The 249,564-nt window shown below is 38.5% G+C and overlaps 5 protein-coding genes across 5 annotated transcripts; 2 read left to right on the forward strand and 3 right to left on the reverse strand.

The window, feature by feature from the left end:
* The first annotated feature begins 23,191 nt into the window (after nt 1–23,191).
* On the forward strand, nt 23,192–25,241 carry LOC139728154 (synaptonemal complex central element protein 2-like). Its single transcript, XM_071639120.1, has 3 exons — nt 23,192–23,307; nt 24,035–24,254; nt 25,041–25,241. The coding sequence occupies exons 1-3, from the start codon at nt 23,192–23,194 to the stop codon at nt 25,239–25,241; spliced, it is 537 nt and encodes a 178-aa protein (XP_071495221.1).
* Nucleotides 25,242–29,349: 4,108 nt separating this feature from the next.
* On the reverse strand, nt 29,350–72,776 carry LOC139728155 (uncharacterized). Its single transcript, XM_071639121.1, has 32 exons — nt 72,692–72,776; nt 70,801–70,955; nt 67,825–67,980; nt 66,248–66,400; nt 64,791–64,878; nt 64,107–64,371; nt 63,618–63,768; nt 62,014–62,198; nt 61,148–61,313; nt 60,404–60,565; nt 59,051–59,248; nt 57,542–57,759; nt 55,144–55,235; nt 54,312–54,556; nt 53,638–53,740; nt 52,553–52,805; nt 51,186–51,399; nt 49,900–49,962; nt 46,870–48,615; nt 45,451–46,740; nt 44,810–45,031; nt 43,750–44,517; nt 43,041–43,214; nt 42,389–42,499; nt 40,137–40,314; nt 38,111–38,262; nt 37,153–37,362; nt 35,779–35,971; nt 33,893–33,993; nt 31,369–31,608; nt 30,636–30,801; nt 29,350–29,603 (listed from the first exon to the last, which is right to left on the reverse strand). Exons 1-32 carry the CDS (start codon nt 72,774–72,776, stop codon nt 29,350–29,352), a joined length of 8,757 nt encoding a protein of 2,918 aa, XP_071495222.1.
* Nucleotides 72,777–82,831: 10,055 nt separating this feature from the next.
* LOC139728118 (armadillo-like helical domain containing protein 1) lies at nt 82,832–96,951 on the reverse strand. Its single transcript, XM_071639077.1, has 11 exons — nt 96,752–96,951; nt 96,328–96,396; nt 95,587–95,753; nt 95,031–95,227; nt 94,094–94,178; nt 93,498–93,617; nt 91,095–91,167; nt 88,898–89,027; nt 86,854–86,931; nt 83,890–83,971; nt 82,832–82,851 (listed from the first exon to the last, which is right to left on the reverse strand). Exons 1-11 carry the CDS (start codon nt 96,949–96,951, stop codon nt 82,832–82,834), a joined length of 1,221 nt encoding a protein of 406 aa, XP_071495178.1.
* Nucleotides 96,952–103,896: 6,945 nt separating this feature from the next.
* Nucleotides 103,897–192,225, forward strand: LOC139728119 (uncharacterized). The gene is made up of 10 exons (XM_071639078.1): nt 103,897–103,980; nt 121,916–121,999; nt 136,186–136,316; nt 137,031–137,120; nt 138,136–138,267; nt 139,927–140,082; nt 144,177–144,338; nt 187,002–187,250; nt 187,552–188,125; nt 192,005–192,225. The coding sequence occupies exons 2-10, from the start codon at nt 121,978–121,980 to the stop codon at nt 192,019–192,021; spliced, it is 1,533 nt and encodes a 510-aa protein (XP_071495179.1). The 5' UTR covers nt 103,897–103,980; nt 121,916–121,977; the 3' UTR covers nt 192,022–192,225.
* Nucleotides 192,226–217,160: 24,935 nt separating this feature from the next.
* LOC139728156 (uroporphyrinogen decarboxylase-like) lies at nt 217,161–230,742 on the reverse strand. The gene is made up of 9 exons (XM_071639122.1): nt 230,716–230,742; nt 229,248–229,353; nt 227,487–227,566; nt 226,970–227,068; nt 225,897–226,058; nt 223,074–223,235; nt 219,340–219,477; nt 217,898–217,998; nt 217,161–217,392 (listed from the first exon to the last, which is right to left on the reverse strand). Exons 1-9 carry the CDS (start codon nt 230,740–230,742, stop codon nt 217,161–217,163), a joined length of 1,107 nt encoding a protein of 368 aa, XP_071495223.1.
* Between the last annotated feature and the right edge of the window lie 18,822 nt (nt 230,743–249,564).

The raw sequence follows: 249,564 nt of genomic DNA on the forward strand, positions 1-249,564 counted from the left end.
ATTATGCTGAGGTTAATGATTCTCTGTCATGTCCGGATTAGCTGGATGAAGTGCCTTTTTGATATTGTGGAAACCATTTTGGATTAGGATCAATAATACACTGTAGAGGTTATTTTGCTAGCAACCATCACTCACGAGACATCGCAAAATCTATCCAGCTAGATCTTAAAACTTAGTCAGCCCGGTGGCCAGTCTGTTCATGGAGAGTTTACTAACATATTCAGAATTTATGCATATCTTTATCACAAAGACTTTGCTAACAACTACAAAGCTTGCCCCCGCCGGCATTCGTGACGTAAACCCCGTTTGTACCCTTGTTTAGAATCCCGTTAAGAGGGCCCCCCCCCCCCCCAAAAAAAAAAAAAAAAAAAAAAAAAAAAATCTCGGCATGACCTCCGGAAGTTGTGCCGTCTTTACCTTAGACGCCTTGGAAAAGTAAGCACGAGAAACCGCCCGTCTCTCTCGAGGCCATTGGTTTCCATAGAAACGTACATGTATGCCGACTTTAACGTAGTGCTAGACGACAAGAAACTCTGAACGGGGGATCCTTCTCACCCCCACAGATATGTTGCTCAAATTTTATATACATGTACTGCTCGTTTACTTTTGCCATGTTCTCAGGAGGTTCTCCGGGTATTGGGGACTCTGAACGACAACTTTAATGAACAGGCCCGATTACTATACAACATGTAGTATGCAAACTGCATTCCAGGCATGGGTATAATGCATTGCGTATGTACAGGTGTATGATTTTATATAGAACAGCTGGTAAGCAAGGGCTTAATACAGGAAAAGTAGTCATGAATATTGTAATGCAATAAACTGCCCCCATTATTATTATTATTATTATTATTATTATTATTATTATTATTATTATTGTTATTATTATTATTATTATTATTATTATTATTATTATTATTATTATTATTATTATTATTATTATTATTATTATTATTATTATTACGAATGGAGGCATAACAGTAACAGGCTGCTGTACTGACTACTTGAGACCACTGGTCTCCATCCCGGGTTTATTGTCATGGTGATACTGATCGGAGGCGGACCCAGGAATCCCATAAAGGGGGGGGGGGGCGCCTTTACAAAATTAAAGGGGGCGCACGTGCCCCAACCCCACCCATTTTCTTTGTATTTTTCTTGTTTTAACAAAAAAATAAAAAGGGGGCGCGCGCCCCCCGCCCCTTGGATCCGCCACTGGTCATGACTAATGACCTTTGGAGTCGAATACAAATTTTGTAGGACTTCAGTGATGACCTTAAACAGATCAGTAGGTCCTATGTGTCATCTATAGGTGATGGCCTTCGGAAATGATAAAATGGTTGACCATCGGCAATAAAGTTGACCATCGTCGCCCGAAAGTGAGATTCCACTCCACAGTGCTGAAGGTGACAGTAATATATTCAATAACGTAGAAATCAAGTAAGACGGTAAAGCATTGTCAGGAAAACCGGACAGACGTTTTAAAAGTTGAGTGATTTCAAAGCTGCACAAATTCTTTTCACGTAAGTCATCATACAAATTAGATAAAGTGATGCAAACATCACCTCCCCAATTGTCCTAAACACTAGTCGCTGAAATATTTTGAAATGCGATAAAGAGATATGCGACATCAGATCCCATTTCATTTCATTTAATTTCATTTTATTTTATTCAGAAACTGCTCTTCCGCAATACACTAGAAATGAAAACAAAATCTCATACACAAAACAAAGGAAAACAAAGGAAACTGACAAAAACAGTCATGAAACTACTGCACACATCTAGACAGAAACAAACATGATCAACCATTTAGGATATCCATATACAATTACTATACATAATGGTACATCAGATTTGCAATCATAACATATATTTATGGAGGAGGGGTTCAGAGGAGAGAGTATTGACACAGAAAAAAAAAGGAAAGAAAGAATTCACCAGCGTAGGCCTAATAATGGAGCGGTTTCCAGTTTGTTTTGTTTTTTATTGTTTTTTAAGAATCCCAGCCTTGTGTAATTTGTGTAATATGGGGGATTTCACATGCTATCTCGTGACATTAACACGTATAATAGGGAAAAACTGTCTTAACCGTAATGAACTGTTGTGTTCGGTGTTTGCTGATACAGAGACTCCAACCTAAAGTATCTTCTGATCTGGAGATTCTCCCGCCTGAAACCCCTAGCAAACGGGAGACTCAAAGTTGATGTGTGCGAAGTGCGAAATTCCCAGGGTTTTAGATGCTCTCTGGTGCTATGTAAGGCTTATTTTTTCAACATACGATAGAATATGTAAGAAATCCTTTCCAACGGGAGACAAAGAGCCAGGGCGGGAGAAATTAAATCTCAAACGGGAGAACGGGAGATTTTGCAAAAATGGGTTTTCGGCGGGAGATCTCCCGTCGAAAACGGGAGAGTTGGAGTCTCTGCTGATAGCTTTTGTTTTCTTGAAGACATGTGAACATGAAGCGGGGATTCCCCTTGCGTACGTATCACTGTTGAGAAATATTTTTGCAGTTCTGCTGATGATGGAAAGTGAAAGTAATGAGACATGGGTCTCAAAAGGAAAAGTGGTATTGTGTAGACGAAAAGCAGCGGACACACACTATGGCTCAAACGGTAGCGCGTCTGCCTCGCAGTTAGGCCTATGTATGTATACATACATAGGCCTAACCCTGGGCCATCCAGCCATCTCTTCTGACTAAGTATATAGTAATACTAATAGAAAATGAAAACGAACAAACAAACCGTACTACAACTTGTAATGAAAATTCGAGTCTGTATAGGGGGTGGTGTTGTTCATGCACATAAATCCTGTGTCTTCAAAACCACCACAAGTTATAACTTGAACCGAAGGTTCAAATATCCAATGTGTTTCGTTTCCGTTTCTTCAGCCTGATTAAATGTGGTATCCCCATTATTGATTATTATTATCTTTATGGATTCAGCAAATGAAGACAAGATTATAAACAGTGGGTGAAATATTTTGGAAAAAACAGACAAATCTAGAGTTATGAAGTTTTAAAGCCTTGGCAGCCAAACATTTTCAGGATTATTAGGAGAGGGACAAAATTTAGAGGATATAATAGGTTCTATGTGCGAGGGAGAACGACCAAACGGAGGGAAATTGTTAGTGATTGTATGGAGGTACGTGTACCTATCTGGTATCAGCGCTGAAAGCCGGCAATGACAAAATGAAGTTCATGGGAATGGAAATAGAGACAATAGTGATAACGCCATGACTGCATCTTCATACACTCTGATAGGACAACGAAAATTTTCATTAGCGCTGGCGGGGACCTGGTAATTCTTGAACCATCCTTTTACCAGGTTGTATGACAATACCTTGTATACTCATTGCATTGTTTAATCTTCTTCATGCGCTGCTCCTGTGCGCAGTTGGGGAGGGGTGGGGGTTGCTCCAGAAATGTTCAAACCTTCCTTTGTCTTCACACTTGGATCGTAGATATTCAAATTATTTGAACAGAAATTGAGAAAATCATGCAGTTACTAAGAATTTAGAGGCTTTTCCCCCTTGTTAAAAGAAAACCTATACGTCGGCAAAGAGGGAAACGATCGCAATCCATTTGGTGTACAGCGTTATTTGCTTGTAATTTGCAAATACCTACCTCATAGTAGGCCTACATTGTACATGTTTCAGCAGTCTATACGTGTATTGATATTTCACACCCCCGGTTTGGGGGTGGGGGGGGGGGGGGATTAGGATCGACGCCTTTGTTTCAAAGTTTCTTAATTCTATGGGTATGTGCCGCCCTTCTATGTAGATGAAAATTCTACAACAATCCGATAGTAAATCCTCACAGAAGTAGAATGATAGAGGAAAAATATCCAGGGATTTTTAGAAAAATTTCAATTTCCAAGGACACCGAAAGAGCACTTGACATATTATATCTCCTCCAGAAGGTTATATTCCTATAATTAGAAGAGAATTTTGCTAAGTATTTGACGAAACGTCCTCTTGAAACAGCAGCCGTCCCTACAGTATGGCAGCAGTATAACTTCTTACGTCACACTTCCAGTAAGCAATGCAGGTTTAAGTTGTTGGGTTGGGTGTGGTTTTTTTTGTTGTTGTTTTTTTTTTTTTTTTGGTTGTTTCTATTCGGTTTGAAAAAAAAATACCAGAAAATTATCTCACGAGTACATAAATTGTGTGCAATGTTCTTTATGCAATATGAAGACTGATGTGTGTATTTAGGGGTTTCAGGAGGCTAAATCATTCGAACTTCAGCACAGCCATATGTAATTTAGCCCTCTAAAATTGAAAGAAAAAAAATCAAGCGATATGTATCAAAATGATAGTATGATTAAATTTAGGTGGCTTTAAGGTTTAATAGGGTTAGAGTTTTAGGGTTAGGTTAGGGATGTGCTGAAGTTTATACAGAAGCCTAAAATAATTTAGCCCCCCTAAAACCCAGGAAAGCCTTATTATGTAATGGGAGCCTACACGGTGTATATATTTTTATTACACCGCATATCATAAATAACCTATGATGGATAAGTAATAAAGGGTGCTGTCTCTGCATGCAGATATGTTTACTTGATATCAAGTATTTCCGTCTCCCATAAGTTACCTCTCCAGACGACTTCATTCTGCACGTTCGCTTACTTGCGATTACCATGACATCATCTCAGCGTCAGACATATACAGTGTAGGCCTATTATGTTCTTCCTCGTCCTTCCGGATCTAAATTCCGGGTTGACAAACTAAGAGCTGATGGGCGCAGTATGGAACGCCATTAAGGAAACAATACAAAATTCATTTCACTCCAGCCAATATTCATTTCACTTTTAACAAATACATTTCTCTCACAAACATTGATTTTACTTTTTATAAAAATACATTTCACTTTTCACAATAATACATTTCACTTTTAAATTAAAATTCATTTCACTTTTCACAAAAATACATTTCACTTTTACATTAAACTTCATCTCACTTTTCACAAAAATACATTTCACTTTTGAATTAAAATTCATTTCACTTTTCACAAAAATACATTTCACTTTTACATAAAGATTCATTTCACTTTTCATAAAAATACATTTCACTTTTAGATACAAATTCATTTCACTCTTCACAAAAATACATTTCACTTTGGCGTACCATATCACTCAGAAGAAACCATTTCACTGCGCTAAAACCATTTCACTCTGATAAAACCATTTCACTCTGATAAAACCATTTCACTCTGATACAAAAAAATACGTTCCTCTTTTTTCCCGGCCAAAAGGTGGCGCCAGTCTGAGAGGAGTTACAGTGCCATGGCACTTTGTTAGCACTGAGCTGAGGTGAGTAGCCGGCCAGCTGGCCGGCTGGCTATGCATGCAGTACCTAGATTTACTGAGTAGCCAGTCAGTCGGCAAGACCGAAAAAAACCCGTCTAGAATATCCAAGTCCTCGCACGCGAGTTGACCCCGCAAGTCATAGAGAGCGCGATTGGAGAATCGTTTTGAAATGCTCATATCTTGGTCACTGAATTACGTTTTCACATGATTTTTCTTTTATTTGATAGGTAAAGGTTAAAACTTGGATGCTATCTTGTTGATTTTTCCAAGAACGACATGAAAGATTATCAACTTCGTGGCTAACTAATTGCAGATGTTCCGGAAATAATGGATACAGATATTCTTCTAAAATTCTCCTAAAAGTCTTCTTTTTCATCGTGGGCACCAACAAAAGTTATATCATGTAAAAGGAAATTTATTCAGCTTTAAGATGATACCTAAAAGTGTAATGTGATGATTTGTAGATGGGTCAGCAGCCAGCTGATATCATAGGGATGTCATTCCTTTTTTTCTCGGCACGAAATCGCGAAGTACTGTACTGTCCCACATATAGAAATTGACGTGTGTCCTCGATGCCTTTGTACGTGTGTGTTACTGTATGAGCGACCCCAGCGTAAATACACGTGGTCAGTTTCGAGCGTCTAGCTGTGATATACTGTACTTGTGTTTGTCATTAGACATTACGTACTAATAGTCTACAGCCTCTTGCTGGGCCTCCCTCTCTCTCTCTCTCTCCCTCTCTTTTTTTGATTATATGTCTTGTTCTTGTTATTCATAATACAATGTATGTTTGTTTTGTTTGCTTTTGTCCACCCTTCTGATTCCGTCAACAGGAAGTGTCTGATTCTCAGTTTCATTCTGCCATCAATCATTCACATCACTCTCTCTCTCAATTCAAAGCATCCTAAGCATCCACTCAAATACATTACTGTATAACCACTACTTATCCCGTTCACTCCGCTAAAGTGAACACAGTTACATTATATCGAAATTCCGCTTACATTATCCACTTTTTTTTACATGCTTGGTTATAACAACATTTTGATATAACAAAAGAAAGCTGTTGATCCCAAGGACTTCACTACATTACTTCACTCTATTACTATAGGCCTACCTAACTAGGCAGAGAAATTTACATACATTATTGCACGTGCCATTCTCATCAATTAATAAAATACCTTTTTTTTTCATTAATAACAACAGAGAAAGGAGCACAATCCACAAGTTTTTTTTTCTTTATAAATGTATATACATCTCCATATATATATATATATATATATATATATACATTTATTTATTACATGTAAGTGTTGAAAGAACTACATTGCAGTTAAGTTTCAAGGTATCCACCAATCTTCATGACAATGTATCACACACATAACAAAAAAAAAATAATACCTAAAGTAAGAGCTGCATAAGCAGTCTACAGTTTTATCTACTTTTTTAGCAGTATAGTCAAATGCAGTTTTAGATCATTTTATTTTTTTTTTATTTATAACTCTCATTTATTTATTCATCCATTTATTAATCATTTTTAATTTATTTTTTGGTGGTGGTATTGGACTCAGTCTCCAGCCAAGTGGCATGTAAGAGACCTGCGAAAGGTACAACTGTCAGCGGTCTTGTGAGTACATGTAGGAACGCGAGTAGGATCAGTCTGTCTTGACTACAACAGTGATGTACAGTGAACATTTCAACAAAAAAATCTTCTGGTGAAGCTCAGTAATAAGACAAGAGCAAATGAAAGTACCAAGTAGTTTGAACAATTGCAGAGCTACATTGTATTGAGCAGATCTGTACAAATAAAATGCCGGCAAATTTTGACACTGGCAATAAACAAACTATACTGATACCGATGTTGCACAAACATGAAACAGTTGTGAATATGGCTTGAATGTTATGTAAGTGAATAAAATCAAGCAAGAATACCACAAATGTTTTGAGGCAATACTCTGTAAATTACATGCCATCTACACTTTTGGCAAGGTTTCACTCAAATGATACATGTACAGAGATAACTTCATTAATAGTTCAAACTGCATGAATGTTTGAGGGTGTACAAATGCCCTTGAGTACTCTGAAGGCAGGTACACATACGTGTATCTACTATAGTATTCACATCACCAAGGTTTCACACACATGAATAGAGGGTGACAGTAAACTGGCAGCTGCAAGAGCGATTTGAAGGTGTACATGTATACATATGAAGTGTACTTACTGGAAACAAAATGAAACATGTACAAAATATATAAACTTCATCGACAGTCCAAACAGCAGAGAATGTTTTGAAGGTGTACATATGCCCTTAAATACTTTGAAGGCAAGTACAATGTATCTATTGGTCACACTGCCAATGTTTCAAACACATGAACTGGCAGCTGCATCAACAATTCAGAAGTGTACATACTACATATGAAGCAGGGGCGGATCCAGGAATTCCTTAAAGAGGGGACGCGTTTACAAAATTAAAGGGGGGCGCATGCACCCCTCCCCCCATTTTTTTCTTTTAATTTCTTTTGTTTAAACAAAAAATAAAGGGGGGCGTGCACCAGTTGCGGTCCTAACTGGATCCGCCAATGTATGAAGTACACTTACTGGAAACTAAACAGATAAAAAATTTAAAGTAACTTTAAAACATCAATATTACTGGAAATTGAAGCAGACAGATTAGATTTGGCCTTATAGCATCTTGCAAAACATCTATGTGAAGAAATCTTTCATTCCCAACTTTAGCATTGACTGTATATAATTTTATCTGAAATGTCAAAAGGCAAACTAATCATCCCAACATCTCTGTCAACTGAATACACATGTATCAGTACATGTACACAAGCAGTATCATACACATTTAAAATATCTGTGTGTCACTCTCTTCATGGTTATGACTGAGTGAATGATACAAATGTGTATTCGAACCCCTTACCAGTAACAACACTCGACAACCCTGGGGGAGACTACAGGCCAACATGAAACCCCCCAGGTGTTATAAAAATCTGCTCATCTTACCTTTCACAAGGTCCACAATTTTTCTTTATAGGTATCTAATAAGAGCATGCCCGTTCAATGCGAACATGTTCAAAATTTTGGTTGATTTGGGGGAAGTACTAATGTAATGTATCATCTATCTAACTGTTGTGTCAAAATCTTCATCTTCCTTATCCCTTCTTGACCGTTCAATTCCTTTTGATGACATACCTTGTGTATCTTCCTGATCGAACAGAATTCTTACATCTTTGAAACCTCTTCTGAAATGGGTCACAACCAAAATATTAGCAATAAAACATGCATACATGTACTAACTAAACCTCCTATAGTGCTTCAGTGATGATGTACAAATTAAATTCATACCTTCAGCAACAAGACATGCCCCTGTCGAGTAATGGATGTACGTCCAGATACTACTTCATACTGTACAATGTACTTGCTTCCATAACATTTATCAAGAATATCATGAAGGATAATATTTAGTTTAATCAGGGCTCATAATTCTGCCATCTGTACAAACTCCAAAGTAATTTAAATGCACATAATTTAACATATACTATCTTGCATAGTTCCACACATTGATGTATCTGTAATGGTCGAACTTCACATTTACTACAACAACCGTGCTTTTCAAAGAATATACATGTACATCCTCTTTACTAAAAATGTTACCGTAAAGATGAATGAACTTGATATACAGTAACATACTGTAATATGTTACAATTGTATATCAACTTCATTCTTCCTATTGTATCATATCACATATTTAGCACCTTTCTGAGGTAGGTTATCATGATCACATACTGCTCTAGGTTTTTCAATGAAATGAAAAAGTTGACAGGTGTACTAATCAGTTGTTTCTATTCTTGTGAGGAAGTCACTCAGCGCTTGCAAAACAGCAGTGCTCTCCTTGATAAAAATCTGTCAGAGATTGAATGGTACGTGTGCATCCAAGAAAACAAAATACACTACAGAACTGACAGTGTAGATCTTCTCGTTTATGTCATGCAGATTTTCCTGGAGGCCACAGAGAAGAGAATCACCTTAAATATGCATGTTCCATCGGTGTGATGTCAGGTACTGGGGATACCTACACATACAATGTGACACAAATAGAGAAAATTAATCATAGATGATATTATAAACCATTATTCACAATAACATGTCCGAAAACATTATGTTGGAGTAAACCCCAATTCAAGCAGAGAGAAACTACAGACATGCACTGTACTATGGTAAACATATGAAGAGTCTGTTCGCAAAAACCGATAAGTCCATTTTTGAAGATTTTCAAGTACGGTCTCTGTCAAAGTACAAAATAACACCTTTTAAATGAGATATTGGTCACTACATATAAAAGGGCATTTTTGAAGTTATGGTCAAAAGAAGCAAAAATTTTCTTAGTATTCTCTTTATTTTTCCTGACCTTTAATCGCAAATATCTCCATTTGGCAAATATGGACTTATCGGTTTTTGCGAACAAACTCTTCATATTATTCTGAGAATAATTGCATTCATTCAGACATCCTCGTAAACTTTATTGTTACAAATTGTAGATGCGGAAGACTAATACTACATCTCTATATTTACTGACAACCTGTATACCAACTTGAAAAATTCAAATAGCCTGGTACTCTATTAGTGTTAACATTGCAGCCGGGTCAACTCTCAAACATGTCATGAAAATTATGTTTACATCAAATACTAGAATCGCTCTTGTGCCTTCTTTCTCCATGCGAAAGAAAAAAACTAATAATAATAATAATATTGAATCTATACTGTTCTTGTTTGTATTAAGTGATGAGTAGGTGCCTAAATCATATAATAATTAACTACTAAGAGATGAAGACTAAGACCCTGTTTATCATAGACAGCATACACATTGTACACTGTACAATTTTTGTGAATAAGTTGTAAATTCAAATTTACAAATTGCCATCGCCACATACAATTGTAGGCCTACCGCCACCGGCCTACACTGACTCACTGTACACAACACACGATATCACGAAGTTCCAATTGAGCGAATGAACAACGCTAATTTCAATATATGGGACTGACCCTGCACCTCCGCAGAGATCGTTAACAACGGTGCATTTACAGTCCGAAAAAGTCCCCTTCCGCACTAGATGCGGTCACGTGACCTTCCGGAGGACTAGAATACATTATTTGGCCTCTAAAGATGCAATCTTCAGGCCTAATTTTTAACAAGTTATGCTTCTAGGGCACCGTCGATGTTGGTATCTGCGTAAAGCACGAAGTATTGCCGACCTGATGAACAAAAAGTCACATCAATCCCCTTTTTAGATGGGTCAGCAGCCAGCTATAAACACGGGAATGTTTTGAAAGAGGAAAAATACTATGTCAACTTCGAGATACTATTTAAACGGCAAAAAATACTCATTTTGAACCGGAAAAATAGCATGTCGATCACAAGAAGTCAGACATCAAACTTACCCCACAACATCGCTGTTGAAAAGCGTTGTAAAACACACGTTAATTATTCAGCAAGTCAGGCGTAGATTCAATTCTCGATGTAGTATGCATGTAACGGCACGAGCGTGCATGTGAGTGAGGCCGAGGCGAGGACCGTCGACTGCTAGCTCGCCTCGCGTCGCTTCCACGCCAGCGTAGCGCGCTAAATCTAGGTACTGCATAGCCAGCCGGCCAGCTGGCCGGCCACTCACCTCAGCTCAGTGCTAAGTGCCATGGCACTGTGACTCCTCTCAGACTGGCGCCACCTTATGGCCGGGAAAAAAGAGGAACGTATTTTTTTTTATCGGAGTGAAATGGTTTTATCAGAGTGAAATGGTTTTAGCGCAGTGAAATGGTTTCGTCTGAGTGATATGGTACGCCAAAGTGAAATGTATTTTTGTGAAGAGTGAAATGAATTTGTATTTAAAAGTGAAATGTATTTTTGTGAAAAGTGAAATGAATCTTTATGTAAAAGTGAAATGTATTTTTGTGAAAAGTGAAATGAATCTTTTTGTAAAAGTGAAATGTATTTTTGTGAAAAGTGAAATGAATTTTAATTCAAAAGTGAAATGTATTTTTGTGAAAAGTGAGATGAAGTTTAATTCAAAAGTGAAATGTATTTTTGTGAAAAGTGAAATGAATTTTAATTTAAAAGTGAAATGTATTATTGTGAAAAGTGAAATGTATTTTTATAAAAAGTAAAATCAATGTTTGTGAGTGAAATGTATTTGTTAAAAGTGAAATGAATATTGGCTGGAGTGAAATGAATTTTGTATTGTTTCCTTAATGGCGTTCCATAACAGCTTGGAATCGACGCGAACTTGATAAACTCGCCAGTTCCGAAGTCTCAAGCTCGACACACGCAGACCGCATACAGCGTGCTTGACAATGGGTTCAATTCACACTTCATACACATTTCAGCTTGAACGACATAGGGCCTACCCATAACAAACTCATCAGCTCTGCGTTTTGCTGGTAAGTTGGCCCGTGTTCAGTCGATGTGCGGTGTGTACAAACAGGACTATAGTGCCAACAATAACTTATACATATTTACTCTCCTCGCGTAATTTATAATTATTGCCAGCATGTATGTATACCAAAAATGGGACACATAGTAGTGCATGCCACTTAACGTAAGTGTGTTTCGTCGACTCAAAGCCTCCCGTAGGAATCTATAAGGGGTATAACGGTATACACTCTATTCCGCAATCTCGATTTAATATGATTCACAGCCAGTGCTTATACAGTATGACGAATTTCCTCCACACGGAGTGAGTGCGGTATTAGCATTGAGTATAGCTCCATGTGACAGTTGGCCAACCAATGGGTGACTAATTTTATGTGCACAGGTGTATACGCATGCCGTTGTTTTTGTTGGTTATAATAATGGCTGTGCTTAATCCCCTCCTGGGTATTCGTTGTAAACAATATTATCCAATTAAGTGTCATTTTATTCGTTGTGACTAAAGTAAGCATTAGGCCTTGTGACAAAAAATGTCATGCTTTTTTTTGGCCAATTATGTGAAACAGTACTGTCGTCTAACATTGTCAAGATGTACTCTAAACCTATTGGGAGAACCGTGCGTTATGGCGGAGGTAAACCAGTCGCCATAACGACATTTCTAGTGAGTTCTATATCAATTCTGTTACAACAACCCAGTGGAAACTAACCTGTGGGCGATTGTCAACCTTTTAAATGCATAAAGTGCATTTTCGGTATCGTTAAAACGAAGTAAACATTCAGGTTCCAAAATAGTAGCATCTAATACACTGATCGGCTATCGCAAACTTTCGATAGAAAGAAAAAAAACACGCTGGTCCCCAGTCCTCGTTTTTATACGGGAGTGCTCTGTACTTTATGATGAAATTACATGAATATGGGAAATAGAAGAATACCACTTGCAAAGTTATTGAAATTCTCGTTACAGCTAATCCAATTTGTCAATTTGTTTTAAACCACGGAAGTTGCAGCATGGCGTCAGGATTCGGCGGACAGAGTAGCGGCGGCAGATGTCAGGACGTCGGGTGTCGGGGAGGCATCTCCGATCAAGTTGCCACGTACCGGGTCGAGGAGAACCAGGACCTTTGCGAAAACTGTGCCTCCACGAAAGTCAAAGCAGTGAAAGCAAGCCTTGGAGATCGCGCAGACTGGTTTTGCGACTTACATCACAAACAAATAGATTACTACTGTTGCAGCGATGAGGCACCTTTGTGCCAAGTGTGCGCTTTCGTTTCTCACCAGAAACCGTGTACGGTCAAAGACATTAATGAGATAGTCAGGATTAAGCGATCCATGGTGGAAGGTTTGGTTTCCAGGGTTCAAGTGAGACTTCAAGATATGAGCGAGAAAGAGGACATGATTAGAGAAAACTTGCTGGATATAGGCTCTCACCTCAGCAGCGTCAAAGAGGAAATGACTCGTACTTTTCTGTCAGAAGAGAGAAGAATTTCGAAGGAAGAGCAGGAGAGAGCGGAGCGGATTCGACGCGAAGTAGCAGAGGAGATTCGAAAAATTGAAGAAAGGAGAGACCTTCAACTCCTTGAAAGTCGGAAAGGAGCAGATGAACAACGAGCGGCTATCAAGTCTAGGAGGCTCGACCTGGAGAGAACTATTTGCGATATTGAAGTGGTGGTCGGCCAAAAGATTGGGCAAACAACGAATCGAATTAGACAGACAGTGGATTCCCTGTGCGATGGTCAAAAGCTGCTAGAAGATTCGCTTCTCAGTAATCAAAACTTGATTAAGAAGGGAGAAGAGGTGAAAGCAAGAATAGAGACAGCTTTTCGTTCGGACGCCGACGTCGATATAGTTAAGGGTCTTGTTTGCACCGTCAGAAAACTCAGGTATGATGAAATCGAGCGTGACTCGTTTGGACCAAAGGGAAATATTTCATTACCGGATAAATCTTGGACCCTCATTGATCGCATCTCCATACCTCCCGAAGTTTCTAAGCCATACTTCATCGGTTCAGCCGATGATGAGAAGATGGTCATATCGGATGTGAAGAGGCGGACCCTTCACACCATCAACATAAGGACCAAGGAAGTAAAGAAGGTTCTACAGAGCAATGAAGAGAAAACGATCGTGTCTTGCAGTCCTCTGGAGAAGGATGTCATCCTTTGTGGAAATCACTGCAAAGGGACCACCGGGGTGACCTTCGATGGGATCAGTTTGTACAACAGAAGCACTTGGGAACATATCCGCGACATCCAGATGCCCAAACAGTCTCTTCGACCCAACTCATTCGTCTGTGTTCACAAGGACAATGCAGACAGAATCCTCGCGGCGGAGATGTGTCAGTCGAATGTCCACATTGTGTCCCCCTCAGATGGGAAGATTCTAGGTATCATTGACGTAGAAGGAAAAGTAGTCCAATGGATTCGTGTTCTGTCTTCAGGGCAAGTCGTCGTCAAGACAGGAAACGGTGAATTCTCTGTCTTTGATCCGACAAGTCCTCATGGCGCCAAGAGTACAACAATCAGCAACCCGGACTGGGACGGTTGTCTGTGTGCTATAGATCCTCAAACCGATGGCATCTATGTCGTTTACAGGGATGTGAAGCGACGAGTGTACACAGTGGATCAAGCCAATGCTGATGGGACTATTGAGGCGAGGAGGATCGTCGAGTATCCGATATCCGAACGGAGGGACGTCGTGCTTCCATGTGTAATGACGTCATCAGGAAGACTTGTGACGTGCAACGGTGAAAGTGTCTTCGTGTTCAAACAGCTTACTTTGGACTTCTTAAAAACGTTTTGATGTAAAGACGCGCACACAACTTGCTTTATGTGGATGATGGCAGCATACGTTCCACTATGTGTTGGCAATTTCTTGGACTTTCTTAAAGTTTGCCAGATCAAAAAGAAGCAAGTTTACACCATAGGAATTAATTTCGCAACTTGAAGGCGGGGGTATACTCCATGTTTAAGTAAAGTACATCCGTATATGAACTTAAATCAGCATGTTATGCTGCGCTCTGATGTGAAACATAATCATGTAAATCATGACTTTTTTGGCGTGATTACATAGAAATTTGCGTAAAACTCTCGATCCTTGGGATTTTATGGTCGACCAAGCAAAATACTTTCTGTGTGTTGGGAGCTTACTGAAAGTTAAGATATTGGTTTTGTTATGAGTGAATGAACATCAAAGTTTCATTTGTCCATATCGATGTAAATGTGAAGATACGTAGGATATGTAAAAGATGAAATAGACTTAAGCACCTTCCAAGTCCCACACCAGTGAATTACATACAGCCAAATATACACTGTGATGACGTTATGGAAACATCTTCTTTTATTATTATTAATGATGATGATGATAATTTAGCTGCACGAAGAGATCTAAGCATTAGTACTATTGTCCTCCTCAGTCGTTTGAAAAGATTAGAGATCTTGCATAAATCATGCTCCTCATTTCTGTTATCTATAGCAAATTTTTTAGGAGCTTTCCAAAGGAGGATGAATATTCATCGTGCACGATTGTCTTTCTCTTGGCATCGATATTCATACTTTCACATCCTGTAGTACTTAAATCAACAGCTCCATGTATCAGATGTATAGACTTGTGGAATTCATTGTGGTCCTTGTGCAGAGAAATCAATACTCTGAAAACCCAAAACAAATTACAGTGAACAAAGATGATGACATTGGAGCCTCACGTAATTCATTAATAATAATGATTAATTAATAAATTAATGATAAATTAATTAATAATAATTGTAGCGATGTAATTCCATAACAATACCACGTGATTAAAGAGTTCACCTGTGTAGAATTTATGCTTGCTCTCTTCTTTTGTTCTGCTTCCTTCAGCCCCTACTCATGCATTCTTATGGTGCGGCTGCCATGTCATCATCTTTGTTCATTGCCGTTTGTTGTAATTTTGAAAGCACTCCTATTCATCATCCCAATAACTACACATTTTGAAACTCTGCACCCAGTGTTACCAATTTATAGCCGTTCATGATATATGTAAGTCTGAAAGTCATCCGGAGGTCTCCTTTGACACTTTGGAGAATCAGGGTTTGCAAAGCGCTGCGTTTGTCGAAAAGCAGTGAATAAGCATAATTATAGTACAAATAATTACGATTTAATAGCTTGACAAAACACTTTGAATTATATGACTATGTTTATAGATATATTTCGGTGGCTCTTTCATTACTTTGTTACGTTTGACTTTGATTTATTTTTTAATTGACTTTGGTAATGATATTTAGATGTATATAATTGTATTGATATGAATTTGAAAGTCTATTAACATCTATTCATCCACATCCAGTCTTCTGTAAAAGAGTAGTTACATTATATGCTCACAGGGTATGTAAATATATCAGTGAGAGTATACTACCTGTATATATATGCATATGCCATGTGAAAGGAAGGATATCTTATAATAAGGTAGCTGATCAATTTTACTTGTGTGTTAGCTTCTTTTTGTTTTTGTGGATGCGTGTTTTAACGTTACCGTCACTATATCATCGGTCATGATTATGTACTTTTGTTTATTTTTTTGAGCCAAGCATATTATTGCTGCAGAAGTAACCAACAAATATACTGTGTAAGTACATATATCATTTTAAAGTGGGGAGTTTGAATGGCATAACTCGATCAGACTATAATATAATGGACCCACAGTCCACGCTCACCAATCGCAGCCGAACGACTAGGCGGTTTTCGTAACATTATCCATATTCAAATTTTATGTATACATTTTTAAACAAGTTGTTCTTGACAACTTGAAAGCTTGTCCTATAGGCTTGTCCGGCATAGCAACAAGTATATGCGAACTGGATTCCGGCAACTGAATTTCATGTAAGAAGAGCAGGTTAGTGAAATCGCATGCCTCTATGTTCCCCGGACTGAAACATCCATAAAGTAAACATTACGAAAACGGTCTAATATGCTGGATTGTAAATACGATAATGTTTGCAGTGTATAGTACACACCATGATGCATAAAATGCTCAAGAAGACCCAATGTCTGACGTCATTATCAATGATGGTATGTATCGCTAATAAAAACGTAATCTTTTCACCATGCAAGGGATTATATCATTCTGTCATCAGTGAGCCATCCTTGGCTAATTTAATCATAAACACAGGAATAAGAATTTCACAAGGGATATCATGGATGGAGAAATTTCCAAACGCAGTTTATCGAGGGTAGTTTATGTAATGAGGGGAAATAAAGTCCACTGGTCTTTCAGGTACTATAATATTATGCTTTGTTGTGTATTGTTCAACTATTATATAGGTTTGCTCTTAACTGGTGCAAGTTGTACAGTATACTGATGGTTCGTATAAATAAGCATACTGTATGTCACGTTTTTATACAATCCTAGCTGCACATCAGTGATTGTTTTATCTACATTATCTCACATACAATTCCGACATTATAATTACAGTGAGTATATTGGTGAAGTGCGTGAGAACATGCAGACGATCACATTCTTTTCGTTTATTGTATTTTGTTGCTCATACAGCAATGAATAATATAATCAGTTTCTAAATGTGACCACTGATACGTGAAATTGCCAGAGCCTAACATTGTGAGTTAGACCTTTCAATTTTGGAGGACGACGTATGAGTGGATAAAGAAACGACGGAATAAGTATTCATGACCCACATTATAAAACCACGATCATGATCTTTCCCTGACTGTATTGTCTGTCTATCTCTGTTTCTCTCCCTCTCTCTCTCTCTTCCTATTCTCTAAATAAAAACAACACAAAAAAAAAAACATCATAGCAGTAGTCGGGGTAAGGAAACTTAAAGGTAATCCAAAGCACTTAAAGTACCATTCCGCAATAGATATTTAATACAAGTGTATTTTCTTGGAGTCAACATGGGGCCTGATGAGCTTATTATGATCCTAGCAAAATCTTCGTCAGAGGCAAAATATACACGTACAGGCAGGGAAAGCAATCACATACTGTAGTTGTAAGGACTACACACAACAAGAACAGTCAGGGGGGGGGGGGCTGGGGGCACAGAACAAAGAAAACAAAAGAGAAGGGTTGGCGGTCATGGGCAAAGAGTCCAACGGGTAAAGGGAATGGGATTAAAGCAGGAGGGTGGACAGACAAAGGGCAGAGGAGGGTCATGGTCCCAAGGACCATGGGGGCAACCATTGAAGGAAGAGGATGAATAGGGAGGCAACATCAAACAAGATCCCCTGACTGTTGTTGTTGTGTGTAGTCCTTATGTGATTGCTTTCCCTGCCTGTTTGTCATTGTCATTTTGCCTCCGACGAAGATTCTGCTATACGACCGCAAGCACAGGCCCCTTTTGACTCCATTTTACTCCATTGGCTCGCCACTATTGGATAAGCAGTTTTCAGCAGTTTTTTTTTTCTACTCAGTGTTTTCTTCATACATTATAATCAAACAGAGACTGGTGAAGTTTTACCAAAGTGAAATCTGATGCCAAAATGGCAAAGTTGTAGAACTTCAGATTATTATGGTCGCAACCATATACATGAGTGTGCATAGACAATTTTTATCTCACATACCGAACTAAAAAATAAAAAAGCACACCTGTATAAATCTATAAACATTTGCATCAAATCTTGACATGTATAGCAAGCTTAACAATGACAACCGAAAATGAAATGAAGTTGCACATACCAAAATATATTTCTTACATTTTTTGTGTATTTTGAAAAAAAAAAGTTATAAAACATGAGGTGATATCATCACGCAATGTAATTTGCAAACGCATGTGAATGAAACCAAGGTGAATGAAATTTTGTATAGTAGGCACCTACGTAGATTACATTATTTATAAGCATCTTATAGAGAGAGAGAGAGAGAGAGTGAGAGAGAGACAGAGACAGAGGAGAGAGGGGTAAAAAGCATGAATATGAATATTGTTCAAAATTTGAGAAAATATAAAGAAATTTCAATGCAATTTCACTTTTCTATGAAAGCATAATGAAAAAGCACTCGACTTATCTCTTTCACGAAGCAGGAGGACTAGCACCCTTTAACATAACAGTAACAAGTTGATGTATATAATGTGTACCTTTCATGAACATCGGATCTGCGAAATTTATTTCTTTTTATGATGCTGTAGTCCAAAATGACGTCATGAAGTGTAGTAGTCTCCTTATCTATAGCGATTGCCGCACCCCAACTTGTTTTTTTTTTTTTAATTGATTATCCGATTTTCTTCATAGACTTCCACAAATGGCATATACGTGTTATTGCTGCTGTCATTCAATCAACATTTATATTTTAGGCTTTGGTTTCTTTAGATTATATAGCCACTATAGAGGTCCGATTATGCTAACTTTCATAGCCAAAAATAACGAATATAAGACGAAATTGCAAATACAGTACAAAACGAGGCGGTACATTGTATAGGCGAAACCTCGCTATTGCATGAAGAGGGTGTTTTTCCTATTGTTGCTATGTAGCAACGACAGGGGACACTGGCTTCTCACACCACAATAATTGGAGGGGAAATCCCACTATTTCTCATTTTCTCTCGAAAAAGAAAAAAAAAAGAACGAACAATCGAACAAAATTATGCCATTGTGATGTCAATGCGACCTTTGTCATGCACTATTATATCGTAACTATTGTTCTCCGCATTATTGTGATTGGTGCACGCTCACATTTGCGCAGATCGTTAGCTTGACAGTGAGTACATTTATTTAGACCTATATATAGGCCAACCTGGAAACAGGTGCCTCGACCTCCCCCCCCCCCCCCCCCCCCCCCACCCCATTGAAAACATTAACCTAATAGGCCCCGTAAATCCTGATGGCGGAGCCTGGTAAATTTTGAACCAAAGCAGGTTATCAAGACTAGCTACGCATTATGATACGGTTACCAATATGAATTGATGTCTGCTTTAGATGATGTCGTGTGCAAAGCTATCACAAAGATTTAGATATTTTTATAGGAAGTTTTCCAAGTTTTCCAAATATTCCATGGCCAGCGCCACGTTTTAAAAAATAGGGGACCCACTTCAGACTTCATACTTGTGGTTCCACTTCCGGGTTTCATCAGCTATCAAACAAAAAACAAACAAACAAACAAACAAACAAACAAAACAAACAAAAAGGCTTCAGCGTAACTTTTGGTGCCATCACTTTCGGGTTTCTTTATATAGCTGACAAGAACAAAAAAAAAACACTTCTGCGCAAATATCGCGCTCACACTTTAGGGTTTCTATTTATTTTTCTTTTCTTTTCTTTCCAGTAAACCGTGTACCTGCATGCACTTCTGCATTTCCGGTGTTACAAAAGTGGAGTGGGGTCCAAAGTGGTGACATCCTGTAAGCCCCTATTCCTATGTGTGTTTCAAAAAAGAAATGGGGGGGGGGGCGCTTATCTTATGCATTCATTTATCTATTTATCTATCTATTTACTTATCCATCTATCTATTTATCTACTCTCTAAAAAAAATCGAGTGAAAATTTTCACTCTAAAAAGAGTGAATACAAAAAAGAGTGAATTTCGAGTGAAATTGGAGTGAATTTTGAGTGAAAAAGCTCATTTTCACTCATTTTGGAGTGACGTCAGGGATCACTCCAAAATCTTCGAGTGATCCCTGACGTCACTCCAAAATGAGTGAAAATGAGCATTTTCACTCAAAATTCACTCCAATTTCACTCGAAATTCACTCTTTTTTGTATTCACTCTTTTTAGAGTGAAAATTTTCACTCGATTTTTTTTTAGAGAGTATCTATCTATCTACATCTATTTTTGCACTGTCTTAACGTTATTCATCAAGCCTTTGTATCATGATGTCGATCGCGAGTATTTGTTTTGGGTTTTTTTCTTTCGGATGAATGAACAAACCCATACTTTATTGTTTAGCGGTGAGCCAGTTATAACCAAAGAGTATATTGTAGAGTAGCTTCTATACTCTTTGGTTATGACTATTGTAAAGGGTGCGTTTATCAACTCTTTTTCTCGGCAGAAAACAGGTTTTCCAAACAGCTTTCAAGGAATTTTTACGAGTTGATAAACGCAAAGCTGTTTTGAAAGCCCTTTCGGAAAGCCTTTTCGAAAGCCGCAAATTTGTGGCTTTCCAAACAGGTTTCCTAAACAGGTTTTCAGAAACCTGTTTGTAAAAGCCTTTTGAAGTTGATAAACGCAAAGCTGTTTTGAAACGGCTTTGTAGTATTGTACTGCAGTTACGAACAATGCACGCCTTTATGACCTCTTCTCCTCGGGTCGAATTGCGCAATGCAGCTGTGCAGTGACAGGCCAGTTATCATGTGTTCGCGAAGAGTTGATATTAACGCAACTACCCGTACTTAGTATTTTGGAGGCCGAAACAGCTTTCGACAAGGCTTTCCGAAAGGGCTTTCAAAACAGCTTTGCGTTTATCAACTCGTAAAAATTCCTTGGAAGCTGTTTGGAAACCTGTTTCTGTCGAGAAAAGGAGTTGATAAACGCACCCCAAAGGGCTTTGGAAACGGCTTTTGAAAGCCGTTTAAACAGGGGAAAGCTGATAAACGCAGACCAAGTCAATCAGAATTAATTGGCATTATGCGGTTCTACCCTACCCCCCCCCCCCCCCCCCCCCCACACACACACATACACAAAAGATAATCCTAACCCCTATTTTTACGATATAAAAATGTGCAATTTTACTTGCATGTTGCCATAGTAGGCCCTATTGAATTTATCGTTCTAATTACACAATAATCATCCTTGTATTTGGTATAAGCCCTACACACTACACAGCCCAGTCGCATCTGGTCGAACTATATATAGGCCTACATAATCTTGCCTACAATCCCCGGGGACCGTTTCATGAAACTTTTTGTCAGTGATTTACACTGACAACTGTTAAAAGCTACTGAAATCCTTGCGTCTGATTGGCTGATAGCAAATTTGTCGGTGAAAACCTCCGACGATAAATCTGATTAACCAAGCTTTTCAAACGTGAATACTGGGGAGCGTTTCATCAACGAGTTCGTCGGAGGTTTTCACCGACGAATTTGCTATCAGCCAATCAGACGCAAGGATTTCAGTAGCTTATAACAGTTGTCAGTGTAAATCACTGACAAAAAGTTTCATGAAACGGTCCCCAGTACACTACTGGTAGGCCTATGCTTTTTTTCTTCCAAGTTTTGGTTCTCCGCCCCCATTCCAAATCCTGAAAACGCGCCCCTCCTGCATGCAGGACGATAGCCGTTTGGTTTGGTGCAGGTGGTAGGAGGCTACATTACTAGTATACAGATCAGTACTGGGATATGCACACGTTGTCGCCTAGCGCAACCAGGGATGGGTGAGCCTCGACCTCATGCTCACGCGCCGCCTGAACACGCTAAAGTTTATGCTATCGATCTTGCGTAGATGTGAGATGTTCATTTTCACGGATCGAATGCGTACAGGCCGCTTGTCTTGACCCTGGTACTGTGCTGCTTTGTTCTTCATGACTTCGTAATCGTAGCATTGCCGTCAAAACCGACAAGGTTACCGGTAGTATTACTGTACACGTACAATGTAGTATAATAGTAATGCAGTCATAGAAAGACAATTAAGACTTCAGATTTGAGCAATCCTTTTACGATGCCTTTACTGAGAAAAACTCCAAGGAGTCAAGTAGGAACCTTTATTAATAACGTTAGGCCTACCGTCACAGCGTTGGTAATGCTGGTGAATGCATGGGGTTTGGGTACGTACGATCTTTGATTAGATTTAACGACCGTTAGATCCTACTTTAACAGTAGAATACAACGTCTATTGTTACACACACTGCACAAACGATGGCTCTTGAGACTAGCTCTGTGACTTGTGACAATGGTGGCAAGGTATCGGATGATCTTCTCTTCTTCTTCCGATAAAGTGCTGCCCTCAAATGGTCGAGGATGAACGCACTGCGAATTTTGATGCTAACGCTAGATTCCATGCCCGGACTATATTTTAAAGGCATTTGTAAGCATCTAACTGTTGGGCCTAACACTAACAGTTATTGGTTAACGTTAGGGCCTATCATGATCTAGGCGTCTACACAATTATCAATCATATCAAACAGACTTTCCATTGTAACATGTTACCGGTAGGCCTTTTCATATATAAATCTAGCGAGAAGTAAAATGATGCATTTCTATGGGCATGGCATGCAAGAAATGAATGTATGATGGCTGTAGCTGTAACGGGTTAGATCTAACCCGTTAGATCTAAAAAACAAAAATTACCTGTAACGTTAGAAACCTATTTATTAGGTCCTAGGACCCTATGGTCTATGTAAGTAGATCTTTTCTATGTGTTTTTTAGCCATCTGTGACATGTCGGCTAAAACTAAACATCATGACATGTACCAAGTAGACATTCTATGCTGGTACGGTAGGTGGGGGGTTGGGTGTCCGGACACTTAAGACTCTTGTGTACTGACTTGCTTATTTTACTTTGAATACACATTTACGCACAGCTCCTCACTGACAAATCTCTACTACTAGCTCAAGATGGATGTGACTGAAGGGGAACTGACTAATGGTGTCATATTTCCTACCAAGGCCCAACCAAGCAAACATGACCCATCCCATCAAGTAAATGTGCCCCTTATGCCAATTGAACATGAGTAAGTACACAACATTTGACCCAACACTTTGTCTTTCTCAAAGTCAAGATTAGAGTTATATAGAGGATCTGCATGCACGTGTATACCCATTGTACTTTTGACAATTCAGTAATCATTTAATACGCATGTCACAAGTGCAAAGGGATCAATTTGGTCCATGGATGAACTGTCAAGGCAAGGGTAGTTAATCCCTCAAAAGTTCATCCCTTGGGAGTCAATAAAACAAGAAAGAGGAAATTCTGTCAAATTCAGTTAAAGAATTTGCAGTTCTAAGATATTTTCCACTTTCATTTAACCAATCGAGGACGAGTCCCGAGTATACTTGGGCAAGTGTCAATGGGAAATGCATGTTGTTGCAAAATCAGTCCAGGGGCGGATCCAGAGGGGGGTGCAACCGGCGCACGCCCCCCTTTAATTTTCGTCAAAAACAAAAGAAATAAAAAGAAAAAAATGAAATGAAACCCGGAAGTGGCACCAGAAATATTAGTCACGCCGCCCCCCCCCCCCCCCCCCTTTACAGAATTCCTGGATCCGCCCCTGCAGTCCGTCCTCGACAGGTTAAGCAAAAATACATGTGGAAGGTCAAGATCAAGATCCAATTCTGACGTTTCAAAATCTACTAGTAACTAGCCATAAATCCATCCATGGAACTCTTTTAGTGTATTGTGGGGAAAATGTTAAGATTGTACACAAGTAATCCTACACATTTTTTTTTTTTTGTCCAAAGCTTAGAGGAGTGCTCTTCTGGTGCCACGATGCCTATCCACCAACCCCCTGACCCAGTGTCCACCCATCTAATGACCTATGACCTTGAGGTCACCCAAGGATCTCTACCATCAAGAGAAGAGATCAATCAGCGTGCGCAGCAGGTCATTGACCAGATTAATGAAAAGAGAAAGCGAGATACCACTCTCCTCAACGACTTCAGAAAGGTGCTTCAAAACCAGGTGATGACAAGTTCTAGCTCTGTCATGACTTAGCCTTTGATGGGATTGAGATTATCTCTATTTCTATTATGCATTAACACTGAATCCTTACTAGAAACTGATTAAGTGCAGTTTAGATGTGATGACCAATGAGGCAAATCATTAGATTACAACAAGTTTGTATTTTCTCTTTCAATTGATGTCGAAAGATTTGTACATTTTTGTTTTCAGCACTCGAAGAAAGTTTTGTTTGTAAAACTTTTTAAACCAGTACAGTACTGTCTTTCAACTGAACATACTATAGAATACAAAGTGTGAACTGCATGTTGAAGATGGATGTATGTTTGTTTTACTGTTAAATTTTCAGGGAAATTCCATCCTGATATGTTGTTTGGTATGAGAACAGAAAGCAGAGAAATAAATCAGTGAAAGTCTAGGGAATAATTACACACACAACTCTGTGTTATCTAAATGATAAGTCTTGTAGAAACAAAACTGTTTTCCTTGCCATTTGAGAAAATGGTAAGAATTGCCAGATACACCAAGTCCAACGTAAGCTAGCCAATTTGAAGGATCAAAATTTAGCAGCCTTTTGGAACGGGTTTTCTTTATTCCCAAAGTGATCTCTTGAGCATGCAAAGTAGAGACCGACACCAATATTTGGTGAAATTAACTTCGTTTGACATGTAGCAATTTGGAATAATATACTAAGAACAGATGCAATGTATTCTTGTGATGTCTTTCTGATTGAGATCACCAAGTTGAGAAAGAGTTGGTCAGTGAAATCCATTTGATTCTTGTCGACAGGTGACAAAGTCGTGTGATACCTTGGAAGAGAGGATGTACCAAGTCTACGAGGCTAATGGGAAGACCATCCAGTCCAAGCTCCAGGAACTGTTCTCCACCCTGGACCGGGTGGCCTCCATCGAGGAGGAACTGGACCACTTCAAGGAGGCCCTGGGTCTCCTCTATACAGACATTCAGCACTCTCCAGTGGTTCCTACCTAATGTTAGTCCAGGCTAGGGCTCGGGGGGTCTGAGGTAGCGTAGTGGATGTCGTGGCAAAGCAGCATAGCGATGTAGATGCGTTTTTAGAACTTGCAGTTTATGATGATACAATTCATTTTGATGTCTTGTCTTTCATTCAGTGGTAATTTTAGTGTACCACAACAGGAGGGCTGCAGAAAGGTTATGTGTGCAAACTTATTGTGATATATGTAGTATCATAATACTATGTGAACAACAACTCAGACTTGCTTTGTCTTTTTTATACATTTTTCTAAGGCTTTTAGAGGTTTCTGAGTTAAAATTTTGAGACATTGCCTCAGTGATATGTATAACCACATGTTCAGAATATGTTTTCAATGAAGACATTATTCATTTGGATCTCTGCCATTTTATAGAGGCAGATTTCAGAACAAAAGTGATAGAAAAAATGTGGCTGTATTCACAAACAGAAAAATAAGTTCATAAGAATGTATCATTGTGTATACAAAGTACATAATGTAGTGATACGTGTTTAGAACACAAATTTAATGGAAACATGTTCATTCAGATCTTCTTTCTTCACGATGTGAATAATGATGTTGAGATAAAACAGATGGTTGATGTAAATGTTTGTTTTCAAGGGAATTTGTTGAAGAAATTTGTTCAACATACTAGCAAGTACAGTTTTTACCAGTTATATGACCAAAATATATTTGCTTTCAATCCATATTTCACTGTATATTGGTGTGTTTTTTGATCTGCAGTTTTACAGCCCTTGTACTATGACCTTAGGATATCCTAGATGCAAAGAAACAGGCGTGTTTTATAACTCAAAATAACTATTGTGATTTTCCAAAAGATGTACTGTACTTCTTTACTTTATTTGGCCAAGGAGTTTTTGAACTTGTTGGAGTTATGACCCAAAAAAAAAACCATGAAAAACAACAAAAGAAAACATGATTTTAAATGAGCATATAAGTTGGCCTTCAGATTTGGCAAAAGATTTCAACAAGGTATGAATTTGTAACAAAGTATCTATTCTACAGATTTTAGTAAATCATACTTAGCACCTTTATGGTCTGCAAAACATATTTTGCCATTATGTATGGTATTGTATGAATAAACACTGTTTTCAGCTTTATTTGTTCCTGTAAGAGGGCTTTCATCACTGCCATGAATGTATGTACATAAAACGATTGAATGTTATTTGCTGATATATTTATGGCTGGATAAAGTCTAATAATGAGTATTATGTTCCTGTACACTTCAAGTTCTTATCCTTGCTAGAATTTTGTATTATAATGTGTGTATGTTGTCAGGGAATAATTTCCATTCTTGGTATTGAAAAGCAATGACAGTTGTTGTACATATTATATTTTGCACAATATGGAATACAATCAGTGTAATCAAACTGGTACACAAATGAAACTTTGTATACCAATTATATCCAAAATGCAGAGCAAATTACTCTGCAATACCAGGGAAATTATTCCCTTGTTTTATGTGTGTGTGTGTGTGTGTGTGTGTGTGTGTATGAAACATACATACCGGTATCCATATATAACACATCAAAACCTTAGTTAATGCATTGGCAAAGCTGTACATATGTGACTCGTCTACTACAGCTGATATCATGATGACATACAAGACATTAATGTGCATAAATGATTTATTGCAGCGCATGCAGCTATTACAAAATACAAATCAATTTTCCCTTAGTTGGTGCCTATCTCACTGCAATATCAAGTTTTATAGTTTCAACATAACAAGACCTGGGACCAATATAATGTGTTCATGATACGCACGAAAGTTGGCATGAAATGCATTTCTTGATTGCCATGGTATACCACAAGACTTTGCATACTCGAAACAGGAGCAGATCCAGGAATTCCGTAAAGAGGGGACACCTTTACAAAATTAACGGGGTCGCATGCACCCCTCCTCCATTTTTTCTTTTTATTTCTTTTGTTTAAACAACTAAACAAAACAACTTGACAAATAAAGAGGGGGCGCGCACCAGGTGCGCTCCCCCTGGATCCGCCACTGCTCAAAGAAGAAAAGCTCTTGCCTTCATACACTTCCATTCACTTTCAAATGCAGACAGACGCACTTATCAAAACCCTGCTTCATCTGTTGGTATATCACCTGCCAATTAATCATCTGCCAATTAATCATCATGTAGGTTGAATTCACACAGCCAATATAGTCATGTGGAGACATGATAATTATTTTACTTTCATACTAATGAAATGCCCAATGTAATTTACACTGAAAAATTCACACGCCATCTTGAAAATAACATGTATCGATGAATGTCAAGCAAAACCATGCAACATTTCAATATTTCAACAACAATAACAGCAAACCACAGAAATCAATATCCCTGCCATTTCCCCCTCTGTTTCATTTCACATATTTTGTCTGTGCAGTGACTAAGTATTCAACCTTTTCTGTTAAAAATATGGTTCCTTCAAATGTCATAATGTCTTTTGCATCCATCCTTCTATCTAAAGTCTTAATAATTCTTCAACATTCCAAGATTTAATTCAAAAAGCCGAGAGAAATTGACCTTGACATTAAATCTGTGATTGAAGTCATCATAGCATGCAAGACTTGTCTATCAAAGCATTGTCTTACTCTCCAACACCAGAGGGCAGCAGATAAAGATATGTTTGAAGCTCTTTTTGGATAAGGTGTCTTATCAATATGTTTTGGTGAGAAGATCCTGGTTTTGAATATTGTTTATTCTTGCTAATGCTAGGCTCTTATGTGAAAAGGAGCTTTCATGAAATTTGTTGACAACCAGATACGGTGCACACCAGTTATAGTGAAGTCCCTGGGATGGGCGTTTGTTATTTTCATTATACAGGCGACTCCCATTTTTACAAAGTCCACGGGACCAGCAGTTTGCTTTTGTTATATTGAAATTTTGTTATATCTGAATGTGTAGTGTAAAAAGATAGCTAAACGATAATCTTAGGCCTTGAATTTTACTTCTTTGTGACCAATTTCATTATAACCATGTTCATTATCCATGACCAGATCGAGTAGAATTTATCAAATTATAAGATGTTATACCCGCACAGTAAAGTACGTAACTGTATATAGATGATTATCTTTTGACCTGAATATTTTACTTTGTTGCAATGAGCATTTCGTTATAACTGTACTCAGTATTCATAGAACTGGAGTGCACTGTAATTCATTATGTGGTATGCAAGATAAATCACTAACATGAACTTTTCAATGGGTGTACAATTGTACTGTGCGCTCTTTAGAGAAATGAGTTGACACAGCTTGTAACTTTTATTGCAATACGATGAAGTAATGTGATAGTACATTGCTGTTCCCATGGAAACGAGCTAGACTTGTGTGGTCCTCAATCTCACAGTGTGGATCATACCCAGTAGGATGTACATGAAGATGACAGCAAATGGGGGGAGGGGGGATGAGGAAAAGGAGGTCCAATTAGGAGGAAAAGTAATTAAGTTACATAATGTCAAGGAAGAAGTGCATTGCTTTTCTTTAACCCCTTGAAGACAAGTCCCAATTATGCTTGGGCAGGTGTCTATGAGAAATGGGTGTTATAGCAAAGTCAACTTGTCCTCAATGGGTTAAAAATCTTAAACTTCTTCCATAGAAGTATCAGAGTAGTTCAGACAAACATAGAAAATATGGCCACAATCATTCATCACTACTCTTATTTTCTGGTCATGGTGAAGACAATAATTTTCCATGCGTATTTGCACGAATAAAACAATTGAATGAAACTTATACACTGTATATACTAAGCTGTTACATGGGAAGTGAAGGTGTAAGCATATTACCTTTCTACCTAATGTTTCATCTTTAAAAAAATGATAGTAATAAAACACATTACTGTAAAAGTGGAAATTTTTGCGGTGTGGAAATTTTTGTGCATTTCTTCTGACCAGAAATTAGCACAAAAATAAAAGCATGCAAATATTTTTGCTTGCCATACGTACCACTAGTTAATGTCTCAATTCTAAAGAATTAAAAACGTGTGAAATTCATCTTACCCTGCCAAGAGCAAAAAAGACTACTTGGAGGAGTTTATCCACTTATACAGTACTGCATTGTTTGACGACTAAATGTGATATCTGTGTTACTACGGTGTGGGGACACAGTTCATGTGCATGTCCACATTAGCAGTAACCCTCATTTCCTTGTCCTCACAGTTCCTTTTGCAAGTGAGCAGGGTGCCTCGGCAGGTAAACGTCACAACAACTTTCTCTGTCTTGGAGGCCAGGTGGGTGGAAGGGCACTGGGGAACTTGGAGGTCAGAGCGGCAGGTGTATTCATAGTCATCCACAATGATTCTAGACTTCTTCACTTGTGTCATCAAGGGAAGACAGCTGTTGTCTGATGGATCATGAAGAAAAAAGAACAGCAAAGAGTTACAAAATACTCGTGGATTCATTTTCATCTTAAACTTTAAAAACAAAGAATAACATTAGTACAGGTATGCATATCTGTCCTGAGAGACTTCTTCAGGGGCGGATCCAGGAATTCCGTAAGAGGGGGCGCGTTTACAAAATTAAAGGGGGGCGCACGCACCCCTCCCCCATTTTTTTCTTTTTATTTCTTTTGTTTCAACAAAAAATACAGGGGGGGGGGGCGTGCGCCGGTTGCAGTCCTCCCTGGATCTGCCCCTGCTTCTTGACCGATGGCATTATGAGAACACAGAAACTGGCTACACATGAGAGGAGAGATATGTGTATTCCAAAAGAGTCGGCAATTTAAAGCAGTGAGAAAAAAAATCCCGGATTCATTCTCATCTTGAAGAATTATGCCAAGAATGTCTTTTGTTTCACTGTTTTCACACTATAAAGAATCTTACAATAAGCAATGTGACTATCCAAGTAAGGTGAATGCTCTCAGTGCTCTGGAGATGTGATAATTCACCATAGAGCACAGATTTCATGCATGGCGGATTCAGTTTCCACTTGAACCAGCAATCCAAAAATTTTACTATTTATTTGTAATTGCCACAAGTCCCTGTTAGCCCATGTACTTAGGAAATCAATACTAGTTTCCACAAAGTGAAGAGATTTGAGATAAGTGAAGTCTTCATCCTTTAACTCTTTTGTGCCAAGCTTTTACTTTATTATGGCAAGCTTTAATTTAGCAGCATTCGATAATGTACATCCAAATTTAACCTACATTGTAGCTATAAACTTGTAAAGTTCAGCAAGGTCGCACAAATACAGCAATGTGCCTCAGTCCATCAGGAAGGCAATGGTGACACAGTAAGGATTAGAGGAATTAGGTAATCTCTATTCATTCACAATAGGTTTCTAGATATCTGTGTCCACTTGGGGAAGAGAGCAAAGCCAGTGAAGGGTTAACTAAGAAACAGAACCTAAGCAGAGAGCCTGACCCATGGCTACTCACCTGCCCTTCTGGTACACTCATCATTGGTCAGCTGGTATGACCGAGCAAAATGTGGTCCGCTGGAATAAACTTCTCCGCCAGGACCGATAAACTCTGTCTCTGGCGTTGATTCTCCATCAAAGTTACCACATAGACCACACTGAAGGTTCTGGTACCTCCTTGAGATCTGAAAAAGTAACAACGATTTAATGGTGACTGGTATTCCATGTCAATGTACAGATCACACAAATCAAGAACATCTACTTGAGTGTCTTATCACAAGTTCACACCAAGCGTGGTTGTAGTGTGGACAAATTCAACTGTATGGGAATACTGTAGTTACTGTGAATGAAACTGAAGTGTTAGACTGGCTAAAGTTATGAGAAATATCAGAAAAGTATCAAAGGTAGTTTCAGAAGTCATTGGAATGGTACATAGAGATTGCTTCGGTCACATTTACAATGTGACCATGTCTACATAGATACGGTGTATGTGGTTCTTACAGGCATTCTCTCACATGAATCTGTTGTTTTGTTTTTGAGGTTGAAAAAATGTGATTAAAAAAATCATATACACAGCTAATAGTTTAAGAGTACCACCACAGAGGTTTATATGATGGAATGCACTACATGCAAGTAATATTTTGCAGTATATTCAATGTATGCTTTTGTGTATGATTTGTCTGTTTTTCAATTCTCTGATTGAGGACGTTGTTGCCATAGAAACAGAGCAGGGAGAAAAACAAAAATGATACCTTGACTCTGACGTCCATCCCATCATAGAAGACCATGACGCCTTCATTTGGAGCATCAATCAGGTAGCTGCCATCCACACGGATCAGGCGCAGCGTCTCAATGGGTTGTAGTTGCCGGGCGGGGTCGGCCCCGCCTTCCAGGAGGGGCTGGTAGAAGCGCTCAAACTCGGCCTCCTGGTCCTTCATGACTAGCTCCACATACCGGGTCAGGCCCGCCCAGTACAGGTCTTCACCTGACAACTAGGAGAAGATCATCATAAATTGGTCATGTGACCTTACACGATGATCACATGTCATTCATATAAAAACATGATCAAGTCACTGAATATAATATGATTTTTGTCCCTGCCGAACGAGTTCGAGCAGGGGACTATGAAACGGGCTCCGTACGTGTGTGTGTCCGTGTGTCCGTCCGTCTGTCTGTCCGTCCGTCCGTCTGTCTGTCTGTGCGTCCGTGTGTGATCAAAATGTTCAATTTGCTACTTCTCTGTCATTTATGAGCCAATTTTGATTCTGTTTGCTTTATATGATAGCACTACATGGGAGCTTTGAAACTTCTACACAGAATTTCAGTTGTGACCTTTGACCTTGACCTTTGACCTATATTGTACATTTTGCTTCAAAATGCTACTCCTTCGCCATTTCTAACCCGATTTCGATTCCGTTTGCTTTATGTGATGGCACTAGGTGAGGGCTTCAAAACTTCTACACAGAATTTTGACCTTTGACTTCTTTGACCTTTGACCTTGATTTTTGACCTATATTGTACATTGGCTACAAAATGCTACTCCTTCGCCATTTCTAACCCGATTTCGATTCCGTTTGCTTTATGTGATGGCACTAGGTGAGGGCTTCAAAACTTCTACACAGAATTTTGACCTTTGACTTCTTTGACCTTTGACCTTGATTTTTGACCTATATTGTACATTGGCTACAAAATGCTACTCCTTCGCCATTTCTAACCCGATTTCGATTCCGTTTGCTTTATGTGATGGCACTAGGTGAGGGCTTCAAAACTTCTACACAGAATTTTGACCTTTGACTTCTTTGACCTTTGACCTTGATTTTTGACCTGCATTGTAGATTTTGCTACAAAACACTACTCCTTTGCCATTTCTAACCCAATTTCATTTCCGTTTGCTTTATGTGATGGCACTACAGTCTGTAGGTGAGGGCTTCAAAACTTCTACACAGAATTTTCACCTTTGACTTCTTTGACCTTTGACCTTGATTTTTGACCTGCATTGTACATTGTGCTACAAAACGCTACTCCTTTGCCATTTCTAACCCAATTTCATTTCCGTTTGCTTTATGTGATGGCACTACAGTCTGTAGGTGAGGGCTTCAAAACTTCTACACAGAATTTTGACCTTTGACTTCTTTGACCTTTGACCTTGATTTTTGACCTATATTGTACATTGGCTACAAAATGCTACTCCTTCGCCATTTCTAACCCGATTTCGATTCCGTTTGCTTTTTGTGATGGCACTAGGTGAGGGCTTCAAAACTTGTACACAGAATTTTGACCTTTGACTTCTTTGACCTTTGACCTTGATTTTTTACCTATATTGTACATTGGCTACAAAATGCTACTCCTTTGCCATTTCTAACCCGATTTCGATTCCGTTTGCTTTTTGTGATGGCACTAGGTGAGGGCTTCAAAACTTGTACACAGAATTTTGACCTTTGACTTCTTTGACCTTTGACCTTGATTTTTTACCGATATTGTACATTTTGCTACTAAATGCTACTTCCGGCGGGGACATATTTTACGCACCGCGTAATTTCTACTTTTCCTTGTTATGATGATGTTGGTCATATTCTGCTCATCTTTCTCATCTTTCCAATGATATATACAGCCAAACCTGTATATGGTAGCCACCCAAGGGAGATGAAAAAAGGGGTTGTTGTACATGTAGACAGGTGGCTGCTATAGACAAGTCCTTTAACATGCTTTTTCTCTCAGAGGGAATTGTCATTAATGGTTGTAGGGGAAGTGTGGGAGAGTTGAGCCACTTTTTACATTTAGTGATATTGTTCAATAACTATACACAATCTATGGATTATTCGTTCGTTGGTATATACTACAACTATTCAGGCATAATATGATAGCCCAATAAGACACCTAGCACAAACAACTTGGGGGTGACACTTCAACAAAAATATTTTGCAAAATGGCTCGAGTCTCCCTTGATGTGGTGAGAGTTGAGCCACGGGGTTGGGAGAGTTGAGCCACTATGCTATAGGCCCTACATATCATATTAAGAAGTTCAGGCTTATAAAAGAAAATGACTATGGAAACCTATCTAAGGAAGGATGGTGTAATGGTAACAGAGGGGGCCCCGCGTCTGTTTGACTTACGGGTCATCGGATGGATAATGTGGGTGTTGTTGGGGTCCACCTACAATCACATGATCAGGATTTCTAGATGCACCCTGATTGGATTTGCGTAATAAGTCAACTGTTGGTGTTAGGAAAAAGAAACCGCCTGTAGGGCGTCACCCCTGGCGAGAACACCACATACCTTTCCAATATTCCTCTTCTCATCCAATTGCAGACCCGTTTCTTTGACCAAAAAATGACACTCAATGAGCCACTTGAAGGGAGGGTTGAGCCACTTGAGGGCTGAGCCATTGGAATACAGGGTTTAGCCATGGCACAACTCTCCCTCGACACGTTGGCACAACTCTCCCCACAGTCGCCATTTAAACTAACCCTCAAAACCTACGAAAGTGACCACACCAAACATGTTGAAATTTGCTGAAAGAAACAAATGATATACAGACTATCTGCTACTCCAACTGATTCTCACTTATCCTCCACCATAGGTGTGAGAGAAAACCACATATCTGACAAGTGGACATTCACTTTTGGTGACCAAAAATGGTTTTTCTTTGACTATTTTGTCATGCTTTGTCCAACGTCGCTGCCTCATACACTGGTATATAGTTAATCATAGGCATGAACAAGAAATGGCAGCAGCTGACTGCTGTCAGTCACTATGAAGATGTGAGGTGGCCTGGATCAACTCTCCCAGTGGCTCAACTCTCCCACACTTCCCCTATACTATACAGCAGGTAGCCTCTATAGATGGGGGTCACTAAGACAGGTTTTACCGTAATTTACCCCACTTTATCTCTAAACTATCTCAAACAATGAGAGGAAAGCTGGCCCAAACTAATCACAGTCTCATGAGTCTGTTTTGAAGTTTAGATAGACTCAAGCATGCAAGGGATTAGGCATTGATCCTTTCACTGCCAGAGATTTTGGACTGTGTGTACACTACACTGTGCCAATTGGCACTCAAAGCACAGAAAGGGCTATATGCAATAAGTCAATTCAAACTGTCATCACAACATGCTCCGTGAAAACCCACAAAGGTTAATTTTCAGGAAATTTAACTGCTTAGACTTGCGAGAAAAGAGAGAGCTGAGATTTCAAACATCTCATTTCTATTAAGACAAATATCAAATTTCCAATTTTGTTTATGACAAATCACCGTGCTTTGCTGTCAGATCTCGGCCTTAATGAAGGAGACTACTGTATAAGCTCTTATTTTTGCGTACAGATATTTTCACGAATGAGGAGGTCATGGACACTTTCATGAGATGTTGTTTTCGGGGAATTGACAACGAAATGCACTATTAGCCCAGCCTATGGCGACATTTTCGCGTGTTGTTAAACTCACGGTCCAACAGTGATTCACCAAATTCGCGAAAATTAAACCCTCACAAAAATAACATACAGTATGTGAGAATGATTTTGTGATGAGTCATATATGCCACACATTTATCACTGTATACACCATATACACTGTATGTACAGAGTCTAATTTTTGGCGAATCTGGACTTCCTGACAATGTTGCCAGTGGTTGAATTTGCAATCTTGGATTACAGTAATGAAAAGAAAAATGTACATGTGCACGTCACATTCATGTTGACATCAGAGTTGATGGTGCTGTGTGTTGTAAAATTCACAAATAGCATCAGACTTCCAAACTTCAAAGAATATATGGCTTATATGGTAATATCTGTCTTACACAGTATGTCAATTAATTTTGCTGGATCTTTACAAAAACAAAACAAAAATGGGGGGGGGAGACTTTAATGGCTGCACAATATTACCATCATAGTTCGTGTTATGATGATGATAACTATCACTATAAACATTGTTATTGTCATCATTATCCTATGTAATCAACATAATTATCACCATTACATTGTTGCTTTTATCAATTTGGTGTCATAACATAAACAGACGAGTTAACACGAAAGACAAATAATGAGAAATTGGCACAGCGCCAAAACAATGTTTCTGTGCATTCAAGAGAAAGTAAACGACATGAGTTGTTGATAATGTGAATGGTGGGCTTACTACCTTTTGGCGGTGACTGTGACTATGGTGATGACCTTCATGGTGGTCATGGTGATGACCTTTATGGTTGTCATGGTGATGGACGTGCTCAGCATGTCCTGTCAAGATCTCATGAAGACTGAGAGCTTTTCCTTCTCTCCTGGGCGTGGTTACGGGTGTGGTCACGGGTGTGGTCACTTCCTCCGTAGCCTGCTCCATCTCCTTCTGGTATTCCAGGTATCTCTTTGTCTGTCAAGAAATGGTAGAGAAGGAACATAAACAAGGATAATGACCTGTTCATCACCACGATACCCTGATAAAGTTGCAAAACATGAGCTTGTGTTTTTACTTTTTAAATAAAATAATCCTGTAAGAGGAGTGACTTTTTAAAACTAACAGGAATTCCATCCCAGGATTTAATCAATTTTTCTATGATTTCCCACATGATTTAAAATTTCCTTTTTAAATTTCTCAGGAATATGAAGAGAAAGAAGAAAGAAAATTAATACAAATCTCTAGGTAAGAAGTTAAATGTAATTTCACTCCCTTTCTTGAAATCTTGAGCTGGTTTACTCACGCAAAAATACACCCTTATATTGATACCGGAGATTCAGGAAACACAAGTGGTCTCTACGGAACTTCAGAGTGGGGTGGGGACACACACACACACACACACACACACACATGCATGCACACACAAGTGAACATAGCACATATCTAATGTTTGTTCATATCTATGTATAGAAACTTAGTAAGTAGATAAATATGAGGTAATTGACTCAGAGGATGTGAATTATCAGCAAGTTCTGCCATTACTGTCCTGATAATCACAACTACATGTAGGAACTAGAGAAGCACTCTGAGAGCGCAAACCTCCGCAAAGCATGCAGCTCATTTCCACCACTGATCGTGTTCTTCCATAGAGATAGTGATTTCCACCCATACATACTTATAGCATTGTGTGCTAAAAGTCGCCCAATTTCCCAATATAGAAGCCTTTGTTACGTTATAAACCCTCAGCTGCACGGCGCGCCTCGCCCTTGCAGAAACTAGAGCACGCACTTTAGTGCGCACATGCAAACCTCAAATACGCGCAGCCTGAACTCCCAAGTTCATTGACCCCACCTGCCAAAATATCAAAAATCCTGCATAAATTCCCCAAAATTCTCAGATCACTACCAATATTTAATCATCTGTTACTTGTATCATTCTAAACCTTTCCTGTAAATTTCATCCAAGTCTGTTTAATACTACTTTTTGAGTTATTTTGCACACGGACAAACTCGGGTAACTAACTAACTAACTAACAAACAAACCAACGGTAACAAAAACATAACCTCCTCCCTTGGCGGAGGTAATTATGAACCTTAATTAGTAACCATGAGTATTATAGCTACACAGTCACAACCAATGCTTCACACGTAGCATACCACGTCAATTAGGTTTGGTCCCAGTGCCTTGAGTCTCAGATCCTGGCCCTGAATAAGGGACTCTGTGGAGCTGGTGCCGTCATCATAGAGAACCACCTTGGAGTACCTGGGTACCTCTACTGGGTCTTCATTCAGCACGATGCTGATGATATCAGAGGACTCGTGTGGGGTCAGTTCCACTTTGTTGGCACCAGCAAACAGAGTAATTGCCTGAAACATAAACCATATTTTAAGAAAATGGTATAAGAATATAAAGGTTTATAATCCCATTGCAGACACAAATCCTATTGTACGCAAGCACATCACATTCATGTCGGGATCAGAGGTATTCGTGTGCATTGATTTGTTAAATTCTCGAATAGCACCTGACTCGTAAAATTCATGAAAATAAAGACCTTGCAAAATATATGCCATATAGGGTCTAGGGCAATTACCCCCTGGACAATAATTTGTGTAGGCTTTCCCAGCCTTGAAGACCCCCCTAAATTGGAAACACTGCTCAATGCACTTCTAGCCCCTCCCATCTCAGGTGAGCCCTCATTCAAACCCCTTATCTCTCGAAAGACAGACCCCCCCCCCCCCCCCCACTTCAACATCTCAGGTAGGGTGTCTGAGCAATACCTTTGAAAGTTAATAAAATGAAACAATCGTGAACATGGAATGAGCTTTCAAAACCAGCAGCAATTTCAAGAATTTCATCCCTCAATTTGATAACTTCTTTTATGATCTCCAACATATTTTTGTAACACCCTTTCTAAATTTCTCAGGAGTCCAATGAGAAAGAGAGAAAAAAACACCCTCCTTTTAAAAGAAATCATCAAGAGAAAAGCCAAATAAACCCTTTTTTCTCAGGATTCTCAGGTCGTATTTTGTCGCATGATAAGTATGGTACCCCTTTTAACGGAGTTTTACGGAACACGAATGCGTTCCCTCGGACCCCGTAGTGGGGGTGCATTACCTTCTTCTCAGCCACTCCCCTGGCTAGCAGTGTGAAGCGTTGCAAGCTGGAACAATCCCTGGCCACCACATGTTCACACTCGGACAAAGTGTAGGGGAAAGTCACATGATCAAAGGTGGTGATGTTACCATCTGACAGCAGGTGACACTTTGCTGTCGGGGATAGAAAGATAAGAAAAAGATTCTTTCTGCACAAAATGTAATGACTTCGATTAGCTCTTTGAAGTCTTAAATGACTTAGTCTATGCACTCAATCTGTCCAACTTGTCACACAAATAGAATCTTTGTTTGAAGTTGCAATCACATTTTCTCTCTTTGTACATGTAATCCCTTTTCTTTCTGAGCAGCTGCTATGGCTCAGTGGATAAGATGACAGACTCTCAAACTTGAGATCCTTGGTTCAAGTCCCCTGGTACCACAGGTTGTTCCCCTGGGCAAGGCATGTTATCCCCATTGCCTAGTCCTTTGGAGGGGACTTACAGTCATCAGTCTCGTGGTATCTCGCTTGGTAGCATTTAAGCACTACCTTAGTGACCACCTAAAGTAAGTTAAAACACAAGGGAAACAAGTACTTTTTCCCATTCCACTTTATAACATTTATATCGTGTTGCGAGATAACCACTTCACACTTCTCATAAAGAGTACAGGGAAATCCCAGTAAAGTGGTCAAACACGCACTTAAGTACAACTGGTTGATACTTGGATGATGATCAGGGGCGGATCTAGCTTTTTATAAAGGGAGGGAGGGTGTGGGAGGGAGGTTTCCCCCCTCCCACAGTAGGGAGAATTTTGAAAATCTGTGTGTGAAAATGGCATTTTCTTGCATCTAAAACACCACTATTTTTGGTATAGAGGTCATTGCCATGTGCAATACATAAATAGAAAAAAATAAAATTACAAGTTTAAAAAAAAGATAAGATTTTTTTTTAAATGGTCCCCGGATTTTTTTTTTTGTTTTTTGTTTTTTTTGTTTTGTTTTGTTTTTTTTTTGGGGGGGGGGGTTGCAACCCCCCCAACCCCCCCTCTAGATCCGCTTCTGATGATTGGTCGAGGCCTATGGATCACACCAAGTTGACTTCTTGCTACCCTGCCAGACTAGGAGATTACCAAAGATTTAACAATTGATCAGTTCACCATGGAGTTGAACGTGGTATCTCACATTTGATAAAAGTGTTGACGTACAAGAGCAGAAGTCATCAAGTCCCAATGATGACATTATTCAACAGGGGATAAGACGAAAGAAAGCAGTCATTAGGTAGGAGTGACAATAGAGTAACAGCATATGTGATCGTGCACCACAAAACGGACAAAAAGTCGTACCCCTTGATTCTACGTGAGGACTCAAAAAAGGTGAAAAGGGTCAACCAAGTCAATATTAAGTTTTTCCAATTTTCTGAAAGAGCTACCGTTTTTCTACATTATTCTTAAAGTTTGGGATCATAAAATGAATAGAAAAGTGCATTTTCAGCAGTTTTCTACAACCCTTTTTTGTAAAGTAGTGAGATCAGGTATGTCTTAGAGGCCCCTTTTCATTTCTTGATAATCCTTTGCACACTCTTCACTTTCGAGTCTGATAACTTTTGAAGGGATAAGGCTACTGCTTTGAAAGTTTACATTAATCACAGAAAGAATGTTTTGATAGAGCATGCTCAATTTCAACTTAATCTGATAATCCCCTCATTGTTGTTGCTCCAGTGGTTTACGTCCTGTTTTTTGTCAAATTCATCGCACAGCTAGCACGATTTGGTAAAGATTAAGTGCTTGAATAGACAGATAGACCGTGTACTTGAGAGCCTCTTTTCTCGGTTCGCACTTTTCCAGAGTGGGTGCTTTCTTTCCACTATTTAGATAGGTAAGGAGAGTCCATTTCAATTGAGCTATACATCATTGTAAAGCTTACAGTCTGCTCTTTCAGAATCTGCCCTTAACTAGAAATTCATGTTTGGCGACTTTTTGTTGGTTTTGTGATGCAGGGTCACATATTCAAATGAATCAATAATTTCAAACACAATGGGATAAATTCTTACGCATGAACGGCTGCTTCAGAAGGTCATCCATAAATCCCTCCACATAGGGTTTCCTGACATTGTATGGTGCAACCATGAGCGGTAGTTTGATGTCGTTGACTCGCATCAGGTCATGTGACCCAGACAGCGTGATGTTGGCGCTGTTGTGAGAGTCACTCAAACTAGCAGAGAGCAATATCTGCAATGTTAGAAAACAGAATTACAGGCATGATATACTGTATATTCAAGAACAAATATGAATTTGGCATATTTTTGAACTTCACCATTTACAGCTGTACATTCACTTCTTGTGCAATCACCAGAATTAGCAAAGTACACTTAAAGGAAAGAAAATTCATATCGTTATGCTATTATTTTTTATGGTTTGTGTTTTATATACTTAATGATAAAAGATGCATAACGCACCAATCAGGTGTGCTGAATAGCAGTTTGCAATGTCATTTAGCCTTGGTTATGAACATATGTTGTTTAAAGAGATAAGCAGTTACCTACTACTACCAGTCATGAAAGTTGTCCTGTATTTTTGATTTCATACACTACACAGAAATTGAAGCAACAGCAACAAAACTTTGGTCTAGTCCACACATGGGTGCCTAAAAGTACTTAAAAATAATCATTAATTACCAAATTATTTATGCAGGGGCGGATCTAGCTTTTTTCCAAGGAGGGGTTTTCAGGGGCTGAGCTGGGTACTACGAGGGAGCGTAGCGACCAAGCATGAGAGCGAGTGAAGCGAGCAATGGGGGGGGGGGGGGGGGGGGGGGGGGGGTGGGGGGGGTGGGTGTGGGAGGGGGGTATTCCCACTCCCACAGTAGGGAGATTTTTCATTTTTAGGGTTGCCAGCTTGCGATTTTAAGCATACTTGCACACTCTATTTTTTCTCTCTTTTTTGCCCAAATAATTGGGGGGGGGGGGGGGGGGGGGGCTGCACACCGGACCACTTCTGTTTTTGTTGCTGTTGTTTTGTTTTGTTTTGTTTTGTTTTGTTTTGTTTTGTTTTGTTTTGTTTTGTTTTGTTTTGTTTTTTTTGTTTTGTTTTGTTTTTGTTTTTTTTTTGGGGGGGGCAAAATCTTGACGGGGAGCACATTCATGTGAGAGGGGGGATACCCCCTCCCACGGTAGGGACTTTTTGTAAAATCTGAGTACAAAAGTCGTGTTTATAGAGCATTTAAAAGCAAATTTATAGGGAATTAAACAGTGGAAAGAATCATTGCCAAGGACTATGGTTATGAGATACGGGGGTACATTATTTTACGTGACGGTGTGAGATCCTCGGCGAGGGAGCGAAGCGACTGAGCGCGGGAGGGTGTGGGAGGGGAATACCCCTTTCCACGGTAGGGACTTTTTGTAAAAACAGAGTATAAAAGTTGTGTTTATACATTGTAGAGCATTAAAATCAAATTTCTAGGGAATTAAACATAGTAGAAAAAAAATCACTGTGAAGGACTATGATCATAACTTATGCAAACTATTCATTTTACTATAAGTACGGACAGAGCGAGCGAGCCACTTTCACCTTGCCATTCGTCTGAAATGTATTCATTAAAAGCTAAAACATAATCGCATTGTTCGAGCAATAAAAATTATTCTTATATTACTAGAAAGCGTAGAAGAAAAGGAAACATGTAGGGTTTACTAAAGTTATGCTCCACGGGGCACAGTCGAGGACGCCAGGCTACCATCTTGATATACACTAAATTTACTCATAAGTAAATATTAGTGTATAGATATAATGTATATTGTTAGTGTATTATAATTTTTGCCCCATTCAGGGGTGAGAATTTTGCATTTTCAGTTATGAAATTGACAATTTTTAGTCAAGAAAAGTGCCTTCATGTTTATTTTGGTCTTAAAATAATTGATTAATTATTTGTTGTTTGTTTGTGCATTCTTTTTTTCTTTTTTTTTAACTTGGCAGCCTAAGGAGGGGGTTTAAACCCCCGAAACCCCCCCCCCACCCCCCGTAAATCCGGCACGGTTATGTCAGTACATTAATGGTACTGTATTGTCAAGTCTGGCAGGTGAACATTATCTCTTGACATATTGATATATTTGCAATGTTTTTCCTGGTAATATAAAAAGCTATACAGTAAACACAGTAAAACAACTGAAGGAAAAACTGCAGAAAGTAAGTTTTGTAAAGTCAACATCATTGAAATTAAGTGGAAGAAAAAAATCCAATGTAAGTTTACTCCTGGAGGTATATCTAAATTGCTCCTCAGTAATTAGAGTCAACACCACCACCTACGTACCTCTCCATGAGAGTGGCCATCATTAAATCTCTCAGCCTCAGCCTTGCCCCATAGCAGGTGTTTGATGTTTTCTAGGCCTCCAGAGATCGCTTGCTGCAGAGAGTAGGGCAGCTGTGGGAAAGAAAACAAAAAGATGTTCGTAACAAATTCATCTACAAATGTTCTCTCAATAGAATAGACTTTCTACCCCCATAGTTGCAGGCAGGCCATATGTCCATGTACAATCATGTATTTTGGGTTTTATTCCCCTAATAAACCTGGTGAAGACGAGTCCTGAGTATACTCGGGCAGGTGTCTACGGAAAATGTGTGTCGTAGCAAAATCAGTCTGTCCTCAATAGGTTTGAAGATGCTAACCTTTTTTATCTTTTCTTAATGGAGTCAAAGGGGGCCTGAGCTTTTGGACCAAGCAGAATCTTTGTCAGAGGCAAAATGAAGGTCAGTTTGGCTCTGACAAAGATTCTGCTAGAATCAAAACCTCAGGCCTGTTTTGACCCCATTTTACTCCATTGGCTTGCCCCTACTGGACAAGTAGCTTTTAACAGCTATTTTTGCAAAGTTCTTTTCAAAACACACTGTTTTGTATGTATGATTTCTTACTTTCTATAAAGTACACTAGATAATAGAGCGACACTAAAATCATTTTGACTAACATGTCGGTGGCTAAGCTGGAGGTGCATAGCTTGAAGTTGGTCCCGTGTCTTCATGACCTCCTTGCAGGCAGGTGAGAAGCGGTTGCCGAGGACTTTGTCTTTCTTACACTGGGTCACCATGGGTGAGTCCTGGACCAGGTCCTCTCTCTGCGCATTGCTTCGCTCAAATTTACCCTGCCAAGTAATAGGAACAGAGACACGTTTTTCTTCACATTTCTTCTTTGTTTCTATTTGCTGCATTTTTTTTTACCACTCCTTCTTTTTGGTTTGCTTTTGTTTCTGTTGTATATCTCCCGTCAGGCTCCAATTTCATTGCAATTCTCAGATTACCATTCTTAAAAAAATATCTCTAGTATTCCTTTTTCTTTCCTCAACTCATATGGAGAACAGCATAAGCAAAAGCAGTCAAAATGTGCTCTTTGTTCATTATGTTCTTTATACTTGGAATTCATCAGAATTACTCAGCTTAGAGGATTCTGTGAAATTACGTTCCCATTGAAATCTGCCTAATTCACGCACACAAAATGAAGAGATGACAGTATTTTATTTACACTCCCCCAAAATAGGGCTAAAATGATATAAACAAACCCTGATCTATTCTGTATAGCAAAACAATATCAATCATTGCTATGATATACTATCTTTCTCATTTAATCAATACAAGAAATATACTTTGATTTGATGATACAGAGTATTGATGCCATCTCACCTTGACTGTGATGGCCTTGTCAGAGAAACAAGTTCTGCCCCATCCAACATTCAGGGAGAATCCCACCTGAGGACCAATCGCCAGCTGACTCCCACGACCATGCATTCCCATCTCATCCAGATGAAGATGATGATGGTTGTCATGAGCAACGACTGGAAGGGAACGGGCTGAGGCGTTGGAGGATGGAATAGGATGATGTAAGCCCAAAGTGTGACCATGATGATACTCATCACTATGATAGTGAAGACCAACCGGGTCGCCATGGTAATGCTCATCACTATGAGAATGGTGGTGGTAATGAAGACCTTGTGGAGCACTGTGGTTGTGAAGATCATGGTTGCCATGGAAATGATGTTCATCACTGTGATAATGCAGACCAACTGGGTCGCCATGGTAATGCTCATCACTATGAGAATGGTGGTGGTAATGAAGACCTTGTGGAGCACTGTGGTTGTGAAGATCATGGTTGCCATGGAAATGATGTTCATCGCTGTGATAATGCAGACCAACCGGGTCGCCATGGTAATGCTCATCACTGTGAGAATGGTGATGGTAATGAAGACCTTGTGGAGTACTGCCATTGTTCAGATCATGGTTGCCATGGAAATGATGTTCATCACTATGGTGATGGATACCAGGTACATTAGCATGGTAATGTTCATCACTGTAGTCATGGTAATGATAATGATTGAGAGGCGTGGGAACAGTTGCAGGTTCATCCGACTTAAAGGGTGGAGGTAAGTCAGCTGCAAACTGCATGCAGAACACCTGAAAATAAGCAACACAGGAAAGTTCTGAATAAAACACCACAGAAACAAAATTAATATAGAAGCAAAGCAGTCAAACAACATAGAAACATGTATCTGCATAAGAAGTTATCTGACAGTCTGTTTATTAGATCTTTAGTGTACTTCACATTATACCCACACTTACTATTCCAGGACCGCCCATATGATATATTCTTAAACCATGAAGAAATTTGGCACTTAGTTACACTACATCAAAGTAGTACGAAAATGGCAGTAAGAACTGCTTACTGACACGAAGAATACTCCAATACCTGTCTTTCATCATCATAATGGTGATGGTGATGGTGGTAGTTGCCATGGTGATGGTTGCTAAGTGGTAGAGGAGTTGCCTCATCCTTTTCACTCTGCTCCAGCTGCACTGCTGGGAAGATCTGCAGTTCCACACCCTTGTGTCGAGGGCTCTGGAGGTCAGCATTCAACTTGACCATTATGGTGCGGTCATCGGTCATATTGTCTGCAGCCTTGGCCGTAATCTGAAAAAAAAAATCATATTAAAACCTGTGTCCTGGTTTGTACTCCATGAACATTTCCTTTAAGACAAATATCTTCAATTTGTGACAGGAGGAGCATTCAATAATTTTCCTGCCATATCGTTGTCTACTACCAGGAGAGATTTTGTCATTTGAAAATAAAAAGGGCAGATTTCAAATGAAAATGGTTACAAAAACCAGCACTTCCAGTTTAGCTGGTGTTATCTTAATACATGCCTTTGACAGGATGATAAATCTATCAGCACAAGAGATCAGACATCAAGATAAAGCAACCTCTTTCACTGGTCATCAAATCAATATAAATGTTACATTTGATGCTTACCACATATAAAAGCATAAATTGCATATATGCTAACATAATGATTAAATGTACAAACAACCGCAATAGACTGAAGACTCACATTTAGGAAGAAGTTCCTGGTAACAATCTTGACAAACTGGTCCAGGTCCATATTGCTAAAGGCTTGGTCAAAGTATTCACTGAAGGAGCTGTGCTGATGGTGGTGATAATGATGTCTAAAGTGAGCATCACCAGTTCCATTGTATGCCCCATGACGGTGAAGATGGGTGTGTTCATGGCTGCCATGGTGATGGTAGTCATGGAGATGACTGTCACCATGATGGAAGACCGAATGGTTGTGGGGCACGTGGAAGCCGAAGCGACGGTCAATGATTTGCAAGATCTGCTTCATCCTGGCATCCTGAGGGGCAGAGCTGGCTGGTTTCTGGGTTTCAGTTAATGTCATGTTATCAGCATCTGAAACAGAGGTCATGTGCTCTGTGGGTGTGGCATTCACAGGATCACTAGTAGGCGTTGGCTCATGTGACTGGCCAAACCAAGTATCAATGTAGTCATAGACTCGGTCCATCATAGAGGAAAACGCTGAAGAGTATCTAGTGTGGACTTCCTTTTTCACAGATTCTGTGTCGACACTGGCTGGAAGATCCCTGATAAAATGAGGATGATTCTGCAAAGGCACCGCATAGGGGCGGGGCACAGGATGGTTGTGCTCATAGGTTACCTCCTTGACTTGGCCTCCAATATGGTAGCGCAAAGTGTGATTGTGTGGATTGTCATTAACTACCAGGGAGTGATGCATGGCATCATAGTAGTGATGCTCATCACTTCCGCTGTGGTGGTATCCATGATGATGATCTCCCAGAAGACTGCTGTGATGATGTTCGTCGCTTCCATCATGATGGGCATAATGATGCTGATTGGAATAATCTGCAGAGGGAATACGGTCAACCTTGTACACAGTATGAGAATGCTCATATTGCAGAGGTTTACCATTCTCATCAACATGGTGGTAGTCTGTGTGGTTATGTGTGTGATCCTCCATCTTTGTCACATTATAGATTGGATGTGGATAATGATGATGTTCATCACTCCCACTGTGGTGGTAACCATGGTGATGATCTCCAAGGGGCAATGGGTGACCATGATGATGTTCATCACTTCCACTGTGATGGTAACCATGGAGATGATCTCCAAGGGGCAGTGGGTGACTATGATGATGTTCATCACTTCCACTATGATGGTATCCATGGTGATAACCTCCAAGAAGACTTCCATGATGTTCATCACTTCCACTGTGGTGGTCTCCATGGTGATAATCTCCATGGTGATACCCTCCTAGAAGATTTCCATGATGATGCTCATCACTTCCAAAGTGATGATCATGGTGATACTGATCTGTGGAGCGAAGAGGTTTGACCTTATACACAGTATGAGAATGCTCATACTGAAGTGGTTTACCATTCTCATCAACATGGTGGTAGTCTGTATGATTATGTTTTTGTCCTTCCATCTTTGTCACATTATAGATTGGATGAGGGTAATGATGATGTTCATCACTTCCACTATGGTGGTAACCATAATGATGATCTCCAAGGGGCAGTGGGTGACCATGATGATGTTCATCACTTCCACTGTGGTGGTCTCCATGGTAATAACCTCCTAGAAGACTTCCATGATGATGTTCATCACTTCCACTGTGATGGTAACCATGGAGATGATCCCCAAGGGGCAGTGGGTGGCCATGATGATGTTCATCACTTCCACTATGATGGTTTCCATGGTGATAACCTCCTAGAAGACTTCCATGATGATGTTCATCACTTCCACTGTGATGGTAACCATGGAGATGATCTCCAAGGGGCAGTGGGTGACCATGATGATGTTCATCACTTCCACTGTGGTGGTCTCCATGGTGATAGCCTCCTAGAAGACTTCCATGATGATGTTCATCACTTCCACTGTGATGGTAACCATGGAGATGATCTCCAAGGGGCAGTGGGTGACCATGATGATGTTCATCACTTCCACTATGATGGTATCCATGGTGATAACCTCCCAGAAGACTTCCATAATGATGTTCATCACTTCCACTGTGGTGGTCTCCATGGTGATAACCTCCCAGAAGACTTCCATGATGGTGTTCATCACTTCCACTGTGGTGGTCTCCATGGTGATAATCTCCATGGTGATAACCTCCTAGAAGACTTCCATGATGATGCTCATCACTTCCAAAGTGATGATCATGGTGATACTGATCTGTGGAGGGAAGAGGTTTGACCTTATACACAGTATGAGAATGTTCATACTGAAGTGGTCTACCATTCTCATCAACATGGTGGTAGTCTGTATGATTATGTTTTTGTCCTTCCATCTTTGTCACATTATAGATTGGATGTGGATAATGATGATGTTCATCACTTCCACTATGGTGGTAACCATGGTGATGATCTCCAAGGGGCAGTGGGTGACCATGATGATGTTCATCACTTCCACTGTAATGGTATCCATGGAGATGATCTCCAAGGGGCAATGGGTGACCATGATGATGTTCATCACTTCCACTATGATGGTTTCCATGGTGATAACCTCCTAGCAGACTTCCATGATGATGTTCATCACTTCCGCTGTGGTGGTGTCCATGGTGATAACCTCCTAGAAGACTTCCATAATGATGTTCATCACTTCCACTGTGGTGGTCTCCATGGTGATAACCTCCTAGAAGACTTCCATGATGATGCTCATCACTTCCACTGTGGTGATCGCCATGGTGATAACCTCCTAGAAGACTTCCATGATGATGTTCATCACTTCCACTGTGGTAGTCTCCATGGTGATAGTCTCCATGGTGATAACCTCCTAGAAGACTTCCATGATGATGTTCATCACTTCCACTACGGTGGTCTCCATGGTGATAATCTGCCATTATATGTCCATGATAAATGCTATCATGTATTTGACTGTCCTGGAGATCTTTATGTATGTGGTTTGCTGCCATCCATTTACTTTCTGCTGTGCCAAACGTCCATCTTAATGGAGAGTCAAAATGATGGTAATAGTGTGAGTGGGTATTGGTGGGGTCCCTCAGCACCATCTCATACTTGTCTTTGATGCGAAGGTGTACTTGAAGCTCTCTAGGTGCAGATTCTCCTGGAAGGAGACTAACGTTAAAGTGCATTGGTCCTTTCAGCAAACTGTATGGGGTGAGTTTGTCGGAAGGTCCCAGAAATGATGCACCAAGCCCAACGCCCAACAGCTCAGGTTTCACCTACAACAAAATATAGCAATGGAGCAAATAATCTTATTGATAATATCATACAGACTGTATTTGCTGCTAATCATACAGAAATGATACGCATTTGACTCGCATTTAAAATTACATGAAATTTCCAGCTGCCTTTTATGAACTATGAGAAAGGAATGGTCTACCCATTTATGCCCCCCTCAAAAAAAACTGAGTAAACATTTTAAGTTTACTCTTTCAAAAAACAATTTTCTTGTGTAGAAATAAGCTATAGATTATTGTGTGATTCCGTGAGGTGCTCAGAGCTTTTAACTGGGGGGGGGGGGGGGGGGGGGGGGGGGGGGGGGGGCCATAATTGTGTTTTTTCAATTAATTCATATAAAGAATCATATTTTTAATTTTGATTGCTGAAATAAATTTATTTTAGTATAATTATGCTTCTAAAGATGTGTATGACAAATTCTGCTGAAAAAACAACAAAAACAAAAGTTCGAAAAAACAGAGAAATACATAAAAAATGATAAAACAATAAAAAACATAAGAAATTAATTTTGGTACTGAATTTTTTTTTTACGCACAAATATTCGGAATGTCACTAAGAATATTTACACCAGAAATCAGCATTCCATAAGCTTTTATAAGCCAATTACAGACGAAAATGAAGTTTTTTGCATATATTTGCATAATTAATTAATTTAAAATAGAAATGCATTTTTTTTTGAAAATTTAACTTAACAATCTTGTAGGTTACATCCGGCTTTATGTTCATGCAAAATTTTGCGGTGATCGCGCGATCAACAGCCGAGATCTGAAGGGGGGCCATAATGCCCCCCTCCCCCAGAATTCAAGCTTGCTAAATAGCCCAGGTACAAAGTTAGGGTTAATGTCTCTACCATTCATCATTACTACATCATTATGATGATTGTATTTCCATGAAACCAAGTGAAAAAAAAAAAAACTAAGTATCAATATGGGGCGATTTATATTGATCATCAGAGTTACTATGAGATTATCTGGTATAGTGATAGGGTAATTACCAAATAGCCAATACATGAAATGTAAGAACATATCGTACACTTTCTGAAAAACATGCAGTTTATTCAAGTTGGGTCTTCATCACAGGCAAAATGACAAGCATAGAGGGTAAGCGATACTTACACAATGTATATGGACTGCAGACATACATGTATAATAAGACAATGCTGTTATAAGTCTGTAGTCCATACATGTGTCTGCTTTGAATACCCTTTGTTTGAATTTTGCTGACAAACTTTGTCCTAACTAAAGAACAGTGACACTCTGACTTACCTCCATAGACCTTGGCTTCTTACTGTTGGTTACCGTTTGCACAGTCTTTCCATCAGCATCACCCTGTGGATTATTGATTCACGTATGCAAAAAGGTTTAATTATTTCAACATTTTGTCCTCATCTCAAGAAACTAATGCTTTACTAGTTTTTAACACATATTCTGAAAATTTATGCTAAAATATCACACTGTATCATTCAAATAAGCATACACTCTTCCCAAATACAAATTATTCTGTTACTTATTTATGAAATACAGCTGAAAATATAGTTTCAATAGTTACCTCCGCCAAGGGAGGATGTTATGTTTTCGTTACCGTTGGTTTGTGTGAGTGTAATTCGTTAGTTAGTTTGTCTGTGTGCAAAATAACTCAAAAAATAGTTAACGGATTGGGATGAAACTTGCAGGAAAGATTAAGAATGACACAAGTAACAAACAATTAACTTTTGGTAGTGATCCGAGAATTTTGGGGGAATTTATGAAGGATTTTTCATATTTTGGCAGGTATAGGGTCAATGAACTTGGGAGTTCAGGCTGCGCGTATTTGAGGTTTGCCTGCGCGCACTAAAATGCGTGCTCTAGTTTCTGCTGGGGCGAGGTGCGCCGTGCAGCTGAGGGTTTATGATGTAACAAAGGCTTCTATATTGGGAAAGCAGGCAACTTTCAGCACACAATGCTATAAGTACGTATGGGTGGAAATCACTGATATCTCTATGGAAGAACAATCTCAGTGTTGAAAATGATTTGCATGCTTGGCGGAGGTCTGCGCTCTCAAAGTGCTTCTCTAGTTATGTTTTTGTTCTAACAGAAGTCAACCAATTGCAGCTTAAAATGATGTACATGGTCTCACTGTGGTGTGAAGTCATGATTGATGTGTGCTTGTCTTTGAGCAACCCCAAAATAGGGAGCTTTAGATTTGCAACACGGATGTTTAGACGATTGCATTTGCCGTTCTTCTCTCTCCCTGCATCATGTTGTAAAGTAGCTTCAGATCTCGCGAAGAAGCAACCTATTAACAAAGCAAAATGGGGCTCTCATATGATTACTGCATCAAGTAGCTCTCTGTGTCGTGAATTTGAGTAAACACAAAATGGGCCCCGAACTGACAGTGATAACACAGACAATGCAAGATTGATTTTGATAAGCGATTTTGCACAGGCACAGAATAGGTTTTGTCTTTTTTTCCTCTGTAACGTCTGTGTCGCAAATATCTAAAGCTCCCTATTGTATCATGTCTGCATGCGGTTTTTGTGATAGTGATATTTAGATGTCAGTAGTAGACTTGCCTCAAAGTAGGTCAACGGTTTACTGCTGAAGGCAAACAGCGGCCGCTTCTCTGTGGGCGTCGTCAGGTTGAGGGTGTAGTCTTGTCTACGGACGTCGAAGCGGACTGATCCATTCAGGAAGAGGGATGAGTTGAGGGACACCTTGAGGGCAACACCGGTCTTGATGGCATCATGGATACTCACTCCCATACTCCCTGTCATCTGCATGGCTAGGCTGAAGGAAATAAGACACGAAAGTCTTAATTCACATCTACAGTAGATGTGGAGTTAGTATATCATATCTGACAATCGTCAACCACACAGGACCAATCTTTTCCTCTCAGTAAACTAATACTGCATTACAATTGTTGCAGAGCCTCCACGGAAGTAGGCCTACTGTATATGCCGAATATTTCGCGAGGTTTTTATTTTTGCGAATTTCGCAAATCAGGTGCTATTCGCGAAATTAAAGAAACGCAAAAATAATGACTCTGATCCCGATGTGAATGTGACGTACACATGTACACTTCTCCGTTAAGTACAAGACTTCACGATCGCAAATTTGAGTACTCGCGAAATCGTTGGGAATTCCCGATTTGCGAAAAATTAGACTCACGAAATATATGGCGTATACAGTATTTGATTTTCAAATAAGATTGTTTACATATACATTGTGCAGATATCATTGAAAATTACAATAATGCAGCTTCCTGTGGTACCATGGTAGCCATTGTCTAGTTTCATACGGAGGATCATGATCTATGAAATCTATGAAAAATATGAACTGAACAAAAGTGTTTCCTTTCTTTTCTTTCTTTTTTTTGGCAAAGTGTAAGATTGTGGCTGCGGGTGAACAGAGAGGACTGAGATTGTGGCTATGGGTGAACAGAGAGGACTGATAATTTTAATCATGTCTTCTGAGTGAATTAAGGGGTAATATTAACTCGTACATCCTCAGAGAACTACAACATAGGGTGACGTTACATTCGATTTGATATAATCTCAGTGAACTAAGAGGTGAAGACATTTTATATACTCTAAGAGAACTATAGTATGAAGCTAACTGAGAGAAATAATCAAAGGGTGCATCTTAACCCGTTGAGGACAGACTGATTTTGCTACAACACGCATTTCCCATAGACAGCTGCCCAAGTGTACTCGGGAGTCATCCTCAAAGGGTTAAAGAACACATATAAATGCACGACAAAGTCCTATCATGGAATTTAAACTGCCTTGATGTGTGAACCATTTAGCTACTTAAATTGAACTGTCCCAGTGCTATAGATTTAAAAAAAATCCTCTCCTTCTACAGTGGAAGATGTTGGAGATGACAAGAAAGCAAACTACTGTAAGAGCCAGTAATAAACAGAAAAAGCATGAGTGCTCACCGAGGATTGAAAGTACCATTGATACCGATTTGAGAGGGAGGGGCACCAAACATTAGCTGCGGCAATGAAGGCTCAATATTTATTGCTCCTGCACCGTCGATCGCTGTAACGGCTGAGCCGGAAAGCTTAAGAGTCAGTGGAATACCCAGGGAGGTGGCAACCCGAAGGCTGCCCTCGCTCAGCGAGGCCGCCTTCTGGAAGGACATCTGAAGGTTTTCCAGCATCTGCACAAAGCTGGTCATGTGACAGAGCTCTGTTGGAATGGGAGAAAAGCAATTCTAACGTCTATCTCTGATTTTCCTGACTTTGAAATTCCGAAGTGCACATTGCATTATAAAGTATTTTTTGTTTCAGATACCGGGCTGCAATAGATGATGTCCACTGATTCTAATATATCAACAAGAACAAAACAGAGTTTGCTTGTTTCAGTTTTCAATCTGACAAGATGGCTGCATGCCCCATATTCAGCTGTACTAGCTGGTCTTCCATGGGGTCCAGTTTGATGTGAGGCAGGGCCATTTCACTTTGTTATGCACCCTGCTCTTAATTGCAATGAATAAATGAAGCAGGATCTTTTATGTGCATGAGTTGTGACTCTCTTACACACCAGACCTCCATTTTTTTGTCATATATATTTAACATACATATAAGATTAAACCACTCTCATTATACGATGAAATTAATATCTTATTATTGTTTCCTGTATGGTGCAATCCCACTTTACTGGACAATGCAAATTGAATGAGATTTTACAATAGAAAAAAAAAATTTTCATGAAAAAAACAAAAAACGTAATATGTTCCCTTTGATTTATTTAACTTGGAAAGTGAAACGTGAAGTTAAAAAAAGGGTGAATAATTAAAAGACATTCATCACAACCACCCAAACACTATTACCTCTACAAGATGAGGTCTATGGGGACGTGCAGATCTATGATTGACAGTATACAGGATAAAAGCACCAATATATTTTTTATGTCACTGGGTGCAGGGTTTTGTGAATAAAAGACTGATTCATATCAGGAATATTTCTGTCCAAGGTCTGACAGACTGCCTCACATTAACCTCTTTGGATTTGGAACTTACCAGATTCGACTGGTGGAAAATGAAATCCCCTGAATTCGTTTCCAAACGACTTGAGGTAAATGTTAATGGCAGGCTCTGCCTCACTCCGAGTCGCGATCCCAAGCTAAAGGGACGAAAAAAAATATATTCAGTGGTGACAACTGCCTGAAAACAATCACATGTCAGAAATAATACTGTACAAAACTTAATCACGAGAAAAGACATAGTCTTCTTCCAAGATTTAATCTAATGGTGGTAATAAATAATTCATTGAAATATACAATGAGTTTCACTCAATCTTTCTTATGAACAATAAGGTTGATGTTCTGAGTTATACAATTGTCAATAAAAGGGAGCTTTAGGTCTGCAACACGAACACTAGGAAAATGCTATTTAGGCAAAAAAAAGGTTCTCCGCACATGCGTGAGATAGTTGTTTCCATTGTCCAACCCGTAAGGAGGCATCGTCTTTAAATAGCGTTTGCATTGCAAATCGCTTTTGATGCAGGTGCAACTTTCACTGTCTGAATATAGTTTATGGAAGCCACCAGGATTTCAAAGCTACTATGCAGACAGGGACTACTTTTATGTTATCTTCTTGTCATACTTTGAAGACTCAAATCACTTTGAAGACTCAAATATTTTTTTTTTCAAATACATCCATATCAGGCTGGCACCAAGACTAGTCTTGATTACATCATCACCAGTGGTCACCTGGGTTGTGATGTCATTCAGCAGCTGGTCAGAGGACGGGTCACCTCCAAACGTGTATGCCGTGTCCATCAGTTTCTGGAGACCTCTGGCCCTGAAGCCCAACTCCAGGAAGTTGAGGCCGACTCCCATGAGGTGTGCATTGAGCTTAGCAGCCCCGCCCCTTGGGAATGGCGAATCAGGTGACATGATGTACTTCAGGCTGGAAAACACGCCCACTCTATTTTCCGCTGCAGTCATAAGAAGAAAAGTTAGTGGATTATTGAAGTCTGATTTTCAGGGCAGCCTAATTCATACATTCATGTTATTTTGGTATCACAGTGTACCAATTACAGCAACAATATGATAACAAAAACAAAATGTTAATAACTATACTCTGTAACAGTGTGAGTCTAGCTGATGTGCATTTCAAAATTGCAAAGTTTGAATTCAGTATACAAATGATGCACAGGACAGAGTGGATCAGTGAGAATTGGATGCGCGAGTTTAACTTTGGAACTGTTTGAAGTTTAAACGAGCGCAGCGAGTGTGTTTTAGACTGTTCCAAATTTAAACGAGACCATCCAATTCTCACTGATCCACAAAATTGGCCTGTGCATCATTTGTGTTATAAAATGGGCCCGTAAATTCATGAAATACAACCACTTTCCCCATCATGCATCCAGCACACCTACAACACTAAACAAGACTTGAGCCATGCGTTCGGATTTTACCAGACACATGGCTCAGTGTGGATCAGTACAAATCGATGCATGACCATTGACCAATCAGATTGCAGAGATTCTAAAGCTCATTTTATAATGTTTTCTAATCTCACCTGATGATAATCCAGCCTTGTAACTTTTGGAGTACTGTATTCCAAAGTCTGTATTTTGCAGACTATCATACAAGTGACTCGCAACCTTTGACCTGCAAGAAATGTGAAGACATTGAAAAAAAATTGCAATGTATATAGTGAAAGTTGTTATATCCAACTGTTATTCCTGAAGCGCCCTGTGCATTCATCAAAGGGTACCAGGTAGGTAGAACAAAATGCGATGATCAATAGTACCCTCACAGTTACTGTATACGCTATAATTTTCGCGTACATAAATTTTCGCGAATTGCCGCTGTCACACATTTTTGCGAGTGGTTAAATTCGCGATTGGGGGACCAGAGAAAATATGAAGTGGCAAAGAAAGTGTGAATTTTCAACTTACTAGCAAATAAGAATGATACTAGTTATACACTGCATGAAAAAAACTTACCAAACGCTGCGAACTAGTAAGTTAGAATTCAACATTTTTGAAGTGGTTAAGTCCATCGCGCTAGATTTCTGACGATTGGTCCCCTTGCGATAATGGATTGGTTCTCTACACTGCTACAGTATTCGTAAGTACACGTGGACGTGCGTAAACAAGCTTAGCCAGTATGGTCTGTTCGGTAAGCCGTGACATGGTATACTAGTACTGAAATGTTCGTATCATCAGGGCAAGGGATTCAGTTTGGAAGGTAATATTTTCGCGTGTTGTTAATTTCGCGAATAGCTCTTGACTCGCGAAATTCGCGAAAATAAAACCCCCGCGAAATATATAGCGTATACAGTATATGTTTCAACAAGCTGCATGCGATATACTCTTGCACAGTATGATGGATACTGCTATCAAAATTCATTATGGATGTTATGTGGAAACTATGATCAAATATGTGACCCGCTACAACAAAAGGATCCTAAAGTCGCTGCCAAACGAGCCAATCATGGCCCAGAAAAATTTTATTTTCAGGCCTTTCCTTTTATCATTTAGCTTCGAAATTTTGGCAGATGATAGAAGATACATTAGACTACAAAATTATTTTAGAAACAGAAATTTCAACGTTTTGACAGATTTTGGTGATCTCACTTCAAACTCGATTTTCTCAGCTCACCTGTCAGCGACTTTAGGATCCTTTTGTTGTAGCGGGTCACATATGATCTCAGACTGCAATACTGTCGCTCTAATTTTTGGCTAATATTTTGTTTTTTGGTTGTTACCCAACTGAAATTGTGTCATCACAGTATTATTTCACACATTTCTTGTGCATGCATGTTAATTTTAGAGCAAAAAAAAGTTTCTGAAGACATATGGGTGAGAACTGTGAATCCCTTTAAACAAATGTGTAAAAGGTGTAATACACTTTGAATAAAAAGCAATTAACCCAATATTTTTCTACCGCTCATTTCATTCAAGGAATCAAAATGGATTTTAACACATCTTCATACCGGTATACAATGAAACTTATTTTCTTTTGAGACCTCTTGAAAAATTCATCTGTTAGCTCTCAATACAACAATACTGCATAAACTTATGAATTGTATGTGCACCTCATATAAAGAAACCCTATTCTTCTTTGAAGATTGATAGTAACCAACGCAATCCAAAATCAATATGCAAACACGAGGTTAGCATGTGCATTATAATGATCTCACATAAATAAGACTTCATATCTTTGTAATAATGAACTTACTGTCATGTGTTCAACAAGATGACAGTTTCTGCCACACATCTAGATCACATAAATGTTTTATTCACGATTCATCTTCCGGTACCTTACTTTTTCTGCTCAAGACATTATAATGCCTTGAAAACTATACATGTTGTACTTTGTTGTTTAAAGTACATGTACCAATGTGATAATGCTTTTATGACAATTAAAAAGAGAGACTGTTCCCTACATGCTTAAAGGGATCGTATAGCTGTGGTTGAGACTTAACTTCAGGTTTCTAACATTTTTTGGTGAAACAATGAGAAAAATCTTATGAAATATAGTAGAGGATGTAATTTCAAGAGGAATTCAACATTCATTTGATGAAAATGGGTTTTGAAATGGTTGAGATATCCAAAACAGATCAATCCTAATAAAAGATGGGATCCACCTTTCATTACAATTATTTCCTTTGTTCTACTCCGTTTTTGGATGTCAGCCATTCAAAAACCGATTTTCATCAAACAAACTTTGAATTCCTCTTAGAATGGTATGCTCGTACCATCATATAAGTGGTTTCTTGATATCTCGCAAAAAGTCAAACGCCCAATTCTCATCTCCACCAATACTATACCATCCCTATAAAAATTTGTACATATTTTCAATGATTTTAAGTTCTCCAAGTTTTTAATTCCTACTTGAATAAGAAGGCTAGGTCCTACTCATAAATAATTTTCAATAATTTAACATTTCAAAAAAAAACAGACACTCACACATTGCGAGGCACCTGCATGCTGGGGTTCTTCAGGGCCTCAAAATGAGACGAAACAAAACTGATCACCTGCCGGCTAGTCTCCGACTCCAGGCTTTTGATCACAATCTGCATGACGGGCTCTGATGGTTTACTGTCCATGAGGACAACGAATGCTGCTATGCGGACTTCAGCACAGTTCTCCCTGTCAAGGAACTCATGCAGGAGTATCTGGGACACCTAGAAAGCAAAAGTTCTCAGAGTCTTAGAGTGATGTGGCCTCCTCATACAATATTTCAAGTTTGGAGTGGAAGAATATGACATATTACAAAGTGGGCAGCATTTCACCTATTTTGTAATGAGATATACTGATACAATACCTATCCACTTGATGACATTATTAGTTACCCCCTGCTTGTTCACGAAATACGGGCAAATATCTACAGTCTGGTGCCATATTCCATGAGGCCGGAGGCCGAATGGAATATGGCACCAGACCGTAGATATTTCCTGTATTTCGTAAGAACAAGCAGGGGGTAACGATTTTATCTTTTTAAGTGTAAGTGCTAACCTTCTTCTCGCTGATTTCCCCTCATGAATGATGTTGAAATCGCCGGCTGTCAGCCATGACCATGTATTGACTTAGGCCTACGTCTCGCGAGCTGATTACTGTATGCGCGCATACAAATACGTACATTACACGCCATATACTGCAGTAGCCAGGTTGTCGTTTATCAAGTGTCTAGTGGTCTCAGGTTATGTGCGTAATACGCTTGAGGACCGCACGCTGTCCATTTGTTTTGTACAGCAGGATTAGCGTGCACTTTCCTATAAGCGTCTTTGGTACACACGCAGCTAGCTGTGTAATATCATGACGTCATATCACGGAATACGGAAAATATTCAGTGGTGAATTTAGCGCATGCGCACAATATGACCTTATCACGGAATACGGGATATATTCAGTGGTTGATTGACCAATGAGATTACAGAATTCACGATCACTAAAAGATAATACTTTATATCTCTAACCCGTTGAGGATGGGCCGATATTGCTCCAACATGCATTTCCCATAGACATCTGCCCAAGTATATTTGGGACTCGTCTTCAACGGGTTAATGTCAAGTAGCAGGTATATAGGCCTATTTAATAGTCAAGGTAAAATTGCTACAAAATTGTTATTTGTATTTTTCCTTATGTTTCTTTACTAGTCCTGTAGCGTGAGTGAATTTTCTGTCATAATGCACACAAGTTATCATTAGTACACTGTATGTCAAAGTCCTAAAATGCCATGTTAGGAGTGAGCTGTTTAAAGTACTCCCTTAATCAGCACGACTGTCTTCGGAATTAAAAACATACAAAATTCATCTTACTGAACGCAAAAAAATAACTAAATAAATAAATAAAATAAATAGATAAATAAATAAATCACACATTGATTTCCAGTATCACACACCTTAGCAATGGGGAAATTATGATTGTTACCACTGTACATGAATGCAAAACTTAATTTAAACAAGGCTGAACTCACATGCTTTCTGGACTGAGTTCTGGTCAGTCTGCGGAGTGAATAGATGGCTTGGCATCGAAGGTCAGACGTCGCCTTGGGATTCTGGACCAGGTCTTCCAAGTTCCTGGACTGGTTCATCAGTCCTGCATTGCCCAGGGCCTTGAGATATGCCAGCCTCTGCCACTCAGGATTGCTAGCATGGATTCCATCGTAAAGAGGCTACAAAAATTGTCAATAAAATTGCAAAATTTATCTGTAATCGTCCAGGGAGGCATTGCATTGCATCCCTCACACTCATCATTACACTTCTACAACAACTGAGAGAGAGAAAAAAAAACACAAAACATCATGACATAGAAGGACAGAATATCACACTCCAGATAAACTTCTGATTGAACCCATGAACAGTAAAAATCTCATTGGTTTGTATATTCAATAACATCTTTGAGCATCAAGAGTCTGATATACAATTGTATAACACCCAGTATACTATACTAGTAAACAAAAAATATATATATAAATATATATATATATATGTATATATATGTGTGTGTGTGTGTGTGTGTGTGTGTGTGTGTGTGTGTGTGTGTGTGTGTGTGTGTGTGTGTGTGTGTGTGTGTGTGTGTGTGTGTGGTGCTTAATGCTGGTACCTTCAAGTATGTAAAACTCATATGATTTTACTTTTCCTGTTTGCCACAAATGGCATGGCAGAAATACAATTCCTTGGGAATTATGCTAACTCTAGCTCTATTCCTGGTCCATAAATCATGCAATATAAATATGTCCATGCTGACAGAGACATGTGTGTCAATCTACGAATGCCAATCAGAAATGACACTCTAATCAGAAAACAAATCATCTTGCATCTAAAGTCAAAAGTTAAAAGTCAAATCCATAACTATTTCTACCTGCAGCAAAATTTAATCAGATGTAAAATGTTACTGTTACTGGCATAACTTGCAAACATAAAAAAAAAAAATAATAATAAAAGTTCTTGCAATCCTGCTGAAAACTAAATGGAATCTAGACACTGGCTTGCAGTCACTTGCACAGTACAAAAAAAAAATGCAAGTGGGGATAACAATTGGTCATCAAAAGAAAGAATTAATGTTTCAAAGGTATTGAACAAGGTTGCAAGGTTGCAACCTGTTTGCTGTTTGCTCGCAAACTTGCAGCAAGTTCCCAAGTGTGTAGCAAGCTTGTCTATAGATACAGTTTGAACTTGCTCTTTTGTGACTGGTCAATTTGGTTACCGAATTTGCATTTTTGGAACTCCATATTTTAGAAAATACTTTGTAACACACTTACGCAAGCTAGTGCAAATTTCTATTCATTATGTGCAGACAAAGGGTTCGATCTTCCAGTGGGACTCACCTGTGAGAAAGTACTCAGCAAACTGTCATCACAGGTCCAGTCCTGTGAAGTCTGGTCCTGGATCCCTTCCCCGCACGCTTTGTTCAGGAGAGAGCCGTAAGACAGCCAGCAGGCCGTGAACAGGCTTGAAGAATTCTGAACCAATGGGACTTGGCACAGGTCCTGATGAAAAATACACATTTACATAGCACAAATGTCAGTTATGACAAAAATTCTATTAATGCCTTAGAATACCAACATAGGTATATGCTTCCACTTTGTGCTCAGTGTTTATAATATCTTAATTTTTACATGCTCATTGGAGTCGTTGCTCTATCATATGAACTCCTCACATCATTGTAAAAAAATCACAGTTATCAACTTTCTCTTTTCATAGCCATTAATATCACTTCAATCATAATTTTGCTCGTATAGTGCATGTGCATGCAGGATAAATGAAAATAATATCAAACAATGAAATATTCCTTTTCTATATCAAATCAATTAACTTTCATGTATGATTACAAATAATGAATTGAAAATGACAAAAGGGTTTCTTTACAGCTAGTAATCAATGGGTGACTTACGGCCACAAAGATATGATGATAAGGATGAAAATGATATTTACTTTAATATGTTTGATTCTGTCAATCACGAGAGATTATTTTCCCAGTCTTTTAACCTGCTTCCAAACTCAATCCTATCACACCTTAAGAACTGAGAAGAGTCATCCTGCAGAGATGATAATCTTCTCCGCATACCTACCTTGTGAGCATGAAGAAAATCAGGTGCAAAAGTGGAATGGAATCCCAGCATGGTCAGAATTTGAATCGCTCGCTCTCCTGTGATGTTTTCACACTGTAGTCTTTCCCTCAGCAGCACAACAGAATGTCCTGTGCCCAGAAGAGGTAGGGTGTCCTCAAAGAGTTGCCTTGTGATCCAGAGAAGCAGAGAAAAATCACATCAAATATACAAATGACATACATCATGCAATAATCTATAGTAATATGGTCTTATTCATACATGGTAGCCTCTTTGATCTTTTTGTAAGCACTATCCTCCTCAAAGTCAAAGGCAGTTCTATGCCCCAGCATTGCAAGTGATTGACAAATTGCTCTTGTTCAGTGTTTCATTAGTAGCCATGATGATGAAAATCACTTGCATACCAAGTTACCAACTCAGGTTGGACTCAAACCAATAATATCCCAATTACTACACAGGCATCAAATCTAGTAGACTACCAAGCTTCTGCCCAACAGCCAGTGCTGGTAGTATTGCCAGTTACCAATCCACATGCCTTGGTTGCAAAGGAGTTAATCATCTAACCCAAGGATACGCACCCAACGCAGGTTTCAAACAAAAATATCTAGAGCCATTTAAGTCCACTGCATCAAATTGTTTTGAATTTCATTCATATTCACTCTCACACACAATAATATACATAGTTCTAAACAACAAGGTTTTTTTCAATAATAAAAAAAAAAACACACAAAATTGCCCCCTCTAACCCTGTCCATGCCAGTGACTGTGGACACTGTGTACAATAGCAGGGTTTCTGTGACAACTGACACTAACAGCACACAAAGGGTTTACAAGGTTTGGCATTAAAGCGAGTCCCTGATTCCACTAACCTCAGTCTCTCTTGCAGCTTTGATTCATTGGCCTGTCTTCTCCCGTAAAGGTCAAAGATTTCAGTCAACTCCTCGCTGCTGGCCCGTTGCAGAATTTCAACCAATCGCGTGAAATTCTCTGGGGTGTCTTCTGAAATGTAGTCGGTTTGTAGATCTGTCGCTATCCCCTCGGCAAGGTCAATGACCTGACAACCATAATGAAATCAATAGATGGAGTAGTCTTCACAAAGTGAAAAAGATATTCCAACTTAAAGCATGAGAAAGGAGCAGCTCATTGACAATTTGAAATAAAAAACAAACATATTTAATGAAAGTCCTAATCATTTTAAGGTTAACAAGTCCAAATAAGTACAGTATGTCCTCGCAAACCTACATTTACTCTCCAAGGTCATATATTGTGATGCCAGTAATGCAGGCTTCTCCTTTGCTTTGCACGGAAAAGTTCAGTAATTTCACTACTTTCTCAAAATTGACATTGTTACCACGAGTGTTGCTCAACGTAATATGCAGTAGACTATACTGTAATGCTTTGTTTAATTAAGATATATTGTAGTCAAACTGCTTAAGTGTTCATTTCATATGATAATTGCAAGGGATATATATTCAGAGTGCGATTGTAGCTGTCTATAGCCACATGGCCACTCTATTTAAATTTGCATGACGCAAATCTCTCATTTGAAGAGGCACCGCGAGAGGAGGAGATTGTTTTGGTTTTGGCATGGGCTATGTAGCTCCATGGTGCGTGTGTGTGTGTACGTGTGTGTGTGTGAGTGTAGACATTCAGCGTATGCAGACAGAGCATGCTTGTACTGCAGTGACCGGAACTATTGTCATTCCATTTTGTCTCTTCCCTTCTCCCTCCCCCATCTCTCCCCCCCCCCCCCCTCTCTCTCTCCCTCTCGCTCTCCCTCTCTCTCTCTCTCTCTCTCTCTCCCTCTCTCTCTCTTTCTCAATGATCCAGTCAGCAGGCTGATTGATCCAGTCAGCAGGCTGATTGTAACCAGGGAGGTAGTCTCACCTCCCCGTTGTAACTCACTGCCAAATAGCACATTGTCAGCACCAGCAAACTGGCAATGCTCTCCTTCTTATTCCTGTATTTTCGTTATTTACGGGTCAATTTTTTTCGTTCGAAATGTAAAATGGATGACCATAGAATTTCTCAATAGAATATAAAATTGAAAACTTTAGAAAGGATAGAGAAAATTGAGTTCACTTTGAATGGTCTGCCACAGGCAGATATCCTTATCATGCTCTTACGTAATACGACAGCTGATGGAGTCATCAAACCCTGGCTTGGCCTCCAGGTTTGTCACGCCTGAGCAGAAAGTTTATTTGCAATGGACAAATACTTCGACTCCCAACTCCCAAACGACAAATCTTTAACGAGGTATAGCACCCCACTTTCTTCGTGGAAGTTGGGGTCTCGCCTCAAACGAGGGATTGACGGCATGGGAATGGCAAATACATTTTTTTCATTTTGGAACATGTCAAAAAGGCTTGATCATCTCACGATATTCTTAGATATGCCCTTATTATTGATAATTTCCTCACATACACCTCTGTTGAGATACAGATAAAAGGACAATTCCACAAAACTTTCCTACCATCTGCCGCTCTTCTTCTGAGAGCCTTGCTGCCTCCTCTGGGGGAAAGCGGTACAAGAGGCTATCCACGCCATCGTAATTGGGTGGTATGCTTATGAAGGGCTGATTTTCCAACCTCATCTTCCTTATGCTCTCAAGAATTAGATCTTGCCTGGGGGAAAAAAAAGAGATGGCATCGCAATTTCACTCAAAGGTAAACTAGTATGAACAACACATTACTATTTACAATCTTTACAACATTTCCTTCTCTACTGTAGAATCATACCTTATTTTGTTCTCAAGTTACTACATTATTTGTTCTCACTTTAGTGTGAGCATTGAGAGAAAGAGAATAAAGAAATTAGAGAGACATATTGATATTGAGATTAAGTATAAATGTATGTTTAGTATTTTTGTATGTCTACCAGAAGGGTGTAGTTATCATTCATGGTTATCTTTTTTTTTATTTCTATGCATTCTGATGTTTTTGAAAATTCATTGCTTATGCACCTCATGAATGTGGTGAAACCACCTGACTGGACGCTGAATGGACGGACAGAGTGCTGAGCGACATTGCTGATAGAGTTGATAACAAATCTGTCGTCGTCTCCATTGATAGAGTACGAGGTTTCGGAACTAGAGTCAAGCAGCTTCAGCCGGTTTGAACACGTCTCACATGGCTGGCCATTCAGGAAGTACGCCCTCTGTTGTCGGGGGCTGCTGTTGCATCTGGCGAAGTTTTTCGTCTTGGTGATGTTCCTCATCCTCTTGGGAACTGTCAAAAAATATTCAAACTTTTCAGAGTTGTAATACACATGTAACCACGCACAGGAGAGTCCAAAAAATTAAGCCTAAAAATCCTGTTTTTCTCATTATTTGCACTTACAAATATTGCAAATGAAAGACAAAGACATTGACATACATTTTCTTTTGCATTCATAAGGAACTATTTTTTTTTCTTTTCTTCCTTTCCCCCATAACTGTACATCTCTTTAACATTTGAGAGAGAGAAACTAGTTTTCACAGATGTAGAATATACAAGTACAGCAAAACTGCCCAGAAGAGTACAATTTTGGAGCAAAGAAAATGGGGATTTTAGTCTGTTTAAGTCAAATATCTGCTGAAGGCTGTCAGCCCTTGTCGAGAACAAGTCAGGACTAGTGAAGGTTATGAAGGTCTATGAAGGTTACTCACACTCGATTACATCATTTGCCAAGAGTTCGAATTCTGTGTTGTAGGGCGTCTTACTGTACATAACTTCACAATCTCCGTCGATGCCCGTCTGAAAGGAGATAGACACGGGTAAAATTATTTTGTGTGTGTGTGCTATAGAGATGCAGAAAGCATTCAGGTCTTTCTGTAAATTGTCTTGTCTATTTATCATCTTGCAGAGTTTACAAGAATGTTCCAGAAGGGATTGTGGGTAGTAAGACAGTTTTATTCTCACGTCCTTCTTTTACATCACAGGAGAAAATACAGAAACATTACATAACAAATTATATTTGTGTGTCAGCAAAAAGTAATGCTCTGTCTTGGGTTCTATACACAGAAAGATCAATCGGTATATGTCACGCCAGCTTGATACATACCAGCACCGGAATATTTTGATCATACCTGTTTGCATATCTGAGAAATGTGAAAATTGCTCACAAAATGAGAACAAATACAAACACACAAGTAATATCCTTGACAATTCAAGTTATTCCCATTTTGATAAATTACTTAATATTTCAATACTGTACAACATTTCTTATACTAAGCTAAACTCAATAAATTCACTCAATATCACTGTAAGGGATCACTACTTTAAGATGGTAATGTACTCGACCAGATTTGTTTCTTCTTTTTTTTTATATGACATCTACTCCTACGTATTGTATATGGGAAGTGAGGCCTGTGTCAGAAAAAGAAAATGGAATTTCTTGAGTTTTGAAGTAAAGCATTAGAATGTAAAACTAATGAATAGAAATCAAAAAGGCAACATTGTATTTGTCTCCTGGACTTTTATATGTTGCGATATATCATGTTTAATTGTCAAGTTAACATTTTCAAAACCTTATGACAAAAAAAAAAAAAAATGGCAGTGAGTATACATGGGCAATACAATCCTGAAAGCTGTGGCATCTACCAGAAAGAAAAATCATGGCAGCTTCAAAGGGTTTTAGGTGATGGCTAAGATGTTCTTCTGGGCCCAATTTCATTCAAAAAAAAATTGCCAAGATTGCAACTCTTGCTGGAATGGCAATTGTCATGATAACGATACGAATCCAGCTTCCTGATTGGCTGTTGCAATGGGAAGTTGCTATTCTAGTGAGAATTGCCATCCAAACATCTTTTATGAAATGGTACAAAGGTTTCAATACTTACACAAATCCATCCAAATACATTGTATCTCAATTTGTCTAGATAGAGATTTAATATTCTTCAAGTGTGGGTAATACAGTTGTCAGAAAAATCTCGGAGGACTACACTAAAATAAATTTGGACATGTTGGCACCAAAAAAACAAAAGACAACTATGTTTGAATGATTATCGCCACATACATTGTTGGTGCCCATGTCATAACGACACACTCCTCCAAAGTACTCAAACTCTTCTGCCACTAAGAGTCAAATGAGTTGGAGGAACAGGGCAATGGGGTGCAACCTTACCTCCCTGACCCGGTAGAAAAGCTTCTCCTTGTCAACAGTGATGGCATCTTCATCCTCACTTCCAGTCAGATCAACATGGAGCAAGGAGAGGATGGCCTGTTTGATGTTCACTGAGTCGAGACCGTCATCATTTTGAAAGTATCCACGCAAAAACTATAAAAAATTACAGAGGCACATCATCTTTACGTACAAGCTTAACTATCTTTATTCATAGCCACATGTGTATCTAAGGCCCATTTGTTTGGGTAGCTGTTATCTATATTAATAAGTATTTCAGCCACAATGGGGAGGGGGGGGGATGGGTGCTTCAGTTGGGTAATAATATACTTAATTCTTGCAAAGACATACTAAATGCACCTGACTCATTGCATAATCTACTGAATCATCTTTATTTCTAATTTCGGAAACACTCCAGCTTTGCCCGACAAAAGTTATAGCATTTTAAAACTGTATAGATCTATAACATGAATATAGGGCATGCAAGGTAAAGAAGACTATAAAAGCAGAAAGTAGTTTCATTTCAGAGTAGCCTTTAATCTTAACATTTCTTTTCATTGTGGACAGACACGTGCAAATGAAATGTACATGTAGTCAAGTACTATATATTTCTTTTCATCAATCTTACAATCTAGTTCTTACAGAACTGACTAGCACTTTAGAGCACTGTACTTCATTGTCTCATATAAATATATATGTGACCCACTACAACAAAACGATCCCAAAGACGGGGCATGACAATTTTCGGAAAATGGCATGACATAATTCCCTTAATCTTCTACTTTAATTTCATATATAACGCAACTCATAAGAGTGCTCGGTTGCAGAGATATCAATGATTTTATTCAAGCTTATGTCAAGTGGTTGAGGAAATCAGAGTTTCGAGAAAAACGCCTTCAAAGTTTTCCTTCTGACGCTATCATGATCAAGGGGAGGCGAGACAGTCTTCACCGCATAAAATAGAAGGTATGCTCCTAGCAACCTCCGCGATGTTCATTAAAGCTTAGTGACAACGGTCTACGCACGACCAATCAGTGATCAGGCTGCCACACACTGACCAATAAGATCACTCCCTCGTTTCTAGGGGCGGAGTCTAGCTGCGGTGCAAAATCCAAATCTTCGGACACGTTCTGTTACGTTGGAAGTCGGAAAATCAAAGCCCAGAAAAACTCTGATTTCTTGCCTTTCCTTTGATTACTTGTAGCTTCAAAATTTTGGCAGATGATACACAAAACATAAGACTACAACATTGTGCCAAAAAGAGAAATCCAATAGTTTTGACCAATTTTGATGAAGTTACTTCAAACTCGTTTTTTGTTGACTCAGTCGTCAGCGACTTTAGGATCCTTTTGTTGGAGCGGGACACATATGTATGATTAGACATGGTGAATCAGTCACGGCGAATTATGCTACACAAAAGGTGCCGCACATCTGTTCATAATCAGGGACCACTATGCAATTTTCAAAATGAGGAAACTTGTTAGCAGTAGTAATATGTACGTATATCCCTCACAATTTAAAGAAAGAAATCTTACAAAATCCAAGATCAAACAAGATTTAGCTGAAAAGGTGTGTCATACCCGTCCTCCATGATAATCAAGGATGAAACGCTTTGTGAGGTCAGACAAAAGAAGATCCTGCTCGGCGCCCTCTACAGGTTCAAAGAGAGAGGCATTGAGTTGCACAGCTGGGTCATCGATCTTGCCTTGATATTTCCTCAGTGAGGGCTGGCTGAGCTGTAAATGGTCAAAAATTGAAATCATTAAATTAAGGTTGTTTTTTTTTCAATACAAATTTTCTACACTTCACTGCTTAATGGAACACTATAGAATCTAAAATAAAAAAAGTAATAACACTAATTTGAATTCTAAAACTATGTAATAGTCTCTACAAATCGTATCAATGCTTTGTTCTGTAATGGGAAAAGTACATACAGTACAGTAGATGTATATTTTTTGCTTTAATATTCAAATTGATCATTCCTGTTTTCTGCTGACAAGTATGAATAAAAATATTCACATAGAATACAGTTTAATATCAATATTAATTGCAACACTCAACAGAACTAGAAATGTCGCTATGGTGACTGGTACGTATGCCTCCGCCATATCGCATGTTTCTCTAAATAGGTCTAGAGTAGGCCCTATTCCTTGACAATGTGAAATTCACATAAGTGGCAATAAAAAAGAATGAAATGACACATTTGTCACAATGTGTTGAGTGTTTACTTTCCTTGTGCTCGCTTTCATTTCAATTGATAGCTAAATTGTTGAAGAGAGCAAGTATTGGGGAAATTTGAGCCTTTTTACTTGACATTTAACCCTTGCCCTTTGACACCATGGCCCATAATTCTTTAAATAATCACTATCTGGTAACATCCATTTTCATGATATTACTTTTATGCTATTTTCAAAATACGGGAAAACAACTATGACATTTCAACATTTTCACTGGACTTTTGACCCAAAAATCTTTCCCTATAGAATCATTGTGCAGTAATGCTTGTATATACCTAATTATACACAGCCCAGTCGCTACCAAGTTTTATTAACTTTATGCGATGAGTACCAAGGTAACCTCCATGGTATGGAGAAAAAGTATAATCTCAGCATTAGATAGAAAAATTCTAGCATTTTAACCTGACCTTTGACCATTGACCTTTGACCCAATGACCGCAAAATTCTGAGGAGAATCATTGCCAGGAATTTATGCATATGTACCAAGTTTCACGATAATACTTTGGGCAATTTCCAAGATATGGAGAGAAATAAAGCAAAATCTAAGCATTTTCACTCAACCTTTGACCCATTACCTTATGACCCACAGCTTTCCCGAGAGAATCTTTTTTGGGTAACACATGTATACATTAATCAAGTTTCACAAAAATACCTTTGGGCATTAGAGTGTACATAGATATGGGGGAAATGGTGAAATTTTAAGAATTTGACCTGACCTTTGACCTTGCACCTGTGACCTTGAGCATGTGTACACAGTACATCAGGACACCTCAAACAGTTTTTTAGGTACACTTTCCACAAAATTGATTGCATACAGAAAGACGGACAGAAGGACAGACAGACAGATGTACAACCTGAAAACATGGTGCCAGAGACTCCAACCCAAAGTACCTTCTGATCTGGAGATTCTCCCGCCTGAAACCCCTAGCAAATGGGAGATTCCAAGTTGATGTGTGCAAAGCGCGAAATTCCCAGGGTTCTAGATGCTCTCTGGTGCTATCTAACGCTTATTTTTTCAACATACGATAGAAATAAGCGAGAAATCCTTTCCAATGGGAGACAAAGAGCCAGGGCGGGAGAAATCAAATCTCAAGCGGGAGAACGGGAGATTTTGCAAAAAAAGGATTTCGGCGGGAGATCTCCCGTCGAAAACGGGAGAGTTGGAGTCTCTGTGGCGCTAGTGACAACACTTTGTGGTGGAGGCATACAAAATTGATTCCATAATGGCATTACAGTATCACAGCATGGAATAATTCCTTCTCAAAATTGGATGGCAATTATAGTCAATGGCAAAGTGTTCTGAACAAATGCTATAGGGCCTACAATTTATTGTTTTGAAATTGCTACGGTACACAAGAGACTTTTTGCAAAACAGTTACATTCTATGAAATGCGTACCAAATTGCTCTGCCACAAAAGAAATATAATTCCCTTTCACAGTCTGATTAGTTTTCCTATCCATACCTGATTTACAACAACCTTTTTTTATTACCATGAATTAAAATATAAGAAAGAAAATGGGATTCGGTCAAGATAAAAAATAAGAGACCTCTGAGGATTGTTAAACCTGCGCTCTTACTGACTGAGCTAAGGATGACCTTAGTCTGCTGTTCTATCCCTGAAACTTCTTAATTTTCATTGCTTGTGTGTAATGGTCAGAAGCTATTATAAATCTAACAAGCCTGAAGGCTAGATATCAACGTAAGGATAAATGCTAGGGATCATCAAAGTGATGTTACACGCTTTTTGTACATATAAGTATACACAATTTAGGACTTCATAACAATTTTGTGATTGGTTATAATTCACGATCATGGAGTGCAGCAATGGACTGAGAGATGCGCATGTGCACATCGCATTTGTGATGGGATCAGAGTTACGTTTGTGTTTTAAAATTTGAGAATAGTGCCCAACTCGCAAAATTCATGAAAATAAAAATCACTTGAAATATACAGCATATACAGTAATGCACTGCAAACAAATCCTGATGATACCCCATTTTCTTTACTCATTTTCATTCATATTGTATATTTCTGATCAGTTTTCCCATTTGTGTGAAATTATCTATTTTTCATTATATGTCAAATGAGAATCTAAGAAAGTGCATGCTGAAACTTAAATTGAAGGCATTATTACAGTAATTAATAAGTTTTCAAAAAATCTGATGACCTCATGGTTCAAATCAAGATTGCAAAAAGCAAACATATTTGGTCCAAAAGTAGACATTTAACAATTGAAATCTAATATCAATAATTTTTCCTTTGAATATGGACAAAATGTGCAAAGACAAAGGAGCAGTGTATAATTTTGATTACATTACCTGCAGGAAAAAGTGCTCTGCGCTCACAATCTGCAGTTTGATGACAGCAGTTAGTTTGAGCCCAGAAAAATCTTTAGTTTCATCCAAGCTCACCCCAGTCAAGATCTGACTCTCGTACCAGTAACGATACTCACAGTCTAGCCGTAGAGATTCATCTGCAACAATGCCAAGACCATGTGATTAGAAAAGATACCCATTCTTCAGAGAAGTAAGCAGTACCACTTGTTCAAAGTGAGCATTGCTTAGAGTTTAAAAAAAAATCAACTAATTTCAGAAATTAATTCTTCAATTCTAATACATGAATAACCCCCTCCTGCCCCCCCCCCCAAAAAAAGTACAAGTTCAGTAACAGCTTCAACAAAAGGTTTGAAAACACAAGACAATTTGACTTTCACCTGAAGATTTTATTTTATGGTCACCTGTACTTACAAAGTACTGTATATGCCAGATATATCGCGAGTCTAAATTTTCGCAAATCAGGAATTCTCGACAATTTCGCGAGTTGTTAAATTTGTGATCATGGAGTCCTGTACTGAACGGAGCAATGTACACGCGTACATCATAAGGATTGTTCCCATTGGGTTCAGAGTCAACATTTTTATGTGTCTTTGATTTCGCGAATAGCACCCGACTTGCAAAATTTGCAAAAATAAAAACCTCACACAATATTCGGCATATACAGTATATACCCTTGTTATGTAATATTCAGGTTCACAATTCAGCACTTCATTCCAAGTGTAACACATCACAAAGAAACAAAATGTAAGCCTAGCTTAACCTACGATTAAGGGGAATGGGAGCTACATGTAGTTCATATATCATAACAAACATAAAGAAATCCTCAAATCACTTGTACAATAAGTTTGACTTTCAATCATTTTTCATGTTCTTGAATATATATGTGATCCTCATATGGAACAAATTCAATACAGTAGGCCAAACCCAGATATCACTGTAGGACTATCCCTAGCTAGCCAGTAGTTTGCAGAGAATCAAGCATTTTACAGTTTAATCAAGGCTAATACACAATCATCCACCACCTCACATCCAGCGAGTTACCAAATATCAATTTTGTTACACTTGACACATCCGAAATGAGTAAATACTGGGTATCAGAGTGGAATATTTCATTTCAACATGGACATTCTCAAACCGAGCAGATACGTTTAATGAAAGTTACAAAGTGAACAAACAAAAAAAAACAAGAAAATCATCTGAGAATAGATAAAACGATTTGGACATCATAGTACTCAGTAGGAAGTGCTATTAAACCAATGCTATTGTTTTCAGGATTGTATAAAAATCTACAGCAGAAAAATAGACTAATAGGCAGATCTGACTAAGAAGCCACAAAATCTTATGGATACATCATTTTCATTATCCTTACCAATTCAAAACTTAGTTTGCTTCATTTTATTCTACTGTTTCTCATATTTCTGGAATACAAAAATATATGAAGCAATGTAACAAACATAAAATGATAAATATGCATTCACATGAAAGAAATATCTGACACTCATTATCATTCAGTGGTAATACATCAATATTACACAGTAATAAAGTAAAATCTTATTTTGTACTCAACAAACTTAAATTGCCAGTAATGGTACTGAATTTGGTACTTTATCAAGATACGACTAATCTTAGTTTTTCTCCATATAAGATTTATTACATCAGAGGACAGGCACACATGAGTATAAACAGACTAACTTTTAAAAGAAAGAAACCAGTGAAATATTATACTAGCACACTCCCTTTCTGCTAATCCATGTCCATAAGAGTGTAAAATTAAGTTTTCCTTCCACTGGTATTTATGCTACAGACTGTACAATAAAGAACATGATACACATTGAATACTTGCCATTGGATATCGATCTATTGGAAAACTTACCACATGTAGGTTTCCGGAGTGCAATAGAAAATCCAATGGTTTCCAGGGTCACCAATGTAAGCAGAAACAAGACAGTATTCCTCATTTTGAGTGGATAACTCTTCTACCGCATTCTCAAAATAAAGGACGGCTGAAATGTAAGAAAAAGCAAGCTATGCCTGCTTCGGCTCCAAGAAAAAAAGAATCAGGGGCAGCCAAAATCTCTCTGAAACAAAGTATCTCAGCAGTCATCGATGACTGAAGTTCCTCCAGTCAGTACGTGATTGAATACAACCCTCCCTGACCTCATTCACGCCAGGGCGAAAAGAGATAACGGCTTGCGATCAGATTACAGCCGATCAAAAGGCAAGAAACTTCTTCGTTGCGATGATTGGGTTGTTGACACAGAGCCCCTCTTGCCAATCTCAAACTAGTTTGGACTCATCTGGAACTGCATGCCTTGAATTATAATATAGCTCACTTGTATAAATCAGTGTAAAAAAAGAAATACTTTTATGGCTGCATGAATACCGTTTATGCCATATATTTTGCAAAACCAGACTTGAAAGATAGTTTCATGAATGGCTGAATTCATGATTGAAAACAATGGTGACAGAATGAGTAATGGCTTGTGATACTTTTTCAGAAAAAAACTTACAGATTTTCCTCCTTGGAGACAATACAGTGTATATTGCAATTCTGATATGGGAGGCAGTATTTCTGCAATATCACAAATATCACAAAGAAAAGTAGAAATTACGCGTTGCGTAATATATGTCCCCGCCGGAAGTAGCATTTTGTAGCAAAATGTACAATATAGGTCAAAAATCAAGGTCAAAGGTCAAAGAAGTCAAAGGTCAAAATTCTGTGTAGAAGTTTTGAAGCCCTCACCTAGTGCCATCACATAAAGCAAACGGAATCGAAATTGGGTTAGAAATGGCGAAGGAGTAGCATTTTGTAGCAAAATGTACAATATAGGTCAAAAATCAAGGTCAAAGGTCAAATTCTGTGTAGAAGTTTTAAAGCCCTCACCTAGTGCCATCGCATAAAGCAAACGGAATCGAAATCGGGTCAGAAATGGCAAAGGAGTAGTATTTTGTAGCAAAATGTATAATATAGGTAAAAAATCAAGGTCAAAGGTCAAAGAAGTCAAAGGTCAAAATTCTCTGTAGGAGTTTTAAAGCCCTCACCTAGTGCCATCACATAAAGCAAACGGAATCCAAATCGGGTTAGAAATGGCGAAGGAGTAGCATTTTGTAGCAAAATGTACAATATAGGTCAAAGGTCAAGGTCAAAGGTCACAACTGAAATTCTGTGTAGAAGTTTCAAAGCTCCCATGTAGTGCTATCATATAAAGCAAACAGATTCAAAATTGGCTCATAAATGACAGAGAAGTAACATTTTGATCACACACGGACGCACATACGGACACACGGACACACGGATACACACACGTACGGAGCCCGTTTCATAGTCCCCTGCTCGAACTCGGTCAGCGGGGACAATAAGGTTGACACCCAAATCTAAAAAATATATTGCATCTTAAGAATGAACATCCCAATACAGATAATTATACAATACTGCAGTCATGCTATAATCATTACTGCTCCATTTATATTAAGTCTCTTATGTCCATTATCTCTCAAATGCTATTGATATTGCATACACAAGGATCATCGATGGATAACAAGGGGGCTAATAAAGCAACCTATGAGAAGTACCAGAATTGTTGCTTCTTTCATGAGTTTTAATTCATGCATAATGCCACATACATCTATTTCTTCCTATTCCTCCATGGCCAGATGATAGTTTTAGTATCTCAAAAATGAAAAGTCTATCCTCAAAGGATTACTTCTACTTGCTTGGCATAAAATAAAGTCTGCATCAAGAAAATGTTGCAAACTTGCATCAAATCATTTCATCCACCTTGCACAATTCCGTAGTTACTCTTATATAACATTATACAACTGATTCAAGTGTAGATTGGTTATGGTTACACTGTCATACGCTAAGAAGAACTATTTTCGTCTTACTCTTCCCCTTTTTCTTGTGGGGGTGGGGCAACAAATACAAAAGTTAAAGACACAAGGAGATAGAGAGCCCAGTCTTAGGACTTTGCTCTCTTGACAGGAGATATCATTGTTACAACAAGGTCAGCTGTTCCTAATCAGATGATAACATGATCTCGTGAACAATGGACGTAGATCAAACACAGCACGTTGGTACACCGTGCACTTTTGTGTTTTAGGCATAACAAATGCTCCCGAGGAGAACCACAAAAGAAATAAGAAGAATCGCAAAATATAAAATATTTATGCCAACATGTTTTCTTTCCTTTTTAGAGACAGATAAGGTGACAATTTGGGGACATCTAGGGCATCGCGTCAAGAGCATTCTAACTTGGGAACAAGATGGTATATCGAGTCTAGCAGTGCTGATATAGGATTTGAAAAAAAAAAAATGTTTCCATATGAATGAGATGGGATATCAACCTAGAGGAACCTAAGAGAACATCACCTCTAGAATTCTGCTCTGATTTTTAAGGATTTGTCTGTTTAAACTCCTAGGAGTGGATAGTTAGCAGGGCTCTGTCCTTTGTTCTTTGTATCAAATTTCACAAAACAGCAAATAAAACAAGGTTTATACTTATTTTGTACCTTCTTGACATGTGCTTTGCAATGGGCAATAGAATACTTAGTTACATCACACATGGCACCAATTAAATGGAACATTCCACATTTCATCCATCAGTCATCATCAATGTTATGTGTGTATATCATGTTTGACACAAAATTTTTTTCAAATGGCCAATTCAAGCCCGCTTTGGCCAATAAAATCTTTCAGTTTTTACATTTTGGAAGCCTAAAAAAGAAATGTAGTGACCTGAAATATAAAGATTTATGCAAAATGTTATTTTGAATTTTAGCTACCGGGGCAAGTCTGGTTCAATTCTCGGCGTAAACGCATAATTGATACTATCGTCAGTAATCATTAAGTCTGTACTACATCCCATTTGACAAATCAGTGTCCTTTCATTATGACTCAAATTGAATTCTAGTTCACATACGCTCTCTTCTTCTCTAAACAGTCAAGTCCTTGCACAGGACTCGCAACCAATATTTTGATGTGGGCTGGGTGCCAGTCTCCTTTTTTGCACACTGCACCTCTGAACAAATAACTGAGGTGAACTTTAAGTCTCTTGACCTTTGCAATATCTAATTATTCCTCACCTTCTGACTAATTCATACTGAAATACAATGTACAAACCTATTAAAAAAGAAGTGTTTGGTTTGGTGGCTGAGATAAGACATGCTCATGCCAATCAGCAGTTCACGTGCTCTGCACACTGCACCAAAGAACAAAGTATCTCCATATCAGTAGAATATCGAAGAATATTACCCTTATCAAAACAATGAGAAAGGAGCAATCATTGTTCACTGATGAACACATAGATATTTTATTGACATTGAAAGACATTATCAAATGTCATCTGTCAAATATCATTGGGGGTAACGACCACGACAGGCTGATATGGCATTCTTTGCTTACCCTGTCCCAATTTACAGCACACCTTGGTCTTGGTGATTAGGCATACATGTACAGTATGACTGTGATTTGATGCATGCTTTAAAACATAACATGGGTTTGACAGTCAAAAAAAAAAAAAAAAAAAAAAATATATATATATATATATATATATATATATATTGTGAAGGAAGCCAGACCAATGCCAATCAAGGTAGATTGACCCCAACTGACCCCAATTGCCCTTGCTGAGCGAGCCTGACAAGGCCAAAATGATTTGATGGCGCTTGATCGAGTAGATCTGGGCCCTGTTTCATAAAGCTGTTCGTAAAGTTACGAACAACTTACGAGCGACTGGTGATCAGTTCTTGTGCTGAATTATGGAAATTCTGATAAGTATAGCACATCAGAACTGATCACCAGTCGCTCGTAAGTTGTTCGTAACTTTGCGAACAGCTTTATGAAACAGGGCCCTGATTGGCAGTGAGAACCCACCATTATCTTTATAGGGAGACATACATCCATATATCATCCCTGGGATGACAAGAACTCGTACCGGTACTGTAAAATTGGACATTTTCGTGGTGTTGAAATTTTCCGCAATTCGCACAACCAGAAACTAGCCACGAAAATAAAAGCAAGCGAATATTTTTGCTCGCCATATGTTCCAGTAGTTGATGACTTGATTCCACGAAGTCAAAACATGCAAAACTCTTTTTACACGGCTGAGCTAGAAAAATTATTCGCACGAAAATATCCACTTTTACAGTACCTGAAATTTGTGGGAAAATAATTTTTTTCTTTCTTTTTTTGACTAATGGTGAGATAATCACTTAAAGGCCATTCTACTCAAATCTTTGCTGTCTTTCCCTAAAACTGAAGCCACCAAGGCATGTCAAAGGAAAGGCTCTCCCATTTGATATTAAGCTAATGCTTTGGCTGCCATTTTTTGCCCTCCTGAACATTTGACACTTTGTAGATACAAGGTCTTGTCACCCCAGCGATGATATGCTAAAATACCATCCATCTTAAGCCCAGTTCCCCATCCCCCCCCCACACACACACCCAATTGACATTCGATACTCACTTGCATTAAAAATAAAGTGCTTCAGATTATCTTTCTGCCTTATTTGAATTATTGTATACAAATCTGGGCAAACTGTAGTGAACAAAATATGTTGAGGCTTTTAAAATTACAAAAGAAAGCAATCAGAATTGTATCTCATAGCGATTACCGTGCTCATACAATGCCAATATTTGATCGTCTGAAAATTCTTAATATTTATAATATGTATATATATCAAAGTGCAATATTCATGTTTTCGTGTTCTCATAATATGCTTCCTGGAGTATTAACTAATTACTTTAAGCTCAATAGCCAGGTGCATACATGTATAACAAGAAACTTTTTTAATTATCACTTGCCATTTGTAAGATTAAGCTCGTATCAAAAGTCAATATTTTATAATGGACCGAAAATATGGAATGAGTTACCAGAGGAAATAAAGTCAAGTCAGACTTTTACGATTTTTAAAACCCATCTTAAGCAGTCTTTAAGTGACAGACAACCTTTAGAATAAATGCATCATAGAAAATATTTTTGATAAGACTATACATATACTTTTTGTTTAATGTGTTTGTGTGTTTATGTTTTGTTTTGTTTTGTTTTGTTTTGTTTTGTTTTGTTTTGTTTTTTTTGTGCTGCTGTTTGTAACTTTGTAATATATATGATATTCGTTTGGTACATGTTAAAGGACTTGGCTTCATACAGTATAAGGCACCGCCTTCCTGTCAAGTTCCTAATGCTTCATGATCTCTTATGTTGACGTTTATATTTTGTATCCGTTGCAGTCATATCAGTTATTTTATACAAATTTGACGACATGAATTTAAATGTAATGTATTTGTACTTATATGTATTGTATTTTCTCTGTTTGTTTGTATGGTTTTTATGGAGTATTGAATAAATAAATCCAATCCAAATCCAATATAAACCATGTCAAAGATTGACCTCTACAATCTTATATAATGTATCTTATTATTTTCTCCTTTTTTTTGTTTTGTTTTGATTACTAGTACTTCACTTTGTTTTGTTTTTCAATTGATTAATAGGGTGGTTAGTTTTATTTCATATTTCTTGTTTTGTTTAGTTATGGATTTCTTTTTTTTTGGGGGGGGGGGAGGGAAGAACCCCTACACACGGGAAGTAATGATCATTTATTGTGATTGTTTGACAAATCACCCTACATTGACTGCCAAAATGAGCATCTAATTAATCAGTGTTTGTAGTAACAGCCACGGTAAAAGCAGTCATGGGCATTCATGCTTGGGTAGGATTGGATCCTATGACCTCCTGATCGGCACACACATACTGTAGGCATCATATCCATTAGACCACAAAGCTTTCACCCAGCAGCTGGTGTAGTACTGTTTCTAATTGTTATAGCATGCAGTGGGTACTGAATAATTGTGACCCGCTACAAGAAAAGGATCCGAAAGTCGGGGGAGGACAATTTTCTGAAAATGGCATGACATAATTCCCTTATTCTTCTGCTATAATTTCATATATAACACAACTCCTAAAAGTACTCGGTTGCGGAGATATCAGTGATTTTATTAGCGCCTGTCAAGTGGTCGAGGAAATCAGAGTTTTGAGAAAAACGCCTTCAACGTTTTCCTTCCGACGCTGTCATGATCAAGGGGAGGCGAGACAGTTTTCCCCGCTTGACAATAGGAAGGTATGCTCCTAGCGACCTCCTCGATGTTCATTCAAGCTTGGCGCCCAGCGGTCTACGCATGACCAATCAGTAATCAGGATTCCATGCACTGACCAATAAGATCACTTTCTCGTTGCTAGGGGTGGAGTCTAGCTGCGGCACTAAATACAAATCTTCGGACACGTTTCTGTTACGTTGAAAGTTGGAAAATCAAGGCCCAGGAAAACGCTTATTACTTGCCTTTCCTTTGATCATTTAGCTTCAAAATTTCGGCAGATGATAAACAAAACATTAGACTACAACATTATGCTAAAAACAGAAATCTGATTATTTTGACCAATTTTTATAATCTGACTTCAAACTCGTTATTCTCGGCTCAGCAGTGAGTGACTTTAGGATCCTTTGGTTGTAGCGGGTCACAATTATTCAAAGTGATGAAATTATACAATATTATGCAAAAATATCACAAAATTCTAGCGTCAAATTGTTTTTATTGAGCTGATTTGACAAATTGCCTGACATGGACATAAATTAAATCCTTTAGCACCCTTTGTAGGTCCTTCTCTTGATCATGTGATAACACCAGAGCTATTTATTGACACAGAATGATCCGACTTCATTGAGGCACTCATATGCATAGTATAGATTTTATTTCAAATCATTTTGTATATACAAGAAGTACATATAAACATAATTTATCTGCAATATTTATATATTTATACAACTTGGTAACTATGTACAATAATAATGATAATATATGCAAAAATATCGCAAAACTTCCAAATATAAAATGAACTTCTTGAACATGGTTATTCTACCAACTCTTTCAGAGAAAGATAAAGCAAAGGGTAGCATATTTCTATGCAGAAGTAAGTTTGTATGAATATTGATGCATGACTTTATACAGCAAGCTACTGGTTGATGTTTAGTGCAACAATTATCACTTTGTTTCACACGTTTGTGTCTTCATCATACAACTGTATCTGATAAAGGTCAAACCAAAGAACAATTAACAAAAACCAAACAAACAAACATACAAACAGACAAACAAACACCAGTTAATACTGTAAGCCATCTTGACCAGCCAACAAACAAACCAGTGACCATGAATCATTGGATGGGCAGTGGGCCAGAGAGTTACCATCTCCTCTGATGGACTTAAAATGTGGACATTGCTCTCACAGGTCAAGAAAAACAACCCAACATACCATATCCACAATTAAAGCAATTTAACACTATATCACCGTTATTCTTAATTGCTGATTAATTGAAATATTTATATTATATTGGATGGCTATGAATGGGATACCAGGGGATATTGCATGAGTTAGGGCCAATATTGCACGAATCGAAGATGAGTGCAATATTGACCCTAACGAGTGCAATATTCCCTGGTTTTCCATGAATCAAGGCCATCCAATATAATTATTATCATCTATACACTCAAGCAGAGCAAGCATAACCTGCACAAAATTACCCGGCTTCTACTCGTCTTTGAAGTTGACTCGGCAGTTCCATCCCAGCGCTGAAAAGGGGAAGCCCCTAAAACTGCGTACATGAAACAAACAACTAGCAAGATGTTTGCGCGCTTGTGAAAAATGTAACAAGTTTATTTATTTTATTTATTTATTTGAAAATGACGCGCACTAGTAGCAAGCGTTTGCGCATTTAGCAAGCGCTCACGCAATAAACGAGACAGAAATGAATATCGTGTGATCTTGAACGGCAAGTAACAACGGTAGCCTATGGGGAATTAATACGTTGGTCTATGCGATTCGTTCAATAAGCTCTGATATTGAACGGTAAAAATTGAGCGGACTACAATACGCGTTTTTAATGCGCCGCTAAAACGTCCTATATAGATGATAATTATTTGTATCCACTGTCTAAGTTTTCCGAAGATGGGATTATCATGCAATTATATTTGGGGTATTTTATATGAATGTCTTCTACATTGACTGTAATTCAATAATTGCAGGTGACTGACACTACTTGTTTCACATACACTGTACAGATATATTGAAATGCCCAATTATCAAAATGAAAAGTAGTTATAATGTGATGCTGTGCATCAGACAAAATAACATGTGATGCTATTGGTAATGACATAACATTCTCATCAGTGTCAAATATCATGCTTTTCAGCAAGATAAGAAGGGTAGAAGGCTTTCTTCAGTACTACCACAATGGACAGAATGTATCGGCATCAGGATTTGGTGGTGAATGACTCAACCAAAGACATGTTTTGACTGGCTTGTTCAAAGAAGAATAGCCTTGCTGGACAATACCTGTACCATGGTCACTTGACTGGATTATCAGAAGTGACCGTTAGACATTGTCTTCTGTTTGACCTCCATGACAAACATCAGGACAATATCATCAAAGTACTAAAGGACAAACTATTACATAGCCAGCCTTTAACCCATTCCATACTGAATTCTGAAATCCCCATAGACTTAATACACAGGCCACCAGGTTCCTGTATGGAACGGGTTAAGTTATTTAACCTACAGGGGGACAGTTGACATTGCATGTGCCTCAAACAGAAGCAGGCTGATTGTTTCTTGTGGTGTTTCAAGCTTCAATCAACTTTATTGTTTGACTAGTTAGGTTGGTTCTGCTCTAGACCTGTAGACTTTCCAAACGGCGAATGATTCTTTCACCAAAGCTAACACCCGCCATAAGGCAATCGCTGGATGAAGCTACAAAGTTTATAAATGAGACATACTGATAAAGAATTCTGTATCACGCTAATCGTGGGTTGTTTTAATATTACAATTATACCTCATTCAGTTGTCAAATAGCAATGCTTGATTAGTTATTCCTCTTATGCTGTATTGACTTGTAGTATTTCTTTTTCTACTGCAGACACATCATGCTTTCATGTGGGCAGTTCTCATTTGGTTTCTTTCTATCCACGACTATCATCACCAATCAAATGTTTTTTCCAGATTTGTATCAAAGCACTTGTGGCAAAATGCATATTTCTTCTCAAAACAAAACAAACCGTAAATTCTCTCAAAGACTTCTTTTCTTTTTCTTTGGATTAAAGGGATCGTACAGTTTTGGTTGAGACCTAATTTCAGGTTTCTCACACTTTTTGGTGAGATAATGAGAAACCTCTTATGAAATATGAAAGAGCATGTAATTCTATGAGGAATTCAACGTTTATTTGATGAAAATTGGTTTTGAAATGGCTAAGATATCCAAAAAAGAGCGATTCTAATAAAGTGTGGGACCCACACTTTATTACGATCGCTTTGTTTTACTTTGTTTTTCGATGTTTCAGTCATTCCAAACCCGATTTTCATCAAATAAACATTGAATTCCTCTTAAAATGGTATGCTCTGTACAATATCATAAGTGTTTTCTTGGTATCTCACAAAAAGTTAAAAGCCCAATTCTCATCTCCACCAATACTGTACCATCCCTTTAAGTTTTGGCCAAATTGTTTCATCCCATGGTGCCAAGAAGATGCCTGAAGCATAGATTTAAAAAAATCACACACACAATTCAAGGTGAAATTTAATTTTTCACTACTGACGTGGTCTGATTCAGGTATGACTTTGTGCTTAATTCATCAAAAGCAGGAGAAAGCCTTCAAATATGGTCTGCTAACTTCAATATCTCCGCTGTACATGCAAGTTGTGTTAACTCCCTGAACTCTGTAGGTTGAATTGATGCTTTGCAGGCTTCAGAAACATCACCTCTTTGCTCGGTTGTGAAAGAGTTATAGTAATTAGTGGCTTTGCATGCAATGAGTTAGTGGAGCAGTTCTTCTTCTGGTGTTGGGCTAGAATGTTGGTGATGCGACATCCAACGCATCAAAAATCATTCATGCATGAGAGAGTTTGTACCTTCCCTCACCAGCTGGCTTTCACTCCTTATCATATTGCATCGAAGGGTCTTCTTGGCTGTCTTAGTCCAGACCATCCACAACTGGAAGAGGGAGGGAACACATACAAAATGTGATTAGCTTGAATCAGAAAATCCCTAGTTCAACTGGGGTGTGGTCAGCTGCCATGAAAATACAGATGGATACCAACAGGGTTATATCGTGTAAATCTTGGCGCTATAATCACAGATCCTACACACTACGTAAGATGATAAACTCTCGGTCGAAAAGTGAAGCGCTGCTGTTTGGAACTGTGGGATTTTTAAGGAGTGCGCCACTAGCGTTGAGCGGGTAAAGTTTCCAGGTGAGCAGTACTTTCCCGATTTGTTTGTGTAGGACCAAGACAGGTTAAGACAAGGAGGAAGGAATTTTCTGTAAAGAATATGAGTAAACCTAAGAATTGATGCAGTACTTTAAACTGCATCAATAGCTACACCAAACCATTAGCAGGTTTATAATCATTTTGATTTCCAAAAGACTGTGCACAGCAAGTTTTCGTCTCACCACCCTGGTCACAGTGGGCAGTAGACTCGCACACAGCTTGCTCAGCTCCGCTCGCAGGTCACTACAATTGCTGTCACTGCACGTCCACAAATTATTGCGAACTGCCTTTGCAAAAGGCTAACGCCCATTCGATTGTATACCAGCTCAACGCAAGTGGGTGGCAGCCACTTCCGTTCCACCAGCAGCCGTGTAAAATTGGGAGAGTTGATTATCTTATGTAGTGTAGGATCTTTGGTATAATCAATTAGAGAGAGAGAGAGAACACAAAGCATTCCTACAGGAAAACGGTCCTGATTATCAGCGCACAGAAGTAGTAGTGTGGAAATTAACAAGCTGGGCTGCAGATCATAACTCACAGATTGCAGGGGCGGATCCAGGAATTCCGTGAAGGGGGGTGCAATAAATATTTCTGGTGCTACTTCCGGGTTTCATCTCATTTTTTCTTTTTATTTCTTTTGTTTGAACAACAAATAAAGAGGGGGCATGCGCCCGGTACACCCCCCTCTGGATCCGCCAATGGATTGTGAAAGTGGCAAAATACTCATTTCACATCATTTGCAATCAAACCAAGAACTTACTTCCGGGAATGTTGACCTTGTTTGACCTCAGGACATCAGCCTGCACTGAACTCATCACCATGTACACAGATTCTGGGTTGGACTGAAGGAAGAGAATTCAGAGATTAATGACTGTATTATCTGACAACTACCTTGAAGGTCAATCATTTTTATATAGAATGTAGAACAGACAACAATTAAGAAATATAGAAAAAAATATCTTGTGGGATATAAAACACGTAATCAAATCCTTCACTGAGCAGGATAAGACACATACAACTGTTAGCAATATTGCATCATATCACTATGTTTTGTTGGTCATTGTCCTGCCACTTCTTTCTTTTTTTTTAAATAAAATTCCATTATGCTTGCTAAGACTTCAACAAGGCAAACATTCAGGGACTTATTCATGAATTGTGCCCAGTCATTCTATATACCCAACACTACTTGCTTACTGATTACTACTCTTTATAATCTATCACCTTGTGTAAGTAACATATGAGAGTTAGAAACTCAACTGCTATCAAAGTGCTGCGAAGTATTCCTTAACATGTCACTTTACTAATGGTAATGAAAAGTAGGTGGTGTTTGTTATTCTGAAGGTTCTTTAATCCATTAACGCAATAAGATTCATTATCTGATGGTTCGCCATTCCACAACACAAAAATATGGATTACCTAGAGGTTCATTAATCCAAATATTTGTGGCATTTTTCTGAAGGTTCATAATTCCTAAAATGAAATGTTTCACTATTCGAAAGGTTCGTTAATCCGAAAATAAAATATGGTTCATTATCCCGAAGGGTTACTCATGTGAACATGAAATAAGTTGTTATTCCAAAGATTCGTTAATTGGAAAATGTAAAGACAGGGATAAAAACAAACCTTCAAAGTTATAAATCTGTTTGTTTGTTTTCTTGGGGTTTTTTTGATTGACACCTCTTCTGAATAATGAACCTCCCGGTTTTATTTTCTGTTTAACCCATTGAGGACGAGTCCCGAGTATACTCGGGCAGGTGTCTATGGGAAATGTGTGTTGTAGCAAAATCAGTACGTCCTCAACAGGTTAAAGAACCTTTGGAATAATTAACCTTAGTTCATTTTTGGATTAACATACCTTCGGAATAATGAACTTTGTTAATTTTTGGATCAATGAACCTTCAGAATAATGAACTGTATCAATGATAAACATTAAAAGATGTGGACCATCTTGCTGAATTTGGAAGCATTTCTTCAATTTTTCCCTGGTAAAATCATATCTCTTTGCGCCGGCAGTCAAACTAGAAAAAGCAGAAAACATATTCTAACATAGGCAGATACACATTCCAATTTCATTTACAGTTGCTCAGCCTTCACTGTTTTTTTCTCCATCATGCCTCCGTTCCTCTCTCCCCCTCCACACTCACACACACACCCAGACTTTCCAATTGCAACAAACTATCATTTCACATTTATTGTGCTTCTGTGGTAAAAAAAGTAATATCCAGTGCAGTCTGCTTCAGAATAACATCGGAATAAGCACTGACAGACAGCTGATGCAATTACCTTCTTGACCCGTGATACACTTTTGCAAAACATGTAGTTATTTCTGTACCCAATTGTCATTGGGACACACATCAAGGCATGGACTTTGCTGTTGAGTTACATTCGTGTGCATTGTCTTACCATGGACTTTAGACTGAATTCCCTAAACTAAATGTCAAGAGAGTCACAATTACCTCTCTATTTGTGCCCTTGCAGTCATATCTTTCACAAATTTCCTCACGTCTCCATCCATTGCATAGATACAAATATCCGTTAATCTACTGCACCAGTTGTATCACAGTAGGTACTGATACATGTACATGTGATGAGATATCAAGGCACATCAATCAATGTCAAGACCAAAAAGAAAACAAAACATGTACGCCAAACAGAAACCTGTCACTGTGTCATACTCTCAAGGTAAACAGCACACTTCAGCAGATACAGAAAACATTTATACCTAAAAGGCTAAACTCATCCTTACTCAGTTTTTATGATCCCATAGAAGTAAAGTCCTATATCACAAGATCATTCAACTTTGTCTGCTATCAAGGACAACACGCACGTTCTTAATTAGTCACAGAGTACGGCATGTTGTTCAATTACAGTGTAATATGTTTAATCAAAGCACAGTTAGTTTGTCAAGCAAAGGTTCTTTATTTTGCACAGCGCGAGAAAGAGATAGATCTATCACAATTAAATTGGGTCTTGATGAGCTATCAAATATGGTCAAACCGATTGCACACTTATGACGAAATACATTCCCTGAGGCACGAGTACAAAGTCTGATGCTTTGTGGCAGCCACGATAGAAACAAGGTCATAATTTCTTGGAGTTACGTCCTTATTCTGAGTAGAGGGTTCTTGCTGACAAAGCTCTCCTCTCCTTTGTGCTAGGGACTGACGAAATGTCAAAGATATTTACCCACATCTGCATTTGACACAGCCTTTAACCCATTGAGGATGGACTGATACTGCTACAAAACACATATTCCACAGACACCTGCCCGAGTACTATATAAGCTGTTATTTTCGCGAGGGTTTAATTTTCGCGAATTTCGCGAATCACTATTGGATGGCAAATTTAACAACACGCGAAAATGCCTCCATGCGCTGTGTTAATAGAGCATTAATGTAAAGGTCAGCATTGATTCGCGAAAACAACATCTCACGAAAATGTCTATGACCTCATCATTCGCGAAAATATCTGTACACAAAAATAACAGCGTATACAGTACTTGGAACTAGTCTTCAACAAGTTAACCCCACCTCAAGGAAGCATGGATAAGAAGTTGAGGGGGAGGGGAGGTATCATCCTGATACAGTCTCATCATTATCATAATCTTCGTCACAATGGGACTTGCTTAATGGGGCAAAGGAAGCCACAAAATGGTCCATTGGATATAAGCTAGCGGCTAAAAGGAGAATATCAACAGATGGGCGAGGGTAGGGAGGCTACTCACCATAAACATCTGGTACAGGGTGTCGCCCATTGCTTCTCGGCAGTTCTCATCCACAATAGGGTATGTGCTGACTAGGTACTGGATTTTTTTTTGGGGGGGGGGGTGGATAGAGAAAAAAACAAAACAACAAACAAATAAGAATTTCATGCTCAGGAAAAGCACAATGAAAAACTCATCAAATGTCAATTAATTCTTTTAACCCGTTGAGGATGGACTAATTTTGCTACAACATGCATTTCCCATAGACACTTGCCCGAGTATACTCTGAACTAGTCCTCAACGGGTTAAAAAAACCTAATGATAACCACTGATGGAATTCATGTACAGTATACACTGTATGTCATACATTTAGCTAACTATACACAGCCCAGTCGCTGTACATGGTACGTCTCTGTTTTCGCATAGCGTAACAGTGTCTGGTCGGGCTAACATTTAGCGAGTCTAATTTTGTAGAGAAGCACAACTCCCCGGTAATTTCATGAGGGGTTTAATTCATGATCATGGAGTACAGCAAACGGACTAAGAAATGTAAGCATGCAAGTTGCATTTCTATCGCGATCATAGTTAATATTCTTGCATGTTGTTAAATGTGAAAATACAAGCTGACTCGCAAAACTTGCGTAAATAGAAATTCCGAAAAATATATGATGTATATCATAGATTGTGAGGAATAGGGTAATGATACCTATCTACAGTAACTTTGAAATAGACTAGTGATGCTTAGATGAGGGTAAAGGTAAGGGTGAGGAGGATGTGGGAAGGGTATGAGAAGGGAGAGGAATGAGAGGGGAAAGGGAGGAGAAGAAGAGGGAATTAACCCTAATCAGGCTGGGCTTTTTTGGCTATGCTATATCTGGGGGGGGGGGGGGGGGCAGATTCCGCCCCCCTTCAGATCTCGCCTATGGAACGCGTGATCGCGCCAAAAATTGGCACATGCGACGCCCGCGACGTATACTGTCAAAATGTATGGTTGCTTTCTCCGAAAAATTTTTCTTATATTTTATATTAATTAATTATTGTAATTTATGCATAAAATCAGTTTTGGGCTCTAAATCACTTATTAATGCTCTAATTAAAGCTAATTTCTTTTTGAAAATGTTTCTTGTATCATTCTCCTGAGACATAGGATAAAAGAAATCTGTATCGAAATTAATTTCTTATGTATTTGATTGTTTTTTTGAATTTCTTATGTATTTCTTTGTTTTTCGACCTTTTGTTTTTGTTTGTTTTTTGGCCAAAATTTGTCACAGACTTTTTTCGAAGCTTTATTATGCTAAAATAAATTAATTTTGTCCATTCTAAGTCAAGATATGAATTTTTATGCGAATTAATTGAAAAAACACAATTTGCATTGGATTTGTACACAAAATCACGTTTTGGAGCAATTTTGGGGTTGACAATTTTTTTTCGAACGGGCGTCGCGTCAAAACGGTACGTGCGGGCGCAACAATTTTGGTCTCAAAAGTTGCGCGATACTTGAAAGAAAAAAGTCATGAAACATCGCGCTTATCGCGCTACGAAGATATTGCGCGAAACGTTGAGGGGGGGGGGCGGATTCCGCCCCTCCGCCCCCCAGCCTGATTAGGGTTAAGGGAGGAAGAGGAAAGAGGAGGAGGGGAAGGGGTAGAGAATGGGTATGGGAAAGGGAAGAAAGGTAGCAAATAGGAAGAAAGGGGGACAGGTGAAAGGGAGGGGGAAGGCATGGGAGTGGTAGAGTGGCAGAGGAAGAACTGATGCTGAAAGACTTTGGGTCCTGAGTACCAATCCTGGTATTAAATCACTTCCAATCACTATTACATTTTAACACTTAGAGACAATCGTCATCAATGGCTTGAAGAGAATTTTCATCCTATGGACGAATAACAACTCAATTACTTTTTCACAAACTTCTCAGAAGCAAAACTTCAATAACTGTTATTATCATTATCACTGTTACTGTTGTTATCATTATCTATGCGTCATGAATGAGTCGTACTAATGCCAGCTACGCTGCATGTGTGTTGCTAAGAGATAGCCAGCTGTTGCCTAACAACAATGATCTCACCTCCAAAGTGATGCTTGCCTGGCGCTGGCTGTCGGCGTGGTCCTCATTTCCCATGGCTAGCATCAGGTTATGGACGATTCTTAGTTGGATGAGCTTCTCACAGATCTGGTGCGACTCCCGGGCTAGGATGCTATGTACATGCGGTAAATGTTATTGTTTTTGTGTTTTCTAGTCCTTTTGTATGAATAGCACCAGTGTGCTTAGAAACACCAGTATAAAGTGCCATATAAATTTGATTATTATTATTATCACTATTATTATTATTATCATTATCATTATCATTATTATTATCATTATCATTATTATCATTATTATTATCATTATTATTATTATTATCATTATTATTATCATTATTATTATTATTATAATTATCATTATCATCATCACCATCATCATCATCATCATAATTATCATAATTATTATAATTATCGTTATTATCATCATAAAGGAGAAAAATGACCATACACAACTTCAGACAAATCACTTATTGGCCAGATGTGTTCAGTTAGAATCCTGAGTTGACTAATTTAATAGACAATGCTGCACACTGGCACTGGTCCGACGGTCCCTGATCAGTAAATATCACCCTCGGACCAGTAACCTTTTCAGGAATGGACAAGTAAAAGATGGAAAAACTGGGCACCCGCTGGTCCGACAGACAGGTTGGACAGGCAGAAAATATGAGTTAGTGTGCAGCCCTCAGTTAGAATATGAGTAGTATAAGAATTGGGATGTATAGAGTACAAGTAGCAAATAAATCCACTATAAATGAACTGAGGAGCTCCAACTCAAAGAATATGCCAGTAGTCATTTCTTCTTGGTAGATTTGCAGGCCATCAAAACACAAAAACAACAATAGAAGTAATATCAAATCTCACTATATGCAATGACTTGACTTGTTGTGAATGTTTCACAATTTGTCATCCAGACAACTTTACAGGAATTTCACTAGGTCCATGAAATGGTGCTAATTATAGAGTGAAATCTCACCATAGAGAAAAATTTTCACAATATTTCCTTCCTATTGAGAAAAGGGGAGAGGGAAGGGGACTTGCAGCTCAATAAATGCTGAAATGTCGTGTAAAAAAGAGCGCCGAGGAAGGACATGTTGATCTACATAATCATCTCTACGCTCCGCTTATCCAATATTACATGTACTAGATACATGTACCTGGTAATTTGTACTGTTGTTTTTCCATCAGCACTATAGTGAAGGCTTGAAATACACAGATCTACCGTATGTCCCAAAAAAAATTACAACGGGACCCTTCGCAATGATATCTTTAAAGATAGTGAATCAATCCAAATACAAATTCAGGGTATGAAACTATATCTCATTACCCACATCTTACAGAAAACCCCATTTGATTTGCTTCAATGGTCAAAGAGAAATGAGGAATTTTGTAGAGGATGTCAAGAACCTCTTCGCTCCAAGTTCTGTCTATTGTATTCACACACAAAAGCATCGGGGAGCTAAACTTGGAAGCATCAGACTCATGACATGCTTTACAACATTCCACATTTCTCTGTGACCGCTAAACCAAATTGAATGGGGTTTTCTGCAAAACAGAGCTAAGATGTTGTATTTTAAGACTCTGAAGTAGCATTTAGACAGTTTAATCATATTGGGTGTTATCAATGCAAAAATTTGATTGTAATTCTTTTTGGGACATACTGTATACAACAAATATTTTTGCATGTTTCAGCTGATGTGAGCCAAAATCACTGCCACGGGTTGAAAATAAAAAAGGCAGTGATATTTGCTGATTCTCTTTAACCCATTGATGACAGACTGATTTTGCTACAACAAACATTTCCCATAGACACTTGCCCAAGTATTGACCAATTCTGTGACGCGCTTTGTGTATTTTTGGCATGGGCGCAGCCATAGTGGGTGTCTTAGCCGACCCCCCCTTCCCACTCCCCACCCCTCTCCCTACATTAGCACGCGCGCAGAATGAAAAACTGCTTTAGCCAATGGGTGTCTCGTACTGAGTGCGCGAATGCTTGCTTAGTGCGCGAACCTTTGTTACAAGTGCGTGATAAACATGTTGCCCGGGGTGGGGGAGAGCAGGGGGGGGGGGGGGGTCGGCTCAGACACCCACTATGGCTGCGCCCAGTCCCATGAAATGTCTGCTGCCCTCAACGAACCCGAATCGGTCAATACTCAGGACTAATCCTCAACAAGTTAACTTACCCAATGACTTTGGCAGCTGAAGCCTGTTGCACAAACACAGGTAGAGGGCGCTTTAGGTCTGGTGCACTTGGATCTAGAAAGAAGAAAGAAAGAAAGCCTGCTAAGAGGGATCTGGACCTCGCACAGTCTCTACTGCATTGTAATGATGACTCAATGAATTCAAATACATGTATACACACAAATAATAATGATAATAATCATAATAATAATAACAATAATAATAATCATCATCATCATCATCATAATCATAATATCATAACATCTTATATCTTATACACACAAATAATGATAATAATAATAATGATAATAATAACTTGTATAGTGCATAATACAAGCATAAGTCTCTATGCGCTTCACATTCATAACATTATGCATAAAAAGAAAAAGCAAACAAAATCTACAGAAAATGACAGAGTATAACAGTGCACAAATAGGTAACATTTATTTGCATTTAGATAAGGCTCAGATAAGTTAAGTTCAGCTATCTCTGAAAAGTTGGTGAGATGATTACTTAATCACAGAATATAATTCATCTAAAACACATTGAAGGAGCTTTCACTGCAATTTTTTATTATTGTTTGTATCTTTTTGCTAGTGAATTAAATTGAGAATCAGATGTACGAATGGTGGGTAGCATTTTTATTCACAATTGACAGTTCATATCAATCTTTTTTATTTCCAGATATTATTTACTCAACAAGTTTTTCGTCTTAACACAGATACCCTATTCAACCAGTTCACATGAAGGGCTCAAATCCACATAAATCTGATAGCTGGTGTCTTAAAGTGAACAGAAAGCTAAAAGCCAGAGGAAGATTTCAGTCATGGAATAAACTTTGGCACAAGGTGGTGCCCAATATTTGTAGTGAATACATGCATATTTTGTCTCCACCATCAAGTTGGATACACACACAAAAAAAAAAATCTTGTGACTACTGATATATAAGATAAGACAACAACAAAAAGAAAATGCTCGGCTTTTCACATTTTTTTAAACATGGGAGAAGACAATAAATGTAATACATTCTTCAGCGGCTGTCTGTTTTATGCCAAGTCTTTGCCAGAAAAAAAACCCAAACAAACAAAAACTAGAAATGTCGCTATGGCGACTGGTATGCCTCTGCCTTTATGCATGGTTCTCCTAATATGTCCATACTACAATGTCTTCACAATGTGTGATGAGTTTCAAAATAATTGGCAAAATATTAAAATGATAGGTTTGTCACAAATGTGTTGCATATGTTCACTTTCCTTGACCTAGGTTTAATTGGATGGATAGCTACATGTATACTGCATAAGAGTGCAGGTATTTGGGGATTTGAGGATTTTTACTTCACTTTTGACCCTTTTTTTAATAAGTCTATGCATTGATTAAATTTTCGAGGTATGGAGAAAAAATGTAATTTCACTATCAAATAGTAAAATATTTGCATTTTAACTTGGCCTTTGACCCTTGTACTTTGACCCTTGGACCCTAAAATTCCCAAGAGAATCACTGTCAGGTAGAATATGCATCGATATTATGTACTAAGTTTCATGATGATACCTTGAGTCACTTTCGAGAGATATATGGACCAAGAAATGAAATTTCGCCCTTTCACTTGACCTTTGGGCATGAAACTTCCAAGAGAATATCTATTGGGTTATACATATACAGTATATATCCAGTTTCAAGAAAAATCTGCCAAGTATTGCATTTAAATATGAGGGAAAAAGTGAAATTATGAGGAGTTGACCTTGACCTTTGACCCATGACCTTTGATCCATGACTCCACATTCCCTAGATAATCACTGCTAGTCAGTACATACATATGTACTAAGTTCCATGAAGATAGCTTGAACCATTTCCAAGATATGGAGAATATTAAAGTGAAATTTTAACATTTTCACTTGACCTCTGACCTTTGAACTTTGACCTCATGACTTCAAACACTCTCTAGAGAATCTTTATTTTGTATTACATGTATACACCAAGTTTCAAGAAAAAACCTCCAGGCATTGCATAGATATGGGGGAAATAGTGAAATTTTGAGCATTTGACCTTGACCTTTTGACCTTTGATCTTGAGCATGTGCCCCCAAAAATTGATAGGCACAACTTCGTCCACTCATGCATATACATACCAAGTCTCATTAGGATACCTTAAACAGTTTTCTAGTTACGCTGTCCACAAAATTCATTACAGACGGACAGATGGACGGATGGACGGAAGGACGGACAACCCGAAAACATAATGCCTCCGGCGACACTTCGTGGCGGAGGCATAACAATGTAACTAACATTAAAAGGTGACTCCTTTCAAACAACGCTATCATAAGAGATCAACTTGCAGCACCTGAATCCTTCACTTGCCTAGGCACTTATGTATTACTTGCTAAGCTTTTACATATCTACGGATCTCACCATCAAGGATTTCTGGTCGATGTAGAATCTCCTCCCTGGAAGGGGAGAGGGCAGCAACCAGGTTGTTCAGCAGCTGGTCCTGGATCTCATAGTTCATCAAGTCTTTGATCAGCTCAGTTCCTGCCAAAACAACCAAGATTACTCTCCAGTTATAATAATAATGATGATGATAATGAAAGTATCAATGAAAAATAAATAAATTAATTAATCAATCAATTAATCAAAGATGATGATGTTGATAATAACAATAATAATTAATTAATAACGAATATTATTTTGCACACGGACAAACTAACTAACAAACGAACAAACCAACGGTAACAAAAACATAACCTCCTCCCTTGGCGGAGGTAATAACAATAATGATGATGATAACAATAATAACAATAATAGTAATGATAATAATAATAATAGTAATGATAATGATAATGATAATAATAATAATGATGATAATGATAATGATAATAATAATAATAATAATAATAATAATAATAATAATAATAATAATAATAATAATAATAACAACAACAACAACAGTAAAACAGTTTCTAATTTTTACTCAACCAGAAACGATAAAACTGATTTGTTGGACGTACCTTCAAACTGGACCTCGAGGTGGTAGGATCTCAGCAGGGCTACAGCTGGCTCTACAATGCTTGGATTAGCATGGCCAATTATTTTCTGTGGGCATAACAAAGAAGATAAAGAATATACAGTAGTTCCTGATTTCAAATGTCATCTCTACACCTCACAGCAGTAAAAATTGTGTAAGTTAAATGCATGGAAACAGTAACCTTTATTTCCGCTGGAAAATGCATATTCATTTTTCGGGCAACAAAAAAAAAACACAAAAAACTATGGATTTCTGTAGGTTAATGATGAAGGTGGTTTCTGAACTTGTGAAAGGACAATAGAAGCATGGGTGACCTTAATCCTATGTACACTCTGAAGTCATATAACACTTAGGCACAGCAACTGGTAAGCGCATTATGGTTCAACTCTTACTCCATTTGCCCACTAGACTTGTAGGCTAACATGAAGAACATCACAGTGTTAGTCATGATGTAAAAATTCCTGAGAAGCCTTCACTGTCACATCCCAAATATACTGTACCATTACAGACAAAAAAAAAAAAAAAGTCGCTGGCAAGTAATGACATTGCCTAACGTAATCAACAATCAGCTTCTACTACAGGGTTACGGTTATTGTTTTCAATCCATTAATTTGACAATTTATAACATGCTTATTATCTATGCTGTCTGCAGATTGGCTCAGTACATGGTAAAGGTCACAGCGTGCAGATATTTTGCAGTACACCACCCAACCATAGCCCTGAAATGGTTTGTTCTTTATATATTCTTCCCACACTGAAGTCTGAGGAGAACTGGACAAGTGATTGAAAAACAGTTTCATAACGGACAGTTAACTGTCAATCATCCATATTCTTTTTTTCTTAACCCAGCATTCTACCAAGTAAAATTACTCTCAGTCCTTTTCAGGACTACCCCTATGTCACCTGTCTGGTCATCCTACCTGGACTATCCTGAGGGTCTGGGCAGCCATCTGCTGAGCCTTAGGGGAGCTGCATGGCAGCAGGGCGATGAGACCCTTGTAGACCTGGGACTGGAACTTGGGGTTGCCCTGGGCCAAGTTCTGAAGGAGGCTCCTGGCACACTCCTGGGTCTCTTCAGACTTGGACCTGGCCAGACACTCAGCCACTGCCCGGATACCTGTGTCACATTACGACACCACACAAGCAGGTCAAGGTGTTAAAATTAAGTGTTCCACAGTTCATCAGTGACTTCAAGCATTCTACTCAAAAACTTCATTGCATTCTTTATTGTCTGTACCCTAACCAATCACTGAAACAATTTTGTAGTCACTCCATCTTGCACAACAGTTGAAAACACAAACTGAATTCAAAAAGTAATACAGCACAGACGGAAAGGACACCCTAAAACAAAGATAATGGGAGGAATAAATATAAAACAGTGGCAACATCGTCAAGAAAATGCGAAATCAGACAAGGAGAAGAGAATGCAACAAGACTAAGGATACAGCAGAGAGACAGGAAAGAACCTCTGCTCACCGTAACTCTCACAGATGAGCTCCTTGTACTTGCGGCCAGCGTTGGCCACACACTGGAGGAGGAGCAGTGCCTGTGTCTTATCCTCCTCCTTGGCTTGTTTCAGGCCAAGAATCTCCAGCACTGTCATCACTCCACCCACCTCAAGAAACTCAGCCAGAAACTTGTGGCTGCACAAAGGACAGAGAAAACTTTGTTAGCACCATGATGGACAGTTTTCAGACCAGTGTATTTGTAGCTCGCTGCATTCCTTTACTGGATTCATCTACCATGCAGAACAAACACTGTTCAACAAAACAGGCTTCTGAAATTTCTTCTAGTTTTTTTTTTTTTTTTTTGGGGGGGGGGGGGGTGTCAAATTTCACTTAATCTTGCTCCATAGGGAACAAAATCATGACATGATTTATCAATATCCCAATTATATCACCAATCTATACAAATAATATGCAGCAGTACCAAATTGATTTAAGGAGCAACCAAGGCTCTTGTAAGAATTAAAGAGTGGATTTACTTTACATTGTGCCATTTACATCAAGTACAATTTGACTGAAATACCGGTAATAATTTCAATGTGACAAACAAATCCATATTCATTCAAATTCATGCAATTCTTGTGTCACATTGTTTTCATGTAAATGATTGACAAATTGCCCTTTCGTTTATGTTGATGCAGGGCAATTTGTCAATCAGTTGCAAATCCCTATTTAAATGACAATAGAATTTAGTAGGGAAGAGAAAACTTACCCGCTTGATGCTGCTAAGAATATTGTTAAAGCTTGCAGCTGTAAATTAACACAGGTCCCAACCATATACCTGTTCCAAAGGAGAATTTACTGTCAAGGAAGAAAGACATTCGTCATATGACATATCCAACGCAAGTAGATATACATTTCTGTTTTTACTGTAAACTTTACTTCACACAAATTGTATTCTGGACAGTATCCTGAAGAACATACGCTTGCACAATGGTCTGTAGCAAGTAATCAATACACTGTGACAAATCAATGCTTTTGAAACATTGCTGATGAGACATGTCACTTTTGTGAAAATGGAACAACTGATATTTGTCAATATGCATAAATTGAACAGTCCTACCTGAAGTAGTACATTGTGTCTGATCTACAGTATGTCATGGTATATATGTCATCGTCAAGTAAAGCAAGGATACGTGAGGCGAAGCCATGCAGTCAATCTTGCCAGAAAGAGGCTTGCTCCCTGCGCAAAGTGGGCCTCAATTTCAGGCCCAGTCTTGTTGTGGTTGTTGAGGACAAAGTCCTGTAGAATGTGTGCCCTGACTGCCTTGGAGCCCTTGTCCCACTCCCGTAGGAGAGACAGCATGTTGCTTGTTGATGTGTTAGCCGATGCCATCTGGCAGCCTTGTGACTTTCTTCGAGCCAAGTAAAGTCAGTCCTTTCTTCACAACTTCCTTTCAACAGAAAATGACAAACCATGAAAGGACTACAAATCAACCTGCATGTAAGGATAAGAAAAGAAGTAAAATTCCTAGTACAACTATAAATCAAAGAATGTGCACTAGTTTCTATAGTTTACTTGCCAAGTTTTCTTATTCTTCTGCTTTTCTTAATCTTCAAAGAGGTATACCGTTAGTACATACCAGTATATAGGCCTATGCAGCCTATTGCGAAGATGATCTTGTGTGGGTAGGTAGGCTACTTCGCCGGATTAGCACCCTGCTCTTTTAAGATGAAAAATGAATGAAGTTGAATCTTTTATGTGCATGGGTTGTGGCTCTCTCACAAACAGGACCTCCATCTAATGGCCTATCCAAGGGGGAGTTTATGAGAATCCAGTCTCTAGAAGATCTAGAACTAGAACTTGATCCGTATTAACTATATTTTTTTCCCCGATCAAACTAAATTTATTGATTCACAAATATCATCAGATTCTTAATTCAGTATTTGTTTTTCTTCAGTCAGCAGACCGTGAGATTACTTGATATGCCAAAAACATTGAGATGGAGAGTCGATGGAGTCTCCTGCTTAGCTAGACCTTTATTTAACCGAAAGATCAGTCTGTATCTGGTCGTCTGGGATTTGTTCCGCAGAGACTGCGTCTGGCTTCACGGATCCCCTCCGAGGAGAGCGAGAACGTCAAAAAAATAAAAGACTCCTCCAGACAGACGGATCTTTCTGTTTAGACCTTTATATAGCATGTTGAGATACCCACACCTTGCCAGGGGCCCTAAAACCGCCACCCTGCATAAAATGGCTATCATAAGTGCACTGAACAAAAATGTACTCATGGGACTGTGTGCAGTTTCTACGCTTAGAACTTTGTAGGGTTCACAACCAAGCAGACTGAGGTGTAAACAGGCCATTTTTTTTTTCTCGAAAACCTTAAATAGATAAAAGAATATGTGTTGAAAGTGTAACATTTACAGATAGACTGTGTGCAATCACTCAAGGTCCCCCGCACACATTTTTTTACATGCTTTGTCAATGGGACATTGGGTGGTGATGTGTAGGCCCCTTATACATATCTAGATCTACCAAGCGCACAAAATGACATCATTCACGTTTGACGATGATAGCTAGATTGTCTACAAATTTCTTGGATCGATCACTGAACTTAAGGTTCCATTAGAGTCTTCAGCATTTTTTCTGGAGACCCTAAGGCCTAGCCCTAGGTAGGCTGTAGACTAGATGGTCTAGAGTCAGAGACTGAGAGATCTATAATTTCAATGAAGTTAGAGTCAATTGAATTTGCACAAACATTAGGGTCTATGGCGATGTGCGGGACAGTCTCAAGTAGCCTTGCTGCCTAGACCTCTGGTAGAACTCTCATTTTACAGTTTAACTTCTCTAGAGTCTAGGTCGGTCTAGAATTAAGAAATGGACGGCAATTCTCCCCCGATCTCCCTCTAGCAGTAATAAAGCCGCCAAGGCTCTTGACTCTAGTCTAGATCGAACGTAGACCTAGTTCTAACGTTAGGCAGATTTAGACTTGACCGAAAGATCAGTCTGTATTTTTTTTCTGTCATGGTCAGTCGTATCTCTGTTTCACAGAGACCAGCAACTGATCTAACCTGTAACGTTACGGAGACTTTCGGAGACTTTCGTACTCAGTCGCCACGTCTGCACTCAAGCATTGCCGCGCCGCCGCGCCTGGCGACACTCACGCCAGTAATCGCTCGCATTTCAGCATTCGCATGGGTCGTTTGACATCGCATTTAAATCCATGATTTTAGATATGATGCCTCGAACCGATTTTGCTCAAATTTCGTGAGTAACTAGGAAACTTGTGAAGCTTTATGGACATAATCAAGCGAATTGCCGCAGTCCTTTCATTTTCGCGTTGCATTGCAAAAGAGCGTGGAGACTCCTTATAAGGGGTGCCCCGGGGGTTACTTATAAGGGGGACAGGGTTACTTATAAGGGGGACGGGTTACTTATTAAGGAGTGGCCCCCCTTGTGAGTGGGTTTCCCGAACTGTGTTTGTTAGGTCTCTGACGTTAGTAAAATTTTAATCTATTTCTAAGTTAACGTTAGAAGAACATTCTTGATTCATTATGTTCTAAATTTATACGTCTGGCTTCATGGAATCCGGAATCCTCTCCAGATCCGCAGGGGGGACTGTAAAATTAAAACAACAACAAAAGTGCTAAATGTTATAAGACTCCTCCGAGTCCGGGCAGACGGCTTTTTTCTGTCTAACGTTTTGGAGTGTCGAAATCCTAATGTTAGAGTAACTAGACGCAGCCGCTGTCGCGAAGCGCCACAGCGGTCTGGTCAGGCTAATGTTAGACGAGTTATCACTTGGCAACTTTAACATTACAGTAAAGTCAACGTATGGGACTGATCTGTTTCTGACCACTTTAACTGGACCACGGTCGTGGCGACAGGTTAATTGACGATAAAACTACTCTACACGACTTGTCAGGAATAAACTTATTTGCCCACTTGTGTTAGCTAGCTTTCATGTCACCAGGAATAGAAACTGTGGACAGAAAATAAATTTTGATTAAAAGTTACCGGAGATGATGAACTATCAAGCGCTCGGCAGGCGATGATCTTCGTTTCCAAAGAAACACAACGCTGTGTGTATGCAACCGCTAGGTGGCGCATGTCATCACCTAATGGCGACATTATTGCTAGTGATGTGCCCATCAATATTCACCATGATGATGCATTCACACCCGTCCGTAATGTACGGTACACGTGTGTGCCCATTTTATTTCGCGTCGTATTGTGTATACCTGAACCCTGTCTTATAAAACTTGTAACAAATAAAGACAGAATAAACTGACCAGAAAGAATATAAATTATTAGTGGAAAAGTGAGCAAAGAAAATGGGATTCCATCGGGATTCGAACCCGAGACCTCCGGATTGCTAGACTGGTGCTCTACCGACTGAGCTATAGAAAGCCCTAGTGCCATTTTCTTTGCTCACTTTTCCACTAATAATTTATAAAACTTGTGATAGAAATCAATCAATCACACATCTCTTGAAAGCAGCAATCAATCGCAACCTGTGATTGATTGATTGCAGTTCTCCGTTCTCAATCATAACTTTTTATAAGATGGATTTGCATTCAATCGTAAAGTTGTGATTGATTTGAATCAATCACAAGTCTTTATAAGTCGGGGCCCTGGAATGCATCAGCACTTTGCTCCATTCCTCGTCGCCGCACATTCCCTTGTTTTATCTTGTTTTTTATATTTGGTTCATTATGAATATTTATGTGTACTTAATCTCTGTGTGTGTATCATTTTGATGTATTCTGTTCTTTATTCATTTGATGTAAAATGTCACAATTCAGCCTTTGGCTGCACTGATGTTGATATCAAGAAACCACTTCAATTCAAATTGAATCAATTTTGCGCATATGAAAAGCAAAACAAAACAAGGCAAAACAAAACAAAAACAAAAACAAACAAACGAACAAAAAAAAAAGACTTCTGGTATACACAAAGCCCTTGCATTGGGATTCATTCAATAAAAAGAATTTTCCTTGAACTAAATTATACGAGTTAAATACTAGTATCAAATGTATAACTTGGAGGATTTTCTTGTCTGTATCGATATCCTTTTTGATTTTTTACGGGGTCATGCTATCAAACATAAAATAATCATGAAAATTGTGAACGACTGCATAAGAATTAATTTAAAAAATTTAAAGCGTGAGGCCCATAAGTCTATCATCTACCACTGCCTTTTTTATGTCATTGAACAATACGGTGTGTGTGTGTGTGTGTGTGTGTGTGTGTGTGTGTGTGTGTGTGTGTGTGGGTGGGTGTGTGGGTGTGGGTGTGTGTGCGTGCGTGCGTGCCCTTTTTGTCTCTAAAGCTATACGAACCCAACTGCAAAGCTTCTGCATGGGTGTTATCCAACGTCATTTTTAGCTATACTTGAGTATATAAACCCTTCCCACAAAAATTCAATTATTCACTCTTCCGTCGGACGTCCCCCCATTGTGATAATTATATAGGCCTGCTTCCGTCCGCTATCCCCGCATTCATTCACAGTCTTAGGACCCAAGTTCAAATCCCCTCTGGTTTATTCTCCGAAGAACTAGAATGCGTTGAATGCTTTAAAAAGTACATTGAAAACTAACTAAAAAAAAAAAAAATGCCTATAAAGAGCATAATCTTCCTAGGACATTTCTCAGAGTTCGTATTACAGTCTGTACGAACAAAACAAACAAAAAAGTTTTGTGCATGTGTGTTTGAGTTAATAGGCCTACTAATTTTAAAAAAAATCTTTGAATCGAAAATAAAGTCAGTTTTCTGATAAAGCGTCATAAAACTTTATACTAAATAATCCTATATTTGTTTGTCCATTCATTTGTTTGTTATGTGCATGTGTGTTTGAGTTAATAGGCCTACTGATTAAAAAAAAATCTTGGAATCGAAAATAAAGTCAGTTTTCTGATAAAGCGTCTTAAAACTTTATACAAAATAATCCTATATTTGTTTGTCCATTCATTTGTTTGTTTATTTTACCTCTTTATCAATTTGTGTATAAATTCATGAATTGATTTGTTTTTTATTTGTTTTTTATTTCATTACAAGGCTCTGCCGTTGATGAGCAATTTCGACGTTCTCTATATATTTAAAAGATATATAAAATATTTAAAGCACCCCAAAGAGATGCAAATAACTCCCCCTTTCTCGCGATCAAAGAAAATCTTTTAAATTATGGTATCAGGCAGTGATTAGAACACACATGAAAGATAATTTTAGGACATTCTTTTAGGAAGGCTGTAAAAACGATGTTGTTATCTGAATATCAGTAATTCCATTGTCATTGTTATATACACGAAATTCTTTCGTACAAATATCGACACAATTAATCTATTATGTAATAATGATTATGTAACCGACCATGACCTGTATCAACTGTCCACCTGTACCTCGTTGAAGAAATATTTTGTCATGTCTTGCTAAATCAGTGATACAGGTGATTTTATTTTGTATAAACCTTTAGTGAAAGCAGACAAGCCTCTCCCTTCCTTTTCTCCTTTCAACTATCCTATCTCTATGCAAGTCATCCCTCCCTCCTATTCTCCTTCCGATGTACATTATATATTATGTTATGCTACGGGGGCTGCACGCAAATCAAGCTACGCTTATGCTGTAGCCCCTCTGTATTATTCATTGTAGTATGTTTTGTTGTACTTTTGCTGTACATTGTACACAGGCAATGAACAAGAAAATACTTATATATATTATGATATTTATGTTTGTACATGAATGTGTATATGTACAATGATGATACAGAAACCAATAAATCAAATCAAATCAAATAATAGGTATTATTATTTAGGTCATTTGATCTTCCACACAAATTCTGTCAAAATCCGTTCAAACGGGCAAACAAACAAGACACCACCTAACAATTACCCGTAGGAAAAAAAAATATCTGAAAATAACAGTAAGACGAAATTAACACCACTACAATACACCGCTATTACTGTTGGGCTGTATATGGGTCACAGATGCTCTCTGATACTATCTTAGCTTGTATCAGAGGAAAAAAAAAGTTGGGCGGTTTAAGCGGGCACATTATACTAGTATTATATTCTCATACAGCAGCTAGGGCGGGAAAAAACCCAAACAAAGCTCAAACTGAAGTGGGAGAGCGACAAAGAGCTTATAATTATGATGAGGAGAGGAAAAATGTCTTTGGAGAGCGAGAGATTTAGTAAAAATGGCCTCAAAGGGGGAGATCTCCCGCAGATCGAAGCGGGATCACTGCTTTACTACTCAGGGCGGGCGGAGCGTTTTCAAAAGTGGGGGGGGGGGCATTTCGGGTTTGTATTGCGTTCATAAATAACTGTATAGGTTGGTTCATTTTATATATTGATAATGTTATTCATAACAATGTATATATGGGTTCATGTCATAATTCAAAACGATATGTACATTTTTTGAGTTTATATTGTATGAATATACATTTAAAACAACATGGTTTCATATCGGCTAAAAATATAAGCTTATATAATGACGCAATAATATAATTATATATATCATTACGCTTATCATATGGATTCTTAATGATATATATATTAGTTTATATTATATAAAGGTGTACTGATTTATATTTGGGTTTGTATTGAATATAATTCACACATGTTTCTGTGTTTATAAGGGCACCAAAACTGTCACAGAGTTTGACATTTAACTTTCTTATCAATATACATTATACCTACATATTCAAAAACAGTATATTGTCTATATTCTAATAACATTAAAATATGCGAACATATACCCTGGCATTGATGGCAGTATATTATGCACATATATCCCAATATTGCCTACTATTTCTATAATTCAGGGCCGGCGCACTGTTTTCAAAAGTGTGGGGGCCCACTTCCGGGTTTCATGAGCTAACAAGCAAAAAAAAAAAAACAAAAAAAAAAAAAAAAAAAAAAAGTCCTCAGCTCATCTCTCCCCGTCCACTTCCGGGTTTCTTCAGCTAACAAGCAAAAAAAAAAAAGGTCCTCGGCTCATTCTCTCCCCTCCCATTGTAGTGCCTCTTACGTACTTCCGGGTTTAAAAAAGTGTGGGGGCCCAAAGTGATGACACCTTATGTATTCCTTTGTAGGGTGCACAAAAAGTGTGGGGGCCCGAGCCCCCACGGCCCCCATGGCTGCGCCGCCCCTGTAATTAATCCAATTCTTGATAATCATTAACTACCTACTACACTACATATCATACATATAACTTGCTACCACGCGCTCAATAATGATGATAACCAAAGCAAAACCAAAGAGAGGTATAGCGCCATCAATTGGCGAGGTTTGTAAAGTGTTTATGATTCGGCTAGGTGCGTGGCATGGCATGGCATAAACATGTGGTTGGGGTTGTGCAGTTGGATGTTGTAATTCAGCGGATGGGTAGTTACGCCCACCAGGGACTAACCACCTCAACCACGGTAAGAACATTTCAAAGTCCTATGTATAAATTTACCAGAGACTTTTTACTTGATCGTTTATCAGTGCTCACGTATAGATGAAATTATTGGCAGGCAATATCATCTTGTAAATTGCATAGGGCTAAATTTATATACACATGCTTGCACACTCAGTAACTCCTCTTCATAGATGTTTCGTGCGTTAGAAAGAGGGGGAGAGACCACGCCGATTCTCTTCAGGGGAATACTCCGGGTGCAGCCCGCTGGCGGAACTGTGACCTTCGCGCTGTTGCGGCAGATAAGCTGTTTGCGTGTGTGTATGGATGTGTGTGTGTAACAAGTTTCAAGTTACAGCAGCAAAGTTTGAGGATTAGGACTTTGTGCAAGGAGTCTCTTATCACGAATTTTAACCGCAGGGAGGGAGTAAGCAGGGTTTCTTCTTGCCAATGTAGGGAGGCGGAACTCTGTTGACTCCTAGATGTCGGTGATTATTTTATAGCCCAATCTCTCCACACAGATCATCATGAAGCTAGGAAGGCAGTTCAAACAGGATTGTTGTACACATATTTTCGACAATGTCACCAGATCCTACACCTATCTGCCTATGGCTTGTCCATTTTGAGAGTTATAAAGGAGAGAAAAAATGGTATACATGTAGGCCTAATTGATCTGCTACTCGCACACTGTATATCGAGATTGTACTGAGATCTATGATATGAGACAGGTTGTTTTTCAGATTCAGTTCAGTTGTGCTGATGGCAGTAAGTCTAGTGTGCTGACGATTACCATCTGGGAAATGTGCCTTGAAGTTACGATGAAATATCACACTTTCTCTGAAAAAAAAAGATTATTTCCTATTTTATATCTTCCTGTGAAAAAATTTCAGAGACAGAGTACACACATATTCCAAGAAAGTTGTGCACAATTTTACAGTGTTCATGTTATATAATGTAGAAATGGCAACTGTTAGCTGCTGGAATGTATTGCAGGAATATATTGTAAGGGCTGTCCTGTTTGTTAAAATGTTATCTCTCAAACCCCCCCCCCCCCCCCCCCCTTAGAAAAAGATAGATAGATAAAATTAGAAATAAAAAAAGCAAAATTAAGTGAGTGCTTATTAAATTGTTTAATGCAGTATCTACACCTTGTTCACATTGACATTAGTAATCTACAGTGTATGGTACCGGTATTTACATGAGTAGAATTGTTGAGATTCATAAATCATCTGGGTCAGTCTCAGAGGTGTTTCATTCTTTTTATACCGGAAAGAGAGAGAAAACTTACTTGGAGCATATTCTATGTGTTGTGTGATATATGTGTTGGAAAGTGATAGACTTGTGAGTTTATGGTATCAAGACCTTACAGATGTACAGGTGTAGTTTTTATTTATTCCATGGAACCATGTGATGAACCATCAACATTCACTGAATTCACTGCAGATTCAAGTTTGATGAAGCTTCTGCTATGTTATACCATTTCCATTGTTCAGTTTTGCTCCATTTTTTGAAACCAAAGTTAAACATCATGTGGAATTTCACCCTACTTTCTATCTTTTTAGATGCATTTTCATTCAAATTGCTAATCTTAAAACTTTTACCTGCACGATTAATGTCCTAAACCAGTGCATTGCACTGTAGTGTTTCCTTTCCAGTTTATTTGTATGGTGTACCAAGTATAGTCTTTTAACTATAAGATTGATAGGATTTATAGTGAATGCAAAAGAGATTAAATAAATTTGAATTCTTTACATAATAACCTGCATTTTTTCCCACTCAAAGATGTACACACTTGATTGCCCTGTCTGTGTGCATATGTGTTAGTGCATACATGTACTTGCAGTTAATAAATCGTCAGGTGAGAATTAGTGTTCAAGACAACTTAACCCGTTGAGGACGAGTCCCGAGTATACTCGGGCAGGTGTCTATGGGAAATGCGTGTTGTGGCAAAATCAAACCGTCCTCAACGGGTTAACACCTTTCTCATTCTCAACCTGCAGAATGCAAATTTATGCTTTTGTCGGTTACAACGAAATTTCGATTTATTGTAACAAAACAAAATTGATGGTCCCCAGGACTTCGTTATAATGGGAGTCCACAGTACCACTTGCTCTGAAATGAAGATTTGTGTGTGTGTGTGTGTGTGTGTGTATGTGTGTGTGTGTGTGTGTGTGTGTATGTGTGTGTGTGTGTGTGTGTATGTGTATGTGTGTGTGTGTGTGTGTATGTGTGTGTGTGTGTGTGTGTATGTGTGTGTGTGTGTGTGTGTGTGTTTAGAATGAATATACACGTACCAATTTTGTTTTTTTTTATTTTTTTCTCAAGTGTACCCTTGAAACCAGACCGGAAGTAAGAAGGTCCAGTGTGATATATAAATCTGTGGAGTTCTCCATTGATTATTTTACTGACTTTAGTGATGTTTGTGATTTTTAAAATAGTTTATATTCAAATGGAAAGCCTTCCATTATTCAGTGAAATCTTTATTAACAATGCAATAAGATTTCATGTTTAGTAGACTCCAGCTGTCAAAATTCAAAATATAAAACTTGGTACCGTTCATTATGTACATGTAATATAATTTAAAGTATCTCAGTGTTGATTGTAATACTTCTGTCATGGGAACTTCTGTCCTGGAGTCTGTTTGAACTAGATACGTTCTCTTCAGGGTGAGATCATAATACAGAAACTGTATCGTCAGGATATTTTATTTATTTATTTTTTTAATCAAAAGACTGATGAAGTTTCTTCAAGTTTCTGAGAAATGCCCTTATCACTCCGTGTGAACAAAGGGCACCAAAAAATCGTAGCATCAGCAATCATATACACTTGTTTTGTGTATATACATTTTAACAACACTTAACATCAAGTTTACTGATTCAAATTTTTACAGTGGTTGTTTATATTACTAACTCACATTTTAGAACTATTTTGAAGCACTAGTGCTGGGTTTTTGTTTCATCTGTAAATGGTGAATTATGCCTTTAAGATATATTGAGTATACAAATGTTCAATTAGACATGGGAACTTTGCCAGTACAAGTAAAGATGACCATGGATTCTTGTACCAAGGAGAGGAAATGCAAGATCAGGTTACAATTCCCTCAGAAAGCCAAATTGACTGGTAAACGAATGCCATCTTGTAATTATTTATTACTACCAGTAAAAAACAGCAACTCATTATTGTAATGAGAGACCCATTAAAAGCTGAGTACTACACATATGTGCAAGTACTCTCAATGAGAAGAAGTGACAGTAATAAAGGAAAAATGGTTACTCCTTGTTTAGATCACATGACTGTAATTTGCAATTCTGAAATAATTTGATGTGAAGGGATATTGTGTCTTCTGTTGGAATTCATATCAAGCAAGAAATAATGAAATTCACTGTTTACACACATGTGTCAGTAGGAGACTTTTGTGGGCTGATAATGCCACCAGCCGTACACCATTAAGTTGCATTCTGTATGATGATTTGATTACAACCATTTATATGTTCTGTGAAAACCTGTAAGACTCATTTATTAATGTGAAAGTTTGTCCAATCATCAATCGAGTGCTCTGTCAGTCAGTATAGTTCAAATGTTTTGAACAGCGTATGGAGTTCCATTTGAATTGTTCAGGGACCTTTTCACCAAATTTGTCATTCATTTGTTAAAAATAAAATAATTTGTCTCATTTTATAAAACTGCTAGTAGAAACTGCTTTATTTGCTTGATTTTGCTCTCAAGTTCACACAATTTAAATTTGATTTCACTTTGATTTTGTTGTTGTTTTCCCTTCGGGCATAGATTTTTGTGGTAAGTGTACAAAATTATACTTCATGTTCAGATGCAAAATGCAACATTTACTTCAGTCATGTACTTGTAAGCAGCACGTTTCAATCAACCTGCTAAAACACAACACAAGATTTTAGTGAGAATCGTGTCACAAAAATCAATGCCACTCTATTGTACAGTAGGCCTATATTTGCTGTGTGATTAGACTTTTTTTTTTAATGTGCATGTGCCATGCTTATCAGAAATACTAGGTTATCAAAAGACTGAGAATGGTACCATATGAATTGCCATGTTACTGTAAAAGCTGTTTTTTTTTTCTCTTGCATTTACCAATTCAGATATTTTTGATATTGAGGAGGTTTAAACAAAAATGTTGACACAGAGACTATCGTAAGTGAACTAATGCTTGTCTGTTCATGATATTTTCACATGTTTGCTAAATTCGCGGCCCAACAGTGAGTCACAAAATTTGTGAAAATTAAACCCTCATGAAAATACATTGTACCAGCATTTAGGCCCACAGTGCTTGTTACCATGGTATTTCACCATTGAGAGAGGTGGCAACAACTGACCGTGGTATTTAAGCTCTCAATATGCCCTTTTTCATTTGCTGATATTTTTAGTTTCACTTGAAATTTTGAAATAATGTTTGCATCATCGGATAACTTACGATGTACTCTTTCAATATTTGAAATTTAAAAAATCGAAAAAAATTGCCCCAAGTCCCTTCTTGTGGGAACCCGAAGATATATGAAAAGTGTGTTCATTGCATAAATGCGCAATTACAGTTGTAGTGTCATCGTGTAATGTGCATGTTGCTGCCCCTTTTTCTCCACACATGGAGTCATAGGCAACATGACTTGATATGTACTGTGAACGCTAAAAAGGGATATTTTGTGGATCAAATGAATGAAGGTTTATTCTGATGGTGAATTTGCACAACTATGAGAATGTTGTGTCTTTTTTATCACCATTTTGTGTGCACGTGTGCACTTGTTGCCATGGTTATCCATGGATTTGAAAACTGTAGCCCATAGGCTTACTGGGCTTCATGTCGTGTGGTTTGCATGGGCCAATACCAGCCAATTAAGCGGGATCACCGCTTAAACAGGAGAAAAACTTGTCTCCCTATTAAACATCCTGTAGTGTGGGGAAACATGGATTGTCTGATTGAATCAATCTTCATTCGCTGCACACCAGGGTACATTCGAAAATCATGAACGGGGCCCGTCAGCAAATATGTGCATCAAAACATCCTCTCATCAGTTACAGCCGACTCCAGTTGAGATTCTTCAGCTGTGAGTGTACTTTAATACATCTGAGATCAATGATAAAGCTGTAACACAATTCATTACCAGGATTTTTTTTATAATGTCAGAACTGGGCCAGCCTTCCCACGCCATGGGCCATGGTATCAACAGGGAGGTACACCTCCCTGGTATCAACAAGCGATTGGGTCTTAAAGGACAAGTTCACCTTCATAGACATGTGGGTTGAGTGAATGCAGCAATATTAGTAGAGTGAGAGTTTGAGCAAAATCGGACAATCCGTTCAAAAGTTATGAATTTTTGAAGTTTCTGCTCAGTCACGGCTGGATGAAAAGACTACTTTAGCTTGTGATGTTACATGAGTACAACGATATAAAGAAAGAATAAAGAAAATTCAACATATTTCCATTTTTCTCCCATAACAAAAGAACACTCAACTTCTCTCTTTCAGAAGGCAGGGGAATAATATTACCCTTAACATACGTCAGTAGCAAGTCGAAGAACTGTGCACTTTATTCAAAAAGTAAAGTTTTGTGAAATTCTCTTCTTATTTTCCTTATATAGTTGTACGCATGTGACATCATACACTGTAGTAGTCTTCTCTTCCAGCAGTGACTGCGCAGATACTTAAAATATTCATAACTTTTGAACGGATTGTCCAATTTTCCTCAAACTTTCACTGATGTGTTCTACTAATATTGCTGCATTCTCTCAATCCTTATGTATATAAAGGTGGTAATTCCAAATCCAATGTGAAATTGCCCCAAGTGTATCAAAGTGTCTGCCAACACAGTAGGCCTGCTTGTTTGTGTGACCTCCACCATCCTCTCTGGGCTCGGTTACCTGGTATTGGGTCAAAGGTCACCATTTATTATATTAGGCTTTCAATGAAACAGCCCTAGAAAAATTAGATTTGGTTTGTGGTGTGTGTGTGTGTGTGTTTGTCTCTGCAAAAGGGGGTGGATTAGGAGATTTTACAGGAACTGATACATTCAAAAGGGACCTCTGTATTTCTACAGTACACCTTGGTATTTTCTGCCATGATGGACATCATACCATGAAGTTCAGGCAGTGTTTTGCTTTTGTACGTATGTGTTGTTAAAGTTATATCCTCTGTTTTTATGAATCAGATTTTGCAACCATTAGTTTCATCCTTTGAATTGGTTTGTCATTAGAATTAGAGAACATGCCTACTGTCATAATAACAGGATTAGTAGAGCGTATATCGCAACATTTGTTCAATGAAAATGGTTCTTTTCTATAGACAAATACAAAGTAGGCCTACACTTGTAACTTTTTAGGAAATATGCACTCTACAGAAACCAAGCAGAATCGATCCTTTGGGAAAAATACATTCTTTGGTATACTGTAAAAGTTAATATTTTCGCGCTAGTAATTTTTCGCGCTTGGTCGGGTGAGATGGGTTTCGCGTGTTTTTGATTCCGCAGAATCAGGACATTAACAACTGGAATATATGGCATGCAAAAAATTTCGCGTGCTTTTATTTTCGCGCGAGCACCTGGTTGAGCGAAATGCACAAAAATGTCCACTTTTACAGTAAACATTACAATTGCTCTAGTGTAGAGTAAATCAAGTACATGTTTGTAGATCTCTATGTGCATAATATATCTTTGTGATTATACACCATGCACACAGTCATGCAAACCACAGGAGCTGCTACAAAGTCCCCAGTTATAAATCAGATAACATGACCTGGGTAGACATGACAACAAGGTCAAGGAAAACGCCATCTGTAAAGGCACACACACACACACACACACAATAAAAAACAACAACAAACAGTAATTTGTTGTCATTCTCTTCACAGCAGCTACTCTTAAAGGCATAATTTACCATTTGCAGATGAAGCAAAAACCCAGCATTAGTGCTTTAAAATAGTTTAAAAAATGTGAGTTGGGGATAAAAACAACCACTGTAAAAAATTGAATCCATGTAATCTATGTTAAGTGATGTTAAAGGGGAAGTCCGGACGATTATCAGCCGTTTCGTGTGTAAAGAACAATATTTCATGAACCTATTACCCTTTTCCCGACGAGAAAAGACCATCAGATACATTTACTATGATTTTTTTTAAAAATAAGGTAATTCTTCATGTTCGAATCCGTCGCGAGCTGCCCTTCGTACTATCTGTCCCAGGATGCATTGCGCGTGACGTATCGGGCGCAGTTTCCTCAGCTGAGAGCACCGCGAGCGAAGCCCAGCTACGCATCGATCTCCCATTGCACTGCTGACTGCGGGCGGTATCTGCATGTGTGCCTTGTCGGCGCTACTGCAGGAGACCGTACACCGATTTAGGAGTGCTGTTGCCAAACGCTGTATTCCTTTATTCAAATAATCTTCGTTATATATCTATATAAAATCTTCAAAGATTAATGTAAAATAGTTGCAATGCTATAACATTTTCGTTTAAATTGAAATATGTATGTATTATAATACTGCCGTACTTATTAGTGTCCACCCCATCACTTACAATGCATTAGCTGTTGTCGGGCTGTGCAGGCATACATTTACGTCTGCTGCTGCCAAGTGCTATCACAATCCGCGATCGTTTTTTCGACTTCTGAGTGTGAACAATCTGAAATCAGTCTGTCAATGTCAGAATTATTGCCTCTTTTGTTGTCCGAGACTGTTGAAAAGTGTGTCTGACGGTGATAAAATACGACAGTATACATGTAACTTGAACCGAGGAAGAAACGCCAGCGCCAGCTTGGTACCGCCGCCGCGCCGCGCCGGTAACTACGACCAGCAGCCCAATACACACAGCGTAATCGGGCTGCGTGTTGTAGCATTCAGGATCATGTAAATGTAGTATCGTGGATAGATATCAATTTAAAATTGAAATATTTCTTCAATTTGAAGACTTACTAGTAAAGTTGAAGTATTGACAACACCCTAACACTTGACACATCGGCATTTTTTTAATGAAGCAATAGATCATGCCGCGTGCATCCGCTGTGTGGTCAGAGACTGTTGAGCGGTACGCTACTACCGCTTGCTTGGCCCGTATCACCGTTGCTCAAGCAGGGCTCCCCCGAGCCAGCTGACGCTCCAAGCAAAAAGCAATGTGAGGATGAAACGTCACGCTGTCACGTGATCTTTCTCGCCGGCGTACAGAAATCGAACGGTTACGATTCAAAATTAGTGATGCTAAAAAATCGATTGTGGCGAGTTGGGAGGGTCTTTTTCAATGAAACTTAGTCATTATGGTCCTTTATTTATGTAGATTTTGGTTAATTTTTTTCAAAATCGTCCGGACTTCTCCTTTAAATACACAAAATGTGAACAAAGGTTGTAATAACAATGTTTCCGGACTAGACCGTCTACAGTTACGGTTTATTGAGAAATACATCTTTTTATATTTTAAGCTTTATTGCGAAAATTTGATATGGTAGGATGTTTTGTGATACAACAGACCTACACATTATATGCATCAAATGTGATATCTTGAACGTTTTTGAAATCAATGCTCCCAAAGGTAAACAAGACCTTAAACCCATTGAGGACAGACTGATATTGCTACAACATGCATTTCCCATAGACCCCTGCCTGAGTATACTCGGGACTGATCTTCAATGAGTTCATGTGGAAATACATGTACATCGGAGAAGAATTTGCAGCTCTTTGACTGTTCTTGTCCTTACTCAGCACTCCTCTGGAGAGGAAATCCATCCTCAAAATACAGTCAAACCTGTCTATAGCGGCCACCTGAGGGAAACGGAAAAAGTGGCCGTTATAGACAGGTGGCCGCTATAGACAGGTAATCCAACTAGTGTGAATTGCCTATACATGTGCACGTACATGTATCATCGTTGTATACATTTGTAAGTACTTAGTGTACATGTACATGCGTACGTATGCACACATGTGTTTCATGCATTGGAAAATGCCCGTGTTTATGAAATTCTTGCACAGTAGCATGTTGTACAGTCGTGAAGAGAGCTTAACACTAGCGCATTATTATGATTGAATAAGTGATGAATGCAGCGGTGGCGATCACTTAACGTTGCCCATGAATGACTGGAACGGCCACAAATCAGAAAACATGCTGTATTACCAGCTCTGTGGCCTCTATAGACAGGTTGAAATCTACCGCGGGAAACAAAATTTGTGGCCGCTGACCGCGTTAGACAAGTGGCCGCTATACACAGGGTCTTTAACAGGGCTTTTCTCTCGGGGGGATTTTTCAGTGGCCGCTATAGACAGGTGGCCGCTGTAGACAGGTGGCCGCTAAGGCAGGTTTGACTGTATAAGAATAGATAAAGAAAGAGAAAAAAATTCCCTACAGAACATTGCAAAAATGACAAAAATTAGTGAATAAGAAATAAGGAAGATAGGACATTTTGAAATTTCACATTTTTTTCAGAACACATTTCTTGATCAGTCCTTACAAATAATTCATTTGAGTGAGTTGATCATGTCATGCCATCACAATTTTTCATGTAGGCCTACATGTTATGAAATTCAGAAAAATTGTTATTTTTAGCTACCAACACCGGTAGAAAACATAATCTCATACCAAAATATATCATAGATAACATATTTGTTCTTATTTGTTTTTGGTGGTTTTAAGGCAAGTTCTATATTTAGGCCTATATGGCTGAAATATGAGATTTTTGTCATTTCTCTCGAAGTATATGAAATGAGGATTTTGTGTATCAAGTCTATGGGGATAGGCAGAATTTTGGAGAAAAAATGTTCACTAACCCTTTCTGTGCTAGAGATATTGAACAGTGTGTATCTAGAGTGCTGCATGAAGTTTCCTGCGCCGCACACATTATTTCTTGAATTGATGCGGCATCCATAATAGTCAATTTCCTGATAATGTACACAGGATTTAGTTCTAGTGGTGTGATCATTAATTGTCCTTTGGAGTCAGCGTGTGAGGGAATTTCATTGAGGTATGTTTCATGATGCATCATACATCTGAGAAAACCTCCGTTTAGGTGTGGTATAGGAAGAAGAAGAAGGAAAAAAAAAATTGAAGAGCAACAACACAACAGCCTGCCATGTTCTACTTGAAACTGCAGTTTATGTAGACTGTTATACAATACTGAATGGTAAGTCTAGCGTCATTACTGGAATTAATCATAGTAAACACTTTCAATATTCATGACGTTGAAAATAAAAGATGTGAACTTTTGTGTCAAGAACTAGATGACAAAAAAATTATTGAAAAGTTATTTGATTATTAGAAATTTAGTAGTGAAACCAGTTTCTTGTTGCATATATCAGGTGTAATCCTCGTTACCAAATATCTATCCCTGTTGTGATGGGAATATGCTACGTGATGTCTTTTTGTTATCATAAGCAGCATCATAACTTCACAACACGTTTTTTTAACCCGTTGAGGACAAGTATCCCAAGTACCGGTATACTCGGACAAGTGTCTATGGGAAGTGCATGTTGTAGCAAAATCAGTCAGTACTCAACAGGTTAAGGAATTGGGAGGCAGTAATGTTATGTTTTGGCTTGTCCATCACACCCTACCTCTAGAGGTAGGGTGGGATGGAGGTAGGGTGCGATGGACAAGCCAAAACATAATATCTGTCCTTTCATTGGTTCGGATCTGTTCAAGAGATCATTGATAAGATTTAAGAAAAATCCCTCTTTTTATGTGTTTGAGGATGTAAAATTTAGTCTGAATCTTCAACCACAATGAATTTTTGAAGGAAAAGGTAATGACCTCTCTTTCCTGTCGCGACATATTTCCAGCAAGTGGAATTTCCTGTGGAGACACAGCAAATGTTTGTAGTCCTCATTATCACAAGGCTGAATGTGAATCTTGGGGGAGATTGTTTTGTGGAGATGTGTACAACGTCACAGACTCAACGAGATCTTCATATTCTTCATAAAATGTTTCATATTGTAGTCTTGAATGGGCTGGATGATTGTTTTTATAAACAAAATCCAACAAAATTGAAATTCCCATATTTTTTCATGAAGAAATAGAAGGTACTTTGTACTCAGGCCTGCTCTTCAATAGTGTATGATGATTATACACTTAAATACTGTATCGATATTGATAATTTAGTATTTCATTCTTGATTTAAGGGAGGGGGTAGAGGAGTAGAGGATTTACCCAGGAATGTGTCTTTAGCAGCAAATTTTCATTGAACAGAAAATCAAACCCTTTTGTTGCTGTTTTAACTTGGCATTTTAGCTTTTTTTAGCCTTTTAACTTGGCATGTCTAACCATGAATTAAAACACAGTTTGCATTTTTCATCACCACAAAAGGCCTCAAACACATTTGGAATGGTGATCATACCTCAGAAACGAGAATGTTCAGTAGGCCGCTAGACAGCCTGCAAGCTGGGGGGGGGGGGGGGGGAGTGAACACACAAATGAGGGTTTTTATGTACTTCACACAAAGGATACAAGTTTGTTAAATAAAGGTGTAATAAGACATGTTTCACGCTTATCAGGTCGTTTATAGCAAAGTTCACAACTTTATAACTCTGTGAATGCATTTGATATAGTGCATTTCAGAAATGTCTTGATACAGACATGAGATTGTGCCTTACTTCCCTGTGAAGAATTACCTCGAGTTTTAAATCCTATTCTAATTTAAGGTGGATGGAATACAATCAGTGTATGGGTATATTCCAGAATTTCCAGAAAGTGTCTCTTTCTGATCATTGCCTTATCTTTTTAACGTTTAATCCCGGATGTTAGGCATCTTGTGATTTGTAGAACATGACATGGGTGTCATTTATTGCTGGCTGTGCATTTTGATTGATGTCAGAATAATTCTAAGACTGAGAGAGGCAGTTCCTGAAAGAGTTTATGAACCTCTTCAATAAATGTTCATGAACTGTGAAAAGTCAACATCGGCTTATGTACTTTACACCCACCAGTGCTTTGGTCGGTACAAAAAAAAAATGTCAGGAGAAATGTACAATAATGCCCTTTAAACTGGTGAAGAGAAAACTGTGCACATTACAAAAATCACAGCATCTCTGTGAAAGTTAATGTGCAAATGTACCAAATGCCACTTGAAACGTGGCAAGGAAAATGGCATACCATAGTGCTTTAACCTCTTGAACTTTGTATGAAGTTTGCTGTGATATTCGGCATGAGAATGCTTTCTATAGGAATACTGTTTACAGGCCTTGAAATAGGATTTTGGAGGGGCACGGCCATTTAGAAAAGGGCACTTTTTCCAAGAGGCCAGGGCACTTAAGCCAGTCAGAGGGGCACCAAGGCCACATTGGAAAGGGCATGTTTGGTGTTTATGAAAAAAGAAAGAAGAAAAACAAACCGAGAAAAACAAACAAACACACACACACACACACACACACACACACACACAAAGTGCAACACACAACAAAAACCTCTTCCCTACAGCTGTAACACATTCCCGATCTCCGCGTTTCTATCAGTGAAACAACATTTTTTTAAACAGGAATAAAACAACAGTAGGTATTGATTGAAACTCGACACCCTTAGCTTTCAGGCCAGCCAGGCTGCCATGAAACTTCAAAGCACATTCCGACAGCTGGCTGGCAAAACCACAAGGCAAAGGAATTTGCGTGCGCATGTAGATTGCTATGATTAGTCTGTGACAGACAGTTCATGACCTCCAAGAATGCGCCAAGTACGCGCGGTTTCTTCTGTTGATTGGTCTCTCTCTCTCTCCACCCCTCCCCATTCCCCAGTCTGGCACACCTTGGCATCGTGGGATTTTTCTTTTTATGCCTCCGCAACGAAGTGGCCGGAGGCATTATGTTTTCGGGTCGTCCGTCCGTCCGTCCGTCCGTCCGTACGTCCGTACGTCCCGTTTTGTTTTTGTCGATATCTCAAGAACCGTGTGGTGGTTTTACATCAAACTTGGTATGAGGGTATATCCTTGGGGGATAATACTTTGTGTGGATTTTAGGGTCACAGGGTCAAAGGTCAAAGGTCACAGGTTATTTTGTGAAAAAAAAAATTGAAATTTCATGTTTTTCTCCATATCTCGCAAATGGTTCAAGGTATCTTCATGGAACTTAGTATATATGCTTGTACTGATGGGCAGTGATTATCTAGGGAAGTTGGGGTCGTGGGTCAAAGGTCAGGGGGGTCAAAGGTCAAGGTCAACTCCTCAAAATATCACTACTTTCCTTAGAATGCAATATGCCTGAAGGTTTTTTTTTTTCTATACTTGATGTATGGCATGTATTACCCAATATATATTTTTGGGGAAGTTTCTTGCCAAAAGGTCAAAGGTCAAAGGTCAAAGGTCAAGTGAAAGTGCTAAATTGCACTTTTTCCTCCATATCTCGAAAGTAACTCCAGGTATCATCATGAAACTTACATATTTATGCATGTTCAACCTAACAGTGATTCTCTTTGGAACTGTGAGGTCAAAGGTCAAAGGCCAGGTTTAGATAATGCTATTTTCCCATTTGATACTGAAATTATACTTTTCCTCAATACCTTGAAAATTACTCAATACATAAACTTATAAAAGGGTCAAAAGTCAAGTAAAAATCATCAGTTCCCCAAATACCTGCACTCTGACATTTTAATCATTCATCCAATTGAACCTAGTTCTAGGAAAGTGAACATTCAGCACATTTGTGTCAAACCTGTCCTTTTAATATTTTGCCAGTTGTGTGAAACTGTCATCACACATTGTGAAGACATTGTACTATAGACCTATTAGGAGAACCATGCATTATGGCGGAGGCATATCAGTAGCCGTAGCGATATGTCTAGTTTTCTTGGTGAACTTGGGAGTTCACTCTTCACTACTCTATCTGAATATGCGCTGCCTAGCTAGTACATACTCGCGGCCGCTGCGCTGCGGAGGCAGTCCACTAGTCGGGGACGGTAAAAGCCGGTCGGGCGTACATGTAGGTACACGTCGTCTCGTATCTCGGAAAGATACTTTGAGTTTGAATCAGATATATCGGGACGCGAGTGAACTGAAGGTATGATATTTGAGATCAGGAAAGTTGTTCAAGCTTATTAAAGAGACTTTGAGAAAGGGCATATCATACGTCATAAATAATAACTTTCATTCTAAAAGGGCACCACGGCCCCAAGAAAAAGGGCACATTTTTTTTTTGGCCGTAACTTTGATCAAAAAACAAAAGGCATTGCGGCCAACGAGAGGGGCACCGACGGCCATGGACGGCCACCGTCGGTTAATTCGAGGCCTGTGTTTATAATATCATTTGATTCGGCACGCCGTACACCAGGATACCGGTGTAAACCGGAGTACCGCGTTGTATAGCGCCATCTCATGCCTATTATTTATAATGCGTATCCGAATTCAGATACGCCGATTCTGAATTCGGATACGGCAAAGTCGTCGCAATGAACTAGCACCATAGGTGTTTTTCGAAGTACACTTGCATGCATTAATTGATGCATAATCACAAATAAGAAAACATTTTTGTGCATGATAATACTAAAAAATATTTTGGCACATTTTTTGGTAAGCCAGGGTACAGCTCTGAAAAAAAAAAATAATTAATTCAACAAAATGGCGAATTTTCATTTGGTACCCCAGGGTACCAAATATTGCATCATTTGTCTAGTAACTGGCACTTGTTTGGATGGAATTGAAGCCGACAGCCTTTTTCAAAGCATGAATCTTTCCCCGAATTGCCAACCATTAAAAACATAACGAGTTTACTTCATGTATCATAGACAAAAATTTTCACAGGCATTTTACTTTTGTAAATTTTGGCTCCTTGCAACATTCATGAAATTTCATAAACATAAAGATTTCTGGTTTTACAGTCTTCAAGTGTGTGGCACAATATGCACTTTTATTTTCCTTGCTTTTCTTTGTTTATGTGTTCATACTCTGCCTCAGCATCATCTGCCTAAAAATGTATGCATTGTGTATCTCAGCTGTTTACTATATTCAGGGTGTTCAGACGCAAAAAAAAAAAAAATACTAGAACGTTATAGCTATAGATACCAAAACGGTATACATTTGTAGCTATACGATGAATTTACACATCTGAATGCTAACTAACGAAACGACGTATGGCAAAACATTGGTCAGAGCATCGTTTCAAACTAGAACTTGATAACGAATCAGCATTCCATCGTGTCCATTGTGCGTCTGAACGTATGGCGATCATAGAACGGTATAACTGGGCGGGGCCTAATGGGAATGCGCATGAAAGGTGACCCTGTACCTGTCACTCCATGACCATAACAGCATGCGCAATGAGAAACTGCACATCTAGGCCTATACAACGTTTTCCAGAACGGTCGAGATTAGTGTCTGAACGGTCTGTTGGCTATACGATGACACTTTATCGAGTTTTGGTATAAATTGGTTTGCGTCTGAACAGGGGGCTAGTGACAAGCAGTACCAGGTGACACATTTGATTCCCTTGGCACCTGTTAGTCTTCTTGTCATAGACAAAGTGAACACACACCAGCAAACAACAGCTTCACAGTTTTGTGGGTTTCCATCTTTTTGATGAAGCTGACCTGTCTTCCAATTTACTCCTGTCCGTATTCAGAGCAGCAACAACAAGAACAACAAAATCTTTGACAACAGTCACCTTTTCAAATGAGCAGCAACTTTTATAATGGCAGCAACTTTAGATGGATGTATAAAAGTGTCTGGAAATCTTAAATTGCTTTACAAGTGTACATAGTTCCATGTACATGTACTTGACTGTACACTTGTCATTTGCTATGATGATTTATACTTGCATTGTGAATGTTTGTAGAGCCTGTTGTCAAAAAGCCTCAACAATCAATCACCTGTTCAGGATATTGAGACAGTGAATTGCCATATTCAAGGGGAATGGGGGGTACAATGTAGGCAGGCATGTGCTCATAGCTGGATTTCACATTGAGGAAGAACTCATTTACAAGCGCGTTCCTTGAAACTGAGTTGCCGACTGCTCACATCAAAGAGCAGTGAGTCTCACCAAACATGCAACTTGTGATACATGATGCCTAAAATGAAAACAGGGTTCAGCCAGACTCTGCCTACTCGATTGTGATTAGGGCCTACAGAGGTCAAGCCATTCACATTACACGCGTGCACCCAGAATCAAGCAAAACAGATTTTAAAAACATCTTCGCACCAGGATTTGCCAGACACATGATTGGAGAAACATGATAAAAGTTTGCATTCAGACTAACAAAAACAGAAATGATCTGTTGTGAAACATGATTAAAAACACTTTTCTAAACAGTATCATCATTCACACAAGTGTTACATGAGGATACTATGGTGGGAGGTGGTTTCACGGTAATAACATGTAGGCCTACTCTTTCTTGGATATGAGTGTGGTACTGAATTACAGACCTACACAGTCTTGATGTTTCAATATTGCATGAACTTACCATCCTCCGAAGAATGGTATTAAGAACATGAATAGAGAAGCATACAAATGTGCTTGTCTCTGGTGAGAACATGCTTTAATACTGAAACCAAAACTCTTTCAGGGCCACAGTCGTATCCAAGAAAAAATACATGATGTTCCATGAAACCACCTGCTATAAGTGCCACCAGTCGTTCCATCACCGTGGAAACCTTCCGAGAGTACCAGGATACTGGTACTTATATTTGATTTGAAGCACAGACATTATTACCTCATCTATGAAGTACACAAGCATGATTACAGCCATTGTTGCTGTTTTGTGAAATCAATATGTAAGATTCTGTAGCTTTTCAATTTCTGATGTAACCGAACTTGTATTATTCTGTGTGTTTGATGTAATGTCATCTCGGACATTCCATTATTAGGTGGAGTTATTACTTAATTGCAAAGTGTTTGTAACAACCATAGGTGCTTTCAATTCTGAAAGACTGCAGTATTTTGTGTGGAATTTTGTAATTGTGTAAAGGTAAATGCAAACTTTGTAGGAAATACTCATATGAGAGCTTTGAGTGTAGATCATGTCACAGAATACCGCCTACTCTTCATGTGCTTCTCTTATTGGAGAATGCCTGTGCACAATGCTTACCAGAAATACAAGAGTATTACATGAATAAGAACTGTACCAAGTGAATTACCATGGTATAGTATACTACCATGGTATTTCGCCACTGGAACAGTGCCAACAAATTACTGCAGCATGTAATACTGCAGTAATTTAAATGTGACTGCACCTCATATGTATGACCTTATGCACCTGTTCATAAGCCTAGATGCAGTAATAATTGTGCTTCATTAAGTGTGTCATTCTTAAGTCTCAGTTAATTCCCCCAGCACTGACAAAAATAATGTGCACCCGTTGAGGACGGTTTGATTTTGCTACAACACACATTTCCCATAGACACCTGCCCGAGTATACTCGGGACTCGTCCTCAACGGGTTAACAGGTGTTTCCAATTGGTTGAAAAAATTCGCATTTTCCTGTAAATATCCCCCACTGCTGTTACGAAGTGTAAGAACATGGAATGCTACCTAGAATGGTTTTTGCATTAACATGACTGTGAATATCATTTGCAAAAGTTTATACTCGGAATGAAATATATGTATCACTTGTTTTCAAAGGCATTTCAACTGAATTAGTATCACTATATTGTGCAAGTTGATGTTAAATATCGATAATAATGTTTATCGTTCCACACTGATATATGTGCAATGTCTTTGAATTGTTATTTGTCAGGCTATGCTGATGAAGATCATGCTTACAATACAATATGTGATTTTAATATGATGTGTACTTTTTGTCAAAGCTTCCATAGACAAACAGCTTCAAGCACAATTTAAATTGATTTATTGTGTAATTTCACATTCTAAAGTATCAGATTTGATGAATATCCATAGTAAAGATAGCTTTGTAGGACATGTGATTTTTCTGAAAAAAAAAGGATTCTCTTTCTGTTGAAAAATGTGTAAACTTGAAACTATCTTTTGTTGATGCTTTCAGATATATTCCAGATATAATGTATGTATGTATTTTGTTTCTGTTCTTTCTTACAGACATATTCTGTGAGGTTCTCCTGTGTTTGTTTCCAGTCAGTGCCTGAGGCCATATTCCAGACATGATCAAAAGGAAAACATTAGGTTTGTTTTTTCATTGCCCTCTGATACTGTAAAACACAATATTTTTTCGGCATAAAATTTTCATGAATTGGAGCCAATGGCCTTTTTCACGGTATGAAATTTTCGCGAGTTGCCTCTCATGTTCAATGCATATGGTGTAAACAAGAATGTTTGCGCACATTTTAATTTTGCAAATGTTGGTTCTCGCGAAATTCGTGAAATTAAAATGCTCGTGAACATTCTTCTTTTTACAGTTGCCATCTTTGCAGTAGTACATTTGTGACCACCCAGCTCCAAATCCACAAAAAGTCACAGATTAGGATTCTCTGTAATGGACCAAAATAGTAATTTGGGTTGACAGATTCAGTTTTGGAGAGTAATCCTTTCTCTGTTGACCTACTGTCAAAATTTGGTGCTTAAAACAGAATCAGAATCGATATTAGCAGTATTTATTTAGATGGGCACCCTTTTCGTTAGGATGCAGAACATGCTTTCATTGCTAATTCAGCACTGTATGCCTGAGTCACCCTAATCTGTAAATCCTCTTATCTCCCTTTTCTATGAAACTGCATCTTATTATAAGTCTCAAATATTTCAATCACCTCTTGAATAGGTTAGGATGGTCTAATTTTAGCAAGCATTATATCATTTTAAAGCTTAGAGCTTACTCTCTTAAACTTAGTAGAAAAAAGGAAATTATTTTTACCCTGCTTTTTGTAGGTTTTGAGCTGGGCGGTCACAGTAAAAAAAAGAGACAAAAAACCTCCACAAAACTATTGATAGAAATTGTGTGCAATTGCTTTGGTAACTGATGGTAGCAGAATGAATCCAAAATTTCTTTTAAAGGGATTAAGTCTCCTCAAAGCATGTTTGGTGAGACATCAGTGCCCCACGTTGTGAATATTGTGAAAAATCAGACATTCTGCCAAGAATTTATGGATTCTTAAGATGGTGATTAATTCTGCTAGATAGGGACTCAACAGCAGTTTGAGATGCCACAGTTGTAGAATGATTTTTAAAGAAAATGCAAAATCAGTAGTAAGTTTTCATTCTCTTTAGGAAGAGTTCACATTCCCTTGACCAGTTAGTGAAATTATATGTAATGCAATTATTTTTTTTTCCATATTTCTGTTGGAGGAGCTAGGTCAAGTATTCTTCCAGTTTCATAGAAAAATTAGAGATCCTTTTCAGCTATCATCAGTTGTCATAAAATGTGCTCTTATACAGCTCTTTCAGTAAAAAGAATTTTCTTGAGTGATGCTAGTAGTACTTTGAAACCAACAGATGCAAATTGGATTGTAAACTAAAATTTGAGCAGAAATTTCGATAGAGAGAAGAAGCTAGTAACCATCTTAACGGTCATTGAGTTGAATGAAAATGGTATCCTAGAAGCTGATCAGAGTCTTGTGATTTTATTACTAGTAAATGATTTCTGTCATTTGCTGGCACTCATTTGCTTTGCTCGTGTAAGCATCATTATTTTTTATATGTTTTTCAGTTGATTTGAGTAGGTCTACACTAGAATGGCATGTTTATTTACAGTTATTTCTCACACAGCTGTCTCAAGCAAAATCGTGGAGAAAATTGTCTTTGAAGAACTTGTGCATGCTGTTAGTGATTACAAAGTTGAAAACGATTTTTTCTTCTATATATGCAAATGAAGACACAGTCATAGAACTTGTTAGCTTTTTTAGCTCACCTGAGCCAAAGGCTCAAGTGAGCTATTGCGATCGCCCTTCGTCCGGCGTCCGTCGTGCGTCGTGCGTCGTGCGTCGTCCGTCGTCCGTCGTCCGTCGTCCGTCGTGCGTAAACTTTTTACATTTTCATCTTCTTCTTGAAAACCCCAAGACCGATTTTCATCAAACTTGGCAGGTAGCATCCCTAGGGGGTTAGGAACTCAATTTGTTAAAATGGGCACCATGCCCCACCCAGGGGGCCCCCAGGGGGGCCCAAACCCCCCATAATTAAGGAATCTGTAAAAATCTTCTTCTCTAGAACCAGAAGTGATAGAGCTAAGTTAATACTATGAGTTGGTACATTGATGACTGTAGTTTCAAGTTTGTTCATGGCAGAATCAGGGGTGCCCCCCTTGGGACCCAGGGGAGGGGGGGTGGGGAGGGGTCCTAATGGGGCCTAAATTGTACATTTTCATCTTCTTCTTGAAAACCCCTAGACCGATTTTCATCAAACTTAGCAGGTAGCATCCCTAGGGGGTTAGGAACTCAATTTGTTAAAATGGGCACCATGCCCCACCCAGGGGGCCCCCAGGGGGGCCCAAACCCCCCAAAATTAAGGAATCTGTAAAAATCTTCTTCTCTAGAACCAGAAGTGATAGAGCTAAGATAATACTATGAGTGAGTACATTAATGACTGTAGTTTCAAGTTTGTTCACAGCAGATCCAGGGGTGCCCCTCTTGGGGGCGGGGGGGGGGGGGGGGGACTGGGAAGGTCCAAAAAGGTCCAAAAATTGTTCATTTTCATCTTCTTCCTGAAAACCTCTTGATGGATTTTCATCAAACTTGGCAGGTAGCATCCCTAGGGGGTCAGGATCACAATTTATCAAAATGGGCACCATGCCGGCACCATGCCCCACCCAGACGGCCCCAGGGGGCCCCAATCCCCCCAAATTAAGAAATCTTAAAAAAATTGGGTCCCTATTGTACATTTTCATCTTCTACTTGAGAATGCCTGGTCAAATTTTAGTAGAGCTGTGAATAATTTAGATTAGTGACTGCTCGAAAGGTAAACTTGCGATACTCAGGTGAGCGCTAGACCCGCGGGTCTCTTGTTTTTTCTTACAGTCCCTGTACAATCCAAAGTCATTTGGACTTACTGTTTCTGCCAATTTCAAAGGAGACTGCATCTTTCTCAGTATATGTAAATTTGACAGACTGCCAACTGAGGGATATTTGGTGTTTGTGTTTCCATGAAGTTTGGGTTTTCCATGAGCGTAGCGATGATACTCCCAATCCAAATTAGAGACTCTTTCCTGAAAACTTTGACTCTGCATGACCTCTTTTGACCTTTGTCGGAGAGAGAGAGTGAGAGAGCAGGAGAGAGAGAGAGAGAGAGAGGGAGTAAATTTCACTTCAGGTCAAAGTACAGTATGTCCTGCTGGGTGAGGAGAAAACTCATAAAATCCATCTTGTTCCTGGTATAATGATTGGAGTATGTACCTTTGGTTGTGAGGCGAGTTTATTGGATAACAGGTCCCCCCCCCCCCCCCCCCCCCCCTTGATGAGGGAGGGGAGAAAAAAAATCTTGCCTGCCCCTCCTCTCAGTGCACCGTTCTCAAAATATGCAATTTGTGGAGAAAAATCCACCTTGATGTGTTGTTTCTGGTAAATACTTCAATATTGATAGGCAGTTAATTTCTACAAGTGTGCCTTCACTTTCAGCAGTTTGAATTCACACAAAAATGAAGAGCCTATTTCTGGCCCAAGAAATTTTCGTGATCTCATAATGCAGCTCATTCTCTGTCACACTAATGGAACCTGTATATTCGGGCAAGTGCCTATGGGAAATGCAGGTTGTAGCCCGCCCTCAACTGGTTAATAGCCAAGAGCCTTTTAAGCCCTTTTTACACTTGTGTTTTTTAACCCCGTACTTTCTCTTACCCAGGACTATCGTTAATCCTGTACCAATTTTTTCAGCTTTTTACACTCGCCAATAAATCCCGTACTAAGCTCTTGTCCCGGGCTAAAGAGAAAACTGACCTTTTTATGCAGCTGTCATTTGTATGACGCACCTCTTGACCCCCGGGATCTGGATAGGTGCATCAAAGTACCAATGTGCGTCATACCTTTTAGGTACCATAACGTACTGTACCCTCCGTCACAAAAAGTGACACACCTCTATGAGACATTGACGCATTAACCAGTCAAAATGGTGACGCACCTCTTTGTGAAAATGACTGACCCTTGACGCACATGTTATTCGCGGTACGTACCAGACTGGATGTCCTAGTGCAGTGGTTAGTTTTTGTTTTGTACGCGAGCGCTGTAGCCTGGCGCGCTTCCCGACGGCTAGTTTTCATTTTGCATGCGTGCGCTATATATTATTAAACCTAGGGTATGGCGCGCTTCCCGATGGCTAGTTTTCGTTTTGCACCCTAGCCTAGACTATATGGCTCGCTTCACGGCGCGTACGTTTGCGGTTTGTTTTTTTTTTTTTTTGGTTGTTGATGTGTGTTTGTTTGTTTGCTTTTGTGTGTTTCTGTTGCCTTTAGGCGTGGATTAAAGATTGAAATTTGATTTCATGCGTATTTATTCATATTTATTTAAGCACGGTAAAAGCCCATTTTACATTGTAGATACGTGGCTGAATTACAATGGGACCGTGTGTATGCATATTAAAAAAAACAATTAAATAGAATATACATATATGAATACAAAATAATATCAAAGAATAAAGTATGAATAACATGGGAAATAAAATGCATAAAGTGTTAAGAATATTAAAGATACAAGGTAATTGTAAATATTTAAATGTCCAAACAGTAGGCCTACTTTCTGAATATTATTCAGAAATTTGTATCAACATTTATCTATAAATACAAGATAAATTAATACTAGTTGCAGTGGTGTAGACAGGTCCTTCACCCGGGGGGGGGGGGGGGGGGGGGGGGGAATTTCCCTATAGCTGGGTCGTATATATATCTATCCATATATATATATAAACTCGGTCATATTGTAATTTTTATAATAATTTTGATAATCATTTGAATACTATTGTTTGATTTTTGAACTGGCATGCAATATTACTATTTAATATAGTTTTTGATCAATCTTTCGATCTGGGGGGGGGGGGTGAATGTACACACCATCCCCCCAGCTAAAATTCTGGGAGATGCATCCCCCATCCCCCCTGCTATCTATATGCCCCTGACTAGTTGACAATATGAAATCGAATTTTTGAGATATGAACAAAAATGCGGAGGAAAAATAGCAATGAAATATAATATGAATACAAAGTATTAATATCAAAGAATATTTATATTAAGAAAATGCAAAGCATATGAGAAATAAAATACATAAAGTATTTTAGTAAAGATACAAGGTAATTGTAAATATTTAAATATCCAAACAGTAGGCCTAGGCGCCTAGGCGTACTTTCTGAATATATTCAGAAATTTCTTTCAACATTTTAAATATGTTACAAGATTCCCAAATACTAGTTGAAAAAATTAAGAAATCGAATTTTTGAGATATGAACAACAACAAAAATAAAAATGCGTAGGAAAAAACCACTTCAACTTCGAATGACTTCGAATTTCTCAAAACCGTTCCTTAGTTCATGGACATCCCATAGAAACGCGTGTTTTGATATACACGTTGCTATGGCATGTCCTCGAACTATCTAGTTTTGCGAAACTACGGCCTGGCCACAGTAATTTTTTCCGTAACCTTCCGCCTCCCCTGGCCTTCCCCGATTCGAAAACAGCTTGATTGAAGCCCCTGCCTATTTAAACACAAACCTTATTAAACCCTAAGTTAGGTACATGGATTATATGGCTAGTGTTTAAATAGAATTTACTATTTTAAGTTAATATAGGTTTTAATAGACTCTCAGTAGTTCCATAATCGTTTGTATGTGTCGATCGGCAGGTTAAGGTTACGGAAAAAATAATCGCGGCCTGGCCTCTGCCATGCCTCGTCTTCTGTATGCGCATACATATGTACGCCTGTACTGTATACATGTACCACATGGTCCACATCACACACATGGTTTTGCTGCAGATTCCACGGTCGACGGTCGATGCTACACTACAGATTACAATGAGAGCAATTGAAGGATAGCAAGCTTCGCGATGCCGCGGGCGTGTATGTGATGATTTTAATCACAAATTGTGTTTGGTAGTGTGGTTTTGGAGCAAATTTGTGCTCAAACTTTTTGAAAAGACCTTTAGTCTGACATCAGATAGAAAAAGAAGACATACGAAAATGAAGTGAGTATCAGTATGTTATAATAAAACTGAATGAAAATTGTGTCATTTTTGCGTTTTCAGGAGCCGGTGATTTCGGCCGGCTCGCGATCGCGAGTTTGTTCTATTCTGTTACGGAGGGATACCATGCAAGAAGCCTCGCAAAATTACATGACGGTCCTATTAACGAACCTTTTGACACACTCTGGTTAAATGACCGACTATGACGCACATATGGGTCAGTATTGTGACCGACATTTTGCTCCCATGACGGTACCAAGCGTCATCAAATTGGTGGTACTTGACGCGACCATGACGCACCTTTCCCGGGGGTCAAGAGGTACGTCATACAAATGACAGCTGCATTACACTCGTATTTCTTAGTCCCGTACTTTGTGGGGTTCGGGCTTCATCTCCGTCGCTTAACCCTGGATTATCGGTGGGGCTAGCCCACTTTGGCAAAAACAAGTATAAACAGAAAGTGGGCCAAGAAAAGTCTGGTACCAATGGTGGGGCTAAGAAGCCCCCCCCCCCCCCCCTTAGCCCCACCGTTGGTATGGGATTAAGCAAAAATTTGCAAGTGTAAAAAGTGCTTTAGAGATTGGTGTGGGAATATTTTCATTCTATTTTCGAAACAACATTTGGGGTATGAGAAAAATACGGGAAGTGGTGCTCTCTCTACAGACACAAAAAAAGTCATTATAATGTTGGCAGTGCTGCCAAGACAACCACATTTAGAGAAACTGATACTGTGGTTATCAATCACATGCCTTTATGTGAGGCTGTTCTGCCAGATTATGCGAGCTCAAAGTGTGATCCCCCAGCTCATTTTATTGCCATGGAGAATTCCAGGCCCTGACAACAATGACATTCCTTGGCCCTAGCCAGCAAGGTCACAAATTGCAGGGCTCGTATATCTCAAGGCAATGTACCAACTTTTCAACATACAATGAGTGCAATTTCCATGGTAACAGCTGGGTAACAACCAATCGGCTGTGAGTATTTTTAACTGTTACTATGGCAACTGCAATTATTGTAATCGTATTACTCAAAAAATTTGATAACTATTGGGCGCAAAGTTGATTGCAGTAGGGGAAGGATTTCCTTATTCTGGCCACGTTTGATATGCTTTCAAAGGACACTGGTGCAGTATGTTTCTTTGACACTTCAGTCATAGAGTTTTTTTTTTGTTGTTTTTTGTTTTTTTAAGTCTGAGAATCCCAAAAGGATCCTCTAAGAAATTTGTGCTGTTTGCCAATATAGTCTCATTTTTAGGTTGCAATATGAAATATATTTTGGTAAGGCCCTTTCAATATGTGTTTGAGAAATCAAGTATGTTCATACACTGTATATGTTTTAATCATGAATGACATATTTCTCAGCTTTGGGGTGCTTGAAATGTAGAGGTACTATCAGATGGCTACTCGTTCTGAATTATTACCTCCGCCAAGGGAGGAAGTTATGTTTTCGTTACCGTTTGTTTGTCCGTGTGCAAAATAACTCGAATAGTTGTGAACAGATTTGGATGAAACTTACAGAAAAGATTGAAAATGACACAAGTAACAGATGATTAAATTTTTGGTGGTGATCCTGGAATTTTTACAGATTTTATGAAGGATTTTCGATATTTTGGCAGGTTGGGTCAATGAACTTGTGAGTTCAAGCTGCATATTTTTGAGGTTTTCATGCGCACACTATTAAAAATGCGTGCTCTAGTATCTGCTAGAGCGAAGTGCACCGCGCAGCTGAAAGTTGATGACGTAACAAAAGGCTTCTACATAGGTTCCTATTGGGAGAGTGGGCTAATTTCAGCATGCATACATGTATGAGTGGAAATCACTGATCTCTATGGAAGAACAAGATCAGTGGTGGAAAAACCTGCTTGGTGGAGGTCTGTGCTCATAGATTGCTTTTCTAGTTTTTTTTTTTTTAGCTCACCTGAGCCAAAGGCTCAAGTGAGCTATTGCGATCGCCCTTCGTCCGGCGTCCGTCGTGCGTCGTGCGTCGTCCGTCGTCCGTCGTCCGTCGTGCGTCGTGCGTCGTGCGTAAACTTTTTACATTTTCATCTTCTTCTTGAAAACCCCAAGACCGATTTTCATCAAACTTGGCAGGTAGCATCCCTAGGGGGTTAGGAACTCAATTTGTTAAAATGGGCACCATGACCCACCCAGGGGGCCCCTAGGGGGGCCCAAACCCCCCAAAATTAAGGAATCTTTAAAAATCTTCTTCTCTAGAACCAGAAGTGATAGAGCTAAGTTAATACTATGAGTTAGTTCATTGATGACTGTAGTTTCAAGTTTGTTCATGGCAGAATCAGGGGTGCCCCCCTTGGGACCCAGGGGAGGGAGGTGAGGAGGGGTCCTAATGGGGCCTAAATTGTACATTTTTATCTTCTTTTTTAGAACCCCATGACCCATTTTCACCAAACTTGGCAGGTAGCATCCCTAAGGGGTTAGGATCTCAATTTGTTAAAATGGGCACCATGTCCCACCCAGGGGGCCCCCAGGGGGGCCCAAACCCCCCAAATGAAGGAATTGTTAAAAATTTTCTCTAGAATCAGAAGTTATACAGCTAAGATAATACTATGAGTGAGTACATTAATGACTGTAGTTTCGAGTTTGTTCATAGGAGATCCAGGGGTGCCCCTCTTGGGGGCAGGGGTGGGGGGGGGGGGGGGTTGGTTAGGAAGGTCCAAATGGGGGCCTGAATCGTACATTGTCATCTTCTTCCTGAAAACCTCATGATAGATTTTCGTCAAACTTGGCAGGTAGCATCCTTAGGGGGTCAGGATCTCAATTTATCAAAATGGGCACCATGCCCCACCCAGAGGGCCCCAGGGGGCCCTCAATTCCCCAAATTAAGGAATCTTTAAAAATTTGGGCCCTTATTGTACATTTTCATCTTCTACTTCTGAATGCCTGGTCAAATTTTGGTAGAGCTGTGAATAATTTAGATTAGTGACTGCGTGAAAGGTGAACTTGCGATACTCAGGTGAGCGCTAGACCCGCGGGTCTCTTGTTTGTTTTTTTTTTCAAGTCTGAGAATCCCAGAAGGATCCCCTAAAAATGTTGTGCTGTTTGCCAATATATTCTCATTTATAGGCTGTGATATGAAATATATTTTGGGAAGGTCCTTTCAATATGTATTTGAGAATTAAAGTATGTTCATGCACTGTACTATATAATGTTTTAATAAAGAATGGCATATTTATCAGTTTTGGGGAGCTTGAAATGTAGAGATCATACTATCAGATGGCTAATTGTTTTGAATAGTATTATTACTATCATAATGTCAAAAAGTAAGTGTAGTCAGGGAGATTAAAGGAGGTGGAAACAACCTCCCAAATATAGTATGGTATTTGTGTGCATTTTCCTATAGGCCTACATTGTTGTTAGATTTCTTTTTTTTCTTTTTTCTTTTTTGGTTCTGATTTGGAGACTATAGACCTACATGTATAGGCCTACTTAAGAAATACTAATATGAGGAATTCCTTCAATTCATTGCACATGTATTTTTAGTTTCTAGGGGAGAAAGAAAAAACACCAAGATTATACAATGCCTTTAAATTCTCGATGTGCTTCCCCATGCTGCCCCCTTGGGCAAAGGTTTACTAGTAATCTGTCCCTTGTTGACTGTTGCTAATGCAATCCTGCTTCTGTTATCAGATAAGGTGTAACTTATATTACACATTTGTACAGTGTATATATGTGTAGATTCAACTGGAGCACCTTGCAGACCAGATGAGTCACACAGAACAATCTGCAGTTACCAAAAAGTGCAACTATGGTCAAATTTTCATCATTTTCTCAATAGCATTTCATTTTATGCACTTGTCAATGTAATGACTCACCCCACTACCCCCGGACATGGGTGCGTCATTTCCTCGTTTGGTCCGTCAAATTTGTGACCCAGGTGTTCGTCATTTTACCAGCTTTGTCCGTTAAATTTTTGACCGAGGGGTGCGTCAAAATCCCATCATTGTCGGTCAAATTTTTGACCAAGGGGTGCGTCATGGTACGTCACTTGGCTATGGAAAATAACACGCATTATTTTAAACCGAGGGGTGCGTCCTGGTACGTCACTTGGCTATGGAAAACTGCACGCATTTTTGCACGCTACCAGTACCGGATACACGTAGCGCGAGTGAAATTACAGTGAGCGGTGTCCCGCGGCAAGTGAAAATCAAATTCGGGAAGTGTTTTGGAATAAGAGGGAAAAATGCTTGCCAGAATCTGGCAAGCACAAAATTTAAAAGCCACCCTTTCTCCTTACATTTTCCCTCCAACAAACCCATGGAATCTGTGGTGACAAAGGCGAATTCTTGACAGTAAAAGAAGCAGCCACCAGGCCTCGAAATAGGATTTTGGAGGGGCAAGGCCATTTATAGAAAAGGGCACTTTTTCCAAGAGGCCAGGGCACTTAAGTCAGTCAGAGGGGCACCAAGCAGAGACTCCAACTCTCCCGTTTTCGACGAGAGATCTCCCGCCGAAAGCCCATTTTTGCAAAATCTCCCGTTCTCCCGATTGAGATTTGATTTCTCCCGCCCTGGCTCTGTGTCTCCCGGTGGAAAGGATTTCTTACTTATTACTATCGTGTGTTGAAAAAATATGCCTTAAAAGCACCAGAGAACATCTAGAACCCTAGAACCTTCGCGCTTCGCACACATCAACTTGGAGTCTCCCGTTTGCTAGGGGTTTCGGGCGGGAGAATCTCCAGATCAGAAGGTGTTTTTGGTTGGAGTCTCTGACCAAGGCCACATTGGAAAGGGCATGTTTGGTGTTTATGAAAAAAGAAAGAAGAAAAACAAACCAACAAAAACAAACAAACACACACACAAAGTGCAACACACAACAAAAACCTCTTCCCTACAGCTGTAACACATTCCCGATCTCCGCGTTTCTATCAGGTGAAACGACATTTTTTAAAACAGGAATAAAACAACAGTAGGTATTGATTGAAACTCGACACCCTTTCAGGCCAGCCAGGCCAGGCTGCCATGAAACTTCAAAGCACATTCCGACAGCTGGCTGGCAAAACCACAAGGCAAAGGAATTTGCGTGCGCGTGTAGATTGCTATGATTAGTCTGTGACAGACAGTTCATGACCTCCAAGAATGCGCCAGTACGCGCGGTTTCTTCTGTTGATTGGTCTCTCTCTCTCTCTCCACCCCTCCCCATTCCCCAGTCTGGCACACCTTGGCATCGTGGGATTTTTCTTTTTTCTTGGTGAACTTGGTGTTCACTCTTTACTACTCTATCTGAATATGCGCTGCCTAGCTAGTATGTACTCGCGGCCGCTGCGCTGCGGAGGCAGTCGAGACGGTAAAAGCCGGTCGGGCGTACATGTACGTACACGTCGTCTCGTACCTCGGAAAGATACTTTGAGTTTGAATCAGATATATCGGGACGCGAGTGAACTGAAGGTATGATATTTGAGATCAGGAAAGTTGTTCAAGATTATTAAAGAGACTTTGAGAAAGGGCATATCATACGTCATAAATAATAACTTTCATTCTAAAAGGGCACCACGGCCCCAAGAAAAAGGGCACATTTTTTTTGGCCGTAACTTTGATCAAAAAACAAAAGGCATTGCGGCCAATGAGAGGGGCACCGACGGCCATGGCCGTCGGTGGCCGTCGGTTAATTCGAGGCCTGAGCCGCAGAAGAAACTGCCTGCAGCATGCCATTTTCTGCTCACGGGATAGCCCGACCAGACGCGCGACGCTGTTAGCTGTGCGAATCTCTACGTACAGCGACTAGGCTGTATGTAGTTACTCGCGGGAATGCCGTGGCGTGGTGTGTACCTGCGCTGCAGCAGTATGCATCCACCGCACTAGCAATGGCCACGCACACACAGCGCATCTGCACACATGTGATTGTCATGTATGGATTGCATGCACAGAATACATACTACTGTACGGAATATCGTAGCAGCAGCGTGATGTACGGTGAATGACGGTACGGTGCTTACAGGGCCATGGTAAGGGAAACTTGCCGAAACTTTTACAAATTATGTTTACGAACCAAAAGAAAATGAAATTGTGTGAATAAAACGTATGCAAAATTCGTTTCAGTATTTACGAGGGTGCGTCAAATGTACCGGGGATGTCCGTCAAAAAAGTGACCGAGGTGTGCGTCACTTTCAACGTGTTGTCCGTCAAAAAAGTGACTGTGGTGTTCGTCACTTGCAGCGTTTTGTCCGTCAAAAAAGTGATTGTGGTGTCCGTCAAAAACCCCGTGTGGTCAGTCAAAAAATGACCATGACGCACCCATGTCCGGGGGTAGTGGGGTGCGTCATTACATTGACAAGTGCATTAGAGAGATGTCAGACTGAAGAATTGTGTACTTGTTCTATAAAATTGACTTGTTTGAAAAGAGTGTTGAGCTGGACTCGTGAAATGTGTATCCAAGGGCTGGTTCACATTGCAGCATCAGAAAATTCATAACATTTCAATGACAGTGTTTAGGCAATGGTGCCTAAAAGCTTCCTGAAACAGAACCAGGAAAATGGCTGACTAGAAGGAAAAATTTCTTGCTAAATTGATTTTGTGAAGTTTTTTTGTGCCATTTGCAAACAGACTGCTTACTGCAGAAAAATTGCAGTAATTGGCATGTTATTTTAGAACCTTGTATGTTTGCAATCCTTCCTATGGCCACACACTTGAAATACACAGCTTCAGTGTAGCTGCCAATTTTTTTTTTATTTTTTTTTTTGATGTCACAGCTGTAGTAATGTCCAGTGGACGGCCAAGCTGAATCTGCATACATTATACATGTGTATTATGATGGCCCAAAATTTTGGATTTTCCCAATTCTGCAATTTGTTGTTGTAGTGTGTATATATGGAAAGCTCAAACATATTGATTTATGAAGATGGTGATATTTCACAATAATTAGAACAGGTGTCCAGTTACCCTCTCCTTGGATCTTGGTTTAAATCAAAAGCTCTCGGTTAGTGTAGCCATAGGAAAGATTTCAAACACACAAAGAGAGCCAGGGGTGCTGGTGACTGGTGTAGTGCCATGGGAGAATTCTAGGACCCGAACAACTTACCATCTCAGAGGATTTATTGGTTGTCATGGAAACACAGTAGTCTCCTACATAATGGGGCACCAGTTATAGGGTGCTCCTGGGAATTGTTTAGGCTTTGAATATTAACCACTCGCTGTGAATGAAATCAGATTTTATCATGTCTTTGTTTTACTTTGGTGATTGGGTGAAATTTGCTCTCCTTGACTTGGTGACATGAAGACAATAAGTACTGCTTGTCAGATTAAACTTTTGGAGATTCTGAGCAAGATATGGTACACAGAACAGATTAACCTGACTGATATGAAGATTATACCATTCATTGATTTATCTGTTGAGTCATCTTTTTCAGGCAGATGAGCTTTTGTAGTCCATTATATGCATATTGCTGAAATTTAAGGCTGTTGTATACAAAGAAACAATTAAAAACTCAGTATAAAAAATATGGACTGTAGATGATGGATATGGAGATTCTTTCACAACATTTTGAGTGATATACTTTCTCAGGAGAGAAAAAGAAACTTAAGGTTGCATTTCTTTTCAACTATGGGTGGGGTGAGCAACCTCAATACACCCTTTCCCCATTAACTTTGTCATTATCTGGCAACCTGCTGATATACCTTGCCATTGCCGTCAGATGCTGGTTCTGCCAACTTATGCGAGAGTTCAGTCTTTATTCGTATTTGATTATTGTCAGCATTCATAATTGAGGACCATGTACATAAATGAGGAAAAATTGTGATGTAAACAAAAACTGATTCTATGGCGAGAGTTGCTCGGCAACTACAATGCCAGTAGCAATCAGATGCAGTGCCAGAAAATGCACACCTCAATGTTATTTGTATCAACTAGAAATGGCATTTGATGTCATGATTTTCAGTTGTAAGCCCATGTGGCAAAGTCAAGATGTCTGTCACATGACTTCCACATGATGTTTAGATCACTCTACATGGCAACATATGAAATATACTGCATGGCATCTAGGCTAGTGTTACATTGGTTATGTGCAGCAGACTGTGCATGCAAACGGCACATATGTGTATGAACATTATGGTGGCAAAACCCCATGATTTCTCTTCAGATGGTGCCTCAACATTGCAATGTTTTTGTTGTGGTGTAAATAGATAGGTCAGTTATGACATTTTTTTTTTATGCCCCGAAATTACCCCAGTGAGAACAGGCCGTCAAAGAGTACATTGTGTGTGCATTCTGATGTTATTTTTAATAGTAAACTTTAAAGTTTCATCTTTTGGCAGATGCTGGGGAGGCGAGGGAGGACCGGTTCATGCTCCCTGGTGTGGACTTCAAGGCCAAACTCATCGGCATTGAACCTGTAGCAGAGGCCAGGGGGGACAAGATGTGTCTGGATGCTATGATCAAATTAAAGGTAGCCATGGCAACGAGAGTGATGATGATGATGATGATTTGCTGTGATGTTGAAGATGGTTGTGATGATGACAGTGATGATGGTGTGTCAGTATGTGGTATGATGGCAGGGATAGTATTGATGAAAATGATAATGATTATGTGTGTAACCTGATTGAAGGATAATCAATTAAAATTATAATTATGTAGATGCAGATGAATAATGTGTTAGTGGTGATGGTGATAATGGTGATGATGATGGTAATGATATTGGTAGAAGAAATTATGGTTTGAATGTTATATATTGCAAAGACTTTGCTGAAAGAAGAGATGATAATAGAGATTATGAAAGTGATGATGATGATGATGTTGATGATGATGTTGATGATAATGATGATTGATGATTGATGATGATGATGATGGTGATGATAATGATGATGATGACATCAGGAGTGATGGTTAAAATGAGGATGAAGATGAAGAGGATGAGGAAGAAAAAGACAAGATGGAGTCGGAGGGAAGATGAGATAAATGCTAATCTGAATTATGATAGTGAGGATGACAATTTGGCATGAATAAGATGCTTATAATAGCATTTTCTCATGAAAATGAAAAAAGTGAGAGAATAGATTTGAAAGAGAGACAAAGGTATGAAAGATAGTCTATACCATTCATTGCATATAAATGCGAGAAGGTCTGCGTACTGATTTCAAAACACATTTCTTCTCATTGACAGTATCTTGTCAAAACCAGTGGTGAACATAAGCCAAGGATTATCATCAACGTGTCCATAGAGGGCGTTCGCATCTTGGATGAGAGAACGAGGGTAAGAGCAAGATTTCTGTAGTGGTGATTTTCCCTGAATTGACTTAATGCAACCTACCTTTATAATAATCTTAAAGCCTACTAGTGTAGGTATTTATTGAGAGATTTTGAAAATAAAATGTTTTAAAAAAATTGATCAAACAAAAATGAAAATCGTCTGATTAAATGAGAGAAACGTTACTCCTTCAGGAGACCAACATCACTAGAATTGTGACCTGGTGCAGTGTTTCATGGATCTATTGATGCAGAGTCACATGTGTGTGTCTCTGCCTTGCATTGTGCATTTTATCCACTCAGAACAACTGTCTGAGTGAGTAGAGTTCAATGGCTGTTGATCTTGAATTTTAGCTGTGGTGGGGTTAATTTAATGCTAGTACACCCTCATGTGCAGTAAAACCTGTCTATAGCGGCCGCTCAAGGGAGACAAAAAAGTGGCTGTTATAGACAGGGGGCTGCCAAGACAGATTTTACTATACGTTTGTATTAATTTTCAATTTTCAGTATAAACAGGTGGTATTCGCTTTGCTCAGCTGAGTCGGTATATGATCATGGAAATGAGTGAAAATATTGTATGTGTGTATGTGTATATTTACATATTAATTCATGCGTTTACCTATTTCCTTAAAAGTATAACACAATATATGCAGGCACCAGGGGTATAAATATCTGCAAGTAGATTTTGTCGTGTCTGCCCCTACCATGTATACCTGTACAATCCTTCACCATATGTGGAGTGTAGTCATGTCCATCAATGCAAACAATCTTCCTGTACATTGTGTCCTTGTCAATTATTGTTTTATAGGGAGTAGTCTAGTAGGCGGTAAGAATTCTACTTTATCTAGTTTTATCCCAATACCTCGCAACAAAATACCCAAGAAAGCTCTGTTCTAATTTTTCTTGGAGTATCGGTACAAAGTTACTGAGGATCCCATCTATTCAGAATAGTATATGTTGATTGTGTATACTCCATCTGATTATATCACTTCAACCTTTGACCTCTAACCTTTGACATGCAGGAAGTGCTCCATCAGCATGAGGTCCACAGAATATCATTTATCTCCAGGGACCCGACAGACTTCAGGGCCTTTGGCTACGTGACAGGGGAGCAGGGCAACCACAAGTTTTATGGCATCAAGACAGAGAAACAGGTAGAGTGCACTGTTGCCATGGTGATTGGAAATGGAAGACTTTCACTGGGAAGGACTGTGGCCTGAGGCTCATGCCTTGCAAAGGAGTGTATTAATCAATTTTATGGAGCATCATTTGTATCATCCATACAGGTGGCAGATTTCTCAAGTTTGAAACAATATTGCATCTAAATCACTAGTTCATCTGTCATTTACACACACTTGATAAGCTGAAATGCAAAATTCTCCTACAAAAGTACGACAGAATAACTCCTTTGCTTGCATCTTTAATCTTGTTGCTCTAAACCCTAAAGATGCATGTGCGAATCATGACAAAGAAATGTAAACATTGAGGTGTGAGTTTGTTAATTTACAGATCAGCAGTTGCGATCTTAACAAATTTAATGTGTAGAGGGAGAAAAAGTGAAGAAACTCACTCTCGAACCTTTCACCCCTCTGAAAAATATCTTTCTTTCATTTAATGTAAACATTCGCAAGTCAGTACTTTAATACTCATCTCACAATACTTTTGTGTTGATGGAGTTTATCCACTCAAAATGCACAAGAAAGAAATTATGTGCTTTTGTTATAGCTGGTTGTCAATAAACATCTTTGTCAAAGGTTCAATGTTCAGTAGCAATTAACCTCATTTTCCATTTGTCATTATCCAGCAGACTTTGAAGTAGATATTCCAGCAATTGAGATTAAGCTTGTTTTAAGATAAAGGCTTATATGCCTTCAGCCATAAAAGTATTCTGTTTTAACAGGAAAACAGATATTAATGATATTTCCAACAGGAAATGGAAGTAGGTTTGTAGAGCTGTAATATGTATTTACAGCATGAATTCCAGATTAAATCATGAAATCCACAATACAGGTGAATTGTTGCTAAGTGTTGAAGTGATAGTTCTCCTAACTTTAAAGGACAAGTTCACCTTCATAGACATGTGGGTTGAGTGAATGCAGCAATATTAGTAGAACACGTCAATGAGAGTTTGAGGAAAATCGGACAATCCGTTCAAAAGTTATGAATTTTTGAAGTTTCTGCTCAGTCACGGCTGGATGAGAAGACTAGTATAGCTTGTGATGTCATATGAGTACAACTATATAAAGAAAGTATAAAGAAAATTCAAGATATTCCCACTTTTCTCACATAATAAAAGAACACTCTACTTCTCTCTTTCAGAAGTCAGGGGGAATAATATTACCCCTAACATAAGTCAGTAACAAGTCGAGGAAATGTGCACTTTATTCAAAAAGTCAAGTTTTGTGAAATTATCTTTTTATTTTCCTTATATTGTTGTACGCATGTGACATCATACACTGTAGTAGTCTTCTCCTCCAGCAGTGATTGTACAGATATTTTAAAAATTCATAACTTTTGAACGGATTGTCAGATTTTCCCCAAACTTTCACTGATGTGTTCTACTAACATTGTTGCCTTCATTCAATCCACATGTATATGAAGGTGAACTTGTCCTTTAAGTTGTCAACTATCAAGAATTTTAAAACAAGCTTGAAACGCAAGCCTGCTTTGAACCAAGATGTTCAGCTTCTAGTCCCCAAAGTGAAGTCATAGTCCAGTGGTTATTGTTTGTTCAGCATATGTACTAAAAGATAATGAAAGGAGTTAGTATAAATGATATTTTGTTAGATGATACCTGTAAATGTTCTCCCTAGGCCGATGCCCTAGTCCTGACCCTGAAAGACCTATTTGAGGTGGTCCTAGACCTGAAGAAGCAGCAGATTGCAGCACAGAAGAAGCAGGAGGAGATCACGGGACAGTCCTCCACACCCGCAACAGAGGCAGAACCAAAGCAGATAGCCTCCTTCAAGGTCAGTGTTGGTTCCTCCTCCTCCTCTTCCTCCTTCTCCCCCTCCTCCTCTTTCTCCTCTTTCTCCTCCCCCTCCTCTTCCTCCTCCTCCTCCTCTTCCTCCTCCTCCTCCTCTTCCTCCTCCTCCTCTTCCTCTTCCTCATTCATCCCCCTCTCCCTCCTCCTCCTCCTCTTCCTGCTTCCTCCTCCTCCTCATCCTCCTCTTCCTCGTTCCTCCTCCTCTTCCTCCTCCTCCTCCTCTTCTTCTTCATCTTCTTCTTTTTCTTCCCCGTCTTCCTCCTCCATCTTCTCTTTTATCTTCTATATCTCTTCAACCCCTTCTCTTTCATCCTTCACTTCACCAGTTTCTTTCCTTCGTACACCTCATCTTCTCATTATTCTTCCTCATCTTTTTGTTCTTCACCTTTTTCCTTCCCTTCCTCCCTCTCCATTCCTCCTACTACTCAGTAGTCTTCCCCTAATGCAGGATATATCCTTTAGTATTGTGTACTCTAAACACCAGGGCCCCATTTCATAAAAAGTTGATATGATAGCACCTCTTGCTGGAATGGCAGTTGTCATGGTAATGACACAAATCCAGAATCCTGATTGGCTGTTGCTATTGGAAGTTGCCATTCCAGCAAGAGTTGCTATCCTAACATCTTTTATGAAATGGGGCCTAGGTCAAAACAGCATTGAATGTAACACATATATACACCAGTACCCATATGGGATGCAGTTCGTAAGGTGGAGTCATTAAAGGGAACGCAAACCCAAAGAGCAATGTGGATTGAGTGGAAGCAGTAACATTAGTAGAACACATGAGTGAAAGTTTGAGGAAAATCCGGCAATCGATGCAAAAGTTACGAATTTTTAAAGTGTTGGTCTTGGAACTGCTGGGTAAGGAGACTACTAGAGGTTATGACGTATGAGTGGACAACAATATAAAGAAAATATAAAGGGAATTCAACAAAAATTCATTTTCCATGAAAATTACACATTAAATCAACTTGATACTAGCATAATGTTAGGGGTAGCACGTATTCCCCCTGCTTTCTGAAAGCGGTTAGTCAAGTACTCTTTCATTTTGCTAGAAAAGTGAATTTTTGTGGAATTCCTTTTATATTTTCTTATATATTGTTGTCCACTCATACATCATAACCTCTAGTAGTCTCCTCGTCCAGCGGTTCCAACACAACTTTAAAAATTCATAACTTTCGCATTGATTGTCCAATTTTCCTCAAACTTTCACTGATGTGTTCTACTAATGTTAATACTTTTGCTCAATCCACATTGCTCTTTGGGTTTGCGTTCCCTTTAATGCCGGTAGAGGCAGAGGTGGAGTTACTGGAGTTTTGCATTGGTTGGCTTTGTGTAATGTCAGTTTATCTTTGCGAGATAGGAATCTTAATCCTCTTAGCGCTGGGTACATTCGGTATCTCTATCTCCAAATTGTAGCTTCCAGGTTGTTACACATTTTTTTCTGCCATGGGATATTGTTGATGGGGAGTTTGGAACCAGAAGCAGGTAATGCAAACAATAAGTAAATATTGAATATCCATTTATCTATCATGTGGTATAAACCACTGCGTCTATTGTGTTGCCAATTTTACGAGTGTCTTTCCTCTGTTGGCTATGGGAAGTAAACATGCATGATAAGCTGTCATGGCTTGAGTATGATTATTAAAAAGTTGGGTCAAAGTTCTGAAGAGGTTGTTTGTGGAAACAAAGTCATTTAAGTGTTTACCAACTGGTGGCTCTCCTGCTCCAAAGAATTGAGAGTGTAATAAACAGCAGCCTAGTTTCTATTTATATTGCAGTGAGTATTGCAGAGTTTAAAGGGATTGTATAGACTTGATAGAGACCTAACGTTGGGTTAATAAAATTTTTTTGGTGAGATAATGAAAAACCTCGTATGAAAATATGAAAGAGATTGTAAATTTTTCCAGAAGGATTCAATGTCTATTTGATGAAACTTGGTCTTGAAATAGCTGACATATAAAAAAAAAGCAATCCTAATAGTATTGACAGACCAAGACTTTAATTAGGATCTTTTTGTTTTACCTTGTGTTTAAATATCTCAGTCATTTCAAAACCAATTTTCTGCAAATAAACTTTTGATTCGTGTAGAATTGTATGCTCTTTAACATTTCATAGAGTGATTTCTAAGTATTTTGTGAAACGTTACAAGCTTAATCCTCATCTCAACCAGTACTGTAGAGTCCCTTTAAAATGACAGGACAAAATAAAGTAGAGGTGTATGTTGTAAAAAGATTTGACAGATGTTAACATGGATTGTTTGTGAACATGCTGATATATGTTGATGTGGAGTTTGAATTTAAACTAATCAGTTTGTATTCCTCTTTTCCCGCTTTGATATCCATATCCTATGAATGTTTAACTTGTCAGTGCTGCATTCACATTTTTTGGCAGGTTACAAATGTAGTGGATATGTTGCATGTACGTGTAGTTGATGTACATTTGTAGTGCCAGTTAGTACAGACATTGGGTTATCAAAGAAATGTTTGTTTTGTGGTTTGGCGCCAGAGGGCTATTAAAGATCATTACTCTATGTGAATTGATTGATTTGAGGGACATTTATCATGAAGTTTTTACAAAGCATAGAAAGTCTACCTAATAGAGACCTCATATGAAATATAAACCATATATGCATAAAAAGATCACCATGATAATTCATGCAGAATGTGAACGCACCCTGAATTTGAGGGAAGAACATCTCTGCTCTTTGAATTTTGACCTGAGATGTTTATCGAACGGCTTTGTCAGCTTGAGAGATCACTCCTTGTGCGAGGCGTATGATGATAGTGTTGGTCCACGTTGACCCAATCTTCTCCAAATAAAACAGAAGTTTACAATGCCTTGATTACAAAGATACGGGTCTTGAGCCTGAAGTCCAACGCGTTTGATGTTTTAGGGTTCAATATTCAATGTCCAAATTACATTGTGTACAACACGCATCTTCATGGGATTGCCTTGGCAAATGATTGTAATGGCAACATTATGATATAAAATCCTAATTGAAGATTAAATAACTGACTGCTAGAACCACAAATTTACTTGACTGTGTGTGAAATGGTGTAATATATGAGTATATCATTCAGCTATATCATAGTTTGGGTTTTCATCCATTGTTACATTGTATGTGTCATATAGTACAATGTATTTGGCAAGTCAAATTTTTAGCAGATCGGGACTTCCCAACAATATCTTAAGTGGCTGAAGTCACAATTGTGGAGTTTAGTAATGAACAGAGAAATGTATGCCTGCACATTGCTATCATGTCGGAATCAGAGATGATAGTTCTGCATTTTGTTGAATTTGTACGTACTAGTATGTAGTAAGCACTCAACTCACGATATTTGCAAATATAAAGAACCCAGTGAAGTATATGGCAGATACATTAAACATGACTTTAATTTTGTGCTGCTTTGTGGTGTCTTCAAATGGGATTGATACCAACTCACGGCTTGTAGAACTCATAGCCAACACAGTTGTGATCAATGAAAGAGACAATAATGCATCTTCTGCCTGTCAAAACAATGAAGCATGTAAAGAACTACTTGCTGCTACTTTACTTTTTTTTCTTTGATTATGACCTCAGTGTTTGTGATAGTGAAGATCACCCACAAGTGATGACTTGAGTTGAAAAGGTCAAACATGCACTGTTTTTTTTTTTGTCAGGCTTCTTTAACCCTTGCCACTTTTTCAAACAGGAAAGTGGAGGACTGTATTATTGTTATTATTATTATTATTTTTTTTTTTTTGGGGGGGGGGTCTTTTGGTTACAGCATACTATCTAGACTGTAAGAGGACACAAGTTCATTGTTTCTTAAAGTAATGATTCATCAAATCAATTAATCACATTGAAGATTAAAAGTCATTTTTTAAAACAATTGTTAACTGTAGACTTTCTAACCGGGAAATCTTAATTTCATTAAAGCAGTTCAAGTCTTTTCATTCATTTTCATTTCCTTAAAGATGCCATAATTGTGACACATGCTTGGTCTGCAGTTGTAAATTTGGGTAAATGGAAGGTATTGTCTCAGGATGGCAGCTAAAAGTTAACTTTCTAAACTTGATCTCCCCAACTTTCAGAACCCCCCTCCGGCTGAGAATGGTACAACCCAAGAGGAGAGTGAACCCACGTATGCCCAGGTCAACAAACCCAAACTGACTGAGCTGGCAGCACACCTCAATGAGCAGACGACGCCAGGGGGGCTCTTGGATCTGGAGAAGGAAGTGGCAAATCTACAGATGGTGAGCAAGGAATGATGGGAAGGTTGTGAGTGGAGAATGTTCCCCTCCCCCCCCCCCCCCCCCCCCAAAGAAAAAAGGGGGGAATTAAGTTAGAGAAAATTTTGATGCTTGAATCTGCTGTTTTCTTTTTTCATTTCAGTCATTATTATTCATGATAAAAAAGAATGATATGTATGATATGAATTCGAACATTGAAGACTATCACATTTCAAAGAACAGAACACATTGCTGGACCTGTTGGATACGAGAAGAAAGTACACACCCTTGTGCTTGTGAGTTAGGAATGATTGGAGTTTAATAGTGAGTGCATATTTGAGAGGAAATGAGTTGGATGTCATTTCAAGGAAAGTGGAAAGGTAGAAATTGATTCCATTGGACATGAAATTTCTTGTACTTTATGAGATTCGTCTTCTATCCTTTAACCCGTTGAGGACGATTCCTGAGTATAGTCAGGCTGATGTCTATGGGAAATGTTAGTTCACTGTTATGGCAAAATCAGTCCGTCCTCAATGGGTTAAAGACAGGCAAGTGATACCCAATGATGTAAAGAAAAAAAGCGGAAATAAACAAAGAACAAGATTCCTCAATTGACATGATTGAGATTGCTTGTCAGTTTCATTTAGGAGACTGGTGATGGGGTTGTGGATATTTTTCTCATTTGGACTGTCTAAAGCCAACGGGAAGAGAGAAACAATGGGAGATTGCAGATAGATTTTAATAAAAACTTGCCTTTCTTCACAATGTGCAGCTGGAAGTGCAGTACTTTTTCAAATAAGATTTCATTTTCACTGAATGGTTGAGAGGAGATGGTACACTTGTGCCATCGTATAGGTGATCAGTGAAATGTTTTGAAAGGTCCATGTATTTCGTGCTAAATCCTTGATGATGTACCTCACAGTACAGGGGAGATTGACCATTTACCGGGTAATTCTGTACTAACTGTTGACTCTGGTTAACATTTTTCAAAGGCTTTTACATGAGGTTTTGAAATGATTTTAAGTTCTACAATTGCACAAACATGTACATGTGCTTCTAGCAACCAAATTATTGATGCACTACAGGAATGCACCTATGCACTTGTCTGTACTGTGGCAAATAATAAAGAGAGATAGATAGAATTAGAAAGAGGGAATTCACTCAATGCAGAGAGGGATGTCAAGAGAAAAGCGCCCTCTTTGACCAACTACTGAAGTCTTCATGGTTGGCTCTGTGTGAGAAGTGTGTGCATTCAGTGTTCAACAGACTGTCAATATTCTCAAAATGGAAGAGGATGGAATTATTTCTTTTCACTTATTTGACAAGAAGCACCTGTTTGTAGTTCCTTGTGACGTGTTACATTGATGCTTGAACCAATAGAGCTAAATCTAAATTAACACAGAAAAATAATTCACACAGATTTAAATAGTGTCCACTCATTCCAAGGTTATGTGTACCCGTGTCCTTGGTGAGAAAGAAGGTTAATGGGTTTGGGGTAGATAGATCTATAGATAGATAGATAGATAGATAGATAGATAGATAGATAGATAGATAGATAGATAGATAGATAGATAGATAGATAGATAGATAGATCGATCATAGATAGATAGATAGATAGACAGGTAGATGTAGATAGATAGATAGATAGATACATGTAGATAAATAAATAGACAAATAGTTGCGTTGGTGGATACAGTAATGCTTGGTGTTGAAATGGAGAGATAGATGGATAGATAGATGGATAGGTTGGATGTATGGATAGATAGGAATATGGATGGAAATATTGAGGTACATAGAAGAATTTATGGCGAGATAAATAGATTGATCGGTTGGTAGGTATGCAGGCAGGTTGGTGGCAGGTAGATACAGGTGAAGGCATATGGATAGGTAGATGATTAAAGACAGAGAAAACTAGTTAGAAAGAAAAATAGTGTGTGAGAGAAGAGTATAAAAGGGATAGAAGGAAAAGAGGATAGAAAGAAAGCAGAAGGTAACGTTACATAAACATAATTTTCATGATCGCAGTAATGACTTTCCACTGATTACAGCCTGTCAATTTCTGCTACCACCTCGATTCAAATGAAAGGTTTCAGCTGTCAAAAGATTTTCATTACCGCAGAGTACTTCTTCTCTGATACTCTTCTTTATATGTCACCAATATACCAGTGCCCCATCTTGTAAAGAGTTTTGCAATCACTGCAAGGTATGATGATTATGGTTACCATGGTGACAACTGACATACTTACACTACATCAGTTAATGCTCAGGTGCTACCACGGTAACTGAAGTTACTATATGAGCTGTCACTGTTAAATGCTTTAGAAATGGAACCTGGGTCCTAAAAAAAAAACTGAAGCTGTTTTCAACTTCAGCCTTGTGATTCCACGGCAGTGAAATTGTAGAGCAACAGCAGACGTAGAAGGGGAATAATTGGATAGATGACCCAAGAGATACCCAGGGGACCTGAGAATGACGCAATGAAGATAAGAGAGGCCAGTGATCATGGAGAGAAAATTGTAGAAGAGAGAAGTTGAGATGAGTCTTTAGGTGATGTCATGGGTGAGTCATGGCGATGAGTGGTAGAATGACTCGACTTTGAATGAGGAGAGGGGGAGAGACTCCAGGGCAAAGTGAGAGAAATTGATTTTGCAGTCCTTCTTGTACTTTCATTCGATTCTCCTGTGAGAGGAGGAAAATTGTGTGGACCGATACAGAGTGAAGGAAGGAGAAGAAGGATCGATGTATTCCAAAAGGATTTTTGGTACACTTGCACTGATGAAAAAATGGCAAATGCTATCGAGGAGCTTGTGCATGTTTTGATAGCGTCAAAGTGAAAAGAGGTGGAGAGAGAGAGGCTGGATGTAAGACTACAAATAATGAAAAGAAACTGGCATTCTTTTGTCAGTGAATGAACTAGGAGAAGCAATTTTAATATATTGTGAGATACATTGTATACTGTGAAACCAGAAATTTTTGGGCGAATTTGGATTTTGCAAATTTCGTACGAGCAAAGATTCGCGAAATTAAAATGCATGCAAAAGTTCTTGTCTACACTAATAGTGTAGGCAAGAACTTTCGCGTGCATTAATGTGTTGGATGCCAGTGGCAATTTGCAAAAATTTCATGCCGCATAAAAGGCTGTCGGCTCCGATTTGAGAAAATGTCATGCTGCAAATATTTCTCGCTTTACAGTATGAAAAACAGAATCATGAAGTGAAGAAGGAAAGAAGGACATTAGAAATGACAAGCAACTGAAAGATAGTGAGAGAAGGCATCTAGGATAGTGTTTCTGTTTGGATATCAATATGGACAGTAAGATGAAGGTCAGAAATAAAAGATGTTCAGATGAGACATGAAACTCACCAATGGAAGGAAGGCAAGAAGTAGGCTAATGCATTAAAGGGACTGTACAGTACTGGCTGAGGTGAGGATTCAGCTTGTAACGTTTTGCAAGATATTTAGAAACCACTCTATGAAATGTTAAAGAGCATACAATTCTAAGGGGGGAATCCAAAGTTTGTTTGATGAAAATCGGTTTTGAAATGACTGAGATATCAAAAAACAGGGTAAAACAAAGAGATCCTAATAAAAGTCGTGGCCTGTCAATTTTATTAGGATCACTTTTTGGGATATCTCAGCCATATCATGACCAATTTTCATCAAAGTTGAATCCTTCTTGGCATTACATGCTCTTCCATAATTCCTAAGAGATTTCTCATTATCTCACCAAAAAATGTTATAAACTGGAGGTTAGGTCTCAACCAAAACAGCGATCTCTTGAAGAGGAGAGAGAAAAGAAAAGGTAGATGAGACAAGAATCAGGGAATAGTGGAAAGAAAGAACATGGATGAAGGACAATAGAACAATTCAAGGGAAGAAAGAACGAGACAGGAGACAAACAGAGAAAGAAAGCAAGATTGTGTGGGTCGAGGGAACATTCGCGGAAGTTGCAAGTTTCAGTCATGGGAGGAAATTGGTCATCTTACGTCACTCGTCTCAGGAGGGATGTGAGGATAATCGTCTCTGAGATGGAGCCAAAACACCTTAAAGGTGTTCATCGCAACCCTGTCCCGCTGTGGCAGCTACTCTCATCGTATTGGAGCAGATAATCCAGCCGGGCTGTCTGGGGAAGCTGCGAGATCTGTGCGGATGTAATAGTTTTGGAATGATTAATTTTGGGTGTTACAATCGGCATCACAGGAAATACATCGTATTGGCCTGAACCATTTGAAGTACTAATTGACTGCCTTTGTTATATCAAAATAGTATACCACCTATATTATGTAGTTGTTCAAATACTTCTATTTATGATTGTATGTATTTGCTTCAACTAGGGTTTATCATGTTTTGAGTATATCAGCAAGAAATATTTCATGCTCAGGAAACTGGTCTGAATGACTTGAATGAATGATGTGGAAACTGTAAATGGAGAGTGCATTTTTAAAACTTGAGTAACCAGTTGGTGCTTGAGACTTCATTGTTATATGGTGAATGTAGCATTGTACACATCCTTAATGTGACAATTATGCTGCATAGTACACCCAGGGCAATAAAACATAGTTCTCCTTCTTTTTAACCCAATTCGTACAGTAACCTGGTGGCCTGTGTATTAAGTCTATGGGGGTTTCAAAATTCAGTATGGAATGGGTTGAATATATTATAAGCAGCTTTGCACCAGATGATCTTGTATGATTAACTTGCACTGTCATATGTCACTTTTTCCTTCCTTGCCAACATGTCATCGGTGTGCTTTTTTTCTACACTAACATGATATGATGCTGGCACAAATTTAATTTCTCCCCAGCAAGCCCCCAAGGTGTCATCTGCTGCTAGCGAGAGCAGTGCTGGTTACCATGGAAACTGGCATGAATGTTGTAACATTTTGTGATAGTTGGCAGCTTCAACAGTATAGAAAAAAAGAAAGGGTGAACTGAGAATACTTTTACATTGTAGTAGAGACATTGAGAAAACAGAAAGAGATAGAGAAAGAAGATGAAACAAGAAAGAAAAGTAGAAGAGATAAAGGGCAGTAGACAGAAATTTACAGATCTATGCAAACTGTGTCTTGGTAGGTGAGTTTGATACCTGGTACAGGTGATGAATGCATGATGTCACATTGGAAGGCATGTAGATAATTATGTTATGTGCATGTGTGTGTGTGTGTGTGTGAATGTGGGATTTAAATGTTTTGTTTGCTATCAATCTGACTCAGAGATCTCGGTGAGATCATCACATCATCAGCCTCTGCTGCTTTTCTGAAAGACAAACAAGCACACACACCAGGTCACGACATAAGCAGTGGCCCTGGCCCACTTAGAGTTGTTGTCGGGCCACCAAATTTCCAAAACAAAGGCTATCTTTTGATGACCCACTCAGGCATGTAACATTCAAAATTAAATTTCATATTTCCTTTTATTTCAGGCCACCACATTTCTTTTTCTGACCACCAAAATATCATATTCAAAGATTTTAGTACCCTGAAAGGGCCCCTAGAGAAAAAGTTAGTGTTGAGCCCACACAAACACACACACATACATAGAGAACAAACAAGCAGAGCAAAAACAGTTGAGCCCATTAGTGCAGACTGATTACCCCCATCAGACAGTGTGGTGTCGTCTTCGTAGCGACAAGCGACCAGCCCTCCAATATGGATGATTTCCTCTAGAGCGGCTCTTGTTTCAGTCTCTTGGCTGCCAGCTGATGCCATCTTGTAACTTTATCACACCTGTTGGATTTTTTTTTTTTTTTTTTTTTGGGGGGGGGGGGGGTGTGTTCGCTCAGACGCAATGTGCAAGTTTTGTGGAAGTGTCTGATTAAAGCCTTTATAGCTTTTTACCTGTACGCTATCACTGATAGAGATGTAGAGAGTTTGTGTAATGTCTGTGTCAGATCTTGTGTAGAGTGGGGAAACCCATCCCTAAATACGTTGCAACATTTTCCTTGTAATTTGTGGCAATCACAAAGAAGAAATCACTTCGTATCAAAGTTAGTCAGGACAAGGGGTTCAAAGAAAAGCTACCCTTATCTAAAGTAAGAATGATATTGTTAATATACTGTTTGTGTGTGAGTGCTAAGAGTAATCTTTAAATCATAGTATAAGTGTATATTGTTCTCCATAGCCCTTTCCTTTTAAATTCTATTCAGTTCAATTTGCTTCCTTTTCATAACTTTTGAGAAGATATCACATTTTTTGAGATTTTTTCAAGCGTTTTCTTTTGTTTCATTCTTATCTTTCAAAGCGGACAGTAGGAAATTGCTTGGATGATCATTCAGAACAAATTTCCATGGTCCTTTGGAGCAGGTATTACCATTAGAAACTTAAGAATAGCAGACTCTTTGAGAGAAAGTTGTAATGAATCATGGTTACCATTTCATTTTAATCAAAAGTAATTAAAAGTAATTGGCAGTAAAAGTCTTGTGTATGATAGACAAACATCATTATTTTGGTAAGCAGGGATGTCATCTCCCAGCCTGTTGTGTGGCAAATGAGGGAAGTTCAGTGTGCATCCAAACTGTGGCCTGCCATGAAGGTGCTGTACGGAGAGTCTAACCCACACAGTAAGACAGACTCATGTCAAGACCCAAGGCTGTTCATGTTCCAGCGAAAATCACCCCCATCTCTGCAATCAGTTGACTTTCTTGAGAATTTTCTGAGGCACCTCTTTAGAGGCCCTGCCTCTGATTTCATGCAGTTAGTGATGACAGGCCATGTGATTTTTTTTCACCCTTTCATTCAAGGCCAGAATGCAGTCATCCCTACTTGAGCAACATCTAGATGTTCTCAATAGACTTGGTCCCCAATGCCCCTCCTGATAATATCTCCCTAGCAAACAAATACTCATGATGTTTCAACTTCAAGGTCCGTTTGTTTTCTCTCATGAAGAAGGAAGAATATTCTCTATCAAATGTAATCCTGTAAACAAGAAATTTTTGCATGCATGAAACTTTCAAAAAATTTGTGAGAAGCCAAGATTTGTGAAAGTAAAATGCATGCAGAAAGTTTTTGTCTACACAAGGCATTGAATGCCAGTGGCAGTTTGTGAAAGTTTCATGCCATAAAAAAATGATGTAGCCTGCAATTCACAAAAGTTGCAAATGTATACTGTAAAACGAGGAATGTTCGCGTGCATTTTAATTTCGCGAATTTCGCGAGCGCCAACATTCGCAAAATCAAAATGCATGTGAAAATTCTTGCCTACATAATAAGCATTGGACGAGAGTGGCAAGTCGCAAAAATTTCATGACGCGAGAAAGGACATCAGCCCAAATTCGTGAAATTTTCGTGCTGCGCATTCATCGTGTTTTACAGTATGGTTTTACAGTATCATCTATGTGTGCCGAGAAGTCTTTCTTTGTAAAGATAGCTGGGTGACGCCTCAGATACTTAAAATGATGACAAAATAGTGTTAACCCGTTGAAGACGGACTGATTTTGCTACAACACGCATTTCTCTAGACACCTACCCGAGTATACTCGGGACTCGTCCTCAACGGGTTAAGTGCCTAACCTGTATGCAGGCAAATCCCCCTCCCGCACCCCCACCCCCAATAATCGCTGAATCACCCACAACTGTCGTTTCTTTATATTTTGGGGGTGTGTATGTGTATTTGTATATCTGCATTGTATGTGTCTGACAGTATGTTTTATGTAATATATTTGTATGCATAGGATGTGCATATACACTGTATATGTACACGTACATATGTACAATATTTATGTGTGTTTATGTATATGTAGTATTAATGTGGCTGGCTGTTTGTAAAAGGTGTAAAATGCAGGTGTATAGATAGAATTTTTCTTTGTCTGGTTCATATTATCCTTGTGACACTCTTCTGTGAGAGTTACTCTCTTGAAAAAAGAAAAAATGGTCATTTAAAATCCAAATTCTTGCAAAATGGGAAAAAACTTACTGCTTATGCCAGCAAGTGATGGTGGCATGTAGTAAGAGCCTCAGGGTGCCAAAGAGTAGACCTAAATCTGTGAATCGCTTGAGCTAAAATCTCACTGTGATATTCTCATATCAGGTGTCATTTTGAGATACCGAGTTCTTCACTGCTTCTTCATAACTCATCTTTTCTTCCTCTTTTTTTTTGAGGGCTCCCCAAAATATCTATTACTTGCTAATGATGTGCTTTATAAAGGTGAAAGGTAATTAAAGGTAATTAGTAGATGCCAACTAATGATGAGCCTAAAGCTCTTCAAGGAACAAGTTGGTAAGTGTAGAAACAAATGCAATTATGTTTTAAAAGCAGCTTATATTGTATCTGTCAGGTTTACAAATATTTCATGATTTATGAAAAGAGAGTGTATTTCAAAAGTAGTGTAAAATTCTCAGAATAATAAGTAAATTTATCACATTTGGCAACAAGTGTCACCAGCCAAGAAATACATCAGCTCTCAACAGGATAAATAGTCTGGGTGCCAGAGGCTGAACCTTGTTTTACCGTCCACCCAATGTTTTTTGATGGTTTTACCCTATTTCGGGGGTGCTGAATCCGAATCTGGATGATGCAACTCTTGCATCCTCGAGGGTTTTGAGATATTCAAGATGGCCGCCAAAATGGCCGCCAAAACCGGAAATTCCCACGTTTTCCTTCTAAATGGTGAGATATTGAAAACAATTGATGGTTTTACCCTATTTCGAGGGTGCTGAATCCGAATCTTGATGATGCAACCCTTGCATCCTCGAGGATTTTGAGATATTCAAGATGGCCGCCAAAATGGCCGCCAAAACCGAAAATTCCCATGTATTTCCTTGTAAATGGTATGAAATTGAAAATAACTGATGATTCTACTCTATTTGGAAGATGCTGAATCCGAATCTGGATGATGCAACTCATATATCCATCAAGTTTTTTAGATATTCAAGATGGCCGCCAAAATGGCTGCCAATTAAAACCGGAAATTCCCACGTATTTCCTTCTAAATGGTGAGATATCGAAAAAAAAATTGATGGTTTTACCCTATTTCGAGGGTGCTGAATCCGAATCTGGATGATGCAACTCTTGCATCCATGAAGCTAAAATGGCCGTTAAAATTTGCCGCCCACAACGGAAGTTCCCATGTTTTTCCTTCTAAATGGTGACAATTTGAAAGCAATTGGTGGTTTTTATCTTATTTTGAGTGTGCTGAATCCGAAGCTCAGGATACAACTCTTGCATCCTTAGGGGTTTTAAGATGATAAAGATGGTCGGCAGAAATGACCGCCAAAAACGGAAATTCATATATAGACCCCCTATTTCCTTCTAAATGGTGTAAAATATGAAACAGTTGGTGGTTTTACACTATTTTGAGTTTGCTGAATTTGAAGCTCCAGGATACAGCTCTTGATTCCCTGAGGGTTTTGAGATAATAAAGATGGCGGCCAGAATGGCCCCTAAATGGCCGTCAAAAACGAAAATGTCCATGTAAGCCCTATATTACCTTCTAAATGGTGTAAAATTGAAAACAATTGGCGGTTTTACTCTATTTCGAGGGTGCTTAATCCGAACCTGGTTGATGCAACTTTCGTGTTCTTTTCTAAGGGTTTTGAGATGTCCAAGATGACCGCCAAAATAACTGTAAAAATGGGAAAATTTTAGACCCTATTCAGCACCCTCGAAACTTGGTTGCTGAAATTCGTCCATTCTTTAGGGTTTTTAGACGTTCAAGATGACAGCCAAAATAAGTGGCAGAAATTCCAATGTTAATATATTTTTTCTTAATGGCAAATATTTTAAAAATAAATCGATGGTCTTACCTTATTTCGAGGGTGCTGAAGGTCTTTGAAGGTTTTGGGACATCTATAAATGTCCTGCATGAACGGAAACTCCTTAACATTTGCTTATACTTAAATGGTGAAGTACTGTGCTCTAACGCTTTTTAGCAGTCCCCTCCATTTCCGACCTTTTCTTTGTTATGATTCAATCACATTTTGTCCATGTATTTCTTCAACTAAAGTATGTTTATTGATTCATGTAAACATATGACGTGTATCTAAATTTCATTTGGAAATGTAAAAGTTACATTGTACTTAATTTGTCTATACGCAATTGTCATATTATATGCTTTGGCCGGAAATGAAATAAAAATGCAATGAAATGAACGCGAAGCGGGGGATTAAAACCATGCAGGGTGAAAAGCAATAATTCGTATTCTTAAATTCAACTCAGTTGAGCGAATTTGTCAAATCAGCCAAAAGTTATTGACATCCAAAATGACTGTCACAATGGTATTGTAATATACTGAGATATTCCGATATGTCTCAAACGGAACTTTAACACGTACTGCAAAAACTGAAAAGGAAAAAAAAAGAAGTGATATTGACATCATACTGAAACGTACAAACACAAACATACAACTGAAAATTTCTTTATGCATAATTGTTATAAAGTAATGCTTGTGGTCGCCAATGATATGGCTCCACAGATTTGAAGTTAATCCTTTTCGGCTATCAATATAGTAAAATTAAATTATAGCATGTTGGTATTTGGTGTTGAGACTTGTCTTGTATTCTGACGAGTCTCGCCTCGTATTCTTGTGAAACTTGTCGCATATTCTGATTACGTCATTGGAAATGGTTGCATCCATGACCACTATAGTAGATATCAATAAGGGTAATTTCAAAAGCACTCTGCGCGATTATGATATTCGTAAGTACTGGATTATCAACTATTACCTTCCATGTTGTCGTTTTTTTTATTCAGTTTTTTGTTTTCACGGCGCGTTATCTGTGATATCATCCATATATACATATAATGTTACATCATATTTCCGAAAAAAATGAAGCATAACTATAAAAATGTCCCACTCGTGTCTTCAACAATGTCATTAAGACCACCAATATAAACCAAATAACCAATTTGAGTGTTCATGGATGAAGAGATTAAAACTATTCATGGATTACGACAGGTAATGTTGGGTAATTTCAGTACACTTCTCTACATCACTATCACAATATGATTTAGATGAAAATGTCTTGTCCATTGATTGTTAGTGTTCAAAACTTATCCATTATATGGAGAGGAAACAGTGTAATCTTGCAATTATTCAAAAGTATCTGTAGTCTTGAGAGGTTCATTGCTGGCACACTAAGTATCGTACAACTCAAAAGATATCAGGTATAGAGCTGGTTTCACTGTATATACAGCAAGTTCAAACTGTGCCATTGACGAAAACCTGAAATCTTTCAGTAAAAAAAAATAGAGTAAAACCATCAATTGTTATCAATTTCTCACCATTTATAAGAAGGAAATACATAAGAGTTTCCGTTTTGGCGGCCATTTCGGTGGCCATCTTGACTATCTCGAGGTGCATCATCCAGATTCGGATTCAGCACCCTCGAAATAGGGTAAAACCATCAATTGTTTTCTATTTCTCACCATTTAAAAGCTAATACATAGAATTTTAACTGGCGGCCATTTTGGCGGCCATATTGGCGGCCATCTTGAGTATCTCAATACCCTCAAGGATGCAAGGTTTGCATCATCCAGACTCGGATTCAGCACCCTAGAGATAGGGTAGAACCATCAATTGTTTTCAATTTCTCACCATTTAGAAGGAAATACATGGGAATTTCTGGTTTTAATTGGCGGCCATCTTGAATATTTCAAAAACTTCATGGATGCATGAGATGCATCATCCAGATTCGGATTCAGCACCTTCCAAATAGGGTAGGATCATCAATTATTTTCAATTTCACACCATTTAGAAGGAAATACGTGGGAATTTTCGGTTTTGGCGGCCATTTTGGCGGCCATCTTGAATATCTCAAAATCCTCAAGGATGCAAAAGTTGCATCATCCAGATTCGGATTCAGCACCCTCGAAATAGGGTAAAACCATCAATTGTTTTCAATTTATCACCATTTAGAAGGGAATACGTGGGAATTTCCAGTTCGGGCGGCCATTTTGGCGGCCGTCTTGAATATCTCAAAACCCTCAAGGATGCAAGAGTTGCATCATCCAGATTCGGATTCAGCACCCCCGAAATAGGGTAAAACCATCAAAAAACATTGGGTGGACGGTAAAGCAAGGTTAGGCCCAAAAAGTGGCTTTGGCACCCAGACTAAAATGCAAACAGCAAGCAGTACATTTGCAGGGTCTTATTGTCATGCATATCAGGAATGAAAAATGTACCAGGTTTTTGTGATGTACATATGTAGCTTGCCATGAATTATCTCCTTGATTTACAGACAGTACATGTGTATAAATTTGGAAGGATTTTTTTTTCTATTAACAAAAAGAAAAAAAAAAGTGAGGGTAGCCCTTTTGTATGACTTCTGGCGAAGTACCTTCTGGTCCTGTTTTTTTCATTTTTTGTTTGTGACTGGGACGTCAGTATCGATTTACAGAGAGGGAGTGTATATGCCAACCCACAAAATCCCAAGCTATGCCTAACCCTCTTCTACCCCCCCCCCCCTTAAGTATGTCCTGCTTTCGTCAGGTCTGAGGTGAAACAACATGACTAAACAACACACACAGGATGTAATATAGCTCTCTCCTTTTCCCTCACTTTCTCAACGAGCCACTCTAGCCAGCCAGCAGCCGCTCACCGATACAGTTGTTCTTTATAATGACTCTTCCCCCCCCCCCTTATTGGAGAGTTACCGTGCCACTTCCACGCTTTGCGACATGAAGCACAAAACCCTGCCAATCTGGAAGCTACGGTTCGATTACAGCCTTTGCAGTTGATGGGACAGGCTGCATTATGTGCTGGCACTCTTACCGTGTTTCGGAGAGCATGCATGTTTTTCGTGCCATTCTTATCACTGCTGTGACGCAATGGATTACGCGATTCCACCACATGCGTGACAATTGCCCCCAGCCATGACTCTTTCTTCACTACATTTGTTGACGCTTTCCCGGAAAGATTACATATTGCTGCCAAAGTGGCCTTGGCAGTGATTTCTGTTTTGATGTTGTCTTCACCGAGAATGTTAATATGATTGCATGGATCTGACTTTCGTACAGGTGCATGAAATCTCATGTTCAAGTGATTGAAGTTGTTCGCTGTTCAGTGTCTTACTCTGATGTCTTACGAAGAATTACTTGTTGCTAGGGGTCTTGCAGACGTTTAGTCATCAGTCCTCCCCGTCGTCCGATCAGAGCCGCTTTCCACCAAACTTTCTGGAGTTGCATTCTCTCTCCGGGGGACCGTCTGTGCCCAGTTTCTCCAGAGTTTAACATCCTTGGCAAGGATTCTCCCTCCAGAGCTATTTTTGTCTCAGATCGAGCTGCAGCCATCTTTGTAAAAAGAAAAGGGGGAAAAAAAGACTATCAGCTTGGATTTGCCAGCAGACAGAACACTTGTTGGATATGACGTGACGTCTTACGCTGTTGAGCTATCCAAAATTGTGTCAAGCAAGTTAGAGCAGCCAGACTGTAGTGTGAATTTGTGAAAAATATGGAGATACAAGCGTGTAGCTGTTGCTGCAATGTCCTATGAGTAGTTCAGGCTGAAATTTCATGGGGACATCATCCTGATTTGACAGAGGAGACAGAGTGGTATATAACATTGCATTGGAAATTAAAACATTTCTACTGGATCTATCAGGAATAACTACCATTGGATGCAACCTTATCAGGAAAAAAGATATGATAGAAATGTTCAAATACCAACTCATTATATGTTTATGAATCGACAAATACTTGGAATAATTTTCTGTTTGAAGTGTTTTGGAGAAGGATATATCCAGAAGAGGAATGAGTGTCAGTAATTTACACCGTTTCCTGGATATATGAGAACCTGTCCTCTGGAGATGGTTACCAGATCAGGAAGAGGGTATTGGTGTTGTCTCTTAAGCACAATTCAGGAAAAGCGTATCTTTACTGTGGTCCTGTATGTTTTCCATAATTCATGATTATTTGTGTTTGGCTAGTAAGGTTTAGCAAAAGTGTAGCACCTCATAGTGTAGCACCTCATTTCCTGGATACGGGCTCTGGCTACGATTTGCTGTACCTGAGTGATTTGGATGTGAACCGCTAAAGGGAGGCCCGACCTCTGTTGGTTGGACAGCTGTGATGAGAGAACAACAGTGGTGAAAGTGATCTACGTATGACAGCGATTGGAGGTGATGGTTTCATAGGCTGTGATGATCATTGCCTACTCCTCGGCTGATGTAGGCTTTAGAAGAGTGAGCTCAGAGACACAAAGTGACAAATCTATTCCTGCAGGGTGAGTCAATACGTAGCTCCGTGTCTCAGCTTCCCTCCCCAGACCACAAAGCCAGTGCATTCGACAGAGGTGTCAAACTGGGATGCAACGCGAGAGGAAATTCCAAGTGACTGCACTCAAAGTCGTATTGGTGTCAATTTCGTGGAGTGTCCGATGGTAAACTGCCGTTTGTTTGGCTTTCTCTCTCTCTTCCACTCAAGCACTCTCAGCAGGAAGGATACACTACGCAAGAGAGCGATGCCGGCCAGGGTCCATGTCAAGTTCATTGCGACTTTTGGTCCTCTTTTACCATTTGGAATCAATCTAGTTGTTGTCATACGATGCAACGAAGATGAGGAAGTGTTTTGACAAGTGAACAAAATCCTGGCAACCCAGGTCAAGGCACAGTTCAAAACACGCAGAGAACGTCTAGCATATAGCACATCATCTTCTAACTCCACTCCTTATATTTTTGGTGGTGATTTACAAAGGAATAAAATTGCCATGGCAACCAAGCTTCACAGGAGCTACCTCCCTCGCTCCCAGTCCATGAAGACCAGGAGGCCCGCCCCGGTCCTGGAGGCGATGGCTCGTAATGGTTCCGTCGGGGTCAGGAAGGGAGCGGGGTACACACCGAGGGTTAGGTTTCGCTCGTGCAGCCGAGAGCCAACGTTATCTCAGGACCAGCTGATAGAGCTGTGGAATCTAGGCAGGCTTCGGGAGGGCTTTGCCAGTAATATGTGGGCCTGGGTGGAGCACTTGTTGAGGGTCCACCACCTGCACTGCAAGGTAACATTAGCTCCAGAGCTTGAGGTCATTAACTACCGTATGTTTTTAAGATGTGGTAGTGTATTGGTTTTGGTCATTAAAATGTAGGTCATAGGCCGAGAGTTCACCTCAAGGCTTCATCCTCAGCTGTCTTTATTTCTCAGCTAAGTGAACTGGTTGGTACATGAACAGATACCTGGGGCATTTATACTATCACTGAATAACCATATTTTTTGCACATTCCAGTTTTCATCAGAAGTTGTTTATCAACAAATTAGCAGTATATGACCGAAAAACCGGAATCAGAAAACCCTTCTTAGCCATGAAGCATTTTGAAACTACATAGTTTTATTCCGTGTTTTTTTTTTGCCAATTTCAATATTCACTCTATGGCTCACCAGTTTTTGTTTTTGTTTTTTGTTTGTTTGTTTTTTGTTGGGGGGGGGGGGGGGGGTTAGGTCACACTCATGGAGCAGATCTCCTGCCAGCCTGCCGACACTCAATTCGGGCTTGTGCACTACTTACCAAACACCCCAAATAGTCTGGTTTATCTCACATATGCACATTTCCTGCCAAAACAAGAAAAATTTCTGGGTTTTGTTTTTCTCCAGCAGTGTGAAAGGTACATTGAAAACTCTTGATTTGGTTTTTTTTTTCTTTTTTTTGCCTTTTTCGGTATTTGGTAGTGTAAATATCCCTACTGATTCATGAACAGGCTCTGGACTTTTCAAATCACTTCAAGCACTCCTCACTCACCCCCACCACTACCACCACCACTGCCATCACCACCGAGAGGGACTTCTATTACCCTGATTTGATAACTCCCTTTAACGCTTCCTCATTCATCATGGTTTGATAGGATGAGATGAGAATAAGCAAAGCAAACTGACCCCTTACTTCCTGCTATTCTCTCCACATTTTTTACCACCAGGGAAAAATTCATATTCTGTATTGTGTACATTCTGTTGAATTTTCATGCCATACACAAGTGGTTTTACCAAAGGTCTGTGAAAAAGCCAGATATGTTGCAACTGATTGACAAATTGCCCTACATTGACATAAATGAGCACCAATTATGTCTTGTTTCAGTAGTAGCCATGATAAAGAAATCATTGATTTGTCATACAATTTACATCAAATCTAAGCTTGTCATTCTCTCTACTACTTTGGTCATTAAAGGTCCAGGGTATCAAAAATCTATAAAAGTCTTTTTTGTATATTTGAAAATAAGAACGTTTTCCCAAGGCATGATTATGTTGCAGTCTCAAAATAATGTGGCACACACAGGGGGTTACACCATGGCACATTAAGATTTAATGGTCCTGTTTACCTTTGGGAGCATTTCAAAATGTTCAAGATATCAAATTTGATGCATATGTGTCGGTCTGCTGTGTCACAAAACATCCTTCCATACAAGATTTTCACAATAAAACCTAAAATGTAAGGATATGTCAGTGTTTTTCTCAATAAACTGTAACTGTAGACGGTTTAATCCGGAAATATTCTTATTGTTACTATTGTTCACATTTTGTGCATTTAACAACACTTAACATCGATTATACGGGTTCAAATTTTTACAGTGGTTATTTCTATCCCTGACTCACATTTTAGAACTATTTCAAAGCACCAGTGTGTGTTTTTGTTTTATCTGCAAGTGGTAAATTATGCCTTTAAGTTGCAATCTTTGAGTGAGAATGATGAGGGCGGTAAGTTGCCACTAAACCCATAGTGTTCGAGACAACTTAACACCCTTCTCATTCTCACCCGAAGCAATGAAAACAGCTCAATGCAAGAATTCATTAATTTGAATATAAAAAAGTGTTTTGGAAAGAGCCAACCTGTCACTGTAGTCTCTTGCAGCACTCAGCAGATATATATTGTAGGTATTATGCTCTTAACGTGAGTCAAGATGAAATTATGAAAAATATTGAGAACACATACATGTACATGTATTTATAAAAGGCAGAATGACCTCAATGAAGATGAAGTGCTTGTTTTGGAAATTGTGTAACACTAAGGAGGGAAACCATTATTGTAATCAAGCAGGTTGAATCATTTTTTTTTTTTTTTTTGGCAGCACCTGCTATTTCTCTCTTCAACTTCAAAGAAGGTAAATGTATTTTAAGTAAAAGTTCAAGGAAAGTTTACAGATTTGTGGACATGCAAAGTTCAGATTGGAGGGAGTTTGAAGGTTGGATAATGTTGAGTTCTTGCTTCATGTAACATTTATATCACTGGGGAATCACACCCGCAGTGTAGTGGCACGTGATTTCAGTAGCTATACAAATGCAGACATGGGGGGGGGGGGGGGGAGGCCCCTCAGGTATTCAAAGTGAGGTGATGAAGAAAGGCAGGCTTTATGGTTGATTCTTCTTTTTTATCAGTGTTGATTTTTATGCCTCCGCCACGAAGTGTCGCCGGAGGCATTATGTTTTTCGAGTTGTCCGTCCGTCCGTCCGTCCATCCGTCCGTCCTTCCGTCCTTCTGTCCATCCGTCCTTCCGTCCGTCCGTCCGTCCGTCTGTCCGTCGTAATCAATTTTGTGGACAGCGTATCTAAAAAACCGTGAGAGGCATCCTTATGAAACTTGGCATGTATATGCATGAGGTGGCGAAGTTGTGCCTATCAACTTTTGGGTGCACATGCTCAAGGTCAAAGGTCAAAAGGTCCAGGTCAAATGCTCAAAATTTCACTATTTCCCCCGTATCTCTGCAATGGCAGGAGATGTTTTCTGGAAACTTGGTGTATACATGAACTACCAAATAAAGATTCCCCAGAGAGAGAGTTTTGGGTCATGAGGTCAAAGGCCAAGGGTCAAAGGTCAAGTGAAAATCTTAAAATTTCACTTTTTTCTCCATATCTCACAATTATTTCAAGGTATCTTCATGGAACTTAGTATATATGCATGTACTGACACAGTGATCATGTAGGAAATTTATGGGTCATGGGTCAAAGGTCAGGGGGTCAAAGGTCGAGGTCAACTCATCAAATTGTCATTATTTCCCTCTTATCTATGCACTGCTTGTAGGATTTTTTCTTGAAACTTAGTGTATGCATGTATTACCCAATACAGATTCGCTTGGAAGTTTCTTGTCAAAAGGTCAAAGGCGAAAAGGTCAAAGGTCAAGTGGAAGTGCTAAATCTTCACTTCTTCTTTAAACTTATAAAAGGGTCAAAAGTTGGGTACAAATCCCCAAATAAGTATTAGACAGTATAGCCATTCATCCAAATAAACCTAGTTCAAGGAAAGTGAACATTCAATGCATTTGTGACAAACCTGTCATTTTTAATATTTTGCCAGTTATGTGAAACTGTCATCACACATTGTCAAGACATTGTGCTATAGACCTATTCGGAGAACCATGCATTATGGCAGAGGCATACCAGTCGCCATAGCGACATTTCTAGTTTTTTTTGTTCCATGGTTAATGTTTTAATTTTGGGCTTTTGCCTCAGGATTTGTGCTCTCAACATTTTTTTATTGCAAATATTCATACATATTATTGTATAAATTTATTGGTATAAAAATAGATATCTATTGATATATAAATATTTATAGATATCATAATTGTTAGATATCTGTCACTGAATTATCATATATCTCATGTAACGCGTATGAAATATGCTTGTAGGATACTACTACATTTGTATGTAAGTGGTGCTGTGCATTAAAAAGAAATAGTCATTTGTTTGTTTTTGTTTTGATACAGGTACTATGCTAGTCTAAGAGATCAATTAAACATAATTTCTTTGATTTTTTTTCACCAAATTTTATTCAGAATTATGTAAGTTCTTCAATATACACTGTATAATATATTTTTTCATACCACAATTGTAATGGTTTGCAAAAGTGAATAGAGCCTGATACACTGAAGATGCTTGATTATATTCAGTTATAAGTGTCTGGTTTCAGGAGTGCTTGTATGCAATTGAGCCACTCGTGGGTGGTGTTCATGTGTGCCAGGACTTTCCAAGAGTTGTTGTTTGGCATACAGAGAAAGCAGTTTCATAACTTTGAAGAGCTATAATCAAAACTTTTGTTTTTGTCCCCACCCCCCCCCCCCTTTCTGATAGAGCACAGTTTAAACAGATTAACCCAAGTCGTACTAGGAAAGCACTTGGAGAGCGCAGACCTCTGCCAGTGCTGATAATTGCCCAATTTTCCAATGATAAAGACACCTTGTGTTTACGCACCTTATGAGCTTCCTGATATTGCATGCTGTGAGGCACCTCAAGCAGAGCATGCACCTCAGTATGTGTATGCAAATCTCAAGTATCCACAGCTGGAACTACCAAGTTCATTGACCCTAGGCAAAGGATGATGAATCCTTCAAAACTTTTTTGAAAATCCCAGGTCACTCTCAAAATTTAATCATTTGTTCCTTGTGTCATTATAAACCTTTCCTGCAAGTTTTCAGTTCAGTTTCAGTTTCAGTTTAGTTTATTTTGCACCAAGCATTAAAAATATGCAGAGCATACAATAAAACATGAAAGTACAAAATGAGATACAAAAGATAAAAATTCATAGGACATATAACATACAATTAGAAATAATGTGGCGGTATGACTACATACAAAGACAATGCCATTGGTGGGGGAAGCAGCAAGAAAGGAAAAAGCCCTTGTGAGTAGCTGACCCATGTGCTGTAACATACATACCTTTGACAATGTCAGTTGAGTTGACAAAACAGAACAAGTCAAAACAATGCAATCATTACAAAACAAAACTATGGAGGTATGGACGATAACAACACAGAAAACAGCAACAACAAAATATGCCTTGGATTAGCTATGTGTGTAATCTTCCAATAAAATTGTTTATCTTTAATTTTGAAATTATTTATAGATTTTGATTCTTTAATTTCTCCAGGGAGAAGTTTTATCAACTTTTCCAATTTAAGTTGGTTTGAGTAAAAAGAGACCAATGGACAGATTGGTTAAATTTTCATCAAGTTTATTGAAATAGGACATTAACTATGAAGTAAGGGAATTATAACATTTCTTATGTTTCTGCAATTTGGTGATACTAGTCTCAAGTACATAAAAGGTAAGATATGATAATGTCATCACCAAACAAGTCTCCCATTGAACTGTACACATTTTTTTTTTTTTTTTGCATGGTACTGTACCAACACAGCACAGGTTTTTCAAACTCGCAAAGTTGTCAAATAGTGTGTTTTCATATTGTTAAGTCCAGAATATGAAAAACCAGTAACTCTAAATGGAGCGATCATTACATGACATTTTTGAGGGGCTAATTCTCAAGAGTGTACAATATTGAAATATTCTTTGACCCCTCTTGGTCTTTCGTAAAGAATATCCATATGTAGCATTCTAAAAATGTACATGTATGTGACATGATGTTAAGCACTTTCGATCAATATCAGAAGTGACGTTTCATGATATTTGAACATTTTCACTTTTGCCCTTCAAATGCTGATGATTTAAGACAATAGCAATATATACATCATCAGTGAAGTATGCAACTTTAATTGTCGTACCCTGTGTCAGAGAAACATGATCAGATAAGATAGGTTTCAGTGGTAAGAGTTTAAGGATATGCAGTAATTGGACAATAAACTGGCTGCCTGTACTTTACACAAGCTCTCTGGGATTCAGGAATCACAGGCAAGCAAGGCTAAACTTGGCAGCTTCTTTGTCGCGTGAGCCTAATGTAATAAGGAGTTTCATGACCGCATCCATTGTCATTAGCGTTGCCAATTTAATCACCGGCTTTGGCCCGATTATGGAGGGGTTTTCTCATTATTGTTCAAGGAAGCACTTGTAAAGTAGCGTGATTTATGAGGCATCAGCCATCTTTCATCAGTCACAAAACTAAACTAGATGAATAGGATTTTAAAAATGGTTTCTTCAAGGAAATGTGTTCATTTTGTCATCTGAAAAAAAAATGCTTTTATGAAGGGATATACCATTTCAGAATTGCTGACATTTGTTTAGATACTGAATATGTGCATTTTTGGTCATCTTTAAAAACATGTTCATTCTATTGTTGAAACTAATCTTTTGCAAAAACTGAAGAAATCTCTGAAAGTGGCACAAGTGAGGTCCTGTCATTTTCTTATTTTTCTGGAATACTTCTGCCTTCAAATACAATTTTTTGTTTGGGGGGGGGTTGTTTCTTTTTCATTTTTGTGGAAATATATGTGTATTTACGAATTGTTACACATACTTTCAGTTGCTTATCACATTGACTCATATCTGTGTGTTTTGGAAGAAAAAAAATTGATTTTATTATATATTTTCTTGAAATACTTATAACCTCACCAATTCATTCATATACTCAGTGCAACATTCAGTTGTTATATCCGTCAAGTCAAGTTATTTATGCTCAAAGTATATATGAAGAGGATTGCAAGATGTGATCTGCATTAAATAATTATGTTTTCATGAAAGGATGTGAGAAATATAGAACTATTGCTCATGAATATGTCATCCTGAGTATCACTCGGAGTATTTTGAACCAACCATGGTTTAGGGAAGTCTTGCTTAGTTCAGATATTGTCTCTGTTCATATAATTATACTGTTGAATGCAAAGCCTGTATACAACAAGCTGCTGGTACCACCAAACTACATTGAAAATTGCCTGCCTGTATTATTAGTCTTGAATGAGGGGGAGGAGGGAGAGGAGGGGGGAGGGGGAAGGGGGAGGAGAAGAGTGAGGGGGGAAATAAAAGGAGGCTACACGTATATTTAGCATGTCTGTAGATGATGTGGTGTGAAAGCTTTCATCTCTCACCCTGCCTCTTTTTTGCAAATCATTGAATGTGGAGGGAGAGATAGGAGGCGTGGTGGAGGTGTGGTGGTGTAGATTTGGGCACACCTGTCACCATGCAGACAAACACACCCACCCCTCCCCTCAGGTTGGATGGAGTCATGAAGTTACAGATGGATCTGCTGGTAGCCGCTGATATTATAACAATTTATGGTATAAAACTTTCGGTTACGAGCATGATGATGTTGATTTTGATTGCAAAAGCAAATGATGAAAAAGCATGACATATTTTGTGATATATCAGGAATCCATGCTGGCCTAGATTCGTGAACTCGTACAGATACTTGACTGTGTGCTTGAAGTAAAAGTTATACACTCGTACAATATGTAAGAGCAAAATGTTATGTATATCGTGTGTGTGTGTGTGTGTATGGGTCTCTCCATTAAGGCAGGGGTCCCTCTCTTCCTCTCTCCCTCTCCCTCCCTCTCCTCTCTCTTCATATTGCATTCTCTCTGTCTCTCCCCATGTTCATAAATGCATCAAATTTTGATGTCTGTCTGACTACATTGTAGTTCTCTTCTTTGTCTCTGATGTAAGAACACTCACTTTCTGTTTATGAGCGGCTGCAAACTATATCCCCTTCCCTCTTTAGGGGCTATTTTAGGGGAACAGATATCATCAGCGCTGATACCCACAGGGACAATATTCCTTGGACACGTTTCCTGAACCTGTCCCTAGTAGGCTGTGTGGTCAAGCCAGAGCATTATAGGGTTGGCTCACTCATTTGTATTGTGATGAAGTGCTGAGGGGCAGAGCATTTGATTCTCTGAAGTCTTCCCCATCAGGCGAATGGCATCCAACTTGAAAGATTTTCAGAATTAAGTGATGAAATGGGAATATTTACATCAGTGATAAAAAATTTAGGGCCTTTTTTTTTACTTCCTGACTTTCATTGAAATTTGATATTCATTACATGTTGACTTACGCTAATATGTACAAATCTGCTTATGATTAATTGAAACAATTTGATCAGAATATGCATCACAGGTTTGATGTTGTGCACTTTACGGTGACAAATGCGCAAACTCATAAAATTACCAGACAGGTCTCATAGAACTACATCTCATTATGACATTAGCATAGTCATTAAAGGCATAATTTACCATTTTGCAGATGAAACAAAAGCCCAGCATTAGTGCTTCAAAATAGTTCTAAAAGGCAGTTAGGGATAGAAACAACCAAAGTAAAAATTTTAACCAGTATAATCGATGTTAAGTATTGTTAAATATACAAAATGTGAACAATAGTTATAATAAAAACTGTCTCTAGACTAAACCGTCTACAGTTATGGTTTAATGAGAAAAATAGTGATATCTCCTTGTATCTTAGGCTTTCTTGCAAAATATTTTTATGGTAGGATGTCTTGTGATACACCTGACTTTAGAGCTACACTAATGCATCAAAAGTGATATCTTGAACATTTTTAATATCACCGCTCCCAAAGGTAAACAGAACCTTTAATATGTAGAAGATGTTTATGGATTGAGAGTATAAAGGCAAGGAAAGATGATGAATTGTATTAAATGTGAATGCTGTCAGGGCAGGTATGAGCTGGTGCATGTGGTTATGGCAAGATGCAGATCATTAGGTGTTTTATGCTTATTTCAGCTGATTCTACTGAACCATAATGAATCATAGAAGGCAAGCAAGATTTGGGAGGGATGGAGCTTTGTGGGTGCAGAAAAGAAAAAAGAAAGAAAAATCTTTTAGAAACATTTGATTCATAATTCAATCAAAAGGTTCCCGAATTTGTGATATGAAGATATATTCACCTTGGCAGAAGTCATCATGGATACATGACTGGAATCTGTGTAATGTGAATCTGTGTATTATATGTGAAAGGTACCGGCAGATTAAAAACAGAAGCTGCAAGCTGTTCTTCATCAGTATCACGCAGCCATTCACAATTAGGTTAGGTTCCAAATCAAAGGCAGAGAATGCCTCATACATCCTGTGTGACTATACACAATGGATCAGGAATGCAGATTATGAACCTATTGCCTCCATGTGTACAGTCCTGACATTCTGCATCTACCTCCTGGACAATCAAACAATCAAACATGTCAGTTACAAGTGTGTACGTATCATTCCATGGCACTTAACCTGTTGTGGACGAGTCCTGAATATACTCTGGCAGATGTCTATGGGAAATGCATGTTGTAGCAAAATCAGACCGTGCGTCCTTGACGGGTTAAAGGCCCACTAACATATGATTCTATGTTCAAAGGGGGAGGGGGAAGGGGCAGGAACGTGGATTGGAGATTCATGCCAATAGGTAGTTTGTAAGAGAGGGGGACTTGGTTTGCTAGATGAGGACTGACCATAACATTCATTATTAAAGCAGTACCAGTACTATGTTTCAAAACTTTTTCCATCACAAACATATTACTATCAAATTTGGTTCCTGTGAAAGTGAGAAATTGGCTTTTGAGGATAGGACATACCCATTGTATTAAGTAAATATGGATGTTGTTCTTGTTGTTTTTGTGTCAACCCATTGAGGACAGGCTGATTTTGTTGGAACATGCATTTCCCAGAGATCAATTGCCCGTGTATATTTGGAACTCGTCCTCAGCAGGTTAATGTCAAAACATTAATTTTACAATTTGAAATCTGGATGGGATGTAGTTCAGATAGCAAACTACTCTTTTATTCTTTAAAGATATTTTTACCAAAATCAAGTTATTTTACTTTTTTTCAGCTCGACCTTAGTGACCATTGCTTGCATAATATGTCGGTCTCAAAGTTTTAGGGGAAATTCATTTTCTGTATGTGGGAAGATCTGTTATACCAAACTATCCTCTCTGTCTTTGGAAGAGCAGTGCCGAAAATATGTAATTCTACACATTCCACACTCAACAAGAATGATGTGTCTGAGGCCTGTTCACGTGACAAGCATGTGATAGTCATATGACAGTCATGTGATCAAGGGTTTTAATTCAAAATGACCATTGGATGCCAAGTCATCAGCTGACTTCTACACATTTAAATGGTAATAAATTACTTGAGAATTTCTTGATTTCCTTCAATACTTACAGTGTACATTCTGCATTGAGTTCTTGCATCAGCACACAAACAAACAAAACAAAATATGTAGATTTCTGTATGGAAATATATTTTTCTAGACTGCAAAAGAAACAAAATTGTTTTGTGCCTTCCCTTGGTTTCTTTTTCCCTGCCTTATATGTTTATCATGACAAGATGATGCACATTTACTGTGAGCCCGCAGGCGTGTTTGTCCACACCATGTTATATTTCTGCAGACAAACTAATTCTGACTGCAGTAAAGGGGAACCATGTGAAGAGAGTTCGACCGAGTCTTGACGTCGCGACGCGAAAGATTCCCAATTCCCATCGGAGAAGCAGTACGGCTTTGTGCAGCATTAAAATTTCTTTCTGAGATTTTTGCGATAGCCGCAAATAGTCGGAAATCTCCCTTGAAGTTTGCAAAGGATGATCCATCAATTTGACTTCGTTCTGACACAGAATATCACATTTTCCTTAACTCCTCCACAGCAGGATATGAGATTAAAGGTAGTCTCTATTTTCCTTCTGATCGAATTCCTGACTTTTCAAAGTTTCTGTGTGTATGTGAGACATCATAGTTGAATTTAAGGAGACAGCATTTCCTACAAAGGATGTGACAAACAATGCATTATTTTCTTTCTTTCTCTCTCTCCCTCTCTCTCTTACTCTCTGGCCATCTTCTCAGTCTCCAGGATTTTCTCATGGAAAGCTAAAATTTTGCAATTTCCGTCATTTTCATCAATATCCTCTTATTTACTTCAGATTTAATTTTTCCCTTACTGTCCGGTTGTCCAACATAACTGTGTGATTGTTCAGTCAAGTAATCTTACCCGTGTAATCTTACCCGTGTGATTCAGCCTCATGAGTTCTTTAGAGGACAAGTCCACCATCATATCATACATGTAAATCGAGAGAATACAGTACCAGAAAGAGTTTTAGGATAATTAGACAATCCTTTCAAAAGTTATGAATGTTTTTTCAGTGCCACCATTGCTGTATGAAAAGACTACAGCAGCTTGTGATGTCACATGTGTAGAACGATATATAAGGCAAATATAAAGAAGTTACAATTCAAGGAAATGTGTACTTTTATGAAAAAAAATTAAATTTTGTGAAAGCCTATTTATATTTTCCATTATTGTTCTCCATGTATGCATGTGACATCGTAAACTTTAGTTGTCTTCCCATGATCATCCAGCACTGACTGCGCAGAATTTTTAAAAATTCATAACTTTGGAATGGATTGTCCGATTTTTCCTAAAACTTTAGTGATATGTTCTACTATTTCTTCAATCACTGAATCCACTTTTGGGGGAAAATCTCTACAACTGCCAAAATACTGTCTGTACAGTGTACTTGGACAAAAATCCACTTTGTATCCTCCAAAGCAGTCTTGCACTCAGAACAAATAAATTACGTTCACTTCAAGTTTAGGTTAAAAACTAAACCGTTGATGATTAATTAGCTCCACTCACGAAGTCATGACACGGGTTCACAAATGCACCTAAACTTTAAGTTACAACTTACGAGCAAATCACACTCAATGATTTCGCCAGAAGTGCAGAGTCTTTGCTAGATGACCATATGCCCATACAAAATAGTGCAGCTGGAGATTGACCCGAATGTGAATGGGAAGTGAGGTTCACGCTAACTCACAAGCTTGGTGATTATTGTGTCCACACGGAGCGAAACTACAAGTGGGGACCCTCCGTGGCTCGTGGAGAGAGCGTAAACCCTAAGATGTCTCGTGGTTCCGATCATCGACTAAACTTTAAGATTGCTAACTTTCGAGTGCATCCACACCGTGCTAAACTACAAGCTAATCATTGAGAGTTAAGTTTTTGACCTAAACTTAAAGTTTAGGAACAGTGTGTGAACCTAACTGTAGACTTGAATCAGCAAAGACCTCAAATGATGATGATTAATACCTTTAAAGTCTTTCACAGCTGTACACCGCAAGTGGGAGTTCCTTCAGGTTGATTCATGGAGATTGGCAGGGACTGTGTTGAAGGATGTGGGCTTGGCAATTTCATTTCGACCAGAATGTTTGCTGTACTCACAAGCATAGATTTAGGAACTTGGATGCTTGTTCTGCTTCACAATTCATTTCCTTCAACAGAAACATATCAAGGTGTTAGACTTGTAACATTTGAATTTATAATGTTAATCCTGTCAATATAGTGGACACAAGATAATTTGAATATTACTGTGCTTGATTGCTGGTGGATGGGGGGGGGGGGGTAGCTTTTAGATTTTTAAGATTGTAATTGTGATGCATATTCCATGAGGATTTGATCATTTGGTTCACTTTATTGTGTCTGTGTGTGGATGCATGTTTATAGGAACTAGTTGTATTTCATACCACTATCATATCATCTTTTGAAAACAGTAAAAGATACAAGTAATGAAAATTCATCTGCACCAGTTTTTTAGTGGAAATTTTACTGCAAGAGCATCTGGATATGTATAGAACCAGTGAGAAGGTAAAAACAGCCGCTAATGTGGTTACACTCTGAAGTGTTCATTCAACCTTAAAGGGATAGTATAGTTTTGGCTGAGATGGTGATTCAGCTTTTCACTTTTTGCCAGATAATTATAAAACCACTTATGCCATTTATGAAATAATGTAAGAGCATACAAATCCAGAGAATAATTTTCCTTCTTGAAATTGAGTAGCACTTTTAGTTGATGGATGTACATTTTGAACAAAATTGTGTACAAGTCTATGTAATGAAATTGCTCTGCCAATGATATTTTGTATAGCACTCATACCAAAATGCATAGCAAATTGCTATGCAGTACCAGGAAAATTATTTCCTGAAATCTGAGAGGAAGTTTATATGATGAGCTTCGGTTTTGAATGGTGAGATATCCCAAAACATAGTAAAACAAAGCAATCCTAATAAAAGGTTGTTCCCACCTTTTATAATAAGTGCTTTGTGTTGGATATCTCAGCCATTTCAAAACCAATTTTCATCATATAAACTTTGAAACCCTCTTAGAATTATATGCTCTTTCATATTTCATACAAAGAGGTTTCTCATGGTCTCACTAAAAAAAGTTAGAAGCCTGAAGTCTGCCATCTCAACCGTCTCTTTAACAATGAAAGTGGATGGATGAGTATTCTACCCAGGAGTAGAAAGTGTAACCATTCAGTGTTCTTGGAAGCAATCTCTCTGTCTCTGAATGAACTTGGTTTTGAGTTTTGAGGGATAAAAGAGTGAAAGTTATCTAAATCAAAGAAACAAAAAATATGGGAATTAAGGCAACTGCATACTAAACAAGATTGTATTGTCCGTGGTCACATGATGAGAGTAAACTTCTCTTGTTTGTGTGGTCTGTATGACTAGTTTTGGTCTTAAGAGTTGATCAGGCTTCATATTGCCTTCATGTTTGAGTGTGGGTATTTAGTCATTTGATCAGATTCTTTTTTTTTAATGTTTAGTGTCTCCTTGTATTGAGTGGGCTTTTGAAACTTAAAAAGCATCAGAGTATGTTATTTGATAGGCATGCCCAGCTCTGCGCATCACCAAAATGAGGTGCTGTAAAAGGTGTTATTTTTGCAAGGGTTTAATTTTTGTGAATTTTGTTAATCACTGTTGAGCTGCGAATTCAACAACACGCAAAAATATCACCATGTGATCTTGATTGCATAAAATTTGCAATGCAGAATTATTAACATATCAATTTCACATTATTTGGCACCTTCCAAGCTAGGGTGAAACCAGGGTCATGGCTGGCCAGATATGCGCATGCTACGTGTAACGTTACGCACATCCCTCTTTATCGACAAACCTCAATACTAAAGTACATGATTATTTACAGTAATGGTGGCAGAGTGAATGGGCAGGCATTAGTGCACTTACGATAGCATCAGTGTCAAATCATGAAAACAACATCTTGTTAAAATGTCTGTGAGCTCCTCATTTGTAAAAATATCTGAACATGAAAATAACGGCCTACACAGTTCATCAAATTTCTATCATTTTCCTACCTTTTCAGCGACATGTTTGTTCTTTCCCATCTTAATCCTGTCTAGGGATATTTATAGTCTGACCAAGGCCCAGAACAACAGTCTGCAAACTTGCATTAGGATATTTCCATCATCTCTCTCAACATTTGCACAAGTCACAACAACTTGTTTGGCAGTACGTAATGATTTGATCATTTGGTTCACTTTATTGTATATTCTGTGTGTGGATGCATGTTTATAGGAACTAGTTGTATTTCATACCACTATCATATCATCTTTTGAAAACAGTAAAAGATACAAGTAATGAAAATTCATCTGCACCAGTTTTTTAGTGGAAATTTTACTGCAAGAGCATCTGGATATGTATAGAACCAGTGAGAAGGTAAAAACAGCCTCTAATGTGGTTACACTCTGAAGTGTTCATTCAACCTTAAAGGGATAGTATAGTTTTGGCTGAGATGGTGATTCAGCTTTTCACTTTTTGCCAGATAATTATAAAACCACTTATGCCACTTATGAAACAATGTAAGTGCATACAAATAATCTAAGAGGAAGTTTGTATGATGAGCTTTGGTTTTGAATGGTGAGATATCCCAAAACAGAGTAAAACAAAGCAATCCTAATAAAAGGTTGTTCCCACCTTTTTTAATAAGTGCTTTGTGTTGGATATCTCAGCCATTTCAAAACCAATTTTCATCATATAAACTTTGAAACCCTCTTAGAATTATATGCTCTTTCATATTTCATACAAAGAGGTTTCTCATGATCTCACTAAAAAAAGTTAGAAGCCTGAAGTCTGCCATCTCAACCGTCTCTTTAACAATGAAAGTGGATGGATGAGTATTCTACCCAGGAGTAGAAAGTGTAACCATTCAGTGTTCTTGGAAGCAATCTCTCTGTCTCTGAATGAATTTGGTTTTGAGTTTTGAGAGATAAAAGAGTGAAAGTTATCTAAATCAAAGAAACAAAAATTATGGGAATTAAGGCAACTGCATACTAAACAAGATTGTATTGTCTGTGGTCACATGATGAGAGTAAACTTCTTTTGTTTGTGCAGTCTGTCTTTTCCAGTTCAAATGCTTTATTTGGAATGTATGACTAGTTTTGATCTAAGAGTTGATCAGGCTTCATATTGCCTTCATGTTTGAGTGTGGGTATTTAGTCATTTGATCAGATTCTTTTTTTTTTTAATGTTTAGTGTCGCCTTGTATTGAGTGGGCTTTTGAAACTAAAAAAACATCAGAGAATGTTATTTGATAGGCATGCCAAGTTCTGCGCATCACCAAAATGAGGTGCCTAAAAGCTGTTAGTTTTGCGAGGGTTTAATTTTTTGTGAATTTTGTTACCACGGGGTAATCACTGTTGAGTTGTGAATTCAACAACACGCAAAAATATCACCACGTGATCTTGATTGCATAAAATTTGCAATGCAGAATTATTAACATATTAATTTCACATTATTTGGCACCTTCCAAGCTAGGGTGAAACCAGGGTCATGGCTGGCCAGATATGCGCATGCTACGTCTAATGTTACGCACAGCCCTCTTTATCGACAAACCTCAATACTAAAGTACATGATTATCTACAGTAATGGTGGCAGAGTGAACGGGCAGGCATTAGTGCACTTACGATAGCATCAGTGTCAAATCATGAAAACAACATCTTGCCAAAACGTCTGTGACCTCCTCATTTGCAAAAATATCTGAACATGAAAATAACAGCCTACACAGTTCATCAAATTTCTATCATTTCCCTACCTTTTCAGCGACATGTTTGTTCTTTCCCATCTTAATCCTGTCTAGGGATATTTATAGTCTGACCAAGGCCCAGAACAACAGTCTGCAAACTTGCATTAGGATATTTCCATCATCACTCTCAACATTTGCACAAGTCACAACAACTTGTTTGGCAGGTTCCTAATGAATTGCTTCCTGAAGTTTTGATGTTACGACAGACAATGCCACGAACAGGTCATGTAAACATGTTGTTCCTCTGGCTCAGAAAAGGGGCACACTATACTACCATCGCCTGCCATGTCTCAGGACCATGATGGACGCTGATGGTCCGAATGGTCAGAACTTGACTGGAAGCAATAGAGGTGGACGACTTCCTGGGGATGGGTGGCCACAGGAACTGGAGAGCTGTGTTACTTGTCACTCTCACTAGGCAGGGTGTTTCCACACCATTGCATGCTAGTAGGGTGCGACAATTGCATAATTAAAGTTTACCTCAGCTTGAAATCACCCCGAGGTGATGACATATACAAACCTGCGGAGAATTGACAAGCCAGATCCTTGGGTGATTCAAAGTTGGGAGTTCACCATAGGCGTGTCTTCATCAGCCCGAAGTTTCAAAATAGCGCGCAATCTTGCGGTTACCAAACTAGTCCGATGTCAAAATAGCGCACTATCTGTGTAGTGAAGACGCAGATAGCGCGCTATTTGATCGGGAAAATTTCCCCCAAAATCTTGGTCTAGTTCGTCAACTAGAGCGCTAATTCGTGAAATAGCGCGCTATCTTGGGTGCGTCTCCATCAGCCCGAAATTTTCTCGATCCCTCCACGCTTCTGGTTAGCCAGCTGGCAATGGAAAGCGCATGTACAAGCAGCTAGTACATTACACGCACGGTGTATTCAAGGATCACATGTGTGTACTATAGGCCTACTGTTGTTGTCATCTTTAAAACCAGGGAGGTGATTTCTCTCAACTCCCTATTAAAACTCAGTGCCGTGCATGCTAGCTATTCTTTTGTAAACTTCTTCTTCTGGTCCACTCTACCTTAGCTGAAGATTCTTGCAGATTGTGTGCATTTTGGATTTGTTTAAACATTGCAATTCGTTAATTTCATATAAGATGCCTCACTGGACAGAAGAAAGAGCAGCGTTATTAATATCCCTTTGGAGAGAATTTGCTGTACTGCTCACCTCCCTGGTTGTAGAATCGTACATACGGTGATACAGGAGATTTTGAGCGGGGAAATCCACTTTCGAACCGCGAGCCAGGCAGAGTAATATTGCAAAGTGCGCATGCGTCAATTTTCGGACTAATTTCCCGAAGCAGGCTGTTCGAGCTGATGAAGACGCATATTCGCTGTATCGGGCTATTTTCTAAGACCGCAAAATGTCCCGCTAGTTTGAACTTCGGGCTGATGAAGACACGCCTCATGTAGGCTGTGGAACTTCAGAAAGTTGTTGAATGCTAGGAATAGAATGAGGTGGCAATGCTGTTTACTTCTGTTGCTCTTTTGCTATGCAGCCCAAAGGGGAAAAATGACCAGAATTGTGTAGTAGAATGTTTCCCATGAGCTAATGGATATTCTAGACCTTTCAAATGAACTGATGCACAGATGTAGACATTGTGATCTGAGTGATATACAATCATAACTGGATTTTTCTCTCCTTTACAGTGACATAGCAAAACAACAACAACAACAACAACAACAAAACAGTCATGCAGTTTACTATTTACACAGCTTTGCTATGTGTATGAATACTGTGGTTTTAGGTGCCAAAATCCACCACCTTTTATGAAACAATCATTTAAGGTAGATCACTCTGAAAAAAAAACTTGATGATTCTGTGGTCCTATTTAACTCTCTTTCAATAATTGGTATATTGTACCATTGGTAATGACGATGTGTTAATGTACAATGTATATAGGCTGTGGGTTTGATGGATTAATGGCAATCTATTAAGGCCTCTAGCTCTGGTTTTATTGAGGATAGAAGAAGAGTAGACATTACATGAGGTGGACTGTATTGAGGCAGTGGTATGACAAAATGGTTTGATTCATTTTCAGTTTAAGATACAGATTCAATTCAAGATACATACTATATAGATGATGACTGGCGGGGGAGGGAACATACCGAATGTTCCACCCGAAGGGTTTTAAATGCTATTGAGGGAGGTTATAAGTCCCGAGACGCAGTCAAGGGACTTATAACCTCCCTCAATAGCATTTCAAACCCTGAGGGTGGAACGTTTGGTACGTGTTCCCGACAACAAAAGTCATCATCTGTTATATAACTTGGGTTAGTCAAATACATTGTATGGAATAGGCAAATTTATCCTATCGATTGCGTGAAAAATATGATCGTTCAATCGTTTGGTATCGTTTGTCATTTGTTACGTGAAAATGTTTTCCCATGGGAGAACATTACAAAAATGTTCTGCCCATGGGCGAACATAACCAATGTGCCTCCATCACGTGACTGTGTTTAGCCAATCACTAACCGGTATTTGACTAACCCATTTAATATTGTACATTGTCAAGATACAAGAATACCCAGTGATCTGATGAGGAAGACATGTTCTGAAAGTTACAACGTACACTTGTCATGCCGTGATATGAAATAACAGTGTGAATAAATTTTGTACAAGAAAATGACACACACACACACAAAAAAAGAGATTAAAAAGGAGCAAGATAAGAGTTGACAAACTTCAAAGATTGAATATGTATGTTTGTCTTGGCCGTGCTTACATGATGAGATGTTTGGTTTGTAAAAACAAAGCAAAAAGAGATTCAGCAGTTCTGGCATATCACACTTGGTAAGAGGAGGTCCCCTCTGAGGGTGAACGAAATTTTAGCATTTACCATCAAAAAATCAATTTGTTGGTTGCAATTTATGAATAATTTTGAAAACTGAAATGATTTCTCTGATAACTGGGTTTCCTCCATGATATTGAATTATATACCAATTACATACATATTTGAAAATATTATTTTTATTCAAAAATTATTTTGTTTGACCTGAACGAGGACGTACATGTACAGCTGTAGCAATGACAGTTTAAATGGCCGAATGAGACTCTAAATTGGTAATGTGTGTTGCTGTTTAAAGATGAAATAAAATGGGTGTGAAGTATTATGTCAGTAAACAAGGAGTGGAACCACTCCTTGGTCAGGTGAATGCCTCATGTATCCATGATTTGTAACCCATTGAGGACGAGTCCCGAGTATACTCGGGCAAGTGTCTATGGGAAATGTGTGTTGTAGCAAAATCAGCCCATCCTCAGCGGGTTAAGTAAACCATCTATTTTTAGTAAAACAGACAGTCATCACGTGATTCACGTTTTGCAAGTCTATGTCAGGTGTGAAGATATTTTGTTTGTGATGTCAGTGTCAGCGATGATCTTCCGTTAAAAGTTTGTGACCTCAAGGAATGTTGAGCAATGCAAGAGAAGGCAGATATCTGTGATGAGAATTTGGGTTGTAGTTTGTACTCTCTGTAATGTGGCGTGTGCATCACCAATGCAGGTCAAACTGGGAAGTTTTGGCACAAAAAGGTGACCACAAATCTCACTCTAATTTCAGGAGATTGAATGGGCTATTTACAGGGGCAGACCTAGGGTGTTTAAATCCCCTCGTAAGGGGAGCGAGGCGATACAAACTCGTCTGCGAAAAGGGGAATTTGGTGACGTGGCCAACTTTGAGTATTGAGCCATTCTAATTGACACCTGTCCAGATACTTCTAACCCTGGATGCTGCATGTAAGCAAGTTTGTGTCAGTGATTCAGTTTGGTTCATACAGGTCATCTCTCTGGCTTCCTGTGAATATGCTTTGCCACAGTTATCTCTAAAATCATTATTTGTGACCCACTCGTTGACGACTAAGCCGAGAAAATTGAGTTTGAAGTCACATCATTAAAATTTTGGTCAAAACAACCCGATTTCTACTTTTAGCATAATTTTGTAGTCTAATGTTTTGTCTATCATCTGCCGAAATTTCGAAGCTAAATGATCAAAGGAAAGACAAGAAATCAGCATTTTTCTGGGACATGATTTTCCGACCTTCCAAAGTAACAGAATCGTGTCCGAAGGTTTGGATTTAGCACCGCAGCTAGATTCCGCCCCTAGCAAAAAGAGAGTGATCTTATTGGTCAGTGCGTGGCATCCTGATTACTGATTGGTCGTGCATGGACCGCTGGTGCTAAGCTTGAATGAACATCGTGGAGGTCGCTAGAAGCATACCTTCTATTGTCACGCGGTGAAAACTGTCTCTCCTCCCCTTGATCATGATAGCGTCGGAACGAAAACTTTGAAGGCGTTTTTCTCAAAACTCTGATTTCCACAACCACTTGAAATGTGCTAATAAAATCATCGATATCTCCTCAACCGAGTACTCTTATGAGTTGTTTTATACATGAACTTAAAGTAGAAGAGTAAGGGAATAATGTCATGCCATTTTCAGAAAATTGTCCTTCCCGACTTTTGGATCCTTTTGTTGTAGCGGGTCACATTTTTCCTTTTTTTCCCTTGTACACCTTTGGTCAAAATTCCAACACATGTACCTGTGTCTAGTTGAGTCTTTTTCCGAGCTTTACTTTTCACTCAAGAAAGTTGCCCCAGTGTGCTTTATCAAAATGTAGTGCCTCCTCATAGAATCAGAAGGCAATAGCTCCATACAGAAGCCATTTATTGCAATAGCAGTCTTGTGTTTCTCAAGTGTCAGAAAGATATGACACTTGTCAGACTTGTACTGTATATGCCATATATTTAGCGAGTCTAAATTTTCGCGAATCGGGACTTCTCGACGATTTCGCGAGTGGTTAGATTCACCATCGTGGAGTACTGTACTGAGCGGAGAAAATGTATACGTGTGCATCTCATTCACATCGGGATGAGAGTCATTATTTTTGCATTTCTTTAATTTCGAGAATAGCACCTGACTCAAGAAATTTGTGAAAATAAAAACCTCACAAAATTTTTGGTGTATACAGTAAGTGAATGAAACGATGTAAAGGCATGGGTCTTCAGGCATTGTTGTTTTTCTTTGAGTGTATGTGTGTGTCTTTTATATTGCCTCATTCTTCTTGTAATCATGTTTTCTAGGAAATAGCATTCCCGTGATGAAACAATGGGTATTACCGAATGATTTGCCTATTTGTTTATGTGTGAAGGGAGTAGATCTTTCCCTCTCTAATTCTATGTCATTTTTTAATGCGTCTTTTCTTGTTTATCCATGTGTGTCTGTCTAGCCCACTCCTTCTTCCCATTGCTGGTCTTTTCACCTTCCCATTCCTTGACGGGACATTGACATTGAAGAGGGGAAATCCTGCCCATTGGGGCTAAATCCTTGTAACAAGACTAGCTGCTACACTCTTTCCTTGAAGGCTAACTGGGATAGGCCGTTCACACCACCTCCACTGATTCTACAAAGACCCATTGCTATATTACATATATGAACTACATGCCATCTTCCTGCAAATTTGATTTAGATAACCTAGTATGTATTTACCTTAGATATTTGATTAAAGGCGTAATTTACCATTTGCAGATGAAATGAAAACCCAGCATTAGTGCTTCAAAATAGTTCTAAAATGTGAGTTAGGGATAGAAACAACCAATGTAAAAAATTGAATTAGTATAATCAATATTAAGTATACAAAATGCGAACAATGGTCATAATAAAAATGTTTCCAGACTAAACTGTCTGTAGTTACGGTTTATCACGAAAAACAGTGATATCTCCTTATACAGGCCCTATTACTTTTATTGCAAAATTCTTTTGTGTAGGATGTTTTCTGATACAACTGACCTTCACATATGCATCAAATGTGATATCTTGAACATTTTTTAAATCACTGCTTTCTATTATGGTAAGCAGGACCTTTAAACCATTGAAGACTAGTCCAGAGTATTTCAGGGAGGTGAGATTTTTTCTCTCACCTCCCCGAGTATACTCCGTCATGTGTTTATTGGAAATGCATTTTGTAGCAAAATCAGCTTGTTCTCAACAGGAGACTCTTGACTTCTTACACAAGAACAACCTTGGGAGCTTTTTGAACAGTGATTTCTGCTGCTTCAAAGGGCTTTTTACACTTGTGTTTCTTAACCCCAGACTTTCTCTGACCCAGGACTATCGTTAGTCCCGTACCAATTTTTTTCAGCTTTTTACACTCGCCAATTAGTCCCGTACTATCTCTTGTCCGGGGCTAAGGAGAAAACTGACCTTTTTACACTCGTATTTCTTAGCCCCGGACTTTCCAAACCACATGAATATTCATAATTACGCTGTGTACTGTACATGTACACGCACGCACCGGCAGCACTTGATTACCTCGTTTCTGATTGGTCAGTGAGGACTGGACTTCGTCTCCGTCGCTTAGCCCAGGATTATTTTTTCGTTCTGTTTACACTCACTTGCTTGGCTCCGCAATTGCGGTGCTACAAATTTGTAGCACCGCAATTGCAGTGCTAACCCCTGCTATTTTGCAGGGCCAGATAGTACCGTACTATCGGTTGGGCTAGCCCACTTTGGCAAAAACGAGTGTAAACAGAAAGTGGGCTAAGGATAGTCCCGTACCAACGGTGGGGCTATAAGGCCCCCCCCCCCCCCCCTTAGCCCCGACGTTGGTCCGGGGCTAAGCAAAAATTTACAAGTGTAAAAAGCCCTCAAGTCACTTCAGGTTACAGTCAAGTCTCAGTTATACATTTCAGTTGTTATTTCAGAAGTCCAAAGTAGAATGACGGATGGTTGATATACATATTTACGAGAAATTATTTTCTCTTTTTGGTTCAGTTTATCCTTATTTTGCATGACTTAAGATTTCTCTGTTTTTCTGTTTTCAAGTATAAATCTCAAATATATCTCAAATTCATAAAAAAAAATATGTATTTAAACTCTTCACATAATTATATGTTTATGCATAAACACACAAACAATTATTACTAAACAACATGTATGCCTTGAAGCTTGCAAACTAATCTTATTTTTAGTGTATCCTTTGCTGTATTTTCGTAATTCATGTACAGTAGTGTACATGTTGCAGATAGTCTAACAGTCACTTTGATAGATTTAGGTGCATTAAATTTCTTGTTTCGATTCATAAAGTATACACACATAGAATACCTAAAGAAAGTTTCCAAGTTCTCATGCAGAGTGCACCACTTCTTGTAAAGGCCAAGTGAAGCAAAATATTTTTTCTTCCTGAGCCCCTTTTCCCCTCTTCACCCTTTCCTCCCGCATCACTATATAGTTGCCATGGTAACATCTACTAGTTCCTGGCTCAGATTTAGATTTGCCAGTAAAGTCCCTCCTTTATAGGTCAAACTTTCACATGGCATTAGAGTGGAACTCAATAGGACTAAGTCTGGTGGAAATTCCATCACAAAATGCCATGTTGTCGATCCCGGCCTGGCGCTGTGCCAGGTGCAACGAAACCAAAGTTGGTATTTTTATGTACATGCGAAATGGCAACTGGATATTTGATTAAATCAGGCTGCATTCCTATTCAATCTTGGCTTTGTGTGGACTGAAGGACGACTTTCAAAGAGCTTTTCAGTCATTCTATCATCGCAAACAAGAATGTCACTTTATATCCTGTGACATTTGGTGACATTTTAAAAATGTTTCCATTTGATATCAACATTGAACTTTTTAGAATGCAGATTTCCTTGATATTGAAGAGGATGATGCATTTAGAATAAGGTTGAAATGTTTCAAGAATTACCTCATATAATTTTATTTTTCATTTTTTGTGCCTTTGAAAAGGTTATGGGTTCACCTGCATGATGGTGATGCCATTTGATTACAAATTTATGCACTGTAATGAAAAATGTGTTTTCAATAAAGTTCAGATTCTTCAGTAATCAGCCACAATGATAGCTCGACACATTACATTATGAGAATCATCTGTGTTGTGTTTATGCAGAGGTACACTACCTGTGAAGTAAGGGTGCCTTATTTATGTATCGTCATCCATGGATCCATGTTGTATGAGTCATGCCGTCTTCTTGGGAACCACATAATTGGATTCTCCTGAAAAATTCCATGTTCCAGCTAATTCTGATCGGCAGTGGATTTACACAAAGCCAGAGTCAGATTTCTCATCTAGGCTTGCCTATTTGCGACATTCTCCTGCAGGTAGAAGTGGATTTCAGCTATTTTCAGACAGTTGATTTATTTTGGATTATAGCCTACAATTGATGATGGGTAAAATTGCTCCATTTCACTACCAGCTACTTTAACAAACATGGTGCTCAGTTGTAATGATTAGTGTGTCAGTGTACATAAATGAGCACCACTCGATGATAAAATAGGGAAATAGGCACAGCATGCAGTGAACTCTGTTTAGTGCATTGCACGTATTGCCCGATTTTATGAAGGGAGAAGTTGAAAGTGAAGTTACCATCAGTAATTATAACTTGCTTTGGCTGCTGCCTGCAGTGAAAGAACAAACCAAAACTGTAGGCTATATGTGACCATGCATCTCAAAACGAACATAAAGTCGCACACACTGATTTTGCGTGAGGACTGAAAATAAGTGAAATGGGTCAACCTAGCCGAACTTGACTTTTTCATATTTTCTGAAAAAACGGGTCTTCTTTTACATCATGCTAAAATTTGGTATCATAAAACGGGCAGGAAAGTGTGTTTTTTTAGCAGTTTATCTCGAACATTTTTGGTAGAATATAGTGTGATTAGGTGCATCTTCAGAATCCCTTTTTCATTTCTGAAAAACCTTGTCCACACTCTTCACTTTCAACTCTAATAACTTTTGAAAGGATAGTGCTACTGCTTTGAAAGTTGGCATTAATTATGGACAGAATGTGTTAATGAGGCATGCTTAATTTCAGTTTAATCTGATAATCCCTTCATTGTTGTTACTCTGGTGGTTTACTTCCTGTTTTTTGTCCCATTCATCGCACAGCCAGCATGGTTTGGTAAAGATTTAACGCTTGAATAGACACTGCACTTCAGAGCCTCTTTTCTCAGTTCACACTTTTCCTGACTTTGTGCTTTCTTTCCAATATTTAGATAAGTTAGGACAGTCCATTTGATTTGAGTTATACATCATTTTAAAGCTTAAAGTCTGTTCTTTCAGAATATGGTCTTACCTAAAAATTCATGTCTGGCGACTTTTTGTTTGTTTTGAGGTGCAGGGTCACATATGTTAGACTCTTTTTTGGTATAAGCTTAAGGACAATTTGAGGTAGATATATTCATTAAAGGGGAATTCCACAAAGGTGAAAAGTAAATCTTATATTCCTAAAGATAGTGTAAAATTTCAAAAGCCTATCAGTAAAAATGTGATCAAAATCAGATGCAAATTTAATAGGGAAATAATATGAATTTGTGAAATTTCAGTTATTTTCACAGAACAGTTCTTGAACAACCAATATCACATATTCAAATGAGTGAGTTGATGATCTCGTCACCTCACAACATATGGTTCTTGCTACAGTTACACCATGCAAGAGAATAAGTTAAGAAAAAAGTAGAAATGAAAATGACTTTGATGAAAGAACACAGGGACAGGAAGTTTTGATTGATATAAATTCTCTACAAAAAACAAAGTGAGGGTGGTGCTCACTAGATAATTCGTAACAGCTTTTGGGGTACCACTGTGAAGTGCAATGAAATTTAATATAACTAAATTTTCATATGTTATTTTTACCACTTAATCAGAACCACAACTATAACTTAATTAGAGCACATTCTAACTGAGACATTTCCATTTCTCTCATTCATATATCTGAAAATAATCAGTTAATCCAGAAAACAAACAGGGATTTTTTTTTATAGACCAGAATTATTAGTTTTTTACAAATTTCAGACAAATTGCACAGCCTAAACATTTGAATTATAGCTTAATATAAGAGCACCCCAAGTCCAAATTTGGATATCGTCCTTGGAGACCCCTTGCTATAGGTACTGTAATGAAATATTCAAATGACTGTATTACATTAAATAATTTGAATACAAATCACTCACACTAAAAAGTTAAAATATTGAGAATATGTTCTTTGTTGGAAATTGTTGTTGTTGTTTTTTTTTAGTTAATTATCAAAATGCTGTCAAATGGATTTAGGTCTTTCTTACAATTTGTGTACATTCGTGTATGAACATCTACCCATTGGCAGTACTGTATCTGGTACAAAGGAAGTAGTTTGTGGGACTACACAAGAGGGTGGCATTGTACTGGCAGTAGTATTGATTCCAGCCAGCCTTTACTTTCACATATTTCTTGGTACTGTTTGTCTATGGATGTCATAGTGCACAGTAAATGTACCAGCTGCTGTGAATATCAGTTGGTACATGATGACTGTGTATGGTTTAGTGTCCTGCCCACATCTATACAGTATATCGCGTAGGGTGATTCGCATTGGTCACTACCAGCCACTGCTAAATGAGGATCCCTGCTTAAATGGGAGATAAACTTGTATCCCTACTCTCCCTATTAATCAGGGGCCACAGTAGGCCCTACTAGGTGATACGTATTTCACACATATCAGTCATGAATACTTCGTTATCAGATTTACAATTATTAGTGCAGTTGTGTGTGCTCAGAACTGAATGTTTACATATATAGCAGTCACTGAAAATGGCCTCAGAGAGTGAAATTGAGGAGATTTTTGGACAATTATTGGAACACATCAGTTCATGACCCCACATGACTAAGGTCTATTCAGATGCAGATTTCCATGCAAGATGAGAGACAGAAGAACTTTTGATATAACTCCAAAGACTTAGGACATTTATTAAGTCTTTCTTCCACTCAACTGAAATGATTTTGCATTTGTGTCAAGAGTCAAAGCTGCACCATTCTGCCATTAAAGCAGCATTTAATTGGTTTATCATTTGTAGGACATGGATACGTAGGGTGCATTAATAGGGATTAGCAATGTGTAATCCATATGACTCCTTAATGTGCTGTTTCACATTTTGGCGTTGTTGATGGTGCCATGGGCCTTGTATGTTGCCTAGAATGGTTGACTTTATGTTATTAACATGGTGATCTTCAGACAGACGTCAGTGGAGTTTGGTTGCAGCTATAAAATTGTGATATCCTGAATCCCTGCAAGCCTTGGGAGGATTATTGTAAAGTGATAAGTGCAAACCTGAGTCTAATGATTAAAAATGTCTGGAGGAATTACTTGCTGTACGTGTCCTTGGGATAGCTGTCTAGTGACATAATACTTTACTGACTAGAGGAAGACTTAAGAGAAATTTAAGTCAAAAGAGGAAAAAATAATGATTTCTAACGAAAGTGTTTATATGAAAGGAAAGTTATATTTCTCATAAAATGGCATAGAAAATCACTATTCCTCCTTACATAATGAACATTGCTGTAAAAACTGTGCCTTGGCGTTGTTTTATATGATGATGGTAAAGGACATCTGTAATGAATGCGCTTCAAAATAATGGAAGAAAAAAAAAAACAGCAGCAAAGCAGAATCACAGCAGTTGCAATTGTAACTTACAAAGCAAAGTGTAGTTTTGTTCACATGGTAACTAAGCAACACTCCCCTAGCCTTATAATAGTATGCTAATTTTTGTCAGGATTTCGTATGACTTCGGATTTTTGGATGGTGTTTTATATTGAAATTAAATATCATCACCACCGCATACTTTTAAAATGATTTTCAATATTTTTACGTGTCACTTTTGTGGCACGTGTTAGAGCATTTATTCAACACATTTATTTATTAGTAAAATGTTAGTTGTGTCCACCAACATTCCGTTTGCTTCTCCTGGAAGGAGACTAAGTTTGTCTCTGTTACTTCAGCTTGTGATCGGCTTCTCACCTTACACCCCCAAAGAAGGATGAGCCTGTGATGTGCATCAAGAGATCTGTGGGGCATTTCACGAAGCAGTTTGGTTACAAGCTTCTGAAATCCTTGCATCTGATTGGCTGAGAGCAAATTTGTTGGACAACTTTGTCGTACAAAATGCTTCATGAAATGCCCCCCAGATACTGACAGTTCTTATATCCTTATAAGGTGGACCTGTGCTCAATACAAGTAGCCACTATTATTATTGTTATTATTATTATTATTATTATTATTATTATTATTATTATTATTATTATTATTATTATTATTATTATTATTATTATCATTATTATTATCATTATTATTATTATTATTATTATTATTATTATTATTATTATTATTATTATTATTATTATTATCATTATTATTATTATTATTATTATTATTATTATCATCATCCTTTCTTCTTGTCTCCTATCATGTCATCCCACAGGGCATTGATACTATGGAGGAGTTTGACCTGAACCCCCAGACGCCTACCAGCCCCCAGCCCCAGCCAGACCTCTTTGCTTCCCCACCGACCACGCCCTCAGTGGCTGCCCCATCAGCTGCCGCTGCAGCCCCAGCTCCGGCTTCAGACCTCTTCAACCTGTCTGGCCCTCCAGAGCCCCAGAAGCCACCAGTCGCTAAGGCCATGAGTCTGGACTCAGCCTTTGGATCATCTGACCCATTTGCAGTGCAGGTATGATGTGGTGTCCACTGACCTCAATGTGCTATGTTTTCTCTTTCTGGAAACTGATATTAGAAAGATTAAGCAAAAATTTTATAGCCTTTATCCATTTACTGTGTATGTGGTATTTTTTCCAGAGTTTTCATTCTTTGTAAATACTTTTGTGCTAGTTCCATGTCGTGTGAAATGCGCAATAAAAGTTTCCACACCATGAAAATTTCCAACCTTACAGGTCGTTAGTGTATCTCACTTCATGCAATGAACATGTAGCTTCTCATATATGTGGTATTGGTGCTTTACTTTCCCATTGCAGGCTACTCCAACAGTTGCTACCAACAGTGCTGCACCCCCAGCCAGCAGCACCCCATCAGATGACCTCTTCAAGGAATTCAAGGACACCTTCACTGCACCTGCCCCCCAGCCAGTCAACGCCTTTCAGACACCCATGGCCCAGCCGGCAACCAACCCCTTTGGTGCTGCACCTGCTGCTGCACCTTTCCAGGCCAACTTTGGTGGAATGGGGGCTGCTCCAGCACCTTTCGCTGGTGCACCAGCAGCATTTGGAGGTGCGCCAAGCATGTTTGGGGCGCCTCCACCAGCACAGCCTGCAGTAGATCCCTTCGGAGGTGGGCCTGTGTTTGGTGACAGCGTGCTGGCCCCAGACACATCAGCAAACCCGCTGAACCAGCCCAAACCTCAGAAATCGGATCCGTTCTCAGACCTGGGTGCCCTGGGATCATCAAAGGCAGATGCACCAAAGAGCAATAAGGAGATGTTTGCCAATTACAAGATTGGTAAGCCCGGTGAAGCCCAGCCTGCTCCGGAAGTCAAGCTGACTGGAGGACCCAAGAGACCGCCTCCAGCCATCCCAACGAGTCCAGAGAGTAGTACGTGTCAAGCATCATTATCTCCCCCTAATACACTTGATTTGAAAAAGCTTCATAGCGAAAGGCGGGATGTATTTACCATGCCTTCCCCCGAGGGCCCTCCTCCACCCCTTCCCCCAGACACATTGCGAACTAAAGACCATGAACCAAATAGCTCCCTCTGTGAAGAGGAAGATGCTAACATCAGCTTGCCACTCCCCTCTAGCCCTCCTCCTCCCTTGCCTTCATATATTAACATCAAGGATGTCCACCCCAGTAACACTCTTGCTGAAATAAATCTTGGAAGTGATGCACTCCCACCACCTCCTCCTCCAAGATCCAAATCTTCCTCACAACTCAGGATCAGTGTGTCCAACCCCTTGCCAGTTCCTCCTAGAAACAGGAATCATTCCTCCCCACCTTACAGTCCGCACTCGGAGACGGCCAGCATCAAATCATGTGATGCTCGCTTCGTCTCCAGTACTCCACCTCCAAATCGAGTCTCCTCCCCTTCAGTAGTGTCCACCAGCAGTGCTCTTAGCACCCTTGATGAACTCCAAGGCGAGGACCACTCGTCGGGAGTAACCAGTAACTCTGCTCCATCTCATTCTAATAGCATGAACAGCTTATCTAGTGTGTTTGATAGCAACAATGTATCCACAGACACTTTTGATAATGATTCTAGTGTACCTTCACCTGCGCCCAGCCCCATTGCTTCATCTTTGTGTCATGAAAACTCAGCTAAACCTATTGACATAATGCTGCCAAAGGCTTCATCAGTTAGCATCCACAATAGGGGTCCATGTTCAACTTCCCAAGACTCACTGTATAGCTCTGTGGAAACCCTATCTCTATCCTCCTCACAAACCATCCATCCATCAGCCAAAAGCTCTCATCCAGTCCATGGTAATCATGCATCAAAAGTCACAACAGCTTCCATCTCCATTTTGTCCACGTCGGCGCCAGTCAGTCAGGACTCGTTCCCAAAGACCAATCCTCGATCCGGCCGGTCGCTGTCACCCATTGTACTTCCCAAGCTCCCTGTCCACGAGGATCCGTTCGCAGACGACCCATTCTCGCGACACTCTCCATCGGTCAAGAAAACATTTGTTCTTGATTCATTCACAAACTCTTCGGTCACCTCCACCACCACCACCACCAATGTCGCCGTCACGAGTCACTCGCAAATGTCAGACATGTGGTCATCTCATGAAATCACAGCAGCGAACTCTGACTCTAAATTTGGCGTTGTCATCAATTCAGATCCATTTGCTCCTGGAGGAGCTCCGGTAACAAACGGCGGAGCCAGTCAGGCGGGGAACAACCTCTTTGGAAACTCCTTTGACACGTTTGACTTCAGTAACCCAAATCAATGATCTCTCAATATCCTATTACCTGCAACAAGGTGAGAACTATGTCCTATCAGTAAAGCCAATCAGTTTATAGACTTCTTGTTCAAAACATCATGTTAAATAACTCACAGAAAATCTTGCATCAAAAGGATCTTTGCACAAAAATTGTTTCATCCAGAAGTTTGACTTCAGAACAATGTCTCTTGGATTATCATACAAGGTACATCAGCTGTAGAATGTCAGGTGTTAAATGTGTTTGTCATTTTCAAAAGTTATCACTGAGTCTCTAAATTGATGACTTTAGTTCCCAGCTGATGTATTTCAGTACTTTTATGAAGAAATTTGTAAACAAAATTCTGAGTGGTTTTGTTGAAAATAGTCGGGGTAATCTGCAATTATCAAATTCAAATGCATGGTCTTACATCAGTCAAGTGACATTGAACACAAGCAATTTAAAGTTATTTGATGCTCATATATCAATACATGAAATAACTCCTTGATCTGTGCAGAATTTTGCATGTATTTGACAATTGTTATGACTACTGTGTAATCAATTCAGTAAAGAATTTGAATGGTCTTATGATTTTCTGGTACTCCTAACTTTTGGCCATGTTGCTGTGTTTAAATAAATTCCATGTCATGTTCATAGCATTCAGATTGAAGTTGAAAACACAAACTTTCTCTCTTAAAGTCTTTGCTCTTCTCAATTTCTGTTACGTATTTAATCACATTGAGGCAACTCATTGCAGTGTATTTTATATTCATCCTAGTTTCTTTCTTTTCTTTGATTGTATAGATATCTGCTGAGATCGCATGCATGATATGCACATAACCGCATGATATTTATTTGTCACGTTTAACATACTTTCCGCACTATACTTTCATCATCCCATTGCTGTGCAGTCTACTGAGCATGCTTACCAATTTTTTTTTTTTTTTTACCCACTGACAGAACATGGAAGGTCTCTCCCAAACAATTTGTGTTTACAGAATGAGTTTGAATCAGTTTTATTATTTGCTCAAGTCTGCTTTTTAAGTTTGAATCAATTTTATCATTTGCTTGATTCTGCTTGTTTGTGTCTTTTAATTTCTTCCAACCAGTCTAATTTGTATTGAGTTTGCTTCTTTTTTTTTTTACAATCTTTGTGTTCCAACAGAATTCTTGCCAGAGCGATATGGGGAATTTGAGGCAGTAAATATTTTAAGAGAGAAAGTTTGTATGCACATCTTTTGTACGATGTAGAAATCCTTCAAGGTTTGTGTCAGGTCCAGATTAAATGCCAAATGATTAGGTGTATCATAGCATTTCTAATGTAAAAAAAATCAAATGACTGCATCAAGAGCTGACTGTGGAATGCTGATTTTCTGCCAAGACCATGTCAGACCAAGTAATGAACAGTTTTTTAGACCCACTGAAATAATGACATATTGATGACTTTAGCTAGTTGCACGGCTTTGATTGTGAATTGATTGTTGATCTGCCATTTAGTTTTTTACTACAATGACATGATACTTTATACTGATTGGCTTGCACCACGATAACTGCAACAACAGGACGAACACAATACCAAGGCACGTTTTTCTGGACATACTCTGCTTGCAATATTCTCTTTGAAAGAAAAATATATATGTGTGACCCTGCTTCACAAAATGAACAGGAAGTCGCCAGACATGAAATTTTAGTTAAGAGCATATTCTAAAAGAGCAGACTGTAAGCTTTAAAATGATATATAACTCAAATCAAATGGACTCTCCTGACCTATCTGAATATTGGAAAGAATGCACACAGTCAGCGCTATTAAAATCTTTGCCAAGTCGTGCTGGCTGTGCGATGAATGGGACAGAAAACAGGATGTAAACCATGGTAGTAACAACAATGAAGGGATATCAGATTAAACTGAAATTAAGCATGCTTTATTAACACATACTGTCCTTAATTAATGCCAAATTTCAAAGTAGTAGCATCATCCTTTCAAAAGTTATTAGAGTTGAAAGTGAAGAGTGTGTACAAGGTCTTTTAAGAAATGAAAAGGGAACTCTAAAGACACACCTAATCACACTATTTTACCACAAAATGTTCGAGAGAAATTGCTAAAAAACACACTTTCCTGCCTGTTTTATGATCCCAAATTTTGACATAATGTAGAAGAAGACTTGCTCTTTCAGAAAATATGAAAAAGTCAAGTTTGGCTACGTTGACCCATTTCACCTACATGTATGTTCAGCCCTCACACAAAATCAGTGTGTGCAACTTTTTGTTCGTTTTGTGATGCACGGCCACATATCTATTAGCTCGCTGGGAAATATCTTTGTAGAGAGTCCTTGCTCTGTCGAAGCACACAAATTAAATTGGCTGACAAAATTGACAAGTTACATTTTGTAAACTTGTTTAATTTATTTCATTCCTATGCAGTCTAGAGCTGTATGTTGCTGTCAAAATGCAGAGGTGAAGGTCATTTTGCTTCTCACATAGGACAGACACTGAATGTGTTCGCTTTCGTCTTGTTTTGTCCACAAATCTCTCTTTCATTTCCTCCCTTTTATACAGCTTTGATCCTGCAATAGTCACTCACTATAGGGAGTGGCTTCAGCTTACACTCTCGGAAAACGGCATGCAGAAAACTTTGACGTCGACTCAGTATCAGGAATCCTACAGCGGGGCTGATGGCACACATAGACACAAACCTTCGAGGGAAAGAAGACAATGAATCACCATCACCATCACCATTCTACTTCCACAATGGAGATGCATTTCATATCATATGATTGTATTTCTGATGAATGTGATAAAATTTCTTGAAAACTCTATTTTTCGTGATTTTTTTTTATCCAAAGGAGATATTCCTTCGTGATGTTATATAGAATGATGTTTTATTGTGTGAGGATTATAGTAATACACTTTCTGGTTTTAAACAGTACATTCCCTTGTAAAACTATCTCACATTGTGTGATTGTGTACAAAGTGTACCTGCCTTAATGCTTCAGTCTTCAAGCTGTCTTATAGTTTTTGTTCCACTTTCATAAATCTGCTCATGATAATGTTCACACCTTTTGATGCAGTTACAGGGCCATGAAGAGATGACAATGTACATTTAACATTCTTGCAAGGAGAACATTTATGTCATTTGTGTTAATCTCTACAAATAAGTTACATTGTATTCATGTAAATTAGTTTGTAAGGAATGATAAGGTGTGAGAGCTAAGATTGCACTGACTTGCTTTAAAGCCAACTCGTCTGAGTTATGCTGTATTTGTTATAAAGTTTGTGTGTCCCTTTTGCAGTGCTGCAAATTATATTGCTTTCACAAACTGGTACATTGTAGAAGGAGGTAATTCAGGCCTTTCCTCAGAATGATAAAACTGGAAACTTCTTTATGAGGGAGGGTTAAACAATAATATAGAGTTACAGTGAATTTATTTGGAGCCTGGAAAAAAATGTTATTTTTGGTACAGAAGGGAGTGTATTCTCAAGTGGCATGAGGTTAGTTTTAAAGCTTTGAGTATGTATTACTGTAAAGATTTCGTGCACAATATTGAGAAACATTCAAGCAAAATTTTTGTGACGTTTGCAAAAGGGATATGCGACCTTTAGGAGACACAATTTGTGATGTGCTTAATTTTTATAACAGCTCTACATAAAGGCAGATTGATGTGGTGACAATGTATTCGTAAAGCTGTTGAAAATCATGTATATCGATTGTAATCATGGAGTTATCATGTTTTTTTCCTGTTTGTATCAATTATTACCCCAAACTTATCAAAACCCAAGCTTCAAGTGTGCAACTGTATCATGTCATTTATTTCGTATGTAATCATTTTTTTTGAATGCCTTCCATACTTGTACGTTGATCTTAGATATAGAGTAATGAATTACGTTTTAGTTTTATTTCATACTAGTGATTATGTCTTCATTTTCATGTTCTTATTTGGTTTGGGACCATGTATTGGTAAGCAAATCAAGTACAACTCAATAGTTCTGTGATGTGAGTTGTTGAATCTTTGGGACTCTGATATTTCAAGATCTTAATTTGCATGAATTTATATTTTTCAATGAGAAAATAGGTGTGCTATTCTGAAGATTTTTTTTTTTTTTTGGTCTTTGCTCTTTGTGATATGCTAAGTATGCATCCTTTAAAGTCATATGATTTTCATGATTATGTGATTAAAGGTTCAGGCTAGCATTTTAACTGTCTTTTTAGATTTCTGTCCAGATGGAAACAATATCACCAAAGAATGACGTTACAAGGCTTCTCATTTTCTATTAAAAGAGCATTAAGAAAACTCTCGTTAATGTGATGGTGGCATTTGGATGTTCAGTGCCAAAGAACATGTAGATGTGATGATATTTGATATTTTCACTGTATGTTTTCTCAACTTTTGGGAGGTAACATAGTGAATTTCATGTTTTTGTCATTATTCTATCGGTGAAACTTTGATTACTGTCTTGCCAAATGTGATCTTTTTATAACTCTTTTTTTTTTTGCTGTATTTCATATCTGTGATTTTCATCTGTGTGTAATTAATCTTCCAAGTTTACTTTCTTACACTCTGTCTTCCAAGCTATACTTATGCCAGAAAAAATCATGGCTTTGTGCTTTGTTTCTTTTTCACAAATCAATTTAACCATGTATTAAAGATAGTACATATATGTAGAATCTCATAGTGATTTGTATTTCCTTTGTAGATTTATGACAAGAAAAGTGAACAACAAAGTTTGTGGTTGGATTTTCGTATGATATGATTTATATTTTATAAACACTTTATTTTCTAACATAGACGGTTATGAATATGATGTAGAGAAGATGAAAGATTCGGTCAAATTTGATAAATTATGAAAATGTCATCACTTGTGCTGTCATCTATCTGTCAATGTTCTCTCTCCTTCTCTCTCTCTCTCCCTCTCTCTCTTACCATGTAATTTTTTTTTCTTTTGTTTTGTGCAGAATGTTACATACACCGTATGTATGATGTACTGTATGTTAACCATCAGATGGACACAAGCTAAGGATGGGTACAGCAGATATGCCAACTGTTACTTTTGTTAGCAGTATTTTGTACTGGCTTTTTTTTCGTCAAAAATACTGCAAGTTTCATTAAAAATACAAGTTTTCCCAAATTCTATTGCTACACATGTCTATCGCAGGAAAAGTAAAAATACTGTTTTTCAACCAAAATATGCCTAATCAGCCCTCAGAATACTGCAGTGCTGTCAACAAGGTTGGCATCTCTGGTAATGGGCACATCTCAGAGGAGTAACGCTGTACCAGCATATTTCACTGTTAATACGGGAACATAGCTGTTGCTATTGTTAATAATTGTAGATATTTCATAAATTACAGATGATTTTGAAAATGACATTCCACATTGCTTTCTTTCAACAAGAATATGAAGAAGAATATGATAACATTTGAAATATGTTTTAGCTAATTGTCTAGAATCTAGAGATATCATTCTTGTCAGATTATAGTGTAGCCATTGTTTTTTATTCACCCTTTTGAGAATCATTCAAAACCAGTCTTCTGTCTCCTCTCCCACAAGCAATCCTGCTCTGAGTAATAATTCCAAAGACAAAAGTCACTCGGCCAAGCAGAAAACAGCTTGCAAACAAGTCGTTGATCCTTGTGCTTGATTTCAAATGCAAGTCATGATTCAGTTCGAAACCACAGCACTTTATGGCCATTGAACATTACCATAGTACATTGCCCCCAAGCATTAGACTTCTTGCATAGTAATCAGTGAGTTGGTTCTACATGAATGGCATGTAATGCAAGAGTAGCTAGAGGTAGAAAAAAAAATGAGCTGTTATTTGTGTAAATTCCTAATTCTGTATTTATTCCTCTTTTTCTAAGTCTGAGGGGTGAGATTATAAACAGGAGGAACTTAAGTCACAAAAATGAATGGGGCAGCATTGTCATATGATCCTATTTCCTGCAGAAATAATGAAACTCTCTGTAGTTTTTACAGTTTCTAGAAACAGACATTTTACCCTGCACGTAGTGCACTTGTATTCCACTGCATTTCCACGAATGTCACAACTCTCGTTTGCGCACTGTAAAATGGTTAACTTTTTCATGGAGATGAAGCGCTCATGGTCAAAGTGATTGTAACAAATTAGTGATAGCAAAGGTTTTGGTTCTGGATGTCAGGAATCAGTTCTTCTGTCATTGCTGCTCACACAGATATTAATCATTTTCAAGGGAAAGCTAAATAATAATAATAGTGGTAGACATTTATAGAGCACCTTTTCCAGTGGATACAAAGCACTAGACTAAATAAGACTTGTGTAACTTGTGTTCTCTCTTGATACATGAAATATGGCTGATGCCATAAGTGTGAGGTGTACGTGGCAAAAAGACATCCTCGGTGTTGAGAATGAAAAAGCTCAACTTCCACATGTGACCCTCAGTGCTGCGTGGGGCCATTGATCAAAATGTCACAAGTCACATTAATTCACATACAATGTATATGTATCATTATTGCCAGTAAGCATACACAACACCACCATAGCATCGTAAGTTGTATAGAGATAATGTTACTCTGCTTTGTTGTGGCCAAATGTGCACCTCGCATTATGCACTTTTACCCTTTTTTATGCTCTCCCATGAATGTGGTGATAAAAAAGTTGCAGGGATTGGAAAGTCATTATCATGCCAGTCAAAACCCTTGCAGTGGAAATAGTTGAGATTTCTTGTAAATTTGCACAAAATGTGTTTAAAAAAAAAAAAGAATTATATAATGATATCAATATTGCTATCACTTGCAGCTCTTTCAAACAAGGATCTTGCCTGAAAGTGTAGATGGCGCTAATGTAATTCATAATTCCGCTGTTCATTCTATTTACTACCAGGAGAAATAGAGAATCTGCTTGTGAATAAATGGTTGTAGTTTCTTCAGATTCAGGTTTCAGAAATGGAAAATGAAAATACGGCATATACCGCTTGTTTGGTCGTACAGATGAGTTGAAGTGAAACAAGATTTTGGCCGCTGTCTTCCTCCACACTGATCGTAATTAACCCTTTGTATGCTGTATGTGTGGTTTGGCACTGAAAATCCCATGGCATTGTACACAATCTCCAAAGTCCCTGACACAGAAAGGGTTAGATATTGAACAAATAAGGAAATGTTGCTTTGATATTTGGCCTACTTTGACTTGAAAGTCCCTAGCTGTACTCAGGAGGATTGCACAGCATTGAAATCTTGTAAGATTTTTCTCTGATCCCAGATGAATTTGTCATACACAAGGTTGAATGTGTATTAATTCTTGTGGAGCTACTGCATCTGTGATTCCCACTAGTGCTCCTTTACCTTTTGCTTGTTATCAAAAAGCAGCGATAAGCATTCTCTTTAAGGATTGGCGATGACATTCCTAGTTCTACATTGTTACATAGTCACGTCGGATCAAACTTGGCTCTCTTTAGATTGACAAAAAAATAATCTATCTAAAGTCAGAAAACATAAGTTGTGAATGTGGAAACATTAACATGTGATATGAATTTGTACAGGTGCAGGGTACCTATACCTGTGTTGAGTTGAGTGTTCCTATCAAATTTGATGGAATCAATTCTTTCCTTGTAAAGAATGTAACTGCTCTTGTAGCAAATCACTACAATTATGAGATATTGGTATTGCCTTTTTTAGATGAAACAATGGCTTGACAAAATATGGGGAAAATCTGTGAAGAAGGTCTTATTTAGGCTTTATTCAGATTAAGCAATGTTTTCACAAAGTATGGTGGGAAAAAAAACAAACAAAGAAGGGCACTTTATGATATAAGTGCACACATGCAAACTAGTCCAGTGGCTTTTTATGTCACTTTTTCATGCAATAATTTTATATGGAGAGGACGAGATACATTTATTTCCTGTAAATCGTATAGATTTTGTCTTGCCATGTGATCTACGTAATTGATATCGAGGACATTGAGTAGCATGTTAATTGATTTTATAGGGACACATAAAAATATGACATTAAATACATCTATTTGCTATCAAATGATTAAAGTTGTGTGGTTTATTTTCATGGTCTTTGGCCAACTAATTACTGCCTTAGTGATTACTGCAAGAAAGAAGTGAGATGTAGATTTCACACTTAAAGGGATCGTATAGTTTTGGTTGAGACCTAATTTCAGGTTTCTAACATTTTTTGGTGACATAATGAGAAATATGAAAGAGGATGTAATTTCATGAGGAATTCAATGTTTATTTGATGAAAATTTGTTTTGAAATGGCTGAGATATCCAAAACAGAGCGATTCAATAAAGTGTGGGACCCACATTTTATTACGATCGCTTTGTTTTACTTTGTTTTTGGATGTTTCAGTCATTCCAAACCTGATTTTCATCAAATAAACTTGATAAAATAAAATGATATGCTCTGTACTATTTCATAAGTGTTTTCTTGGTATCTCACAAAAAGTTGAAAGCCCAATTCTCATCTCCACCAATACTGTACCATCCCTTTAACCCTTTGAGTGTCAAATGACATGGAACCCCCCAGAGTGTTGTATACACTGTTCAAAGTCCCTGGCAGAAAAAGGGTTATACGAGTTCAGATTGGGGCTGATGTACACGTAGTACTGCTTTCTGGGTTCATGTGCAATTAGGAATAGTGTGCAAGCGATAATTATGTAATCTAGTCTACATTCATTTGGCTTTGCCTCATGAGTTATAGGGATGGTATAGTTTTGGTTGAGATGGGGATTTAGGTTTGAACTTTTTACAAGATAATTAGAAAACACGTGCAATGTATATGAAATACATGTATAAAAGAGCATGCAATTCAAGAAAAATTCAAAGTTTATTTGATGAAAATCGGTTTTGAAATGACTGAGATATCAAAAAACCAAGTAAAACCAAGTGGTCCTAATAAAAGGTGTGACCCACCTTTTATTAGGACCACTTTGTTTCTGGATATCTCGGCCGTTTCAAAACTGATGTTTGTCAAATAAACTTATGATTCCTTCTAGATTTTTAAGCTCTTTTAATATATCATAATAAGAAGTTTCTAATTATCTTGTAAAAAGTTAATATGTGAACCTTTACAAGAAAATTGTTTGATGTGTCTTGAGGAACTCTGACACAAAAATTTAGCAATCCTTATAGGTGAAAATATGATTTCATGCGTAAATTTGCATAATTAATTTATTAAAAAATATGAAATCAACATTTTTCTACTGTATGACCATGTAATCTTGTAGTTGACATCCGGCTCTATGTTCAGGCAAAATTTTGCGGCGATCGCGCGATCGGCGGCCGAGATCGGGGGGGGGGGGGGGGGGGGGGGGGGGTCAAATTCCCCCCCCCCCCCCCCCAGTAAAAACTTGGTCTCAAATAGCCCAGTAAGAATAGGGTTAAACAATTTCATAGTCAATTTATGCACACAATTCCTAGTGACACACTCAGGCATCTGCATCATTTGTATACTGTCGATCTCTAGCATTTTTGTATCATTGTACAGGGCATACAATTGAAGGGGTCGGTGCAATATAGTGCTAACCCACACAATAGTCATTTTGAGATAATCACTGCTGAATCTTTGGAAAGTGCATACATTGTACATTATAAAACATGAATGCATGCATTTTTTACCATCTTATTTGGTTGAATTCAAATATATTTTCACGGAGGCTAGAGTGAAGGATAAGGATTATGAAAATGCATGTAACTCAATTTTGACAAAAGTGTGGGTTAGCACTGTATTGCACCGACCCCTTCAATTATGATTTGCATGACAAACTGACAAATTCTCAAACTGCAGTAAGCAGAGACAGAAACCTTTTTTTTTTTAAAATGTAGTGCACTGTAATGATAAATTACTGTGCACAATACACACACACACACACACACACACAAAGAAATAATAGGAGCTAGCATTCCACTCACAGTTATGAATCAACACATTGCACATTATGCATGAACATACACATACATGTACAAAAACACAATAGCATACCTTTAATATTATAAAGCACATAACTATGTACACATGTACACTGTATATAATGGAACAAACACATACAATACATGTAATGCACCACGTGATACTGTTAGTAGTTTTTTTATTCCTTTCTGAATATGGAAGAATCACAGAGTAAAAATTGGCAGCCACGGATATAAATTGGATATATGTCCAGTTAATTAATGGTTATTCCTAATCCTCCAATGGCCATTTTTGTAATGTACGTGTATTCAAATTCATGGATGTTTCATTCCCGGGAACTTAGAGATGAGCTTTTCCATTAACCTGCTCTTCTGAAATGAAATATATTCAGCTGGAATCCAGTTTGCATGTATTACTTGTTGCTACTTCTTGTTATGTTGGACAAGCCTTGGACAAGCTTGTAGGTTGTCAAAGAATTACCTCTGTTTAAAAGGTATGCATAAAATTTGAAAATGTTACAAAAAACAGCCTACTCTGCTGGGCTGATTAGAAATAATCACTTTATGAACATTCATCTATATGTTGCACACAATGGACCCAGAACTTGTGGGGATACATTCCTGAGTTTGCTCTTGGAATTCTTCAGAATCTGTACAATACGATGTTTAACCCTTCATATACCAATGAGTCAAATAAGCACTAATTTCACACAAACAAGTATACAGACAGGAGGTTAATGTAGCGCATAGAGGGTTAAAGGGTGAAATCTGCCCTTCCTGATCACACTTCACACTGGGTGTGCTGAAGCTGATATTCTGAGGATTCACATCAAAGTGTTCTTGACACAAACAATATCTTACATGTAACTAGTAGCATAAAAACCACACTGATGCATAATCTATCCAAAAGTTATGGAAACTGGTGAGCTCTACTTGCTTCAACATCACTGGATAAGAAGATTACAACTTGTGCAGTCACTAGAAGACAGCAATATAAACAAAATATACAGAGTATTCCACATATTTTCCTTTTTTCAAGCATAATGAAAAGAAGGCAGGGGGAATAATACTGCCCTGAACATTACGTCTGAAACAAGTCGAAGGAATGTGTCCTTTACATTAAACAAAATTAACTTTTGTAGAATTCTCTTTATATTTTTTCTTTACACAGTATCTCTGTCTTGTGACATCACAAATTCTTGTCAAGCAATGGAAGTACTGAACTTTAACATTCAATACTTTTGAAAGTATTGTCTGATATTCTTAAAACTTTACTGATGTGTTCTACAAAATATACTGCTGCATTTACTCAATCTACATACAGTGCCGACCGCGGGAAACGTCACGAAAACCCCTAGGGCAAATGCGGGAAGCCCTTTCGTCCGGGCGTACTAGGTAATACGCGGGCGTTTGGACGCGTACAGACGAGGGAAGTCGCCCGCACTTTCACGCTCGTCTAAACACCCGCATTTGCCCGAGCGCTCCAGCGCGGAATTAATGATATGAAAATCAAACTCTCCCGTCAACCATCGGCTACATGAAGGAAATTAGCTGAAATCGATCCGCGAAAATCTTTTGAAAAGTATCAGTAATTTGCCGGATGTTTGCTTTTACGTTCGAAAGTAAAATAATAACCATAACATTCAGCTCCCGAATATGCTAAAGCAAATGTCGAATGATCCCTTTGACGTTTGGAAATGAATAACAATAATACTCCGTACGATGATTAAATAAATGTCGGATGTTTGCTTTTACTTTCGGAAGTAAATAGCAATAACATTCATCTCCAGAAGATGCTAAAATAAATGTTGGATCTTTGCTTTGACGTTCGGAAAAGAATAACAATAATATTCAACTCTGTACGATGATAAAAATAAATGCCGGATGTTTGCTTTTACGTTCAAAAGTAAATAACAATAACATTCAGCTCCGGAAGATGCTAAAATAAATGTCGGATCTTTGCTTTGACGTTCGGAAATGAATAACAATAATATTCAACTCTGTACGATGATAAAAATAAATGCCGGATGTTTGCTTTTACGTTCAAAAGTAAATAACAATAACATTCAGCTCCGGAAGATGCTAAAATAAATGTCGGATCTTTGCTTTGACGTTCGGAAATGAATAACAATAATATTCAACTCTGTACGATGATAAAAATAAATGCCGGATGTTTGCTTTTACGTTCAAAAGTAAATAACAATAACATTCAGCTCCGGAAGATGCTAAAATAAATGTCGAATGATCCCTTTGATGTTCGGAAATTAATAACACTAATATTCAACTCCGTATGATGATTAAACAGATGTCGGGTGTTTGCTTTTACTTTCGAAAGTAAATAGCAATAACATTTGGCTCCGGAAGATGCCCAGAAAATGGCAGATGATTGCTTTTTACGTTTGGAGGTGAATAGCAGTAACAGTCTGCTCCATATAATAAAATAAATGTCGGATATTTGCTATTACATTTCGAAATGAAGAACAGTAACATTCAGCTGCGTTTGATGGTAAAGTAAATGTCTGATGTCTGCCTTGACGTTCAAAATGAAAAAAAAAAACAGTAACATTCGGCTCCGTACGATGCTAAAATGATTGTCGGATGTTTGCTTTTAAATTTGGAAATGAATAACGGTAATGTTCTGCTCCGAACGATGCTAAAATAAATAACAGATTGTTGCTTTTACATTTGGAACTGATTAACGGTATCAATCGGCTCAGTTAGATGCTAAAATAAATAGCGGATGTTTGCTTTCACGTTTGGAAATGAAAAAGGATAACATTCAGCTCCGTAAGATGCTAAAATGAATGTCGGTTGTTTGCTTTAACATTTGAAAATGATTAACGGTAACATTCGGCTCCGTAAGGTGTCAAAATACTAGTAAATGTTGGATGATTGCTTTTGCGATCAGAAATGAATAACGGTAACTTTAGCCTCTTTACAATGCTAAAACAAATGTCGGATAAATCAGATAATTTTGCTTAACATTCGACGTCGTGCGATACCAAGTTGATTGCATAAACCTTCGACACTTCGTTGCTGCTCAATTTTATTTGATCTCGACATTATGGACGCTATACCTATTTGATTTAATTGTCCTTATTTTATCAACTTTCGACATCAGCCGCTACTTTATAGTTTTCTCGATCACTAACGTCGGACGGTATGACCTAATCAACTTTGGACATTGGTCGCTATTTAATAATTTCATCAACCTTACACATCGGTAGCTATTATTCCGATGTTCGTTATTCCGAAGGCTCTCTAGTCCGAAGAGTCGTTATTCAGAAGGTATATTGTTCCGTTAATTTCATTTTCGGATTCATGAATCTTCAGAATAACGAACCTTCGGAATAACGCCACAAACGTTCGAATTAACGAACCTGTAGGTTTAGGGAATTTGTGTGTTTCGAATTTAACGACCCTTCGGAATTACGAACCTTCGGAATATTACGAACAGCACCCATCCGATTATCAACCTTCGACATCGATCGCTGCTTACTGATTTTATCAACCTTCGACGTCGACCGTAAATAACGTATTTGATTGACACTTTCGACGTCGATCGCTGCACATTAGATTGGCAAACCGTCGAAGTGTCGATCGCTGCCTATTTGCGGGTTCCCCAATTTCTGACTTAGTTACTGATTTAATCTACCTTCAACATCGGTCGGTCATTATATTGTAAGTGGCCACTTATTGTCTCGAGCTTGATATTTCCCAATGGCGTCCACGTCTACACACACACACACACATAAAAAGAAAGAAAAAGATCTGAGTCTTAAAGGTCTAACGAGGCGTGAAAGTCCTTGTGTGATGCTTTTAATTGTGTCATTCACAATAGTGTCACGGTCCCTAAGATGGATGAAAGAGGCGCAGATCTTAAGAAGCCACTTGAGTTGAAGTTTAACACCGTCTGTCTATTCTTAAAGTACACGATTTGTAGGGGGAAAAAAGACAAAGAGAGGGAGAAAACAAAGAAAACGTAGGAGAGAGAGAAGGGTATGGCGAAACCACCAGAGTGGCATTATGTAATCAACAAAGCTGCGTTTAACTTCACTCGAGTCCCCGAGAAGTGGTACTACACGTGCATGCATAATGTTTATCTTGGATACATGTACTGTAGGTACCCTTCTCTCCTTTCATGATAAATTGTTTATACGTATCACATAACTATGTCAATGCATGTTTACGTCGCAATTTGTCCAATCGGGGTTTTCCCTCTTTAAGGAGTGCTTGCTTTCCAAGAAAAAAAAGAAGGATGAAATTAATGATTATGAGCAAAACTGAATGCATTTAAGCAGCGGAATCGCGCTACATCAATAGCACTCCAAAATCTTCGAGTGATCCCGGAGGTCACTCCGAGTGAAAATGAACATTTTCACTCAAAATTCACTCCAATTTCACTCTAAATTGACTCCGTTTTAAATGTATCCACCCCTTCAAGTGTGAATGTTTTCATTTTTTTTTTTGAGAAAGAGAGAGAGAGAGAGAGAGTAGGCCTACTGTGCATTGGAATACGAATCTCTGCTGTGCAGCGATATTAATGATCGCTATAAAAACGATCAGTTCGATGAGCAAAGCACGTGCTTGCCCTGCCAGCAGTGAGTGCGCCATGTGGTTCCAACATACTCATCTTGTGTGCCCAGCGTGTTTTTATCACAGAACTCTTGTGTGTAGAGTTCTGTCGTTTTTACGTTATGGTCAATTCATGACGTGTGAGTGCTTCGACTTGACGCCTGTGAGATTGACAGGTGCCGTTTACGAGAATAAAAACTGTCAGTAGTGACTATCAATCCCAAAATCAGTTGCTATATAATAATCAGACTAATTACTTAAATGTAAAGTTACATGTAGTTACATGTATTTCGAATGACAATGCGCACATCCCCTTTATCATCACACTTTTGATACGGCGGACAGAAGGCCGTTAAATTTCATTTCAATGATTCGATACAATCATAGCTTTTAAAAGGTCCAATTAAACAAATTGGATATGAAATCACGGTTACAGCTCGTTATTCCGAAGGTTCGTTAGTAAGGTTCTTTAGTCCGAAGGTTTGTTAATCCGAAAATGAAATAAGGTTCGTTATTCCGAAGGTTCGTTAATCCGAAAATGAAACAAAGCTCGACTTACTTCGAAGGTTCGTTACGGACCCTATATCATTTCGGATCCTATATCATTTCGGATCAACGAACCTTCGAGATAACGAACCCTATTTCATTTTCGGATTAACGAACCTTCGGAATGACGAACCCTATGTCATTTTTGGATTAACGAACCTTCGAAATAACGCCGCAAATGTTCGAATTAACGAACCTTTTTTCGTTTTCGGATTAACGAACCTCTATGGTTTAGGGAATTTATGCGTTTCGGATAAACGAACCTTCGGAATAACGAACCTTCGGAATAACGAACAGCACCCGAAATCACAACGTCTTTATCTTGTTAAGATATAAGACAAAAAAAAAAAGGTCCCTCAGTTCATGAACTTGCAATGTTTCTTTATTGCGTGTGTTTCTAGCTTGTATTTGGCACTCACGGAATGAATGCGCGTACAGTATATGGTAGGCTACATACTCGTGCTCTTGTTGTTGCTGAACATTTCCCCTTCACAGTGATTGTGTGGCATGATCGTTCAGTATGTTCAGATGGTGTTAGTGCGTTGATTAAAATGTTACCACAATAGATGCACGTGTGCTATAACAACGATCTGAGGTCTTTGCTACGCGCTGTTTTCTTGTTTACAAACATTGAATCTTGGTGAACTTAATTCACTATCGTCCCCATGCTAACATGCAAAAGGAGAAAACGCTTTTGTTCTTGTTTATGTGTACCATGCAGTGAACAGAAGGTAGACCTGTAAACTGTGCCGCTAGGCCCTAGCTGTAGTTTGCACTTTGACGGATTGTCACTGCTCGTCTACTATTCGAAGCGAAATGAAAATCAAACTAGAGATCTCGTGCTGTATACTTTCTCGTACTGTGTACTATATACCATATTTAAAATGCAATTTGTGGTAGTACTTGTCAACGCTGTGTTTTTGGCTCAAACTTTTCTCTCTCAAACTTACTTGGTTACGCAGGGGCAGATCCAGGGAGGACCGCAACCGGCGCCCGCCCCCCCCCCCCTTTATTTTTTTGTTGTTGTTGTTGAAACAAAAGAAATGTAAAAAAAAAAAATGGGGGAGGGGTGCGTGCGCCCCCCTTTAATTTTGTAAACGCGCCCCCACTTTACGGAATTCCTGGATCCGCCCCTGTTACGGGATAATACCTATCAGAATTGTGATTTTGGTGCAAGCTGCATGGCAGTATTGATTTTGAGACACTTCTATGGTCCGTCAGCACCTGATTCTCTTTATGTGACGATGTGCACGTGAAAAGCATTCAAACTTTCCCATGTTTTTGCTCTTGCGTTAAAGGCGTATTAATTCACCACGTACATGAAACAAAACCCCCATAGTTCTGAAATGTGAGTTATAGGGATAGAAACAACCGCTGGAAAAAAAAAATTGAATCCGTATGATCGAAAATACAGTACACTATGTGAACGGTTACAGTTTGCTATTCCGAAGGTTCGTTAATCCGAAAATATGAGGTTTGTAACTTGTTATTCCAAAGGTTCATTTATCAAAAAATGAAATAAGGTTCGTTATGCCGAAGGTTCGTTAATCCGAAAATGAAACAAAGGTCCTAATTCCGAAGGTTCTTTACAATCTATAAGAGAAATACTGATATCTCCTTATATTCTAGGCTTTATTACAAAAAATTATGTAGGATGCTTTGCACAACGGACCTATTATGCATCACATGTGATATCTAAAACATCTTTTAAATCACTGCTCCCAAAGGTAAACATATGACCTTTGTGTATCTACTCGTTTGTGTGTATGTGTGTGCGTGTGTGTGTGTGGGGGGGGGGAATAGTTTCCTCCTTCTTCTTTTTTGTTAGAGTTTATCTTAGTTGATCTTGATACAGTGTACCTCTTTCGGTGCGCCCTTTCTCTTGTTATGTCACTTCATCTGTTTCTACATTTTGAAGCAAAGTAATTTGTTCAAGCATTGTGTATGTCCTCGTAACCGTAATGTGTCATTTTGCTGCGATGAGTTGGTTCTAGTAGGCCCTATTATCGCTGTGAGATGTAATTTTTGTAATAACGTGTTGAGAATAACAGATTTTTGTTTCTGAACGAAAGGAAAATGACGGAATTGATTTGATAACCAATGTGGATGACGTGTTGAGAATTCTGATTCCTGTTTCTGAACGAAAGGAAAATGACGGAATTATTATTTTGATAACCAATGTGGATGACTACCTTCTATAAGTGATTTTGGTGTGAAAAGAGAGTTTGCTCAAAGAAACGCTTCTCATGAATGGTCAACGAAACAAAATACATCATACAATGCAACGTGACTCGCGTGCATTTAGCAAACGAAATGTCTAGACCTTTAAGTTCAAGTAAAATGCATAAAACACAGAATAAGAAAGCAGACAAACTAACAAATATGGAATTAATGACCGCAGACGTAACGTAGGAAAACCTGACACCTATGCTTGAAGAAATTCCCACAAAAGCAGAGCGCAAGATAAAAGAATACATGTGCGTAGTCCATACAGGTCGTGATGCGCTCGGTCGAAATGCGTATGTCGCAGTAAACGAAATTTTAGGCATGTCTACACATGTATATATAAATACTTGAATTCTACATACAGTGTATAGTTTTATCTTTACAATAATATATAAAACAACCCCTTTCCGCATCCCTAGAAGTCATAAAAGAAAAAAAAAAAGAAAATCGCCCTTAAAGTTCAGGTTATGTTCAAGCTCACAACCCGTTTTTTCCCCCCCCCCCCCCCCCCCCCCCATGATGCAACAGTCCTGCTTAGCGACGGCGCTAACGCTTCATCGCACACACATAAATGGCGACAGCTTGGGTGTGTGAGAAAATTCATTCTTAAATGGATGCACCCCCATGGCACTCAGGATTATCACTGACCCTCCTATGCCTTTTGTCTATCCACCCTCCTGCTTTAATCCCCCTCCCTTCACCTGTTGGCCTCCTTGCCCATGACCTCCCATCCTCTCCTTTTGTTTTCTTTGTTCCGTGTCCCTGGCCTGTCCCTGACTGTTCGCGTTGTGTGAACTTCTTTATAATGTGATTGCTTTCCCTGCCTGATTATCATTTTGCCTCTGACGAAGATTCTTCTGGAATCAAAAGCTCAGGCCCCTTTAGAGTATAGACTCCATTTTACTCCTTTGGCACGCCACTGATATTCGATAAGCAGTTTTCAGCATTTTTGTGTTTGTTTGTTTTGTTTTTGTTTTGTTTTGTTTTGTTTTGTTTTTGCTACAGATAATTAGCCAATCACAAGACAGATATAATTCGATTCTAACCAATACCAAAATACGGTTGCCTGAATGTAAACTTTGGTGTGTTTGTGTTGTGTGTCGGCTGCAGTGTAGTTTGAAACAACAGAAACAGAAAAAAAGAAAGAGGCACGCAATGTGTGCTATATACGAAAAGCCTCATTTACCGAGAAAGTTGATCGCTTCCATTCTCCTCCCATGGCATGTTGTTGTCAATGGAAGCTAAAGAGAATGCTTTTAGCAAGTATACCAGTACCTAAAGAGGACCTGAGGAACCCGTTGTTTTGAATGCTGTGCTCGGTACGAGTTCAAAACGCAGTCGAAGTTATCAGAATGCCATTATAATAGAACTGATAGCTCTATAGAAAACTTGCTTAGGTCAGTAAAGGTTGCTGTAATGCAATCTTTGTGGAATTGACTCATTACATCTGAGCATTTTGAAAAACGTGTAGAGTACTTTCGTTTTGCATATAAATGTTAAGAAATAGTTTGAACTATGAAAATAAAAAAGTATGGTTACTTCAACGATGTTGAATAGTTCGATTAGCCGTGATGCATAAAGTGAATTCATGAATTCATCTGACTAATCCTTACCGATTGATGATCACTTCTATAAGCCAACAGTTAAGCTGAACTGCTTTGGAGTGATAAGACAGGTAAACGATGAAAACTTGGTACATGTTGTATGCTATTATAATTATTATAAAATCCTGTAGCCAGAACTGATTTTACGATCATCTTTAACCTTTCAGAAAGTTCCAGCGATAGCTTGTAAGAGTAAATTAGCATCCCTCTGACTATTTTTGGTCAATATGCATACTCTTAACCCTATTCTAACTGGGTGGGGGGGGGGGGGGGTCAAATGGGTCAAATTGACCCCCCCCCCCCCCACGTTTCGCGTCACGATTCTGCAACGCGCAAAGATTTTGCCGCGTCGTTTCACAACTTTTTTCATTGAAGTCTTCCGCATATTTTGAGACCAAATTTGCGACGTCTGAGTACACCGTTCTGAAGTTACGTAATGTTATGCAAATGCATGTCAACCGGAAAACAGCTCAAATTCATGATATCGTGTGCAAATTGAATGTAAATTGTGTTTTTGGGGTTAAATTGATATAAATTATAGTATTTCATCTTTGAACCATTGAAATTAATCAATTCTATATAGTGTAGATAAGCCTGAAAAAGTGCCTGCAACAAATTTTGAAAAACAGAAAACACAAGGTCGAACAATCAATAAAATACATAAGAAATTAACAAAACAATAAAAAACAAAAGAAATTGGTTTTGACTGTGCTTTATTTTTGAATGAAAATTGGTTTATATGTCTTGAGGAATTTTGACACAAAAATTTAGCAATACTTCAGTCTTTTTTATGGAGTTATAGGTGAAAATATGATTTCATGCACAACTTTGCATAATCAATTTATTAAAAATAGAAAGGCAATATTTTTCTATTGTATGACCATGTAATCTTGTAGTTGACATCCAGCTCTATCTTCAGGAAAAATTTCGCAGCGATCGCGCGATCGGTGGCCGAGATCTGAAGGGGGGGGGGGGGGGGGGGGGGGGGGGGTCACCCCCAGTAAAAACTCCTCCCAGTTAGAATAGGGTTAAGCCAGCTGGACAGAGCGATCAATGGGCGCGATTATCACCACGCGTGGTTAACCTAAACAATGCTCGGCCGGCTTGTTCGGTTTCAGTGTTGTTTATTTCCCCCTTTTAAAAACGAAGGTTCCTTAGTCCAGCCATTGTTTTCGCTTCCTGCTCAAGACATTGAACAGTTCAGCAAAGCTGAAGTTTAGATCACTAAACGGCGACATGAACTCATGATGATGATAGGACTTAGATCACAGCCGAAAGTGCGCTCCTTCATTACTCTAGAATGAGAAAGAATACCCTGTCTGTGTTCAAAGTTGGGTTACGGACGATGAAAAAAAAAAAAAGGTTTGAATCATGAATTGTCGGATGACGTCGGCAGATTGATGATATAAATATTAGCGTATCATGGGAAAGATTAAGTAATGATGAGCCCAATGATATCGCAGGGCTCCAAACTAATTTTTATTTTTGACCACCAAAATCATTGATTTCTATTTTTTTTTTTGGTGGCCAAAAAAATCAAGAAAAACATAGGAAAAACTAAATCGGTCCTACTAAAAACAATTATTAAGCATTACTGACGTGACAGGTACCCATGTCTAAAATAAATGAATACAAAAGTAGATCATCTCAATCACCATTATTCTGAATTCTAAGATTTAGCAAATAGGCTTATAGATAATTATAAAAGTTGATGCCTATGCTATTAGGTGGTCATAGCTTACTTTTGGGATGAGAAAGTGGGAGCATTTCCAGATTGTTTGTTTTAGCATTGTAAAGAGCCGAAAGTTACCGCTATTCATTTCTGATTGTAAAAGCAATCATCCAACATTTACTATAGTATGTTAGAACCTTACGGAGCCGAATATTACCGTTAATCATTTTCAAATACACTGTATAAAAGCAAACAACCGACATTCATTTTAGCATCTTATGGAGCTGAATGTTACCCTTATTGATTTCCGAATGTGAAGCAAACATCCTCTATTTATTTAAGCATCATACTGAGCCTATGTATACCATTAATCATTTTCAAATGTGAAAGCAATAATCTGTTATTTATGTTAGCATTGTACCAGAGCTGCCAACCGTTCCGAAAAATTCGTATACGAAAAATCGAAGGGAATACGACAATATGAAAACGTCCTTAGAAAGTACGAATTCACAGTGGGGCAAAATAATGGGTAAAAATATAGCAAACGCACGTCGCATGTGCCATGTTATCTGTATTCAGCTGGGATATCGATGCAACGCGTACGCACCGTATGTGGAAAGCGCTGAATAGAAAAATGTGCGCACACGCATATCGCTGCTTGCGTACTGTGTACACCGAACAGAACTTCGCGCGCGTGAATCCCTGTCGCCTACGGACCCTGGATGTTTACATGGATCGCCGTGGTATCCCAATTAGCCAGCTGCCACTACAGTACCGTATGAGGCGGGGTGAAAGCGTCCCGTTGTGCAATGTCTGCTTCTTTTTCTCTTCTTTTCATCCTTTTGTCCCTTGCCTCCCAAGTACGAAATGATTTTTAGAGTGTTGTCTGTTTTTTTTTTTATAACGCTATTGCATCATTTTCTGCGAGGAAGTTGTAGAGGTGAGTTTCTGTTCGTGTATTGATGACTGATGTGCACTGCCCTCTGCAGTATATGTGCAGGTGAAAAGCGTTCGAACTTTCTTTCCAGAGTATCGTGGAAACTCGATTATTTCTAGGCCTATTAAAGGGATCTCATATAACAGAATACTTATAACAAACTATTTTCCCGTCAAAATGAATCAATTTCCTTTGTTTTGTATCGTTTATTGACTTGATCCCATAGGATCTCGTCGCAATTAAATACCGAGTTTTATATGTGTGTTTATTTTCGCGTAGCTTTCGGTGCTGCAAAACTTTTGCTAGGGCCTAAGCTTACTACTAAACTTCGTTTTATTTCCGTCGTTTCTCACACCTCGTTTAGTACGATTTCTTACATTTTATATCACTTTATCTGTTCCCTTTATACTTTGAAGTATTTAAACGTAATTCTCTTAGTGTCTCGCACCGTTATTTTCGTAACGGCGATTTCTCCGCTTCGCTGCAATCGAAGCGACGGAGTTTGATCCCAGTCGCTTCGATGTGCTATTTGCTGTCTTTTCTAAATGTTTGTGTTGTTGGGAGGTGTTGATACTTTGTATTTATTATTGAGTTTCCTAGGTATTTATCTCGAGGGATTATGCGTGTTTCTTAATGTTGATCATAGGAAAAGGCTAAAATGATCTTGAGTGATGTCTGATAGTGATGATAACTATGCTGGTGACTGGTGTAAAAAGACGGCTTCCTGTGAATGCTCAGCGTACGTGACGTTTGTTTTATTTCCCTTTCCCTCTAGTCTTCTTTCCCCCTTACTCTTCTTTCCCCTCTCAAGAATGATTAAAAAAAAAAGAAATTACGTACACCTCACAACAAAACGAACCATGTGCAATAGCAACTTTCGTAAAGTTAAATCTAAATGTTCAATATCAGCAAAGAATAAGGCGAAAACACGAATGACAATAAATAAAAGCGAAGAGATTGTGTATGCAGTCTCTTCGGCTCGAAGAAACTTGACACCCCACCCCTCTCCCTTGTGGAAATTTCCACAAAAGCAGGTGCCACACCCAGGTGCGTGCCAGACGAAAGAATGCGCGCATTGGAATAAACAGCGTGTAAGTATCCTGGAAATATCGATCGAAGAACCAGCTCATTAGTTGAATTAAAGGAAAAATTCCAAAGATATCATGGTTCTATGTCTATAGCCTTTCTTTTGGCGCATAGTAGGGAACATCGAAGAGTCGATTATAGTGTACTTGATCGAATATCTAATGTTCCCTGAACAATAACAAAAGGATTGATTATTTAGTCAATTAAAAATGCAATCACAGAAATACATGAAAGGTCTCGTATGCCCAGACAAATTCACTACGAGAAGGTCCAATGAGATGCAGTCATCACCTGGTTAGACAGCAAAATACAACGTGTAATGACAATTAATTTCAGTTCACGCGCATCAAAACTGCTTATTACTTTTCAAAGTTTTGGCTATCAACATTCGTTCGTGGGTGTATTTTGTTTGTTTGTTTGTTTTGTGTGTTTTTCCCTCGTGAAAGACGTAATGATTTCTTCATATCGAACGTAAATTGCATGTTTACCGTAAACAAGCCATTCAGCTCAGCTCAGCTATGGCGCATTCGATCCATCGAACTTGCAGTAACCTCTTATAGGCAGGAGCACATGGCGCATTCATTTAAACTTGAAAATGAAGCCACGTGTTTGCACCACATCGGCGCTTCCACACACAGCGCGGCATTTTGCGATCATCGTTATAGCAGACTTTCCGATTCCAGTCAGGGGAAAAGGAATTGGAATACTTCGAAAAATACTGATGTTTAAAATCCAATAAAATGAAAAAAGCCTGAAAACAACGCATGATTATGTTTTGATAGTACATAATTGGAAACACAGAACAGAGTTTTGCATCCGCTCACACAGAAGCTCTCTTGAGAAGATCAAGCATTCCCCGTCCCCTGCTAGAAAATGGAAGCTTCCATAATCAGCCCAGAAAGATTTTGGAGGTACAAACTTGCACTTGTACACATTGCGAGAAAGCAATCAATCAACGCTGAACATTGCGTAGTTTAGAATCGTTATCGTGCTGGTGACCAGCTGGATGCTTCGGCATGTGTCATAACGTTATGTTTAGAGCCTGTAGGCCTCATAGCAAAAAGAGGGAGATTGAAAAAAATACGAATTCTGGTGGAAAATACGAATTTTGGAGCTGCTGAGTACTAATTTGTGCTTCGAAAGGTTGGCAGCTCTGTCGTATACGGAGCAGAATTTAACAGTTAGTCATTTCCAAATATAAAAGCAAACATCCGACATCTATTTTATCATCGTACGGAGCCGAATGTCACTGTTGTCCACTTGCGAAAGTGAAATGAGTCATCTGACAATTATTTCATCATATCGTACGGGGCCGAATTTTGAACGTCAAGGCAGACATCAGACAGTTGTGTGTGTGTGTGTGTGTTTTGTTTTGTTTTTGTTTTGTTTTTTACCATCAAACGCAGCCAAATGTTACTATTCATTTCGAAATGTAATACACATGTAGCAAATATCCGACATTTATTTTAGCATAGTACGGAACAGAATGTAACTGCTATTCACTTCCAAACGTAAAAGCAATCATGTGACATTAATCATTTTGGCATCTTCCGGAGCCGAATGTTATTGCTATTTATTTGCGAAAGTACATAGCAATATAAATTATAAGCAAGCATCCGACATTTATTTAAACATCGTACGGAGTTGAATATTATTATCATTCATTTCCGAAAGTCGAAGGGAGCTGATTGTTATTGTTATATTTCGAACGTAAAACCGAATATCAGACATTTATTTTATCATCGTATATACGGAGTTATTTTGGTTATTCATTTCCGAACGTCACAACAAACATGCGTTATTTATTTTAGCATCTTCCGGAGCTGAATGTTATTGCTATTTACTCTTGAACATAAAAGCAAACATCAGACATTTATGTTATCATATACACGGAGTTGAATATCATTGTGTTCATTTCCGAACCATCGAACGCAGCTGAATGTATACTGTTATTCATTTCGAAATTTAAAAGCGAACATCCGACAGTTATTTTAGCATCGTATGGAGCAGAACATTACTGCTATTCACTTCCGAACGCAAAATCGTATATACGGAGTTGAATATTTTTGTTATTAATTTCCGAACGTCACAGCAAACATTCGACATTTATTTTAGCATCTTCCGGAGCTGAATGTTATTGCCATTTACTCTTGAACATAAAGGCAAACATCAGACATTTATGTTATCATCGTATACACGGAGTTGAATATTATTGTGTTCATTTCCGAACCATCGAACGCAGGTGAATGTTACTGTTATTCATTTCGAAATTTAAAAGCGAACATCCGACAGTTATTTTAGCATCGTATGGAGCAGAATATTACTGCTATTCACTTCCGAACGTAAAAGCAATCATCTGACATCTATTTTGTCATCTTCCGGAGCCGAATGCTATTGCTATTTACTTTCGAAAGTACAGGCAATCATCCGTCATTCATTTTATTATCGTAAGAAGTTGAATATTTTTGTTATTTATTTCCGAACGTCAAAGGGATCATTCGACATTTACTTTAGCATCTTCGGGAGCTGAATGTTATTGCTATTTACTTCCGAACGTAAAAGCAAACATCAGATATACATTGTATATTTTATAAACGTATATACGGAGTTGAATGTCATTGTTATTCATTTCCGAACATCAAAGCAATCATTGAACATTAATTTTACCACCGAACGCACCTGAATGTTACTGTTATTCATTTCGAAATCTAAAAGCAAACATCCAACAGTTATTTTAGCATCGTATGGAGCAGAATATTACTGCTATTCACTTCCGAACGTAAAAGCAATCATCTGACATTTATGTTAGCATTTTCCGAAGCCGAATGTTATTGCTATTTATTTTCGAAAGTAAAAGCAAATATCCGTCTTTTATTTTATCATCGTACGGAGTTGAATATTTTTGTTATTCATTTCCGAACGTCAAAGGGATCATTCGACATATAGCCTACTCAAGCATCTTCCGGAGCTGAATGTTATTGCTATTTACTTTCGAACGTAAGAGCAAACATCCGGCATTTATCTTATCGTCTTACGGAGTTGAATATTATCATTCACTTCCGAACGCCAAAGCAAACATTCGGTATTTATTCCAGTATCATACGGAGTCAAATGTCACCGTGATTCATTTCTAAAATCAAAAGTAAACATGCGACATTCATTTTTGCGTCTTACGGAGCCGACTGTTACCGCTGTTCATTTTCAAAAGTAAAGGCAAACATCCGACTTTTTTGTAGCCCGATTGGGCCACCGAATTTTCAGCAATGAAATTTTGGTGGCGCAGGTCGTTAAAAGTCGTGAATAGCGAGATGATCGTAACCGATGTCGATATGTTCTAATAATTATTGATACTTGAGTGATGAACGCATGTGCACAACTTCCGCAGGTGTACTTCTTTAGAAAGTAGCGAACAATCAAGGCAGTGGACATCAGAGTGTGATTAAATCGAAAAGAAGCCCCTGAAATCGGAATTTGATGAAAATGGGCAAAGTCGGAACTCCATGAAATGTATTTTGATTGAGCGGTCAAAATAAAGCTTAACGGGAATGTGCCCTTGAATACCCTCGTCCACCCTCGTCCACCCTCGTCCAACCCGCGTCAATCGAGACGCAAATTCCCGAGGATGGATTATCCGTGCGGGCGGATGGACTCGTCCACTGAACGCGTATACCCGCGGGTACCCGCGGGGATACGCGTCAGTGGCCTCGTCCAGATCTCGGAAAAGCGTGACGTTTCCCGCGGTCGGCACTGTACATGTGTATACTTTGGGTAATTTGTATAGTGCATGTTATCATGTTTCAGCTGAAAATAAACACACTCAAAAAAGCATTCAACAGAGAAATGTTGATAAGAGGCGCATTCCCAAGGGTGTCATTGTTCTACCAGAAATAATGAGAGAGTAGTTCGATCCACAAGAATTTTTGCAACGGACCGCCTGCCCAACCGCCCGACCGCCCGACCGCCCGACCAACCGACCAACCGACCATCCAGCCACCCGACCTCAGAGTGATTCCAATATACCCCCATATACACTATGTGTGGGTGGGGTATATCTATTTTTTTTTTTTAAGTTTCTGACAGTCATGGTCACAAAATAACCATAATGATTATCGTGCAATTGGCTTTAATCTGGCCCACCATGCAACCATTGTCTCCTCGACACTTACTCTCATCTTCCACAGGGTCCTTCGGCTACAGTGGAACCTTATTATAACTAAGTCGAATTATAGCGAGATACCTGCTAAAAAGGTGATTTCGCAGGTCCATTCCTGTTAATACATGTATATTCTTTTGTTTTTATCCCTGATATAATGAGATATCTGACATAACAAGTAAATTTCACTGGTCCCTAGCACCTTGTTATAACAAGGTTCCTGCGTAACACAGGGGCAGATCCAGGAATTCCGCACAGGGGGGGGGGGGGCACCTTTACAAAATCAAAGGGGGAGGACCATTTTATATATAATTTCTTTAGTTTTAACAAAAATGAAAGGGGGCGCCCAGTGCACCTCTGCCTGGATCTGCCACTGTGTAACACCTATTTGACATTGCCAGGTACCTGTCTCTACATCTGGATGAAGAGGATCCTTGTGGATACATCTTGACCATTAAGCACTAAGCAGGATTTGAACTCCAGACCTAATGTTCAAACATCCACCTCCTTATCCACTATACCATAGATTTCCTCACTCCCTCCACTACTTTCTTACTTTAATCTTATTTTGATCATACTTAAAATTACTGTAAGTGTAATACTGCAAGTATAGAGTTGACTGCCTGAGAGCCCTAGCCTCATGTGTACATAACAAGGCTGGCTTGAGAAAAAAACATGACTAGTATAAAAGTCTGACCAAATCAGATAAAATACATGTCCACATGAGATGACATGACAAAACTATCAAGTCCTCCAGTTCTTGGAATTAAACAGGACCATGCATCTCTTTCAAGCAGTCATTCTATGACATGAATTCCACTTAATTGTGAAATCTGTCCAAAACAAAGAACTAAAGAGTCATAAAAAATGCTTGCACATATAAATCATGATGAAAATTCCAGTCATGATTTTTTATAAAAAGAGTCAGCATAAGTCAACTTCCCTTTCTAGAGGTGAGCTACTTTGTACCTATTAAAGATAAAAATAAGAACTTGTATCATTTCTATTTATCTTGTGATTTATGTCTGTCATGATGCTTTGTTCATCCTCTCGGAATGTTGGTGTACAGCATCGATAAATGTTCCAACATGTTCAGGGTTGAAGTCGGGGTAGATCCCATGCCCGAGATTGGCTATGTATCGCTGTGTGCCGAACCGGGTCAGCATCTGTGCTACGTATTCCCTGATTTCCTCCTTAGAACTGTAGAGGGCGCATGGGTCTAGATTTCCTTGCAGCGTTACATCTGGGCCAGCCAGCGATCTGATTATGTTCATGAAAAATATGAAAGGAGGAACGAAAGACATTCTCCTCATAATAAAGGAAAACAGGACATGCAGAGTAGGAAACAGAAGTGTAACACATTTTAAATCTATACAAAACAGTTATAGATGTAATCCAAAAATTACAAGTATATGCTCTCATGATCTGAAATATTCAACTTTGACTATATTTTGACTTGTTACTGATATATGTTCAGGGTAATATTATCCCCCTTGCTCTCTGAAAGTCAAGTGCTCTTTTATTATGCTAGAAATGTGAACATATGTTGAATTTTCTTTATATTTTTATTTTTAAAAGCATAAATGTATGCAGCATGATCATACATAATGTAATCATAGTCTTTGTTTTAGCACATAGTGAACTACAACTGCGGTGACATATTTTCATAATCTTATATACAGTGTCAATTGTTTTCATCAGTTAGAAATTCAAGAGGGGTCAGAGGTCACAGCACTACGTTGAAACTGGCAAACATCTTCCTTACCTCGCTACTTGAGGCTGGATGTCCCAGTCTAGGCTCATGACATCATATCCGCTTTGAGCCAGCTCGGCTACAGCATAGTTTGCTCCTTTGGCAAAGACAATCTGTGGGATATACCATACATTTCAGTTTTCAGATCTCCTTGTAAGCATCTGAATGTCAAGATTCTTCTATGTACATTGTATAAATTCCAACAAAAGCCTGATCATATAAACACTTGCTTCATTAGTCTTCATTGCAACTGATTGACAAATTGCCCTACATCGACGTAAATAGGGCAATCTGTCAATCAGTTGCAATGAAAAACACCTCGACGGAAGAATTTCATGAATTTGAATAATAACGCAGTACCCGCTGCATGCTATGGGGATTAGAGCCAACACTTGCTGTCTGCGAAAGCTCGGTGGTCTAGTGGAGATGACGCCTGTCCGGTGATCAGGAGGTCGTAGGTTCGAATCCCGCTCGAGTGTATGTACGCCTATGATTTTTATCATGTCTACTACTAAAACATTGATCAATTCAGTGCTTATTTACGTCGATGTAGGGCAATTTGTCAATCAGTTGCAATGAAAAACACCTCAACGGAAGAATTTCATGAATTTGAATTCATTAGTCTTGTCTACATCAGATTTCCTGGACAAACACACAACTCATTTCACTTTCTGCTCATCTGTTCACCTCTGAACTTTGGAATGTTTTCAATCAGCTTTTCCTCCATTGCTGACCAAAATCTTTGTAGACATGGACTCAACTGTCTGTGATCTCTTTTTCTACAAAGTAAATTTCTAAAGTGACCTCCCCTCCCCCCCCCCCCCCCACACACACACACATTTCAATATGTCCTCATTTTCACAAACTTTCATATGAAAAATGGCATGTGTTTATTAAAATCAGAATGGGAAGTGTACAATGGAAGAGGCACTCTTAAAGTGCCTCCATTTTCCTGACAATGTAAAGGCATCTTAAAGTCAGGTCTAATGATAAATATCACTGCTATACTATAACATTGTGATCACAATGTGACTGTCATAATACATACAAAGTATGTTAGCAAATGGTTGGTCACACAATGAACACTTGTGTTGTTGTTTGTTTACTCTGAATTGTATTTTCCATGAGAGGGAATCCTCAAAATTTTGAACTTAATCTCTTTTATCAGAATGATTTTAATGATCCATTTGTTCTCTGTCCACAATAATAAAGTAATTTGTCTACATTGTTTTATCGCTCATAACTTTAGCACCACACTTTGCTACAAGTTAAAAGCATAGTGTTACTGTATAATGGGTAATACAAATGGAAACATGGTTTCATCATCATCACCATCATCATCATCATCATCAACACCATCATCATCATCATCATCATCATCATCATAATCATAACCGTCATCATCATCATCATCATCATCATCATCATTATAACAGTTGGAAAAGATGGGTTACCATGGGAACAGGTTCCACTGACTTGGCCCTCAGTTTCTCCTTGACCTCTCTGGCAATCTGCTGGAGGTACGGAAGACAAAACTTGCAGAACATGTCGTACCCCAGGGATCCAGCGTGAGAGTCAAATACCTGAAGGAGCTGTAGGGTGGAACAGAAGACTTCAACCATTACAAATAAAAAACGAACAAAACAAAGAAAGACACAAGCAGGTACATCCACCCCCCCCCCCTCCCCCCTCTGGTGGATCACTGGAATTTCTCTTTAGCAACAACTGTTTCATTCAAGTTAAAATCTTTCTTTTACTACTACTTTTAAGTACAGTGTATATTACTTGACAAGAGAACCAGAAGTGGTTGTATTGACTCATATCGACTAGAGTACGGTGATTTTGTTTTCTCCACCCTTCAAACTTGTGACCCTCTTAAAAAGTTGGTGGTTTCTGGGTATGAGAGATGACTCATAATCTCAAGATTGTGATTTCATTCCCAGGACAGTGTGGTATGAGATGTAACCACCAAGAAAAATAATTCACCTTGGCATTATTTTCTGTAAGTGTCAAAGAGAACCATGCAAGGAATGGCTTTGCCACTAAGGCTGGTGAGTGACAGTTGTTACAAGATGTCTCCCAAAGTGACAAGCTGGGAGCCCAGTTTGAGGAATGAACACAAACAGCTTATATGAGTAGGCACTAGAATGCTTTATACTTGCCACACGCCTTGCATAATAAACTAAAAATGGACTTTTTGGACTAATACCTTTCTTTGAGGATGAACATGTTGCAGCTGTAGGAACTTACCATCAAATTGTTTATTTTGTTATAAACATTAATTGTGAGCACCTTGAGCACTTTTGTACATTTTATGAGTGGGTATGTTGCCCGTTATAAATGTCTATATTATTATTACTATCATTATCTTCATTATTATTATTATTATCATTATTATTATCATTATTATTATTATTATTATCATTATTATTATTATTATTATCATTATTATTATTATTATTATTATCATTATCATTATTATTATTATTATTATTATCATTATTATTATTATTATTATTATCATTATTATTATTATTATTATCATTATTATTATTATCATTATTATTATCATTATTATTATCATTATTATTATTATTATTATTATTATTATTATTATCATTATTATCATTATTATTATCATTATTATTATTATTATTATCATTATTATTATCATTATTATTATTATTATTATTATTACTATTATTATTACTATTATTATCATTATTATTATTATTATCATTATTACTATTATTATTACTATTATCATTATTATTATTATTATTATTACTATTACTATTACTATTATTATTATTATTATTAATATTATTATTATTATTGTTATTATTATTATTATCATCATCATCATCATCATCATCTTCATCATCCTCATCATCATCATCATCATTGTTCTGTGACTGCCCGGAGAGACACGAGGCCGGAGGCTTACCCCTCATGCTGGCATGCTAATATACAAGCAGCCAAGGAGAAGTAAAATCAAGGAGTGCAGACTCTCATAAAAATTCAAAAGTTCAAGTATCAATGCCCTGTAAAAATATTACTGGAGTGCACAGAGCATGCACATATGGAGTGTAGTCCACAGTTACTAAGTCGGTCACATGAACGGCTCCTTGTGACCACAGACATTATTATATAGTGCGCCCTCTATACAGAAAAAAAATTCCTTGATATACAATGTCACAAGACCACTCTGATTTGAGGAAATAAATCTGGTAGTAAGAGAAAGACAGATATTGAGTTTTGCAAACACTTTATCATCCTACTGACACCTAAAAAAACTGTACCCCCCCCCCTCGTCACATAATTTAAAATTATGCACTCTTAGTCATAATTCTCATTCGTTTACACATGTAAAAAAATATAAACAATATTGTCTTTGATATAGAGATACATAATCATACAGAATATGACTTTTACAAGCCATTTCTAGAGCACATACATGTATGATACAAAACAAGAGTATTACACCAACAATATCACAACTGCCTAACTTATTTGAGTGTTGATATATCACTAAGCATTGTTATCATTTTGATTATTCTTTTTTAAGATATGAATCACTCTCCGTCTATTTTTCTATGGCATAAAGTGAACATGCATTAAATCACAACAAACATCCCACACACAAGAAATATGAGTATCACATTCAACTCCCCTGCATTCTTCAAGGGAATGGAATACAGTGTCCTGTATTATGGCTACAGGGTAATTAAGGCTAACCACAAGGCTAAGCACACTGGGCAAGTTTCAAAAGGGAAAGAACATCATAACACAAATGTAATCTCCTACATCATCTACGTCTAGGTTTACAAAAGACTTGAAGGGTATTGGGGTCAAGCACTTGGTTTTTGCTAGATTCAACAGATGAAGAGTTTGTTCGCAAAAACCGATAAGTCCATATTTGCCAAATGGAGATATTTGCAATTAAAGGTCAAGAAAAATAAAGAGAATAATAAGAAAATTTTTTCTTCTTTTGACCATAACTTAAAAAATGTACTTTTATATGTAGTGACCAATATATCTTTTAAAATGCATTATTTTGTACTTTATGACAGAGACGGTACTTCAAAATCCTCAAAAATGGACTTATCGGTTTTTGCAAACAAACTCTTCAGATATACTTTTAGGTACCAGTCACAAACATGACTCACAACTATTTTCATATCAAGAATCCTTACCAACTCTGCAAAACACTTTTGTGCAATGTTTTTCAGGGTTGATGCTATGTATTGTTATAACTCAATGAAATCACCGTAACACCAATGTATCCACTGCAAAGTAGCCCCTGCATGCACCTACTAGCAACCACCATGCATGCATGTGTGATATTGCAGCCACCGACATTCACACAACAAAACTGGGGAGGTTTCCAAAGAACAATCAGGGAGATATGTGTGTTACATGCTTCTCAAAATGTAAATGTTCAATTTCCAATGATGGAGGCTTTCATTTTCAGTTGTCAGGCATGAAGAGATGTTCATTTTCACAGAGACTTGGCAGCTCTGTTATTAATTGTAGCTAGAATGACAGAAGTTCAAAATGCTGACGGATCATTGGCCATTAAAAGGCATCACTACCACAATTTAATCATCTGTTGCTTGTGTCATTATCAATTTTCCCTGTGAGTGTCATCCAATCTGTTTACAACTATTTAAGTTGTTTTGCAAACAGACAGAAAAAAAAAACCAAACAGCAACAAAAACATAATATTCTTAGTGAAGGTTACTACAAAGTATATCATCAGTCAAGTATAATTTATGGTAAGTTCTAGCAGATATACATTTACTAGTATTCAGCACTTAAGCGAGTATATCTGCATCTACAACAATCAACAACAACTGTGACTCTGCATTATTTTATTCACAACACACATTCATTATTTCACACCCCCCCCCAAAAAAAACAACAACAACAACAACAGAGAGAGAGAAAGAGAGAGAGAGATTCAAACTAGCAATAGGTATTTGTGAGAGTACTTCATTGTTTTCTCCTAAATAGACAAACACTCCCACAATGTCATTTTTACCCCCACAGTGCCTGACTATATAAAGGGAAACATAATATGGTACCCCACAATGGATCTCTTGCTCGTCTAAAAATAACAGACAGATGGACAGACGTAGATGCAGACACACACACAAACATACAAACAAACAGACGACTCACATACCTGTGCACCAGCTTCCACCTGGCCCACCAGGTAGTCCACTGTGGTCCTGGTGAGGGTCTGGAGCAGGGTGTGGCTGGCCGCTGGCTGGGTGTAGAGCCACTTCTTGGCCTTGGAGTAGGTGTTTGAACCACCGCCTTCTATGCAGTACGCCATCAATGTCCACTGCATCAATCCAGAAAGGCAAAAACATGTACTGTATATGTGGTATATTCTGCTTTGGTTTAATATATATTTTTATACATTTTCAGAATTGACTGAAAATTGCACAATTAAATGCTGATAATTGCCAAAGGTGAGAACTTACTGATTTTTCTTCTAGCAAGGAAAAATACATATTTCTCATTTTGTAACTGTGGTTCTTGAACACGAATTCAACCACAAGTCTTATACCCCTTTCATAAACTCACCCTCCAATTATCCGCCTAAGAATAATGCGGACATTTCAATAAAAAATGCGTTCACAAACTCTGAAAATTATGCGCATTATTTTTACGAGCGCCCGTCCTGAAAAAGGCGGATAATCGTCATGGTGACTGCACACGTCCCTCCTGCGGGAAAGACAGGTGACATTTGACCGCACCCCGGCAATTATCCGCATTATTTGGGTTTGCGTTCATAAACTCCAAATCTGGTCCCGATGCTGCTATTATGCGGATAATTGAAGGGTCGAAAAAAAGCGGATTATTCTTCCCCCGCTCCGATTTTACGACCAAATGATGCCGATATTATCCGCATTATTGAGTTTATGAAAGGGGTATTAAAGATATTATTTGAACATTAATACTCTTTGCACAGGGTGAACACCACAAATCATAGCATACCACTACGTCTTGTAGTATGTTGAATTATATTTAAAACATCGTCTTCAAAGAACATACAAAGAACACAGTTTTCACTAATATGGATATTGTACCAATGGCTGAGTATGAATATGTATCCCTAAATGTAATGTGTACATGCAATACATGTAGAAGGCAACAAGACACATACTTTTTTATGTTATCATGGTATAGAAGATGTCAGATGTAGAAGTATTTTCTCACTGATGCAATACAGTAGTTTTGTTCAATTTTGAATGAGTGGAAATGGTGCAGATGTGGATTATACTGAGGTGTGTGAATTCATACACCACTTTGTACATCAACACTGCTGTGAATTAGAGCTTGTAGCTGTTTTTTTCCTGTCCCAAGTGATTTCGATAAAAAAAATAATACAAGCGCAAAAACAAAATCAATGGAAATTTCTAGATAGGTCTAGATACGCCCAGAAATAGGTGTGAGATGATACAGGCATTCTTAAATTCCTTGACATCATTTGAGGAGCCCGACATGATTTCCTATTCCCCCTCCAAACATGAACGCCTAAATCATCAGACAATGGGTACACAGTAAATATGAATGCTATGGTAAGACAATGCATCTCATCAGGGAGGTGCTGTTCTGCCAAGACAAGATAATTTCTCTGTTACACCTAACTCCTAAGTTCTCCATGCATGAATATCTTGACTTTGCTGTCTATGATGTCTGATGTTATCATCTATGAAGTACATTTCATCAAAATCATAGGGCATTCAATGGGTGAAGTCGGGTTCCATGACACTTGTTCCTGCAAAAATTGCTCAGTTTATAAATATCTGCATCAGGCCTCGAAATAGGATTTTGGAGGGGCAAGGCCATTTAGAAAAGGGCACTTTTTCCAAGAGGCCAGGGCACTTAAGTCAGTCAGAGGGGCACCAAGGCCACATTGGAAAGGGCATGTTTGGTGTTTATGAAAAAAGAAAGAAGAAAAACAAACCGAGAAAAATAAACAAACACACACACACACACACACACAAAGTGCAACACACAACAAAAACCTCTTCCCTACAGCTGTAACACATTCCCGATCTCCGCGTTTCTATCAGGTGAAACGACATTTTTTAAAACAGAAATAAAACAACAGTAGGTATTGATTGAAACTCGACACCCTTTCAGGCCGGCCAGCCAGGCCAGGCTGCCATGAAACTTCAAAGCACATTCCGACAGCTGGCTGGCAAAACCACAAGGCAAAGGAATTTGCGCGCGCGTGTAGATTGCTATGATTAGTCTGTGACAGACTGTTCATGACCTCCAAGAATGCGCCAGTACGCGGTTTCTTCTGTTGATTGGTCTCTCTCTCTCTCCACCCCTCCCCATTCGCCAGTCGTGGGATTTTTCTTTTTTCTTGGTGAACTTGGTGTTCACTCTTTACTACTCTATCTGAATATGCGCTGCCTAGCTAGTACATACTCGCGGCCGCTGCGCTGCGGAGGCAGTCGGGACGGTAAAAGCCGGTCGGGCGTACATGTACGTACACGTCGTCTCGTATCTCGGAAAGATACTTTGAGTTTGAATCAGATATATCGGGACGCGAGTGAACTGAAGGTATGATATTTGAGATCAGGAAAGTTGTTCAAGCTTATTAAAGAGACTTTGAGAAAGGGCATATCATACGTCATAAATAATAACTTTCATTCTAAAAGGGCACCACGGCCCCAAGAAAAAGGGCACATTTTTTTTTGGCCGTAACTTTGATCAAAAAACAAAAGGCGTTGCGGCCAACGAGAGGGGCACCGACGGCCATGGCCATCGGTGGCCGTCGGTTAATTCGAGGCCTGCTGCATGCTAAGCCAAATATAATTTCTAGCCACAAACATAAGCCTAAACCTAATCCAAATCCTCACATCAAATTACCTTGTAATCCTCAATCCCTACGTCCTTGGAGAAGATAAGACCGAATCAATTGTCACAGGAGTAAATATTGTGTCACAAAAGAAGCTAGGTTAGTTTGTGATGCGGTACTCACCGGAGCCCCTGAGAAGCCTATGAGAGGCACTTTGCCCTGAAGCTCTTTCCGTGTTAATGTGATGGCCTCAAAGACGTACCCCAACGCTTGACCGACGTCCACACTGGTGTTGAGGCGGGAAAGGTCATCAGGCGACACAAGAGGTTCTGGGAAAGACGGTCCCTATGTGGCATTTCAGAAGAACAATTTATTTTCCTCTTTGACTTTTGTTATTTTTTCATTTTCATAGCTGTTCAAGCCCAGTTAGGATCTTTTTAAATACACTACACAAAAAACATGTAATTGCTTGTGGGACTTGCATTGACGGGCTTTGAAATTAGCCAGTTATTTTGATAAATTCTGGCAGAATCGTTTTAATTACTACACAAGTACCTCTGATCTATGAGGACAATACAAACAAGTTTGTTTATTTGAAAACTATTAGTTATTTCTAACTTGTGTTATACAACTATCTTGGTAAAGATATTTTGTTAATTCATTATCTGACAACTATCACAGTTTTCATGGAAGAAAATATTTACCTGCAGGCCCTTCTTCATAATGTGTAAGGGGCATCACGCTTCTGCACATCACCTCATACAAATAACAAGGTCTATTCAATCTCAATCACATCACAGAAATGTTTGTCTCACATATACTGTATGCAAACACACCAACCCTGTATGGGAACAAAATCATGAAATAAAGGCCACCGCACACTACACGATCAGACTGGTCTTAAAGTCTTGAGCCAAGCTGGGTCTTAAGACCAGTCGTACGACCGGACACCGCACACTATACGACCCGACTGTAAAGCGCGCGCAGTGCGCACTGCGTGCGCTTGCATTTTACTGCATTGTGAATGGCTGAAAGCTCACGACTGGTCGTAAAAATTCAACATGTCAAATCTCTACGACTGGCGCTAAGACCCAGTCGTACGACTAGAAAATGGCAATACTGTGACGTCACACTTCTAGTCTTAAGGTCTTAAGACCGGTGAATCGGGGCAAAATCGTGTAGTGTGCGGCGGGCTTAACTCTGCAGTTTTGCAATGAGAAAAACAAAGCAAAGAAAGAAAGAAACAGAAAGCTTACCTTTCCAGGGATCATCTCAACAGTTAGTCCCAAAGCTTGAGGGATGACAAGAATGTCTGAGAAGATAATTGCTGCATCAAGCTCAAATCGACGAATAGGCTAGCAGAGAAATGTGGAAACAGAGAAGATCCCTTACTGACCTGAACTGTCCATTACAAAATCTTCTACTGCTAAGTATGCTGATCCTTACTACAGCAATGAGATGTGATGAACCTACTCTAGTTTGCACAGTTCATTGACCCTTGACACTCATCAACGGTTGACCCAATTTGCAATTGGTCCAGTTCTTAAAAATACATCTCTGTAACACATACCAAAAAAAATCAATGATTTTAAATTTCTTACTATTCCAATGAAATGTGCCAAGTATTATGCAGTAAGATTGCATGCGACACAACACAAATCACTGCACAAGAAGCAAACTCTCTTTACAATTAAAAGCATAAATGTGTGACAAAATACCCAGGTATTGAATCTCAGCCAAGTGCTTCCCTCCCAGTAAAAAAAAAAAAATTACCTGCAGGGTCACTTCACAGGCAAGAGCTGGTGTCTGACATACTGTGAAGAACTGGTGCTCTGCTCTCATCTCCCGGAATTCTACACAGCACAAAACATAAAGAGCATTGTGCAGGTTACATGTATACTTGTACAACAATGTATCTATGGGACATGCCATTGAAGGCAAGTTTGTATCAATGGCTCACCAAACTCATCAGATTAATCAAAGTCATGAAACTTGCTAGAATTCTATATGTTTGTATTGTTCTTCTACTGACAAAGGGAAAGGAAAAGGCCACGTAAAAAAGCGAACACACAAACATGACACTATGTTGCAAGCCAATCTATATAATCAATAGATTGTGATTTACTATCAAATCCAAGATGAAATTTTGTGGGCACCAGAAACAGTTGCACTTTCTCAGTATACTGTAAAAGTGGATATTTTCGCGCGACTAATATTTCGCGCTTGGCCGGGTAAGAAGAGTTTCAAGTGTTTTTAATTCCACCGAATCAAGACATCCCACACAGGAAAATATGGCAAGCAAAAATATTGGTGTGTTTTTATTTTCGCGCTAGTTTCTGGTTGCGAAAATTTCAACATCACAAAAATTTCCACTTTTACAGTATTCAATCTACCAAAATACTAAGCTCCAATATGTACTTCCATTTGAAAGGAGGTTTCATGAGAAGCGAGTAAAATCCGGTCTGTCATTTCACTATCAAATTCTTGGTGGTGAGAATAGGAACTATTGAAAGACCACCTTACCATCAAGGCTGATATGCACCAGCAGAATAAGGGTCTATTGGACTGACTCAAACATTTTCTCATCCAATGAACTATCAGGGTGAAAATTGGAACACTGCAATCATAGTCTAAGTGCAACTTTTGGCTCTTTGTCATTCACAAGATCCCGAAAGAATTCAAAGTTTATTGATTCTCCGGTGATTTCGCTAAACTCACTAGTACTTTGAACAGATGAATCTTATAATGCTTTGTCCACATTTGTCTGCAACGTTGCCTATTTTTCTCTAATAAATGATACACTAGAAAGACTAGTTACATCTTTTCAAATGCCTACAAACATTTCTAAAAGCTTAGTACAGTATTTACACTCCTTTCTATTAGAAACTGGCTGGTGTGTTAGTGTTTATCATCCAGTTGAGGACAGTTTGATTTTGCTACAACATGTATTTCCCATAGACACCTGCCCGAGTATACTCGGGACTCATCCTCAACAGGTTAATATCCAGTGGTGGTATTTATCTAGTAAGCAAGTGATGCTTATCCACAACAGGAATCTGATAGGTATTGTGATGACTAAACAGAGATACAAGGACCTTGTGGTGGATGGGAGGGGGGGGGGGGGGGGTAAAGGGATTACACACCGTAGTATTGGTGGAGATGAGAATTTGGCTTTTAACTTTATGTAAGATACCAAGAAACCACTTATGAAATAGTACAGAGCATACCATTTAAGGGTAATTCAAAATTCATCGGGTGAAAATCGGTTTTGGAATCACTGAGACATCCAAAAACAAAGTAGAACAAAGCGATCCTAATAAAAGGTGGGTCCCACTTTTTATTAAGGAATGTTCATTTTTGGATATCTCAGCCATTTTAAAAACTGATTTTCATCGAATAAACATTGAATCCCTCTTGGAATTACACGCTCTTTCATATTTCATGAGAAAGTTTCTCATTATCTCACCAAAAAAAGTGAGAAACCGGAAGTTAGGTCTCAACCAAAACTATACGCTCCCTTTAAGAATACTACACCTGGCAAGTATCTCCCTGCCTGTCTCATCAGCCATACTGGTACTCTCTCTGTCTTCTCCCCTCGTGCTGCTCTCAGGATTAGGTCATTTTTGAGGGGCGGGAACTCCTGATAGGATTAGAAATTCACAACAAAAAAAAATCACTGTAAATACAATGCTCATGATCTCATCATTCATTTCAAATGAAAGTAACTTATACAGATGTGCGCCACGCTCCAGTTGGTTGGCAAAACAATAAGAGAAAGTACAAATACCATAAAGTAGGAGTGTATTATCACTTTCTTGAAGTTAATCAAACAATAACAAAAGAAAAACTTACAGTCCATAGCTCACGATGAGCCATGGACTGTTAAGTTTCAAACATGCAAAAGCACATTATGATTCACTTTTAGATACTAAACAGAACTTTGAAAATAAATGGGTGTATGGGCAAAACATTTTAGTTCTTGGTTTCAACCTGTGGATACAACCTGTGGACTTTAAGTTTCACAAGCTGAGTGAATTCAGCTCAGCTCAGGCCAGCACAATACTGAAGTGTACATAAAAATTAAAGGGCATTGGCCATTGCAGGCATTTGGTGGTGCTAAAATCATGTTTATTGTCAATTTCTAGAATCACATTTAAGCATGTATTGAAAAAAAAAATGAGTACTAGTACTAATAGGTTGTATTGTATTTAGTTTGACGCCACTCCACCTGGCCATGACCCAGCTTTAAATACTTCAAGAAGGACCAAAGCCTTCTTCAATTCATAAATTTACTCTACTTGACAGTTGAAACAGGCTGAGGTTTGCAGAGGTGAAGGTCTATGACTAGACATTATAGACTATATAGACAGCAATACTGAATACAGTAATAACTGGCATAGATTTTACTGCATAAAACTTAAAAGATGATTCAAACTTACAATTAATAAACCATGTGATGGTTGACTTTCTTTCTGTAATGTAACTAGAGGTGGAGCTAGATCTAATCGACTGGGCTGCAAGTGCAACAAGTGCAAACCCAGACTGCAGACAGAGAGATTCGCCGCGCCTGTCCGGAGGAGTCTTTTACTTCTTCTTTTTTTAATGAATTTTGTTTTGACGTTATCTCTCTCCTCCCGTAGATTTTCCGATTTTCATAGAATATTATCAAAGTGACAAAGTGGAAATATGAAATGTCATCAGACACCCTGATACTGACGTAGTCTCCGTGGAAGATATACCCGACGATCCAGACACAGACCGATCTTTCGGTCAATTATGCATTCATGGCCATGGCATGACATGTCGAGCCTGGTCGCGTACGATTGCATACAGTACGCGGACCGGAACATCACATTGAGCAACATATTTAACAGCATGTGGGACTACAATGAACACATCGAAAATTAGTGGCTACATTTCATCCGAGCTGTTCGCGTCGGCTATGTCCTAAATCGACACACATTAAAAGTAATTAACATGCCAAAACAGACAAAATTCTCACCTTCCCATCAACAGGCGGGGCACTCATCATTAAATATCGCGAGCTCACGTTTATTCAACGTTCAAATATGGCACTGATTGTTCCCGTTTGCATACACAGGCATGGAGGCAGGTTGATGTATCATGCATGCATCCTCCGGAATGCGTTTTTTTTTAAGACGGCACAGATTGGGGCATGGCGCGTGTTAAACCTATGGGAAAAACGTTGGGTTAGGGTTTTTGGTTACGGTTAGGGTTAGGGTTAGGGTTAGGGTTGGGGTTAGGGTTAGGGTTAGGGTTAGGGTTAGGGTTTGATGGTTAGGGTTAGGATTAGGATTAGGGTTAGGTTTAGGGATAGGGTCCCCGATAGATTTTTAGTTTCCCCAATCTGTGCCGTCTAAAAAAAACACGCCTCCGGAATCCGGCCTTCATGAGCTACCTACAGGGTGTAGTTGCGTAACTGGCTGATAGTCTATAAGTCAAAGTCTTTTGGGGGTGTTTCCCAGAGCCAGCGCTCTGAATGCAGCGCCTCAAGCCTTGTGATAGTGACATCATAAATAATACAACTCCGAGATAATAATGACAATGAAAATAAGTACATATCTTGAGAAATCTAACTCAGTATTTCGTCATTTTGCGTATGGTATGTTGTAAATACTAAAACAGATTAGAATTTAGACTATTTTTAAAGTCCCAGGCCAGCAGGTATCAAAATCGTGCGAAAAGGGAAGGGATACAATACATCTTCCATCTCCTTTTCTTCTTCTTCTTCTTCTTCTTCTTCTTCTTCTTCTTCTTCTTCTTCTTCTTTTCTTCTTCTTCTTCTTGTTAAGTCTGCATCCTCCAGTTAGCTGAAGATTCTTGCAGACTGGATTTGAACGCTTCCGGTAAAGGACCTAAATGGTTATCTACCTGAGTTTATTAGGCACTTCGGATTTGGAGCTGTTTTACCACAAAACAAAGAGAGCAGAGCAAACTGTTCTGAGGCACGCAATCTGATGGAGTTCGACGGAAAAGGCCATGTTCACCTTTTAGTTGATCTGATTAATTTATTATTGTCGAATTTCGCACCTCTGAGAAAGGGGCTGAGAAATGGGTGGGGGGGGGGGGGTATACCTCCACCCCAACTTTAGCACCTGAAGTGAGATATATGTGTGAAAACTACATGTGTGAATTAGATGACCAATTAAGATGTCATTGTCAACAGTGTCCTTTTAGTTGTCTTCTTGTTAAGTGGCGATTCAGAAATGTAATTTGCAAGAATTTCAATTCCATGTCGTCTGGATTGAGTGTTCCGTACATATCTGCATATCGTGCGCCAGAATCAATCACAGCAAGTGAAACTTAGAATACGCCCTCTGCGTGAATGTGTTTGTTTTCGAGGACTCGGCCTATCAATGGCTTCAAACACGAAGTTTTCGTGCATGTTTTATATCAGTACTACTGTATTTCGACAACATACAGGTACATGTTATGTATTAACATCAATACGAATACAAATCTGACTTGGGTGCCATTGAATCATGGTGACCATAATATCTTAGTCAACCATTTTTAGCGTTATGCCATCCTTTCTATCAACACTCCTATTAAAAATGTCGGTGTGCAATTTAACAAATACAGATGTGTACTTGTTTCTTATTTAGGCGCTATCTTGGAATTCACCTGATAAATGCAATGAATATTGCTAGGCATTGCACATTAAGATTGAGAGTAAGATTTGAGAACTGAAGTCAGAAAGATTACCAAAAAAAAAAAAAGTCACTTTCAAAAGGTCGATCAAACATGTTCTGTTATCAGCTTCACGCTGAACTCCTGGGTACTATTAACTATTAATCTTGCTGTGATCATATATTTCCCCTGAAATCGACATTTGAATGGGATTTATGAGAAATTTAATCAGTATAATTTACTTATAATGATTTGACACTTTAGATTTTTTTTTTTTTTGGTTCTCTCTTGTCAATGTCCTACAGGACAAATAGGCACCACACATGCATTTCTTCTTCCCCCCTCATGTTCCTCTCTTTGTAAATACCCCCCCCCCCCCAACTCATCATTTAAACTATTTGCAAGCATATAGATTGTGTGCACGCTGCACGGGGGTTGCAACGATATTCAAGCTTTAAGCTTATGTTGCAATTCCTTTGCGTGTTCGCTACCTTGAATAATGTAGCTCTCTTAGAGTTGTATACTATTTCTGTAACTGCTTCTTATCAATGTATACTTATCGTATATATTCTGTCTTGGCTATATGAGATGTACTTGCATACATTTTGTATGCACTCCTATTTTGTGAACACGCATTTAATCTTGAATAAATAAATGAATAAAATAAATAAGATTTAACAGCGAAATTGTGTCTACTATATATCGTCATGTTCATGGCCCATCCCTAACATATGCATATGTATATTTTCTGCAAAAAACCTGTAATATTCAAATATTATGACAGTTCAAACCTCATTTTGGGGGAGGGGGTCTTTGACGCTGCTAGAAGCGGGAAAACCCACACCCCTCCCCCTAAAAGAAATGAAGCTACCAAAAAAAAAAATGACTTAGTGATTCGCAACCACTGCCTAATTAAGAACAGGGGGGCATTTCATGAAGCGTTTTGTCAGATATTTCGTCTGACAAAATGTTAAAAGCTACTGAAATCCTTGCATCTGATTGGCTGAGAGCAAATTTGTCCGACAAGTTGTCGGACAAAAATGCTTCATGAAATGCCCCCAGGTGTTTGGTGCGGTATAAACCTAAAAACACACTAGAAATAGATCTTGTTTGTCCAAGGCAAATCATATTAGTCTGGTAGGAATGGGGGGTCCCCATGCACCCTCCGAACACATTTTTTAACATACTTTTTTGTAACCCTTAGGGTGTCTAGTTAATGAAATTTTTTGTTCCCAAGAAAAAATCGTGTCCCATGGGGGTCATTGGCGGCCATCTTGGCAGCCATCTTGGATTTTCAGGGAAAATCATGAATTTCCATAACTTTTGAACTACACAGCATACAATTACAAATAAAGCATTTATTCAGGATAAATGTGACATGAGGAATCGATTGAAGTGGTTATTTACATGATTAAAGCAAGTTTGAAACAAGACAAGCCTAAAAATATGACAATTTCAGTGTCATTTACACCGAAAAATACCCAAATAGTTTTACTTTTGAATTACATAACATACAATAACAAAGAAAACATTTCTGCAGAGTAAATACGGCATGAGGAATCGTTTGAGATAGTTATTTACTTGATTAAAGCAAGTTTCATACTAGAAAAGTCAAAAATAAGCGAGAAAAACTAGTGTCTTTTACTCTAGAAATTGACCAAATAGTCCATATACATAGTACATGACAATACCTCATAAGAGTGACTGACCACTTTGTCTTAATAGTCTTGTATAGTAAAGGGGGATCTTCATACACCCTCCTTTTTGGTATCCCGTAGGGTGTCTATTTAATGATTTTTTTTTTGTTTCCAAGTAAAAATCGTTTCCCATGGGGGTCATTGGCGGCCATCTTGGATTTGCATGGAAAATCATTCATTTCTATAACTTTTCAACTTTCCAACATACAAGGACTGATAAAACATTTCTTCAGGGCAAATGTGGCATAAGGAATCGATTGAGATGGTTATTTACATGATTAAAGCAAGTTTGATACAAGAAAAGTCCAAAAATATGAAAAATTCAGTGTCGTTTTTATCGAAAAGTACCAAAATAGTTCAACTTTTGAACCATACACAACATACAGGGACACATGAAACAACTAGTTCAGAGAGAAAATTTTCACTTGACAGCCGGAAATCTACCCTGTGAAAAGGGACTGTTATACCAATGTGGATTGCTGCTACTTTTATTTAGGAATATTTGCATATGAATCGCTTTTCTGCTTACATTCTGTATTCAAAGTCAACAAAAGTGAGTTCAAATTGATTGGAATTAAGTTTTTTCTTTTCAAATTCTGTTAAAAATTGTCTGGTACAAGACACAATATTTACGCTGTTATCAGAAGACAAAGTGATTACATCTGTGACGTGTGTATATGCTTTCCATGAAGCATGGAAGTAACGTATATTGAAAAAATAAAGTAACACAGTATGACTTCACTTTGCCAAGGTATTCTGAATTCTCATCCTGTGTAATTGTACAAACAAAAGAAGCAGTAAGTGTTACGACCAAAATCACTCTGAGAAGGAAAAAAGAAATAATAAACTAGTGTTCAGGCGGTTTATTAACAGTGATATTGTAGGTTCAGACTCGTAATAGTTTTTAGCATCAGTACAATTATAATCAATATAAACAATGTAGGCCTATCAGTAATGGAATCACTTAATGTATTACAGCCAAATCTCAAATCACAAAATCCATGTAACCTCCTGGAAATGTCCAAATACGATGCTCAATGCACAGATGAATGATCCGCGATTCACCGATGAATGATCTGTGACTCACCGATGAATGATTCCTCCGACGTAAATCCAGAGGCGCTGGTTACAATTAATAGTCCACATTAAGTATATCCAGGGTATATGTCCACAGCGAAATATGTACAAAAATCCAACGTTATGACGACCGCGTCTAGTCGATGCGTTGAATGATGATTCACTTTAATAATATCCAGCTAGGAATCCAGCCCGTCACAGCTTTGCCGTAGCAATGTCCGTTGACATTAAAATATGGAGTCTACCTCCAATGAAGGCAAAATAATTCTCTACAGGCAAAATGTCTCCCTAGCCTAATCTCCACAAACACAGTTTGTATAGCAGGTCAGCTGGTAAGACAGGAATGACTATAACAAGTCGCTTCAGAGCCAGAAGTGACGTAACTCTCAGAGCAGAGGTGTTGGGTACTCTGCCTACCTCAGAATTTCCCCTTCTTACAATACTATCCATTCACCCTTTCTTGCAGATTCTGTAATTTTCTCCAACCTGGGGCCACACACTTGTATATACTAGCAATTCCAAGACGGTTCTAGAAATCCGAGCTGACTCACTGCCCAACTATGTGCTTAACAGCCTACTAAAAATAACTACCAATCACATTGGGCTACAGGGACAGTGCATCACTCAGCCAAATATGTAAGCACTTCCTGGAACATTTTAGATTGGGTGAGATACCATTCTAGATTGAATGAGCTATAATGTACATGCGGTATTTCCTGTCACATGCATGTGCTGTAGCTACATTGTACTCTCTATAAAAAAAATCGAGTGAAAATATTCACTCTTGAAGGAGTGAATACAAAAAGGAGTGAATACAAAAAGAGTGAATTTAGAGTGAAATTGGACTGAATTTCGAGTGAAAATGTTCATTTTCACTCATTTTGGAGTGACCTCAGGGATCACTCGAAGATACCACCTAGAAAATTATCCACTAATCTGGTCAGCCTGTAGGCCTATGTGCTATATCTATACCAAATAGAATGTTCCTCTGGTCAACCTGTGTACATACACATTAAAACAACCATGCATACAGGACATCATATTATGTACATTACTAATAGTGTGTACATATAAAAGCGATATGTCAGCTTTTCATTTCACACTTCCGTAATTTCTAGTCATTAACAAAACCATCATCGTAATCAATGTCTAGCTCATCCTCTTCATCCTCCTTCATCTCCTCAGTAATTTTCTGAAGCAAGTCAATGAGGGAGGTGGGAAAGATAGGGTCACTTGACCACACTGGCTCCGTGATACCGAAGGCTGTCTTCTGCCATCCTTATCCAGAATCAAAGGGGTCATGCAATACAGAGCACCAGAACATTGGCTGGTAAGCTCTCTTTAAGATGGTAAGGCGATGGATCACACATTAAATGTGTGAGATAAGGTTGTCTCTTCAAGGTTGGAGCATGAAGAAATCCACTTTGGAGTTGATCGTCATTTGTTCGCCTCCTCCCACCATCTGTTTCAGGATGATGCTGCTGTTAATAGACTTCTCCCTGGCCTCGTGGCCATACATTCGGCGTGCGAATGCTCCAATCTCATCTGTCACCTCTGGCTCTACAGACCACCAATCACCAAGATTTATGAGGGGGGCAAAACATTGGCACATTATAAAGTCATGTTCTAAGATCTTAGCAGTGTTTATCAAATGGTATATTGAACAATTTAATACATTTCAGTAAAATATTGCTGAAATTATGATATCAGACTACTCTCACCTGAATGCTGTGTGGTACATGGGGTGGCTTTGTAGATTCTTTAGGGGTCCGACTTTGTCCCTACCCTTGAAGGCACTTGTTACATCTTCCCCGGTAAACACTTGTAGTCCAAGTATTGTGGTACAGTAGTTAGCTCCCTTTGATTCGGTATGCCAGTTCACCGACATTTACAATCTGGCAATGCTCGAAAATCCGTTAATCAAGGAATATAGAGCGAGTGACGGAGTGAGCATGGTGCAAGAGGATCAAGAAAATGTCTGTGTCTGGCGTCCTCACCACAACTGCTTTGTACCCATGCTCAGTGGAATACCCAAGGTAGAGCACTACCCTGGTGTCCATCTCCTGGTTGGACAGCAGCTCATGGATAGAGCTGATTGTCTCCTGGGACGCATCATTGTGTGAATAGAAATAATGTAACAGGAATCACTCGAGCTTCAGAGAATGTGATTTCTGTTACATTCCTTTTGTTTACACAATGATATGTTCCAGGAGACGATAAGCGATATCCATGAGCGGCTGTCTAACCAGGAGGATCAGACGGACACCAGGGTCGTGCTCTACCTCAAGTGCGCCCCTAAGCTTTGGTACAAGGTAGCTTTTGTGAGGGCTCCTGACACAGACATTTTCGATCCCCTTGCTCCATGCTTAATCCATCGCCCTCACTTCTACAATGTAGTATCTTCCGTAATAAACGGACTGTCAAGTATTGACAGATAGTGAATGTCAGTGAAATTGCATGCAGAATCAAAAATGAGCTGACTACTGTACCACAATACTTGTACTGTATGTGTTTACCGGGGAAGATGTAATAATTAAGTACCTTCAAGGGTTGAGCAAGGTACGTTGGGCCCCTAAAGAATCTACAAAGCCACCCCATGTACCACATAGCATTCATGTGAGAGTAGTCTGATATCATAATTCCAGAAGTATTTTACTGAAATCTAGTAACTTGCTCAGTATTATCATGATAAACACTACTGAAATCTTAAAATATGACTTCATTATGTGCCAATGTTTGTTTGCTTTTTCCTCAGAAATCTTGGTGATGGGTAGTCTGTGGAGCCAGAGATGACAGATGACATTAAAGCATTCACATGCCAATGTATAGCAAGGCCCGGGAGAAGTCTATTAATGGCGTCCGCAGCATCATGCTGAAGCAGATGATGGGAGAGGGCGAGCAACTGATGACCAAATCCAAGGTGGTTTTCTCCATGCTCCCACCTGGCAGAGGCAACCTTATCCAACACTGTCAATGTGTGAACCACCACCTTGCCATCTTTAAGCGAGCTGATCAGCCAGTCCTATGGCGCGCTAACCCCTTTGATCGTGGACAAGGGTGATGGCAGAAGACAGCCTTCGGTATCATGGACCCTATGTGGTTAACTGGCCCTATCCTTACTACTTCCCTCATTGATTACTTCAGAAAATTACTGCGTAGATGGAGGAGGATGAAGAGGAGCAGCCAGACATTAATTACAATGATCGTTTTGATGATGACTAGAAATTACAGAAGTGTGAAACCAAGAGCTATCATATCACTTACCGCTTCCGTGTTTTGTATAATTGCACAGGATGAGAATTCAGAATACTTTTGACAAAGTGAAGTCATATTGTGTTACTTTTCTCGATATACTAAGTCCATACTTCATGGAAAACACATACTGCAGTACACAAGTAACAAAATGTGACTAACCACTTTGTCTGTTGATCAAAGGTTAAATATTTTGTCTTGTATCAGACAACTTTTAAAAGAATTTAAAAGAAAAGTTAATTTCAAACAATTTGAAATTTCTTTTTGTTGAAATAGAATACATACGTAAGCACATCAGCGATTCGTATGCAAATATTCCAAAATCAGTTGCCGCAATCCACATTAATATAGCAGTCTCTATTCACAGAGTGGATTTCTGGCTGTCAAGTGAAATTCATATGTTTGTTTTCTGACAGAAAGGCTTTGAACAAATACGTTTGAATGAATCACTTTTAACTTAATCTTCAATAAGTTTTAATGATAACATTTTGGCACCTCAATTGTTGAAATTGGCAGAGCATCTTGGCAGAGTGGTTGTTTTCATGAAAATACCCCAACTCAAACTCTTCATATGCAAATTAAGTGAAATAGATTGCACACAAAAAGTATTCAATGTCATTTTAGGTTCTATTTTTGTCGATTATCAACGGTCATTTTCACATGTTGTGATCAAAATCTGTATGTTCACCTCTTTTGATCTGCTATTTTAGGGATATTTGCATATGGGTTGCCATAGTGCTTACGTTCTTCATTAGATTTCAACAAGTGAGAAGTCAGAATGCTTGGAGTTGATTTTTTAAAGATAATGTTGAATGTTCTTTTTGATACAAAACTCCAGATCTGAGCTATGATCTAAAGACAAAGTGATAAGTCACTTTTGTGAAGTAGTTTGTGTCATGTATGTAAACGGATTATTTGGGTACTCTACAGTATAAACGACACTAAACTTTTCATATTTTTGACTTTTCTTGTATCAAACTTGCTTTAATCATGACCGTAAATAACCATCTCAATCAATTCCTCGTGACACATTTACCCTGAAGAAATGATATATTTGTACCTGTATGTTGTGAAGTTCAAAAGTCATGAAAATTAATGATTTTCCTTGCAAATCCACGATGGCCGCCAATGGCTCCCTTGGGAAACGATTTTTACTTGAAAAAAAGAATTCAATAGACATCCTAAGGGATACAAAAAGGAGGGTGCCTGGGGATCCCCCATTCCTTCAAGACAAAAGTGGTTAGTCACTCTTATGAGGTATGAAATTGTCATGTATATTATAATTTATGGACTATTTGGGCAATTTCCAGAGCAAACGACACTGCTTTTTTTTTTGCATTTTTGGACTTTTCTTGTTGCACACTTGTCTTAATCATTTAAATAACCATCTCAACCGATTCCTAATGCCACATTTACCCTGCAGAAATGTTTTATTTGTCCTTGCATGTTGGAAAGTTCAAAAGTTATAGACATTAATGATTTTCTTCGCAAATCCAAGATGGCGGCCAATGACCCCCATGTGACACGATTTGTACTTGGAAACGAAACAAAAATCATCATAAAGACACCCTAACGGATACAAAAAGGAGGGTACATGGGACTCCCCCCCCCCCCAAATTACTACCAGACTGTTAAGACAAAGTGGTTAGTCACTCATATGAGGTATGAAATTGTCATGCATGTATATGGACTATTTGGTCAATTTCTAGAGTAAACAACACTGGTTTTGCTCGCATTTTTGGACTTTTCTAGTATGAAACTTGCTTTAATCATGTAAATAACTATCTCAAACGATTCCTCATGCTATATTAACTCTGAAGAAATGTTTTATTTGTCCCTGTATGTTGGAAATGTGAAAAGTTATAGAAATTAATGATTTTCCTCGCAAATCCAAGATGGCCGCCAGTGACCCCCATGGGAAACGATTTTTACGTGAAAAAAAAAAATCATTTAATAGACACCCTAAGGGATACCAAAAAGGAGGGTGTATGAAGATCCCCCTTTACTACAAGACTATTAAGACAAAGTGGTCAGTCACTCTTATGAGATATGAGATTGTCATGTACTACGTATATAGACTATTTGGTCAATTTCTAGAGTAAACGACACTAATTTTCTTGCATTTTTGGACTTTTCTAGTATGAAACTTGCTTTAATCATGTAAATAACTATCTCAAACGATTCCTCGTGCCGTATTTACTCTGCAGAAATGTTTTCTTTGTTATTGTATGTTATGTAATTCAAAAGTAAAACTATTTGGGTATTTTCCGGTGTAAATGACACTGAAATTGTCATATTTTTTTGGCTTTTCTTGTTTCAATTTTTCTTTAATCATGTAAATAATCGTTTCAATCGATTCCTCATGTCACATTTACCCTGAAGAAATGCTTTATTTGTAATTTTATGCTGTGTAGTTAAAAAGTTATGGAAATTCATGATTTTCCCTGAAAATCCAAGATGGCTGCCAAGATGGCCGCCAATGACCCCCATGGGACACGATTTTTTCTTGGGAACAAAAAATTTCATTAACTAGACGCCCCAAGGGTTACAAAAAAGTAAGTTAAAAAAATGTGTTCGGAGGGTGCATGGGGACCCCCCATTCCTACCAGACTATATAGCGTCCGTCCGTACACCCCTGATCGAAGCTAACCCTCACCATGGAGCTATGTCCCCACACACATCACAGCGTCAACATGCAATGGACATACAATACTAATTATGCCAATAAGATGCCAATGGTAACAGCAGGGTTTCCTCTGATAGTGATAGACAACGTGGACTGGGTCCTTGTGAATATTGTGTGCTCCAGCCGAAGCGTTTTCACAATCATTTTCTCTACTGGATCAAACAAGGCCTTTAAAAGTCGTCAAATATGTCGCATCTGTTGGAAAATCGATAGTGATGTCTGGCGTTCACTCCGTAATGTTAAACGGAGGGAATATAGCGGGGATACCAGTTTTCACTTTACGGATTTGCATCAAAATACAGCGAAACGTTTTTAATCGCTGAATTCTCCTCTACCCCGTCGTTGATTTCACTCAATGATCAGAAAAGGAACCGATCACATTACCATGCCGTGCTCTTTACCAAAACTTGTTATCCACGTAACGAGACAGCGATTTATTGTTTCAAATAACACGAATTGGCGAGTGTCCCGAAGGAAAACACGAAATGGAATTTTCAAGGAAGCAGTTCCTATTTCCACAAATAATTGTGACACGAATCGAATCTCACAGAGTGGGAACAACAAACTCATTTTTGAGACTGCTGCAAATATAATAGCATGCGATCGTCAGACGTTTGAGAAGACAGAGCACATGTAGGCATAGTTTGGTCATTTTGTCGTGAGAAAACTATGATAGGAATTCATGAACCTGAAAGGGAACTCCAGATCATTTTCGTGCTGACTGAAAAAAAAAAAGAAATCGGTAGGGGTGACAACCACGCAGAACTTTGGAATTTTCATTCAATTCGGCGTGAAAACAAGTTTGGTTTTTTTTTTTCTCTCTCTTTGTTAGACAAAGTCTTTCAATGTCTTAAAGGTCCTCATGCTTTTAAGAAACAGCGAAATAGTCCAAATCACTTTTTTTTTTCCAGACAAGATGATCTCATCGCTTTGCGTCTCAGTCTTTGGTTTTTATTTATACAAAGGTATGATATTTCTTATCAGATGGTTTCAGGATATTGTTTTATAGTTCTAGATTTTCTACGGAGGTAATTTGACGCAGAGAATACAGAACATCAATTATTACTATAGAGGATTGTTCTTTAACCCTTTGTGTATATATTTTGAGTGCTTACTGGCACAGAAAACTCCATAGTATTGTACACACTGCCCAAAGTCGCTCCATGGCACCAAAAGGGTCAAGTTGTGAGTACAGTCCAACCAAGGAGGTTCTAGAGAATGGAGTCAAAACCGTCTTATTTCCTTTGCTAGATGTTCGAAGCTGCCGCTCAAAAAATATTTGAAGCATGTGCCAAACAGGATCTGCCGCGCAGATACGAAGACAACTGACTCGTATCTCATTGCATAATCACCAGCCACTTTCATAGGAAGATATGTCTTTGTGATGGTAATTACTTTTCATCCCTTCTTATATAAGGCATATAGGTGGTACAGACGCGAGGATGCGCGAATGGAAATTGAGCAAAAAATGCTGAAATAAAGATGAAAATTACTCGACTGGGCACAGCACTAGTCTGATATATCTATCAATAAAGAATTATACTTGAAGATTATTCCATATTAGTTTCATTTGTGGAAATTAAGCGGAAAAGTGATAAAACCAGCTTTCCAGGATGGCACAGTTTTAAACATTTTCAGATGATACAGCTCTGATTTACACTTTTTTCACAAATATCTGAACGGGATTGACTTTTGTTTTACATGCTTTATTAAGTAAAATTTCATTTCATTTGATAAATAGATAAGCAAAATGTGGCCAACATTATGAAAACGTAAAAAATGAATCTTTAGCATGCTCAGCAAGACGGCGGCGTCGAACATCGATCATCAAATTCAATTCAATCATAGTTTATTTCCAATCATCGAAAATCAAAAAACATAGTACAAAGTATACATGTCATGAAATAAGGTTCAAACGTTTGCAAAAGATTCATGTAATATATATACGAGACAAATTATAGAACAACATATAACATGTACAATATTTAGGAAAAAACACTGTATAAATTCTTCTTGGGCGAGCGGAAAATAAATTCGATTATGGAAAATAGTGATCCACTAAAAAGCAAAGCTTGTCGGACGTGGATCGCTAGATAAATAATGAGTAAATTATATACTATTCTATAATAATATACATGTAATTATTTTGAGATACACCGGTTGGGAAAAAAATATAGAATACCAATGCTAGTGCCCGGACACTGCTCACTGAACCACCTGTACCGGGAAAATATGACAAGGACAACACGTTCGTACACACATTCGATTACCCACACGTACATACACTGTAAGACGCGAGACAGTACCGAGAGGAGGCACAAGTGCACCTGTGGAATTCTTTTGTACATCAATACATCTGACAACTGTTTGAATAATTACAGCCAGTTGAAACTCTTTGTATAAAACCTCCTTTGTCCAACTGAAGACGATGGCGAACATCACGTTATCTCACTTGAAGAAGATAATGGTCCCTCCATTTATCATATGTTAGAAGTCGCTTTAAAATACTATATATTTCTTCTTTTTTTTTCGTGAAATTTTTATTCTAATTACAGAGGTAAAATACTTTAACCTTTGTTTGTTTGTTTGTTTGTTCATTTTCTATCTGAAAAGATGGATGGATAGCCATATTCAGTTACGTTAAGCTGGTCTTCCATGGGGTCCAGTTGGATGTGAGGCAGGACCACTTCACCGGGTTAAACACCCTGCTCATAGTTTACCGGGTGAGGTGCACTCTTTGATTTCTCCTGTCCTGGATACCTTCATTTTTTTTTTTGACTGCGCAATCACCATAAAGCTTCATATTACTAGTATATGATTTACAATTCATTCATTTATTTCACTAGCATCATTACTTGTCATGACAGCCCATGTCAAAATTTCGCACTCAGTTTCAGAGCCAGACGACATGGCAAATTCAGTTTTCAGTTTCAATTCATTTTTTGCTTTCAATCATATAAAAACATATAATAAAGAAACTGGCAAATGTAACACGAGTCAATAATAATGTTACACAGGCATTGACAGGTGTACGTGTATAGATTATGCGGCAATGGGAGCTAGAAATCTAGGAAGTTAAGAAACTTGTAAATAATGATAGTAATCAAATATTTGTTTAGAATCAACATTTTAAAACTCTGTCATGAGAGATTTGACAAATATTCTACATCAAAATAACATTTCATTTTAATGTCTATTGTAAATAGGCTACTGAGTGTACTCCTCAGCAAAAGATGACGAAAATTAGTATGATTCGTTATGACAGATGATGTGTATTCTCAGTGCTCTCTTGTGAAATTTCTAGCGATCCAGATTAATATCACAATATCGAGGACACTTCAAAATCAAACAGCTTCTGATGATATTGCGCGCAGTTTAGAGAAAGTGCCGACGTTTTGTCTATCTGTTGTTTGTGAAATATAATCATTACTCCTGCAAAGACAAGGTATCATTACATAAAAAGAAGGAAATCCAAACAAATAACAGAAGGAAAAGGTCAGGCCTGTGACATCTATTATTTTTTCATTCACATAACCAGAATACAATTTTCTTTAAAAATGATACCTTACATTCGACATATCATGATTTAATATCAGAACATTACCTTTAAACGAATCAACAACTTTTGCAAATTCTTCATTTAGGCCTACTTCTGCTTAAAGGTTATAACAAAATTATGTTCATGATTATGATCAGTAGAGAGAACAAGATTGAAGACCGGGCAAACAGAGCAATGGTCGTTAAAATACAGACACGTAAGAAAAAGGAGAGGAATAAGAAATAGGAGAGGATCCGGTGAAAGGCCCCGAGGAGCCCCTAATGAATAATTTCTGTTACAAACAATGACATAAATTAATATCGATCGTATAGACAAACTCTGAATTATTCCCAAGCGGTATACCACGTATGCATAAATGAATTTTTGCTTAAGACAATGTAGGAAGAATATCACGACTAATCAAATCATTTGCTCGTGATGAATAAACAAGCCAGATTAAAAAAAAAAAATCCTACTGCTAATATGCAAACAATCCTCCCAGCCATTCAGGATATGACCTTGAAGGTTACTCAAAATATTTCACGAGGAACTTTCTCCAAAGACATGCTGAAAATTGTTTGAAAGTTTCTTGTTTTTATGTATTTTGAAATCCTGACGTAAATAAATTTCTCGAGCATCTTGGGATCAAACAAGAGAGCAAAAGTATACTTTAAAAAAAATAGGGTCACCTCATATGAATATGAGCATAACTTCTGCTACTTTAAAATTCTTATGTACCTTTACTGTCTAAAAGAAAGGCTGCTTATGTATGCATACAAATGATTTGATTTTGAAATAAACATTATGATTTATAACACATTGACTTATTGCATCAAAACCTGTGCTTGTAGATAAACTGAGTTATTCGGCAAATCGGAATTGCGATGTCATTTGCTGGATTTAAGACAACTTTTTTAATAAAACCACTCGTGACATAAGCTAAATAATGATTTTTCGGTTTTCTACCCTATTCAGATTTAAGGTTTCAAGCAATATAGTAAATTAGAATAAATGCATTTTCAAGTAGTTAACTTTCGGACAAATTAACCATTTATACCCTCAAGCAAAACGAAGTGAATGAATGAAAGAATGAATGAATGCATGCCACCTCATTCGTGATTTGCAGCATTTATCGAAATCCCTGACGATTTGTGGAGTAAAATAAGGTTACAGGTAAGAAGTAGGGTACTTATAGGGTCCTACATCAATGAACTTACACCGAGTCAATAAGAGATGTTTACATTTTTATTAAACGTTGAAGAATATATAATATTATATATATAATTTGCATAAGAATGATATATAATCATAATCATGATGTGTACAAATGTTAGTAATAAATTTTACGAAAAACATTTGAAACTCTTCCCTATAACGTTCTTTAGGTCTCATTTCGGTGTAAGTTCAACCACTTAGTTGTTTGCAAGCGCTCCATCTTCTGAAAGCCAAGTTAGAAATAACTTCTAAAACGTGTGGAAAAGTACAATACTGGAGATTGGAACTTCAAATGAAACGATCAGAAGTTCTGACAAATTTTCCAGTTTATTATCTAGACCGGACGGGAAGTTGCTTCCATAATGCCTTTTATATAAAGGTTATCGACACTTTGACCCAAAGTAAACTGGAGTAAACTGGAGATTGTTTACACAAAATGGCTGTATCCACAGCCACAGGGGTGCTTCGTCGTATTCTCTTAACGGGGAAACGCCACTCTGTGTTTAAAGGGATATCATTCCCCAAAATATGGATTGTTTGAATGCAGAATTATTAGCAAGTACACATCAGTGATGTTCGCGAAAAATTTGAAAATCCATTCAAACGTTATGATTTTTTAAAAGTTTCGATCATATCCATGCGAAGGCTGTGAAATTCTTGTTGTCACATAGTAGGGCAACGACACAAACAAACTATAAAGAGAAGTCAACATGTTGTTTATATATTTCTAGCAAATGAAAGAGCACTTGCGAATGATTATTAGTCCCAAGGCCCTGGTCACACTGAAACCAAGACCGGTTGCCGACCATTTTACGACCTCTGAAATCACTGATATGCAGTTAGTTGTCAGAGGTTGTACAGAGTTGTTTGTTGTTGCTTTTTACCACTAGTCGACAAAAATCGGTCTCCGGTTTTAGTCGGTTGGCGGTTTTCGATGATGTCTTGAAACCCTTTTGTCAACCAAAAGATTTTTCTAGTCATCAATTGGTGCAAGAGTGCATCGTTCTCTGGATATGGGGTCATCCCATGAGGCCGATATCCAAGTTTAAGAGTCATACATTTAGCCCACGAGTTCGACATTGTGGGTGTCGGTCTCGTGACGTTCATCCGTTTGCTATATTTGATGATGGACAAGTTATTATAATTTTTTTTTCTAAATCATATTTTCTAAGATTTGACTGTGATCTAATTTATATTAAGTCATAGGTCACTGTGTTTAGGGTGACATAGGCCTATTATGATTATTTGAGAAATCTGAATATTGCAGAGAATTGATTCGGAACGTTTTGATGTTCTCTTTGATTGAAATGGTATATGAGATTTATAGTAAAACAGACAACATCTGATAAAGAAATGATATCTTGGAATCAATGGAAAAAAAAAAAACCAGAGGAAAATCATCGGGCATCAGACAGTAAAAAGAGCATAACGGCTAAGCCATCGATGTTTACGACAGCGAGATCTTAATAAATTATATCACGTCTTCTGGTTACCACCTATATACGTAGCTCCGTGCACGACCTCAGAGACAGATTTTCAGGCGATATTGGAGCAAATATTTACATTCCTTGTTTCGTCATGATGAATGAATTCGTTTCCATGGTAACTCCTTACGAGTATCCGAGCAAATAATAACGGAGACTCTTTTTCTGCATCCATCGGTGCGGACATGATTCTTAACCCGCATTCACAGTGACTTTCTGGAAGGACAAATGACAGTGCATAAGATCCGAATAGGGAGGGTATATAGAATTCCGAATCGTGAAGTATAGTGTATATATTGCCATGATGATATTTTGCTCTATGTATGCAATGAAAAAGAGATTAGAAATATATTTAGGTGTTTGGGAAATTTTGAATTAAAGAAGAATGATGATACGTTGGTTATTGAAGTTGTAAGAAAAGCGGTGGTGGAAAATAATGCTTAAATCAATCGTCGTTATGATAGGTAGTGATGATAATTATAGACATTGATGAAGACCAAGCATTCGTAACTGTTTTATATATAGAAGTCTGTATTCTTATCAGTGCACTTTCGTTTTAACAAACACACTGTTATACACCGTATAACGGAATTCCGGATACAACGAAGTAAAAATTCAGGCCCCAATATCATCAGCTACAATTACGTACTTAACGAAATTTCGATATAATGAAAGAAAAATGTCTGTCCCGAGGACTTCGTTATAAAGGAAGTCGACTGCATTAGCAACTTTATATTCAGAGTTATGTGGCTTCCATAAAAGGGCACAGGATTCCTTAACAGTGGGTACTTTTTGGGGTCAGGAATTTTGCAAACATACATCTTGATAAGGTTCAATTTTATGACGAGCTGAAGGAGCAGAAAGGGGCTATACTGTTGTGATTCTGATTTGAGACAAGTGCTAAAATCAAACACAAGTCATGTTCGTGTGCACACCGCACACACATATTGTATGTAGGCCTATGTAGGCCCTTATGCTTGTGTGTGGATGTATGTATGCATGTACATGTATATATATATATATATATATATATATATACGCATATATACACACACATAATGTATATGCATACACATATGCATATACATATATATATATATATATATATTATGTATATATGTAATAAATTTTATATACATATTTTTATATAAAGCATCTCTATTTGATGTTAACTTGCATATCAAGATAATCATGAACAATATATACAAAGAGGAAAGGATGGATGGATACAGGTAAATATGATCGAAGGAACACAAAGACGAAAAATTTCACACAGGTATACATACCTACATAATCTTTAATTCTTATGTCCTGTATTTACTGCTAATATGATAAGCAGCTTGCTAAATTACACCGAAATGAACGTAATGAAATATATTACAGAAATGTGATGCATATTTTGAACCATTTATTTCCGTTAATACAGTTCACATTGTTGGTAATGATTCCATTTTTTTCCTCACACTCCGATGCTGAGGTGCGCCTTGGAGCGAAATTCAAGAACCTATAGCACAACCAAGTGTGTATTCCTCGGTCATTTTCTGTGAAGAGAAAACTTGAATAACTAGATGATTTGGCGTCAATAGACGACCCATCCTTACTCACTTGACTCAGAAATATCCCGTTTTATGTTCCTCCTTCCTGGTTCACCCCGAGAAATGTCATCAATAAGAACGATAATGATAGCCTTATTTATCCGGGGCAGGCTCTTTAAAATTGACATTGATATTAACCTGTTCCGTACGGGAACCTGGTGGCCTGCGTATTAAGTCTATGGGATTTCAGAATTTAGTATGGAATGGGTTAAGAGCTGGCTCCGCCGTTAGAAAATACCCTATAGCGTTGACTGGCAGACGCCCATTTACGTGGATTAAGAAAAGCATTGAAGTAATGTAATCCGAGACACAATCTATTCTGCATGCGTGAAGAAACTTACCACTTCCTTAACCTCTTTATGACATGCACTTTGGACTGTGTGCGCAAGGCTTTGGGGTTTGTTCGTTTTATTGATTGTTTGTTTGTTGTTTGTTGTGTCATTCAAAGCACAGTGGTGTTTGATGAAAATGAACTACATCTGCAGTTTATAATGAGTCTGTGCGCGACAAAAGGGGCAAAAGTATCATGTCTCGTGATTGAATGTGAGCCATATTTGCCGATAAAACAGGCAAGTTTGGAGGGTATGTATGGCTTTTTCTCCCGTGAGTGTCATTTTATTGAGATATGTATTTATCTATGATAAATGTGTTATCCA

The sequence above is a fragment of the Diadema antillarum genome, unplaced genomic scaffold (assembly GCF_040938485.1).
Source record: "Diadema antillarum isolate AM-2024a unplaced genomic scaffold, OU_Dant_1.0 seq00000166_RagTag, whole genome shotgun sequence".
NCBI lineage: Eukaryota > Metazoa > Echinodermata > Echinoidea > Diadematoida > Diadematidae > Diadema > Diadema antillarum.

What these genes read in the sequence shown, in the direction of transcription:
- LOC139728155 (XM_071639121.1), bottom strand. Translation starts at nt 72,776, where the DNA reads ATGAGGAATACTGTCTTGTTTCTGCTTACATTGGTGACCCTGGAAACC. An exon ending in CCAGGAACTTCTTCCTAAAT is followed by an intron (nt 45,032 to 45,450) that starts GTGAGTCTTCAG and finishes TTTTTTTTTCAG; the next exon opens with ATTACGGCCAAGGCTGCAGA. An exon ending in AGAAGAGGAATATTGGAAAG is followed by an intron (nt 31,609 to 33,892) that starts GTATGTGGTGTT and finishes ATCTTCTCCTAG; the next exon opens with TTGTCAGGTGAAGACCTGTA.
- LOC139728118 (XM_071639077.1), bottom strand. Translation starts at nt 96,951, where the DNA reads ATGGCATCGGCTAACACATCAACAAGCAACATGCTGTCTCTCCTACGG. An exon ending in CCTCGAGGTCCAGTTTGAAG is followed by an intron (nt 93,618 to 94,093) that starts GTACGTCCAACA and finishes TTGTTTTGGCAG; the next exon opens with GAACTGAGCTGATCAAAGAC. An exon ending in AGGCAAGCATCACTTTGGAG is followed by an intron (nt 86,932 to 88,897) that starts GTGAGATCATTG and finishes AAAAAAATCCAG; the next exon opens with TACCTAGTCAGCACATACCC.
- LOC139728119 (XM_071639078.1), top strand. Translation starts at nt 121,978, where the DNA reads ATGATCAAAAGGAAAACATTAG. An exon ending in AGCAGATAGCCTCCTTCAAG is followed by an intron (nt 140,083 to 144,176) that starts GTCAGTGTTGGT and finishes CCCAACTTTCAG; the next exon opens with AACCCCCCTCCGGCTGAGAA. An exon ending in CTGACCCATTTGCAGTGCAG is followed by an intron (nt 187,251 to 187,551) that starts GTATGATGTGGT and finishes TTCCCATTGCAG; the next exon opens with GCTACTCCAACAGTTGCTAC.
- LOC139728154 (XM_071639120.1), top strand. Translation starts at nt 23,192, where the DNA reads ATGGATGTGACTGAAGGGGAACTGACTAATGGTGTCATATTTCCTACC. An exon ending in CTTATGCCAATTGAACATGA is followed by an intron (nt 23,308 to 24,034) that starts GTAAGTACACAA and finishes TTTTGTCCAAAG; the next exon opens with CTTAGAGGAGTGCTCTTCTG. An exon ending in GAAAGGTGCTTCAAAACCAG is followed by an intron (nt 24,255 to 25,040) that starts GTGATGACAAGT and finishes TCTTGTCGACAG; the next exon opens with GTGACAAAGTCGTGTGATAC.
- LOC139728156 (XM_071639122.1), bottom strand. Translation starts at nt 230,742, where the DNA reads ATGAGTGCCCCGCCTGTTGATGGGAAG. An exon ending in TTGAGATGATCCCTGGAAAG is followed by an intron (nt 226,059 to 226,969) that starts GTAAGCTTTCTG and finishes AATGCCACATAG; the next exon opens with GGACCGTCTTTCCCAGAACC. An exon ending in TAGGCTTCTCAGGGGCTCCG is followed by an intron (nt 223,236 to 225,896) that starts GTGAGTACCGCA and finishes GGATTGATGCAG; the next exon opens with TGGACATTGATGGCGTACTG.